At 47.4% G+C, this 274,393-nt stretch overlaps 2 protein-coding genes across 3 annotated transcripts; both read left to right on the forward strand.

The window, feature by feature from the left end:
• Positions 1 to 895: 895 nt before the first annotated feature.
• PTGIS (prostaglandin I2 synthase) lies at positions 896 to 64,273 on the forward strand. The gene is made up of 10 exons (XM_003252919.4): positions 896 to 1,038; positions 21,688 to 21,811; positions 23,858 to 24,036; positions 27,388 to 27,531; positions 32,104 to 32,255; positions 47,564 to 47,745; positions 57,427 to 57,595; positions 58,559 to 58,740; positions 59,737 to 59,888; positions 62,827 to 64,273. Exons 1-10 carry the CDS (start codon positions 965 to 967, stop codon positions 62,969 to 62,971), a joined length of 1,503 nt encoding a protein of 500 aa, XP_003252967.2. The 5' UTR covers positions 896 to 964; the 3' UTR covers positions 62,972 to 64,273.
• Positions 64,274 to 85,868: 21,595 nt separating this feature from the next.
• On the forward strand, positions 85,869 to 213,281 carry KCNB1 (potassium voltage-gated channel subfamily B member 1). 2 transcript variants are annotated; one of them, XR_004032950.1, is made up of 4 exons: positions 85,869 to 86,491; positions 87,779 to 88,511; positions 195,350 to 198,001; positions 213,245 to 213,281. XR_004032950.1 is itself a non-coding variant. In XM_030825467.1 (3 exons), the coding sequence occupies exons 2-3, from the start codon at positions 87,945 to 87,947 to the stop codon at positions 197,357 to 197,359; spliced, it is 2,577 nt and encodes an 858-aa protein (XP_030681327.1). In that variant the 5' UTR covers positions 85,869 to 86,491; positions 87,779 to 87,944; the 3' UTR covers positions 197,360 to 206,433. The 2 variants fall into 2 exon arrangements, 1 of the variants encoding a protein (XP_030681327.1); XM_030825467.1 differs by lacking the exon at positions 213,245 to 213,281 and having other exon boundaries at positions 195,350 to 206,433.
• Positions 213,282 to 274,393: the final 61,112 nt, after the last annotated feature.

Below are 274,393 nucleotides of genomic sequence, written 5' to 3' on the forward strand. Positions count from 1 at the left end.
GCCGCGGGCACAGGGGGCTGGAACCCCAAGCACCAGGTAGCGATGACAATGGCCACCACATCCGGAGGCCCTAACATGCACCAGGTAGAGGATGCATACTTCACGGGCACTATCTGTCCCCAAAGCAGGTGAGGATGAGGGGACTCCCTGAGACACCCTTGTACCCCCTGCCCAGTAGTTACTGAAGATACTGTAGGGTGCGATATAATCCAGCCCAGCCCTCCCAGCCCAGACCACAGAATGGAAAACTCCAGGTCTCCAGCACGCCTGGGTGGGGGATGGGGTGAGGAGGAGCGTTGGGGGGTGCCCTCTGTCTAGGTGGAATGTGGAATGTGGTGGGAAAGCTCCTCGTGACCCCCTTACACTCCTCCTCCATGTTCGTCCCCTCCCACCACATTTTCTTCTCCCACACTGCCCCCTCCTCGTCATACCTCCTTCGCTGTTTCCCCATCGCCCCTCCGTCTTCCCAGATTCCCTCCCCTTCCCTTCCCTAAAAGTCCTCTCCCATCTTCCCCATCCCTCTTCCCTCCCCACATATAATCTCTTCCTTCCTGTACATCCTCTCCCTCTCCCCTCCTTTCCATCACCCCCCAGTCCACCACATCCCCCTCCGTCCCCCATCTATCTCCTTTCCCCTTGAACACTCCCCAGCCCACCACATCCCCTCCGCCCCCCTCCCCCTCTCTCTCCCCTCCCCTCCCCCTCCCTCTCCCCTCCCCTCCCCTCCCCTCCATCCCACATTTTCCATCCAGGCCTGAGCTGCGGGGAGCGGGGGTTCTCCCAGAGCGCCCCGGGCCGACCCCTGCGGACCTCGGAGGGCCCCATCACCCCCCCTCCACCCCGCCCCAAAGCGGGCCGGGGTGGGCGGAGTGGGAGGGGCGCGGCGGGTGGGGGCGGGGAACTTTACCTGGGAGTGGGCCAGGCCGCCAGCCCCGCCGGCCCCGCCAGCCCCGCCAGCCCCGCGATGGCTTGGGCCGCGCTCCTCGGCCTCCTGGCCGCGCTGTTGCTGCTGCTGCTACTGAGCCGTCGCCGCACGCGGTGAGTGTCCTGCTCCGCTCGGCCCCGCCAGACAAATGGGGCGGCTCCCGCCCGGGCTGCAGCCCAAGGGTCTCGGAGCCCGCGGCCGGCCCGGCCCGAGTCCCGCTCCGGTATCCCGGGCAGGGCGAGACCCTCGGAGGTGGGAGTCCCGGGGCCCCGCGCCCGGGGGAGGGGGCCAGGACGTGCGGCCCCTGCCAAGAAGGTGCAAGGTGGGAAGGTGCGGGATCTGGTAGGTCCCCCGGGGCGAATCGCCCACCGCGACAAGTCCGGGTCTGGCCCTTAGCGCGACGGCAGGGACCTAGGAGGGGGTTTCAGGTGAGGACCGAGGGTTTGTGGGCGGGGAGCGGTGCGGGGACAGCCTCGGCGTGGCCCGGGTGGAAGAAGCGCTCTCCACTCTCCGGCCTCTGCCTGCACCCGGCACCCACCCACGCGCTGTCAACCCCTGCCTTGCTTTGGGCAGTCCTGTAGGGGTAGCCTCGCTCCTCAACCCATTACACAGATGGGAGTGTTGAGCCAGCGGAGTGTAGAGCCCCTGGGGGATGTCTTGACCATGCCCTGGAACCACCCACCCCGGGATTCCCCGTCTGGAAGAGGGGGGTCGGTGGGCTTAGTAATTTCATTTGCCAGGGAGAAACTGAGGCCTGTGAAGTCTCTACCTTCCCCTGAGGTCCCACAGCCTGGATAGAACGGAGCCGGGGTCAGATGTCACAGCCGTCTGGTCCCAAAGGTTTTCCAGCTCCATTGAGCATCTGTGATTTAGGAGAAAAAGTAAAGACAGCCTCAAATCAAGGAGACAGCTGTAGCTGTCCTTTCCATAAAATATTTTTAAGTTAACTTGAATTGCATGAGGAATAGCTGAATGCATTCGACTTAAAACAAATATTTATCCTGTTATAGATAAGACCGAAACCCCTTAACCCTCCCCCAGCCCCTGAAGTCTAGTCCTCTCTCCCTCTCTGGGCCTCTCCTGCTGCTCAGTCTGGGTAGACCCTTCCATATTTAAAAAATATATACTTTTTATTTTAGACTAGTTTGGGATTTACAGAAAGTTGCAAAGATAGTACAAAAAGTTCCTGTATTTCTCTCACCCCGTTTTCCCTATTGTTAACATCTTACATTGTTATGGGACATTTGTCGCCACTAAAAACCAACACTGGTCCGTTACTCTTAACTAAACTTCAAACTTTACGGGATTTTATCCAGTTTCCCATTACTGTCCTCTTTTGTTCCAGGATCCGGCCCCAAGTTACTACACTGCCTTTAGTTTTCATACCTCCTCAGTCTCCCAGATGTTTTAAAAATTACTCTTACATACGTAGACATGAGCTTGTAGCTAATACAGAGCCATGTAAGAGAGAGTTAGTTTACATTCGTGTCTGAAAATTCCGGAAAACTTGGGAACTTTTTGATTTTTAAACAATATGTTAGTTGAATATTCAAACAATAGGCTCACTGTATTTTTCTTCAACTTCCAGACATCTTTTCAGCTGAAATTTACAACTGTGTAGTCAATCATTTGCCTTAAAACAAGAAAAGGAAAACACAGTGAATAAATGTCTCAGTGAAGAAATGAATTATTTTTCCTGTCAGGCTTTCTCAATATACTGTATAGAAATGTTTTCAGACATTATGTTGCTTGCTCTTTTCACTCCAGATTTTAGTTTTGACATCTGTTCTTTTTGCTACAAGCAGATCTTTTTGCTACATGGAGATCTAATCCATTCTTTTGATCCTCTCTGGAGTCTTCCATCATGTGAATAAGTTGTGGGCTTTTTTTTTTTTTTTTTTTTGAGCTGGAGCTTCGCTCTTATTGCCCAGGCTAGAGTGCAATGGCACGATCTCGGCTCATCGCAACCTCCGCCTCCCGGGTTCAAGCGATTCTCCTGCCTCAGCCTCCCCAGTAGCTGGGATTACAAGCATGTGCCCCCATGCCCAGCTAATTTTTGTATTTTTAGCAGAGACAGGATTTCTCCATGTTGGCTAGGCTGGTCTCGAACTCCTGAGCTCAGGTGATCCGCCTGCCTCAGCCTCCCAAAGTGCTGGGATTACAGGCACGTGCCACCATGCCTGGCTAATTTTTTTGTACTTTTAGTAGAAATGGGGTTTTGCCATGTTAGCCAGGCTGGTCTCGAACTCCTGACTCTCAGGAGATCTGCCCGCCTCGGCCTCCCAAGGTGCTGGGATTACAGGCATGAGCCACCACGCCCTGCTGAGCCTTTGATTTTTATACCTGTGGGCACCTTGGAAGGGTCAACAGTGGGTAATGGGGAGAAGTGTGGGAATGAGGGTCTCTGGCAGCTTGAGGGCAGGTGCATGGACCCTGGGGACCCCAATTTAGATCCCTAATCTCACTTTCTCCTTCCAGCTCAGCTAGGGACACTCTGGTTATCTCCATTTTACAGAGGAGGAAACAGGCTCAGAAAGGCTAAGCAACTTGCTCAAGGTCTGTCTGGATTAAAACTCTGGGCTGTAAGAATTTTTAGCTTTTACTTTTAGAGATAGGATCTCACACTGTGGCCCAGGCTGGAGTGCAGTGTACAATTATAGCTTACTGGAGCCTTGAACTCCTGGGCTCAAGTGATCTTCTCATCTTAGCCTCCTGAGTAGCTGGGACTACAGGTGTGTGCCACCATGCCCAGTTAATTTTAAAAATTTTATAGAAATGGCATCTTGCTATGTTGTCCAGGATGGTCTCAAACTCAGCTCAGGCGATACTCCCACTGCAGCCTCCCAAAGTGCTAGAATTACCGGTGTGAACCAACACGCCGGTAATTCTGGCTTTGCAAGAAGTTTTAATTCACAGGAAGAATGAATTCTCATTCTTCCCACACATTATACTGGTAATCTGAACACTCAAAAGTCTTAGAACCATGTGACCTTAAGATACTAAGAGATGCAACTACAAGCAAAAGATTCTTAAAGAAGGACAATGGCTGGGCGGGAGGATCACGAGGTCAGGAGATCAAGACCATCCTGGCTAACACGGTGAAACCTCGTCGCTGCTAGAAAAATATAAAAAAAATTAGCCGGGCGTGGTGGCAGGCGCCTGTAGTCTCAGCTACTCAGGAGACTGAGGCAGGAGAATGGCGTGAAACCGGGAGGTGGAGGTTGCAGTGAGCTGAGATCCCACCACAGCACTCCAGCCTGGGCGACAGAGTGACTCCGGCTCAAAAAAAAAAAAAAAAAAAAAGGACAAACAAGTGAAACAAGTGGGTGACCCTGATGCCGTGTGAATGGTGATCCAGTTTGGGTTGAAATAAGCAAGGCTCTCCAGCTCCCTTCTCTCATTTCTTTATCCTGACCAAGCCTTGAGGTAATTTCCATCACCCTTATCATACAGCTGAGGTTTAAAAAGATGAAGTGACTTTCCCAAGGTCATGCAAAAATTATATTCCACATCTAGGCCCCTCCAAAATTCATGCTTATCCCAGGAAGAAACCACTACTTCTGGGAGTAAGCAACTCCGTCTTTACCTCTAGAATTTAATTTAAAACTGTTAAATTAGGAAACATTTCAACTATACAGAAAAAGAAAAAGAATACAATAAGAACCCCCATGTACCCATACCTTGATTTGACAGTCATTAACATTGCTCAAAAAATATTAGGCATAGGCTGGGCGCGGTGGCTCACGCCTGTAATTCCAGCACTTTGGGAGGCTGAGGCAGGCCGATCACGAGGTCAGGAGATTGAGACCATCCTGGCTAACACGATGAAACCCCGTCTCTACTAAAAATACAGAAAATTAGCCGGGCGTGGTGGCGGGCGCCTGTAGTCCCAGCTACTCAGGAGGCTGAGGCAGGAGAATGGCGTGAACCTGGGAGGTAGAGCTTGCAGTGAGCAGAGCTTGCGCCACTGCACTCCAGCCTGGGCGACAGAGCGAGACTCTGTCTCAAAAAAAAAAAAAAAAAATTAGATGTCATGATGTTCCACCCTTGAATATTTCAGAATGCATGTAAAAATGATAACTACAATTCTATGTTCTTGCCTGAGAATATAAAAAGATAATTCTTAATATAATCTAGTTTCCAGTTCAAATTCAAATTTCTGCAATTACAGCAAGAATTTTCAAGCCCCATTCAGTGAACATGAGGGTGGTGAGCTGAGAGTTAGGAGTATGGCTTGTGGGCCCCTTGAGGCTAATTGATTTGCCTTGTGAGTATCAGAAACATTCTTCTGCTTCCCAGGCCTCAGTTTATCTGAACTTCGAGGTGGCTCATGGAGGTGGTCTCTCAAGCCCCAGCCATGTCACCAGGCTACTGCATCTCTTTCTTTGGGCTTGTGTGACTACCTCAGGGAGCACTGAGAGAGCTCTCTTGGTTGGGAGACTCCTTTTCTGGGGGTCCAGAAGGCATAGTGGCATCAATCGGGGGTCCCTGTGGCCCAGTGGCTGGTCTGGGCCCTTGCAGGATGCAGAATTTGTAGGCACGAATAAATCTGTCTCATTCTAACATGCACTGACCAGAGGTCACCCAACATTGGCCCATGACTGGATTCAGCCCTGGATGGCCTGGGTTTGTGCTATGTGGGACAAGGGGAGAAAATTGGGGGATTCCATACACAAAAATCTAGATTTCCAACTTCTTCTGAAAAATGGGAAGATCTAGCAATACTTTCCTGGGACTCAGTGGGAGCACCCTCTCTAAACCTTGCCACAGTCCCCACTACTCCCTATTGCCTCTCCAGCATGCAGCTACTCTAATTACCACTGTACTTCCTCTGCTGTTTTTTCCTGTGTTGAGAAATAATTCTGTGAATTTGTGTCTATTTCAAAAACCAGAAAACAAAAACTAGGGCAAGGCCATGTGCTTTTTCTGCACAGTGGTAGCAGTGTGGGGCAGGTATGGAAGAGCATCTGGGAAACCCTGTCAATGGCAGACTGAAAACCCTGGAGGCCTGTGGGTGAGCCCTGGGGGAAGAGTGGGTTAGCAGGTTAAACAGAATTTTGGGTTGCTCCAGCCCAGCTGGGCAACTAAGCCCCCTTTTTTTCCCCATCAAATCCTCCCAGAGCTTAAGGCCCTGCATTGAGTTGAAATGATTGAACAGAGAGGTTGGGCAGTCTACCCAACATTGCACAGCTGAACCATGCCAACCTCTGCTCTGGACAATCTAGAAGATGGACTCTGTGTCAGGTGCTTAACCTACATTGGCTTTCTTAATCCTCTCAGCAACTCTGGGAGGCAGGTGCTGCCCATTGAGCACCGACTGCATACGTGATTCATTCAGACCAGGCACTGTTCTGAGTGCTGGAGTGAACAACACGTCCTCCCTTCATGGCTCTTCCCTCTAGTGAAGATGCGATACGTCAGGGGGCATGGAGGCGGCTGACATCCCATCCTTGACTCCTTTTCCTGGTTCACAAAGGGTCAAGTGGGAGAGAGATCCAGGGCAGGCGACAGGGGTCAGTGAGTGAGGAATAGGCCATTTTTAGAGGAACCCACATGATGGGGCTCTGGTCGGGAATCAGAAAAGACGCCTTGGGATCTGACCCAGGGTGGGCAGGAAACCGGCTGTGTGGGCAGGAGCCGGGGATGGAAAGGTCAGGGCCCACCGCCTTGCCCGCCAGGGCCTGGCAGTGCCTAAAAAAAGTGAGAGTGTCCGTGGGTGGGGCTAGACCCCACAGTCCCCAAAACAGAGCCTCCTTCGCCCCCGCAGGCCACAGGCTGAGTCACCCTGGAATGTGGCCACGGCCTGAGTTGGATTGAGGGCCCAAGGCTGGAGGAGCCAACATCAGGGGTCAGGCGCCTGGGCTCCGGGCTTCCTGGCTTTGTCTGCACCTCCTTGGGACTTTTCCGGGGAAAGAGGAAAGCTGCCAGGAATAACACCTGGCTCGCTGGGGAGCTCTGGCCCCAGTCAGGAGAAAGGCAGGGAAAGGAAGCCTGCTCTTGCCTGCAAAGATGATTTAGGAGAAAATTTCAGGGCCTGCATTTGAGTAGGTCTCTGGAATATCTCTGCAAAATGGAGGTGAAAATGCCCACTTAGGGTGACTGGGGGCCAGGGTAGTGTCGAGAGGGTGGGCACTGCAGCCAGACCTGTCTGGATTGGAAACCCAAGTCCTCTATGTTGGGCCCTCTGGCATGTGACTTAGCCCTCTGCACCTCAGTTTCCTCCTCTGTAAAATGGGCCTGGTGGTAATAATTGCTTCCTCATAAGGTTAGGGGGAGGATTCATTCAGGCACTGGGATAAAGTCCTCAGTGTGATGTCTCCCACACCATCAGGGTTCATTAAGTGTTAGCCATTATTTCCAAACAAGGAAACGTTTGGAAAATACCAAGTATAGCACCTGATGTGTAGTTGGCACTAGGTAAATGGTGCCCAGGAATCTTACTGCTCCTGCTTCTCAACTGCTCCCCAGCTACTAGGTGCCAGGTGCTCTGTAACTCCCCCCATCCTTGTCACAGCCCAATGCAGTCAGTAGCATTATTGCTCCCATTTTACATATGAGGAAATAGAGGCATGGAAAAGTTAAGTCACACAGCCAGCAAGAAGCGTGGCTGGGATTTGAAGCCAGGAAGTATGGTGCTAAAGTTTGGGCTCATCATGACCATGCCATCCTGCCTCTTATGCAAAAATCACTGCTCCTGGGTCCAGTCTGCCAGGCTCTGACCTGGGCTGGAAGGGGGCGGCCATGAACCAGTTATTCCAAAGCTACTTGGGCAGCACGACACGTGGAGACTTCAGGAGAAGTGGCCTTAGCCCAGGGGCTCACAAAAAGATGAGGCACAAGGAAAGGCCCCGCCCCTCCTTAGACTCACAGAGCTCAAATTTGCAAGTCTCCTCTTTGACTAGAGAAGCCGGATGGGCTGGGGAGAGGAGGGAATGGTTGGGAGAGGCACTTCCTAGGCCCTCAAATTTCATCTTTGGTTCTGCTCCCATCTTTCCCAGCCTTAGCCCTCAAATCTGGCCATTTGCTCCTGTCCACCATCTGTCCCACCCTTTGGGTTATATTGGGGGCAGCCAGGTAGAGGGAAAGAGGGAGCAGGAGACAGGGGCAGAGGGAAGTAGAGAGGGAGGGGGAAAGGAGGAAGAGAAGTGGCTGCTTCCCTGAACTGCTGGGTGTGGAACAAAAGGCCCTGTGCTGAAAGTGGGAGACTCAGATGTTAGGTCTGGCTCCCCGGGGACCATGGCCATTGCTTCCACCACATTGCCCTCCTGGGGGGTCACAGTAGTTCCCTGACACACCTCCTTCCTTCCTCTTGTCTTTCTCTGGTATGACCCTTTAAAGGCATGGTCACATCACTTACTGGCTCCTGCTTCAAACCCTCCAGTGGATGCCTGCCACACGTGGCATAGGAGACAGACTCTCACTTTGGCCTTGGCCCTCGTGGTCCACAAAGTCATCTCCAGCATCATTGCCTACGTCTCGCCCCACATTCTCCACTCCAGCCACGCTAGCTCCTGCTGTCTTGAAAACCTCGCCCAGCATGCTCCCACCCCAGTGCCTTTGCACTCGCTGTTGCCTCTGCCTGTAACACTCTCCTCCCTTCCCCTCCCAGAGCACTCCCTTCGCATCCTTCTGGTCTTTGCTCACGTGGCATCTCCTGAGGAGGCCCTCCTTGACCACCTTCTTTAAACTAGCCCCCCTCACTGTCTCACACCACCTTGCTTTCTTTTTTCTTTAATGGAAGATAATTCATATCCCATTAAGTTCACCCTTTTGGGCTGGGCATAGTGGCTCATGCCTGTAATCCCAGCACTATGGGAGGCCGAGACAGGGAGTGCTTGAGCCCAAGAGTTAAGATCAACCTAGGCAACACATCAAGACCCTGTCTCTATAAAAAATAGAAAAAAAAAAGTCAGGTGTGATGGCGTGTGCCTATAGTGCCAGCTACTCGGGAGGCTGAGGCTGGAGGATTGCGTGAGTCCAAACGTTTGAGGTTATAGTCAGCTATGATCATGCCACTGCACTCCAGCTCCCCTTTTAAAGTGTATAATTCAGCCAGGCACAGTGGCTCACACCTGTAATCCCAGCACTTTGGGAGGCTGAGGTGGGTGGATCACGAGGTCTGGAGTTCAAACCAGCCTGGCCAAGATGGTGAAACCCATCTCTACTAAAAATACAAAAAATTAGCCGGGTGTGGTGGCGGGCGCCTGTAATCCCAGCTACTCAGGAGGCTGAGGCAGAGAATTGCTTGAACCCGGGAGGTGCCGGTTGCAGTGAGCCAAGATTGCGCCATTGCACTCCCCCCTTGGCGACAGACCAAGACTCCATCTCAAAAAAAAAAAAAAGAAAAAAAAGTGTATAATTCAATGGTTTCTAGTATATCTACCGAGTTGTGCAATCATCACCATCATCTAATTCCAGAATATTTTCATCACCCCTAAAAGAAACCATGTACCCATTAGCAGTCACTCCCCATTTCCCCCTCCTCCAGCCCTGGGCAACCGCTAATCTACTTTCTGTCTCTATTGATTTCCCAATTCTGGACAGTTCATATAAATGGATTAATACAATATGTGGCCTTTTGTGTCTGGCTTCTTTCACTGGGCTTAATGTTTTTAAGGTTCACCCACATCGTAGCATGAATCAGTACTTCATTCCTTTTTGTGGCTGAATAACGTTTCATGGCATTGATACATCACATTCTGTTTATCCATTCGTCACTCAGTGAACACTTGAGTTGTTTTCACTTTTCAGCTATTATGAATAATGCTGCTATCACCCGAAAGCGGTCCTGATCCAGACCCCAAGAGAGGGTTCTTGGATCTCATGCAAGAAATAATTTAGAGTGAGTTCACAGAGTAACGTGAAAGCAAGTTTATTAAGAAGGTAAAGGAACGAAAGAGTGGCCACACCATAGACCAGGGCGTTCCCAAAGGCAAGAGGAGGAATGTGTCTGCCTTACGTACAATTCTTCTTGTTTATATAGAAGATAAAAATCATGGGAGAGATGTGCTCTACCACAAGGGCTGGTGACAAAGGATTGTTACCTACTGTCTTCCATAAGAATCTATATTATTATCTTTAAAGCAAAACTTATTCTTAAACTAAGAAGCCTTTTGTTCATAAAAGATCGGGACATCGGGATGTTTCCTGGGTCTGGTCTGTTAAGTCCTGGATCTGTTAAGTCTTGGGTCTGTTGGGCAAGCATTATTAACCTGTTCCCTTGATCGTAAACATCCTGCGCTTAAGAATGCCTAGCTTCCTGGCCGAGCATGGTGGTTCATGCCTCTAATCCCAGCACTTGGTGAAGCGGAGGCAGGTGGATCACCTGAGATCAGGAGTTCGAGACCAGCCTGACCAACATGATGAAATCCTGTCTCTACTAAAAATACAAAACTAGCCGGGCATGGTGGTTCATGCCTGTAATCCCAGCTACTTGGGAGGCTGAGGCAGGAGAATCACCTGAACCTGGGAGGCAGAGGTTGCAGTGAGCTGAGATCGCGCCATTGCACTCCAGCCTGGGCAATAAGAGCGAAACGCCACCTCAAAAAAAAAAAAATTGCCTAACTTCTTCCTGGGATTGCAGCCCAGCAGGTCTCAGCCTCATTTTACCCAGCTCCTATTCAACATGGAGTCGCTCTGGTTTGAACGCCTCTGACACTGCTTACGAATAATAGTGTATACATTTGTATAAGATGAAACGTTTTCAATTCTTTGGGGTATATTGCTGGGTCTTGTAGTAAGTCCATAGTTGACATTTTGAGGAACTGCCAGACTGCATTCCAAAGCAGCTGCATGATTTTACATTCTCACCAGCAATGTATGAGGGTTCTCATGTCTCCACATCCTTGCTAACACTTATTTTCTTCCTTTTTTGGTGGTGGGGACAGGGTCTCGTTCTCTTGCTTAGGTTGTAGTCCAGTGGCACAATCACAGCTTATTATAGCCTCCACCTCCCAGGCTCAAGCGATCCCCCAACCTCAGCCTCCTGAGTAGCTGAGACTACAGGTGCACACCACCACACCTGGCTAATTTTTGTATTTTTTGTAGAGACAGGGTCTCACCGTGTTTCCCAGGCTGATCTTGAACTCCTAGGATCAAGAGATCCTCCCACTTTGGCCTCCCAGAGTGTTGGGATTATAGGCATGAGACACCATGCCCAGCCTTGTTTTCGTTTTTTAAAATTTTTGTTTTTATTATGGCCATCCTGGTGGGTGAAGTGGAACCTGTAAACCAAAAAGTGAGACAGATCTCTATCAATTTAGATGTTTATTTTTCCAAGGTTAAGGACATGCCCAGAAGAGAGGTCTGTGCCTTTCTTCAAAGACAACTTTGAGGGTTTCAATATTTAAAGGGGGAAAGGTGGGCTGTAAGAGAAAGAGGGAAGGTATGGTAATCCACATGTCACAAGAGAAAAGGAGTGGGTAGGGCGATAGTCAATGATGTATTTGTCTCATGCACAGTAAATCAGCACTTTACATAAAATAAGGTGAGCGTAGAGTAGCTACCTATGGAGATACTGAAACTTTTATCTGTAGCTATCTGCTTAGGAACAATAGGAAAGGCAGATTCTTGCATGACTCAGCTTTCAGCTTAATTTTTTCCTTATGGTAGAGTGAATTGGTGTCTTGAGTTTTTATTTTCCTTTCTCCCCGGTTTTCTTTTCTCCCTGGTTTTCTTTTCTTTTCTTCTTTTTTTTTCTTTTCTTTCTTCCTACAGGGATTTTGCTTTGCAGCCTCAACCTTCCAGACTCAAGCGATCTTCCTGTCTCAGCCTCCCTAGTAGCTGAGACTACAGGCATGTGCTACCATGCTGGGCTAATTTTTTTAATTTTTAGTAGAGATGGGGTCTCACTCTGTTTCCCAGGCTGGCCTTGAACTCCTAGGCTCAAGTGATCCTCCTGTCTCAGCCTCCCAAAGTGCTGGGATTACAGGCATGAAACACCATGTGTGCCTGCCCCCCTTTTCTATTTAAGATCTTTTGGAGAAAGCATTTTAGAAGAAAATGAGTCTCTGGTCTCAGGTTTTGTCTGATCTCTCATGTCTAGGATGGTTTATTTCTAGACGAATAGGAAAGCTCAGTTTTAGTAGGTTGTGAAGTCTCACATCGCACAAAGAAAATAAGAGAGAAAGAAAACAGGAAAAAAGGAGGAAATAAACAGATAAACAAAAAAGAAAGAATGAGCCTGGAAAACTGATAGAGGCCATATTACTCTCAAGTCCATGTATCAGTAGGCAGGTATGAAAATGATTTATGCATATAAAGAGATTGCTTTTATTTTCTTCCAAAGTTTAAGTTCAGTTTATAGGGCTTTAAGAAAAGCACAGCTTAAATTTTAGTGATTTGACATCAGGAAAAATGAGAGGGGAAAAAAAAGAAAGAAGGGAAAACATTGAAAACATTATTTTGGAGACCTGTAGCCAGGAGAATTTTTAGAATTCAGTCCAAATTGTAGAAAATAATAAAAATGGAAAAACATTAGACAAGTCTAGAATCTAATAACAGGTGTACTATAGTTAATTTTGAAACATGACTTTTCTCTCTCCAATTCCCCAATTTTATTAAAGACAAAATCATAGTAGGACCAACTTATTTGTAAAATAAGTTTTAGTTCTATTATACTTGGCTTGATTATTTTCATAAAATGCAGCAAGACTGATCATTTGCCATATGAGCTCTCTCTTTTTAAAATTGCCTTTGCTGGAAGCTTTTCCATAAGGAATCTAAGTTTAGACCTTTTTAAAAGCCTCATACCCAGCCAAGGATTTAGCTGTGCCTGCAGATACCTGTATGAATTGAGTGAATTCAGAAAGTGACATTCTTTACTTTCCACAGCTCAGGACCCTGTAAAGGACAGGGTATATGAAGCCAGTTTTTCCAAGGTGCTTTTATTAGCTCTATAGTTCAGCCTCATTTTCTCAAAGTAGTCTGAAAATATGTCATTCCAGTTAAGGCCTTGGTAAAATAACCAGTGTCTCCAATTATGCCCTGTTATAAAAGAAAAAAGATACGCAAATAACTACATTGCCATAAATTAAGAATACTCACAAATAGTTTCCAAGTTTTGGAAAAAATAGGTAAAGAGAAAGAAATTCTGTTTTAAATTTTTCTCATGAGAGTATACTTTACTGAATTGTTAAAAGCTATAAATAGCTTAAAAGAAGAGAAAGTTTTCTTGACTCTGTAAAACAAAACAAAAAGAATCAATAAATGTTTTAAACAAAAACTCATACAAGATTATTTCAATCTCCTGTTAGTTCAGTTCATGCAATTAACTCCTGTTCTGCTCAAGACTGGATTAACAATCCTCATGAATACATTAGCTCTTCATGACAATCCTGGAAGTTTTTCTCTCTATTCCAATGGCACAATCTCTAAGGTTGTCAGAAGCCCATATTTAAGAGTACTCCTCAAAGTTCTATAGCTGATTATAAATCACCTATAAAAGGATCAAACTAAAACAATTGTGGATGACAAGTCTTAGAACAGCCATAGTTAAAGACACAATTGACAAGGAAATTTGGTTACTTCTGTGGTATTCAATAGTTTTACATAATAATCATAATTACTACTGATGTACACTAAGTCATATCAGAATCACAGGACTCATACAATTTTGGAACACATACTCATTTATGTAAACAACTCATTTATATAAATATAATCCAAAGAAGATTAAACACCATTTCATACTTGACAGTGCTTCCTGTATGATTTTATTTTACCCAATAAGCCGAATATGTCTCTTTTGGACTTCAGAGGACCTAATGCCAAAAAATTAATCAGGTCAAAAGGACTGAATTTACTATTTTATTTTGGAAAGTTTGTCAAATATAGAAAGTTTAAAACACTTGATATCACAAAATAGAATCACAGGTTATTGTAAAATAAGTCATTCATTTAGCCAAAGGTGTATAACTCAGAGATTTCAGAAAAAAGGCAAAAACCTTTATTCTTTTTTTTTTGAGACACTCTCACTTTGTCACCCAGGTTGGAGTGCAGTGGTGCAATCTTGGCTCACTGCAACCTCCACCTCCCAGGTTCAAGCAATTCTTGTGCCTCAGACTCCCGACTAGCTGGGATTATAGGCACCTGCCACCACACCCAGCCAATTTTTTTTTTGTATTTTTAGTAGAGACGGGGTTTCACCATGTTGGCCAGGCTGGTCTTGAACTCCGGACCTCAAGTGATCCACTCACCTCAGCTTCCCAAAGTGCTGGGATTACAGGCATGAGCCACCACACCCGGCCTAAAAACCTTTATTCTTTGAGAGAGGAGACTTAATTTCCCAAATAATAAGCTCTAATAAAGACAGCATGAGGCCAATTAAATCCTGTTTCTCAAATCTTATAAACAAATCTATTAAATTTTAATCATCTTGACCCTAAGATGTAATTTCCATAAACCATTTTCTAAACTTTTATAATTTTTTAATTAAAGGGTGGGATAATGCTTCAAGAAAACCTTGTTAATCTGACACAGGAGCCCAGATGCTGGTCTTGCATCAGTGTGCCTTTGATGTTAATGTTTAATTAATAGAGAAACTCTGAACTAATTTAATCTCTCAAAATCAGCCCTTACAATCTCATATGCCCACCTCTTCCATGATAGTCCCTGGGCCTAGAGAGGTTGAATAGTTTTCATTTCTGGCTCCATGTCTCACAAATGCAGCTTATTTTGAATGTCATCTCCTCCTAGGTCTGAAGATGATGCTTTAACTGCTGTCAGTGTTTAAGATTTAGCAGGACTTGGTGTTCATTTTAGACCCAGGAGTCAAAGCCCTGCAACTAAACAGCACCAGGACTTTAAAAACATTACAGAAAGTTACATGGATGTAATAACCTTCATTAAAAATTTTTTTATATCAGCTTTCCTAGGCAAATCAAAACACAGAACAATTTAGACATATTAAGAAATGCCAGGAGCACAGAATGTTATATTGGACAAAAACTTTTCCTTTAGACTTTTATGATAAAACATTTTTAGCATCAGGCTACAACAGTTAGGACCTGAGGGAAAAAATTTACATGAGCTGACGAAAATGTTGAAGGAAAGAATTATTCTCTCAGTCCTTCTCAAAGGGGAGAGAAAGCTGAAAATAGCAAGATGCAATAAAAGTTTAACTTTTGGGTTAAAAAAATTAAAGCCTCATGAAATTTTATTAACAGTAAAACAGCACCTTAAGAAAATTTTGTTCTAATCAATTCTTTAGTGTATTAGTGCATTTTTAATATCAAAACCCAATCTCTAGAAAGACTATTATAAATAATTTCCTTTTAATTATAGTTAACTTGATCACATAAAGTTTTTTTCATAAATTCTCTTTTTACAAACCTTATTATGACTTACACAAACCATTTACAACATGCTTCCTGTTTTATCCTAAACATCTGTCTTTCGTAAATGATCAATCATTTTATTTTAGGACAAAAAAATTTTACAGGATTCTTTCCATATAAAATTATTTTTCTTTTAACCTTTCTTGCCAAAGACACCCCTTTATAACTTTCTTTTCATCTCTCTTATTTACTTATTCCTTTTACCTTGTTTAATAAACAACCTTTGAATTAGACAAAACTATTTCCTTTTAATAAGAACACTTTTTGAAGAAAAATGTTTTTCTGTAACTTTTTAAGGAAAAATTGGAAATGACCCAGACATTTAATGGGTATCTATTATTTAATTTAATATCACTTTAGATTCTGAATTATATTTACATTTATTTATAAGCATTTATTTCATTACATTTACCTAATTAATTTTTTAAATAGTTTACCTAGATTACTTATGAAAACTGTGATAGTCACTATCTAAAGTTATTTCCCTGTTAATCATTTTTATAGCTGTAAATTTCAGACGTTTACTTAAGTAAGAACCTTAAAGTTAAATACATGTGTGTTTTTTGTTTTTTTGCCAATAACTCAGGATTTAACTGTTTTCATTAAATGAACAATATTAAATGCCTTATTTATCAAAAAGTTACACAACGATAATTCTCTTTTGGGCTGGATTTATAGCTTCATAATCCTCATGCCAAATTTTGTCACCTTATAATATCAAACCCCTTGACTAATAAATATAAACAATAATGTATATTGACAATTCTGAAACCATTTCTAATTTTATTTTACCAATAATTTAAAAACCAGCTTATTTGTTAAAGATTTACTTAAGTCATGTGAGCTTGAAAAACCATTTGGGCTTAAAGTTTCTGTTTTTCTGATAAAGTATTTGATTTTTTTCTTTAAGCCAATTAATTAGACTTCTTATGTATTTTTTGTAGTGAAACATTATATACAGGACATATAAATACATAGACATATTAGACAGAAGTAGATCTGATAAGATTCATAAGACCCCTTTTTTCTCCTATTATAAAGCTCCTGGGCTTTTCTTAATATGTCTAAGTTGTTTTATGTTTTTATTTGCCTAGGAAAGCTGATATAAAACAATTTTAAATAAAAGTTATTACATCCATGTAACTTTCTGTATCGCTTTTAAGTCTTGGTGCTGTTAAGTATAGGGGTTTGACTCCTGGGTCTAAAAAGGACAACTATCTTAGACTTCCAATTTCTTGATAACCTGTTTCATTACCCTAGGCAATTATCAGCCAAACTTGCATACTAAAGGAACAACTCTTGGGTGAAAATCAGATAGGGAAATACATATCTCTAAAGAGAGAGGCGAGAGAGAGAGAGAGAGAGAGAGAGAGAGATTGGGTGTGTTAGAGGGAGATTAAAAATGGATGCCAAGCCACAAGCCAAACATAACATTATAGGAATCTACTGCAGGATTTTATGAGGAGACCGATTTTATTTAGATAGGTAGTTTTAAATTTAGTCTCTGTCTTTTAACTGGACCTCTGAGCTCTGGGCAAAGTCCACACTGAATCCTGGGTCTCCAAAAGGAGAGAGATATCATGAGACTAGGCCATGTAGTGCTTTTACAGTGCACTTTGTTATAAGAGCATTTCTCTAAGTGTTTTAACCACTCCCTCTCTTAAACACACAAGAGTAGTCCCTGTAGTAATAGCTATTTTAGTTAAAAAAAAAAAAAAAGAAATCAGATAACGCAATACAAAAACAATCAGTTTAAGATCTGAGAGGAGCTTGTCTTTTTACACTCTTAGGGTTTCATAAGGAAAAACAGAGGTTTCTCCCCAGAAGGAGTCTGGCACCTTCTCTGTTTTCTTTAAGGAATCCCAGGCTGTTAGAAATTATTTTAGGTCCCTTATGCAGCAGAGGGCGGCAAGAAGAATGAGAGACAGGCAGAAGTAAATGGAGAAAACAGAATTCAGTTGACTGGGAAGAAAAAATTCTTTTCTCAAAAAACAAGAACCTAGGAGAGAAAAAAGAAAGCATAAAGGCATACACACACACACACACACACACACACACACACGCATACACACCCATACACATGCATACACACACACACACATAAACACACACACATACATAAACACTGTTGACAAACAGAGTCAAACTCTGTAAAATATTTGAGTAGATTTATTCTGAGCCAAATATGAGTGACCATGGCCTATGACACAGCCTCAGGAGATCCTGATGACATGTGCCCAACGTGGTCGAGGCACAGCTTGGTTTATACATTTTAGGGAGACAGGAGACATCAATCAAATACATTGACGATATACATTGGTCCAGTCCAGAAAGACAGGACAACTTGATGTGGGGGGTGCTTCCAGGTTATAGGTGGATTTTAAACCTTTCTGATTGGCAATTGGTTGCAAGAGTTATTATCAATAGAAATAAATGTCTGGGTTATAATAAGAGGTTGTGAAGACCAAAGTTTTCTCGTGCAGATGAAACCTCCAGGTAGCAGGCTTCAGAGCGAATAGATGTAAAGGTTTCTTATCAGACTTAAGGTCTGTGTCGATATGAATGCTGGAGGGTATGATGGGTCATGTCTGACCCCCACTTCCCACCACGGACTGAACCAGTCTTTCAGGTTAAATTTTATTTTATTTTTTTGAGACGGAGTCTTGTTCTGTCACTCAGGCTGTAGTGCAATGGAGTGATCTTGGCTCACTGCAACCTTCTCCTCCTGGGTTCAAGCAATTCTCCTGCCTCAGCCTCCTAAGTGGCTGAGACTACAGGCGTGCACCACCACGCCTGGCTAATTTTTGTATTTTTAGTAGAGACAAGGTTTCACCATGATGGCCGGGCTGGTCTTGAACTCCTGGCCTCAAGTGATCCACGTGACTTGGCCTCCCAAAGTGCTGGGATTACAGGCATCAGCCACTGTGCCTGGCCTGCACTTTAGCTTCTACGAAGCAGGAAAAAAAACCTTCAAACTTGCCTTCCCTGTTGGAAGTGAGTTGAAACTCCAGAAAGGAGTTACCTGCTGTCCATCGTCATGGAAGCAGGAAAACTTGCCTTTCTTGTCGGAAGCAAGTAAAACTCCAGAAAAGGAGTTGTGCAACAAAATAAAACTTAGCTCTCAAATTTTAGCTCTCTTAGATCTCAGATTTACAGAGATCAGGGATTCTCTGCAGCGGGGAGCTCCCAGCCCTCGACAAATTGTCCTACTGGTTTGACCAATGAAGACAGATACCAAGCTGTTACCAAACACCAATAGGAGATTTGTCAAAGGCCAGGGCCACCTCCGTGGAGTCCCTTCATGGTCGCCAATTTGTAAACTAAAAAGTATCTAAGCTAGGTCTCAATCAATTTAGATGTTTATTTTACCAAGGTTAAGGACAATGCCAGGGAGAAGAAAAACCACAGAATCACAGAAACAGTCTGTGGTCTGTGCCTTTCTTCAAAGATGACTTTGAGGGTTTCAGTATTCAAAGGGGGAAAAGTGGGCTGGTGGGGAAAGAGGGAGGGTGTGGTCATCCACATGTTACAAGAGAAAAGGAGCAGGTGAGGCAATAGTCAACGATGCATTCATCTTGTGCTCAGTAAATGGGCACTTTATGTAAGATAAGGTGAGTAGCTGGCTGTGAAGATATTGAACCTTTTATCTGTAGCTCTCTGCTTAGGAACAAAAGGAAAGGTGGTTTCTTGCACGACTCAGCTTTTAGCTTAATTTGTTCCTTTTGGCCTAGTGAACTGGGGTTCTGAGATTCTATTTTCCTTTTTTATACTTCATTGTAGTTTTGATTTGCATTTCCCCCACGACTAATAGTATTGAGCATCTTTGCATGTGCTTATTGGCACCCCCTCCCCTTCTTTTTTTTTGAGACAGTCTTGCTCTGTTGTCCAGGCTGGAGGGCAGTGGCCCTCCACCTCTCGGATTCAAGTGATTCTCCTGCTTCAGCCTCCTGAGTAGCTGAGATTACAGGTGCCTGCCACCACACCCGGCTAATTTTTATATTTTTAGCAGAGATGGGGTTTCACCATGTTGGCCAGGCTGGTCTCGAACTCCTGACCTCAGGTGATCCATTCTCCTCAGTCTCCCAAAGTGCTGGGATTACAGGCATGAGCCACCATGGCCGGCCTGGTCCCCCTGCCCGGCTTTTTTTTTTTTTTTTTAAAGAGACAGGGTCTTGCTCTGTTGCTCAGGCTGGAGTGCAGTGGTGTGATCACGGCTCACTGCAGCCTCCAAGTCATGGGCTCAAGCAATCCTCCCGCCTCAGCCTTCTGTGTAGCTAGGACTACAAGTGTGTGCCACTACACCCAGCTAATTAAAATAATTTTTTTTTTTTGTAGAGGCAGGATCTCACTATGTTGGTCTTGAACTCCTGGTGTCAAGCAATCCTTCTGCCTTGGCCTCCCAAAACGTTGGGACTACAGGCATGAGCCACCACGTCTGGCCTTATTGGCCTTTTGTGTATATTCTTTGGAGAACTGCCTATTCAAATTCCTTGTGCATTTTAAAACTAGGTTATTCATCTTTTCACTGTTGGACTATCTTATGTGACTTTGCTTTTTAAATGTTTTGTCTGTCTTCCCTTATTAGTAGCTAAGCCACATGAGGTGAGGGATCTTGTCTGCCCTGTTCCCTGCTATATCTTTGATACCCAGAACAGTTCCTGCTTCATAGTTAATGTTTGGCGAATGAGTGAATGAATCCATAGTGAGAAGAAGAGATGTGATGATTCTCTCATGCATCCATTCATTCATTTAGCAGAGGTGTGTCTGGGAGCTTTCTGCATCCCTGTGGCTCCGACAGGGATCGTAACCTGGGTCTAGGGACCTCTAAAAGGTCCACTGTGAGCACCAGCCCTGGAATATTGTGAGGCTCATCTGATGACCCTGACTGCAGCTCTCATTAGCTGACAGCCCCTCCTGCAGAGGGTGGTGGGTGAGGATGAGATGAGGCTTGGCTGGGGGCAGTGCCCGGTACAAGCACGCTGGAAGTTTGCATGCGTTCGTTGTTCATTGCTGCATAACAAGGTGCCATACATGAAGCGGCCTCATACAATCCACACTTATTAGCTCTCAGTTCGGTGGATCAGAAGGCCAGCATGGGGAGACAGGGTTCTTTGGTTAGAAACTTACAAGGCTGAGGTGGCTCAAACCTGTAATCCCAGCATTTTGGGAGGCTGAGGCGGGTGAATCACTTGAGCCCAGGAGTTCATGATCAACCTGGCCAACATGGTGAAACCCCGTCTCTACTAAATATACCAAAAAAATTAGCCAGGTGTGATGGTGCATGCCTATAATCCCAGCTACATGGGAGGCTGAGGCAGGAGAATCACTTGAACCCAGAAGGCGGAGGTACAGTGAGCCGAGATGGCCCCATGGCACTCCAACTTACAAGGCTGAAATCAAGGTGTTTGCCAGGCTGTCTTCCTACTCGGAAGTCTTCGGGAGGAATCTGGCTGAATGCATTTGCCTGCAGTTGTAGGACTGAGGTCCTGAGGTCCCCGTCTCCTTGCCTGCTGTCAACCAAGGTCCCCTCATAGCTCTAGAGGCTACCTGGATTCCTTCCATGTTGCCTCTTCCATCTTCAAAACCAGTAGAGAGATTCTCCAGTATGCCCAGTCCCTCTCATGCTTTCAATCTCTTTTGCCAGGAAGAGCCTTGTCTCTTTTAAGCCCTGCCCCCTGCCACCTTAGGTCAGGCCCACTAAGGAGAATAATTTTTTCTTAAAGTGAACCATACCATCTATCTCCTACTCAGTAGAGGGGATTATACAAGGGTGTGGGTCACTGTGGGTCATCGTAGAGTTCCGCCTGCCTCAGTGAGCTGGAAATATTGTTCTTATGTCCTCAGAGGAGTTCCTCTGCTTTCACAGATGACCCTGACCTTGAGGATCACATATGCACCTGGCCCACCCCCTGTGCTGACCTACCATGTGCTCTGGGGACATCTCCACAGGCTACAGCCTGGCCTTTTGCCACCTGAAGAACCTCAGCTTCTGAGCTAAGAGGGGTGGTCAGGGGTGGTGATGAAGCCGGTGCCTTCACTGCCTTCTGCCACCCAACTCTGCCCTCCAGTCTCATCCTTTCTCTGTGGGCAAGACAGGGACTGTGTGGGGTGACCCAAACCCTGCTCAGGTTGGCTCACACAGACAACTCTGTGTCCTTACGCTGTTGGGTGCTGGGAGGCCCCTCACCCACAGAGAGACGACCACCTGTAATGGAACCCATGCCATGTACCAGACATGAGCTGACCCCCTAGCCTCTGCTCCCACCCACCACAGTCCATTCTCTGCACCGCAGCCAAAAAGATCCTGTAAAAACCTGAGTCAAATTACGTCCCCGACTGCTCCATTCAGAATCACACTCTGCAACCTACACTCTTTATGCCCTTCCTTGCCTTATCAAATGGTGACAAGTGTCATGGCTTCTGTAGGCGACCCGGTGAGCCTCCCCTGGACCTGGGCAGCATCCCCTGGTTGGGTCATGCCTTGGACTTTGGAAAAGATGCAGCCAGCTTCCTCACGAGGATGAAGGAGAAGCACGGTGACATCTTTACTGTAAGTGCCTCTTGTGCCTCGGGAGGGATGGGGATGGGCAGCTGGGCCTCATATCTGATTTCTGCTGATTCTTTTAACATATGTCCCTATGCCAACCCCCCCCCCGCCCACCCCACCATCCAACATCCATCCGAGTGGTCGAGCCAACTTTCTATCCAGCTGCCTGTCCAGCTACACACCCAACGCTGACCTAACATCATTCCTTCAGTCTCCCTCTCACTCTTCCCAGCGTGGATTTATGCAGTCACTCAATATCTATCCAGTACTTGTATATCCATGCAGCTGACCTCCATCCATCCATTACATTTCCATCTGTTCAACACCCATCCCATTCTTCTGCCTGTCCACCTGGTGTCTACCAAGCATCCTTCCATCCTTATATCCACCCAGCATTCATTCGTCAACCTCCATCTATCCACTCACCCATCAGTCTTTCCATAGATTCACCCAACATCTGTCAATTCATTTATCCGTCTTCTATCCCTTCATCTGTCTGCCCAGGTCTACCCAGAGTTCTTCCACTCATGGATCCAACGTTCATCCAAATTTCATCCGTATACAGTTGGCCCTCTCTATCCATGAGGAGTTCCATATCTCTGGATTTAGCCAGCCATGAATTGAAAATATTTGGGGAAAAATGTGTTGGTACTAAACTTTTATAGACTTTTTTCTTGTAATTCTTCCCTAAAAATATAGTATAACTATTTATTTAGCATTTACATTGTGTTAGGTATTATAAGTAATCTAGAGATGACTTAAAGCATATGGGAAGACGCATGTAGGTTATTTGCAAATTTTATGCCATTTTAAATCAAGGACTTGAGCATCCATAGATTTTGGTATCTGCAGGAGGTCCTGGAACCAATCCTCCATGGATACGGAGAGATAACTAGTCAGTTTCCACCAATGTTCGTTTTTCTATTTATCTACGCATCTTTCTATTCACCTGCCACTATCCACCCAATACTCAGCTATATTCAGTATTCAATGTCTCTCCACTGAATATGCATCTGTTTATATCTCATCCATCCATCCTTACATCCATTCAAGTGACCACCACCCACCCACCCACCTTCCATGTATCCTTCCAACTTCCTTCCAATCAACATTCATCCTTCACTTTACCCAATATCTGCCTAGCATTCTCTTATCCATGTACCCAATATTTTTTCGTACATTTGGTTTCCAACCAACCTGTAGCTGCCCTTCCATCTGTCTTTCCATCCAACGTAGATTCATTGATCTATCCTTCCATTTATCCACCTATGTAACATTCTATCCACAAGTATTTACCCAGGAGTTTTCCTTCCTTCCTTCCTTCCTTCCTTCCTTCCTTCTTCCTTCCTTCCTTCCTTCCTTCTGTCCTTCCTTCCTTCCATTCATTTATCCATTCACCCATCCATCTATCTGCCCATTTACTCTTCTATAATCCATCCACTGGAATTTGCCCAAAAGCATCCATCCATCCATCCATCCATCCATCCATCCATTCACATATCCATTCATTCTTCCATCCATCCATCCATTCATCCACCCATCCATTCATCCATCCACTTATCCATCCATTCTTCCTTCCTTCCATTCATCCATCCATTCTTCCATCCATCCATCCATCCATCCATCCATCCATCCATCCATCCATGATGTGCACAGGATCCATCTGCCGCCTTCTCTCCTGGCTGCTGGAGATATGGCAGTAACCAAGATAGTCATGGCAGGTGCTTAAGAGTGAGGTGGTAGAGAACACAGTCTTTGATTTTAAAAAGCCTCAATATCCCCAAATTCCAGTTCTAGCCCTGCCACTTCTCAGCTATGAGATCTCGGGCACATTTCATCTCCTTTCTAAGCCTCACATTTTCAGCTATAAATGGGTGCGTGATGGTCCCTACCTCAGAGGGTGGTAGGTGGTAGTGAGGCATAGATAAGAGAACATAGTGTGTTACTGTCCAGTGGGGCAGTGCCTGGCACATAGTAAGGCCCTGACCACTGACAGCGGCTGCTGTTCACAGTGACACTACTCACTCTATCCCTGGCAACTTCCCACAGATACTGGTTGGGGGCAGGTATGTCACCGTCCTCCTGGACCCACACTCCTACGACGCGGTGGTGTGGGAGCCTCGCACCAGGCTCGACTTCCATGCCTATGCCGTCTTCCTCATGGAGAGGATTTTTGATGTGCAGCTTCCACATTACAGCCCCAGTGATGAAAAGGCCAGGATGAAACCGTGAGTGGCTGGAGATGGCACCTGTGGGAGGACCAGGGTGGGCGACTCACTTCTACCCATGTGGCCCAAGTCATGCTTGGTTCCAAAGCAAATGTCCAGTAAGGACATGTCGTCTTGAGAACACAAACAGAAACAAAACAAAAAACAACCCAGAAGAATTGGGTGGAAGAAGAACTCTTTGTCCCTCATCTCTGTGTTTTTGTTTGTTTGTTTGTTTTGTTTTTTTGCGGCAGCCCTGATTTTAGTAGGAGGAGACCAGGGTTTGGGTCAGCCACACCTAAATTCACATCCCAGCCCCATCACTTCCTAGCTTTGTAACTTTGGACAAGCCTCTTTCCCTTTCTGAGCCTCTGTTTCCTCCTGTGTAAAATGAAGGAGAGAGGTGGAATAATGAATATTTCTGAGTCCATACTCTGCCAGGCAGTGTGCATTATCTATTAGTCTTCACAACAATGCTGGAGGCTAAGTAACTTACAGCCCCATTTCATAGATGCAGCCACTGGAGCTCAGAGAAGTGACTTGTCTTAGGCCACATAGCTAGAAGTCGTACAGCTCCTGAAACATATGGAGGAATCATTTTATTTTATTTATTTTTTTGAGACAGAGTCTCTCTCTGTTGCCCAGGCCAGAGTGCAGTGGCATAATCTTGGCTCACGGTAGCCTCCGCCTCCTGGGTTCAGGTGATTCTCCTGCCTCAGCCTCCCAGGTAGCTGGGATTACAGGCACGTGCCACCAAACCTAGCTAATTTTTGTATTTTTAGTAGAGACAGGATTTCATCATGTTGTCCAGGCAGGTCTCGAACTCCTGACCTCAGGTGGTCTGCCCACCTCAGCTTCCCAAAGTGCTGGGATTACAGGCATGAGCCACCATGCCCAGCCACATATGGAGTCATCATACCAATAAGAGAACAGATGAACATGTTTGCTCTACATTGATTCAGCAGACATCTGAGGACCCATTGTACCCTGGTGATTGCCCTGGATGTAGGGTGTGCAGAACGATGCCAACCACCATTTGAAGGCAGCTATTATAGGCCAGGTGTCTGATAGGCTCACTTTCATATCTGTGCATTAGCCTAAAGAGGTGGGCATTTTTATCCTTATTTTACAGATGAGGACACTGAGGCTCAGAGAGGTGAAGTGACTTGCTCAAAGTCTACTGCTAGTAAGTGGCAGGACTGGGATTTGAACCCAGGTCCGCTGACTTCACAGCCCATTCTCCTTCATCTAAGATACTAAGGCAGATAAGACCCTGTGTCCGCCCCTGCAGAGTTCACACAGTCCAATGGCGATCTTCAGTGATCTGTCTCCGGGAGGAATACCCTCTGGAGGTTAGGAAGAGCATCTAGGAAACTGTGTTTTACAAGATAGTTAAGGCTGAAGCAAGGCCAGCATGATGAAGTGGATGTTGATGAGACATGATGCCTGCTCTGAACCTTGGCCTGGGGGCAGCTGCTTGGAGCCTGAGTGTCCTGGGTCCTGACATTCCAGGGGGACCCTGGGGGTCCCATTAGCAATAGGAATCCACAGCTCACTGAATCTGCCCTTGCTACCCAAGGAGGATCCCAGTTTCCTCCAGTGTTTGCCTCAGGAATTTTCTGGATTTCTTACAAGCTGGCATGACGTCTTCTGGGCACAGCAGCCACATCTGTTGAGGGCTTGTCTCTGCTGAGGACCAGCGCTTGGACTGGGGTGGGAAGAAGAGCTGGGTCAGGGTCCATTGAAGGCCAGATCCCATGTATTGAGCACTTACAATGTGCCAGGCGCCATGCGGAACCCTTCACATGCATTGTCATACGTGAGTCGTGAGTCATGTCTGTCATTTTTCCCACTATGTTCCAACTTGAACATCCCAAACCTTTTCATACCCAGGAGTTCAATGGACACCCTGTGCAAACCCTGCCCTGGTGGATTACCCAGGCACTTCTGGCTTACTCAGTCTAAAGGTGTCCATCCTACTTCCCAAACAGCAGGCATGACAGATCAGGGCCCTGATTGGCACTCTGCCACTGTTCTTGTTGCTGCTACTAGGTGTTGCTGTCGCCCATGGACACCCGAGTTCACTTGCTGTAGGGAGATCCTTTTTGGTCCAAATCCTACACAAGGAGCAGAGGGGCCTTAGACTTAGATGCAAGATCCCCCTTTCTTGGCTTCTAATCATATCCTCAGTCATGGCTCAATGTAGACTCCATATCATGGAGGCTCAGTATAGGGGAGCTTCCAGCTTCTGCCACACTCTCCCAGACAGGGCCTCTCCTCACTCTGTGCAGGTCCACACGATGAGACCAGGTCTCCAGCCCATATCCCTTTTTCCTTGTGTCACTCTCATGTGAGGTCATGTCTTTTTTTTTTTTTTTTTCTTTTTTTAAGAGACAGAGTCTCACTCTGTTGCCTAGGCTGGAGTGCAGTGGTGTGACCATAGCTCATTGCAGCTTTGAACTCCTGGGCTCAAGCAATCCTCCCCACCTCAGCCTCCTGAGTATCTGGGACTACAGGCGCCTGCTACACATCTGGCTGGTGATTCTTTGTGTATTTATTCTATTTTTGTAAAGGCAGAGTCTCACTATGTTGCCCAGGCTGGTCTTGAACTCTTAGACTCAGGCGATCCTCCCACCTCAGCTTCTCGAGTAGCTGAGACTACAGGTGCGAGCCACCACCCCTGGCTAATATTTTATTTTTTGTTGAGATGGAGTCTCACTATGTTGCCCAGGCTGGTCTTGAACTCATGGACTCAAGCGATTCTCCCACTTCGGCCTCCCAGAGTGCTGGGATTACAGGTGGGAGCCACCATGCCTGGCCAGGGTCACATCTTATTAGCAGTCCTGAGTCAGCAAACACCACAGCTATTCCAACAGATCTTCCTGTCTTTAGATTTCAGGGAGAGATGAGTTGCTTTTCAGTTCCTTCTCTTCAGAATGCTATGGGTCCCTTATCCAAGCTGTGTGCCTTGGGGAGGGACAGACTCTCCTCGTTAAGAATTCAGACGCTGGAGTTGGGCAGACCAGGATTTCAGTCCCGCTTATATCACCTACTGGCTGTGTGACCTTGGGCAAGTCACTTTCCTCTCTGTTCCTGAGTTTCTCCATCTGTAAAATGGGTGTCATAATAGTAACTCTTATTCCCAAGTTTGTCAGAAGATGAAATGAGATCATTATGCTCAGTACAACAGATGGGAACTATTGTTGATGATGACAGTCATAATAATATCCTCTTATTTAAGCTACTCTTCCGCAGGACCTCTTTGCCAACAGGGAACTTGAGCTCTGGGACCCTTAGGTTTGGGGAGGGAGGTGCCTGTAGGTGTGTATTTCCCTTTGGAAGCCAAATGTTCATGCTTGTTTCCTGCCTCAGGACTCTCCTCCACAGAGAGCTCCAGGCGCTCACAGAAGCCATGTATACCAACCTCCACACGGTACTGTTGGGCGATGCTATGGAAGCAGGCAGTGGCTGGCACGAGATGGGTCTCCTCGACTTCTCCTACAGCTTCCTGCTCAGGTGAGGCTGTGCAGCCCCCACCCTCCTGCTGGGGCCCGGCACTTTGACCTGTGTCAGCCATGATCAGTGGCCAAGGGAACCGTGAGGACTCTGTGGGTGGGGGAAGCAATTTGAGACACCCAAAGCAAAGACTGTAGGAAAGACGCCATGCACCAGGGCCCTGGGTGTTCATCTGACCTAGCTCATGAACTGTAAAAGGAGACACTGGCTGGAAATGGGAACTTAGAGGTCATTCAGAGAGGAAGTCATAGAGCCAGACTTCAGAGGTCATCTTGTCCTGTGGCTTCCAGACTTTGGGATTTCACAGAACAGAAAACAAAATGTTTGGGAGATCAACTTGGGACCTTAACCTTTTATCCGGTCTTGTAAATGTATGTTAAAAACTGCACGACCGAACGTTCCTTCCTTCAGCAGTGCTGGGCACTAATCCAGGCTCTGGGGATACAGCAGGGAACAGGACAGATGAAGTCCCCAAATTCACATGGCTGACACTCCAGTGAGAGAGGCCGAATTGAGTTATGTCAGAGAGTGATAAACAAGATGACAGAGATCCACAGGTGGGGTGACAGCATCTGGGGGGCTTTCTTAGGCCGACTGACGAGGCAGTCACACTCTGGGGGGTCTGGCTTCTGAGCCAAGACCTAACTGCAAAGTGCCCACCACGCCAAGACTCTAGGCAGGGGAAACAGCAGGTGCAAAGGCCCAGAGGTGGGAGGAAGCTCAGCGAGAGGGCCAATGTGGCTACAGCATAAAGAGCCAAGGAGGGAAGGCGGAGAGGAGGTCAGAGAAGTGGGCAGAAGCAGGTCTCAGGCAGTTGGGAGGTCAGGGAAGGCTTTGGAAATTATGCTGAGTAAGATCGGGTGACATCAGGGGTTTGCACAGGGGCAGGACATGATCCGACTTAGTTTGAAAGCCCCCTCTGGCTGCTGGATGATGGACTGTAGGGGTAAGGAGGGGTGGAGAGGGAGGCAGGAGGACCCAGCAGGAGGCTGCCAGGTGTCACTGAGGTGAGAGAATGGTGGTGGCCCAGGGAGGTGGTGAGAATTTGGGTAGCTTTTGGAGATAGAGTTCACTGGCTCTGCCCGAAAATTTGACTGGGGCAGCGGTGGGGATGGGGGAGCGTGGGCGAGAGGGACAGAGAGTGTTAAGGACAGCTCCCTGATTTTTAGTGGAGCCCTTAACCAACCAGAATTTAATTTAATTTAAATTTAATTTAAAAAAGGACATTTCAACCCCTCCAAGAAATTAGAGCAACATAGTTCTAGGATAAAGGGCAGTCATTCGTTGACATATATGGTCATGTGGGTACATTTATGACGTGTGTGCATATGTGTAGACTTGGTGTGTCTCAGCTCTTTTAATACTCACAGTTGCTCTAGGAGGCTAGGACTTTACATACTCCATTTGACAGATGAGAAAACTGAGACCTGGAGAGCCTAAGTCATTTGCCCAGAGGCCTGTGTTGGGGTCAGGACAGGGCTGGCTGCAGAGTCTGCACTCTCAGCCACAGCTCTCTGCACACGAACAGTCCCCATTCTTTTTGTTTTGTCCTGGGGTGGTGCGAACAGTGTCAAGGGCTGTAGTTGGCGTGGGTGATGCTGGTCTGGTCCACCCTGTCATTGAATGATGGGGACTGAGGTCCAGAGAGGGGCAGCTGAAACCACCCAGCAAGTTCACAGTAGGGATCCTCCCAGGTCTCCTGGCTCCTGGGTCCCTGTGCAGACAAAGAAGTCAGAGAAAGGTAGGCTGCGGGGAGGCAGGCTGGGGGGCAGGTGGGTCTGGCTAGGCTCCATGGTACGGCGGCAGGCACAGGGCAATCAGCTCAGGGGGAATCAGACGTAAATCCATACCTGTAAACCGGTAACTGTGTCTTTCGGGCCTGAGGCCTGGGCTGGAGCTCCTGCCCCCTGGCTTGGCAGCTGTAGGCCTTTCCACTGCCATCAGCAGCCCCTGAAATAGAAAGAGAATGGGCGAGTTGGATGGCAGCGACATAGAGGTGAAAGGGGTGCAGGTTCAGGCAGCCCGAACTGTGAGGTGCCACCTCTTACACCCACCAGCCTGGGCTCTGTTGGCCCTGGCCTCACTGAGTCACACCCAAAGTTCTCCTCTGTCCTCACCTTGTAGCCCTGGCCTCCCCTCCTCCCACCTACCTCTCTGCTGCCCCTTGAGCAGGTCAGGCACGCTCTCTCTTTGTGGCCTTTGCTGTTTCTGTTCCCTTGCCTGGGAATGCTGTTCCCACATGTCTGCGTGGCTCCCACCCCACTTCATTCAAGGCTCATTGCGAGCGCCACCTGCTCAGAGAGCTCTTTCTTGAGTCCCATTTTCGTGATGGCGCTCTCCCGTGACCCAGCTTGGCTCAGCTTTATTTTTCTTTATGGCTCTAGCGCCCCCTGTGGGTCGTGTGTGTATTTACATGTGGGATTAACCTGTCCTCAGCTGTGCTGTTTTGATATGGAGCTGCCGGCTTCACTTCCACACCTTGTGGTCCTCTGGGTTTACTTTTTCTTTTTCTTTCCTTTTCCTTTATTTTATTTTATTTTATTTTAAAGACGAAGTTTCGCTCTTTCGCCCAGGCTGGAGTGCAATAATGGCGCGATCTCTGCTCACTGCAACCTCCGCCTCCCGGATTCAAGCGATTCTCTCGCCTCAGCCTCCTGAGTAGCTGGGACTGCAGGTGTCTGCCACCATGCCCAGCTAATTTTTGTATTTTTAGTAGAGAGGGGGTTTCGCCATGTTGGCCAAGCTGGTCTCACCTGACCTCAGGTGATATACCTGCCTCGGCCTCCCAAAGCGCTGGGATTACGGGTGTGAGCCAAGTCTCCCGGCCGGTTTACTTTTTTGGTTTATTTTTCATTGCCTGTTTTGGTAGAAATATATGTACAGGGAAATGGTTCTCTGAGTTAGGAAAAAACAACAGTACAAGTGTGATAATAAATGACAATCAGTGTCAACTGCAGTGTCACCGAGACCACAGGGCTTTGGGAGTACCGCGATGGCCTGGCGAGCACGTGTCTGTCTAAAAGGGGCGGCTGCAACTCTGCTCCTGCTGGGTTTCCAGGTGGGACCGCAGGTCAGCCAGATTCCTTTTTCAAGATGAGATGAGCAGGAAATCCAGATTTTGTGGGAGTTTCCCCAAATATTTGAAGGAAGGTTTAGTTTGTTTTTAGAAACTCCCTTGATAAAACACATTTGCGGACTGAATCCAGTGTGTGGGCTGCACCTTTACAACTTCTGCCACCACTGTGCAGGTGAGGGACAGAGCAGGGACCACGCAGGCCTCTTTCGGCCCCCACCCACCCTCATTCTTGCTTCCATTCTCTCTTTATCTGGGAAAACCCCTCCCCTGAGAGATCCTGGTCTCTGGTCTTTATCTGCACAGGGACCCAGGAGCTCAAGGGGAGGGTGGCAGGGTGAGGCCCCCAGGCTTTGGTTGCATCTCTCTGTTCTGACTTTCTGCTGAGGCCCCAGCCCTACTCACCTTGAGGACAAAATGAAAACCTGCAGTTTCCCTCCCAAGACTGAGGTCAGCAGGCTGGGCTGGGGGCTGGACTTCTGGGGCAGCCAAAGGGGGCTGGAGATGAAGGCACGTCCTCTGAGCATGGTCCTGTGTGTGTGTGTGTGCACATAAGTGTGCCTCTGTGAGAGCACATGCTAGCTCCCATGTCTTATCCTTTTTCACACCTGACCACGCCCTGACCTTCTTCTCGGGCCTCCCAGAGCCCCTCAGGTCAAGCACAACCTTCTCACTGCTGCAAATGCCCTGCCTTGCGTGGCCAGCCCTGACAGCCCCAGGCCCTCCCACCCTCTGCCTCACACCCTCTGCCTCACACCCCAGCTCCAGTGCCTGCACCAGCCACAGCTGGCACCTCTCTCACCAGGCACGGTTGTGCCCTCAGCTCTGGGCCTTTGCACAGGCTGTGCCTGTTGCCTGAACCCGTTCCTCTTCTGCTTGCCCAATCATCCTGCAGATCTCAGCTCAGACCCTCCCTTCTCTAGGAAGTCTTCCCTGAATCTCTCCCTGGGAGCAGGCATCTCCTCCCCTTCTCTGTGCCCCCATCTCAGCACCGTCCCCTCGAGCTCTCTGCTGCAGCCTCATCAGCCTCCTTGCTGCTCCCCAGCACTGGGCTCCCTCCTGCCCCAGGACATCACACCTGGTGCTTGCTCTGCTTCCGACCCCTCCCTCTGCTCTGCCCACGCCTGGCTCCTTCTCAGCCTTCAGCTGTCAGATTAACGCCAGCCCCTCCCTCACCTGGCACCTGACACCACAGCCCCCGCCCTCCCATCCTGCTACCCAGCTTTGTGTCTGATAGTGCCGCGGGGCACCAGCTGGCGCATTACTCATTTTACTCATCCTCTCGTCTGTTGTCTGTCTCCCTGTGCTGAGAGGTCAGCTCCTTGAGGACAGGGATTTTTGTTTTTTTCACTGCTGACTGTTCAGTGCCCAGAATGGTCTTTGGCGCACAGTAGGATTAGTAGGTGCTCACTGGGTGTATGAATGAAGCTTCTGTGAGTAGCTGTGGCCACGCGTGAGTGTCCCAGGAGGACCCCTGATCCTCTGTCTGCCGCCCCCAGAGCTGGCTACCTGACTCTTTATGGAATTGAGGCGCTGCCACGCACCCATCAAAGCCAGGCCCAGGACCGCGTCCACTCAGCTGATGTCTTCCACACCTTTCGCCAGCTCGACCAGCTGCTCCCCAAACTGGCGCGTGGCTCCCTGTCAGTGGGTAAGCACCATGGGGGCCCCAGTGGGTGGTGGGGAGGATGGAAAGACCCAGAGGGGGAGCCCAACTCAAGGTGGAGGACCAGAGGCAACACAGGCGGAAGGACATCCAATGCCCTGGGAGGAAGTAAGATCCCCGTCACTGGGGGTATGCAAGAGTGCAGTGGTGGGGAGCCAGGGCTTGGACCAGAGCTCGGGTTCCTGGTGGAAATTCTGATTCAGCACATTTAGAGTGGGGCCTGAGAATCTCTGTGTGTGTGTGTGTGTGTTCCTTTTTTTGTTTTAAGGTTTGAGTTGCTTTGAAAGTTTTTACAAATAGTTCGTGCTGATTATAAAAAATTCAAGCCATATAGAATAATTTAAGGGAAGAATAAAAGAGTGCTCCACTTTCTCCCCAGTCTCAGCCCACCACTTCCCTCTACAGAGGCAACCACCATCACGAGCTTGGAGTACATCTTGGGAGCACTTTCTGTAAACAGACACACAGTTGTGTGTTATTTTTATTGTTTTTTTATTTTTGAAGCTTTTAGCTGCTTGTTTTTTACTGAGGTATAATTTATATACAGGAAAGCACACACATCTAAATGCACTGAGAGGCCAGGCGCGGTGGCTCACACCTGTAATCCCAGCACTTTGGGAAGCCGAGGTGGGTGGATCACTTGAGGTCAGGAGTTTGAGATCAGCCTGGTGAACATGGTGAAACCCCATCTCTACTAAAAATACAAAAATTAGCCAGGCATGGTGGCGGGCGCCTGCAATCCCAGCTACTCAGGAGGCTGAGGCAGGAGAATAGCTTGAACCTGGGAGTTGGAGGTTGCAGTGAGCTGCGATCACGCCACTGCACTTCAGCCTGGGTGACAGAGCCAGACTCTGTCTCGAATAAATAAATAAATAAATGCACTGAGAAGTAGATCTAAACATTTTATGCTCTTTCCCAGCCAGTATTCACCCCCCTAGGTAGCCACTGTACTGGTTTCTTTTACCTCCAATTAGTTTTGCCTGTTCTTCAACTTCCTAGAAATGGAATCACACAGTATGTGCCCTTGTATGTCTGGCTTCTTTCACTCAGCTTAATGTAGGGAGATTCATCCAGGTTGTTGTATGGATCAATAGTCCAGTTTTTATTTATTTTTTGTTTTTTTATCTTAAAAACAATTTTTTTGAAATGGGGTCTTGCTATGTTACCTATACTGGTCTTGAACTCCTGGGCTCAAGCAATCCTCCTGCCTCGGCCTCCCAAAGTGCTGAGATTATGGGAGTGAGCCAGCATGCCTTTTTTTTTTTTTTTTCTGAACCAGAGTCTCACTCTGTCACCCAGGCTGGAGTGCAGTGGCGCGATCTCAGCTCCCTGCAGCCTCAATCTCCTGGGATCAAGTGATCCTTCCACCTCAGCTTCTTGAGTAGCTGGGACTACAGGCATGTGCCACTAGGCCTGGCTAATTTTTAAATTTTTTTATAGAGATGAGATCTCACTATGTTTCCCAGACTGGTCTCCAACTCCTGGGCTCAAGCAATCCTCCCACCTTGGTCTCCCAAAGTGTTGGGATTACAGACGTGAGCCACTGTGCCCGGCCAACAGCTTGTTCTTTTTATTGCTGTGTAGTATTTCATTAAAGAAATATACCACAATTTGTTTATCCATTCCTGGTTGATAGACATTTGAGTAGTCCCCAGTTTGGAGCTGTTAGGAAGAGGTTGTTGTGAACATTCTTGTACATATCTTTCAGTGCACACATGCATTTCTCTTAGCTGTTGGCCTGTGTTTTGTCTTTGTTTTTGTTTTTTTGAGACAGAGTCTTGCCCTGCTGCCCAGGCTGGAATGCAGTGGCACAATCTCGGCTCACGGGAACTTCTGCCTCCCGGGGTCAAGCAATTCTCCTGCCTCAGCCTCCTGAGTAGCTGGGATTACAGGCACGCACCACCACGCCTGGCTATTTTTTGTATTTTTAGTAGAGATGGCGTTTCGCCATGTTAGCCAGGCTGGTCTTAAACTCCTGACCTCAAGAGATCTGCCTGCCTCGGCCTCCCAAAGTGTTGGGATTATAGGCATGAGCCACCACGCCCTGTCTGGCCTGTACTTTTATAACTTAGATATATCACACTAGAAGAATTGTTCTAACGCTTACAGCTTTCACTCAACTCTCTGTCTACAGCATTTCCACATTGATTTGTAAAAATCTACCTCATCTGTTTTTGTGGCTGCAGAGCATAATCAGTGTTGGTAGAGTGTCCTGGCTGATTCCATGTGCAGGGGCCATAGGAACCACTGGGCGGCGCCATTCCCTGGGCCATGTGCCCCAAACTTCCCTGATGAACAGAATCCTCTCAGGCCCTTGTTCCTAACATAGGTCCCTCAGCCCCATCCAGGTCCATAGGGGAATCCAGATCTCCAGGGGGCAGCCCGGAAAACTGCATGTCTGACAAGTGTCCTGAGAAGGTTGGGAAGTGCTGTGTGTGCTGGGCTCAGAGACTTGCAGCAGAGGCCTGGATTCGAATTCCTGCGCTGCTGCTTCCTTGCTGGTGACTCGGAGCAAGTTACTTCTACTTGCCCCAGTTCTTTTCTCTGGAGGGACTGTGGAGGGGAGTGGCTAAGACAGAGTCTGGGCTCTGAGGGCTCGAAGAGCTTTACCAGCCTCCCCTCCCTGCATCTGTGTGTTCTCTCTGTGCCTCATTGATCTCATCTGGAAAATGCGGGGAACAGCAGGATCTTCCTAGAGGGCAGCTGTTAGAATTGGCTGAGGTAACAAGAAAAAGCACTGTGGCCGGGCGTGGTGGCTCGTGCCTGTAATCCCAGCACTTTGGGAGGCCATGGCGGGTGGATCACCTGAGGTCAGGAATTCAAGACCAGCCTGGCCAACAAGGCGAAAGCCTGTCTCTACTAAAAATACAAAAAAATTAGCCGGGCATGGTGGCGGGCGCCTGTAATCTCAGCTACCCAGGAAGCTGAGGTAGGAGAATTGGTAGAACCCTGCAGGCAGAGGTTGCACTGAGCCGAGATTGTGCCACTGCACTCCAGCCTGGGCGACATAGCAAGACTCCGTCAAAAGAAAAAAAAAAAAAAGAAAGAAAAGAAAAAGAAAAAGAACAAGCCCTGTTTGCTGAGCACTTACTATGTGCCAGATACGAGGTTAAGCATTGTCACAGTCAGTGCTCAAACACTTCACCGCCCATTTCCTTTTGCTTATATATCTTTAAGAGTCAAACTTTAACACATTATTGATTTTGTTTACATTATGAGAGAAACATAATCTTGTGGTTAACAATTCAGAGTTACAGATTGTATAAAATATAATACCCCTTCTTCCAAGCCCAGCTTCCTGTGAAACCAATGTTAGCATGACGGTGTTATCCCTTCACGGTATTTTGTATGTTCTCACAACTAGAGACAAGTATGAGCATCTACAGTGTCTCTGTGTTTACAAAGAAAAATTGTATCTGTTATTTGCAACCTGTTTTTAACCTAACAATATAGCTGTACATCCTTCTCTGTTGATATAAACATCTTTTAGAGATATTAGCTGATGCAATTAAACAAGAGAAACCAACTATACACCTCAGAATGGGTAAAGAAGAAGTAAAACTATTCCTATTTGCAGATGATCTGATATCGTACCTGGAGAGCCCCAGAAAATCAATAATAAAGCAAACTCCAGCAATAAATGAATCCAGCAAAGTAGAAGGATATGAAATTAACATTAAAAATACAAGACATCTGGCCGAGTGGCATGGTGGCTCATGCCTATAATCCCAGCACTTTGGGAGGCCGAGACAGGCAGATCACTTGAGGTCAGGAGTTTGCAACCAGCCTGGCTAACATGGCGAAACCCCATCTCTACCAAAAATACAAAACATTAGCCGGGCATGGTGGCGAGCGCCTGTAATCCCAGCTACTTGGGAGGCCGAGGTGGGAGGATCACTTGAGCCTGGGAGACGGAGGTTACAGTGAGCCAAGATCACACCACTCTGCACTCCAGCCTGGGCGACAGAGCAAGACTCCGTCTCAAAACAAAAACAAAAACAAAAAACCAAGACTTTTTTTAGCCCTCACATGGCTGTTTCAGTAGTTAGCCATTTCCCTTTGATAGATGTCAATATTCTGTCTTTCTTCTTTTTGCTTTTATACCATTTCATTGTACTTGTATCTATTCTACCATCTGGTGATTTCATTTCTCTCTGCCCACTTCTTAGAAGTGGTCTTGCCAGGTCAAAGGCCCTATACATTAAAATTTTTATCTGCTTCTGCCACATCATTTCCAAAACCACAGAGCAATTCATCCGCCTACCTAAAGGGAAGAAATCTGCTCCACCAGATGCCATTAGTCTTTCCATTTGTTTGCTAATCTGATGGGCAGAGGTGAGTAACTTATTGTTTAAATTTGCATGTTACCACAACCTTGCCAACATGCAGTTATCAGCCTTTAAATAATTGCCAATCTGATGGAAAAAAGGACATCTGGCTCTCTGTGGCATATCACTGACTACTATGAAACATCTCTGGGTGTGTGTGGTTTTGTTGTTGTTGTTGTTGTTGTTTTGAAACAGGGTCTTGCTCTGTCGCCCAGACTGGAGTGTGGTAGTGAGATCTTGGCTCACTGCAATCTTGACCTCCCAGGCTCAAGCGATCCTCCCAACTCAGCCTCCCAAGTAGCTGGGACTACAGGCACATGCCACTGCGCCTGGCTAATTTTTGTATTTTTTGTGTTTCAGTAGCCATTTGCATTTCCTCTTTATGAGCCGGCCGTTTGTGTCCTTTATTGTCTTTTTAGAGGAACTCATTTGATCTTATCGAATCTTGCCATCCATGCTGGAAGGTTGTTATTAACATACCCATGTTGCAGATAAGGAAACTGAGGCTCAGAGAGGTGAGATCATTTGTCATAGACATGCAGCTGGTAGGTGGAAACTTGGTCTGTCTGGCTGCAAAATCCTGTGCATAAAGCACCTGCCACATCCTAGCACTGATTGCTTCCCCAGGAAACATTGGGTTTCTCCGTTAACATTTCCTCCATACAGATGCTCCAGAGGAGTCTGGTTAGAGGCAGAGGAACTCCCCCCATCACTCTGGGAGCAGCCCTGGGCTGGCTATAGGAAGGATGCATTTCTCAACGTGAGCAGCAGGTGGCAATGTGGGACGGCGATTTCTCATCTTAATTGGGACCAGAGGCACGTGGGCAAAGCAGCCTCCGAAACTTGCTGTGGGGTGCTTGAAGCATTGCAGCCTCTTTTGGCAGAACCTGCTGAAACAAAATAAAGTGCACATTCCTTTGATCCTGTACTTCCACTTCTAGGAATTTATCCTACAGAAATGCTTGCACGTGTCTACAGATACACAAACATATTCATTGTCACATTGCTTGTAATTGCAAATGCTAGAAACAATTTAAAGTCCATCAGTAAGGGCTGATTAAATAAATTATGCATTCATCTAAAGGCCATCTATGCATCTAAAACAGAGTGGGACATACTGGTAGTGAATGAAATCTACTGTTACAAAAAAGAGCAAGCTGCAGGCAGAGGGTATACTATGTCACTATATATACACATATATATGTTTTTGTTTTTGTTTCTGAGACGGAGTCTTGCTCTTTTGCCCAGGTTGGAGTGCAGTGGCACAATCTCAGCTCACTGCAACCTCTGCCTCCCAGGTTCAAGCAATTCTCCTGCCTCAGCCTCCCGAGTATCTGGGATTACAGGCATGTACCACCACATCGGGATAATGTTTTTGTGCTTTTTTAGTAGAGCTGGGGTTTATCACGTTGGCCAGGGTGGTCTCGAACTCCTGACCTCAAGTGATCTGCCTGCTTCAGCCTCCCAAAGTGCTAGGATTACAGATGTGAGCCACCACACCCGGCCATTTTTTAAAATGTGAGAGTATGTATAGATTTTTGCCTTTGGAGAGGCTGAGAAGGGGTGGAGAGAAAACCATTTTTTACAATATGTGGATTTGAACTCTTAGATTCTTTATTTTTCTTCTTATTTTTTCTGTATGCATACATTATTCTTCCTTCACTTTTTAAAGTATAAATATATTTTAAAAGAAAGTTAATCGTTTGAGGACCCTTAGACCATTGAGTCTGGTGTTTCTCATACAGTAGGGAGTTGGGGGGCAGGGGACAGTTAAACAGACCCCCTAGCTAAGCATAGTGCTTCTGTCTGGAACATTTATTTTACTGAATTATTTTGGGGGGCTGTTTATTTGAACATTGTTTTGGGGAAAAAGGCATTCTTATATCAAAGAATCACAGAGTCTGATGCAAAACTCTGATGCATTTCAAAGGTAAAACACAAAACTTTAAAGACATGTCTCTTCTGGGGGCCTCTCTGTACTATACCCCCAAATCTAGACGGCCTAGAGGGGTTTCCCAGAAAAAAACTTGAGAAGTACTCAAGTCTGGGTCCTCAGTTTTTGGATGAGAAGACTGAGGTCCAGAGATGGGCAGGGGCTCAGCCAAGGCTACATAGCATGGGGACTCTGAGATTTAAACCAGATACACCAATCTGGTTTAAATTGGTGGGCTGCCAATCACCGTGGGCCTGGCAGCCCTGATTCATGGCATCCAGTCATTGCAGCCATAAGAAATACCTCGTAATAATGGAGAGAATGTAGCAAGTAGCATTTTACAAACTTCTACCAATACCAGGTGTGTTCTGTGTGTGATCTTTCTGAATCCACCTAACCATCCTATGAGCTAGATGACCCCCATTTTACACATGAGGGAAATTGAGGCTCAGAGATGCAAAGTGACTTGGCCAAGGTCATCTTGCTAGAAAGGGAAGAGCTGGGATTTCAACGCTCTCTGTCTTCAAACTTTGTGCTCTGTATTTCACAATTTATTATTATTTCTTAATTGAAGCAATTTATGAACATGTTCTCCTTGGGCTAATAATTTGCTAACATTCAGTAAGATTTGTTATTTAATAATATAGCTGTTTATTAGGTCTGTGTCAGGCATCTCTGTGCTAACGTGTTTGATTTGTATATAACCCTCTGTGGTGGGTACTTTTATTATCCCAATTTACAGGCAAGAAAACTGAGATGCTGAGAGGTGAGGTGACTTGTTCAAGGTCGGGCACTCTGCTACAGCGCTGGGCCTTTTAACTGGGCTCTCCTGACTTTTGTAAAAAAAAAAAAATCAAATATTACAAAAAGGAAAATTCTCTTTTGATCACATTCCCTCTAAATCTATCCCCATGTAACTATTGCTACCAGTTTGGTGTTATCCTTCTAGAACAGTGTTGTACATAGACAAATAATGGGAATCACATTTGTAATTTAAAATTTTCTATTAGACACATTAAAGAAGAAAAATAGAAGTGAAATCGATTTTAATAATACATTTTATGTAAACCGATATACCTAAAATATTATTAACATTTCAGCACGTAACCAATGTTAAAAATTATTGATAAGATATTTTACATTTTGTTTCTCATGCTGACTCTGGAATCCAGTGTCTCCCCTACCCTATATTAAACATGGCTGCATTCGAGCCAGCCCCATTTCAAATGCTCCATAACTCCCTGGGGCTTGCGCCTACTCTGTTGCCCAGAACAACACTCGGCCTTTATGCACACATTAAAATACAGCACGAGGCTGCGCACAGTGGCTCACACCTGTAATACAGCACTTTGGGACGCCAAGGCAGGAGGATCACTTTCGTTCAGGAGTTTGAGGCCAGCCTGGGCAATATAGACAGACCTTGTCTCTACAAAATATAATAATAATAATACAAATAAGCCAGTTGTGGTGGCTCACACCTGTAGTCTCAACTACTCAAGAAGCTGAGGTGGGAGGATCACTTGAGCCCAGAAGGTTGAGGCTGCAGTGAGCCAGACTACGCCATTGCACTCCAGCCTGAGTGACAGAGCAAGACCTTGTCTCAAAAGAAAAAAGCATCAAAATAGCAAATTGTACTGGAATCCAAGTAGACAGCAAGCCTCTGTTTTCCCAGTGGGAAGATTTTTAAAATTTTGTCTTTTTTGATTTTTTGGGCAACCTAAATATTGAAATAATTAGGAATGGAAGTAAATAGTTGCGTTTCTCCTTATCTGTTTTGTTGAACGTGTGTAGTGAATTGTATAAATGTGCTGCAACCATTTCGAACATTTGCTTTCTTCCCACGACCACATTTCAGGAGGGGGCTTTGTGCAGACTCCCCCTTTAACAGCACAGCTTTGCTCATCTGCAGGGCCCCAGGTTGAGCCACCAAGCTCAGTTTTCCAGAATCTTTTACTCACTCCCATATGCACTGAACTCCTGGAATTTCTACAGTATATGATGTTTCACTGGAAATTATTTTTGGGGGGTTTGACAGATTTTCTATTATTTTCTTTTAAAAATTATTTCACGTGGTTTAAACATTAAAAATATAAAGTAGATTACAAATCACATACCCGATATGGGGTTAACATCCAAAATATATAAGGAACTCATACAACTCAATACCAAAAAATCCAAATAACAGCTGGGCGCAGTGGTTCACACCTGTAATCCCAACACTTTGGGAGGCCGAGGTGGGCGGATCACGAGGTCAAGAGATCGAGACCATCCTGGACAACATGGTGAGATCCTGTCTCTACTAAAAAATACAAAAATTAGCTGGGCGTGGTGGTGTGCACCTGTAGTCCCAGCTACTCGGGAGGCTGAGGCAGGAGAATTGCTTGAACCCGGGAGGTGGAAGTTGCAGTGAGCCGAGATCCCGCCACCGCACTCTAGCCTGGTGACAGAGCGAGACACCGCCTCAAAAAAAAAAAAAAAATCCAAATAACCTGTCTGCAAAATGGACAAAGGACCAGAATAGGCATTTTTCCCAAAGAAGACATACAAATGGCAACAGGTACGAAAAGGTGTTCAACATCACTACTCACTGGGGAAATGCAAATCAAAATCACAAGGAGATACCACCACACCCCCGTTAGAAATGTCAAAAGATGACAAATGTTGGCAAGGATGTGGAGAAAAGAGAACTCTTTCGCACTGTTGGTGGGATTTTAAATTGGTATAGCCATCATGGAGAACAGTATGGAGGCTCCTAAAAAATCAAAAATAGAGCTACCACATGATCCAGCAATCCCTCTTCTAGGTATATATTCGAAGGAAAAGAAATCACTATTTCGAAGAGATATCTGCACCTCCACTTCATTGCAGCGTTATTCACAACAGCTGAGACATGGAAACTAAGTGTCCATCAGTGGATGAACAGATACAGAGATAGTGGTACAATGCCCCCCTCCCCTTAACCTCAGGGGATATGTTCCGAGACCCCCCAGTGGATGCCTGGAACCACGGGTGGTACTGAACCCTGTATATACTGTTTTGTCTTATACATACATAACTATGACAGAATTTACTTTTTTTTTTTTGAGACAGAGTTTCACTCTTGTCACCCAGGCTGGAGTGCAATGGTGCAGTCTTGGCTCAACACAACCTCTGCCTCCCAGGTTCAAGCGATTCTCCTGCCTCAGCCTCCTGAGTAACTGGGATTACAGACATGTGCCACCACACCCGGCTAATTTTGTATTTTTAGTAGAGACAGGGTTTCTCTGTGTTGGTCAGACTGGCCTCGAACTCCCAACCTCAGGTGATCCGCCCACCTCGGCCTTCCAAAGTGCTGGGATTACAGGCATGAGCCACCGTGCCTGGCCTGATAGAGTTTAATTTATAAATGAGGCACAGTAAGAGATTAACAACATAATAAAATGAAACCAATTGTAACAATATACTGTAATAAAAACAAAATAAGGGTTACTTGAACACAAGTACTACCATACCATGACAGTTGATGTGATAACCGAGATGGTGTCTCCTAAGTGACTAATGGGCAGGTGTGGTCTACAGCGTGGATACACCGGACAGAGGGATGATTCACATCCCAGGCAAGACGGAGCAGGATGGCTCAAGAGTTCATCATGCTACTCAGAATGGCATGCGATTTCAAACTTAGGGATTGTTTATGTCTGGAGTTTTTCATTTAATATTCTTGGACCATGGTTGACCATGGGTAATGGAAACCTTGGAAAGTGAAACTGTGGATAAGACAGGACTGCTGTGTATGTAAATCCACGAAAGAATGTTATTCAGCCATAAAAAGGGAGAAATCCTGCCATTTGTAACAATATAGATGAACTTGGAAGACAATATTGTAAGTGAAATAAGCCAGACAGAAAATCAAATACTGCATCATATCATTTATACGTGTGAGCTAAAAAAGTTGAATTCAGAGGAACAGTAGAACAGTGGTTACCAGGGCTCAGGAGGTGGGGAAATGGGGGCATGTTGGTTGAGGGTATAAACGTTGAGTTATAAGATGAATAAGTTCTGGAGACCTAATATACAGAATGGTTATGGTAGTTAATAACAATGTATTGTATACTTGAAATTTGCTAAGAGAGTGGATCTTAAATGTTCTCACCATGCATGCACGTGTGAGCGTGCACTTATGTAAGGTGATGGATATGCTAATTAGCTTGATTGTGGCAATCATTTCACACCGTATATGTGTATCAAAACATCATGTTGTACAACTTAAATAAGAATTTTCATTTGTCAATTATACCTCAGTAAGGCTGGAAAAAAATTAAGTAATAACAGTGGTAAGTCTCTTTCCTTTTCTTGTCACACCCCCTTCCACCAATTCCCACTGATCATAATTGATTAGTTTTATTAGTTTTGAATGGATCCTTCTAGAGTTCCTTCACACAGTGCAAGTGAATGTGACTATATTCTTATTTTTCTTTTTTTCCACAAATGCATACTAAACACGTGGTTGCTGGCACTTTGCTTTGCGCTAACAATATATCACAGCAATAGATACTCTTGGGTAAGGTTTAGTGTGTCCTCTACACTGCTTTAAGGGATATACAAATGTAAACTGATTTGATCCACGACCCAATCACTGCTATATATATATTTTTTGTTTTTGAGACAGAGTCTTGCTCTGTTGTCCAGCCTGGAGTGCAGTGGTGCAATCTCCGCTCACTGCAACCTCCGTCTCCTGGGTTCAAGCGATTCTCCTGCCCCAGCCTCCTCAGTAGCTGGGACTACAGGCGCCCACCACCATGCCTGGCTAATTTTTGTATTTTTGTTAGAGATGGGGTTTCACCATGTTGGCCAGGCTGGTCTCGAACTCCTGACCTCAGATGATCTGCCCATCTCGTCCTCTCCAAGTGTAAACCCCAAGGATTACAGGAGTGAGCCACTGCACCCAGCCCACTGCTATATTTTTATCCTGTTTTTTGCCAGGCAGGACAGAGCAGGATGGCACAAGATTTCAACACACTACTCAGAACAGCATGTAATTTAAAACTTATGACTGTTTATGCCCAGAATTTTTCATTTAATATTTTTGGACCATGGTTGACCATGGGTAACTGAAACCTTGGAATTCAAATTCTTTTGTATTTTGAGTATCGCTTTGTCACCCAGGCTGGAGTGCAGTGGCTCCATCTCAGCTCACTGCAACCTCCACCTCCCAGGTTCAAGTGATTCTGCTGCCTCAGCCTCCCAAGTAACTGGGATTACAGGTGCCTGCCACCACCCTGGGCTTATCCTTTTTTGTATTTTTAGTAGAGACGGGGTTTCACCATGTTGACCAGGCTGGCTTCAAACTCCTGAACTCAAGTGATCTGCCCACCTTGGCCTCCCAAAATGTTAGGATTACAGGCGTGAGCCATGCGTCCGGCCAGAATTCAAATTCTTTGTTATACAACACTATCTTTGACTCATTTTTGCCAAATGACCTTCATATGCCTTTTAAAAAAATTGTGGTAAAATAATATATAACATAAAATATACTATTTTAACCATTTTAATTGTACAATTCAGTGGCAATAAATACATTCACAATGTTGCATAACCATGCCATTATCTATTTCCAGAAACTTTTCATGATTCTAAACAAAAGCTTTGTGCCCATTAAACAATAATTCCCCACCTGCCTTTCCTCCCAGCCCGACATATCTTCTATTCTACTTTCTGTCTCTGAATTTCCTCTTCTAGGAATCTCATATAAGTGACGTCATACAATATTTGTCCTTTTGTGTCTGGCTTATTTCGCTTAGCATAATATTTTCAGGGTTCATCCATATTGTAGTATAGGTCAGAATTTCTATTTCTTTTTTTTTTTTTTTTTGGAGACAGAGTCTCTGTCAGCCAGGCTGGAGTGCAGTGTTGCCATCTCAGCTCACTACAATCTCCGCCTCCTGGGTTCAAGCTATTCTTGTGCCTCAGCCTCCTGAGTAGCTGGGATTACAGATACACACCACCATTCCTGGCTAATGTTTTTTATTTTATTTTTTTTGCATTTTAGTAGAGACAGGGTTTCACCATGTTCCAGAATGGTTCTCTAACTCCTGAGCTCAGGAAATCTGCCCGCCTTGGCCTCCCAAGGTGCTAGGCTTGCAGGCATGAGCCACCACACCTGGCGTATGTGTCAGACTTTCATTCCTTTTTAAAGCTGAATACATTGTGTGTATATACTGCATTCTGTTTATCCATTCACCTATCAACCGACATTTGGGTTGTTTCCACCTTTTGGCTACTGTGAATAATGCTGCTACGAACATTGGTGCACGAGTATCTGTTTGAGTCTCTGGTTTCAGTTCTTTGGGGTATATACCTAGAACTAGAATTACTGGATCATATGGTAATTCTTTAACTTTCTGAGGAACTGCTAAACTCTTTTTCACAGGAACTGCAGTATTTTACATTCCCACCAGCAATGCATAAGCGTTCCAATTTCTCCATGTCCTCACCATCACTTGTTTTCTGTGTTTTAAATAGTAGCCATCCTCATGGTTGTGAATGGTATCACACTGTGGTTTTGATATGCATTTTTCTAATGAGTAATGGTGTTGAGCATCTTTTCATGTATTTATCAGCCATTTGTAGCCCTTCTTTGGAGAAGTATCTGTTCAAGTCCTTCGCCAATTTTTGAATCAGGTTGTTTTTTATTGTTGTTGAGTCGCAGGAGTTCTTTTATATATTTTGGGGGCTAGACCCTTATCAGATATATTATTTGCAAATATTTTCTCACTTTCTGTCAGCTGTCTTTTCATACTGCATTACCTCTTTTGCTTAATTATTCATTTATTGTGCAAATATTGAGTGCCTCCTATGTACTCAGAACTGCTCTAGGCACAGGCGAAAAGCGGAGAATGGTCCTGCCTTGCTTTTTAAAGTCATCTGTAAACGCCGTGTTTACAGTGATATTCAAGATTGCAGTTGTGTGGTCAGACTTCAAAGAATGCCAGTTATTTCTAAAGCTGTGTTAAATTTCTTTGCCTCTTTTTTTAGCCATCCCGTCAGATGATGCTTAGAAGTATCCAGAGTTGGCATCAACTGAGGTGGTTTCAACACTGCCCGAGCCCTGCAGGCCTAAACCTCTGGACACCCAGTTCCCACCCACGTTATTTTGACATGATCAATCTGGGGTTGGCACCTGGGCATCCAGAGATTTAAGAGCTCCCAGGTAATTCTTCAGAGATCCTGAAAAGTGGAGAAACATAAGAAGATAGTGTGTTTCAGTTGAACAATTAAGCTCATTGCTTTACATTGAAATGTCACCCGAAATAGTGACATTCATTTCAATGTAAAACAATGAGCTCAAGTTGAAGTCTAAAAGTTAAACATATTCAGCATATTATTTGAAAATGAAGCCAACGTACTTTAAAAAAAAACATAGCCTACATTTTCGACCCTTTCAAACGCCCTGTGAGGTGCAGCCAGGTTTAGAATTGCTGGTGGGGCGAGTCTTCCTGAAACACGGCTCATGGTTCAGAAGAGTCAGTGAGGGAGTTTCCAATACTTTGAAACTTCGGAGCAATCTAAAGTGACTCTCACTTTTCCAAGGGGTGATTTCGGAGAAAACCAAATTTTATATTTTATATTTTTGTTTTAAACTTTATATTTGTACATATAAATAGCATTACCGTGGAGCTTTAAAACAATTATATTAAGTCTCATGTATGGTTCATGAAAATATTTTTTTAAAAAAAGAAGTAGAAAAGAAAATAATATCTAAATAGTATCATTCTTCAGTGCCCGGCTCTATCCCCTTACCAGTCTGCCCTTGGGAACGCTCTGTGTCTGTATGTAAAAGGTACTAACTCACTTTCACTGCTGTATGGTTTTTCCAGAACATAAACACACCATTGTTTGTTCAATGGTGATTGCACGCTAGTCATCTGTGGGCCAAAGTTGACCTTCAGAGATGCTTCTGTGGTCTGCACAGTGATTAAAAACTTTTTATTTGGATCCTAACCTTAAAAAACATACGAAGGTTATACATAATTGCTGGATTATCAGCTTCCTTTGAAAGCACAGGCCCTCTGGCCACGCTGGTCGGTGGGCTAAGTGCCATGGCCCCTTTCTGGCCCCCTCTCTCTTTTACTTGGCCTGCCTTCTCTGGAGTGAGTTGAGTTTGAGACTCCAGCCCAATGTGCCAGTTAGGTTATTGCTGATGTCTTTCTGTGATTCTTGCTGTGCTGAGCCTGCTCACAGTGGCCGCCTCCTCATGCACATGGGCTGGCATTGCTCTGGGGTTGGACCCTGGGGAGGGAGAATGCTGCTTGGTGTTTAGTGTTCCTTCTCCTGCTCTGGAAAGAAATACCATTTATTTAATGCATGATATAGTTTGGCTGTGTCCCCACCCAAATCTCATCTTGAACTGTAGCTCCCATAATTCTCATGTGTTGTGGGAGGGACCCAGTGGGAGATAATTGAATCATGGGGGTGGTTCTCCCATACTGTTCTCCTTGTAGTGAATAAGTCTCATGAGATCTGATGATTTTATAAGTGGTTTCTCCTTTTGCTTGGCTTTCATTTTCTCTTGCTTGCCGCAATGTAAGATGTGCCTTTCACCTTCCACCATGATTATGAGGCCTCCCCAGCCATATGGAACTGTGAGTCCATTAAACCTCTTTTTTTAAATAAATAAATAAATAAATTACCCAGTCTCGAGTATGTCTTTGTCAGCAGCATGAAAACAGACTAATACAATGCGTATTTATTGAGCACCTGCTACAGGCTGGGTGCGGGAGATATAGAGGTGATTGAAATAGACAGGGCTCCCACCTGCAGGAGACAAGACCCCTTGCTTCTTTTTACCGGGGTTAAGACAGATAATAAGCAATTCGGTATTGAAAGGGCTTCCTGCTGTGGGCCTGTCCTGCAGCTTCTTTCCCACAGGAACTCCCCACCCTCAACTAGTGACATTCAAAAGACCCTTGGCCTCATGGGAGGTCATGCCTGGCCAGCCCTGGGTGTGGGATGGTGAATCTGTAACCCCTACTCTCTGTGCTCTGTCCCTGCAGGGGACAAGGACCACATGTGCAGTGTTAAAAGTCGCCTGTGGAAGCTGCTGTCCCCAGCCAGGCTGGCCACGCGGGCCCACCGGAGCAAATGGCTGGAGAGTTACCTGCTGCACCTGGAGGAGATGGGTGTGTCAGAGGAGATGCAGGCACGGGCCCTGGTGCTGCAGCTGTGGGCCACACAGGTGGGTGTGAATGTGCAAGTGGGTGTGTGCAGGTATGCATGTGTGGTTGTGATATGAACGCATGTGTGTGTGCATGTCTGTGCATGTGTGCAGGTGTGCACGTGACTATGCCTGTGTGTGCATGTGTATGTAGGTGTGCATTTGTGAGTGCATGCTGATGTGAGTGTGGGTGTGTGCACACATACCCACCGCCCAAACCAGTTCCCTGACTTCCTTTACTATCAAACAGCATCACAAACAGAATCACTCATTCGATATATTTTTTTTTTCTTTTGAGACAGAGTCTCGCTCTGTTGCCCAAGCTGGAGTGCAGTGGCTCGATCTCGGCTCACTGCAACCTCTGCCTCCCGGGTTCAAGTGATTCTCACGCCTCAGCCTCCCGAGTAGCTGGGACCACAGTTGCCTGCCACCATGCCTGGCTAATTTTTGTATTTTTAGTAGAAATGGGGTTTCACTATGTTGGCCAGGCTGGTCTCAAACTCTTGACCTCAAGTGATCTGCCTGCCTCAGCCTCTGGAAGTGCTGGGATTACAGGTGTGAGCCACCACACCCAGCTTCTTTTTGTTTTTGTTTTAATTTGGAAAAATGTTAAATTTATAGAAAAGTTTAATAAATAGTTTAATGAACTCCTATATATGCCTCACCTTGATTCCCAGTTTTAAACATTTTACCACCTTTGCTTTCTCTCTCTCTGTCTCTCTCTCTCTTATGCTCTCTTTTCCCCACTGGGATTATTTTATTGAAATAATTTGTGAATAAGTTGCAGATATCATGCTTTTTTATCCCTAATTGCTTGAGTGTAAGCAAGAACATCTCCTGCATGACCACAGTACAATAACCAATTTCAGGATAATGAGCCCAAATACATGATCATTATCTAATAAACAGTCTGTATTCCAGTTTTGCCAGTTGTCTCAATAATGTCCTTTTTGGTTCATCTTTGTCCAGCATCCAATCCAGAATCACACATTGCATTTAGTCATTCTGACTCTTCAGTTTTCTTTTCTTTTTCTTTTTTTTTTTTTTTTTGAGATGGAGTCTCGCTCTGTCGCCAGGCTGGAGTGCAGTGGCATGATCTCGACTCACAACAACCTCTGCCTCCTGAGTTCAAGCGATTCTCCTGCCTCAGCCTCCTGAATAGCTGGGACTACAGGCGTGTGCCACCACGTCCAGCTAATTTTTTGTATTTTTAGTAGAGATGGGATTTCACCATGTTGGCCAGGATGGTCTTGACCTTTTGACCTCGTGATCCGCCCACCTCAGCCTCCCAAGGTGCTGGGATTACACGCGTGAGCCACTGCACCCAACCCGTTTTCTTTAATCTGGCACAGTTTCTGTGCCGTTTCATTGTTTCTCATGACCTTTACATTTTTTGAAGTGTGCAGACCAGTTATTTTGAAGAATTGTTTAGAAGTTCCGTTGAGACACTGGGCATGGTAGTGTGCATCTGTAGTCCCAGCTACTTGGGAGGGGGAGACAAGAGGATTGCTTGAGCCCAGGAGTTCGATACCAGCCTGGGCAACATAGTGAGATCCCACCTCTTAAAAAAAATCCATTGAGTACTTACCATAGGCCTCAAAGATTCTGTGTTGTGTTGATTACCATTTGGGGGGTCAGGGGACAGGGGGCAGAGAGTCAAAGAAACATATACAAGGCGATTTTAGATGATGATATGTAGAGTATAAAACAGGGCTGTGAATAGAGAGACTTTCGGGTCTGCTCTAGCTGGGGTTGTCAGGGAGGCCCCCCTGAGATATTTGAAATGAGCCCTGGATGATAAGAAAGCTAGATTCAGAGACTTGGAGAAGATGTGGGGATAGAAGTTTCCAAATAAGGGAAACAGCAAGTGCAAAGGCCCTGGGGTTGGATCATGCAGAGTAGAGTTGGATCACACAGCTGAAGCAGAGTGAGGGAGGGGGCGTGAGACCGAGGGAAGAGGTCACTGAGGGCCTTGTGGGTCCTCACAAATGAGGACTTGGGATTTTTCTCTGGGTGAGATTGAGGCCTAGGAGAGTTCTGAGCAGAGGAGGGACAGGATCTTGGGGGCAAAAGCAAAAACAGGGCAACAAGGAGGGAACTGTGGTGGCAGGGTCAGGTGGTGGCCATGGAGGTGATGAGGAGGTGGATAGATTTTGGAAATTTCAGGAAGACAGAGCCAGTGGACTTGGTCATGGACCAGATATTGGAGTGAGAGAAAGAGGGCAGCCTTCGATGCTGCACGGCTCCAGGCCTGGTTCCTGCCCTCTCTCCTGATCCCCAAGCCCCATCTTTCTCTTGGCCTCACTTCGACAGTGACGGTTGCACAGGCTGACATTTCTGGGTAATTCCTCTCCCATCGACTTGCAGCTTATTTTTAGTTTCCTCAGAGCCATTAACTGTCCTTGCAGGCAGAGACTGGCAAGGGGTGGGGGCTGGGATTAATTGGCAGTTGTCCTCCACATCAGTGCCTAATAACATATTTATGTGCAGAGATGACTTGGAGCTCCAAAGTGTCTCCAGAACCCTTGTGGAAATGACCTGCGTCAGCAAAACTGGATGCTGGCCGAGGGGTTTGAGTGGCAGAAAGTCCAGGGAACAGCCTTTGGCAGGGCCAGGAGAGCTGGGCGGGAGCTGGGGACAAGATGTCCTCTGAGGTTGAGTCGTTGACAGCGTCCAGAATTCAGGCAGGTGGGAAAACTTTTCAAGAGCCTTTTGGGAGCAGAGCCAAGAGGGTACTTGGCCTAGGAGTTTCTGGCACAGGCTCTGTGACCTCCCAGCCTGGATTTGAACCCTGACTTTGACACTTCCTGGCAAGTCAGTCACTTAACCTCTGAGCACCTCGGTTTACTCATCTGTAAAATGCAGATGGTAGCACCCTCTTCAAGACATGGTTGTGAAGATGAAAGGAGGCAGGAATACATGTGCAATTTTGTAACTGTGCCTTGCAGATAGCAAGTGCTCAAGAAACATCTTCAACAAATATTTAGAGCACCTACCGTGTGCCAGGCCCCATTCTAGAAGCTGGGGATAGAGCGGTGAGCAAAACAGACAAAAATGCCTCTGCTTAGGGAGCTGGCATTCTGGTGGGAGAAGATAGACATTTAATAAACACATAAGCTGTCATCACAGTGCTTTGGGAGGTTAGAGAGGGACATCGTTTGAGGCCCGGAGTTCAAGACCAGCCTGAGCAACATAGCAAGACCCCATCTCTACACAAAATACCTTATTTTTTTGTAGAAAAGCCAGGCGTGGTGGTGCACACCTGTAGTCCCAGCTACTTGGGAGGCTGAGGCAGGAGCATTGCTTGAGCCTAGGAGGTCAAGGCTGCAATGAGCCATGATTGTGCCACTGCACTCCAGCTTGGGTGACATAGTGAGACCCTGTCTCAAAAATAAATAAATAAATAAATAAACAAACAAACAAGTAAGCATCTAAAATGTATTAGAGGTCAGGTGCAGTGGCTCACGCCTGTAATCCCAGCACTTCGAGAGGCCAAGGCGGGCAGATAACTTGAGATCAGGAGTTTGAGACCAGCCTGGCCAACATGGTGAAACCCTGACTCTACTAAAAATACAAAAATTAGCCAGTCATGGTGGCACAGGCCCGTAATCCCAGCTACTCGGGAGGCTGAGGCATGAGAATCACTTGAACGGGGGAGGTGGAGGTTGCAGCGAGCCGAGATGGCACCACTGCACTCCAGCCTGGGCGACAGAGTGAAACTCCATCTCAAAAAAAAAAAAAAGAAAAAAAAAAAGTATTAGAAGGAATGTGTTCTGTGGAGAAGAGATGCAGCAGGAAGGCAGGCCCAGGAAGGCCTCACTGAAAGGTGACATCTGAGCAGAGACTGCAGGAAGTGAGGGGTGAACCATGCAAATATATAGAGTGAAGGCTCCCAGTCGGGGAGCAGCAAGTGCAAAGGCCCTGAGGCAGGACTGAGGGTGACATGGTGGGGAGGCAGAGCTGCCAGACCACACAGGTCCCTGTAGGCCGTGGGGAGGGCTTTGGCTTTTACTTTGAATGAGACATGCGCCTGCTGAGGGCTCCGAGCAGGGGAAAAGCCTGGCCTGTCTTACGCTTTACAGGGATCATTCTGGCTGCAGCGCTGACAAGAGACTGTAGGGGGTGGGGAAGTAGAGGCAGGGAGAGCAGAGAGGAGGCCATTGCAGGATCCAGGCAAGAGAGGATGCTGCTGGGCCAGGGTCGGGGGGGTGGTTAGATTCTGAACATATTCCAAAGTAAAGCCAACAGGATCTGCTGTTGGATGGGACCTTGGGGGAGGCCATCAAGGATGACTCCAGATTTTGGCCTGAGTGACAGGAGGAATGGCAGAGCCATGGGCAGATGAAGAAGATGGCAGGAGGAGGAAGTTTCAGGGAGAAGATCGGGGGTTGAGCTTTGGGTATGTTGAATTTGAGATGGAGATGGGGGAGTGGACACCTGGAGAAGAGAGTCTGGAGTTCAAGTTTGAGGTCCAGGCTTGGGAGTTGTCAGCATAGAGGAGTTTAAATCCTCAGGACTGGAGAAGATAATGCGGGCGAGAGTGGGTGAAGAAGGGGGCGTCCCTGGGGCTCTCCAATGGTGGGAAAGGTGAGGAGGAGGGGCCAGGAAGGTGGGGGGAGAGCCGGGAGTGGGAAGCTGGGTCAGATGCTGCAGAGAGGCTGAAAAATGGTAGCTGTGATTGCTGCTGTCAGGTCGGAGATGATGAGTCAGGAATAATAATCTCAAAAGATACTGAGCACTTACCCTGGGCCAAGCATCTTGTTGAGCACTTTGCAAACACCATCGCATAGGATCCTCACAACAGCTTCATGAATCCAGAACCCCTGAACCTGGAACCCAGAGTGATGGAAGGGACAGTGGGAGGCTCAGGCATCCAGGGAGGACCCTGTGGGCCGTGACCTGAGGTCCAGGCAAGGGGAAGAGGAGGCTCTAAGGGAAGGTGGGGTGGGTGGGGTGGTGTGGGGCAGACGGAGGAGAGTTTCCAAACACAGGTCAGGCTTCCCTCCCAGCTCTGAGCCCATTGATGCTGGTAATGCCAGGACTGAAACCATTGATTGTCATGATATCCCTCAGCCCCATCCATCACATCTGATCCTTCTCTTCCTTCCCCATGTCTGGCTTGTCCTTCACCCCATCACATCCTCAGCAGCCACAGCCACACATCCCTGGAAACTCCTGGGTGATCCTGAGAGGTAGGGGAGGGGGCCACGGGAGCTGCTGGGCCTGCAGATAGCTCTGCCGAGATAGTTATCATCGAGAAGAATCCTTGAGGCATTTGACAATGGAGTAGAAAGCAAAACCACAGTATTGAGAGTCAGACAGACTCGGGTGGAATCTCAGCTCTGTCACTAAACTAGTTATGTGACCTCAAGCAAGTCACTTTTCTGGGCTTCAGTTTCACCATCTGTAAAGAGGGTTGGTTTTTGTTTTTGTTTTTGTTTTTTGTCTTCAGTAGTTTAATCTGGAAATAATTTTAGATTATAAAAGAGTTGCAAAGATAGTACAGGAGTTCCCAAATACCCTTCACCCAGCTTTCCCTAATGTTACATAACCACAATACATTCATCAAGACTAAGAAATTAGCACTGGGACATTGCTAGTAACTAAAGTCCATACTTTATTCACATTGCCCCAGTTTTTCTACTAATATCGTTTTCCAGGAGCCAATCCACAATCCCACATTGCACGTAGGGCTTTTGTTTGTTTGTTTTAAATAGACTACTTTTACAGCAGGTTTAGTTTCACAACAAAATTGAAGGAAAGGTGCAGGGATCTCCCTTAGCCCCCTTCTCCCAATGCCTCGCCTCTCCATCACCAGTGTCCCTCAGCAGAGTGGCACATTTGTTACAATTTATGACCTACACTAACACATCATTATCACACTTGGGATATTCTTTTATTCCGTTGGAATCATCTAAATCATAAAAATTAAAAGAAACACAATCTGTGACCCCCATTCCTCAGGTCTCCCTTCTTCTGCCGGGCTGCATCCTCAGAGGGTCTCCCCTGGGGGATGGCTACAATGGCCTCCAGCAGCTCCAGGCAATTTAGCAATCCCATGGAGGAGGACTTCCCTTCCCCTAAATTCTAGCACAGCTCCCAAGCCTGATACTCACTGGCCCAGCCCACGTCACATGCCCCACTCTGCGTGGATCACTCAGTGCCTCCGCCTGGATCCCATGCCCACACCTGAAGTCTGAAGGATGGGTCAGACCTGGATGACCCACACGGACTTAGATTTAAGAGGAGGTGGTTCTACGAAGGAAAGTGGGGTGTTGTTACCCACAGACAAGGAAGTGGATGCAGGCAGGAGCGGGCAGCGGAAGTCCCCCACTTCCACTGATGGGCCATGTGGTCAGGAGGCAACAAGAAGGGGCACGCGAATCGCTAAGGGTGTGGTCTGACCCGCAGTTAGTGCCTCCCAGAGGTCAGCCACCGCCATTCACAGGAAAGCTATAACAGCGGGTGGCACTGCTGGGTCATGGCCTTTGGCTGCAGTAGGAGGGAATGAGGACAAACAAGAAGTGTCTTCCTGAGTAAACGGAGGCAAGGCTCCATGGGTGAAAGCTCAAATTCCAGGGTGGCAAATTCAGGATCTCTTATGGTTGTGTGCACACACACACACACACACACTCACACACACTCACACTCACATCTGTGCAGTTGGGTAGAAGAAGGTCTTGGTCACCTCCCTAACTTGCCACAGCTTTTTCCTGCAGGCAGAGATAGCCAAGCGCCCATGTGTTCCACTCCTGCTTGGTAATTAATGAGCGGTGGCCCCCATCTAACCATCTGGGCCAGATAAAATGGCCTTGGCGCTGAGCTAAGCCAGTGTTGAATTATTTATCACCCGCATTTGCCTGGCTATTTAAGTGATGGACAGCAAGTGACCTTGCTGTGTCAGCTGGACCTGAGGTGCTGGCGGAACTCTCAGAAAGGGCCGGAGGCCCCCCCTACTTGTTTTCAAATCCAGGGGAGGGGCCAATGGGGGAGGGGTAACCACTTCTGAGCACCTACTGTGGGCTCAGCACTTGTGGGATTGCTTGCATTCAGCCTCACTGGACCCTTGCGGCCACCCAAGAGGTGGCAATGTTACCCCCAGTGTTGAGACCCAAAGGGGGACGTGACTTGTCCACAGTCACAAAAAGTGGGGAGCTGGGATTTGAACCCACCTCTACCTGGTCTCAGTCCAGGGATCTTCCAGCCCACCTCCCAGGCTGTCTTGGAGCTCGACCTCTAATCCAAAGGGACACAGATGTTTATTTGACAAATATCAGTGAGCCTCCACTATATGCTGGGCAGTGGGTAGTGACCAGGGAGTACTTCGTTTTCCTTTTCAGTAAAAGGCCTAATAATGGCACCTGCGTGATGGAAGTATTGAGCAGAGGAGTGTGGTGCCTCCTGGCCTCATGGCCTCACGGGCACTAAAGAGGAAGGCAAAAATCTATCTCACCATCATTGATGCTATGGTGCATTTCTTTCCAGCCTTTCCCCATAGGTTTTTCTTCTGTGGTTAAGATCATGCAGCTGTTTTAATCTAACCTTCTGTTTGGTTTAATATTGTAACATGAGCATTTCTCATGACAGTGTACATCACTATAGAAATCATTTGGATACAGCCTGGGAAACACAGTGAGACCTCATCTTTCAAAAATAGAAAGATTAGCCGGGCATGGTGGTGCATGCTTGTATCATCAGCTACTTGGGAGGCTGAGGTAGGAGGATCATTTGAGCCCAGGAGGTGGAGGCTGCAGTGAGCCACGATCACGCCACTGCACTCCAGCCTGGGTGGCTTCTGTTTCACTTAAAATTAGTGTGTCCATTAAAAAATTTGGAACAGTTTAAAAGGGTATTTGCAAGGAAAGTCAGCCTCCTTCCTCCCTATCCTCTTGTCTTCCCAGCTTCTATCCCAAGGTAACCTCAGTTACCCGTTTCTGGTGTCTCTTAGAGATGGTCTATGCTTCTTTGGGAGGCTGTGGCAGGAGGACTGCTTGAGGCCAGGAGTTTGAGATCAGCCTGGGAAACATAGGGAGACCCCCATCTCTACCAAAAAAAAAAACCTAGCTAGGTAGCACGTGCCAGTGGCCCCAGCTCCTTGGGAGGCTAAGGCAGAAGGATCACTTGAGCCTAGGAGGTCGAGGCTGCAGTGAACTACGATTGTGCCACTGCATTCCACCCTGGGTGACAGAGCAAGACCCTGTCTCAAAAAAAAAGAGATGGTCTGTACTTCTTCATGTATATTTCTCTTTAAACAAACACACAAACGGCAGCATGCTGAGCCACCACCCTGCACCTTGCTGTTTGCATGCTTCTGTGTGTCTTGGCTACAGTCCCACATCAGTACACACAGAGCCAGCTTCTTTTTAATGACTTCCTGCATCATCATCCAATGGATGGATCTTCATTTATCTCATTGATCTCCTATTGATAGACATGGAGGTTGTTTCCAGCGTTTTTCAATTACATGAGCACTGCAATAATTATCTTTGTGCATATGTCCTTTTGCCCATGTGCAATTATGTCTGTAATGAAATTAGTGGGTAAACATGATATTTAATGATGATTTAATATTCCATTATTATGATTGAATAGGATAGTCACGGCAGACAAAAACCTCCCCCCAAATTGAGATTAGTCGGTATTCTTCCCATATCTGGATCACTAAAGAGTGCCATATACACATTTTAGCCACATACCAAAGAGCTGAGGCTAAAATGTGTATGAAAATGTTCAGCTAAGACTGAAACCTTGAAGCAAGAAATTCCACTCATTTTCCTAAGTGTTTATCTATTGGGAAGTTTAAATAATTTTTATTCATAGCTTTCAGTCATCAATGATGATTGCGGCTTTGTTTTATACGTACACAATACACACACATTTATTCTTCAAATGACTGATATAATTTTAAGATACAAAGCATATAGGGAACTTTTTGCATCCCAGACTACATCAAGAATAATTATATTTGGAAGCAAGTCCTTAGATATTGCACCAGTTAGCTATTGTTGCATAAAAAACATCCACAACAACTCAGTGGCATACACCCATCAGCATTTATTTAACTCACGGGTCTGTGGGTCTGGCTCAGTGGGGCAGCTCAGCTCTGTCCACGAGTCTCTCATCCTCCTCTTGGGATCAGTGGGCTTGCCGAGCAAGTGGAAACACAAAGTCTCTCGCGGCTTAGGCATAGAGTGGCTGTTCCTTCAATTCCACCTCATTCTATTGGCGAAAGCAAGTCCATGGCTGAGCATAAATTCAAAGGGCAGGGGAAATACACTCTGGCTCTTGAATAGGATGAACAGCAAATTCACATGGTAAGGACTGTGGATTCTGGGATTGGTGAAGAATTGGGGCCAACAATGTGATCATTCTCAGATGTGAACAGCCTTAACTGATACATCCTGTTCCTATTACTGACACTGTTTTGCTGATTAGCTATGAAGATTACCTGTGTGACCTAGGATTAGTGACTTTGCACACAGTCAGGGATGCCACGAGTGGCCTTGAAATAGGTATTTTGGGCCACAGAGCAGTTTTGGCCATGTCCTGAGGCTGGAGATAGACACTGGTCATGCCCGGGTGTTTGGCAGCAGTGGGAGCCCAGACCTACTGGCCCCTCTGTCTTGGCCTGAGCCATGTCCCCGGCAGAGATGAGTCAGCTCTGCCCTCATAATGGCATAACAGGGGCCCTTCTCCTTGCAGGGGAATATGGGTCCTGCTGCCTTCTGGCTCCTGCTCTTCCTTCTCAAGAATCCTGAAGCCCTGGCTGCTGTCCGCGGAGAGCTCGAGAGTATCCTTTGGCAAGCAGAGCAGCCTGTCTCGCAAATGGCCACCCTCCCACAGAAGGTTCTAGACAGCACACCTGTGCTCGGTGAGATGGTCAGACCCTCCAAGATAGCCCCTAAGACTGCGTCATCACGGACCTCCAAAGCCCTCCCCAACATGGGCTCCTGTTTTCCAGGGTCCATCCGTGTCCTCCAACCTGGGGTCTCCCTGAGCCTCCTATCTTCACACACCTGGCATCTCCATACTGCAGTCTCAGCTAGGGGTCAAGTGACAGAAAATCTAATTTCAATTGACTGAGGTGAAAAAGTACTTTGAGACATGTCACTAAAAAGCCCAGAGGACTGGCTTCAGGCACAGGTGGATCCAGGCACTTTAACAATGTCATCAGGACTACTCAGTTCCTCTCCACCTCTCAGCCCTGTTTCCCACTGGGTTGGCTCCAGTCTCAGGCTGGCAGTAGCTGTTGGCAGCTCAAGGCTGACTTCCCTCTGGCTCTGTGAGACTCTGTATTTCTTACAATGTTCTCACCAAGAGTCCCAAGACTGTGTCTCATTGGCTTTTTTTGGGTCATGTGTCCATACTGAACCAATCACAGGGCTCAGAGGGATGCTCTGATTGGCCAGTCACAGCCCCATCCCAGGAGTTGAGCATAGAATCAGCAGTCTAACCCCTGAGAATGAGAAAGGGGTGGACCCTAGAGGAAAATCAGGGGCCTGTTTCCAGAACAGAAATATATGCCGGGCAGGCAGGAACAGAGATTGATGGCCCTACTCTCTCCCCAGCCTTCTGATATCTCCCTAGCTCCCACCTTCCCTCACAACTTCTCTTGGGGTCCTACCTGGATACCCTCATGTTCAAGGGTCTCTGAGGGACCACAGAGACCACATGTCATCATGTGTCCTTTTTCACCTTGCTGTGTGACTGTGTGGGCGAGGCAGGCACCCTCTCTGAGCCTCTTCATCTTCCTCTGTAAAATAAGAGCTGGGGTTGGCATAGGAGCAGGTGAAGGGATAGCCTGCTGACCCTTCCTTGCGCCTGCCCCATGCAGACAGCGTGCTGAGTGAAAGCCTCAGGCTTACAGCTGCTCCCTTCATCACCCGCGAGGTTGTGGTGGACCTGGCCATGCCCATGGCAGATGGGCGAGAATTCAACCTACGACGTGGTGACCGCCTCCTCCTCTTCCCCTTCCTGAGCCCCCAGAGAGACCCAGAAATCTACACAGACCCAGAGGTAAACGGCAAGGGCGCCTGGTCATATGGAGTCTGTGGGAGAAAAATCAGTGACTTTGGGATGAGCCAGATCTGAGTGCATTCATCTATCCATTCGTCCATCCACAAACTCACCCATCCATCCATTAATCTATCCATCCACCCATGCATCCATCCATGCATGCATCCATCCATCCATCTATCCACACACCTCCACCCATCTACCATCATCCATTGTCCACCCATCTCCATCCATCTCCATCCACCCATCCATCCATCTACCATCTATCATCCATCCATTGCCATCCATTATCCATCACCCATCCCCCATCTCCCATCCCCCCCCTCCCCACCCCCTCCCATCCATCCATCCATCCATCCATCTTTCCATCTCTTAGTCTATCCACTGGTTCATTCACCTATCCTTCCACCCATCTTTCAGTCAGCAGCTACTCCATGCCAAGCTCTGTGGTCAGGTACAACCCTTGGCTTACCACTGTGCAGTGTAACCAAAGGAAGCTGGCATTTTCTTTTTAAAAAATATTTTAATTTCTTTTATTTTACATTACAAAAGTAATATATATCATAGAGTATAAAGAAATACAGAGAAATATATACTTAAATGTAAAAAATATATATTTCCCTTCTTCTCCAGTTCTACAGAGTTCTCTAACCACGGTTTGGACTGTGCCTTGTGAATTGTTTTCATGGTTTTACAGGCACACACACAACACATTCACACACCATGAAAAGATTGGTGTGTGTATAGGATCATACAATATATGCTATTCTGAAACTTGCTTTTTTCACTCAACAACCAATTGTAGAAATTCTTTCCATGTCAGTACACACAAACCTTTTGCCATAATTTTTTAACCAATCCCCTATCAATTGACCTGTATATGGTTCCAGTTTTTCCCTCTTACAAACATGACTGTCATGAACATCCTCATACATTTTTCTTGGTGTGGGCTTGTTCTGGGAATAGGGTCAGAAAAGGACCTTCCTCCTATTTCAGGTATTTAAATACAACCGATTCCTGAACCCTGACGGATCAGAGAAGAAAGACTTTTACAAGGATGGAAAACGGCTGAAGAATTACAATATGCCCTGGGGGGCGGGGCACAATCACTGCCTGGGGAGAAGTTACGCCATCAACAGCATCAAACAGTAAGTGGGGGGCCAGGGTGGGGCCAGGGTGGCTCCTGATCCCCTGGTTGGCATGCGCCCTTCTCTCCTGGAACTGAGGGCTCAGCCAGGAGAATGCTTTGGCAGAGGCTCCACATGGATAGCCGGTGAGCCATCTCTTATTTGTGGTTTTACAACTGTGTGCTTTTAAAAATCAGGAGAGCTCATGTAAAAAAGCCAGATTTCGGATTTCTTTTGAAATAATCAGATCTGGCAGCAGGTTCTTCCCTCCAAGACTGGTGTCCAGATTCCAAATACTGGACATTCCTTTCAGCTGACCATAGCTGTCCATCTGCAGCTGCTGCTGCATGTTCAGAACTTCGTGTCAGGAACTGGCGGAACTTCACTGTTCCTACTTGGTTATTTTAATGCCTGTGGGGCCGAGAGCCTCATAAATTATCTCCTTTGAACCCCAGGAGCTTTGGCCACCAGGATCACAAACAGATTGGACCAGGGGTTATGACATCTGCCCTGTCCTCCTGTCCAGCCCCTGTGCAATCATAAGCTGGGTTACCTTCTGAGCCTCTGTTTCCTCAACTGTAAAATGAGAGTTCTGATTATAACTACACCCCAGGAGTGTCAGGATAAATGAATTGGATCTTCCTAAGTTCTTAACCCACCGCCTGGCTCATTGCAGGCATTTGAAAAATGTTAATTATTGTAATAATTATTAATATCATTATTGTGCGTTCATTATGCTAAGTGAGTGGGCACGTTACATAAACCTTTGGCCTCAGTTTCCTCAAGAAAACGGAGTTGATTATGAACATAACACAGCTCATATGCATTCCTTAAAATCACCTTGCTGTATGAAATCATGCAATAAAAACTGCAGGGATTTCACGCCTGTAATCCCAGCACTTTGGGAGGCCGAGGTGGGTAGATCATTTGAGGCCAGGAGTTTGAGACCAGCCTAGCCAACATGGTGAAACCCCATCTCTACTAAAAATACAAAAATTGGCCGGGTGTGGTGGAGCGTGCCTGTAATCCCAACTACTCAGGAGGCTGAGGCAGGAGAATCTCTTGAACCCAGGAGGCGGAGATTGCAGTGAGCCAAGATCACGCCGTTGCACTCCAGCCTGGGTGACAGAGTGAGACTCTGTCTCAAAAAAAAAAAAAAAAAAAAAAAGAAAGAAAAAACTGCACGGATTGAGGGAAAAGAGGGACTGGGGCCCAACACTCAAAAACCTCATCAGTGACATAATAAAAAAAAAAGAGAGAAGAACCCAGTAAAAAATGGTAGTAAAGTTTTATACATGTTACATGGCTAAGAACTATGTAAATGCTGTAATAAATGTGGCTGTAGATCGATGCTTAGTTGTGTGCATGTGTATGTTTTATGGATTTCTGCACAGCCAGGTTCAGCTGGGTGCAGTTTTTTGTATTCACTTCATGTTTCTCACAAGTGAAATTGCACGTGAGCAAATGTGAAATTTGCATTATATTCAAATGGTGCCCTAATACATCAATCCTATTGGAACAAATTCACCTGTTCAAAACAAGTGTTAGAGCAGAACGACTGGCATTCCTACCTCATCAAGTTTTTGGACAGATAAAAAGAGATAGCGGGTACTAAATGCTTAGATGGTGCCTAGCGCACAGTGTTCCAATAAATTAGCTAATTTGTTGTTATTTTTATCTCACTGAATTGTCATGACAACCCTGCTGGTCCATCTACAACTAAGTCTAGACAGGTCAGACCATCTGCCGTGTTCCCAGGAAGTGGAGGTGCAGGAGTTCAAATCCAGGGGTGGGCACAAAACCGCCATCCCATAGAAATTCACCCTCTAGTTTCCCACAGCCTCAAAGCTGGAAGAGACTCAACCTGCCTTTCCCCTCTTTGACCAGATGGGAGAACTGAGACCCAGAGTGGGAAAGAACTTGGTGAGGGCCACATTCCCATAAGCGGCACAGCGCAGATCTGTCCAGCGTGTTAACTCCCCTCTCTCCTCATCTGCCCTCTTCTTCACTCCTTCAGTGAGACAAAAGAATCCTCACCATGCGCTCAGTTCTGCATCGGGCACCTGGGTTGGGGTAGGGAATAGTGGTGGGAAAAGAGTCATACGATATTCTCCTGACCCTTACGAACATGGGCATTGGTAAGATGAAGCAGGGAGGCAGCAACCGTTGACATCCCCTGTAGGGCTGGCTCCACATTTATGGGGGCACTGATTACATCATAGGCATGGCAGCTTCGAATATTTATTGTGACACTTTTCCCAGAAGATGGCAGTAGAGAGTGCTTGTTCTTGCAAAGTTGGTCTATTTAGGACAATTTTCTCAGAGACAGCAGTAAAATGTCTTGAGAGAGCGATGCCTGTTTCTAATCTCGCAAAGACACCTAAGGGTTAGCAGCAGCCCTGGCCAAGATAGACAGTGAGGGTTCCAGGAGTTTGGAAAAAGGCGGGGAAGGGTGTGGGCTGGAGGATCCAGAGGAGTCGCCGTATTAATCAGCACAGGCTCAGCTCTGCACCTGCCGAGTCTCAGTGGCTTTTACCAGCAGAGGTGTAGTTCCACTCACATGGTATCAGCTGTGGGTTTGGACGGCTTCCCCACTCTGTGCACAGACTCAGGCCAGGCTCTTTCCCTCTTTCGGCTCCACCATCTCAATGTGAAGCCTGCATGGCTGCCAGGCAGGAGGGACAGCTGGAGAGCCACACACTGGCTCGTGAATGCTTTGACACAGGAGTGACACAGGCCACTTCTGCACACAGCCCATTCGCCAGAACTCATCCATGGGCCTGCCTAACCTTACAGGGGGCTGGCAAATGTGGTGAGCAGCAAATGCGTTTGTTCTACTTCCTCACTCTCCTCAAAGTTGGAGTCAGACTTAGGAGGCAGCCATGGCTCCCCTGCCTTGTTCCTGATAACCCCCTGCCCTACTCCTCTCCTTCACACCTTCCATGCCATCTCTCTGCAGATTTGTGTTCCTCGTGCTGGTGCACTTGGACCTGGAGCTGATCAATGCAGATGTGGAGATCCCTGAGTTTGACCTCAGCAGGTATGGCTTCGGTCTGATGCAGCCGGAACACGACGTGCCCATCCGCTACCGCATCCGCCCATGACACAGGGAGCAGATGGATCCACGTGCTCGCCTCTGCCCAGCCTGCCCCAGCCTCCCAGCTTTCTGTGTGCACAGTTGGCCTGGGTGCATGTGCTAGCATTACCACTTCCCGGCTTTTCTCCCAGAAGGCTGGGTCCAGGGGAGGGAAAAGCTAAGAGGATGAACAAAGAAAAGACATTGAAAGCTCTATGGATTATCCACTGCAAAATTTTCTTTCCAAAATCAGGCTTTGTCTGCTCCCAACTCACCTCGTTCCTCTCACCTCGTGATATCCACAAACGCTATTCAGATTAGGCAGAACTAAGAGTCTTCACTGCTCTGCCCCCAACTCTCGGAGGCGTCACCTTCCCAGTTCTTATGAGCTAGCATGGCCCGGGCCTTATCCAGTCAAAGCAGATGCTGGCCACAGAAAGGCCACTCAAGACCTAGCAGTGTGTCCATTGATGTCATTCAGCAGTCAGTCCCCCAATAATCCTTAAACCAGCTAAAACCAAAGGAGTGCCTTAGAAGATCTGCTTCTCTGGGGCCCCATTTGCCGGATTGCCCCATTGCTCACAGTACTTGAGAAAATGCAGGAGAGCTTCCCCCAAGGCTGATGCGTTCCCGGTACAGAACAGGGGCACCCTCCAAACACTGGGCTCTGAGGAGTGGAGTTCTCTGTTCTAGAGTGACAGGCACCAGATGGGGATGGGCTTTCTCAGTATCAGCACTCAGATAGGGAACTAAGGAAGACACAGCCCAGACAAGATAGCTGGAAGGAGCCAGCCAGGACTCCTTAGACTGGTCAAGTCAAAAAAGAAGGTGCCAATTTCATGCATTCTAGTGCAGAAGCCCCAACTGTGGTCACGATCCAGTCTGCAGACGTGTTTTGTTTGGACTGCACTTAAAAAAAAATGCCTTGGTTGTTATCATCTTTGGGAGAGTTCATTAAAAATGTCCAGCTTCTCTTGAAAACTTGGTATATCTGGCCACACTGGGCTCACATTCCCAAGGGTAACTCTTGGCCAGAGCTGAGTGGCAGCCGCCTCCCTCATGCAGGGCACGTGCTCTCGGCTTCATCAGGGTTCTGACCAGGTCTGCTTCTGCATTCACAGCGCCTCCTGGACTTGAAGGCATCTGAGTGTGAGACCCTGTTCTAACTCTTAGAAGTGACATTGTAAGAGGTGGTGGGGACCAGCTAATTGGTCCAACCCAACCTGAGTGCACCACCCTTTGAACAAACGTATCAGTGATGAAAATTTGTCTTTGCCCTGGCTTGCCTGTAATCCCAGCACTTTGGGAGGCCAAGGTGGGCGGATCACTTGAGGTCAGGAGTTCAAGACCAGCCTGGCCAACATGGCGAAACCCCGTCTCTACTAAACATACAAAAATTAGTCAGGTGTGGCGATGTGCGCCTGTAATCCCAACTACTCAGGAGGCTGAGGCACCAGAATCGCTTGAACCCAGGAGGTGGAGGTTGCAGTGAGCTGAGACTGTGCCACGGCACTCCAGCCTGGGCGACAGAGCAAGACTCTGTCTCAATAAATAAATTAATTAAAATAAAAAACAGCTTAAAGAGAAAAATGGCCTGCAAACCTTTTTTATGATGCTACTTTTATTAATATAAGGTCCTGTTTATTGAGACCCTTCAAATGCCTGCGAGAGACCCTACAGACAGTATTTCTACTCCTCACGGCATCTCTGTGAAGAGGTGGGCTGTGCCCGCTTCACAGATGAGAAAACTGAGAGGTGAGGTGACTTGCCTGGGGCCACATAGCTCATAAGCTGTAGAACTCTGCAGGCAGATTTACTGTCCCAGGAGCAAATGCTGGATGGGCAACTCCTGTTCTTTGGGCTCAAGGGGACTGGTGATGGGACAATTCTTTTCGACTTCAGAAGCTGACAGAGCCAGAGGCACCTAAACATGGGTACAACTTGTAAGACACATAATGAGGTCCCTCTAGCTTTAGCTGGAGGGAGAGAAAAGAACCCCAGTCCTCTGAATGTCCCAGAGGCTAGTCTCTTCTCAGAGCAGCACTGGGGTTTGGGGGCTTCCCTGGGCCTCAGCCTCCAGGCACCCCCAGGATTCCCAGAGAGACGCTGTGATTGGCAGGAGGCAGGATATCCCCAGGGAAACCCATCTTCACGCCTGGGTGACCCCCACTGCCGCCTCCTTCTTAACTCTGCGGGAAATCAGAGCTGGCAGCCTCCAGTGGGAGGACAGAGCCGGTTTCCGTGGCAACCCTCAGCTGCCTCATCGTGGCTGGGAAGGGAAGGAAGCAAGCCGGCAGAAATAGCTGTGGAAGGTCTTGCGCAGGCTGCAACCCTGGTGTGCTGGGGGAAAACCCTTATGACTCCCCCTTCCAAACCAGGCTGGGTTGTCACTGAGACTAGATTCTCACCTGCCTTCAAAGAAGGGCCAATTCCCTTTAAAGGTCGCACCTCCTTGGAACCACAGTCATTAGTGAATTACACTCAAGGAAAAGACATGCTCCCACCAGGCAGCTCCAGCTGTTACCTGAGATACTGAAGTGCAGCTCAGGAGACGATTATTTAAACCTGCCCTTGTTTTAATCGTTGTTTTTCTTTTTTTAAAAAAATAGAAGCTATAAAGAAAAGAGGGAGAGATGAGTGGGTTAGCTACCTGCTACGCGCTAGTTAGGAAGTTACCTGGATGCCATTGTATTTCTTCATCCCTTGCTTAAGAATCAAAATTGCTGGACATATGTTAGGAATACTCTTTCTTTTTTTCTTTTTTTTTAAGCTCAGTGGCAAGAATGAAAAACTCTTTTTTTTTTGAGATGGAGTCTTGCTCTGCCGCCCAGGCTAGAGTGCAGTGGCGCTGTCTCGGCTCACTGCAAGCTCTGCCTCCCGGGTTCACACCATTCTCCTGCCTCAGCCTCCCAAGTAGCTGGGACTACAGGCGCCCGCCACCACACCTGGCCAATTTTTGTATTTTTAGTAGAGATGGGGTTTCTCCGTATTAGCCAGGATGGTCTCAATCTCCTGACCTCGTGATCTGCCCACTTCGGCCTCCCAAAGTGCTGGGATTACAGGCGTGAGCCACCGTGCCCGGCCAAGAATAAAATACTCTTAAGTTGATCTAATGAAGTGTTTCCTTACCATTGTGATTATTATTACTATTATTTGCTATATTTTAATATTGTTGTTTACCGAATATTCTCCTTTAAACGGACTCGCTTTTTTTAAAAGGAACTCCGCCCCCTCCCCCCCCCCCCCCCCTTGCTGCCAATAGTGGATAACATGTATCACTCACTGCCAAAAATAGAAAGTGACTGTGAAAAATAAATTCGCTGGGGAGGGGGCTCCATGCTGGTGTGGCCAAGGCTGAGAGCTCTCTCTTCTCTGCTACAAAACGAGATAAGCAAGTGTTAGCATTGCCTTAAGGCCACACTGGCATCTCCCTGACCTTCTCCAGGGACAGAAGGAGGAGTAAGTTTCTCATCACATCGGCTACCAGGACCATCTCCTCCCACCAGTGGCCCCCACTCACAGGGAGCTGGCAATGTCCTACCTGCCTGTTCTCCAGATGGAGAAACAGGCTCTGAGAGTTCACAGGTCTTGCCCAAAGTCATTGATTTTGATTATTAAAAAGAATAAACACAGTGTTTCCTGAGTAGCAGTGATTGTTATGCCTTGCTATTTTAATAAAGATTCTATTTTCATATAACATTGTCAAGTGGAAACATGCTGAAATCTATTAAACCATCTTTGTCTGTGGAACTGCCTCTGAGTGTGATTCTGATGGAGGGCATTGGCTGTGCCTGGAATGGTGAGGTAAGCTCTTGGGACAGGAGAGCACAGAGCATCTACTCTGTCCCTTGCTCTGGGCCCAGGCCTCTCACAGACAGAACTGAGTCACACCTTTACCCACCCTCCAAGGCATAGATGAGTATCCCCGTTTTTACAGAGGAAGAAACTGAGGGTCAGAGAGGTGAAGTGGTTTGCCCAAGAACATGTGGCTAAGAAGTAGTAGACCTGGGATTCAAATGCAGGCCCCTTTGCTGCCTGAGACAGTGTTCTGGATCTTTCTTTCAGTGATCCTCCGGCTGGCAGCAGAGGGACTGGGTACCCATTAGAGCAGGGATCCACAACCCCTGGGCCACGGATCAGTACAGGTCCTTGACCTATTAGGAACTGGGCTCCCCAACAGGAGGTGAATGGCGAGTGAGTGAGCAAAGCTTCATCTATATTTACAGCCACTCCCCATTGCTCACATTACCGCCTGAGCTCCACCTCCTGTCAGATCAGTGGCGCCATTAGATTCTCATAGGAGGGCGGACCCTATTGTGAACTGTGCAGGTGAGGAATCTAGGTTTCGCACTCCTTATGAGAATCTAATGCCTGGTCATCTATCACTGTCTCCCATCACCCCCAGATGGGACCATCTAGTTGCAGGAAAACAAGCTCAGGCCTCGCACTGATTCTACATTATGGTGAGTTGTATAATTATCTCACTATTTCAAACAATGTAACAATAATATAAATAAAGTGCACAATAAACGTAATGTACTTGAACCATCCTGAAACCATACCCCCGCCCCCACCCCTGGGTCAGTGGAAAAATTGTCTTCTATGAAATCAGTCTCTGGTGCCAAAAAAGTTGGGGACCACTGCATTAGAGGATTTTGGGGCAGACCCTGGTAACAAGCAGACAACACAAAAGCTCTCTTTAAAATTCACTGGATGCTGTCCATCCTTCACCAGAATGCATGCATTCACATTTAAATAAAAAAGAAGGGGTAAAATGGATTAAATAAGCCTTGGGAGAAATAAAAAGGGAAATTTGTTTTTTTTCTTCTCTCAAATCTTTGTATAGAAATAACATCCCAGGGCAGATGTGCCTCACGTCAGTTTCCTCATCTGTGAGGAGGTCATGGAGGCGCATCAGGTGGGATGGGATTTGGCAGTGAGTGACAGACTTCTCAAAGTAACATAGCAACATGTTATACATTAACATGCTTTCATTCAATACCACAGGCTTTTTTTTTTTTTTTTGAGATGGAGTCTTGCTCTGTCTCCCAGGCTGGAGTGCAGTGGTGCGATCTCAGCTCGCTGCAACCTCCGCCTCCCGGGTTCAAGGGATTCTCCTACCTCAGCCTCCTGAGTAGCTGGGATTATGGGCATGTCCACTACACTCTGCTAATTTTTGTATTTTTAGTAAAGACAGGGTTTCACCATGTTGGCCAGGCTGGTCTTGAATTCCTGACCTCAGGTGATCTGCCCACCTCGGCCTCCCAAAGTGCTGGGATTACAGGCATGAGCCACCATGCCTGGCCACATTTTTTTTTTCTCTTTCACGCAGATACAGGAGGCCAGAGGTGGTGTGACATCTCCACAATCATGAGGTCCCTCCTTTCTGGACCCTCTAGCATCTGTAACCAGTGGTTTCCACCTCAGGGGCCAATATGGCTGCTTGAGCTCCAGCCATTTTGTCCACATTCCACCCAGCAGGAAGGAGGGTGAAGCAAAGAAGAGAAAAACCCCTGCATTCATCCCATTGGTCAGAACTCAATCACATGACCACATCTTACTGGACAGACAGGAGGCTGGGAAATGTAGTCTTTCTCTTCAGGACATCAGTATGTGCCCTCGGAGGGGTACCATACCCCAGTTTGAGAAGTGCTGTGTTATGCTCTCTTGTTTACCAGTCATGGTCTGAACCACATGGCAGGCCAGAGGGACAGGGCTTGGCTTCCCTGAGGCACTGATCCAGCCTTTGTTATAGCCTGGGTCCTAGTGATCTGCAGCTCCAAGACTTTGGCCTTTCATACCCTTGTACCATTAAAGTCAACAGAAAGACCCAGTGTTTTATTTTGCCAGGTAAGGGCATTAAGAAATACATTACTCCTACTGTCAGCTTATGAAAGGATATTTTAATACCCCTAAAGCAGAAAGGTAGGTTTCATATTGGAATTAACACAACCACTCACTCAAAAGTCTATGCTGAATAGCCCAAAAGGCAGAAGCAACCCAGATGTCCACCAGCTGATAAATGGATAAGCAAAATGTGATGTATCCCCCATTCCAATGGAATAATATTTGTCAATAAAAAGGAATCAAGTACTGACATATGCTACAACACAAATGAGCCTTGAAAACATTATGCTAAGTGAAAGAAGCCAGTCACGAAAGGCCACTTATTATAGCACTGAATGTAGATGAAATGTCCAGAATAGGCAAATCTATAGAGACATGAAGTGGGCTAGTGGTTTCCAGGGATGGAGAAATAGGGAGAAATAGGGAGTGACCACTAATGGAACCTACTAAAATGGATCACTGTGATTGTTGTGAAACTCTGTGAATGTACTAGTAAATGGGCAATTTTTTTTTTGAGACAGGGGTCACACTCTGTCACCCAGGCTGGAGTGCAGTGGTGTGATTTCAGCTCACTGCAACCTCTGCCTCTCAGCCTCCAGCTATCCTTCCATCTCAGCCTCCTGAGTAGCTGGGACTACAGGCCTGAGCCACCATGCCTGCCTAATTTTTGTTTTTGTATATTTTTGTAGAGGAGGGTTTCGCCATGTTGCCCAGGCTGGTCTCAAACTCCTGGGCTCAAATGATCCTCCCTCCTCAGCCTCGCAAAGTGCTAGGATTATAGGTGTGAGCCACCTTCCCTGGCCATGTGGGCAAATTTTATGATATATGAATTATACCTCAAGAAAGCTGTTATGCACTTTTTAAGTAAATATTTTGAGCACCTCTCATTGTACCAGGTACTGTTCTAGACAACAGGACCCGGCAGTGAGTAACACAGACCAAAAAAATGATATATCCCTGTCTTCACGGCGCTGACATTCTCATGGGAGAAACCATAGGAAATGAGGCAAATAAGTAAAATATAAAGCAGTTCAAATGGAGATAAGTGCTTTGGAGAAGAATAAAGGAGTCAGGAGATGGGAAGTGAGGTTTGAAAGAGAGTGGGCAGGAATGGCCTCCCTGGGGGAGCTTTGAACAGAAACTCGATGGAAATGAGAGGAACAAACCATTGGGGTATCTGAGGAAAGAATGTTCTGGAGAGATGCAATGGCAAATGTGAAGATGGGAAGCTCTGGGGAAGGTTCTAGGAGCAGGAGCGAGGCAGTGTGGCCAGCAGCCATGGAAGGATCTGGGTAGAGAAGGGCCATGGTTTAACTTATATTCTAGCAGGATCCATCTCACCGTGCATGCTGAGGGCTGGGAGGCTGGAGACCAGGGAGGAAGGGACTGCACTAGTCCAGACAAGGTCTCCGCCCTCATAGATTTCACATTTGGGCAGCAGAGACCATCCGGTAAAGAAACAAATCAGCATAAATACAGTGTCAGATGCTGAGGACAAGCAAACAGCAGGAGGTGATGGATGCTGACATGGAGGTGGATGTGCCTGTGGCCTTGGAGGCAGTCAGGAAAAGTCTCCAGGCAGGTGGCGATAGGAGTTGAGATCAAGATGAGAGATAGCAGCTTTGTAAAGAACTAGGGGAAGAACATTCCAGGAGAAAGAGACTACAAATCCAAAGAACTCTAAAGAGGCAAGGGGTTTGGTGTGCTGGAGAAAGAGAGCATCCCAGGAAGGCTGTGGCTGAGTGAGGGGGTAGCAAGAGCGGCTCTGGGAGCAGATCTTGTCAGGAAGAGGAGGCTGGGCTTTATGCTAAGTGCCCTGGGAAGCCATGAGACAGTTCAAGTAGGAAAGTAAATCATCATCAATCCTTTAAATGGAATCAATTTAGCTTTATACAAATCTCATTCCATTGTCCCTATTTTTCTCATTCATTTCATGATGGAGCAGTGAAAATGCAAACACATTATTTGTCTGGCATTTGGGAGTCATGGCCGTTTGAGACATGGTTCAGAGGTGTGTGTCTGCAAGGATGGGAGGGTGATGAGTTGGGGAAGAGCTGGCAGTGTGCTATCTTATTGCCCCAGGACCTTCCGTGGAGCTTCACAGTGGCCTGGGAGAGACAAGGCAGGTGCACCCATGCTATAGTTAGGATGTTTGACCTTTGCAAACCTCATGTTGAAATTTGATTCCCAATGTTGGAGGTGTGGTCTAATGGGAGGGGTTTGGGTCATGGGAGCTGATCCCTCATGAAAGGCTTGGTGCCCTCCCCATGGTAAGAAGTGAGTTCTCACTCTAGTAGTTTCTGCAAGAGCTGGTTGTTGAAAAGAGCTGGTGCCTCCCTTGCCTCTTTCTTGCTTCCTCTCTTGCCATGAGATCTCTGCACACACAGGCTGCCCTTCCCCTTTCAGCATGAGTGGAAGCAGCCTGAGGCCCTCACCAGAAGCAGATGCCAGTGCCACATCTTGTATAGCCTGCAGAACATTGAGCCAAATAAGCCTCTTTTCTCTATAAATTATGCAGCCTTAGGTATTCCTTTATAGCAACACAAAGGGACTAAGACAATTCACATTATGCTAATCTGGGAGATTGACCTTTGGGACATCTGGATCCTCAAAATGAACAGGGTCTGTACGTGACTTTATTTCAGGTGTTCTGAGAGCTGACCACTGCAGAAGAGACACTAATTGATTGGCCAACTTCCTCACTAGAAGAAACTCTGGCTTTCTTCAGATATTAGGCAGCCTTGTGCTCAAGAAAATGGGCCCTACCTCCAAATCAAGACAGGGCCAAGCCAAACATGGATATCAGGTTCCCCTTGCCAGTAACTGGGCTTGTGGTGGTCATGTGATCCAGTACTGACCAATGAGATGGCTGGGAAAATCAGTGGGGAGCTTCTGAAATATGGGAGATGTTCCTTCTTCCTCCCTCTCTGGGAGTTGTCATGTGAGAGGCTGAGCATGGCAGCTGTTTTGTGATTATGTGGACAAGAGACACTCACAGAAATCAAACAAGGATGCTGAGACAGCTAGGCTGCTGCTGGGACAGGTCCTGGCATCACCTACTTCTGGATTTTGTGTTAAATGAAACCAATAAATGTCATACCTTTTTTACACTTTACTTAGAAGCCACAGTGGACAAGAGCTTGGATTCTGAGTGGGCTTAAATCTCTGCTGAGCCACTTAGTACCAGGGTGATTTGGGGGCATTTCTCTGTGTCCCAGCTTCTTCACCTGTAAAATAGGATAATGGATAATAATACTGTCTCCCTCATAGGGTTCTTGTGAGCATTACATGAGTAAATATTGTCATTCATAGTCAGTGGAGGAAACGGAAAAATTAGTATTGTAGGTTAGTCTCATACAGTTTCCCAGAGGAAAGAGACATTAACTCAGACTATGGGAGGCAGGGAAGGTGATGCTGAATATGGGTCTGAAAGGTGAATAGGAGTTCACCGTGTGGGGTAAAGAAGATGGCTGGGTTTGGAGAAACATTCTAAGCTGTGGAAATAGCAGGAGCAAGGCCCCTGTATCAGATATCTCATGCTGTGTAACAAACAACTCCAAGATGTAGTGACTTAACACAAAACTATTTTATTATTTCTCATGGCTTTGTGGATTGGTGCATTTGGCTTGTTTGTGTTTTGAGATGGAGTCTCACTCTGTTGCCCAGGCTGGAGTGCAGTGGCATGATCTTGGCTCACTGCAACTTCCACCTCCTGGGTTCAAGCAATTCTCCTGCCTCAGCCTCCTGAGTAGATGGAATTACAGGTGCCTGCCACCACGCTTGGCTAATTTTTGTAATTTTTTTAGTAGAGACGGGGTTTCACCATGTTGATCAGGCTGGTCTCAAATTCCTGACCTCAGGTGATCCACCCATCTTAGCCTCCCAAAGTGCTGGGATTACAGGCGTGAGCCACAGTGCCCAGCCAGGTTGGTGCTTTCTAAAAAGCTCATGAGAATGAATAGCTCTCATAAGAACTAATAGAAAGAGAATGGGGCTTATAGCTAGAGGGTTCTGCTGCTGCTCTCACTTGGAGGTCTCTCGTGCAGCTGCAGTCAGATGTTAGGTGAGGCTGGGACGTCCACGATGACTTCATTCATATGCCTGGTGCCTTGGTAGGGATGGCTGGAAGGCTGCATTCAGCTGTAACATTGGGAGGGCTGAGCCTCTGTCTCTTTCCATGTATTGCAGGGCTTCTCACTTTCCATGTGGTTTTTCCACATGGTCCCTTCCAGCAGAGTAGCCTGGCTGCCTATACAGTGGTTCAGAGCTCCCAAGAGCACAAAAGCAGAAGCTTCCCGACCCTTTCAAGGCTTAGGCCTGGAACTGGCATTACTGCCACCACATTCCACTGGTAAATGCAAGTCATAAGGCCAAGCCCAGAGTCAATGTGGAAGTGAGCTGAGCAAAGCATGGATACTGAGGGCAGGTTCCCCAGGGACTGGCTATCACTAAGCCAGAGGTTGGAAAATTTTTGCTGAAATGCATGAATGTGGAAAGAGTGATGGGTAAGGAAGCTGGAGAAACAGGGCAAGGGTCAGAAACTCATTTCTGTGTCCTACCATCCCCAAGCTTGTGAGAGAGGAGAGGCACTGAGGAAATCTGTGTTAAATGAATGAACGGCCTTTGCCTTATCTTGGGAGTTCGCCCTTTGTCTCAGGCAATGAGTCGTGAAGGCTTATAAATAGGGAGTGATGTAGTCAGACTTGTGCCTTTAAAAGTCTACCCTAGTAGCTAGGGGGAGGGTGGATTGGAGGAGGGATAAGACTTGGGGAAAGATCAGAGCGGAGGCAGATGAGTTCAGGAATGGGTGGAAAAGGGCAATGGAGAGGCGGTAGGAGAGATATCAGTCCCCACAGGGCAGAAGAACTGGATTTTAATGAAACATTATCTTAGGAGGATCAGTTAATTAGCTCTTGATCTCTGTGGCTTTGATTTCCTCCTTTTGCTGACTCGCCTCCTTTCCATTGCGTCTTGGAGTTCCCAGGCTCCTCTGTGGGAAAGAGATATTAGTTTACCTCTAATTGCTCTGCTGGAAGCATGTGCCTCCATCCATCTCCACCCTATGGTGGAGTGGCTTGGTAGGGATGGCTGGAAGGCTGCATTCAGCTGTAACATTGGGAGGGCTGAGCCTCTGTCTCTTTCCATGTAATTGCAGGGCGTCTCATTTTCCATGTGCATTTCATCATTGTTTGGCCACAGACCCTGGAAGTCAGTGGCTTTGAAGGTCCAGGCCACAAAGAGGCTCACTGGCTTATCTGTCTTCCTCTGTGGGGACCCTCTGATGGCACTCACCTTTCTTCCCAGGGAGGGAGCCCAAAACAACAAGCTAGGGATTAGCACAGAGCATTACTGCAAATGTTAGGTGGTAGATGGGTGGAGATGGCTGGGTGGGCAGGTAGATACATGGATAGATTAGAAGAGTGGATGGATGGATGACTGAGGACTGAGTGGTGGATAGATGCATGAATATTTGGGGTGGATGAGGGAGTAGTTGTGTGGGTGGGTGAATGGGCAGATAGATGGATAGGTGAAAAGACAGATGGTGTATGGATGGGTGGATAGATGGATAAATGGATAGGTAGGTGGATGAGGAGGTAGCAAGATGGATAATGGATAGAATATATGAATGAATGGAAAGAAAGATGGATGAGTAAGTGGGTGAGTGAATGAATAGATAAGTGAGTGGGTAGATGGATGGGTGGGTATGTAGTTAAATAATTTGGTTGCTGAGTATATGGATGGATGAGGGGATGATTAGGTTGATGGATAGGTGATAGGCAAAAGAAAGGAAGGAGAGATGGGTAAATGTTTGGGTTGGTCAGAAAACTAGGCTCAGTCAGGCACACTGGGTATGTGTCTATAATTCCAGATACTTGAGAGGCAGAGGTGGGAGGATCATTTGAACCCAAGAGTGCAAGGCCAGCATGGGCAACGTAGACTCCATCTCTAAAACAAATTTTATTTAATTTAGAAAATGAAAATGAAGAAAGAAAAGAAAACCAAGTTCATCCACTTACCAGGAACTTGGGCCAGGAAACCCAGGGCTTAATAAAGACAATCAGGCTAGGGGAAAATAGAATAGGCACTAGAATCAGACATCTGTTCACTCAAGTATCATCTAACATTTAATAGGTCTTGTTTATATCAGAATATTCAGCCTGAGAGTGAAAGAGCTAGAAAGAATCTTAAATGAGATCAGACACATGCAAAGCATTTAGAACAGGGCCTGGTATATAGGAAGTGCTCAATCAATGTTAGCTGATATTGTCGTTGTTAGCATCGCTACTACTCTTCCCTTAATGAGTACTTACTACTTTTAGGCAAGGTGTGAAACACTTTATATGCTTCATCTTTTTACTTCTTTCAGCAACACTGAGAGGAAGATTCCATCATTATCCTGTTTTTAATCATGATTATGATTATTACTTTGGGGTGTGACAAAAGAGAGATGGGTGAGAAGACTGGAGTCCAAGCTGATGGAAAAATCCCTCAGGCTGCTGGTGCTTTGTCTGGGCAGGGCCACAGCAAAGACCCGTTGTCCTGAGTGACATCCACTCAGAGATGTAATGATTTTCCTTGAGGCTTCGGGTACCCCTATAACCACCCTCATAAAGCAATTATCCTTACCCAGGAATTCATGGGGGAAGGGGGATTAATTAGCCTTGCTCAGTGCCCAGATGTGCCAAAAATCCTGAGTAGGATACTCAGTGGGATTATAAATAAATGATGACAGGTATTATGGAGTCCAAGAGAAAGAAAAAAACTTGACTTCAAGTGAACACGCCTCTTGCCAGCACCTTTTAAAGGCTATATCACTTGTATTTACATGGACGAATTGGGTTGACTTGACCTCACTCAGCCTCTAATAAAAATCTGAACACTTCTCAGCAGAGGATGTCTGCAGAGAGGATTGAGCAGAAAACATTTTGAGAGGGCATTGGCCTGGAAGTCAGGTGCTCGGGTGTTGGTACTTGCCTGCCAACTCACTGGCTGACCACTGGGATCCTGTTCCCCTAAATCAGCTTTTTATTTCCCTATCTTTAAATGAGATGGCTGTACTTGAGATATTTTATTTTATTTTATTTTTATATTTTTTTGAGACAGAGTCTTGTTCTGTCACCCAGGCAGGAGTACAGTGGTGCAATCTCCGTTCACAGCAACCTCAGCCTCCTGGGCTCAAGCGATCCTCCCACCTCAGCCTTCCAAGTAGCTGGGACTACAGGTGCACACCACCACACCTGACTAATTTCTGATTTTTTGTAGAGATGGTGCTTCACCATATTGCCCAGGGCTTAATAAAAAGTGGGCTCAGCCATCCGCCTGCTTTCACCTCCCAAAGTGTTGGGATTACAGATGTGTGCCACCACAACTGGCCTGTACTTAAGATCTCATTGGGATGGGGTGTCCCTTCTCTATAGAATATTGTTTTTTATTACTCTTTTTGCCTTGTTTCCTATAAGTATATATAAGTGTATATAGGGCTCAAGTAGATTACAACTGCAGTGGCTCATGCCTGCAATCCCAGCACTTTGGGAAGCTGAGGTGAGCAGATTTCTTGGCCCAGAAGTTTAAGACCAGCCTGGGCAATATGGTGAAACTGCATCTCTATTATTATAAAAATACAAAAATTTTCCAGGCATGGTGGTGTATGCCTGCAATCCCAGCTACTCAGGAGGCTGAGGTGGGAGGATTGCTTGAGCCCAGGAGGTCAAGGCTGCAGTGAGCCGTGATGGTGTCACTGTATTCCAGCCTGGGTGACAGAGTGAAACCTTGTCTCAGAAAAAAAAAAGTAGATTATAACCTTCTCGTCAGTGGAAAGAGGATTATATCAGTTGAGCTCTTTTGTATGTGGATGACTCAATGACAACTCAGCTTGGTTTAGGTAAAAAGAATTTACGAGCTCACATAACTGGAAAATCCAGGGGCGCCCAACTTTCCCCTATAATGGCTTTATTTCTAGGTAGTCTCTCCTCTTATGATGGCAGGAAATTGTTAGAAATGAAGGTTATGTGCCTTCAAATAACTTACAGTCTTTTCATTCAGAAAGTGAAAATTCTAAATCAGGCACTGTGCAGTCTGGGGAAACAGAGAGAGGCAAGACAACCTCTTTGGAGTCCCTTGGCCTTTGCATGCAAGAAGCACACACTCAAATTTATACCTGGACCAGGCAAGTAACATAAATAAGAAGAGTGAGGCCGGGCACAGTGGCTCACGCCTGTAATCCCAGCACTTTGGGAGACCAAGGAGAGTGGATCACTTGAGGTCAGGAGTTTGAGAACAGCCTGGCCAACATGGTAAAACCCTGTCTCTACTAAAAGTGCAAAATTAGCCAGGCTTGGTGGCATGTGCCTGTAATCCCAGCTACTTGGGAGGATAAGACAGGAGAATCACTTGAGCCTGGGAGGTGGAGGTTGCAGTGAGCTGAGATCACACCACTGCACTCCAGCCTGAGTGACAGAATAAGACTCCATCTCAAAAAAAAAAAAAAAAAAGAAAAAGAAAAAAAAGAAAAGTGACTTGAGTGAGGGGCTTTAGGGAGAGGTGGAGACTGTAGCAAACAGGAGAGCATGTCCTGCTTTAAAGGAGCAGCTGTGACTCAAGGGCAGCCACTACTCTGTGCCAGCCATAATTGCCATGCCACGCAAGAATGTGGTTCCAGTGTTAATCAGATCCTTTAATTTTTCAAGTGACGTTGCAAATCCATATTTTATGTAAACTTTTCTGATGTTTCACTGTTGATTACAATTTTAAAAAATACTCTCATGGCCAAACAACACAAGTCCACAGTCCACCAGCTCATGCCCTCTGCTATTTGGAATAGAGATTGCCTAGAGGGCTGGAACACTGCTTACATACCAGCCATTTCTGTTTTTTTTTTCCCTGAGTAACTTTTGCAGAATAGCCATTCTTTTTTTTTTTTTTTTAAGATATATACAAATGTCAGTTGAGATACTGAGATCTTAAATGATCTCAGGGGGTCTCCTCATCAAAGCCTTGGAGATGGGGAGGGACCAATAAGAGAGATCATCGTCAAATTTATTTCTGTATACCTTATCCCAACGAATAGAACTGGATACCCTTGAGATCAGAGATGTGTCTTATTCATAAGCTTCTTTATTTGTTTTATTTTTAATTTTTGTGGGTACATAGGAGGTGTATATATTTATGGACTACCTGAGATGTTTTGATAGAGGCATGCAAAGTGAAATGAGCACATTATGGAGCATAGGGCACCCATCCCCTCAAGCATTTAGCTTTTGAGTTACAAACAATCCTACTACATTCTTTATTTCAAAATGTTCACTTAAGTTATTATTGACTATGGTCACCCTCTTGTGCTATCAAATAGTAGGTCTTATTCATTCTTTCTACATTTTTATCCATTAATCATCCCCACCTCCCCCTCCCCAAGCCCTCACTACCCTTCCCAGCCTCTGGCAACCATCCTTCTACTCTCTCTGTCCATGAGTTCAGTTGTTTTGATGTTTAAATCCCACCAATAAGTGAGAACATTTGATGTTTGCCTTTCTGTACCTGGCTTATTTCACTTAACGTAATGCTCTCCAGTTCCACCCATGTTGTTGCAGATGACAGGATCTCATTCTTTTTTATGGCTGAATAGTACTCCATTGTGTATATGTACTACATTGTCTTTATTCATTCATCTGTTGATGGATGCTTAGGTTACTTCCAAATCTTAGCTATTGTAAACAGTGCTGCAATAAATATGAGTGTATATTTCTTTCATATACTAATTTCCCTTTTTGGGAAGTATATACCCAGCAATGGTATTGCTAGATCATATGGTAGCTCAATTTTTAGTTTTTTGAGAAACCTCCAAACTGTTCCATAAGCTTCTTATATGCCCTCAAATAAGAGGGTTTATTTATTCATTCAAAAACATTTGTCAAACAGTTTCTCTGTAATAGGGATTGTGCTGGCCACTGGTGAACAGTATGGCGGACACTGTTGGCTGCCCACTCAACTTCTGTCTTAATTTCTTCCTTATTAAAGGAACTTGAATTTTGTTAATACAGGAATAATCTCACCCTATGGGGTGAATCCTGTTCCCTTTGCTAGTGATCAGCCTAGGGGTGGCTAAATGACCCAGTTCTGGCCAATGAGATGGTAGGGGAAGTTGATGGTGGGCGGCGGGATTACAAAAAAAGAGAGAGAGAGTGAGAGAAGCAAGAGTTATTCTGGCCATCCTTGTCACCTCCTCCTTCCTGCCTTTGAATATGATTTTATGAAGATTGATGCCTGACATAACAGCAGCCATTTTGTAGCGATGAGGCAACAAGCCTGGGCATGAAAAGCCTATACATATAGGGAGGCAGAACAAAAGGGTGGAAGAAACCTGGGTCCTTAATAACAAGGTTCAGCTGCTGAATCAACTTTCATGCCACCCTCCTCTTAACTTTTTAGGTGAGATAAGTAAATATCTGTATTCTTTAAGTCTCTATTAGTTAAGCATTCTCTTATATGAGATGAGCAAGACAGACTAGCTCCTGCCCTTAGGTAACCTACAGTTACCAGACAATGAGAGCTGGTGATGACTGAGTGCTTTCTACAAATTCCTCATAATAACCCTATAAAGCAAGTGCTCTTTTTATTACCACCCTATATTTCAGATGAGAAAATTGAGGCTTGGAGAGGTTAGGGCACTTGCCCAAGTTCACCGCAAGTAAGTAATAGCACCATTCTGACTCCAGAATCCTTCCTCTGAGCCACAGGTCACACTGCCATCTGAGTCATTTTGCACTGAATCCTTGTTGAGTAAATAAATGGACAAGTAGTCACAACAGGGCTGTTAGCTGAAAAGTGACAGAGCCATTCCCACTGCCTTCACTTGCAAGCTCCAGGCATACCCAGATGTTCTTTATCTGAATCTGGAGCCACACTTTGTAAATATCGGGCCACTAGTGGGGAAGAATCTGAGTGATGTGGAATATCTAGCACTGGCCTTGGGCTTGGGGACCTTTGCCTTCTGTTTAATTAATCTAAGGTTTCTCAATCTTGCCACTATTGACATTTGGGCTGGTTTTTTTTTTTTTTTTTTTTTGAGACAGAGTCTTGCTCTGTCATCCAGGCTGGATTGCAGTGGCACAATCTTGGTTCACTGCAGCCTCCACTTCCCAGGTTCAAGCAATTCTCCTGCCTCAGCCTCCTGAATAGCTGGGACTACAGGCATGCGCCACCACACCTGGCTATTTGTATTTTTAGTAGAGACAGGTTTGCACCATGTTGGCCAGGTTAGTCTCAAACTCCTGACCTCAGATGATCTGCCCGCCTCAGCCTCCCAAAGTGCTGAGATTACAGGCGTGAGCCACCATGCCCGGCTGAGAATTCTTTATAGTGGGGGGCTGTGCTGGGCATTGCATGGTGTTTAGCAGCATTCCTGGCCCCCACCCACTAGATACCAGTTTCCCATCAGAGACTTGTGGCTGTGAAATTGCCCAGCCATCCTTGCCACTGTCATCCCAGTCCAAATCTCATTACCTTTGCCCTGGACAATTGGAGAAATCTTATCATGGGTTTTCCTGCCACCATTTTTTATCCTCAAATACTTCACAGTGCACACCAGCAGCTGGAGTCATCGCCTCAGTGCATGGGACTTCTTTGCTTAAAACACTACCGTGGCTTCCCATCACAATTAGAAAAAACTCAAACTCCTCCCTTAACCTTGAGAATAAAATCCCAACCAGGCACTGCATGGCTTGGTCTTGGCATCCATGTGTTCTTAGAACACACCAAGCTCATTCCCACCTTAGGGCCCTTGCTTGTGCTGTTCCCTTGCCTGTACCTCCTTCCTCAGAACTTCACGTGGTTGGCTTTTCCTACCCGCAGGTTCTCAGCTTAGACATATTGCCTCCTCCAGGAAGCCTTCCCTGACTACTCTATCTAAAGTTGCTGATGTCTCTCTCAGTTAGGCTGTATCGCTTACTCCTGTTTACTTTTTTTCACTGCATTTATCACAAACAGAATGACTTATTTACTTGATTATTAACTGTATCTCCCACAAGAATATAAGTCCATGAACGCAGTACTGTCTATTTTATTTACACTGTAGCTCCAGTGTCAAGAGTAATGCTTGGTACATAGTAGGTGCTCATTAATGGTTGGTTGAAGAATGGCATTTCCAGACTGGGAAACACCTTTGCCTTCCATCTAACTCATGCAGGGTCTCACAATCTTGCCACTATTGAGAGTTGGTGCAGGAGAATTCTTTATAGTTGGGGTTGTCCTGGGCCATGCATGGTGCTTAGCACCATTCTTGGCCTCTACCCACTAGATGCCAGAACAACCACTCTCCCTCTCCCCTGGAGTTATGACGATCAAAAATATCTCCAGACATTGTAACATATCCCCTGTTTGTTTAACAAACAAACAAACATAATAACATCAAAATATCTGTCTCACTCATTTTTGTGGGGAAATTGCTTTCCTTGACTTTCCAGCTGATTGGAAGATTGGCCCCAGATTTCTTTCCAGGGACCTGTCTGTCCACATTTGTATTAGTCAGGGTTCCTCAGGGGGACAGAACTAATAGGATAGATGTATATATGAAAGGGAGTTTATTAGGGAGAATTGACTTACACAATCACAAGGTGAAGTCCCACAACAGGCTGTCTGCGAGTTGAGGAGGAAGGAAGCCAGTAGGGGCTCAGTACAAGTCCCAAAACCTCAAACGTAGAGTAGCTTACAGTGCAGCCTTCAGTCTGTGGCCAAAGACTTGAGAGCCACTGGTGTAAGTCCAAGAGTCTAAAAGCCAAAGAACTTGGAGTCCGATGTTCCAGGGCAGGAAGCATCCAGCATGGAAGAAAGATGGAGGCCAGAAGACTCAGCAAGTCAGCTTCTCCCACCTTCTTCTGCCTGCTCTATTTTAGCCACACTGGTGGTTGATTGGATGGTGCCCACCCACACTGAGGGTGGGTCTGCTTCTCCCAGCCCACTGACTCAATTGTTAATCTCCTTTGGCAACACCCTCACAGACACACCCAGGAGCAATACTTTGCATCCTTCAGTCCAATCAAGTTGACACTTAGTATTAACCATGGTGACATTCCTCAGGGGTTTCACTGGGCAGAGGAGCTGTGGGTAGGCTTTGGTGGCAGATTGGTCATCAGGATTAGGAAATGAGTGCAAGGGAAGAGAAATTGTCCCATAATAAACTTACTAAAAAGTTTGTAGAGAGGATTAAAGGTTCATAAATAGCCAAGTGTGCCCTAAAAAAGAACAAAGAAGAGAGACAAGGGATACAGGCACTAAAGCACACTATAAAGCCATGCTAATAAAAACAGGACCACAGTGACATAAGCAAAAGAAGCCCAATGGAGCAGAGTGGGGAGTGCAAGAGGCTTCATATGACAAAGGTGGCCCACAGATCAGCTGGGGAAAGGACAAGTTATTTCATAGGTAGTTTTCAGAAAACTAGCTGACTATAGGGAATGAATGAAGTTGGCTCCCTACCAAATAACACACACACACACATACACAATTGATTGAAGACCTAAAGTAAAAAATAAAAATATAAAATTAATAAACAAAACTGTTTGCAACTTAGGGGCAGGGGAGGACTCAAACAAAAACTTTAAAAGCACAAACTATACAGCCAAAAATAGATTATCTTAATCACATTAAAAAGATTTCTGCTTAATAAAGGACACTGTAGACAAGATTAATAGGTAGGTGACAAAGCAGAAGAAGATGTTTGCAATGTCTAAAATCCACAAGGGACTTAAAATCTGCATTATACAAAGGAATCCTGCAAATAGTCAAGAAAAAAACAGGAATCCCAATAGAAAAATGGGCCACTATGTGCACAGGCAATTTATACAAGAGAACAATAAGCATATGAAGAGAATCTCAGACTCATTAGTAATCAGAGAAATGCAAATTTAAATATACTGAGATGTTACTTTGTATGTGTTAGACTGTCAAAACCTAGATATCTGGATAATACCAAATGCTGGCTGGGATGTGGAGCTGTAGGAACTCTCAAGCACTGCTGGTGAGATGCAGCCTGGAACAGACATCTACAGGGAGACTTGGGTGTGCTTAGTTAAATTAAGTGCATACATACTCTGTGATATGCCAATTCTGAACCTGCAGGAAATGTTTTTTTAAAAAATCATCATACTGGCTCATAAGCAGACATGTGGCAGGATGCTCGTGGATGGTGGTGGTGGGAGTTGGAGGTCTTCTGGGTGACCACATAGCAGGTGGACAGTGGAAAGGGGACATGTGTCATCGTGAATAACTGTGCAGCTATTACGAGCAGCAGGCTGGGTGTACCCACAGCAACGTGGATGGATCTTAGAGAAAAATAAATAGAATGTGATGTATAACACAAACCATATATGTAAGTTTTAAAGTGCACACCAAACATCAAACACAGTTTTCAAGAACTCATACAAACAAAGCAATATACAGGCCGGGCACAGTGACTCACACCTGTAATCCCAACACTTTGGGAGGCCGAAGCAGGAGGTTCACTTGAGCCCAGGAGTTTTAGGTTGCAATGAGCCATGATCATGCCACTGCACTCCAACCTGGATGACAGAGTGAGTCCCGATCTCTAAAAGCAAAAGCAAAAACAAACCCAAACAAAACAATATATGGTTGACACATGACAACCATTTCCTATGGGCTAGAAGGGGTAGTGGGAGGGGAATGCAGATAAAAGAGAATTTAAAAATGAAAAAAACAATACAGAAGAAAAACAAGTAACAAGGTTTTATGTCTGTTCCTGGCCTTGGCAAGAGAAGTGTGTAGCTCCACGAGGACAGGGACCATAAAAATTACTCACCCTCAATTCCCAGCACCAACACCCATGCTGAGGCACATAGTAGATGCTCAGTAAACATCTGGAATGATTCCATTAATCAATAAATGAATTGATGGATAAAGGACTTTGCAGAGAGGCTGCTCTGGTATTTGGATAGCCTGTTGATTTTGGAGTCAAACAAGAGATTCCCATATCTGGTTGTGCCAGCACTTGCCAGCAAGATATTGGGCAAGACACCTTCTCTCGGAGCTTCAGCTTCCACATCTATAAATAACCTCATCTCTCATTTACAGATGTGGAAGCTGATGGATGTTATACCTTCAGAGGACTACTTGTAGTAGGTGCCCAACAAACATTCATCTCCACTCCTTGGTTATATGGAGTAGAGAAGAACCGCACTTCCAGGTGTTATTTTAGCTGTACCTGGAAGGCACCGTAATGCCTGCAGTAATGCCTGGAAATTTCACCATTATAGAGTCATTTTTTCCCTCTCATCAGGAAGGATTTATTGCTTTCTGAAGCCTCCTGTGGGAATGCCCAGATCTCTGGGGAAAAGTTGCCTTCAACAGATTAGGCTTACAGAGGGGCCAGCTGAGAACCCTTTCTGACCAGCCTGAAGAAGGAGGGAATGTGATTGTTCACTGTCTCTCACACCCCAGGTCATTTGCACTTGCTGTTTCCTCCACCTGGGATGCCCTTCCCTCATTCTCCCCATGGCTAGTCCCTTATCTTTCAAGTCTCTGTTAATCTCCTCTGAGACACCCTTCCTGACCACCCTGTGTAACACTAGCAGCTTGGTCTCTTTCCACCGCATCATGATGTTCCATTTCCTTTATAACAATTACCGTAGCCTGAAACTCTCTCTTCCTTTTTTAGTTATCTGTCTTCCTCCACTGGTCTACAAGCTCAGAGAGGGGGGCAGGGCTGAATTAGGGCAATAGATCAGAAGTTTAGGTTTTCGTCTAAAGCAAGGGAAAGTTTGGGGAAGGTTTTAAGCAGATGAGAAACATGGTCCAATTTATGAAATGTAGCAGTTGTTTTGGTGGCCATGGGGAGAATGAACTGTAGGAGGCCAAGATGGGAGCCAGGGATGCCAAGTTGCAGGGAGACAAGACGATGGTACATTGGACAAAGGTCGTGATGATGGAGATGATAAGTGGACAAGTAAAAAATATATAATAATATTATGTGCAACTCTATGGAAATAATGGAAATGAACCGCTTAATTTTAGAAATGAAGAAAAAGGCCAGAGAGGAACCCGTGTTGGAACCCTGTGTCTTGTTCAGTTTTCGTCCTCCAGGGCAGGGGAGCTCACTGCTGTACCCATCCTCGGCACTTTTTTTTTCTTTTTTTTTCTTTTTTTTTTGGAACAGGGTCTCACTCTGTTATCCCGGCTGAAATACAGAGGTGCAATCACAGATTATTGTGGCTTTGACCTCCTGGGCTCAAGTGATCCTCCTGCCTCAGCCTCCTGAGTAGCTGAGACCACAGGTACGCAGCACCATGCCCAGCTAATTTTTTGTTTTTTGGCAGAGACGGGGTCTCACTATGTTGCCCAGGCTGGTCTCCAACTCCTGGGCTCAAGCCATCCTCCCGCCTCAGTCTCCCAAAGTGCTGAGATTACAGGCATGAGCCACTGTGCCCGGCCCCCGACACCTATTTACTTATCATGCAATAAATGAATATTTGAAAGAATAAATGAGTAAACACAAGGCCCATCTGTGGCATCCTTAGAGAACCCTTGCCTGCCTCTCCAGGTACCTCCCCCAGTTTTCATTTCTGGGATCATCTGATGGGTTTTGCCTCCCCCACTGGATGGGGAGCTCCAGGGGAAAGACTTTCCCTTCACGGAGCCTGGTATTCTGCTTGCACATGGGAAGCTGTCAATAACCAGATGTCCAACTTAACATGAATAAATGAATGAATGAATGAATCACCAGACTATATAAACCAGCTCACTCTTCACCCTCTTTTCCCCATACCTCGCTTTATTTTTCTTCTTAGCGGTTATCACCACCTGCAACACTGCATATGTACTGATGTGTTCATTGTCTGCCTCCGCCCCCCACCCCCGACCCCCCACTAAAATCTAGAATGGAAGCTCATGAAAGCAAGGGCTATTTACAGTTCCGATTTGCTCCCTCCCACCCTCTGACCCTCCCTCCCGCTTCATTATTTCCCCCAGCGCTTGTCACCGCCTCACATATCCTTTCGCTTTTTTGTTTATGATCTGTTTCCAACCAGCTCCACGAGGGCCGGATGTTTGTGTTTGATTCACAGCTGTATCTCAGACGCCTGTCACCGTGCCCTGCACCGCGGCTCGCGCACAGGAGGCGTTCAACCCACGTTGTTGACGGGACGAAGGAAGGCGGGATCGCGAGGCCGGCTGTGCAGGTGGCCTGGGTGGAGAGGGATGCACGGCCACGCGCGTCTCCTTGGCCCGAGCCCGGAGCCCGCCCCCGGCCTCCCCGGCAGGCTGGGCCGGGCAGGCAAGAGTTAAGCCGCGCGCGCGCTTCCGACCCGCAGGTGGCGCCGTCCCGCCTCGGTGCCCGGCTCCGGGCGCTCCGAAGTGCGGGACAGAATAGCAGCGAGCGCGGAGCCGAAGCTCAGCCCCGACTTGTTGATCTCGCCCAGGCAGCCGCCGCCGCCGCCGCGGGAGCAGAAGGAGGAGGAGGTGGAGGAGGTGCCGCGCGGCCGCGGTCCTGCCCCCGCGCCCCCGGCGACCGCCCGCGCCCCCCGCCTCGGAGAGCGCGCCCCGGCCCCGCGGCGCCTGCAGCCCGGGCGCGTTGCCTGCCCGGCCGGGGTAGGCCCGGCTCAGCCCGGCCCCGGGACCGCCGCTGCCCACGGGCGGGGGCGCCCGGGCGGCCGGGACGATGCGCGGTCCCTGGCCCCAGGAGGCGGCCGCCCTGGGGGTGAGTGTTGGGGCGTACGGCCTTCCGTGGGGGTGCATGGGGACACGGGCAGGGGGCTTGCCTGCCGCAGCTCGGCCTGTTGGTCTGCTCGGGCTCCGCAGCTCCAGGCTGGAGGGGAGCGGGGTGGGAGGCAGGCAAGGGCTGGGGCCTGGGGGTGGGGCGCGATCCCCATTCTGGGGCTAAGGCGTGAGCCCTACATGCAGGGGGTGCTCAGGGAAACCCCCCGAAATCACCAGTGCGCGGTAGGAGGATGGCACGTTTTGAAAAGGCCAGAAAATTTAGCTCATTTCCCCGCCTCCCACCTCCCCCACCCCTTCCCTTCCAAGCCCGGGGAAAGGCGCAGAACCCGGAGTTATAAAAAGCCATCGCAGGAGAGGAACGAGGAGGAGGAGGAGGAGGAGGAGGGGGAGGAAGAGGAGGAGGGGAAGGGAGAGGAGGAGGAGGAGGAGGAGGCGGGGAAAGAGCGAGGGGAGGACGGAGCAGGCGGATCCCGAAGACTCTGCCTGCCCCTCCTGCGGTAGGGTTGGGGGCGCAGAGGGAGAGGCGAGAGCGGGCTTTTCCTCCTCGCGGCTCACCTTGTCGCTGGAGCAACTCAGGAGATGCTCCAGTGTTTGGGAAGAGGGGTCGCTACAGGACAGAGGGGTTGTTGTGCACACCCCGTCTGTTGTGACCTCGGACAGGTGGGCACCTGGAACCCCCGGAATTCCTCCAAATCTTTTAAGATTTGGAAAAAAGCCCGCTGCTATTCCCCCACCCCCAAAATCTTGATTATCTCGAGCAGGGGAAGGAAGAGAGCTCGTTAAAAAAAAAAAAAAAAGAAAGAAAGAAGAAGAAGAAAGAAAGAAAGAAAGAAAGAAAGAAAAAGATAAAGAAAGAAAGTTTTCATGCAGCTTCCCCTCTCTCCCCATGGCGGGGCCAGGTTCGGGACTCGATCGGGAGACCCATAATGAAGCGAGTTTCAGCACTCTAAGGGGCGGACAGCGCCCCGGGCGGCTGGGTCGCGCCTGGGCTGCAGAAGCCCAGGGTGGGGCCTCCCGGGCTCCAGGGGCATCTCTTGGGGCCCTCTCCCCGCCCCGAGGGGCGGCCCCTCCCTCCATCCTAGGGGTGCGGAGGACTTCAGCACCTGCGGGAGGGACAGCGACCATCCGTCCTACCCCACTGAGCCGCTTAAGCGCGGGGGAAGGTCAAGGCCGGCTAGGAGCCTGGTGGAGAGGTGGCGGGCGGGGGGACAGCATGTCCAGCTCCCCGTTTGCTGACCCGCGTCCGCTTTCGCTTTCTGCCTCGCAGCCGTCGGGATGGAGGTGAGAAGACGGCCTTGACGCGCGCCCGCGCGGCCCCCTGCACCCCCAGCAGCCCACAGCGCTCCCTGCCCCCCTCCCCCGCAGTAGCGGGCCTTGCCGTCGAGTGACAGCGGCCTGGGGGGGCAGGGGGGGCGGGGGCGGCCGGATCAGCGATGCCGGCGGGCATGACGAAGCATGGCTCCCGCTCCACCAGCTCGCTGCCGCCCGAGCCCATGGAGATCGTGCGCAGCAAGGCGTGCTCTCGGCGGGTCCGCCTCAACGTTGGGGGGCTGGCGCACGAGGTGCTCTGGCGTACCCTGGACCGCCTGCCCCGCACGCGGCTGGGCAAGCTCCGCGACTGCAACACGCACGACTCGCTGCTCGAGGTGTGCGATGACTACAGCCTCGACGACAACGAGTACTTCTTTGACCGCCACCCGGGCGCCTTCACCTCCATCCTCAACTTCTACCGCACTGGGCGACTGCACATGATGGAGGAGATGTGCGCTCTCAGCTTCAGCCAAGAGCTCGACTACTGGGGTATCGACGAGATCTACCTGGAGTCCTGCTGCCAGGCCCGCTACCACCAGAAGAAAGAGCAGATGAACGAGGAGCTCAAGCGTGAGGCCGAGACCCTACGGGAGCGGGAAGGCGAGGAGTTCGATAACACGTGCTGCGCAGAGAAGAGGAAAAAACTCTGGGACCTACTGGAGAAGCCCAATTCCTCTGTGGCTGCCAAGGTGAGTCTGGGATCTGGGGGCTGCTGGTCTGGGATCTGGGGGCTGCTGGTCTGGCGGGATCTGCTTGCATCCCCATATTGAGGACCACTGCTGGAGGACTTTGGCTTCATTCCCAAAGATGAAGATTAGTAATGGGGATAGGCTAGGACTGAGTCCCCAGAGGTGAGGACCAACCCCCTCAGACTTTTCCCATGTGGCACTGGTCACTCCATCTTTTTATTATCCAAGACGTTATACCCTTACTTTGTTGGAGAGGTTTTACAGGGGCCCATAAAAAGCCACAGGAAGAAGATGGACACTGATGAATAAGAGAGAGAGCACAGAGAGACAACAGAGGCTTGCTGGAGTGGAGTAGGGTTTGCTTCCCTGTGAAGTCCCAGACCTAGGCTGGATTGGGTCACCCTGTGATTTTAATATCTCCATATTTATAACCTCACTCTGCCCCAGCAAGGGAATAAAAGCACCTTACAGACATGCTTACCGGACACTGAGATACTGTCAGGTAGTTTAAACATAAGTAAGAAGGGACCCCGACGGGTAGATGTGGACCCACATGACACATGCAGTTGGTTGTGGATGCTTGTGGGTGAGGGGTCACCCCCTGGTTACTTATTTATTTGGTGAGTTTATTTCAAGAATGGTTTGGTGCAGCTTGTAACGATGCTTCGGCTCTTGGAACAAGATGTAAATTTCAAAATAGGAGAGAAAAATGAGGCAATGTGAAAAATAAAGGAGGAGGAGGAGGAGGCAGGAATGAGTTTGAACACAAAGAGTGGGACAGAGAGTCTTTGGTGCTGCTGGGTAATGGCATGGGCTGTAGGGGACTGAGGAAGGCTTGGGGTGGGAGCCAAGGCAGGGCGGGAGGGCACTGGTTGATCAGCAACTTTTCTACGTCAGGCTGGGATTCGGAGTTGCCTGGGAGAGATGGGGCCTGTCTTCATGTGCCCAAAGTGCTGGGTGCTGGGAACAAATGACAAAACAGTGTGTGCAAGGCTATAAAAGAGGTTCTGTGAGGTTCACGGAGAACCCAGAAAAGAGAGATGTTGATGTTGAAATCCAGCAAGACCAACTTGGGAAACATGGGGAGAATGTAACTGAGTGTGGGGCCTAAAAAAAGGGGTCAAGTATATAGATTTGTGGCAAAAGAAAGAGGAGAGGAGGAAGCCTAAATATCCAGCCATATCTTACTAGCTAGGGCTGGCTCCTGTCCAGCCCAGCCTTTCATTGTGGGGTCTCTGGCTCAGTTCTCGCTGAAGGCCCACCTGCAGGTCCCAGTCTGAAGGGAGACTCCGTGGGGTCCTTCCTCCAGATCTCGCCACCCAAGGAGAGGCCCCTGAGAGTGGATGGAGAAGGGGTGGCTGCTAAGAGGGTGGAGGGAGCCCCTACGTGTTTTTTTTCATTTCCCTGTTGGCCCTAACAAGGATGTAGAGGTTCCTGGGCCTGGCTTCCTCCTCTGAGGCTGTGGGCTGTCTCTCTCCATAATCCCGCCCCCGATTTTATGTCCAAAAAGCTTCCTCCTAAGACAGAGTCACTCACCCTTAATCAGCTTAGGATCAACAGACTTATTTTGCTATTTCTAGGCATGACACAGGTTCTCCCACTCCACATCCCATTTAGGCCCAAACGTGACTCTCCCTCCCTGTCCTGTCCCTAAGACATGAGAACAAGGTACAGGGAACTGGACGATTTGCCCTCCCGGAGAAGAAGCAAGCACAGGGCCAAGTTTTGGTCTGGCAGCAAGACCCAAGCACTGGGGCTTGCAAGAGGTGCTGTTTGGGAATAAAGAACCTCTCCTCTCCCTTGGGTTAATCCGCTAGCAGGGACAGCCTCGTGACCTCTCCATGATCCCAGTCTGGGGCTGTCGGCTCACATTCCTGGCAGATGGACCATCTAGGATTTTCTGCAGCCGGAGCTGAAATGGGGAGGCAGGCAGGCTCACTGGCCCTCAGAATAGAAATCCTGGCTGCCAATGATCAAACACCTACTGTGTATGGAGTGTAACAACGCAGCTCTGTTATTATCCCACCTTTCACAAACAGTGAGGCTGAAAGAGGTTAAGTAACTTGCCTAAGGTCACACCACAGGCAGACAGGAGTAGCCAGAAATCCAAACCAAGTGTTCTTTCTATAATGATCAAGTGCCGCAGCCTCCTCCCCAGTCTCCCGGCTTCCACTTTTGCCCCTGCAATCCATTCCCCACATAGCAGCCAAAGTGAGCTTTTCAGAATGTAAATTGGATCACATTATTCATCTGCTTAAAATCCTCCAGAAGTTTCCCATCACACTCAAAATAAAATCCAGACTTTTCATCCTGGCATACAAGGCCCAGGCAGAATCTGGCCCCCATGACCTCCCTGGGCTCATCTCTTTTGATCTCCTCTGGTTTACTTGGCTCCAGCCCCACTGGCCTTGCTGTTCCATAAACAGGCCAGAGTTTATCTGACCTCAGGACCATTGCACTTGCTGTTTCTGCTGCTTGGAATACTCTTCCCCAGATTCCCCCTTGGCCAGCCCCTTTTCCCCCTTCCTCATTTGAGCAGGTTCCTGCTCACATGTCCCCTCCTCATACAGACCTTCCTTGACTGCTGTTCTAAACAGTTTCCCTCCCCTCACTCTCTGTTGCATCATGCAATGTCTTCCCTGCAGAGGCCTTAAACGCCATCTGAAATTATATTTGCTTCTTTGTGTTTCTCTGTTTCACACCCACAAGAATGGGAGTACCATGAATTGATTCACTGCTTGATTCCCAGCACCCATGATGGTGCCTGGCACTGAGGAGCATGTGGAATGAATGAATGAATGAATGAATGAATGAGTGAACGAATGAATGAATGAATCAAGCAAGCAAGCAGTCAGTCACTGTGTCTCAGGGTTTGGGGACCTGTCACCCCTTCTCACTGCCCACCTGCAACCCAGGTCCCTGTACCTCTGGCCTCCTTTGAGTCATCTGCACCTTGCCCACCCCATCCCCACCCATCCTCCCAGCTTGGATGCCTTGCTTGTCAAAATAAGCAAAGCCTGTGGAAATTGCTTAGAGCTCACAGAGTGACAGGACCAAATGGAGTATCATTTCTAGGTGATTGTAAGATACAAAAGTGGCCATATCTCATATGCTGAAGAGCAAGGATGGATCTGGTTCTGTGCCGGTCCCCACTTCCATAGCTTTTAGCTTTAGGTAATTTCTCCAACTTTCCAAGTCCCAACCTTCCACCTGTAAAATGGAGATAAAAGGCTCACCTTACAGGGTCTTCATTAAATCAGATTTGTCAAAATTTTGCTCAAAGCCTAGCACATAGCAGGTGGGGATTGTTGTTATAAATGCTAAGGAAAAGAGTCTTTTTTCTAGGGCTGGGTGGGCCGAGTTGCTGCAAACCCTTTCCTTCTGACAGCAGCAGTGCCAGGGAGACTGAGCTGACGCTGTTAATAATTGATGGGATGTTCTGGCAACTCGGAGACAAACCAAAGCACAGGCCCTAGGCTTTGCCATCAGAGGAGCGAAAATCAAAACCCATTAGGCAAAAGGCAGTGTGATTGATTCTTGTTTAGAAGATGGGGTCAGCCCCATTGGTGTGACAGGGTTGTGGTGCTGGGGCTACCACGGGGCTTTGGCTTTCTCGGAAAACTTGACAGGCTTTTCTCAGTAGGAGAGACAGTGAACTGATTTGCCAGTCCAGGAGTGTCTGTGATCCCTGGGATAGTCACAGGGTTAAAGCCCTGAGATAACTTCCTAACTTCCAGAGTAGCTGATGTTTGTTGGGCCCAGCACTGATTAGTGGTGCTTCATATCTGCTATCTCATTGAAATTCCTCCAAAGGGATACAACCAGGTAGTATGCCAGTTAGGGATGCTTTGGGCTGCAAGTAGCAGAATAGAAAACTCAAAGCAGCTTTAATAAGGAGGAAGATGCATCATTGAATATAATATGAAGTTCCAAGGCAGTTGGTTTTAAGGTGAGTTAATGGCTCAATGATGCCACCAGGATTCTAGATTCTTTTCATCTCTCTGCTCCTCTGCTCTCCAACCCTTGCAAGTGGCTTGGTCCTCATGCTTGATACTTCATATCTCAAGATGGCTGCCCAGTTCCAGCCCTCAGACGTAGAATCAGTGATGTTTAACCCATGAAGAGAAACATTTTCTTCTATGCTCCACTTTCTTTCTTTTTTTTGAAATGGAGTCTTGCTCTGTCACCCAGGCTGGAGTGCAGTGGCGTGATCTCGGCTGCTCACTGCGACCTCTGCCTTCTGGGTTCAAGCAATTCTCCTGCCTCAGCCTTCTGCCGAGTAGCTGGGATTACAGGCATGTACCACAATGCCTAGCTAATTTTGGGGGTTTTAGTGGAGACAGAGTTTCACCATGTTGGCCAGGCTGGTCTCAAATGTCTGACCTTAAGTGATCTGCCCGCCTTGGCCTCCCACAGTGATGGGATTACAGGTGTGAGCCACAGCGCCTGGCCCACTTTCTTTTTTTTTTTTCTGAGAGGAAACCCTTTCCCAGGAGCACCCTAGCAGACTTCTTTTAAAATCCCATTGGCCAGGACAGGTCACATGCTCATGCCCTAGCTATGAGGGAACCTGAGAAAGCAAGTGTCTGGCATTTTCAGATGAGAAGGAATGGATTTGATAAGTGGTATGAAGACTCTTTTACAGAACAGGAAATGGAGGCTCTGAGAGGCGAAGTCACTTGCCTGAGCCCACACAGCTAGGTTCTCAGTAAATATTTGTCAAAGGAATGAAAATTGCAGAGCCAAGGTTTGAACCCAAGTTCGTCTGGTTCCCAAGCCTATGTTTCTAAATCCTGGGACCTTGGGTGGATCATTTTAGCTCTCTGAGGTTCAGTGAATTCATCTGCCCGATGGTGATAACAGTCATAGCTCCCTTTCAGTGCTCTTTTGATGATTCAATGAGATTTCAGATGTGAATGTAATTTGTAAATGGAAAGTACTTTATAAGCATGAAGTATTATTGTATTCAAAAGTGGGAGTGGCCTTTATTTATTTATTTTTAATTTTTTAACTTTTTTCAGAGACAGGGTCTCACTCTGTCACCCAGGCTGGAGTGCAGTGGTGCAATCAGAGCTCACTGTAACCTCAAACTCCTGGGCTCAAGTGATCCTCCTGCCTCAGCCTCCTGAGTAGCTGGGACTACAGGTGCACACCATCACTCCTGGCTACATTAGAAATTTTTTTTTGTGGAGACAGGGTTTTGCTACGTTGCCCTGGCTGGTCTCGAACTCCTGGGCTCAAGTGATCCTCCCATCTAAGCCTCTCAAAGCACTGGGATTAAAGGTGAGAGCCATCATGCCCAGCTTAAAGTGGCCTTTATTTAGGAACAGTGGTCAATATTTTTCCCATTACAGACTTGATTAAGAATCAGCTCTGGAGTCCAACAGATGCGGTTGATTTCTTGTCTCCGTTGCTTACCATGAATATGACCTTGAGCAAGCCCCATTCCTTCTCTGAGTGTCACTTTCCTTATCTAGGAAATGAGAATTATAACAGAGGCAACCATGAAGAGCCATTAGGAGATGCCCCTAATGTAAAGAGCCTAGCCCAGCGCCCGACTCATGGGAAGCATTCAGTAAGTGGCAGCAACGATTATTAGTGTTACCGCGGAATTCCTCTGCTCCAGCTACACGTCTCTAGTGTAATGAGGTTCGAGCTTCCTTGATCTGAGCCACAAGGATCTGTGTATTATCAACAAAAGAAACGCGGGAACCACCTCAGAATCCATGGGGCCCCTTCAGTGTGATGAGTCATCGACTTAGGCTCTTGCTGGCCCCAGCTTGGTCAACCCAGATTCCTGTTTTTATCCTGGCAGATAATATGCCAGCAATTCTGAATCCTGATTGTGGGGTCACACAGACCTGGCTTTGAATTCCAGCCCAGCCTTGTCCTAGCTGTGGACTTTGGCCAATTTGCTTCACCTCTCATCACTTCCATTTCCTAATCTGTAAGTGAGGGTGTTAATAAAACCTACTCCACAGGGTTGTCTGAAGGATGAAGGATGATAGTGCATGATCAGTGTTGAAACTGTGCCTGAGAAATCCCACATCCCCACAGGATAAAGAAACCTAGAGACCCAGGATGCTCCAGTGACCTGCTGAGGATCACACAGCCCATCATAGCCTTTCAAATCCCCTGAGAGACCAGCTGCTAAGAGATGATCCTGGTCAAACATCCTGGAATAACAGAAAGATCCCTGAGCCTCAGTGGATATGGGTGGTGGGGCCAGAAAGGCCTGGGCATGGCCCCTGATCTTTTACCGACTTGCTGTGTGAATGTGAAATGCTAGGAAGAAAAAGGGATGGTCAAATGAACAGGTTGGCCAAAGCTTAATTAACTAGAAGAGAACAAGCATGCATTAGGCACCAACTCCATACCCAGCATTTGTGTACTTCTCGTACTTGATAACATCATCAGGATGGGAAGCACTTGACCTTAGCGCTGGATTGCCCAAGTTCAGAGTTTGGCTCCTCTACTCACTGACCATGTGATTTGGGGTTAACTATTGCAGGCCTCTGTGCCCTGGTTCCTTCAGCCAACAGCAATTTTGGGGCAATCACTGTGCCTGCCTCACTGGATTGAGTTACATGCATTAATGTGTGCAGAGCACTTAGACTACGGCCTGGTATGTAGAAAGCCCTCAATACTGTTGGGATTTTTTTTTTTCTTTTTGCTGTCCTCTCATGTAATCCTTCTGACAATTGTGCAAGCTCCTTTTCAAAAAATTGCTGTCATCAAATGATACCTGCTCATTGTAAGGTTAGAGGCTTTCTCTGGCCACTGGAGTCCAGTAAAGGCAGGGCACTAACACCCCAGCAGGAACTAGTGGGATACTCACCTGCCGGCTGATGGGGAAGGTGTGTATGTGCTTCTTCCCTGGCTGGGGGTATAACTCAGAGGTGTGTGTTCTACACTGGTCCCCAGAGCAGCTCCAGTTGTTCACATTAATTGCTTGCTTGATAACAGACCCTGTTTGACCTCTTTCCTATCCCTGTCTCATGTTCCCTCTACCCTTCCAGAGTTTTCTGGGATCACTTATCATATAAGCCACTTGTACTCAGAATCTTGTCTTAGGATCTGAGATGCTGGGGAACCAACCAAAGCTCTGTGGGACACATCATTTTTCAGAATGACCTAGTGCCGTATTATAGACAACCCACCCGTGATAGAGAAAATCTCTTGGAGGTTGTCGTAAAAGAAGAAATTCTAGGTCTGGCAGGGCACAGTCAGCCTCATCTCTGTCTCTTAGATAAAATGAAAACCACAGCGGTGGCAGCAACAGCTAACAGTGAGTGCTTACAATGTGCTTGCCTGGCACAGTGCAAAGGGCATTAAATACCCCATCACATCTGATTTTCACAGCCCCCCCCATAAGGGAGGGATAACTATCCTCGTCTTACAGCCATGGAAACTGAGGCTCAGAGAGGGGAAGTGTCTGGCCCAGGGTCACGCAGTGAATGGAAGGCTGGGACAGATCCCACCCAGGACTCCCTGACTGCCCAGCCCATGACTTTGACCTCTGAGTTGTATGAGTGACCTTCAGAAAGTGAGAAGCAAGATCCCAGTGTTCCCTTCTCACGCTGGGGCAGTGCTGAGAGGAGATTTGTCTAGAATCGCCCTATGACTTGGAAGTGTTCCTAGCTCTGGATCTAGGATGACTTTACCCCCAAAGGCTCCTGGATGGGACTATGGGAGAGACAGATTTAGCATTAAGCATTATTTAATAGACAAACTAAATGCATAAGGTCCTACCTTCTCCCTGAGGTGAAATCAACTTGATTTTGGTGTCTCTGGCAGGAGTGGGCATGACTAGGTGGGGCCAGAGACGGGAGGAATCTCTCAACCCCCATATTGGGAGTGGGTGGGGTGGGAGCTAGAATTCTCATGTTAATATCCAGGGTGCCAATGCTCCTTAAATGTTTTCTCTGATGACATAAATAACAAATAAGATGTAATGTTGCCATGTGAGACACACTTCTGTGGACCTGGGTACAGGCCTGGGTTCAAATCCCACCTCCTCTGCTTCCTGGCTGTATAAGCCCCCAAGGCACCTCACCTCTCTGAGACCGGGAGGTGGGGGTAATACCTGGGGCACACCTCACAGAGTAGCGCTTCTCCATGCTGGCTGCACATAAGGATCACCTGGGCTTTGCAAAATACTTATGCCTAGGCCCCACAGTTGAAACTCACCCCCTAACTGGTTTCTTTTTAGTTCTGGTAAAATACACATAATATGAAATTTTCCATCTTAACCATTTTAAAATGTATAGTTCAGTAAAGTATATTCACATTGTTGTCTAACCAATCTCCAGAACTTTTTCATTTTGCAAAACTGAAACTGTGCCCATTAAATTCTCCTGGGCCCACCTCCTAGGCCCTGGCAACCTGCCTCCTACTTTCTGTCCCTTTGAACTCAACCGTTCTAGGTACCTCATATAAGTGGAATCACACAGTATTTGTCCTTTTGTGACTGGCTTATTTCACTTATCATACTGTCCTCCAGCTTCGTCCATGTTGTAATGTGTCAGAATTTCCTTCCTTTTAAAGACTGAATAATTTTCCATTGTATGTATACACTACATTTTGTTTATCCATTCATCCATCGACAGACGCTTGGTTGCTTCAGCCTCTTGGCTATTGTGAATAATGCTGCTATTCACATGGGGTACAGATATCTCTTAGAGTTCATGCTTTCAATTCTTCTGGGTATGGATAAGCAGAGACCGACTAGAATTTTTAACAATTCTTTTGGGTATATACCCAGAAGTGGAATTGCTGAATCATATGGTAATTCTATTTTGAATTTTTTTAAGAACTGCTGCTCTGTTTTTCATAGTGGCTGTTACCATTTTACATTCCCACCAATGGTGTACAAAGGTTCCAATTTCTTCCTATCTGTATTAGTCAATTTTGCATTGCTATGGAGAAAAACCTGAGGCTGGGTAATTTATAAAGAAGAGAATTTTATTTTGGCTCACAGTTCTGCAGACTGTACCAGAAGCATAGTGCTGGCATCTGCTTCTGATGGGGCCTCAAGAAGCTTACAGTCATGCAGAAGGCAAAGGGGGAGCACGCATGTCACATGAAGAGAGAGGGAGCAAGAGAGAAGCCAGGCCTTTTTAAACAAGCAGATCTCACATGAACTCATTACCGTAGGGAGGGCATCAAGCCATCTGTGAGGGATCCACCCCCATGACCCAAAGACCTCCCACTAGGCAGGCCCCTCTTCCAACATTGGGGATCACATTTCAACATAAGATTTGGAGGGGACAAATAGCCACTACATCAACATCCTTGTCAATGCTTGCTATTTTTTTGTTTACGTTTTTTTTTTTTGGTAGCTATCCAAATGGGCGTGAGGTGGTATCTCATTGCAGTCTTGGTTTGCATTTTCCTGATGATTAGTGATGCTGAGCATCTTTTCATGTGTTTTTTGGCCATTTGTATGTACTAGCACCCCCTTATCAGGATGCCTAAACCTCAGATGGTACCAAACCCTATATGTTTTTTCCTACACATACGTACCTATGATAAAGTTTAATTTATAAATTAGGCACAGTAAGAGATTAACAACAAAAACTAATAATAAAATAGAATAATTACAACAAAATACTATAATAAAAGCTATGTGAAAGTGGTTTCTCTTTCTCAAAATATCTTATTGTATGTAATACTTTTGGACCACAGCTGACTGCAGGTAACTAAAACCTTAGAAAGTGATATTGCTGTGATAAGGGGGGACTACTGTATTTTCTTTGGAGAAATGTCTACTCAAGTACTTTGCCTATTTTAAAATTGTTTTTGTTTTTGTTGTTGTTGTTATTGAGTTGTAAGAATTCTTTATGTATTCTGGATATTAATCCCTAATAAGATATACAATTTGCAAATATTTTCTCCCATTCCATAGGTTGTCTTTGCACCCTATTGATTGTGTCCTTCAATACACAGAAGTTTTGTATTTTGTTGAAGACCAAGTTGTCTGTTTTTTCTTTTGTTGCCTGTGTTTTGGTATTATATTCGAGGAATCTTTGGCAATAGGGGGAAATCATAAAGATTTTCCCCTAATTTTTTCTGAGAGTTTGACAGCTGTAGGTCTTATTTTAGGTCTTTGCATGTGGTGTGTAAGATAAGGAACCAACTTCATTCCATTGCGTGGGGATATCCCCATTTTCCCCACACAATTTGTTGCGCTGGGTGATTCTGCACACGGCCAGGAAGCCCAGCCACAGAAGACAACATGGGATGGCGGAGATCAGAGGTGCTAAGCTGTGGAGCACCATGTGCAGTGCTGGGAACAGAGGGAGTCACCATCTGGGGCAGCTGCTGTTATCATTGTTGTCAGGATAAGGGGCAATCTCTGACACACCCAGCATGGCTCATCCCTTCCTCTTCCACTCAGGACAGCTTGGCAGAATGCAAGTGAGAGAGTGAGATGCAAGTGTGAGTGACATGTGTCCAGGTTGTGGCCACTTCTTGCCACCCCACTGCTGCCTTCCTGACCCTATCCTCTCCCTCCTGGACCATTGCAGGAGCCTCTAGTCCCATCTGCTGCCTCCAGCCTCCCATCCCCAGTCTGGTCTCCACACACAGCAACTCACGCCCCTGCTCAAAACCCTCCTATGGCTCCTGCCTCACTTAGAGAAAAAGGCCAACTCCTCAGTCCCACTCACAGGGCCCATTATCTGGCATCTTCCCCCTTTTCCCAGCACCCTTACAGCCTCCTTCCCTACCACTCTCCCTCTCCATCACTCTGTTGCACCCACGGTGGCCTCCTTGCTGTTCTAGGCACCCTCCCACCTCAGGGCTTTTGCACTTACTGTCTGTCCCTTCTGCCTGGTACGGTCTTCCTGCCAATGCCACAAGACTCACCCCTCACATTGTTCAAGTCTCAGCTCAAATGTCATCTCAGCAAGGCCATCCTTGACCACCACATATAAAATAGCACTGTTCATTCCCCATGGCTGCTTTATTTGTTTCAACCTGACATATAATTAATTATATGATTCCTTTCTCTCTCTCCCACTTTGATATACGCTTCAAAGGGCAGGGATTTTGTGTGCTTTGTCCACTGTTGTGTCTTCAGTGCCTGCCATAGGGCAGGCATGAAATACATGCGTTAAATAAATGAATGAATGATGTTATCCTAGAGATAACTGAGAATACTAATTGATGAAAAAGGAATTTGTTTACAAACTTTGGGACTTTCACTCTTATTACTAACACATTGCTAGAAGTCTGACTCTCAGCTGCTTCTGCCAGGCTCTGGATGAAGAATGTGTCTGGTTTTTCAACCAGAGCCCAGTTTCTCAACCTTAGTGCTACTGACATTTGGCGATGGAGAATTCTTTGCTGTGGGGCTGTCCTGTGCATTGGAGGATGTTTAGCAGTGGAGAATGGGCATTAGAGAAAGATGGGATAAGCCGCTGCCAGGAGGATATTGCATTATTCCAGGAAAGAAAAGAAAGATGACAGCCCAGAAGAGGGTGGTGGCAGGAAAGTTCGGTGAAAAGTGGCTGGACTCTGGATATAAGGTGTGGAGGCAGCTCCTGGGAAGCTACAACGCCCCTGCCTCGACCAGTGGTCACAGACCCTCAGGCTGTGCAATGGGTCTTAAGCCCTAGCCTTTTTTTAAGCTGTGAGTCCTGGGTCACATAGCTGTTTCCTCATCTGTAAAATGGACCTGATCACTGCACGTACCTCATAAGGGCATTGTAAGGATTTGATAATTATGACAAATAACAATAACAGACACATAATGCCCAACAGGTCAATGACAAGATTTTATTATCATGATTGGTTGTGTATATTCATTCAGTGGAATTTATTGAGCACCTACTATGTGCCAAGCACTGTGCTGGGTGCTGGGGACACAGCAAAGATCAAAACAAAGATCCCAGCTCTCATGGCACTGATATTCCAGTGGGAGAAGGAGCAAGACTGTTAAAAAAGATAAACACAGATACTGATTGGACCAAAAACAACCATGAAAAATAAATAATGAGACTGTAAGATAATCGGGGAAAGAAAGATGAATGCTAACTGAATATTTGATGTTACTGAGGAATGAATGCTGTGTTTTTAGATGTGATAATGCTATTACGACTATGTTTTAAAATCTTTATCTTTTAGATACACGTACTGAAGTGTTTATGGATGAAATGACAAGATGAAATAATTATGTAATTTTTTTTTTTTTGAGACAGAGTCTTGCTCTGTCGCCCAGGCTGGAGTGCAGTGGCTCAATCTCGGCTCACTGCAACCTCTGCCTCCCAGGTTCAAGCAATTCCACTGCGTCAGCCTCCCAGGTAGCTGGGATTACAGGCACCCGCCACCATGCCCAGCTAATTTTTTGTATTTTTAATAGAGATGGGATTTCACCATGTTGGCCAGGCTGGTCTCAAACTCCTGACCTCAACTGATCTACCCACCTCGGCCTCCCAAAGTGCTGGGATTACAGGCTTGAGCCACCGTGCCCGGCCTGATATAATATTTTGGATGGCACTGTGGAGAAAGTTCTGCAGGGAAGGAGGGGAGTGCTGGGGCTTAACCAGGCTGGTCAGGAAAGGAGAAGGTGCCAAGTAGAAAGGGAGGGAGACAGGCACATGGGCATGTGGGGGAAGAGTGCTCTGGGTGGAGAGAAAAGCAGTGCTAAGGCCCTGGGACAGGAACCTCCCTGGGACACTCAAGGAACATTCAGGTGTCAATGTGGGTGGAGCAGAGTGTGCCGGAAGCAGGAGAGTAGAAGGAAGTGAGATCAGAGGTGCGAGCTTGTGGGTCACTGCTGAACTCTGACCCTCCCTGGGAGCCTCTGAGCCCCAGAATAGGCTCCCTGCTTCCAGCCTTTCCCATCCAGTTCAACCTCTGCAGAGCAGCCAGAGCCATCTTTCTCAAATGCAGTCTGCTCAACCTCATCACCCCCTTCCCAAAACTTCCATAGTTCCCACTGCCCCCAGGATAGTCCACGCTCCTTAGCCTGGCTTTCAACATCCCAGCCCAACTCTCCACCTTCATCTCCTCCCTGTCCCTTCTTCAGACACCCTCTGCGATCACCACACTAACCTTTCTGCATTCCCCCAAAAACTCCAGCCTTCCTCAGCGCTGGTCACCCTCTTGCCCAAGCTGTTCCTCTGCCTTGCACCCATTTCTTCCTCTTCTCTGCCTGCAGCCTCTCTCTTTCCACCTTCAAGGCCCAGCTTCCCCACCACCTCCTCTGTGAAGCCTTCTTTAACCACCCCCCGCCCCCCTACCACCACCTACACTTCCCTTCAGGCAGCACTGACTGCTCCCTCCTCTGTGCACCGGAAACCTGACGTTCATACCTTCCTCGCACAAAACATTGTGAAGATTCACTTGTGGGTTGTTCTGTGGATGCCAGGCCTAGCCTACAGAGAAATAGGGAAGCTTAAGCATGCAGGCTGTGCAGCCTGACTGCCTGGGTTCAAATCCCAGCTCAGCGACTTTTGAGCTGTGTGCCCTTTGGGGAATTACATAACTTCTCTAGGTTTCAGTGTCCTGATCCGTAATTTGGAGAGCCTCATAACAACCAGGGTTGTTGGGCAAATTCTATATGAAGCACTCAAGCTGTGCCTGGCACTCAGCAGGTGTTCAGTATATTTCACTATTACTATTGTTACTGCAGGTAGGTGTTAGTAAACGTTTGTTGAGTGAATAAATGAGCAAATGTGCATGATCTTGTGATGACTGATCAGAGGGGTCTTCCTTAAAAGGTAAGGGTCTCTCCCAGGTACACCCCACTCCTTCCACCTTTCTTGTCTCTACTTGCCTGCAGAAAGAAGTGGCCTTTTGCCTTCCATTTACAGAGAGGAGACATACAATTAAGTTAGACACTTGAGGTGTTCCCTTACACCCTGACTGTTTTTGAGACAAGGTCTCGCTCTATTGCCCAGGCTGGAATGCAGTGGCGCGATCATGGCTCACTGTTACCTTGATCTCCTGAGCTCAAATGATCCTCCCACCTCAGCCCCTTGAGTAGCTGGAACTACAAGTGTGCACCACCACCACCACACCCGGCTAATTTTTGTACTTTTTTTTTTTATAGAGACAGGGTCTTCCTATGTTACCCGGGCCAGTTTCAAACTCCTGGGCTCCAGCAATCCTCTCACCTTGGCCTCCCAAAGTGTTGGGATTACAGGTATGAGCCACTGCACCTGGCAGCTGCTCCATTTTTGCTCTGAAATGAGACTGGTTTCTACCACAACTGCCCACCATGGGCTGGCAGGCAGACACTGTCTTTGAGAGAATGATGTTGCATTTGCCAATTCCATACCATCACTTACATCCACCAGGTAATGGGCCTAGAACCAAAGTTTCTAAAAACAGATCATCAATTGTCACTAATCACTCCCTACAGGCCATCCCTGAGTCTTTCTAAGCTTTGTGTGATCCTTGGAGCCCTTGAGCTTGGCCAGCCCCACCTCTCAAGAGTCTTTGTAGACTCAGTTGTACCGAAGAGGCAGCCAATGATTGCCCTGTCAGGGGCATATGAGAGGCAAAAGGAAAGATGGAGACAAGACGAGGTTGAACCAGCCTTTCATTTGCTTATTACTTGTCTGGAATTCCCACTGTCTCTGAATGGATCGAGTTTCTTTTATCTCTTTTCAGTGGATACATTTGCACATCCTTGATTGTTTCTTGAAAGAGTGACTGTAATTCGACTCAGTCATTCCTCCTGTTTCTAGATCGTTCTTTCGGTTTCAAGGTGGCTTCCATTCTAGGCTTCTCTGGTCCTAAGTTTAGGTGGGAGTATGTGCATGCTTTGAGGACCTGTTTCAATCCTACCTGTGGTTTGTCTGATAAACATTTAAAGCATGTTACTGTGGGCCAGGTAACCTGCTGGGTGCTTGAGAAGCACGTGTGTATCTATTTGTTAGGATTCTTCTAGCTGCAGGTGACAGAAAGCTAGCTCCAATGGACTTAAGCAAAATGTTAAAAAAAAAAAAAAAAAGGCTTGGGTTGGATAAGGTTTCCAGCAAGGTTGGATCCAGGGGCTTAAATATGTCATCAAGACTTGGTATCCTACATCTCTAAACTCTATTCTTCTTTGTCATGGCTTCTCAGCAAGCTGCACCAACATGGTGGGAAAGATGGCCCCCTCCAATCCAGGCGTTCTTCCTGGGGCAAAGCAAGTCTCTTTTCCAATAGGCCCAGCAAAATCCCAGGGCTGATTTTCATTGGCCCAGCCCTGAGCCAATCACATAGCTGCGCCTGGGTCACATGTCAATGGCTGGAGCCGGGATGGGATTGAGAATGGGAAAGAGGTGCTTTCCCAAAGAAAAATTGAAGTCTTCTTACCAAGAGTGGGGAGAATAAATGTAAACCGGCAGAAATAATCCATGGGAGGGAGATACGCATTAAACAAATTAAAAATTAAATGAAAGAATAATCACACTAGGCACAATATGTATTTTGGAAGCAGAGAAACAAGGTGTTTTGACAGAGACTGATGGGGCAAGGTGAAAAAGGGCTTCTCAGTGTATGTGAACTTTTTTGGGAGCTGCAGTTGATATCTGCCCTGCTGAGCTACAGGAGTGATACTTCTTCTATAAAATCGCCATTCCGCCTATCCTGCACTGTTCAGTGTGCTCTCTCTCTCATATTCTATTTTCTTCTTGTTTCATCTCTCCACATGAAACAGGATGTTCTCAAAGTCTAAGAGTGTATCTTACTCACTTCTGTGTTCTAAGGCAGGGTGGGTGTGCTGCCTGTTTTGTAAATACAGTTTTAATGGAACACAGCCAAGCCCATTCATTCACCTGTCATGTACAGCTGCTTTTGGATGTATGGCCATAAAGCCTAAACCACATTTATTATCTAAACCTTTACAGAAAAAGTTTGCTGACCTGTGTTCTGAAGTTGCATCAGGGCCTGGTGCAGAGGAGAAGCTTGTTGGGTGTTTGTGGGTGGGTTGGTGGGAAGGAAGATGCAAGCTAGCTGTGTGACCTTGAGTGAATCACTTAACTTCTCTGGGCCTCTGGCTTCATATCTTGCAGTGCCAGCCAGCCCCTTCTCCTTCTTCAGATCTCAGCTCATAGGTCACCTCTTCAGAGAGGCCCTCCCTGACCTTGAATGGCCAATTTGGACTTGGTAATGTTTACAGTCTTCCCATCATAACATGTTTCTTTGGTTTATTTTGAGATTATGCCCACTTGGGGCAGGCATCTTTCCCTTTCTCTGCACCAGTGTTTTTCCTCCTCTCATGTGCCATCTCCTGGCAGGGTAGGTGGAAAGAGCCCTGGTTTGGAACTCTGGAGGTCTGGGTTCATAGTCCCCACATATGAGCAATGAGACCCTGGGCAGACCCTTCTTCTCTCTGAGTTTCCGTTTCCTTGGCTGGAAAATGGGCGTGGTGACTTTACCAAGCAAAGCTACTGGAAAGACAGGTGTACTCACCCGTGCCAGAGGGCCCAGCACTGTGCTGGGCTGAGCACAGGTACTTCATTCGTGTTAAGTTGTTTTTCCTTCTCTCCTTCCTCTCCTCAAGAGAGTCTACCCCTAACCTTGCTTTAGTCCTGCCCCTGATGATACCCTTGCCTGCTCAAACCCTTCATGCAATGACTGTGCCAAGGAATGGTTGGAGAGGAAGTGTTAGATACTTCCTCCACCTCCCACCCCCAGGCCCCATCACACTCCCCCATTCTTTGATGGCGCGTCCTCCATGTTACATAAAGCTCTATGCAAATGCAACCCAAGGAAAGTCCCCTTGTTCCCCTCCCCACCCCAGGTTACTGTCCCCAAGCCCCTCTTGTATAAAAATTTGGGACCCTTGCTGGCCTCATGCCTGGGAGAATTGGCCAATCCAAAGAGGTGGTTTTCCGGATGGATGAGAGCAGTCCTTGGGGGCATGGTGTATGGGGGACTGGGTGTCCCTAATCACCGAGTGACCTACTGGCAGGGCCAGCTACAGAATTCGTGGGGTGCAGTACAATATAAAAATGCAGTCCCCTTGTTCAAAAGTAAGAAAGAATTTTGAGATGGTGACAGCAGAGTAGCAAACCGAGCATGGAGCCCTTGTGAGCGCAGGGCCCTGTGCAACTGTGCAGGTTGCACACCCATGAAGCCAGCTCTGCCTGCGGGGCAGAATGACTCAGAGGTCCCTATGGGTTGGGAGGTGAAGGCCTTAACCTCCCTGCCTAGGCAAGTGCTGGGGCCGCAGACTCTGATGGCTACCGGAGCTAGGTAGGCCTTGCCACCCAGTGAAGCAGTTGCTGGAAGAACTGTAGGAGGGCAAGTTCAAGGAGGACACTGGTCAACACCCAGCCTAATGTGCCTATTCCATGGCCAGCCACTTTTCAGGCAGGGAGTGGAGGGGGCTAGTGGTGAACTGGAGCAGAAACCCGCCTGAGAAAGCAGCAGCCATTCAGCTCCAGACTGGGTCTGGGCTTAGCCAAAAATTTTAATTTTCATGGGAGCTATCCCAGTTTTTCAACATTGGCAAATCATTTTTAAAAGTTAAAAACATGCCCAAGTGCAGTGTCTCATGCCTGTAATCCCAGCACTTACGGAGGCCAGGGTGGGAGGATCCCTTGAGCCCAGGAGTTTGAGACCAGCCTGGGCAACTTAGTGAGATCCCATCTCTACAAAAAGTAGCCAGGTGTGGTGGCATGTGCCTGTGGTCCCAGCTACTCAGGAAACTGAGGTGGGGGGATTGCTTGAGCCCAAGAGATCAAGGCCGCAGGGAGCCATGATTGTACTACAGCAATCCAGCCCGGGTGACAGAGCAAGACCCTGTCTCAAAACAGCAACAAAAGGCCGGGTGCAGTGGCTCACGCCTGTAATCCCAGCACTTTGGGTGGCCGAGGCGAGCTGATCACAAGGTCAGGAGATCGAGACCATCCTGGCTAACATGGTGAAACCCCATGTCTACTAAACATACCAAAAAAAAAAAAAAAATTACCCGGGCATGGTGGCAGGCCCTGTAGTCCCAGCTACTCGGGAGGCTGAGGCAGAAGAATGGCGTGAACCCAGGAGGCAGAGCTTGCAGTGAGCCGAGATCACGCCACTGCATTCCAGCCTGGGCAACAGAGCAAGACTCCATCTCAAAAACAACAACAACAACAACAACAACAAAAACTCCAATACTGTGGTGACTGTCTTTGCACTTAACATCTGTGTGTGTGTATGTGTGTGTGTGTGTGTGTGTGTGTGTGTGTGTGTGAGTATATCTGTGGGAGAAATCTCTGGAAGTCAGATTTTATAACAGATTTGTGTATTTTACATTTTGATCCATATGACCAAACTGCACTTTGTAGAGGTTGTACCAATTTATTCTCCCACCAACAATGTGTGAGGGTGCCTGTTTCCCCACAACTTCGTCAGCACCATGTATTGTGAACTTTCTGATTTTTTTGTCACTCTAATAGATGGAAGCAGGTATCTCGGTATGGTTTCAATTTCTATTTTAAAATGAAGAGTGAAGCAGGTACCTTTTGCTTGTTGAGTGAAACAGCATCATTGTCACATGTCAGGAAGCTTCATTGTTTTCCTGTCTCAAAAAAAGAATTAAAAACAATTTGAGTGGGCCAAATAGAATATGTTTGGAACCATATGCAGCCCTTGTGGCTCTAATTTTTGACCTCTGGAGCATAGAGCCTTCTCGTGGCTAGAAATGTTGGGCGGGGGGGCATTTCTTGCCTCTGAGGCCCCCACCTGGAAGGGAGGAAAGAGACAGAGCTTGGATGACAGAAGCAATAGGTCCCCTGTATTAGTTAAGGTTCTCCAGAGAAACAGAATCACTAAGAGATTTGTTTATTTATTCATTTATTTGAGAGACAGGGTCTCGCTCTGTCATCCAGGCTGGAATGCTGTGGCACAATTATAGCTCACTGCAGCCTCGAACTCCTGGCCTCAAGCAATCCTTCCACCTTGACCTCCAAAATAGCTGGGTTACACGCATGAGCCCCCATGCCCAGCTTCCCAGTAAGACATTTATTCTGAGGAGTTGGCTCACACGAGTAAGGAGGCTGAGAAGTTCCACAATCTGAACATTCAGGAGAAAGCTGGTGATGTAATTTGGTCTGAGTCCCAATGCCTGAGAACCAGAGAAGCCGATGGTATAAATCCCAGTGCAAGGGCAGGAGAAGACCCATGTCCCAGCTCAGAAGGCAGGCAGGAAGCAAAAGGGGCAAATTTCTCCATCCTCTGCCTCTTTTTTTTCTATTCAGGCCCTCAGAGGCTTGGATGATGTCCATTCACATTGGGGAGGGCTAGGTACTTTTCTGAGTCCACCGACTGAAATGCTAATCTCATCCAGAAACACCTGCACAGACACACAAATAAATGTTTAATCTGGCCACCCCATGGCACAGTCAGATTCACACATAAAATCAACCATCATATCCCACCTTCCCTCTTCTTATTTCTGGCATCAAGCACAACCTCGGGTAGCAAATCTTTGTTGAATGAATGACTATCCCCCCAAGGCGGGACTTGGCTCCAAAAATCAAGGCAGTTCATGCCTGATGGATGGCAACACAAGTCGGGGAAATTCTCAGGCAAATCGTAAATTGATTAGCTAATGAGTTACAACTTCCGAAACCCAATCTCCAACCAGGGCAGGAAGAAAAAGCTACTGCAGTGGCTAGAAAAAGCTCTCGATGTCACATCAGCAAACTGAACTGGCTCTAGTCCTCAGGTTCCTAATCTGTAAAATGGGAATAATAAGATCCCTGGGGTGACCCAGAGGATGGATAAGATGAAACATGTAAAGTGCACAGCAGAGTGCCTGATGCGTAACAGATGTAAGCCAGTATTATTTGTGTTGTTATCATCATCATCATCATCATCATTATCATCATCGAAGCATTTGGCTTACTTCTAGGGGCTGTGGGCCTGTGGGAAAGCTTACTGTGTAGAATTAAACTTTGTATCCTGTGGAGTAATGTCAGCTCTACTATTTCAGGCTGGAAAGCTTGGGCATTGAGAGATTCAGTAGAGATTAAGGGGCCCAGGATTGGGATTCTGGTGCTCAAGATTGCTGCTGTTGTGTCCAATATTGGAGCAACATCATTCAAGGTCACAACTCTGAAGTTCAAGATCAGACGACTGCCATCCGAGGTCAGAATCCTCTAATCCATCATTGGAGCCAAGGAGTCCATGGCCAGAGAGTTGTTCTTCATAATTAAAACTCTAGCAGGCAAGGTCAGAATGCTGATGTCCCAGGTTGGAACTAATGTACGGGGTTGGAATTCTGAGGTTCAAGGTCAGAACACTTCGGCAGTGTTCACGATCAGAATTCTGGCAGGCACATTCAGAAGACTGGTGTTTGGAGTTCAGTGTTTGGAGTTGGAAGTCTTATTCCCTGCTTGTTATATTGGGAATCTCATCTTTTCTGTGTGTCCTTAACCCTTCATCATCTGCCTTCCTGGCAGCAGTTATTGAAGAAATGCAAACCACAGATCCCCAAACCCCCATTTATCCAGCGAGGTCCTGATACATAGGCCTCTCTCTCTTACTTTGTCTGATGCCCATCCACTCAGGTCGTGCTGATAAGGGTGACAGGATCCTCAGGAAGGCAACCAAAGTGTGGCCCCCCTGCCCCACCCCTGCCAAAGACCCTGGAACCTGTTGTCAACTCTGTTTAAATCCACCCTTAAATCCATCTTGTTGGTTGACCTGGAGCAGATCCAAGGAAGCAGCTCTGCCAAGCCCCTGGGGGGCATCTGGATGATCTCACTGCTCCATCATCCAAAGAAAGGCAAACACTGTCAGGCAAGGAGCAGAACAAAGTGCCAAGGGCTTGCGGCTTTCCAGCCCGAGAGATGGGCTGGCAGCAGAACGTGGGGAAGTGGAACAGTTTGTTGGTCACTGCGGTCACCACAAATACACTGTTGGTGCCAACTGGAGAGGGAGGTTTATTGCTCATGGGGTGGAGGGAGCTAAAAAATAATCTTTAAACTGTATTTATGATGGTGCAAGTAATGAGTGCTCAGTGGAACAAGGGCGGGCAGGAAGGATTGGCTGGGTCACGTTCCCAAGGAAATTGTTGTAACACACCTCCCCTCCCTGCCTTTATGCTCCATTTCTTGGCCTTCCTTTATTTTTTTCATAGCCCTTTTGCTACGTGTTATGTTATAGGTTTATCTGGCTCTTATCTGTCTCATTTCACCACAGTATCAGCTCCATTAGAAAGGAACTTGGTCAAATTTTACTGCTCACTCCCCACTGCCTAAAACTGTGCCTCACATAGAGCAAGTAATAAATATTTGTTGAGCGAATGAATGAATGAATGGATGGATGATTTTTACCCATTCAGAGACAGTATTAGAGAGTCTTCTGAGCTCCCAAATCATTCCATGCATGGCTCACCTCCAAGCCTGTTCGCTCTGTCTCCAGATTTTGTGGATGGGGGTGAGGGGAAACAGCAGGAGAGAGAGGGATTGGTCACTCCACGGCTCCTTGTTGCTCTCGGGATAATTTCCAAAATCTTTTTCTGGCCACCAAGGCCCTGGAAGGTCTACCACCCTACCTTCGTATCACATGCCTGTTATCTTGCCCCCTTTTTTCTCCTAGCTGTACTAGATAGCTTTCTCAGAGCCTCAGCACGTGGTGCTGGGTCACACCTCAGGGCCTTTGCACATGCTGCCATCTGACTAGGACGATCTTATGGCCCCTACCCTGGCTCCCTTGGCCTCCCTTACTCATGCTTCAGGGCTCTGCCTAAACATCCCACCCCTAACTTACTGAACATGATGTCATTCCCTCCATGATAGGCCTTGGTATTTCTTGCAAGGGTTTATCCATAGATCCCCTTGGTCACTGCTTTTGGGTTCCAGTGTTCATCACTGTCGGGATAAATCTTCCCTGAACTGGAGGTTCTTTATGAGGGAGGTAGCTAGAGCCCTTTCCCTGTCACTAAGAAAAATGCAGAAACTCGCTTCTCCTCCCAGAAATGAGACATCCTCGCTCTAGCGGGGAGGAATTTTGGTCTCCCAGGAAGATTTCTTAGCTGCCTCTCCAAAGCCTGTCCCATACTAGCCCCATCACAATGGGGTTCTCTCTTTCCTCTCACCTTCCAGCTGTCCAGGCTAAATCTATGGCTTCCCCCAGGACCCTGCAGAGGTTAGAGGGTGCAACCCAGCCTCTGAAGACAACGGCAAAATAGCTAACACTCATGTACCACGTTTTACACATCTCCTCATTTAACCCTTACGACGTCCTATAAGGAAGGTATTATTATTATCCCTATTTTACAGACGTGGAAACTGAGTCCCAGAGAGGTTAAGTAACACATGCAAAGATGCAGCTAACAGGTGGCAGGGTAGCATTTGAACCCCAGCGGTTACCCCCAGAGCCCAGGCCCTGAACCGCTACACCCCCTCCCCTGTCCACTCCTTTTCCTCCCCACAGCCTTCTCCTCACTTACTTCTTCCTTTTATTCTTAGTCTTCTTGTCTTTCTCTTTGCTCTTCTTCATTTTCTCCTTAAGTAACCCAAACTCCCCAAGTTATAAGCAACCCCAATTGTATGGATGCGTTGTTCTATTTTTCAAATTGCAAAAATCATAAGAGCAGTGGAATTTTTTCACATCCTTATGCTATAAGCGAGGGTGGATGGAAAGGTGGGAGTTTTCTGTTTGATTTGCTGCAGAACGGGTTGGGACGGGAGGGTAAATTTCCTCACAGTGGCCTATAAGACTCCATGAGGCCAGAGTCATTTAACACTCTCTGACTTCATCTTCCACTACCATCTCCTGCCTCCCTGGGTCCAGCCATGCTGATCTCATACTTACTATTATAAATTGAGTCTTTGCATATGCTGTTCCCTGTGCCTCGAATGCTCTTCCTCTCTTCTTCATCCAGTTATTTGCCTCCTCACCATAAAGCTCCCAGATAGAATGCCACCTCCTCCTGCAAGCCTTTCCTGATCTCTCAATATGTCAGATCCCCCAGTTATGGATTTTCAAAGTTCTCTGTGTCTCTCTTGGGTGGCCTCCCTTCCAGTTGTAATTTCACATAGGTTTAAGCAACGATCTGATTAGTGCCTGCCTCCACATCTGGGCTGTGATCTCCCCAATAGTAGGACCTTGTCTGCTATAGGCATGTCTCTCCTGCATCTAGCACTTTGCCTACCTCCATGCAAATCTTCCATAAAATTTTGCTGGATGAATGGATGGATGAATTCAGAGGTAGTCAAAGTTGGCAGAAACCACAATTCACCTTCCTTTGGTTGAGGAGTGGTGAGATGGCCTCAAATGTTCAGCTCGAACTCCAGCCAGAAGTTTCTTATCCACTGAAAGCACAGGACACTAAATTCTTTACAAGTGGCCAAATACCTTCTCTGGTGCCCAGAATGTGTTGAGTGATCATTACAGTGTCTTCTATCAGCTTTTCAAAGGTACCTATTTGGTTTATATTTTATGGGGTGCTATTACATTTTACTTAAGTAAACCCTACATATGAAGACTCAAAACCCAGGAAACAGAAGTTCTGAGGGAACTATAGGCAGTGGCTCACGCCTATAATCCCAGCACTTTGGGCGGCCGAGGCGGGCAGATCACCAGGTCAGGAGATTGAGACTAGCCTGGCTAACACGGTGAAACCGCATCTCTACTAAAAATACAAAAAATTAGCCGGGCGTGGTGGTGGACACCTGTAATTCCAGCTACTCGGGAGGCTGAGGCAGGAGAATGGTGTGAACCTGGGAGGTGGAGCTTGCAGTGAGCCAAGATTGGGCCACTGTACTCCAGCCTAGGTGACGGAGCGAGACTTCGTCTAAAATAAAAAAGAAAAGGAAAGAAATAAAATGAAGAATCCCAGGAAATTCACCAGAAATGTGGCTTAGTGGGAAGTTGTACTACCTTTGTGGGCAGGTGGGCCTAGTTCAAATCCCTGCTCCACCACTGATGCCGGTGGCCTTGGCAAATCATTCCCCATCTCTCAGCTGACATTGCCTCCAGATTCCATCCTCCCAGCATGAAGGCCAGCAGAGAAAATGGCCATTTTTTTCCTGACTCTTCCCATGAAGATTGCCTCTGACTGGACAGACTTGAGCCACATGATCATCTCTCAGCCAATCCCTGTGGCCAGAAGGGATCATGAGTGAGGGGACCACCTTGGGTCAGAGACCACCATTAGGTCCAGGGGAAATGCCTGAAATAGGATTTGCTTAATAGTCTTCTTTAGATTAAGTCATTAGTTTTACTAAATCAAGTTGTTTTAACAGGAAATTTGATATTACGAAGAACTGGTGCCATTTGCCATAAATCATGTCATAAAATTCCAGCCAGATGCTGAAGCCTGACACCTACTCTCTGGGTTAAAAGGGAAGATGTGTGTTAGAGAGGTGTTAAAATGTCACTGGCTTCATACTGGGACTTTCCCCTTCAGGGAGTCTGGGGGTCTGAAGACAATTGGAAAGGGTAGCACCTTCTCACTCTGTGAATCAACGTGATTCTGATGGCTTGTCCCTGGGCAGCTAAACCAGTCTTGGCTGCGCATGAGAATCAGCTGAGGATCTTTGAAAAATCCCAATGCCAGATCACCCGCCAGACCTGTTAAATCGGGATCTCTGGGGATGGGACCCAGGGATTGGTGTTTTTCAAAGCTCACAAGGTGATTCCACTGTGCAGCCAAGGTTGAGAAATCCAGATTTCAACGTATCTAATACTGGTGGTGTGTGCCCCACATTGCTACCCACAAGGGTTCAGCAAGTCCACTGGGCTGCAGGAAGGGGCTTATTGGAGACTGGGGTGGCCTGGCTGGCCAAAGAGTGTCACAGAGAATGGGCTCCTGTTTCTCCAAAGCATCAGCTGAACGGGAGTCTGGGAGAGTCATTTAACACTCTCAGATGGGAAGAAAACATGTCTATCTCCCAAGTCCAGAAGGATTTGATTCCCAAAATGAAATTCAACTCTGACCTGGATCCTACCCCCACTGTCCGGATCCAATTGCTTGTTACCTGAACCAGCTGTTACCTTTACCACCTATCCATCAACCATCCCAGACCCAGCTCTGCTGTTTCCCAGCTGTGTGGCCTCAGGCAAGGCACTCAGCTTCTCTGGTCTTCAGGTTTCTCATTTGCCTAATGGGGGTAGGCTGCTGGGCTCTGTGATCTTTAAAGCCATTTCCACTTGGGAACCTGCAAGTCTTGAGAGGTAGCCACAGGCTCTTTAATTGGACATCCAAGCCCTAGGTCAGGAGTTCTCAAACCCCAGGCAGTTCAGATTCCGGGTCCATCGCCCAGACCACAGAATCAAACTCTCTAGAGGCAGCCCAGGATCTGCATCGCTAACAAGGATCTCAACTGATTCTGATGCAGGTGATCCTCAAAACACTTTAAAAGCATATTGCCTATGCCTCGGTGTTCACCATAAAAGCCCCTTATCCAGAGATCCAGCCCACACGAAACATGCCCTCCTTTTTGCAGGTGAGGAGAGGCAAGTCCTTCTTTACCCGAGGTTCTGCAGTGAGTCCACGGCAGAGCTGGGATTCAAACACTGACCCTGCCTAACTCCAAAGCTGGTGTCCTTCCCCTGTCTATATGACATTCCTCAAACTTAACATCTCCATAACTAAGCCCCGCGTCCTCCCACTGCGAACTCGCTTCTGCGGATTTCCCCCCATCTCAGTACCTCTTTCCAGCCACAGAGGCCAAAAACCTGGGAGCTACTCATGACTCCTCCTTTGTTCACACTCCGTGTGGGACCTCTGCATAAATCCCAAGGCCCTGCTTTCAAAGTGTATCGGGCTCCAACCCCTTTTCATCACCCCCATGAACACTCCTGACCAGGAGTCAGCACACTTTTCTTGAAAGGGCCAGATAGTAAATATTTCAGGTTTGCAGGCCAAGAGGCAAAATTGAGGATATTCTGTAGGTACTTACATAATCACTTAAAACGGAACCATTTAAAAATGTGAATCTGCTCTCGGCTTGCTCTCAGGTTGTACAAGCAGGTGGCAGGTTGCATTTGGCCTGTGAGCCATAGTTGGCTGACTCCTGCTCCAGACCAACTGGGGGTGATTTTTGCCCCTCAGAGGACATTTGGCATTGTCTGGAGATATTTTTGGTTATCATACCAGGTGGGATGGTACTATTGGCACCTAGTGGGTAGATGCCAGGGATGCTGCTAAATATCCATAGTGCACAGGACAATCCCACAACAAAGATTTATTCAGCCCAAATGATGATAGTACTGAAGTTGAGAAACTCTACTTTAGGACCAGGTATGGTGGTTTGTGCCTGTAATCCCAGCACTTTGGAAAGCTGAAGCAAGAGGATCACTTGAGCCCAGGGGTTCAAGACCAGCCTGGGTAACATAGTGAGACCCCATCTCTACAACAAATAATTTCAAAAAATTAGCTGGGCATGGTGGCACATGCCTGTGGTCCCAGCTACTTGAGAGGCTAAAATGGGAGGATCATTTGGGCCCCGGAGGTTGAGGCTGCAGTAATCCATGATTGCACCACTGCACTCCAGCCTGGGTGAAAGAGTAAGACCCTGTCTCACAAAAAAAAAAAAAAAAAAAAAAAAAAAAAAAAATTCTACTTTAGAGCAAGCCACTGTCATTTCTCACCTGGACTATTACAATTACTTTCTCACTGCTCCCCTGCATCCACACTCACCAGCTCCCCACTGCCCCTTTTCCGCGAAAGCCAGAGGGATCCTGTGAGAACCCAAGTCAGGTCATGTCACCTCTCATTCAAAGCCTTCCAGTGGCTCCCACATCACTCAGTGTAACAGCAAAGTCCTCATGGCCCTGCAGGACCTGGCCCCACAAGACGTCTCTGACCTCATCTCTCCGCCTCCCATCGCAAATCTACCTGGGGGAGCTTAGCATCGGTTATTCCCGCTGTTCCCTGCACGACTTCTCTCACCTCCAAGTTCTTATTCAAGCATCATCTCTTTAGGAAGTGACACCTTCCCTGACCCTCTATTTTCAAATGGCAGTTTCCACCCCCTGCCTTCCTTTTTTTTTTTTTTTTTTTTTTGAGGCAGAGTCTCACTCTGTTGCCCAGGCTGGAGTGCAGTGGTGCCATCTCGGCTCACTGTAACCTCTGCCTCCCAGGTTCAAGCAATTTTCTCGTGCCTCAGCCTCCCGAGTAGCTGGGATTACAGGCAAGCACCACCACACCCTGGCTAATTTTTTTGTACTTTCAGTAGAGATGCGGTTTCACCATGTTGGCCAGGCTGGTCTCAAACTCCTGGCCTCAAGTGATCTGCCTGCCTTGGCCTCCCAAAGTGTTGGGATCACAGGTGTGAGCCACCGTGCCCAGCCCTCTTGCCTTCTTATCTCCCTTCCCTGCTTCATTCTTTTTTTTCCACAGCAATTATTACTTCCTTCCCCACCCCCTCCTCGCCCACCTGAATATGTGCTCCATGTGGGCACTCTTTTGTTTACTGAAGTATCTCAGGACCTGAATTAGTGCCTGGCACAGAGTAGGTGCTTCGTCAGCATTTGCTAATGAATGAAGTTAGTGCACTTCTCTAGGCCTCAGTTTCCCCCTGCGTCAAATTTAGCCCCCAACTCACCTACCTCTGGATGCTGAGCTATTAGATTGTTTGCTCACTGTAGAGTGCTGTACCCAGGTGAGAGGGGTTCAGTTTGGCACAGGTGGTGTTGAAGTGTGGCCCTGCTCTAAGCCCTGCTCAGAGCCGAAGCATCCAGGTCCTTTTGCAGCTGGGGTCAGGGCTGCAGCCAGGTCCTCACCTACCCCAAGGCCACTCCACTGGCACCTAATTTCCTACACCTTCTCACAATCTCAGCTCTCACCATCCTCTCCACGGTATGTCGTGGGGCCTCCCATGAGACCTGGTCAAGCTACCTTGTCTTTCCTCACCTTGTAACTTCATCTGTCCAGCCTGGTCCTCGAGCCAGGCCCCATTCTGTCTTCCCCTGGGGAGGCCCCCTTTGTGGGTACATTAGTTCAGAGAGGCTGAAAGCTACAATTCTGAAGTTCTGCCCTCAGTGTCTTGAAGGTTCTAGAGTCCTACAGCTGGAATAGGCACAGCTTGCATGCTGTGAGACTAGATGTGTGAGCAGGGCCATTGTTTTGTTCATACACTGGATGCAATGGCCTGTGATGGAGGGTGGTGGAAACTGAATCTTGGTTCAATTCAGTCTCCCTTTTCTTCTAAGGGTCGACCCTAAGTTTGGGAGGTTTAGGTGGTGATGAATTAATACAATAAGAGGACACCCAACATTTAAAAAAAACTAAAAGAGTGTAATTGGATTGTTTATAACACAAAGGCAAATGTTTCAGGGGATGGGTACCCCATTCTCCATGATGTGATTATGATGCATTGCATGCCTGGATCAAAACATTTCATGTACCCCATGGATACTCCTACTAAGTAATAAAAAATACATACATTTTAAATTTAAAAGAAAAGAGGACAGCCAATGTGGTGGACACTGTGAGTTCCTCACCTACACTCCATGTACAAGCTGGTGCACCCACACCCCGACTGCTGGCAGTCCCCGCCGCTAACAGCTCATCACTGCCCCTTTCTCATGACTCCCGCCTCTCACAATTGCCCTTGGCCCATGGGAGTCGCCTGCCAGGGGATTTTAACCTGTGGCAGATCTCCCCTCCTCCCACCAGGCAGCCTATGGACTCACTGAGTCAGTGGTACAAAAGCTCAGCCCTCTTTCTGCAAGGTGGAATCAACAGCTGGTGCAATTCAGGCCGAAGCTAGACCTCAGCTGAGGCTACATCCTGGCTTAGCTCCTTCCCTGTCCTGTCACGCTTCTCTCTCTCCTCCATCTCCTAAAGGAGACGTGGAGCAAGAATGAATCACGTGCCTAAGAATCCCTGTCTCAGTCTCTGCTTTTAGGGATGCCCTGACATGAAGGGAGGTGATCGGTGTTGTTTTTTTTATTTTTATTTTTTGAGACGGAGTCTTGCTGTCTCTCAGGCTGGAGTGCAGTGGCGCAGTCTTGGCTCACTGCAAGCTCTGCCTCCCAGGTTCATGCCATTCTCCTGCTTCAGCCTCCCAAGCAGCTGGGACTACAGGCGCCCGCCACCACACCTGGCTAATTTTTTTGTGTTTTTAGTAGAGATGGGGTTTCGCCATGTTAGCCAGGATGGTCTCGATCTCCTGACCTCGTGATCCACTGGCCTTGGCTTCCCAAAGTGCTGGGATTACAGGAGTGAGCCACTGTGCCCGGCCGATCAGTGTTATTTAAAACTGACCTCCATGCCCAAGGGCTGGGGACTGACAACTAAGAGTGACCTTCAGGATGGGATGGTCTCCCCCTACCTAGCTTCACCATCTTCCTGCCTTTTCCCTTCCATCTTCAGGGTGGGCTCTCATTGGCACTGTCCCCACACCCACAGACTCCAGTCCATTCTCCATTCTCCCTGCTGGGCTGAAGAGTTTGGCTGTTTCTGCTAACTTGGAGGGGACAATGACCAGAGCGGGCTGCAGTCCAAGCATTTGTTCACGAAGGGCTTTGAAAGACTGGCCCGGTCCTCCCTCCCCACTTTCTTTGCCAGGAATGGTCCCCATCCCAGCGCAAAAGCTCTGGCAAGCCTTGTTTCCTTTCAGCCGGCGTTTTCTGAGGTTTAGCTTGGCAGGCTTCCGTGCCGACCTTGGATGGCTTAATGAAGTTGGGAGAGGCTCCATGCCAGCTCCCCATTAACGTGGCCTTTGAGAGAGCCTCAGGGGCTCCCAAATCTTTTGGCTTGCTCAGGTCCGAGGGCAGAGGAGGTGAGCCAGGCAAGGGAGAAAACAATAGCTTCAACGGCACCAAGATGCTGTGTGACCTTGGACGAGTCACATCCTCTCTCTAGGTCTTGGGTCCTCCAAGTGTAACGGGAGGGCATTGGGCTGGGTGATTCCTCCCAACTCCCTGCTGTACTCATTCATTGGAAAACATGTATTGAGTGTCAAGTATGTGCCAGGCACTCTTCTAGGTGCTGAAGACATAGCAGCAAACAAAACAAAGCATCTGCCTTGTGGAATAGAATATCCCCATCTGGGGGAACAGAAAGAACGTGGGATTTAGAACCAGAAGACCAGAATCTTTTGCCACTGACTTCTGAGCCTCAGTCTCATCTGTAAAATGGGGCTGTTCTGAGGCATCAGTGAGATAGTGGATGTAAATGTTCTTGGTAGTAACCTTATGCAATACTTATTGAGCACCTACTGGGTTCCAAGGCATGGACATAATTAATAATTCTCATAATCCCTTCATAAAGAGGGATAATGGTGGCAGGTGAAGGCTCTGGAGCTGGACCGGGTCCAAATCCCAGCTCTGCCCCTTCCTGTGTGACCTCAGACAAGCTGCTGTGCCTCTCTGTGCCTCAGGTTCCTTTCCCGTAAGACAGGTAATGATGATACCTGGATTATAGGGTTGCTGGGAGGACAGAGCGGACTCGAACTTGTGCAGTCCTTAGAACAGTGCCTACTGCATAATAAGTGCTCAATACAGGGGAGTTATGAGCTGTATGTTATTATTCATTTCATTTCACAGGAGAAAACAGATTTTCAGTTCTTGTCTGAGGTCACTCAGCAAGGGAAGCTGAAGAAGATGTGGAAGGAGCCCCCCACGGTGGCTGGACCCCGTGTCAGGGGCTCTCCCCACTTCCTTTAGCCCCCTGGACCCAGAGAGGCTTAGCTGAGCTGCAAGCTGAGGCCAAGGGATTTACAGCTCAGAAATCCCCATTTCTGAATGAGTCTGACTGACTATCCATGCACATGTGTGTAAGTGTGAGTGGCTGTGCGCACATCTGAGCATCCATAATAGGCATTGCCAAGAAGGACACACCATATGATTCCATTTATATGAGGCTGAAGCACAAGCAAAATTCAACTATAACGAGACAAATCAGAACAGTGATTGCTTTTGGAGGTATTGACTGGAAGGGAACCCGACAGAACTTTCTGGATGATGGAAATGTTCTGGACCTTAACTGAGGTGGTGGGTACACAAGTGTATCTATTTATCAAAAGGCACTGCACTAAACACTTAAAACTTGTGCATTTTATTATGTGTAAGTTATACCTCAATAAAAGAGCACTGGAAAAAAATAATAAGAGATCTAATTTACTGAGGAGTAATTAACCACATGCTGGGCACTGTTCAAGACGCCTTACAGGTGTTCTGTAATGTAATCCTAACACAACCCGATGTAGCATTGCCTGTTATGTACATGTATGTACTCCATCCTGTGCGTATGTGTCTGAGGCTGCTTCTTAGCCGGCATATGAGTAGTTCACAGAATGCATGTGCACACGTGACACTGACTCATTCTTATACTTGGGGGCTAAGTGGGCACGTATGAGGGTGCACGTGTCCACAGATTTGTCCATGGGAATAGATTTCTGCCAGCACCTGTTTGCTCTCCTCAAGAGCGTTAATGAACCGTGCTTCACGCGCCATGCTGGCTGGTAGTTAGATGCTAACAGTATGCATGCAGGGGCCCTGGTCTGTGTAGACAAATCAAGCACTGTTATCAGACAATAATGGCAGGGGATCGACAGCCAGCCGCCTGTGTCAGGGAGGGGTGGGGACGCATGAGCACTGGGCAATTAGCATCTCTAAAGGGTGTCTCTGCTGAATGGTGGCTAATTTGCCGACATGGCCCCATCAGTCAAACTCAGCAGTCACTGAGTGGGGAATGCCGGGCCTCTCCAAAGATTTGTGAGCTCCTGCTGTTGGTGCCAGCTTTTGCACTGGGAGCAACTCATACCTTAAGACCTCACCCTTAAGAGGATAAGGGTGAACAGAGCCTGCCTGCCCACAACAGCCCTGCCTCTGATCTCTCCCCCGGCTCTGAGGATGGTTGGCCTTGTGAGCTTGGGAGGATGTGGAGGCTCAGAGAGGGTGAGCAACCTGTTTAGAGTCAAACTGCCAGTGGGCCACCAACCCAGGAACTGAGCTTGGGTTTCCAGACTTGCAGGCATTGTACATTTCTCAACACCATCACTCACTCACATGACACAGTGTTCACAATATTTTTGCCATTTCTTTTCACCAAACGTACTATTAGTTTCTTGGTATTTTCCCTCAAGTAGCTCCCTTTTTAAATTTTTAAAATTATTTTGTTTTATTTTTACTATTATTATTTTGACACGGAGTCTTGTTCTGTCGCCCAGGCTGGACTGCAGTTGCAACCTCCGCCTCCCAGGTTCAAGCGATTCTCCTGCCTCAGCTTCCCGAATAGCCGGGATTACAGGCGTGCACCACCACGCCCGGCTAATTTTTGTATTTTTAGTAGAGATGGGGTTTCTCCATGTTAGCCAGGCTGGTCTCAAACTCCTGGCCTCAAGTGATCTGCCCACCTCGGCCTCCCAAAGTGCTGGGATTACAGGCGTGAGCCACCATGTCCGGCCCCTTTTTAAATTTAAATGTTTATTTTAAAAGGAAGCTGCCATTAATGGAAAACCAGTATCTGATACCCATAAGTTGAAGCAGGGGTGACCAACCACCCCTGCCTCCATTCACCTGTGAACTTTCAGTTGTAAAACCTAGATGGTTCTGGCAAGCCGTATGGAGTTAGTCAACTTAAATTGAACACAGGTTTAAAAATGAATACCACGAAAATAAACTAGGTTATTAAACTCGAACTGGCAGCTCTGAGCCTGGAGCCTGTCCTTACCTGTGCTGAGGGCGGAGCTCCATTAGAATCCTGGAGCTTCTCTTTCCGGGTAGTCCCAGGACAAGTCCCAGGGTTCACTCTGATTGGCTTGATTGGGGTCACATGCCCAAACTCGGCCAATCGTGGTTGCCAGGGGAATGCACAGTTCTGATTGGCCAGACCTGGAGCCAGAGGTGAGGCCAGGCTCCAAGCCACGTGGCTTGAGAGTGGGAAAGGGATAGTTCCCCCCAAAGGGTGAGATGGTTTGTTGCTAAAAAGAAGCCACCTCTTCCCCCAGGTATGAGCAGCAGGTGACTGCTCTGCCCTTGCAGTAACAATCTCCTCTTGCTGTCCCAGGCTCTGGCTCCCAATCTGCCTCCTGCTGCCTGTGTCTCTTCCCGGCTCTGGTCCTCAGTCTCCTCATCTGTGAAATGGAGGGTTGCGCTGAATGATCTCTAAGCGTCTTCCAGGCTTTGATGTTATGTGATTGGTCTTCCCTGGGATGATTATTACTGGAGTTTGGTGGTAGCTGTTACTGTTTTACTCCCTCCCACTTGCCCAGAGATAGATGAGAAAAGAGAAGGTGTTATGGCATGGTGAGAAGAGCATAAGGCATTTCCAGGTTCAAATCCCAGCACTGACAGTTTCTGGCTGTGTGACTTCAGACAAGTCACTTCACTCTCTGAGCCTCAGTTTCCTCATCTCTAAAATGGGAAGAACAATAGTATCTATGTAGAAGAGTCATATTGAGGATTAAAACTGGCAATAAGTCTAGACTGTTGAGGTGCATTTGGGTCTTTTGGGGTGTATTTGGGTGCAGGAAACTGAAAGTCAAATGAAACTGCATGGACAATAAAGGGCATTTATTGGGTAGTGCAACTGAAAAGCCCGGGCAGTATGTAGCAGGGGTAGGGTAGGGATCATGATGTCATCATTGTGTCAAGGATTTACTCTGCTTTGTCCTCCTCTGTGAGCCAATTTTTCTCTTGGGCTGGCTCCCCTCGTGGGAGTCCCAAAGGCTGCAGCATTTCTAGGCGTCACACATGCACACTATGTTATCCAGAAGAGAAGGGAACTCCCAGCATTCCTGGCCAAAGCTCAGAAGTCAATAAATTGGCCTAGCTTGAATCACATGCCCCACTCAGCAAGCTCTCTAGCTGGGGGATGCCATGTGCTGACTGGCTTATCCCTGGGGCAGCGGGCAGGGTCAGCTTCCTCAGAACCACAGGGATCCCCAGGGAGTAGTTGGGAAGGGCACCTGCATGCTGGGAGTGATGCAATCAAGCTTCGAAGATCACCAGGGACTCTAGCGCTGAGGCTCTGAAAGGGGTCTCTGGACATCTCCTGTCCAGAGCTATCATTTTACACAAGGGGGACACCGAGGCTCAGAGACAGGGGCTGATTTCAGGAGAGTGTCACTTGGAAAATGATGATCAAGATCTGCCTTTGGCTGATTGCTGTAAGACCCCAGTGAGATGAAAATAATGCTTTGAGAAAGAAGGAAAGAAAGGAGGAAGGACTCAAACAGATCACAGACCTACTAGGTGCTAGATTTTCTGTACCTGTCATGTCATTTAATCCTTGTAGTCACCCTCAGAAGCGGATTTTGCCATTACTCCCGGTTTACAGAGGGGAATGTGAGGCTGAGAGAGCTGAGGTGACTTTTCTAGGGTCACACCCTAGGAAGCGGTGCCAAAGGGCTGCGAAGCTGGCTCTGTATGATTCTGGTCCAAGGACACTTGCATTTGGTGTGCACCTACTGTGTGGTAGGTGCTTCCCAGGCCACCATCTCTTATGTGAGTGTTCAGTGGGTCTGCCCATGGCAGGGGATGTGTTCTCAGGAGAGAGCAGGGATCCCTTCTCAGTCACCAGAAATGGTCCATTTTTCAAGTTGTCTTTGCCAGTGGAGACTCTGTGACTTCTTTCTTGTTCTTTCTGTAACCCGGTCCCATCCCCAATCCCGAACATTTTCTGGCCTGGCAGCTCTACTAAAAGTCTCGAATGTTCCAGGTACCTGTACCCAGCCCTGGGACTGGATGAGGAGGTTCTTCTGGAGACACCCAGGCCTTTGTATCCCTGGGCCCCAGGGCTCCATCCCACCCCTGGCTGCCCCCTCCTGGGCCCCTCCCCAGCACTGGTTTTGTGCCAATGTTTGGGCTGCTACAGCCCTGGCCAGGCTCGAAAAAGGAATTATTTCTGTCTCTTGCATAGTTCTCAGCCCAATTCCCAAAATGGGAAGTGGCCTGGGAGGGCCGCCCAACCCCCACTCCAGTGGAGGAGGGAGGTGAGGAGAACTTGGCAGAGCTGAGACACACACACACACACACAGAGCTCCTTCTCTAGGTCTGTGGCCTGTAGAGGGAGGCCAGGCACTTCAGAGGGAGATGAGGGATGGCTCTTGGAGTGGGGTGCCTCTTCTCTCCTCTTCCAGAATGCTTTCCCTGATTGTTGAGGGGCTGTATCAGGCTCTTGAGAGGGGTGTTGGGACCCCCGGTTATTCTGTGAGCTTAGGACCCACGGTCCCATTTCTTAACATTCCTCATAGCATCCAGTGTTTGTCTCTGCCCAGCCTGGACGTCTGTCATAATGGCCAGCTGCATCACTGGCCAGAAGGCAGGTTGGTTCTGGCCAACCTGTCTGACTGACTTGTCCACCGCAAGTCTGAGAGCCTGACGGACAGGATGGCTGACTGACTGGATGAATGGCTGTGCCTACCTGCCTGCCTGTCTCCATGTCTGACTGAATGTCCCTCTCTGAGACAGAGAGACTGTCTCTCTGTCTACCTGGCTGCAACTCTTGTACCTGACTAATTAGATGCACAACAAATTGCCTTTCTCTCCCTCTCCTCATTCAAATGCCTGTCGGAGTGTCTGTCTGTCTGTCTTCCTGGGTATTTGGCTGGCTGTAATTAAATGAGTAACTAAGCCTAGCTGTCCATCTCCTGTCTGACTGACTAGCTGTCTCCATAGCTGACTGACAAGATGGCTGATGGACAGCCTGTCTGTCTGTCTGTCTATGTCTGTCTGCCTGTCTGTCTGCTGGGTATCTATCGTATCTGACTAATAGATGAAGAAGCCTGTCTGTTCATCTCCTCCTCTGACTGACTGACCATCCATCTGTCAGCCTGCTTGTCTGACTGCAGGCCTGATCAAATGGCTGAGTGATGGCCTGCCCATCTGCCTGTCTCTACGTCTGGCTGACAAGATGGCTGTCAGGCTGACCACCTGTTTCCCAGCTCGGTGTCCAAATGATCAGCTCACTGGATACTTGACTCTTGACTCTCCTAACTAGACACAACTCCCAGGCTGTCCTAGATGGTCGGAAGGGCATGGGTGACACCCATCTGGAAGCCCCCACCCAGCCTCAGCAACCATGCCTCTCCCCTCCCTCCAGGGCTCCCTGGCCCAGAGAAGCAGTCCTTTCCCTGCCAGAGCAGGGAGGGGGAACTGAGTGGAAACCTCAGCGCCTGCCCATGTGTTCTTGTTTCACATGTTTGCACTGCCTGGAGATGGGGGTGGAGGGTGAGCCCTGTGTTCCTCATCCTTCTTGCACCCCTGTTTTCAAGGGTCTTAAAGGGGAAACATCCTTCCCCGAAGAGGCCACAAGGACTCTCCCGATATGTAATGCCCTCCCCAGGCCCTGCAATCCTGGAAAGCAGCTTGGGGAACCGTTTCAAACTCTTCACCCCTGTGTTGCTCAGACACTGGGGCAGAGTCCCAGGACAGGGGCCAGGTCTGGGGCAGCCAGGCACCGGTGGGAGCACGGGCTCCCTGGTCAGCATCAGCAGACGTCCACCACCTCCACCTGTCAGGAACTCCACAGCCCTTCAGAAGGAAGCCAAGCTGGGGAGAGTGAGTAACACTTTGCCGGGAAGGAGGGCACAGTCCTTCCTGCTGGCTGCATTTCCTCCTGATAATAGAATTCTGCCCAGCTGCTGGGCCGGCTGCTGTCTGACCTGCCTTCTTAAAGACAGAATTTGCTGATGAATTTTGTTTCAGGAGAAATATGTGTGTGAATGGGGGAAGAGATGGGACAGAGAGAAATAGGAAGAGTTTGGGAGCCTCTAGATGGAAAGCAGCCTCTCGAGAATTTAGCTCTGTCTAAATCATGCCTGCCCTGTCTTTTTCAGAGCCCTCTAGGTCCCCCAGATGGGCCCCAGGGATGAAAGGCTGGGTGACCTCTGCACAGGCCAGTGTAATCACTTTAAGCTCTGGGGTAAGGTGGGAAGAAGGCATTCTGGGAGTCTCTGGATCACTGGGCAGTACACAGCAGCAACTGGAGATGGCTGGGCGTCTGAGGCCAGGGCTGAACTCAGTGTATGACTAGGGTTAGAGATCAATATGTGACAAAGGTTATGGTTCAGACCTAGGACCAGATTATGGTTGACTCTATGGCCAGGATCAGGGATCAGTCAGTGATGAGTGCCAGGACTCAGTGTCTCTCCAGGGTCAAGGCTCAGTCTGTGTCCTGCGTCAGAGCTCAACCAGTGAGCAGGGTCAGGACTCAGTGTGTGATGAGGGTCAGGGCTTATCCTTGACAAGGATCAGGGTTCAGTCTGAGACTGAGGTCAGTACATGACCCGGGTCATAGATCACACTAGGAGTTAGTCTGTGATCAGAGTCAGGGATCAGTATGTAACTAGGGTTAGGGATCAGTGTGTGACCAGGGTCAAGGCTTAGCCTAGGACCAGGGTTATGAAGGAATGTGCAGCCAGGGTCAAGATTCAGTGTGACCCGGGTTAGGACTCAGTTTGTGGCTCATTCAGGGGCTGGAGTTAGAATCAGTCTTGACACTTGGGCTCTAGGGGTAACCCAGATTCTTATGCCTGAAGGACAGACAGACAGGGGACCAGCATGTACCTGGCTGGCTCCTGCCCCCCCTCGCCCCCTCTTCTACTTGGGCTCCAAGGGCAAAACCAGGACACCTTAGGAGCCCCTGGGACAGGGGAAGATTGAAGAGTGTCCTCCAATCCTTGCATGTTCTGCTGCAGCTGGGGCCAGAGGAGGGTCATCCTCATGTCTGGGGAGGACAGGGAGGCAGAGGACTGGCTCTGATAAGCAGGGAAGAGGAGGAGAAGAAAGTCATGAAAGGAAGTAGTTATAAGTATGGCATCTGAAAATAAATAAATAAATAAATAAGTATGGCATCTGTAGCAGAATACCTGAGTTTGAATTCTGGTTCCGCCACTTACTAGCTGTGTGGCCTTCAGCAAGTTACTCAATCTCTCTGTACCTTGACTTTCTCATCTCTAGAATGGACATAAAAATAGTACCCATAGGGTTGTAATAGGGATTCTAAGTAAGTTAATACATGTAAAGTACTTACAGTGTGCCTGTTGGCTGTATGTGTTCAATCAATTTTAGCTGTTTGTATTTGCTCTGATGCCATGGAGGGGTCTAACCTTGTGAACTGCCCAGGCTTGAGGATAGAGGGCCGAAGCCCAGGCTCCGACCCCCAGCCAACTCCCTAGACCTGCTAGCCTCCCCTCTGTTAGGTTCCGATGCCGTCATAATCCCCAACTGTTGTAACACTAACGACATTTGCAGTTACTTCTCTGATTCCTGTGTCCCCCCAGCTAGAGCACCTGATCCTGAGGACCAATATTTTTATCTTTCTTGCTCACTACGTATCTTCAGCACCCACAAAGTACCTGGCACACAGTAGGCGCTCAAAAGACAGTTAATAAATGTTTTATTACTATGATAATAATAAAAGCAACCATTTGCATTGAGCCAAACACTGCTCGTTTCTTTCTCTCTCATTTTTTTATCCAGTCTTTTAAAAACTGATCATTAAAATAAATGCATTCAGCCAGCTGCAGTGGCTCACACCTGTAGTCCCAGCACTTTGGGAAGCTGAGGTGGGTGGATCATTTGAGGTCAGGAGTTTGAGACCAGCCTGGCCAACATAATGAAACCCTGTCTCTACTAAAAATATAAAAAAATTAGCCAGGTGGCACACACCCGTAATCCCAGCTACTCGGGAGGCTGGGAGAATAGCTTGAACCCGGGAGGCAGAGGTTACAGTGAGCTGAGATCGTGCCACTGCACTCCAGCCTGGGCAACAGAGCAAGACTCCATCTAAATAAGTAAGTAAGTAAATAAATAAATAAATGCACTCAACAGTAAGACTAATTCAAATACCAGAGGGCATACAATGGAAAGACAGAAATCTCACTCCCACATCTCCAGGCTCAGAAGAAGCCATTTTCTTGCACGTCTTTATATTAGGTTGATGCAATTGCTTTTGCACCAACCCATAGAACCTCCACGTGTTTGTATATTCGTCTTCATATTCCACCAGCTCCATGGAAATAGGAGTTTTGTTTTATCCACACTGTATTCCTCCTGCTTACTCCAGTGCCTGGCAAGCAGTAGGTGCTCAATAACACTATGTAGAAAGATTATTTTTATTTCTAATACCAATGGGATTATGTCATATATACTGTTGGGTACCTTACTTTTTAACTATTAATAAATGAATAAGCCACCAGGCGTGGTGGCTCACACCTGTAATCCCAGCACTTTGGGAGGCCAAGGTGGGTGGATCACGAGGTCAAGAGATTGAAACCATCCTGGCCAACATGGTGAAACCCATCTCTACTAAAAATACAAAAATTAGCCAGGCATGGTGGCGTGCGCCTGTAGTCCCAGCTACTCGGGAGGCTGAGGCAGGAGAATCGCTTCAACCCGGGAGGCAGAGGTTGCAGTGGGTGGAGATTGTGCCACTGCATTCCAGCCTGGGTGACAGAGCAAGACTCCATCTCAAATAAATAAATAAATAAATAAGCCTTAGAGATCTTTCCATATCAGCAAAAACTAGATTTACCTCATTCATTTTAATGGCTGCATAATCTTTCATGGCTTGGATGTACCATACATTATTTAACTAGACCCTTCGTGGATATAGTTTTCAGTTTTATTTTTCTTCACTCATCATGACAATAATTTATTTAAGCGTCACACCTCAACTCTACAAGGGTTAACGCTGATTTTGGCTGAGAAGACTGCATCTCAGAGAATCTAAGGCACTTGCCTAAGGTCAGAGAATCTCAGCACTTGCCTAAGGTCACTCAGCCAACCTCCAAGCCCATTCCACCACCCAAGCTTTTTCTTTGCTGCCCGCCAATGCCTCTAACTGAGTTGTCCCATCAACAGCCTCAGAGAAGGCTGCCCTGCGACGCTTCTATCACCTGCACAGGGCAAGGCCCTCTGGCAAGGTTCTTCTCTAGGCCTTTGTCAGTGTCTTTCCAGAGCCTGAAGCAGGCTCAGAAGGGTTAAGAATCAGCTGGGTGCGGTAGCTCACGTCTGTAAGCCCAGCATTTGGGAGGCCAAAGTGGGTAGATCACTTGAACCGAGGAGTTCAAGACCAGCCTGGCCAACGTGGCAAAACCCCGTCTCTACAAAAAATTAAAAAATTAGCCAGGCATGGTGGTACATGCCTGTAATCTCAGCTACTCGGGAAGCTGAGACACGAGAATTGTTTGAACCCGGGAGATGGAGGTTGCAGTGAGCCGAGATCGCACCACTGCCCTCCAGCCTAGGCAACAGAGCAAGACTCTGTCTCAAAAAAAAAAAAAAAAAAAAAAACCCAAGAGTCCCCAAATGGGCCTAGAATCCACATCTCCAGAGCTGTGTTAAGACAGTAGTTTTCAGCTGGAGGTGATTTTGACCTCCAGGGGACACTTGACAATGTCTGGGTCATTTTGGTTGTCATACCCAGGGGGCATCTAGTGGGTGGAGGCCAGAGATGCTGCTGAACGTCCCAGAATGCACAAGGCAGCCCCCCACCTGAGTGAGCCAACCCAAAATGCCAATAGGTCGAGGTTGAGAAATGCTCGGTGAAGGGCACAGATTCTTGCACCAGGCTTCCTGGGGCCAAATCCTGGCTGCCGCTTACTGGCCGAATGACCTCAGGCAAGTTGATCGATCTCTCTGTGCCCCTGTTGCCTTATCTGTAAAATGGGGATAAGAGTAGTCCCTCTCTTCCAGATTAGATATGTAAATCACTTCAGAAAACACTCAGTATATGAAACCATAACTGGAATATTTGTCCTCAGAATCTGGCTGTCAGAGCTGGGAGAAGATGTGCCCTACAGAGAAAACAGGGCAGTGGACTGTTGCCCCACCGTGGCCCAGCCTCCCCCAGGGAATGTGACCTCAGTCCGCAGATAGAAATAGATGCCCCTGACGCTGCTGACCTCTGCTCGGTCAGGAATAGAGGAAAAATCACTGTTTCCATTCTGAGGTCTGAAAAGCAGCTCCCAAGAGACCCTCAGACTTGGGGATTTTCAAGAAGCCTAACATTAAAGGATTTTAGGAACCAGCAACTCCAAGCCATCCATTTGACAGGTGGAAAGACTGAGGCCCAGAGAGAGGGCAGGGCGCAGGACTTGCTCACACAGCAAGGCCGTGACAGACCTGAGCTGGGATGCAGCCCAGGACAAACACGGGCCTCCCCACAGCCCAGCCCAAAGGCTCTTCTCAGGTACAGACCAGCGCCTGGGTCAGATTCGTTCTTCCCTCTTTTCTGAGAGTCTCTGGAATCCAGCCTGCCTGAAAAGCAATGTCATGTGTTTACAAGCACAGCTTTGACATCAGACAGACCCTGGTGCAAATCCCCATCTCACCAGTTGCCTGTGATGACTTTGGGCAGGCGATGTACAATTCTCTGAGCCTCAGCAAAATGGACACCATCATAGTTTGTTGTTGAAAGGATTAGAGACAACGTGTGGGTGCACTCCCACATTGGTGGTGGAATGCACGTCAGCCAGACCTCTTTGCAGGGAAATTTGACAAAATCTAAGAACACTGAAAAAGCATCTGCCCTTGCATTCAGCAATTCTTCTGAAGACAAACCCTCACATGTGGGGTATGAACAATGTCCCTGTTTTGTCTCTGCAGTATTATCTGCGATAGCAAGAAGTTGAGAACGACCCACACCAAGAGGGACCTGGTGGAACGCTCTAGGAAGCATCTGTGCAAGGTCTTAGACACATTCATTTAAAAGGTCAGGGCAGCTCTGTGTGTACCTATTTGTAACAACCTCCAAGATATATTGTTAAGTGAAGACGTAAGATCCTGAAGGGTAGGTGGAGTATATGCTACCATTTTAGTGGGGAAGAACATAGATAAATACAAATGCTTATTTAGGCACAGTTTCAGTTAGGAAGGCATGTAGCTGCAAGGATGAGAAAAATCCAGCAAACAATGGCTTGAACAAACACAGTAAGTCCAGAGCTGGGCAGCCCCGCACTGGTGCAGCTGCTGAAGGACTCAAGCATCTTTCTTTCCTTTCCCCCATTCTGAGTACGTGTCTGTGACACTTACGGTCTCAAGGTGGCTGCTCCTCCACCTCCAGGCATCAAGTCCACATTCGAGGCAGGAAATTTTTTTTTTTTTTAATTGAGATGGAGTCTCACCCAGGCAGGAAATTTTTTTTAAGGGCAAAGGGCAAAAGCAAAACAAAAACACAAAAGTCTTCTTTTCTGGGCACTTTGATATTTGAGGGAGTGAAAAGAAATTCCCTGCCCAGGGACTTCCACCTGCATCTCATTGTACAGACCAGGTCACATGGCTGCTGCTGACTGCAAGGGAGTCGAGAATGTGAGTGTTTTTATCTGGGCATATGGCCACCTGTGAGCAAAACTGGGGTTCTGTTCGCAAGGAGGAGGTGGAGGACGGATACTGGGTGGGCAACTAGTAGGTTCTGCCATTCCTAGTCCGGCACTGGAAAGATCCCTAAGAAACAAAATAGTAGTCACTTCTGAGGCAGAGAGCTGGTTGACGGGGGACAGGGGCGGGAGGGAGATCCCCCTTTTTAACTGTGTACCCTTTTGTACCTTTTTGATTTTCAAACTGTATGCAGGTACTGCCCTTCAAAATTAATATAATTTATATAAAAAGTGAAATTTTTAAAAATGCAGTGCAGGCTGAGCACAGTGGCTCACGCTTGTAATCCCAGCACTTTGACACACCAAGGCGAGCCGATCACCAGAGGCTGAGAGTTCAAGACCAGCCTGGCCAGCATGGTGAAACCCCCGTCTCTACTAAAAATATAAAAATTAGCTGGGTGTGGTGGCACATGCCTGTAATCCCAGCTACTTGGGAGGCTGAGGCACGAGAATCACTTGAACCTGGGAGGTGGAGGTTGCAGTGAGCCGAGATCGCGCCACTGCACTCCAGCCTGGGTGACAGAGTGAGACTGTGCCTCAAAAAATAAATTAAATAAATAAATAAATAAAAGCACAGTGCATACAAAGATGCCTGGAATATAACATGCACTCAATAAAACTGGCTTTCCTTCTTTTATCACCTGGCTTAGCGTCAAATGCACATTGAATTCTCAGCTCTGCTACACCTAAGTTTTGTGACCTTGGGCCTAGTTCTCCAGCTTTCCGTGCTTCCATTTCCTCCTGGATGTGTTATGAGATGCAGGTCAAGCATACTGTTTTAGTGGCTGTCAGGAGAATTCCTCCCAGGGGCCCACTTTTGTTGAGGAGATGGCTTCTTAAGACCTGTTGAAATGGGAGAGCCCCATCGGATGTGGGTGGATGGGGCCAATGTTTCCCAGAAAGGGAGCTACCTACCCAACACCCCTTACACTAGCCACGTGATAATAATAGAAGCCAGGACGGGGCACGGTGGCTGTCACCGGAGACTGAAGCGGGAGGATTACTTGAAGCCAGGAGTTCAAGACCAGCCTAGGCAATATCACAAGACTCTGTCTCTAAAAAAAGAAAAAAAAATTAAAAATTAGCTGGGCATGGTGGTGCGTTCCTGTAGTCCCAGCTACTCAGGGGGCTGAGGCGGGAGGGTGGATTGGGCTCGGGAGTTCAAGGCTGCAGTGAGCTATGATCACGCGACTGCACTCCAGCCTGGGTGACAGAGTGAGAGCCTGTCTCTTAAAGAATAACAATCTGCAGCCATAAAAAAGAACGAGATTACATCCTTTGCAGCAACATGGATGCAGCTGGAGGCCATTATCGCAAGCGTATTAATGCAGAAACAGAAACCCAAATACCACATGTTCTCACTTATAAGTGAGAGCTGAACATTGGGTACATACGGACACAAAGATGGGAACGATAAACACCGGGAAGTCCAGAAAAGGGGAGGGAGGGGAGGGAGAAGGGGGAAAAGGATTGAAAAACGACCTGTTGGGTACCATGTTCACTGCTTGGGCAATGGCATCGTTAGAAGCCCAAACCTCCGCATCACAAAATATACCTGTGTTAACAAACCTGCACATGTGCCCCCTGAATCTAAAATAAAAATAAATAAATAATAGGAGTGAACATTCATTGAGTGCCAACCATGTGCCAGGCACTGTTCTAAGTGCTTTTACATACATTAACTCATCTAACCTGGAGAAGAATCTTACCAGGTGTTTACTACTATTGACTCTTCAGTTAAGTCTGCCAGAATGATAACATGTTTGATGGGTTGAGTTTCTCATGGAAATTGGTGGCAGAGGCTGAGACAGCATCCAGATGGGTTCAGGACATTTAAACCCAAGGGACAGAAGCAGCAAGGACACTGGGATTTGTAGAGTTGTGGAGAGGGGCTGTGATTGACCTTGGTGATTGGGAGGGATTCAAAGACTGTTCATCAGATAGGAAGCTTTTGATCTCAGCTGACATCTGGGTCAAGTTAAATGGCAATAAAAATCCCTGCAAATGGAGGTTCCATGGATAGAATTGCTAGTCCACAACTAGTATCTGACCACTTCACACCTCCATCTCCACCCCCTGGGCTGAGCCCCCTTCGTCTCTCGCCTGGTCTATTTCAGTAGCCTAGTCACTGGTCTCCTGGCTTCCATCCTGCCCACATCCACCCCACAGTCCATTCTCCACTCACAGCCAGAGAGATTTGGTGCAAACCTAAGTCAGAGCACGTCCCTCTTCTGCTCAAAGCCCTCCATGGCTCCCACTTCACTCAGAACCAAGCCACGGGTCTCAGCAGAACCTCCCTGGCCCTCCAGGATCCAGCCCCCATCAGTTCTCCCTCCTTACCTCTTAGCTTCCTCTGGCTCCTTAGTGCTGCCACCCCAGGGCCTTTGCACTTGCTATTTCTCCTGTTGCAAATGCTCTTCCACCCAATTTCTATGCCCCACCCCCACCCAATCTCTTCACTCAAGTCTCTGTTCAAAAGCTACCTCCTCAGTGTGGCTTCCTTGGACCACAGTGCCTCTCCTCCATCTAAAGCAACTCCAGTCCTGGCCAACCCTAACCCAGCCTGCTTTATTTTTCTTAAAGTCAAACTGCACTTTTCATATTTCGAGTCAAATTGCACTTGTATCTGTTCCTCTGTGTCTTCATGGTTAGCTTCCTGAGCAAGCAGGGATTTTGTGCTGTTCACTTGGCTCATATTAGATGCCCTATAAATATATTTTACTCAAATCCATACACACATACACATGTAACAGATTTATTGAGATATTATTGAGATGTACAATTTACCCATTAAATTAAAGCTACAATTTACCCCCATTAAAGTGTACAATTTAATGGTTTTTAGTACATATATGGAGTGGTGCAACCATCATCATAATCAATTTCAGAACATTTTTATCATCCCAAGAAGAAACTCCTACCCCTTGGTAGTCACTCCCCATCTCTCCCCACCTCCATCCCAGCCCTGGGCAGCCACTAACCTAATTGTTATCTCTCTACATTGCCCTATTCTGGACATTTCATGTAAATGAAATCATACAATAAGTGACCTTTGTGTCTGGCTTCTTTTGCTCAGCATAACGTTTTCAAGATTTTAGATCCATGTTGCAGCATGCGTCAGTACTTCATTCCTTTTTATGGCTGAATAAGGTTCCATTATGTGGACATACCACATTTTGTTTATCCATTCATCAGTTGATGGACATTTAAGTTGTTTCCACTTTGGGCTATCATGAATAATGCTGCTATGAACGTTTGTGTACAAATTTTTATGTGGACATATGTTTTTCTTTCTCTCGGTATATACCTAGAAGTGGAATTGCCGGATCATATGGTAATTCTATGTTTAACCTTTAGAGGAACTCCCAGACTGTTTTCCAAAGTGACTTTGCCATTTTACATTTCCTCCAGCTATAGATGAGGGTTCCAGTCCCTCTACATCCTTGCCAGCCCTTGTTCTGTCGTTTTTATTCTAGCCATCCTAGTGGGTGTGAAGTGGTATTTCACTGTGATTTTGGCTTGCATTTCCCTGACGGTTATCATAGTATTTCTTGACAGAGTGGATTGAATGACATGCTGTCAGGTGAGAGTCCACACAGGAGTCTGAATGGCTGAGCCCCCTCCACCGCCCTCCAGGCCACGACCAGGCTGAGGTCTAGAGCCCAGGTGATCGCTAGGAAGGATGCTGTCTGAGGCTGGGCAGCCTTCCAGGTCAGGCGAGCTGGTTGGACTAACCTTCTATGCCATCTGGTGGCCAGTAGCCAGCTGGGTGTGAAAATCCAAGGTGGGCACCAAGTTACGGCACCCTTAGCCGAGCCTGGGCTGTTGACTGGCAGCTGTGGCCAGATTTGCAGGCCGGGCTGTAGGAACTCTGACATCGCTGCACTCCCTCACCAGCTCACAGTGCCTTTGCAGGGTGTGGTCTCCTTTCATCTGCTCCTCAGCCTTTGCAAGAGCTGCTGTTACCTCTTTTTTACAGGTGAGGAAAGGGAGACTCAGAGAGGTGGCTTCCTGGCCCCAGGACACACAGCATCCCTGCCCACCTTTCCAAGATTTGTGTGTACATTCTACAAATACCTATTGAGTGTCTTTGATGTGCCGAGCCCTGTGCTAACTCTGGGGTTCCAGAGTGACTAAGATGAAGTCCCTGTCCTTGTGGAGTCCACCCTTCGGCCTGGGAGACAGACAGCATACAAGCAGATAGATATGCACTATAATATCAGGAGGGGACAAGGGCAGTGAAGAAAAGTAAAGAAGAAAAGGGAGGAGCTGAGTGATAGGAGGGGGCAGAGTTTGCAAGTTTAGATAATAAAAATAATAATAATACTCAATACTTCTGCAGTGTTTAGTTTGGAGGCTATGCTGGCCATAAGCACCTCCACTTCTGCCAATACAAAAACCATAGGCCAGGAGTGAAATAAAGGATCACTCTTTCTGGGGGAAGGTGGAGGAGGGAAGAGAGAGAGGATCCAGGGCACAGCCCCCTGGAGAGGGATCGTTACCAGGTACCAAGCCGGGCCCAGTGGTCCAGCTTCCACCCTGGTAGGGACAGGCCTCATCTGCCATGGTGGGCCCTGTGTTAAAGGAATGAGAGAATGAACTAGTACTTCTTAGGCACCTAGAACATGCCAGGCACTGTACTAGGCAAAGGTGGAGTTGGTGGAAATCAAACAGCATCATCATTGCTGTCCCCTCCCTGGCCACTGCCACACCCATCCTCCCAACTGGAAGCTAACAACAGGCTTTGTCACGGGTGTGCAACCAGTGCAGTAGCACCATACCCCACTCTCAGAAGGGCCCCACACTTTGTTTGAGGCTCTGCTGTCACTGTCATGAAATCCATAATTTTTGAACAAGGGGCCCCGCATTTTCATCTGCACTGGATATTGCAAACCCCAGTGTGTCCAGTCCCAGCAGTAAAGGAACAAGGAGGCCCCCAGCTCCCTACCCTTGCTGGAGCCCATCATAATGGCTACTTTCTTTCCGTTGGAATTTAGAAGCATTGTTTGATCCATCTAGTATAATCAAGTGCCTTTTGAGTTTTCTCGGAGGGTCAAGAAAAGCATTTGTTCTTTAGAGAAACCAGGGAGCCCAGGAAGATGGGACAGAGAAGGGTCTGACGGTGCATTTAGCTTGGGGAGCCTGTAGAGAGCATTACCAGGGACTCCATCCACTGAGATTTTCAAATACATCACCCGCCCAACTCCCGGGATCCCAGAGCCTCCTGAAAAGGAGGCAAACACCACTTTGTGGCCAAAGCTTTTTCCAATATTATTTTACTTCATACTGCTTGGGAAGGCATCACCAAAATTAGCCCATTTGCAAAGGATGAAACCGAGACTCCATAAGGCAATGCTAATTGCTTAGGGCCCCATGGTTAGTGGGAGGAGGGGTGGGGAGCAGAAAGTAGGGCCATGTGATGAATTTTGTGGGCCCTGGGCACTCATGCCTCTCTCCATGAAAAAAAATCAAACATTCTATATTATGGCTGCGTTGGTAAAAAGATGAATATATTAATATCACATACAGTATTACAACATTTTCTTCCGGCTGAAAGTTCTTTTTTTCTTCTAATTATAAAAGAAATTAAAACACTGGAGAAGGGGCCCTAGAGGTAGTGTGAGCCCCAGGCTGTGTCTATTGGGCCTAATGGAGAAGTCAGCCCTGGCAGAAGGAGAGGAGAGGAAGAGAAAGAAGATGGAGAGGAGGGAAAGGAGGTAAAGGAAGAAGAGAATGGCTGTGTCGCTTAGCAAAGGTGCCAAGGTCTGCAGTGAAATGCCATGGGCAGCAGCTCAAATCATGGCCCTCTGCTCTTAACCCAAGTGTCTGAAGTCTTGGTGCCACCTCCCTCTGAGACACCCTCTCCCTACCCACCCGGCCCCATCTCTCCACTCCTACCTACACCTAGTGACCCTGGGAGCTTCACCTGCCCCAGACATCACCTGTCTAAAGCAGGTCCCTGTTAGATCAGATCGGCCCAAGGGCCTTGCATGGGATGTGTGTCTGCGGCCACACTCTGCCCCGTCACTCCACCTGCCCCCATGCCACTTCCTGTTCACAGATTGGCCCTGTCCTTCCTGATTTATACTGTCATCCTGGCAGGCATCAACTGGCATGCAGCCAGCGACGCCGTTACCTTTTGCTGCCATTAACGCAGCTATTTACTCCACGGAAAATGACCTTAATTTACAAGGCATTATAACTAATACTGGATGATTACGGTTATTAATATTTATGGATTGATACTCCCAGGAGGGGACCTGGGTGCTAATTGGCACTCCTCTCTGTGCCTCTTTTCTCAATGAGATTTCTTCTGATTTCTGCTGCTGTTCCAGCTCTCAGCCTCTTAGTTTCAAAGGAAAATATCGCACGGTGCCCTGCCTTATTTCTGGCTGATTCTCTTATTTCATTCCCTTACTTCCTTCAGGTTCTGTAGGCAGCCTAGAAACAGGCCTGCTGCCCTGGGGGCTCCTGGGTATTGGGAAAGGTCTGGGGTCCTGGCTGAGGGGAATTTGGCTGTGAGGAGTGGTAAGGGGAGGGAGTCTATGCTTCTGCTTAGAGGATGTGGAGAGAAGAGAGGCATCAGGGAATGTGTACATTTGCCCAGAAACAAAGCACTGTCTCAGACTCCCACACCTTCCTCCATCTCTAATCAAAAATGTTCTGGTCTTTTTATATAAGATGGAATCTAAATCAACCCCTCCCAACGCCTCATCTCTGGGTTGGTTGAACAAATGGGGGTGTTTGGGGCATCTGCATTTGGGGCCCAGATTGGAGAAGACAGATCACACTCCCCCTTCTCGCTCTTAGATTTTTGGGGGTGCCAGGAGCTGATGTTGCCTGGGCTGAGAAGAGAGATGTACTTGTCATCTCCTCTCCTTTTCAGGTGGAAGATGTGTTACAAACAGCAGCATGTTGCCATGGTAACCAAGGTGCTTCCTTCCAAGAGAGAGGGAGAGTGTCCTGCTTGTGGTCCCTGCATGGCCTCACCCACTCACGCCTGTGTCCCGTCAACTGGGGCTGGGCTGCAATCTGAGACTGTTTCTTGGGGGCCAGGCAGCCCTGTACGAGAGTGATATAGCCAGGAGGGCACTGGGATGAAATGGGGCACTTGTATCCTGACAAAAGGTGCAGCCAGTGCCCAGCTCCTGTAAATAGCTGCCATGCAGAAAAATGGCCACAATGCTGTCAAACCTTCAATCAGAAGAGAAGTGGGAAATTTGGATTAAGGCACAATGTCCCAATTATTTTTATCGTTGGCAAAGAATGCAAATAATAATTTTTTTAAGAATTAAACAAACATGGGCCAAACAAAACTTGTCCATGAACCGGCCATTTGGGTTGGGCAGTTTGGTAGCCATTTTGCCATCTGAGCAGAGTACACATTCACAGAAGGTGGCCCCACTCAGCATCCTTCTGGGGTCCCAAGGTAAGTGAATCCAGGAAGAAAGCTTTCTAAGGAGACAAGTGGTGGGAAACGCCAAAATTCCCAAATTCAGGAATTCAGAACTGTGCTCAGCTGAATTGTGAGTCTCTAAACAATTGTTCAGGATCCACCAGTTGATGTTGATCATGGGTTAAGAAAGGGGCACATGGGTCTGGCTGCATCTTCCCCCAGCTTTCTGAGTGACCTTGAACCATTTTCTCCCCTTTTGTGTGTCTTAGTCTCCCCATCTGTACAATGATAGGACTGAACCAAATGTTTTCTTGGGGTTTCCTCATGTTGACTGATATCCTCCTATATTTATTCCAGAGCCATTGCCCCCAACATTCACTCTGTGTGACTCCCAGGAATTTTCAAAGTTGGGGCTTCAGTCTCCAGAGAGGGTTTCTCCCCGTTTTAGTCCCTTATTCTTTGACAACAATGTGTTGAACAACTATGGTAATGGGCATCAGATGGGAAGGGGGATGGCGAAGTGAATGGGTCAGGTGAGGTCCCTGACCATATGGGGCTCACATCAACTAGAAGAGGCAGAAAAGAGGGAAGGGCTGCATTTTTGCTCATCCACATGGCCACCTGGTTAGACTGACTTATTGCCTGGATTGATTTAGCCAGTGTCCATCTTTCAAGACTCAGTTGAGCTATTAAATCATCCAGGAAAGCTTTCTTAAGCAATTCCCCTACCCCTTTCTACCGTGTGCCCCATGACTCAGGATTTTGTTCTGACTGGTCTAAAGCAGCACTATTGACATCTGAATAATTATCTGCCGTGGGGTCTGTACTGTGCACTGTAGGATGCTTAGCAACATCCCTGGCCTCTATGCACAAGATGCCAGTAGCAATCCCCCCAAAACACACACATAATTATGCCACTGAAAATGTCTCTAAATGTCCCCTGGAGTGCAAAATCATGCCCAGTTACAAACAGCTGGTCTGAGACAATCGTGGTGGCCCCATTCCTTTTGCTCGTGATGGTCTGAGTATGAATGTGGGCATGTCTTCACCTGATGGCCAGAGCAGAGGCAGCTATCTTGTGTCCATGAAGTAAGCCAGCCTGGGAATGAAGCCAGTCCTCTAAGGGTGGTAGAGTAGATGGTAGAGAGTCTGGATAGTTGACTATGTTGTCAAGTCCCTCAGTGATAGGGTAACCCTATTTCAGGAATTTTGGTTATGTGGGATCATAACCCTAACTGCTGGAGCCTCTTTTGGTTAGCATTTTCTACTTCTTGAACCAAGAGCATTCCGAACTGATAAATCATAAATCATACTTCAGATCTTATCTTAAATGTCAACTTTTTCAGAAAAGCCTCCCCCATCTCCCAATGGAAATTAGGCACCTTTATTATTCTGGACTTTTTTTGGTAGCATTCATCCCAATTTATGCTTACATTTTGTGTGTCTATTGAGGCCCATCTTCCTTCAGTGGACTGTGAACTCCATGAGGAGAAGGACCCTTTTTGTCTTTTCTTCCACTGTATCCACTGGCCAACACAGTGCCCGGCTTATAGTAGGCTTTTGGTAAATATTTATTGAATTAATGAATGAATAAAGCAAATGGGAAAATAAATGAATGGGTGGATAGATGAGTAGATGAATATATGATTTAATGGATGCATGAGTGGATGGATGAATGAGTGGATGAATGGATGGATTAGTAGATGGATGGATGGGTGGATGGATGGGTAATTGGATGTGTAGATGAGTGGATAGATGGATGGATGGATAAATGGATGGGTGGATGACTGGATGGATGGATGATTGATGGATGGATGGATGGATGGATGGATGGGTGAGTAAATGGATGGATGGGTGAATGAATGGATGGATGGATGGAGATATAAAAGGGTGTGTGTTTGCATCTCTGCCTGTACACTTTGATGGTAAATTCTCTGCAAGTCTACAAACTCCAAAGTTGAACCTAAAGCTTCAGAAAGTTTAGGTTCTGAAGGGCCCCACAAAAGCACCTTATTTAGTGCTGAAGAAGAAAGCCTGTGAAATCACATCATCTGCCTTGAACCCAGTGGCAGGCAACATCAGGGTTTTTTTGAGAAGCAGTGCAGCATGCCAAGCACTGGAAGGACAGAGTGGAGAAAAACAGCATAGATGTGGACTAGGATCCCTGGGCAGGTGGGGCACTGAGAAAAGATGTTAGGCTTTGTTCACATGAAATCTGATGAAATGTGAAGCACCGTTATATCAGAGGCAGGTGGTGATGCTCCGGCTGAAGCCCCCACCAGGACAATGAAGGAGTAAGCTGGGATTTCATGGAACAGATGGGGAAACTGAGGCCCACAGTGGTCAAGGAACTTGCTTGGGTTCCCTCGGAAAGTGGCCTCAGGCCTTACTCTGGGTGTGTCCCACATACTATGATGTAGTTGAGACAGCCAAAAGCTGTGTGACCCCGGACTAGTCATTTTATCTCTCTGAGCTTCCATTTCTTCACCTGGATAGTAAGGGTGATGGTACTACCTTACATTCAGCAAGGTTGTTGCATGGCTTCAGTGAGATATCACAAGCAGAGCACCAGGGCACTGAGTGGTTCCCAGTTATCATAATGAGTTCATTTTCTTGTCTGTGGTTGGGATATCTGGGAGAGTTACCTGGAGGAGGTGTCCTACAGATTCTCAACTCCCTAGGAACAAGCCCTCAGGTGAATCCTTGGAGCTTGGGGTTGAAATACTTTCTTGAAATTCTTCCTGGGACATCCAAGAAGACAGCATGGAGCTGTCCATGGTGGGGACCCTTCCTCATTTGTATGTTCCCCCTTCTAAAACTTCCTTTCCATGGAAATGCTCCTCTTGCTCTTTTTTTTTTTTTTAAAGGGTTTGACTGGGGTATAATTCAAATGCATAAAATTCACCCATTTAAAATGTATAATTCAATAGTTTTAGCATATTCAAAAAGTTGTGAAGCCATCATCACGTCTAATTTTAGAACATTCTAATCACCCCAAAAAGAAACCCTGTACCCATTAACAGTCACCCCCCATTCCTTCCTCCCCTCATCCCCTGGCAACCAGTAATCTATACTTTCTGTCTCGTTAGATCTACCTATTCTGGACATTTCTCATAAATGGAATCATACAATATGGGGCCTTTTGTGACTAACTTCTTTCACTTAGCAAAATGTTTTCAAGGCTCGCCCACAGTGCAGCCTGTATCCGTTTTTGTTCCTTTTTATGGATGAATACTACTTTATTGTATGGATAGGCCACATTTTATTTATCTTTCATCAGTTGATGAACATTTGGGGTGTCTCTACTTTTTGGCTATTATGAATAAAGCTGCTATGAACATTCATGTATAATTTTTTGCATGGACATAAGTTTTCAACTCTCTTGGATATATATACCTAGAAGTGGACTTACTAGGTCATATGGTAACTCTTTTGAACATTTTGAGGACCTGCTTTCTTAGTCCCTTCACTCCAAATGTTGTAGTATAATTAAGGTCAGAGTTGTCCTTGTAGCCAAGGCTTTTACCTCCCGGCTGACCATTTCCAAGGTCTCTTCCTCTACCAAAATTTAAGGGATGCCCCAGCCTGCATCAAGATGACATGGATTCAAATTCAGTCTCTACCTAGGCTGTGTGATCTTGGATAGGCAACTAAATCCTCTCCTAACTTCCGTTTCCTCACCTGCAAAATAAGGACAAAAGCAATTCTTGGCTACAAAGACAATCATGACGTCGAAATGAGGGAATGTGTGTGAGAATTCTTTGTGAAAGCTGAAAACAGCAGTAGAGATGTTGTTCATTCATCCAACGTATATCAAGGGCCTGTTATTTGCCATGTACTATGTTTTGTGATGGGACACGATGTTGATCAAGACAGATAAGGTACATGCGAGTACCGAGATTTTATGTTCTGGTCTTTTTGGTCGTAGATTGCCATCAAATGTTCTATAATCCTGAGCAAACTATGTTTCCTCTTCAGGCCTCAGTTTTACCATCTGTAAAATGGGTGGGCTGGATCCACCCATTTGCAGTAGAATTTCTACTTCTGCTTTCAGCCCAACAGTAAAACGAGCACAAGTGTCTCATACAATGCAGACTTCTAAATTCTATCCCTCAGGGGATAGCGAGGGTGGGCTCTTTGTAGCTGCTCAGGATAGTTGAAGAGGACAGATCAAAAAAGGCAGTCCGTCTGGGACGGGCATGTGGACCAGGATGAGCTACCTTCCCCCTCACCTCCACGTCTTCTGGAACTTAATGATAACATCATCCCCACGCAGCTCCTGGCCTAATTGGCATGATTCCATTACATCTGCTGGTTCTTTCCCATAACAGAACCCAGCCTGGTGGTCCAGACCCGACTGCCGGGCCGCAGCTGAGAAAAGGGCCCCCTGGGAGTGTGTGTTCCTCACGAAGAACAAAGATGTAGGCAGCAGCCTAAAATAGACACGGAAAAACACTGCTTTTTGTTTTCTCCCTGGAAGGGTGGCTGAGTGATTCGCGGCAGGGAACCCAGAAGGTCTGCATTGAAAACACTGTTATTATAAGACAGTCAGGAGGGACTGGGAGCTGCGGGTGCTGGTGGAAGACACCCTCTCTCACCACTGCATGCACTCTTGGCTGGAGTTGGAGCCCAGGAGAACCCTGAACCAGACTTCATATCCAGAATAATCCTCTCTCCCACTCCCCCACACCATGACTGGCAGGTCCTTTCCCTTCCTCTGAATCTTCTATGGCTCCCTATTACCCTTAGGATAAAGTCAAAGTGACTTAGCAAGGCATTCAAAGCTCCCCAGGTTCTGGCTTTAAGTGACTTTACTGGCCTCTTCCCACTGCAGGCTATTCATTGGAAATCCCAGAACTTGTTCTGCATTTTCCTTCTTCTGGGCCTTTGCTTACCCAACACCTTCACCTACCATGCCTGGATGAGTCCAGAACCTTAATTCTAACTGATAGTAGCAAAAAAGGAGGAAGACAGAGGGGATTGATTGGCTTATGTAACTGAAAAGCCCAGGGGTACGTGCCTTCAGGCTCAGCTGAATCAAGGTGGTCAAATTATGCTGTAAGGTTTCTGTTTTCCTCCATCACCAGGACCTTTTTTCCTTTGTGTTGGCATCCTCTCAGGTGGCTCCCCCAAGTCATAGCAAAAATGGCTCCCAGCAGCCCCAGGCTTGTATCTAACCAGCCCAGCAGCTCCAGTGGGTACCAGTAGTTCCTAAGAGCCCTGTGGTTGACATGCATTGGCCTGGATTGCATCATATGGCCATCTCTGAGGCAACCACTGTGGTCATGAACCACATGCCCACACGTGGAGCCGTTTCCTGGGGATCAGAGGAGGGATGGTGCCAGGGAAAATCGGGCAGCTGTTACAGATAAAGGGCAAGTAGATACTGGGCAGTTAAAAGCAAGTGTTCACAACAATGCCCATAGGTCTGGCCCACACTCTGCCTATTCCAACTTTAAGCAAATTTCACCGGGAAACATATACCCAGGGGAGGAATGGTTAGAAACTCTTCTGGTCAAGACTCATCCTCTGGTCTTGGTTTACTCACCCGAGAACAAAAAAGGTTAGACTTGAAGCTTTGTCTGAGGTCTTTCCTGCTTTGACATTAAGTGAATTGCAGCAAAACAGCCCTTCCTTTTCTCCCAAGTTTCTGATCGAAGAGACCTGGTGAGTCAGATCAAGGAATGGACTGTCATTAAAGACCAGAAATAGCTTTTTTTTAAGTTTCCACTTATTGTGTTCTATTTCCTAGGCTTTGTGTTAAGCATTTTTCCAGGTATATTGTTTTGTTCAGTTTGCCCATTAACTCTCTGAGATTCCATACTACATATGAGGAAACTGAAACTGTGATTGCTGAAATGAGTGAGGATTGCAGCCCCATCAGCCTGACTCTTAACCACTGTGCCGCACTCTTTCCAGCCCAAACCAAAGACCCTTAGAGACCTCAGATTAGAGACTTGGGCTGCAAGCCCAAAGACTCCCATAGGTAGAACACGGCCACATAAATGAATGAAGAGGGCCACATAGGGCCTTTGGCACTGGAATGCTTATGCCTCAGCCAGTTGCTGTTACAGATGCAGAATGCACAGCTTAATATTTTTGTTTTCTTTTTTTTTTTTTTTTTGAGACAGGGTCTCACTCTGTCTCCCAGGATGGAGTGCAGTAGCACGATCATGGCTCACTGCAGCTTCAACCTCCCAGCCTCAAGTGATGCTCCCACCTCAGCCTTCCAAGTAGCTGGGACTACAGGTGTATGCCCCCACACACAGCTAATTTTTGTATTTTTTGTAGAGACAGGGTTTTGTCCTGTTGGCCAGGCTGGCCTCGAACTCCTTGGGCTCAAGTGATCCACCCTCCTCAGCCTCCCAAAGTGCTAGGATTACAGGCGTGAGCCATCACACCCAATCTTAGTTTTTCAAGATAAATTGAAAATTAGCATTCTAAAACAAAATCTCTCAACTTTATAAGTGTTAGCAACTTGCTCAATTCTTGATACACTATGTAGACCAAACAAAACAGTTCTGTGGGTTAGATTCAACTTACAGGCCACCAATTTTCAGCTTGTCTCTCTTTGCTCCATATGGATGGGGGAAACTAAGTTACAGATATATGTCATATTATACATATATATATATATATATATTTGGCCTTATCACTGAGGCTGAATTAGGTGCTTTCTCCTAGGGTGGTCTTGATAGTGTGTCTCTGGGAAGATGACATATGAGCAGAAACCTAAAGGGAGAGCTTCCCTTCTGGGGGAAGAGCTTTCCAGGCAGATGGAGGAGCAAGTGCAAAGGCTCTGAGGCAGGAAAGCATCTGTATGTTTGAGGAACAGCAGTAAGACTAGTGAGCTAGAGTAGAATAAGAGAGGGGGAGTGAAAGGAGATGAGGACAGGACAACCAAACCCACTTCTACATAGGGCCTGTAAGACCCAGGTTTTAATTTAGAATGAACAACTGAGAGGACAAGGTGATGAATGGATTTATGAATGAATGAATGGATTCCAAGCTGCTTTCATGGGACATTCATATTTGGTGTTAGTGTGTGGGTGTGGCTGATTCGCCCTAGGTTCTGAAGTCTTCAGAATTATCCTGGAAGATGATCTTGGTTACATTCCCAAGTTGCTGTCAGTCTTCAGAGGTTGTGACACTTGGGTAGAAGCCTCAGTGGGGCAGGGCCTCTGGGAGAGCGACTATGAGAGAGACAGACAAACCAAGAGGAACCAGGGCAGGAAGAGATGGTGCTCACCAAAATACCCATCACGCCGAGTGTGCTCATTCCCACCAGCCAGGGACCCCAGGCTTCCATAGAGTACTGTGACCTGGACAGTGAGCCCATAAATCTCCCTTGTCACCAAGACCTCACATCCCTCCCATCAATCCCTGGCAAACCCACTGGGGATGCCGTGCAGGGGGCCTGCTCCTGTCCTCGGCCGCACTCAGCCTGTGAGACTATTTTGTGCCTTGGTTCAGTCACTGGCATCCCAGCTGCTGGCAAGCGACTCAGATGGCGTTGTCATGGCGACCCTCAGGCACGGATTTCCAGAGATGCTCCCTGCATCCTCCCGAGCCTGCCACTGCTGATTGCTGGGGGAGAGCGTGACTCACCGTTAAATACATCACGGTCGTCCCAAATTGGCTGCTCAGCCCCAGCAGCCGGATGTAGGGACAGGCAGCATCTGGGGGTGTGTGGGTTTGGGAAGCTGAGAGGCACGACCTTCTGTGTACCTTCGGGGCCTTCAGCTCCTGTCATTTCCAGCGGTTCTCTTCTCCAATCCCCTACTCATCTCTCCTGCCTTTCCCAATTGGTCTGGGTATCAATCCTAGCCTTGTTACTTGTTAGCTATGTGATCTTGAACAAGAAGCTTCAATTCTCTGGGCCTCAAAGTCCTCATCTGTAAAACAGGGGTGATGTGAGTATGACGGAAGAACTACGAAGGGTCCGAGATTTTGGACTGCTCACAAGCTAATGAGTTAGTCTGCCACAATGCCATCCATGATCGCAGAAGACACGAGATCCCAGGTCAGAGACAAAGGACTTTATTAGTCACATTTAGCAGGCAGCACAAGCTTCATTTTTGCCTCAGTTCTAATTGTCTCCCAAGTTCCATGAGAGCAATGCAAAACAACCCAAATGGTTTCTGCACACACAGCAGCAGATCTGTGTCACAATGGAGGACCCCAGAGCTTAGGAAACCTGGGATCTTACAAGGGATCTATTGCCAAACCTGTCTAGCCTTTGCCTCAGATGGAGACATTATTGTATTGGTTGGAAAACAACTCTATCCTCTTCCTTCTGCTCCAGAGAGAGATATTGTCTCTGTCCTCCAAGTATGTTTGCTACACAGATGTCCTTGAGATGATAGTCTAGAACAAAGGTCTCAGTGTTTTTTGAGCTGAAGACATGCAGACCTTGGAGACACCCATGGAGAACTGTCTCCCAATACCACTTCAAAGGGCTTCTTGGAGGAACATACAGGTTCATACCTGTAACATGCTCTGCATAGTTGCCTGGCATGTGCCTGGCACTTAATCAGTGTTAGCACTTGTCATTATTACTCTCAGCTTTTATCACTTTTCAGCTAGTAGGAACTCAGAGGCCTCCTGTTCTGGGATTTCCCCAGTTAGGTGACTAAGAAAATCACAGCTTCTATCCTTTCCAGCCAGTACATATCCATTTACCTCCTATGCCCCACGAAGCTCTAACAACCCCACCCTCCACCCCTTGTCTCCTCCCTCTGACTCCCCTATGTTCTTTTTTTGTTTTTTTTAAATAGCTTTATACCATAAAAATTTTTAAACAGCCTTATGGAGCTTTATACCATAAAATTCATTCATTTTAAGTGTGCAATTCAATAATTTTTAGTAAATTTACAGCATTGTGCAGCCATCACTACAATCCAACTTCAGAATATTTCCAAGAGAAACCCCATGCCAATTTGCGTTCACTCCCCACGCCCCTTTCACCCAGGCCCAGGCAACCACCAAGCTGCTTTCTTTCCTTATGGATTTGTCTCTTTGGGACATTTCACGTAAATGGCATCATACAGTGTGTGGCCTTTTGCATCTGGCTGCCTTCACTCAGTATCATGGTTTTGAGGTTCATCCATGATGTGGCATGCATCAGTAGCTCATTCCATTTTATTGCTGTGTAGTATTCCTTTGTACAGGCATACTATAGTTTTTGTCCAGTCACCTTCACTGGATTCCTGAAAGGATATTCCAAGATCATGATAATAAAAAGCTCTTGTGCACCATCAAGTGTAGAGCAGACATTGACTGTTATTACCCACATCACCCCTTGGAGCTTGTCCTGCCATCCTTGCCCCTTGGGGTGTTCTAGCTAATGTAAAATAAGACAGAGGGATAGTTTGGCAGGCAGAGTTTTAGAGACTTTTAAAATCACATGACAAACCCACTTCTATGAAAAGCAAGCAAAGAACCAGTCCAAACCCTACTCCAACAAAAAGAGGCATTCACAATTTTTTTTTAAGAGAGGGGATCTCAGGCTGGGCGCAGTGGCTCACACCTGTAATCCCAGTACTTTGGGAGGCCAAGGTGGGCGGATCATTTGAGGTCAAGCGTTTGAGACCAGCCTGACGAACATGGTAAAACCCCACCTCTACTGAAAATACAAAAATTAGCCAGGCGTGGTGGCATGCGCCTGTAATCCCAGCTACTCGGGAGGCTGAGGCAGAAGAATCACTTGAACCTGGGAGGCACAGGTTGCAGGGAGCCGAGATCGCACCACTGCACTCCAGACTGAGCAACACGGTGAGACTCCGTCTCAAAAAAAAAAAAAAAAAAAAAAAAAAAAGAGATGGGGTCTCATTCTCTTACCCAAGCTGGAGTACAGTGGTGCAGCCAGAGCTCACAGCACACTTGATCTCCTGAGCTCAAGCACCCCTCCCACCTCAGCCTCCCGAATAGCTGGGGCTACAGGTATGCGCCACTGCACCCAGCTTCACACAGATTTTATAGGCTGAACTTCCCCTGTCTCTTCCCAGCTCCATCTCCATGGCAGCCCCACACAATAAATAAAACAGGAAAAGAATAGAAGGAGAGGTTTCTGATGCTTGCCTATAGAGCAGCCTTATTTCTTTTGATAGTTCAAGTAGGACGATAGCCACCAGATAATTCCACATTCTGTGAAAAATATATAAGATCCTGAATTAAGGGAAAACATTTGTTCTCCACTTTTGCCACCTCCACCCTGGCCATAGAGGATCCTGAGGTGTGTTTGATTAGCAGAAGATTCTATCTCAAATAGGGAAGACTCCTAGACTGTTCTCAGCTATTCTCATTGACAAGGCTAGGGAGTGCCAGAGGGAAGTCAGCAGATGATGTTTCCTGACCTGATTTATTGGTCTTCCTTAAAATAACCCCAGGCCTCTCTGTTATTATTAAAATCCTACATCTGGATTGGGTTCCTGCAGGGCCCAGGAAATTCCTTCCAAGTTGGGAAGATGTTCTATTTCTCTACAGCCACATAACACACCACCCTCCAAAACTTAGTGGCTAAAAACAAAATATTTATTTGCTCATGAATCTGCAGTGTGGGCAGGGATGGACAGGGCTGGTTCATTTCTGCTCTGCACACAGCCTCCACTGGGGTGGCTCAACTGGGGCTCACTTGCTCGCAGGGCTGGAAAGATGTTGCTGTCTGACAGGTCCCCTCCATGAGGTGCCTTGAGTTTCCTCACAGGAGGCATCTGGTTCCAAGAGTGATCACACCAACAAGCAGGAAGTGAAAGATACCAGTTTCTCAAGGTCTGGGTCCTGAAACTGGCACTGAGTCATTTCCGCCATATTCTACTGAACAAGCAGTTGCAGAGCCCAAGCTCAAAGAGAAGAGACAAAAGCCTTGTCTCTTGATGGAGGAGTGTCAGAGAATGTGGGGATTATGTTTTGAGACTCACATGGTTGACAAGTCCATGGCATGTCAGTAGGCCAGAAGGTTTTGGAAGAAAATGCTCTGCAGGACTGTTACACCATAAGTACTCATCCCAGAACAAGATATTTCTTAGAACTTCACATTGGCCAAAGTTGGTTTGGGCCAAATGTCATGTTGCCTAGCAGACCAAACATGAAGTGGTTCCCCAGCTTGTCTGTTCTCTGTCCTCAGGCCAGTGTCCCTACCCCCCACCTCCTTGAGGGGCTGTGCAGGAAATCCAGACCTTCTTGCCCAGCCTTGGCCACGTGTTTTCTCCCAACTGGGGAAACCCACAAGTGAGTCAGCAGGACATCATGCACACGGTGGCCTGGGTCCCGAGAACATCTGCTTTAATGGAGTCCAGAGAATGTTTCCAAACACGTCTTCCCTCTCCTATCACCAAAGCTTTTAGGAGAAAATGGCCAGAGCTCTCTGGATGTCTTCCAGGAACACATTGACAATGAGATGTAACCTCAGCCTGAACTCATGGTGCTGCATGACTGGCCACCTTTGTCATTTGAAAGACCTAGAATCCTTGTTTTTTCCAGGCCCTGGCCAGCAGGGCTGTGCTTATCTGCATGGTTGTCTTAACAACAAATCACCAGTGCCAGTGTCCTTTGAGGATGTTTTCTTGGATTCATGGTGAGAAGACCAGAGTTTGAGGGCTGACTTTTCCTCTTAGTGGTGTGAGACATTGGGTAAGGTATTTCACTTCTCTTAGCCTCGGTTTCCTTTTCTGGCAGGAAAGTTTGGAGCTCACAGTTTCCTTCGAGCTCCACATAGTTCTCATGGTGTTTGTTTGACTACCTTGAGGAAACAGAGTGTACCTTGCCATCAGCCACAAAAATACACTGACTAATGGGTATTGTTGCTACAGCCACCTGGACATGTGGCCATAAACTGCCCAACCCATGGTGTAATGCTGGGTTTGTCTTTCATGGAGAGAGAGATTCATGAGACATTTCAGAGGACTCTCTGTTGTCCCGGAGTCCTGAGGAGTCTGCCTGGAGACCTGGAACTCATTTGTTTGTTCTTTAATTTGTGTCTACTGTATGCCAGCCCCTTGCTAGGCATGAAGGACACAATAATACAATCAAGAAAAAGAACAAAGACCTGTGGCTCTTAAAGCTTGCATTCTAGAAGCAAAAGAAGAACACTAAAGAAATAAGAAGACAATTAAATATATAATATCTATGCACATATGTAAAATGTCAGGAGTAAGGGGACTGGTATTGATGGGGTGTGGGTGCCATTTGAAATAGAGTGGTCAGGGAGAGCCATTCTGGGGATGTGAGATTTGAGCAGAGACCTGAAAGACACAGAGAAAGGAAACAGGCCTACACATGGGGCTGGAGTATTCTAGGCAAAGGGCACAGCAAGTGCAAAGGTCCTGAGGCCAGACCATGCCTGTTGTGCTCCAGGAGCAGAGGGGAGGCCAGCATGGCTGGAGGGGAGTGAGCAAGGGGAGGAGTAAAGGGGATCAGGACAGAGAGATATGGAGGGGCCAGGCCCTGCAGAGCCTTGTGGGCTGTTCTAAGGACTTTGGCTGTTGTCTTGAGTATGCTGGGAGATAGGGAGGTGTTTTGAGCAAAGAAAAGTGCCCTGGTCTGTCTTAGGTTCTAATAGGATCCGTACGGATGAATGTGGAGAATGGACTGTGTTTTATTGTAGGGGCCAGGATGGAAGCAGGAAGACAGTGAAGAGGCAACTACAATCATTCAGGTAGAAGAGGATGTGGCCTGGCCCAGGGCAGATCTCTGGGGGTGGTGAGAGGTGGGCATGTTCCAGGTGCCTCCTGCAGGCAGATCTGGCAGGTCTTGCTGATGTGGTAGATATTCTGAGACTCCCTGTAGCCGGTGGCTCAGCGAGCCTCCCCCATCACCAGCCTCAGCAGGACAGTCTAGACTAGAGTCATCCGCCTCTGCCCTGCACTCTGCCTGCCTGGTGATGAGGGGCCTCTCCCATCCATGCCGTGGGCACGGAGGCACCAAGCTAGGCCCACCCTGGGCTTCCCCAGGTGGTGAATCAGAGGGAGCTCTGGATTGGAGACTTTTACTCTATGCATGACACTCCTTAGCTTTGTGACCTTAGACAAGTTCCTTCCCCACTTGGAACCTCAGCTTTCTTGCCTGTAAAATAGGAATAATGACACCAACACTGCTACCTCCTAGGGTGGCTGGGAGAATCAAGTGAGATACAGGCTGGACATAGGGTTTGAAGACAGCGCAGGGGGATGCTCATGAATGGGTTAAGTGTGTGTACATTATTAATAGTATCATTTTGTTCTTTCTACCATCTCATGGGCTGTTGGGAAACTTTAACGTTGGTTCAGATCAGGCCATGGCCACGCTAAGTCAACATCTCTCACTTTGATTTAGTGGCTAAAAAGCCTGGGCTCTGGAGTTGTTCACAACTGGGTAGCGCTCCTAGCTCGGCGCTGTGAGATGCTGTTTCCAGAGGAGGCAGCTTAAAAACCACAGACATTCCCCTCCAGTCCGCAGCAAGACCAGCTTCACAGGCTGGGAATTTTCTCTTGCCCATGTTCAGCAGAGCTACATCCCCAGGGGCAGGCCTGGCCCTGCCTCTGTGCCCTGGTGAACCTGTCCCCATCCCCTGGGAGCACCTAAATTGGGACTGTGGGCTGCTGTTCCTCCTGAGAACTCGGGTTTACTGTCCCTGTTCTCGGGCCTCCCTTGTCTCTCTTGCCCCCTAAGGAGAATTGGGACAGGGTCCCTCCGGCGGAGAGAAACCTGGAAGACTTCCATTTTTTGAGACTCCTGGAGTATTAATTTATAAAGAAAACAACAACAAAATTAAGACATCCCTAAAGTTGCGGTACATTTAAGATGTAACATTGAGCAAATCGTGACAACCTGCATAAAATTACAACGTAATGTAAATGTGAAACTCACAAGATAACCCCAGGATTTATTCGATTTGTTTATATATTCATATGTTAAACCCATGGCATTCTCTACGAGTGGTTCAGTAACGGATGCAGGAGTAGCGTTGTTTGAGGAATGCAGTCTTTTTTCATTGTTATCATTCTGTCCCTGTTTGTGTACATAACCCATTTAGAGATAAGGTCAAAATTCTAAAAATACTGGAATGTCAGTTTTCTGAATAGGCACTATATTTCCCTAGTATGAAAGTCAAAGTGTTCAAAAGGGCACACGGTGAAAAGTTCTCTCCCCGCCTGTCCCCCAGCCACCCTGTCCTCCTCCCCAGGGGCAGCCACTGTTACCAATTTCCTGTGGTCCCTTCCACAAATAACATATCCATATATAAGTGAATGCATACATGTACATATTGCTTTTTCCTTGTTTTATTGAAATAGGACTTTGTTATACATTCTGTTCTCACGGTGCTTTGCTGGCTGACAGCATACCTCGGGGGCTGTTCCCTATTTATGCATATTGAACCATCTCTGTTCTTTTTTACAGCTGCATAGTGTTCTTATTTACAGCTGCATATAAATGACCCTCTGTTGAGTTAACTTTTCCCTGTTGATGGACATTGAGGTTGTTTCCAAACTTTTTGATCGAATAAACAATGCTGCAGTGAATAATCTTATACCTATATCATGAAAACTCTTGTTTAAGACCCTTAGAAGCCAGGCACATGGGTCCTGCCCATAGTCCCATCTACTCCGGAGGCTGAGGCGGGATGTTCCCTCAAGCCCACCAGTTCGAGGCTGCAGTGAGCTATGATTGTGCTACTGTACTCCAGCCTGGGTGATGGAGTGAGATCCTGCCTCTAAAATAACAATAATAAAGTAAAATAAAGATCCTTAGGGACTGTGAGGTCTGCAAGGAATGGCACTCCCTTTTGCCCACACCAATCCTTTCCTGGGAGCTGAGGCTTGAATGAGGAGGGCAGTCCCAGAGTGGGGGAAGAGCATTCCGGGCAGAGGGAGCTACAGTGCAAAGGCCTGGGGTAGAAATGAGCTCAATCTATGGGAGAACAGCAAGAAGGCCACTGTGGCTGCATGGGACCATGTGAGAGAAGGGTAGTAGGAGATGAAGTTAGAGAGGACTTTTGGGGACGGGTGAGCTTTGGTGAGATGGGAGGGAATGAATGAATGAAGCCTCCAATACGGTAAGTGAAAAGACATGATATTCCAAGAGACAGGCGTGGTCCTCCCCCGAATTTTGGTTGCTGGGAAGAATGGCAGTCCCTCCCCAGCTGGATCCCCTAGGCCTTTTCCCAGCATCACCTACAGAGAGGAAAGAACCATGTGCCCTGTCACAAGGCTGGGGCTCACAGCCTCACAGCTCCCACCCCCTGCACCACCCCAATAGCTTCCTTCCATGGACTTAGCTCTGGCCTCTCCCAATACCCACGCTGGCCTGGGCCAATCACATTTTAGGTGGATGGGAACTCGCGAGACCACCACTTCAGCCACCTTGGCCTCTTTGCCGTATTTACATTCTCCAGGTGTCTGCTGCTTCCCTTATTCCTCCCCCTGTCCTTGCATGGCCAGACCCCCTGTCTCAGCTCACAGGTCACCTTCTCAGGCCACTGAATATCAAGCTGCATCCTCACCTTCTTTCTCCCACCACCTACCCAGCCTGTCCCATCCCCTCGATGTTTGGAGCCACCATGAAGGGCGATGGTTAACAGCTTGAGTTCCAAAGCCAGGCTGCTCAAGTGGAACCCGGGAGAAGCTGTGAGCAACCTGCTTTCCAGCTCATTCCCTCATGGGGTGGAGGTGATAGAGCTTCCACCTCTCAGGCTGGAGCAAGATTCAACAGGTAAATGCAAGCAAGCCATTCTGAACAGTGCCAGGCAGATGGTCCTCAAAAAGCTTAGTCATTTGCCTTTCCACCTGGTGCTGATACCTGTCTTAAATAATCTATCTTGTTTTTTAGTAGAGACAGGGTCTCACTGTGTTGCCCAGGCTGGAGTGCAGTGACAAAATTATAGCTCACTGCAACCTCAAACTTCTGGGCCCAAGTGATCCTCCTGTCTCAGCCTGCCAAGTAGCTAGGACTAAGGGCGTGTGCCACCACACCTAAGTGTGTTTTGTTTTGTTTTTAGAAATGGGGTCTCACTATGTTCCCCAGGCTGGTCTCGAACTTATGGCCTCAAACAATCCTCCTGCCTTGGCCTCTCAATGTGCTGGGATTACAGGCGTGAGCCACCGTGCCCGGCTGATCTATCCTTTTATGCGTTTATGTATGTGTTGTCTGTCTCCCCTCTGAACCATGAGCACGGGAAGCGTGTATTATCATTTGGGTTCAGCTCTATGCCCCAAGTGGCATTTAAACAGGCCTTCAAGGAAGAGCTGGAGTTAGCCCAGGCAAGAGGAGTAGGGAGAGAACATAGCCCATGCGAGACCCCTGGGATCGGAATGGTGTGGGAAGCAGGGAGCCGCATGGCAATAGGGGTGCCATTAGTAGGACTCAGATCCCGCGTAGGGCCTTCAAACCTCAGTGAGAAGTGTGAATTTATTCTGAAGGCACTGGGGAGCCATAGAAGGCTCTAAAGCAGAGGAGTGACAAGATTAGATCTTATAGAAAGATCCTTGGGATTCTCTGGAAAGAGGAGTCAGAGGAGACAAGAGTGACAGCAAAACCACATCGAAACATTATTGCCTTTCTAGAGTCAAACTCTCTCCCTCTGCTCGTGCTCTCCCTCCGCCCCTCTCCATGAACAAAACCGTAACTCATTTTCTCCCTCTGGCTGGCCCTGGCACCCTTCCTCTAGTACCACTCATTATTTTAATTAAACTCTGGGATCTGTTTTACTAACCTGACATCTTGCTTAGGAAAACCAAAAGAGGAGTTGCCCAGAGCCAAGGAAGGGAAGTTGCCAGAGGATCGAGGAAAGGTTTCCATCGGCCCTGTGGCAGGAGGGGGCCCCTCTTACCCAGGTCCGGCACTTAAAGGGGCAGCCGTGTGTGCACCATGCTTAAGGATATGAGCACTGCAGTGGCCTCTGAGCTCCATCACTCACTGGGGAGAGTGACGCAACCTCTGAAGCCGCTTCCTCATCTATAAAATGGGGATATTAATAGTTCTTCTCTTATAGGGTTTTGTGAGGTTTAAATGAGTTAACACAGTGCTTTTCAAACTGATGGTCATAAAATCAATCTAAGGGATCACAACCACCACTGAAAATCCAAGAACAGAAAGTATCAGAGTGTATTATCATCATGAGGATACGTCTTGTGGGTGGAGCGTTTATTTCAGGGTATTTGTACTCGCCGGGTTTTTTTTAGAACTATATTTATTACTCTGGTCCCCAGTCCAGAAGGCTTGAAAGCTACAATTAAAGTCCTTAGGAAAGTGCATGCAGCAGGTGCTCAAACTGTGGTTGCTGATATTTCTTGTGGTAGCAAGAAGATTTTCTTTTTTATTTCCCTGCAATGTCATTGGGTTTTGCTCCATGTTACTCATGGGGGGACTGAGGCTCACAGAGAGAAGAAGCCATTTCAAAGCTACGTGACCACACTGAGCTGTGAACTGTGGCCTGACCCTGCCTGAATATGGCCTGAACTCCCATCCAGAATCTTCATGAGGTCGAGGGAGGGTCATGTGGCTGCCAATGGCATAATGAGAGCTCCAGGCAGCCAGGGTCTGGCAGGATGCAGGACAGAGGCTGGTAGGGGCCTCTGGGGTTGGGCCACCCTTGGCTGTGGCCCTGGAGGCAGCACAAAGCCCTACCCTGGAGATCTCTCCTCTCCACACCCCCACCTGCCCACAGCCCACACCCCACAGTTACCAAGGGAAACAGGCACCAGAGGGGAAAGGCTGCATTTCCCTGCTTCCTTGTGGGCTTTCCAGAAACCAATCCATCTAGAAGAGCTCTCCACGTGGGGCAGGGGAAGATGTGCGGCTGAAATAGGGCAGATCTGCAAACTTCGGGGGGCTTTCAGGAAGATTCCATGAGGCAAGGACTGGGAACCAGTGCCTGGCTGAGAGGCTGAGGGGCAGAAGGTCTGGGTCCCAGCCTTGGTTCTGCTCCAGCAGGGCTATGTGCCTGGGGCCCGGTTCCTTCCCTTTCCTTCTGGGCCTCAGCTTCCACATCTGTACAGTGGGTGTGGTAGCTCCCAAGATCTTTAGGGGCCACACCACTCAGGTGTCTCAAAAATGCTCCCGTTGAGTGTGTTTCTAGTTCTGAGAGGTCGCTTCAACATCCCCACTAGGGAAGGCATTGTGTATTCATTCATCCAGCAAACATTTATTGAGTACCTACTGTGTAACAGGCGGCTAGTGTTGCACAGGGATCAAGACATAGCTCCTGTCCTCTCAGGGAACCTTCATTCTAGTGAATGAGACAATTACCAAGTCAAGAAGCAAATGACGAGTGCTTCCAAAACCCTGAAAGAGGGTAATGGGATAATAGATGAGGATAAAGTGGCCAGGGTGGCCAGGGAGGCCCCTCTGGGGATGACACATGAGCTGAACGCTGAAAGATAAGAAAGCCCTGCAGAGACCTAGGAGAGGAGCATTCCTGGCAGGAACTGCAAGTGCAAAGGCCCTGAGGCTGGACCCGGTCTGGGATATTGGAGGAGCAGCAGGGCCAGTGGCTGCAGCAGGTTTAGCTCAGCTGGTGGAGGTGAGCGGAGAGAGGTAGCCGGGGCCAGATCAGACAGGGTCTTGAAGGCTGTGTGAGGCGCTGGCTTTCATTCCAGGTGCACTGGGACTCCACTGGGGGCTTTTGAGGAGGGCAGTGGCAGGATCAATGCATGCTTTAAAAAGAGAGTTCTGATTGGAAAACAGACTGCGGGGGTGAGGGAGGACATAGGGACAGCACAGGGACAGCAGTGAGGAGGCCACTGCAACAGTCTTGGTGGGATACATCAGAGGCCTGGCCCAGGGTGATGATTGGGGAGGCGGGAGAAGTGCTCAGACTATTTTAAAGGTGGAGCCCATGGGATTTGCGGATGAACAGAGAGGAGACGAGGAAGGCTCTTGGGTCATGGCCTGAAGATCTGGGAGGATGGAGGCACCATTTGCCAAAAAAGGCAAAACATAGTACAGAGCAGGTAGTGGGGCGTCAAGAGCTCCATTTGGCCTTGTTAAGTTTGAGAAGCCCAAGAGACATCCAAGTGTCAAAACAATCCTCCTCCCACCCAGCAAGGCCCGAGAGCCCAGATAGAGGGTGGAGGAGAGCCTGCCTGGGGTGGAGATTAATGCACATGACCCAGTTCTGTCTGCCCGTGGCTATTTGGGTCACTTGGACTGCAGGTCCTCACCCCTCTGAGCCTGTCAATCACCCCCACCCCACCCCACCCTGTCCCTGTCCTTTTCAGTCTCTGGAACCTGCTGCCAGGAGAATGCTCAGGGAGGGAAACCGGAGCACTCCTCTCCCACTGGCTCCTTGATGAACCCTAAATTTCCCTGCCCCTTTGCCTTTGCTCTTACCATACCCTCTGCCCAGAATTCCCTTTCTCCTCTTCCAATCTCACACATCCAAATTCTTTTCATCCTTTTATGTCAAGCCCAGAAGCCTCTAAGAAACTTCCTCAGTTCCCACGTAGACTAATAAGAACCGTATTTTGAATGCCTGCTGTGTGCCAGGCTCTCTAAAAAGTGCTCTACCTTTCTGATGTCATCGAATCTTCAGAGGCAGAGATTTTCATCTCCATTGTACTCATGAGAAAGTTAAGGTTCAAAGGCGTAAAAAGTCACTATCTTGAGGTCATATGAGCGAAGTGGCAGAGTGGAATTTGAACTCTATGATTTCTGTTATGTTTCATAAAGCAACTTAGGTGCTTACTCTGCTGAAGGGGCTCTGGGCTTCTTGAGGGGATAGATTGAGTTTACTTAGTTTTTGCATCCCCAGAATCTGCCACAGGCTCTCCATAAATGCTTGCCGAATGGATGGATGGATGGATGGATGGATGGATGGATGGATGGATAACAGATGAACAAATGGACAGATTACTGGACATATAGATGGTGCATAAGTAGACAGATAGATGGATGGAGTAGGAAAAGAGAGATAAGAGAGGTATGAGAGAGATAATTTCTAGCTGGTGGAAGAGGGAAAGAGCAAGTGCCAGGCGCACCCTTCTATGCCTGTGGACACCCCAGCCATCTGCTCATTTCTACCATATCCATTGTCCATGCCTAGCTGTAAGGGAGGCTGGGCAACAGTCTTTATTCTGGGCAATATGTTTCCCAGTACACATCAGTGGATCTATAACACGAAGAAAAGGAGAGGATGGATAACAGGGACATATTCTGCCCCACTTAATATCCCATCTCAGTATTTCTTTTCCTTCGTAGCACTTATAACAATCTGCTATTATCTTGTTTATTTGTTTATTGTCTGTCTCCCCTACTAGAAAGTAAACTTCATTGTGGTAAGGAATCTTGACTATCATGTTCACCACTGTATTGCCAACAGTACAAATGAATGAAAATTAATTAATTAATTAATTAAGGCAGCTTGAGCTTTTTTCCTTCCACACTAAATTTTTTCAGATTTTTCTTTTGTCAACATGTAATTGCACCCTAGGGGAGATGTCAGACATGTGGCTGTCATCATGAATGCAGCAGTGCCGAGAGGGTGGCAAGTCCCTATTCTACAAAAACACAGTTTAGCTGAATGTCACTTAGGGAATGTCATGTCAAAATAATGCAATAAAAATACCAAACATGAATAAGACGGAGGAGATTGTTGGGAGCTTGAAGTCCTCAGCGGGCCTGCAGCAGTCAGACCTAATTACTCAGGCAGGCTCACCCCTACCAGATAGGGTCAGCGCAGGAAAGGGGACTGCAAAGCGTGCCTGGGGCTGCAGCTCAGGTGGCCAAGGGCCCTAGAAGCCCCCTCCACCCTCTAAGCTCAAAAGACTGTCTTTCCTGTCTGACCAGCCCAGCCTTTCCCACCTAGGCTCATATGGAGGCAAAGAGATTCTGGTTTTAAGAGATGAGGTCACTGGTTCTGAAATGTGGTGTATCTGTGGCCTGTGTGGCTTCCATGAGACAGTGTACTGTGGTTAATAACAGGGGCTCTGAACCCAGCTCTGCCTGAGTTCAAATCTCACAGTTATCTCTTGCAACAGAGACCAAATGGTGCACAAAGACTAAAATATCTACTATTTCTGCTGTGGAAACTTGCCCAAGGATTCCAGTCTCTCTGAGACGCCGTTTCTTCATCTGAACATAGGGCTGCCTATCTCATCAGGGTCCTATGAGCTAAGACATGCAAAGCCTCTGGAGCCGGGGCCAGCAATCCAGGGCCTGTGGGCCACATCTAGCCCACCCCCTGTTTTGGTACAGCCCTCAAGCTAAGAACAGTGTTTACATTTTCAAGTGGCTGAAAAACATCCAAAGAAAAATATTATTTCGTGACATGTGAAAACCATATAAAATTTAAATTTCAGGACCATCAGGGTTTTTTGGAACAGGGCCATAACTCACAAACTCATTTCTGTTTATCTGTGGCTGCGTCTGTGCTGCCCTGCAGAGTTGACGGGTTGTGGCAGAGATCATGCGGCCCCCAAAGCCTAAAATATTTACTCTCTGACCCTTTTACAGACAAAGTTTGCTGAGCCCTGGTTTAGAGAGCATTGCCTTATTCAGGCCCTTAGGGAAGCAAGTGTGGAGTGGGCCCCAGGCTGCATTTATTAAGCACCAACTGTGGGCAACCTCTTGGGTTAGGCACATTATATTTGTCATCCCTTTCACAATACTCTGAGGTCAGTGTGACTATCCCCACCTTATAGATGAAGAAACTGAGACTCAGCCAGTTATGGTGGCTCACGCCTATAATCCCAGCACTTTGGCAGGCCAAGGCAGGTGGATCACCTGAGGTCAGGAGTTTGAGACCAGCCTGGCCAACATAGTGAAACCCCATCTCTACTAAAAGTACAAAAATTAGCCAGGCATGGTGGCAGGCACTTGTAATCCCAGCTATTCGGGAGGCTGAGGCAGGAGAATGGCATGAACCCAGGAGGTGGAGGTTGCAGTGAGCCAAGATCACCCCACTGCACTCCAGCTTGGGTGACAGGACAAGACTCTGTCTCCAAAAAAAAAAGAAAGAAACTGAGGCTCTAAGAGGTGGTGAAAGCTCCTCACCCTGGCCTTCAAAGCTCTGCCTGATTTGCCCACAATCGCCCAGCTGGGTAAGTGTTAGAGCTGAGATTTGAACCCAGGGCCTTCTGATTCCACCGAGCCCCTGCTTCTCCCCCTCACATATACTGCGTGCACTGCTGCCTGAAGTAGCTCTGGGAACATGCCAGCAGCTATGTCTCTCCAATGCTGGACAGAGGAATCATGTGGAAGTGTTTGTAAAGATGTGAACTCCTGGGTCCTCCTGGGTCCTAGCACAGGCCATCTGAATCATTATCTCTGTGGAAGACCCTGGGACCTTCATTGCTGGCAAACTGCCCCAGTGGATTTCAACACCAGGAGGGTGGTTGGGAGGAGGAGGGCCCCATAGGCTCTAGCTGCCAGAGAAGGTTTCCTGAGGAACAGTGGGCAAATCAGGGAGAGGAGAGGCCACTCCAGGCAGGGAATCCTGTCCGAGCAAAGGTAGGGAGGCAGGAATGAGGCTGCTATGTGCAGTGAGGTGTCGCTCGGCTCCTCCTGATGCGGGGACAGGCTGCATACAAGCCACCCAGGTTTCGAGGTTGAGTGACCATCAGGTTCTCCCATGAGCCCTGGTTCTCCCAAGAAGTAAGGCAGCTCATCCACCCAGGGCCCAGAGCCTCCTCTTCCTCTAGGTCCTTAAAATAAATTGCAAGCTCCTCACCCCAGCCTTCAAAGCTCTGCCTGATCTGCCACCCGCCTGCCTCTCCATTATCATCTCTGACCGCTCTTTACTTTGCTTCTTCCACACCGGCCACACTGGCCTCCTTTCTGGTACCCAAACACGATCATTCCTATCTCAGGGCCTTTGCACGCACTGTATCCTCTTCCCCACAGTGCTTGGCCTCAGACCTCTGCTTAGCAGGCATCCTCAGTGGGGCTTTCTTAACCCTCTGCCTCCCTCCCACTGGCACTCTCTCCATCGCCCACTAACTCCCTCCCTGCCATTTCATCTGTTTGTTGGCTCTTCTGCTGTCTTGGGGACAGTGACTCCCAGAGCCCAGCACAGTGCCTGGCACACAGAAAGCACTCAGGACATGAAACTGAATGGACATGCAACGTGGAGTGTGTCCAAGCCAGAGAAGGGCTGAACGGAGGCTCGGGACTCCCCTCTTGGTTACGTACTCAGCACCCAGGGGACTGCTGGTTAAAGGCTTGGGATGATAACTGTGGCATGAAAGTGGACAGAGGGGCACTGGGGAGAATTCTCCAAGGATAAAGCAAGGCAGTCAGAGAGGCGCTTGCCTTCATCCACCCTCCAGAGAGGAGAGCACCTGTCACCTTCTGAAATCCACCAGAACATCCCCGGCCTCCACGGACCCAGGAGCTAATGGCCACCCCAGGTCCCCTCATTGAACAAGCCGTGGGCCAGCCCTCCACATCCATGTTCCCGTTAAATATTCACAGTTCTACTGTTAAGGAAGTCTCACTGTCTCCCACTGCAGATGGGGAAAGCGAGGCTTGGAGTGGTGAAGGAATTTGTCCTGGGGCTAGCATGAAGTTCCAATGCTGGAACCCAGTGCAGAGCCTGTTTTTCCCACCATTGTGTTGTGGCTGCCACCTCAGTTCCCACCATTCATACCATTCTTCCATCCTCCCTCATGTGACATTGTCAGAGTGTCCTTCTGAGACCACAGCACATCACCCTGGGAGACAATCTCAAAGACAGCTTCTGTTTCCATTTCCAACCTAACTTTGTGGCTCAGTTCAAACCAGGAAGGCAATGAATGTTGAAGAGAGGAGGCATAGAAAACCCAGACCCAAAGGAAGTCAATTCTCAGAAACAAAACTGCAGGGAGGCCGGGCACGGTGGCTGACGCCTGTAATCCCAGCACTTTGGGAGGCTAAGGCGGGCGGATCACAAGGTCAGGAGATCGAGACCATCTGGCTAACATGGTGAAACCCCGTCTCTACTAAAAAATACAAAAAATTAGCCAGGCGTGGTGGCGGGCGCCTGTAGTCCCAGCTACTCGGAGAGGCTGAGGCAGGAGAATGGCGTGAACCCAGGAGGCGGAGCTTGCAGTGAGCCGAGATCACGCCACTGCACTCCAGCCTGGGTGAAACAGCAAGATTCCGTCTCAAAAAACATAAAAAAAAAATTAAAAAATTTCAGTAAATGGGCTGGGGGGCGGGGGGGTCAGGGTATCTGGGTTCAAATCCCAGCCCCAACATTCCCTTTGCTATGCGACTTTGATCAAGCTAGTGACACTCTCTGTGCATCTGTCTGCAATTGTGGAAAACAGGAGTCTTAACAGACAGGCGCCTATGTCCAGGGTGCTGTCAGGTTTGACCCAGAAAAGTCAAAATGTGAGCTGGAGAGGCAGGCCCTGCCCTGGAAAGCGGAAGCTAGAGGGAGCCAGGGCCTAGTGGGGAGAAAGCATGGTGACGGTGCAGTCAGAGGACAGCTCCAGACAGCGGCAGGAAGGCTGGAGATCAATCACCAAGTACAAAGACCACGGGGTCCTGGGGCCTTCCCAGGAGCCAGAGTGGCCCAGAAGAAGGACTTGACTTTTAGGCGGGGCTTCTCAACCTCCGCACTGGTGACATTTGGGGCTGGAGAGTTCTCTGCTGTGGGGCTGCCCTGTGATTGTTTAGCAGCATCCCTGGCCTATACTCATTAGAGGCCAGTAGCAACCCTACACACAACCCCCACCCAGTGTGACAACCAAAAATGTCTCCAGACATTGCCAAATGTCCCCTGGGGGGTAAAACCACCCCTGATCGAGAATCACTGCTTTTAGGTGGCATCTAATTTACAAAGTTGGTAACCTTCACACTGGTCTCAGCTCAAACACCTCCTGGTCTCTGGCAGGTGACAACCAGGAGCAGGAGAATTCAGCCCAGGAGCTGCCAGTTTGAGACTTCTGTCCCAGAAGGTGAGGCTGACCCTAGAGGTCATCTCATTGTACAGATGGGAAGACTGAAGGAGAAAGACTTGGCCAAGGTCGTACAGCGGGACGGTGGCAGAGCCGGGCCTCGAAACATTCTCAGTTTCCCCACCGGTCTCAGTTTCCCCATCTGTAAAATAATGGGCTGGACCATGTGGTCGGTGGCTGCTTGGCAAACTCTTCTCCCCACAAGACTCAAGTGGTGTTTCCTGCAGGAAGTCTTCCCTCACCTGCCCCCAACTAACGTAGACGTGTTTCTCCCAAGCAGTGGGAGCGTCCCTGTCTCCCTTGCCTCAGCTTTGCATCTGTCTCTCTGCTGCTAGGTGGAGGAAGACTAGGTCTTACTTGCTTTCGCAGACCCTCTCTGTGCTGACCCAGGGCTGATGATCTTTTAGCCTTGCCATAAATTTAAAGTTTATTCATTTTTATTTGCCTATGATATATATATGAAATATACAGCCCTTCACTCATTCAATCAGTGACTAAACACACCAGGCACCGCGCTAGGTGCTGCAGATATAGCAATAAATGCAGCAAACACAATCCCTGCACTGGAGCGCCCAGCTTGGTTGGGAAGATGAGCATTACAGCTAATTCTACAAATAGCCGAAGCTGGTTCGCAGGACCCAGAAAAGGGTGGAAGAGTGAGGTGCCCAGGATGCAAAATTGAAGGAGGAGCTCACTCTCAGGGTGGTGCATGTACACTTTGGTTCTGATAAGTGCTGCAAAGAAAACAAGTGCAGACACTCTGAAAATATAAGTAGAGAGTTGTAGCCTAATCAGGGAGGTAGAAGACAGCCAAGGAAGGCCACCTTGCATGGGTGAGACATATAAACACGTGCACCTTTCAGGGTCACAGTTTTCCACTCCCAAAACCCAAGTCCCCTTTATATATAACAAATATTTTGTTAACTTCTCCCACCACTTTGTACTCTAAAATGAAATTCACAGATAATATACTATACATGTAACTTCAAAAAAATCAATATAATTCCTTAACTTTAGAACGAATAATTACAAGGACGTTTGTATTAAACTTGTATGTGTTTCAGTATGCAAATGCCCAGTCACGACAATGACACCAGAAAACACCATGAGGTTGTCAGATGCTTCCACTATACATAGAAGCACCGTGAGTGTGACCGTGACAAAAACAGAGGTACAGGTGTGCTGGCAGCTCTGCTATCACAAGCGGCACTGACATCAGCTGCGTGACTTTTCCAATACGATGAATAACTCCTGGTAAAGTTCTGAACAGAAGAAAGTCCAGTTCTTCCTTTGCTTTACCAAGCGTTGCCATTTCTGGAAAATTCAGCATAGATTAAAACATTGGCAAAACATATTTGGCGGGTTTATATATAAAATGAAGTTAGAGTCTAAAATTAATTTAAACAAGTTGTTGTTCACCTACCTGAGTATCCAATGGGACACTCAAACATTGAGTAAGACAAGAGAAGGTTATCCATGAGCAGGGCTGTCTCGGGCATTACAGGTCACCTGGTGTCCTCAGCCTCTGCTCACTTCATGCCTGTGGCATCCTCTTCCATCCTTGTGACACCCTCGCACATTTCCAGAGCATGTCCTTATGGGCAGTGCCACCCTGCTGAGAATCACTGGATCCAACCTCCAGCTAACAGTGGCCCCTACTCAGAACATCTTGTTTGTTTGTTTGTTTGTTTGAGACGGAGTCTCACTGTCACTCAGGCTGGAGTGCAGAGGTGCGATCTCGGCGCACTGCAACCTCCACCTCCCTGGTTCAAGCAATTCCCCTACCTCAGCCTCCCAAGTAGCTGGGATTACAGGCGCCCACCACCACACCCAGCTAATTTCTGTATTTTTAGTAGAGACAGGGTTTCAGCATGTTGGCCACACTGGTCTCCAACTCCTGACCTCAGGCAATCCGCCCACCTAGGCCTCCCAAAGTGCTGGGATTACCGGCTGTGAGCCACCGCACCTGCCCACGGATCTTGTTTGTTATCTGTTGATCTTTGCATTCCTAATAGTTTGTTTACTTACACTGTCACGATCAGGGTCCTTTGCACACTACGAGTGGCTTGTCTTTGCCTCCAATTTGTGCACCTCCCTGGTAATTATCCTTGGAAGTAGAGGAGGCAACACAAGCACAGATAAAGATTCCCAAGGCAGCAGCCCCTGGCTGAATCCATAGTGATTGTCTCGGCCACTCCAGCCTGACTCTGTGGACATTAGCCAGCTCCCACGTGTGACTACAGCCAGAAACAGGCAATCTGTGCAGTCTGGAACCCCTGCCGATCGTTCCTTGGAAAACCTGAACCAGAATGAGCTCTTCTACATGCCAGAGAATTTTAGCTAGAACAGAGTTTCACACCTGAGCATCTAATTTATGAGACTTGAGAAGGAAGAGAGACAAAGAAAAATTATTTTATTTTTCTCCTTCACCTGTTGACCTTTCCCTAACCATCCCCTACCCTATCCTCTGCATTAGCTGGTTACCTTCCTGCCTCAAACAGAGAGGCCACATCTGGGATAAAATGCATCATTTCCTGGCTTCTGAGCTTCCAGTTTTCAGGTCCTCACAATATAAGGTAGGGATTTTCAAAAGTAAGTGATAGATATTCATCTTACTGTTTATCATTGGAACCAAACCCATGAGGATATGACTCTACTGTCCATTAATCCTAATCTTCCCCATCACTGGCAAGGTAGGTGTTCTCATTCCCATTACAGATGAGAAAGCAGAGGCTCAGAGAGGGCCGTGACTTGCTCAGCCCCACACTGCCAGTGAGTGGCAGGGTGGGGTTTGTCCCAGATCTGCTGCCACCAGAGCACACCCTTGTCATAGCCACCCCACTGTAAAGCCATTTTCCTTCTCTTAGGGTACAAATAGCTGTTTACCCTATTTTCTATGAACAGATTTCCAAAGATGCCTCCGGGATGTGTGTGATCAAGCCAGTGAATGCAAAAATACAGTGCTTATTACGGAACTTAGCATTATGGAACTTGGTATTAGCTGGCCACCCACCCGCCTGGCTCTAATTAAAGGCCTGTCTGTCTTCTGCTTTAGAAACCATGGCTTTCTGGAGCCTGTAATTTCAGCATTCACGCTGCAGTCCTGGAGCACTGGGAGTGGAAGAATGGACTCCCCACATCTTACTGAGGCTGGTGAGATAGAGACAGATACAATTAGCATGGCCTGCCACTCAGGGACAAGACTAAAGTGAGTTGAAGGAAGCACTCACCTTGGGCACAAAAATCCAAGATCAGGCCAGGCACACTGGCTCATGCCTGTAATCCCAGCACTCTGGGAGGCCGAGGCGGGCGGATCACCTGAGGTCAGGAGTTCGCGATCAGCCTGGCCAACATGGTGAAACCCTGTCTCTACTAAAAATACAGAACAAAAAAACATTAGCTGGGCATAGTGGCACATGCCTGTGATCCCAGCTACTCGGGAGGCTGAGGCAGGAGAATCACTTCAACCTGGGAGGCAGAGGTTGCCTTCCATGAGCCGAGCTAGTGCCACTGCACTCTGGCCTGGGCGACAAAGCAAGACCCTGTCTCAAAAAAAAACAAAACAAAACAAGATCAGTATTAATGTTTTCATTTCCCCTTACACTCCCATATGGCTTAGCACACCACTGTTACTGATCCTGTCTTTATTGAAAATGTAGATATTTTGTTCATCATGGGGGTTTTTACATTAAGTTTCATTTTTTTAAATGTTACATTAAAGTATTATTTATCTTGATTACTGAGTTATTTGGCAATGCCTTAAATTTCACACCTTTAATTTTTTTCACCCTGGACTCAGCCCTGCTGCCATTTCCCAGTTCATGTGACCTTTGTTAAGTCACCTGCCCTCTTTGAACGGCAGTTTTCCCATCTGTAAAATGGAGATATTAATAGTACCTACCTTCTTGAACTGCTGGATCTAAAGTCCCTGGCATACACCAGGCACTCAATAATGGCTGCCATTGTAGGGGAAGAGGGAAAACCCCGGTACTATTAGCATTGGGAACAAGACAAGACTTCACAACACAGGACTGTGCATTGCAAGATGTCTTTTATCCCTGGGTCCCACTCACTGAATGCCAGTATCACCATGATAACCAGAAACATCTGTCCTCCCTAACATTTCCAAAATGCTTCCTAGGGCAAAATGCCACCACCACTGGGCTAGATCACTGTCTTCGAGTCACACAGCCCTGGGCTCAAATTCAGTTTGTCACTTAGCTGTGTGACCTTGGGCAAGTTCCTTAACTTCTCTGAGCCTTTTGTTTTCTTCATTTGTAAAACAATGATAACAATAGAGATGACTTGAGTACTTGGATGTTCAGTTTTGGATAGCTGCTATTATTAGTAGTATTTTGTTTGTATTCAAAGCAATGAGCTCTTCTTGGAGTTGAGCTCTCTTGTGGCAATTTGGGGGGTAGGGAGGGGAAGAGGGGGCCAGTGACCAGAGGGGTTGTAAAGAGAAGACAGGCAGCTCTAGCCTGTAAGCATGTATTGTTTGAACTGAACTGCATTTACATATTTTAATTAGTTACCCACATTAACAAATTGGGAAGAGTTCACCAAAAGAACCCCTAGACTTTCACTTGTTTGTTTCTACTGAGAAATTGGAAAATTAGACCACTCTGGGCCACATCTATTCCCTCTTGGAGCTGGTAGTGGCTGCCCACTTGAGAGGTGGCCCATGCACTCCTTCCTGGAGTTTGATATCCAGTCTGCTTTGGTCATTTGCACTTCCTGCCTAGCCACAGTAGCTGGTTAGGTTTTCTTTTCTTTTTGTTTGAGACAGGCCCTCGTTCTGTCACCAAGGCTGGAATGCAGTGATGCAATCATAGCTCACTGCAGCCTCAATCTCCTGGGTTCAAGCAATCCTCCCCCCTCAGCCTCCTCAGTAATGTTATAAATAAGTTTTCAGTACCACAAAAGAAATAGCACTCAAACATAAATTTAATTTTCTCAGCAAGGCAATTTTACTTCTATAGAAGGGTGCATCTCACAGATGGAACAATGGGGAGAGCACACCAGACAAGGGAGGGAAAGGGATTCTCATCCCAATGCAGCTAGTTCCTGCTGCTGTGTCTTTCCCCTATTGGCTAGGGTTGGACTGCACAGTCTAAGGTAATTCCGATTGGCTATTTTAAAGAGGCAGAGGTACAAGCTGGAGTGGCGGGGCGAGTAATTTGGTGGGAAGGATGGTTACAGAACAGGCGACTTGGGATGATTAAGAACAGAGCAGGTGACCCAGGATGACTAAAAACAGAGCAGGTGACCAAAGATGACTAAGGTCAGAGCAGGTGATAGAGGCTAGGAGGAGATTGTTGACTGAAACTAGGGGCAAGGAGACGTAAAGAATGAGGAACTTAAACTTTAAAATGAAGAACAAAGAACAGGGGAGCTGAACATACTGATACGTTGGTTCTTTGGAGAGGATCTCAGAACTCATTGTACTTAACAATTTACAGGCTGAAACCTTTGAAGAGGAATTTATTATATTCTACAGTAGCTGGGGCTACAGGTGTGTGCCACCACACCCGGCTACGTTTTTAATTTTTAGTAGTGACGGGATCTCACTATGTTCCCCAGGCTGGTCTCAAACTCCTGGGCTCAAGCAGTCCTCCTGCCTTGGCCTCCCAAAGTGCTGGGATTACAGGGATGAGTCACCACTCTGGCCTGGTTGAGTTTTCAGTCCCAAACTGGCAGTAGAGGGGAGGAGAGAGAGCACACTACACAGAAAACCAGAAGAAAGAGTTTTGAAAGTAAGCACAGGATTGGGACTGGGTTGTCAGGAAAGATAAGAAATCTAGTAGGAATTCAGAGTGCCTCAAAAAGTGGGTGAAGGCCAGGTGCGGTGGCTCATGCCTATAATCTCAGCAATCAGGGAGGCCGAGGTAGGAGGATCACTTGAGGTCAGGAGTTTGAGACCAGCCTGGTCAATATGGCGAAACCCCATCTCTACGAAAAATACAAAAAGTAACTGGGCGTGGTGGCTCATGCCTGTAGTCCCAGCTACATGGGGGGCTGAGACAGGAGAATCGCTTGAGCCCAAGAGGTGGAGGTAGCAATAAGCCAAGATCACGCTACTGCACTCCAACCTGGGTGACAGAGCAAGACTCTGTCTCAAAAAAAAAAAAAAAAAAAATGGTTGAGAGAATCAGGTTTTTTGTTTGTTTGTTCAATCTCCCAAGCTTTTTGCAAATTGCTAAGAGCCAGGAAAATGTTAACATCCTGGGGAAGGAGCCTTCAGAGTAGCCACAGCAGGAGCAAAAACCTGGAGGCTGGACTAATTCTTCATTGCCCAAGGTGAACAGGGGAGGGATGGGGAGAGAAGGAAGGAGGGAGTAAGCAAGGTAGGAAAATGCATGGATGGACAGATGGACAGGTGGATGGGTGGGTAGGTGGATGGATGGATGAATAGAAGAAGGAAGGAAATTGATAGATATTAGACAAATAGAAAAATAGAAAGTTGGGTGGATGGAAGGAGGCCTAGTTCTGCCTCTGAGCAGCAATCCATCAATAAGCACTTACAGAGTGCCTACTCTGTGCCCAGCCCTGTGCTAGGCACTGTAACAGAGACAGAAAAATTAAGTCAGGACCCTCCTTGCCAAGGAATTCACTGTCTGGTTGGAAGGCTCAAAGGCTCAGTCTGTTGCCCGAGGCAGCTCATGTAAGAAGTAAAATCCACAGCAGTGCTTCAATTCTGCTCACAAACTGGGCTCCTCCACTCTGGTCTCAGAATTCTGAGGAGAACAGAACGATCCTGGCCTGGCTTCCTGTGGGGCCTGTGAGGGAGGCTCCTGGAATGTTCTGGAGCCCACCCAAAGGGCAGCTCAGCGAAGGCAGGAACCATGTCGGTGTTGTTCACTGCTGCTCCCCAGCATCTAGCAGAGTCCATCCTCATGCCGAAGGCATTCGGTGCCACCTCGTCAATAAATGAATGAGTAGGTGGGTCTCAGTCCCATTGGCTATGGCTGCAAGCAGTTCCTGCCACTTCTGCAACCTCGATTCCCCTGCCCCTACGATGGAACTAACAGTAGTGATCGTGTCCCACTCATGGCGGGGGTGTGGTGAGGTTTAGAAGAGAATGAGACAGGATTTTGAAAGTGCTTTGTAAACTCAGGAGAGGTTTACAAATGGGAAGGAAATGCGACGCTACTAGCAGAAAGAGTAGTAGCAACAGCATCAGTGTAGCAATAATGGCCCCTGTGGTCACTGTGTTAAAAGTAGGATGATGCTGTCATTCCTGGCAGTGGCAGTAGAAGTATTCATGAGAATAGTCGCTGTACTGGTGATGGCAGTGACGGTCATATTAATGGTGGTCATGAGAATAACATTACTGGGGCCAGGCGCGGTGACTCATTCCTGTAATCCCAGCACTTTGGGAGGCTGAGGCAGGCAGATCACCTGAGGTCAGGAGTTCGAGACCAGCCTGGCCAACATGGTGAAACCCTGTCTCTACTAAAAATACAAAAATTATTCTCTGGTTTCTCTTCAGATCATATAAATCTTTTGCCTTTTACTAAAAATACAAAAATTAGCCTGGCATGGTGGTACACTCCTGTAATCCCAGCTACTTGGGAGGCTGAGGCAGAAGAATCGCTTGAACCTGGGAGGCAGAGGTTGCAATGAACCAGGATCGCACCACTGCACTCCAGCCTGGGCAACAGAACAAGACTCCATCTAAAAATAAAAAATAAATAAGAGTAACATTCATTGGTAGCAGGAGAGAAAAGAAGGAACGTTCCAGGAGGAAAACAAGGTTCTGATTGCAGTTATAAGAGACAGAAATCCAATTCAAATTGGCTTAAGCTTGAAAAAAATGGGAGAGGTGATGCAACTACGAAGTTCAGAAGTGGTTTCTGGCTCTGGCCCAGATACACAGGCCCTCGAACAATACCATCAGTGCTTGTCATTGCAACTCAGTCTCTCTCCATCTTTTGTCTCTGCCCTCCTCTACAAGGGCTTCACTCTTAAGCAAGCTCTTTGGGCTCCCGGGCTTCCTATCTCCCAGCTAGTTTCCCTCAAAAGAGAACTCCTGGCCAGGCATGATGGCTCACGCCTGTAATCCCAGCACTTTGGGAGGCCGAGGCAGGCGGATCACAAGGTCAGGAGATCGAGACCATCCTGGCTAACACAGTGAAACCCCGTCTCTACTAAAAATACAAAAAATTAGCTGGGCATGGTGGCACGTGCCTGTAGTCCCAGCTACTCGGGAGGCTGAGTCAGGAGAATCGCTTGAACCCAGGAGGCGGAGGTTGCAGTGAGCCAAGATCATGCCCCGCACTCCAGCCTGAGTGACAGAGCGAGACTCCATCTCAAACAAACAAACAACCAAAAAACAAAAAAACAAAGAGAACTCCTCCTCCCCCATGGTTGCAAAGTTCCAAGATCCACTTTCCTGAAGACATCTTGTGTCACATGCCCATCCCTCAGTCAATCACAAAGGCTGGGAGGGTTGGTCTATGCTGATTGGACCAGGCAGAGCCACATGGCCACTCCTGGAGCTGGAGGTGGCCTCAGAGACATCAGAAGAGGGTGAGAGAGAGGTGCAGGGCAGAGGACCAGTGGGTGGCCTTCAGAGGTAGGACCAGGTAAAGACGCCATGGGTCCCAGGACCTGGTGCTTGGTAATGCTCAACAATTAATGTTTTTAATTGTAAAACATTAATGTGCTGTGAGGATAGGGAACAACCCATAGGTTGTGAAGTAGAGCAGCCCTGGATTCAAATCCCAGCTCTTCTACTTGTTAGCCTTGTGGCCTTGGGCAAGGCACTTGACCTCTCTATGGCTTGGTTTCTTCATCTCTAAAATTGGATGACAATGATCAATTGTTTTGAGTATTAAATGAGTTATTGCATTCAAAGCGCTTAGGAGAGGGCCTGACACATTGTAGGTACTCAGTAAATGTTAGTTATTATGTTCATTATCTATTCAGTGTACTTAATGGTGCCAACTTATATGACTCACTAGGATTAAAATCTCTTCCCTCCACCTGGATGCTCCTTTCCCAGATCTTCATACAACTTGATCCTCCATCTTTGGGTCTCAGCTCAGATGTCACCTCCTCAGAGAAGCCCTCCCTGACTACCATAGTTGATGATGTCCCTACAGTCAGTCTCTATCCCATTAGCCCATTTTCTTGCACCTTGAAGAGATCCTTTTTAATTTACCTATTTCCTCATTTCATGTCTGCTTCTGCCACCCAAATGTCAGTTCCCTGAAGACAGAGTCTGTCTTGATCACTGCTGTGTCCTCAAGATCTGGAAAAGTGTTTGGCACATAGCTTGGCTCCATAAATGTTTGATAAATGAATGCCCCTTTTCTTCCCCGATAGTGTTTCTGTCCGTGTCACCCATCGGGGAGGACACTGGGTTAAAGATGTAGCAATGGGGGAGGGGTGCAGAGATGCATACCCCAAATAGCTGGGGTGGAGCTTCCGGGGGAGACCTAGGTGAGCCTGCCACCCTCTGTCCCCCAAGAAGGGTCTCTTAGATCCCTGTCCCCGGTTGTGTAGAGGGTCTCAGCTCTGGGTGGCCTAAGAGGGCAGGAGCATTCTTCTTGACTTGGGTCATCCTAGCCAAGGTCAGGCTAAAGCCAGCAGGCCTGGGATTACACACCCTTGCACATCCAGCTGCTTAGCCGGATTAGCACAGACACCATGCCCACAGGCCTAGGCCCGAGACAGGGGCCTTGGGAGGGTGAGTCACAGGCCACCTCTCCCTCCTACTCCTCTGGCCTTTCCTACCCTGGAGAAGCCTCAAGACCTACCAGAGACCTGACAGAGTGGCTGTATTTTCTGTGTATATTTTCATTACTGTTTATTGAATGTCTACTGTGTACCAGGCCCTGAACGGGGCACTTTACAGGCTGTCAGTCAGTCCTTCAGTCTGGGAGACTAGGGCTCATTTATTTATTTTTAAAATTCAGTTCCTCAATAGTTATTAAGCACCTACTATGTACCAGACACAGGTCTAGGCATGAGAGATGCTGAAGTTACAAAGATGGTCCCTGCTTTCATGGAGCTTTGAAAGGAAAAGACAGGCAGGGAGTAAATAAATATTTTCATTTTTAAATTTTTAAATTTTTTTTTTTTTTTAGAGATGGAGTCTCGCTCTGTCACTCAAACTGGAGTGCTGTGGAGTGACATGGTTCACTGCAGCCTCGACCTCCTGGGCTCAAGCGATCCTCCCACCTCAGCTCCCCAGGTAGCTGGGACTACAGGTGCACGCCAACTCACCCGGCTAATTTTTGTATTTTTTGTAGAGACAGGGTTTTACCATGTTGCCCAGGCTGGTCTCAAACTCCTGAGCTCAGGCAATCTGCCTATCTCGGCCTCTCAAAGTGCTGGGATTACAGGCATGAGCCATGGTGCCCGGCCATGAATATTTTTTAAATGCCCTTCAGCTCCTCAAGCTAGAGGTGAAGAAGGCAGGAAGGGAAAATGTGGATGGGCAGGTAGAGCTTTCTCGTGCACAGGCCCAGGAAGGATGTTTGTGGCCCATAACCCACGGCTGGTTGTGGGGAGCTTTGCCTTCTATGAGAGAATAGAATATGAACAAGCTTTTACCACAAATGTTTGTTGAATGACTGAATGAATATTCTGCTGTTGCTCAGAAGCCTTCCCAAGCTCCCCATTGTCTGCGGGGTCTGGTCCAGACCCCTCAGCCGATGTTCACAGCGCCCCCATGATCTGGCCCCAGGTGCTCCTCCGATTCCTCTCCATCTCAGGAAACACCACCACTGTCCTCCCAGTTGCTCAGGACAAAAACCTGGGATTCCATCTTGACTCTTCTTTCCCTCGCCCGACACATCTGAGCCATCAGCAGTTTCGTTGAATTCACCTCCGAAATATAACTTGAATTTGTCTTCTGTACTGTGAACAGCCACCGTCTCTTGCCTGGACACCTACCACAGCCTCCTCACTTTGATTCTTGCTTCTATTCCAGTCCCCCTACAGGCTGTTCCTAGGTGCAACTCGAGGATTATTTATTTTATTATTTTATTTTATTTTATTTTATTTTATTATTTTATTTTATTTTATTTATTTTATTCTATTTTATTTTATTTTATTTTATTTTATTTTATTTTATTTTATTTTTTTGAAACAAAGTTTCACTCTTGTTGCCCAGGCTGGAGTGCAATGGTACAATCTCGGCTCACTCTAACCTCTGCCTCCCAGGTTCAAGCGATCCTCATGTCTCAGCCTCCTGAGTAGCTGGGATTACAGGCGCCCACCCCCGTGCGTGGCTAATTTTTGTATTTTTAGTAGAGCGTTTCACCATGTTGGCCAGGCTGGTGTCGAATTCCTGACCTCAGGTAATCTGCCCACTTCAGCCTCCCAAAGTGCTGGGATTACAAGCATGAGCCACTGCGCCTGGCTAGAGCTAGGGGATCTTTAAATCTACGTTAGGCCATGGCCCTGTGGCTCCCAGGATTCTCAGGTTAAAAACATCCTATCAGGTCTTCAAGGCCTGCCTCTCTTCTCTCTTCGACCTCAACTCTCACGCCCTTTGTCTTCCTCCCTAGCACCAGGGACACTGGTCGCCTTTCTCCTCCTCTTCTCGCCAATCTCTTCCCTGCCCCAGGACCCTTGCACTTGCTGTGACTGCTGCCCGGATGGTCTTTCCCCAGATCTTTGCAAGCTGGCTCCTTTGCATTCCTCAGATCCCCACTCACACATCACCTCCTCAGGGAGGCCCTCCAAAGCCACTTGAGCTAAAGTAGTCCCCTATCTCCTGCCCGTCTTTTTTTATCCTATAATTCTGCTTTACTGAAGTGTGGTAGGATGAGCAGCGGGGACTAGGAGGGGCTTCAGAGCAGTCTAGAAGCAGGAGAGACGAGGGGAAAATGCAGCCAGGGGCTCTAAGGAAGCAGCAACATGGCTTCTCTGCAGCCATATACGGATGGATGAGGGGCTGGCCCAGGCAGGGATTCCATCCGCATATTCCTGATTCAAGGCATCTCGTGGACCCAGTTCTTGGCCCAGCATTCCCTAAGGAACCCATGACTGCTTCTCTGGCACTGTTTAATCTTTTCCCTCATCGCTGGCTACACGTCTAATGATTTATTCCTGGGCTCCCAAACCCAGATTCCTGCAGAAGCCAAGCAAGCCTCATAAACAACACGCACAGAGTGCACGTGAGATTTTAGAGTGCAGGACTGGACTTAACACTGTGCAGGGGCAGCCTGGGCTTGCCACGGAGCAGCGTGGACCAAGAATACCCAGAGCTTCAGATTTTTCTTGAGAAGCTCGAATGTGAATTCATAGGGAAAATAAATGTTGGCAACGAATTCACTGTGTGGGCCAAAACTCCCTGCCGGTGGATGAGGGGGGGCCCTCCTGCTGGCAGGGTGGCCTCGGTTCACATGCGTACCCTGGGGTACGCATTTTCCATGCACGATTTCATTGCTGCCTGACAACCACCTGTGCAGGGAGTATTATTCTGAGCCCCATTTTACAGATGAGGAAGCTGAGGCTCAGAGAGATAATGTGATCATCCATGCCAGAGTTCAACCTATATCTAGAACTCATCTGCTTGCCCAAAAGCTGAAGAGGTTCCAAACTCTGTACTGAGTGTCTACCCGTTTTGTCTGACTTCATCTTACGATTCTGCCTGTTTCACACAGGAGACTCAGAGAGGTTAAGTAATGTACCGAAAGTCACCCAGCTGCCAAGGGCCAGGATTGGAACACAGCTTTGTCCAAAGTCAAAGTTTGTAGGCTAACCCCTTACTCTCTATCTAGTTTCAATATGAAGGAGCTTTGAGAAGTCCAAGTGACCACAGAATCCTTGGTGGTACTGAAACAATTATCTGTATAAGATCCTACTAAGCGTAAGCTCCTGAGAAGTGCTAGGACTTCTGGCCCTTCTATGGAAACCCTGTGTTGCAGCCAGGACTCTTAGATGACACTTTTTTGGAGAGAGTGGGATCCTCAGGAATTTTGTTCAAATGCTGACATCTGACCACTGGTTCACTTTATGTGTCAACTACTGGGCTTTGGTTGCTCCTGTCAGACCCCAGTGCAGGCTGGGAGAGTTTGGAGGATTCCAAATGCAATCTAGAATCTGCCCAGAAGCTTGGAGCTCATGGGGGAGTTTCCACCAGTGGGTATACCTCCTCCCATCCTTCTCTCCACCACTCCTTGGTCTATGCAAGAAGGGAACAGGCATTTCTTGAGGACCTGGTAGGTGCCATGCACTTTCTTTGTGATATCTCAGTGTGAATCAGTCCCTTCCTTCCTGTAGATCTTAAAAGTGAGTCATTTTGCCTCTATGAATCTTAGCTCTCTCACCTGTAAAATTAAGATAACAATTTTGTTAAGTCAGATCAGTTTTTATTTGCAAGGGTCAGGAATCCAGCCCAACTGGCCTAATCCAAAAAGAGCATTCATCAGTTCATATTGTTGGAAAATCCAAAGGGATGGCTTCAGGGATGGCTGGATCCAGGTGCTCAAATAATGTCATTAGAAACCTGTCTTTGTGTCTCAGCACAGAGTCCCTCTGCTTTGGCTACACTCCTGGGAAGATTTTTTTCCCCCAGAGAGCCAGAGTTGACCCTCCAGCCCCTTCCGGTTGATATCCTGTCAACTCAACAGCCCCTGATGAAACAGACCACCTCTTTCCCAATACTTTGAGAAAAAGTTCCAGGATGAACCCTGATTGACCAATCTGAGTCATGCCCACACTACTAAAGTAATCCCTGTGGCCAGGGAGATGAATTATCCTAACTGGTAAGCTTGGATCTCACTCTTACCCCCTGAAATGGAGAAAAAGGGTCAACTTCACTTAATACATGATTGTGGAGGAGGAACAATTCCCAAAAAATGATGCTAAACTATCCAAAAACATATCTACCACACTAATACCTACCTCCTGGGTACTTGTGAGGATTAAATGAGATAATATGCTGTGCCTGGCTCCTAGTACATGCTCAGTTACTCCATAGCTAGCCTTGTCAACTCCTTCCTGAACCCCTGACTATCCATCTCTGACCCAGCCTCAGAGTGAGACAGGCATGAATTCAAGTCCTAATCCTGCTGTGTGGCTCTGGGCATGTTATTTAGTGGCTCCAAGCCTCAGATCCATCCTCTGAAAAATGAAAGCGAAAAGAGGAGCTACTTCCTGGGGTGATGGTGAATAAATGCTTTGGTTCCTTACATGTCACAGGTGTGCAGTAAATGGTGGCTTCCCCTCTTGCCAGTTTTCTCTCTCTGTGCACACCTGCCCTAGCCAAACTGGATTCACTAGTATTCCCCACCTCCAACCCTTTGAATATGCAGCTACCTCTGCCTAGAACACCCCTACTCCGATCTCTGCCTGCTGGAATCCATCTCTAGCCCTCAAGCCCCAGCCCAAATGCTTCCTCCTCCAATGGAACCTCACCTTTTTGAGGCTTAGTTTTCACAATTGTGAAGCAGGAATTACAAGAGTATCTACCTCCTGGGGTTGATATAAGGAGTAAATGAGATTGGTGATGCAATGCAGTTGGCGCAGTGCCTGATTTGGTGAGAAATCAATAAATATCAGCTGTTATTATATCATTAGTATCAGGCATTCAGCTGCTAATTCAAGCTTGCATTTTCCAATAGTGCCTTGCATAGGAGGGGTGCTCAGTAAACATATTGCATTTGGGTGGCCCGATTGGGGTCATGGCTTCTAAACCCATCCATCCTTCCTTCCCTCCATCCATCCGTCCCTGCATCCAACTGACCAACCCACAAACCATTCACCTATTCATTCATTCAGGCAGTCATTTAGTGCACCAGTATTTGTTGAGTGCCAACCCCATATCTGGCTCTGTGCTGGGCAGTGGGGATCCAGCCTTGTGAAATAGATACAGTCCCTGCCCTTGATGTGCTAACCTGGGTTGGTGGAGAAGCAGAAAATAAATGAGTAAACAAACAAATAAACAAAACGACTTGGCCAGGCATGGTGGCTCACATCTGTAATCCCATCCCTTTGGGAGGCTGAGGCGGAAGGATTCCTTGAGCCCAAGAGTTTGAGACCAGCCTAGGTAACATAGTGAGACCTTATCTCTACAAAAAAAAAAAAAAAAAAAAAAAAAAAAAGCTAGGCATTGTGGCGCACATCTGTGGTCCCAGCTACTCGGGAGGCTGAGGTGGGAAGATTGCTGGAGCCTGGGAGGTCAAGGATGCAGTGAACCATGATAACACCACTGCACCCTTTTGAGACCCTGTCAAAAAAATACAAAGATAAAAATGACTGCAGATTGTGACAAATCACCAAGGAGGTAAAACAAGAGTTTTTACAGCAAGAGTGAGTGACTGAGGAAGAGGTCATTTTTAATCAGGCAGTGAGGGACAGCCTCTCTAAGGAGAGAATGTGAGGGATAAGAAGGAGCCAGTCACAGACAATCTGGGATAAGGACGTTCTAGACAGAGAAACAGCAAGTGCAAGGGTCCTGAGGCAGGAGTGGGCTTGGCATGTGGAAGAGCAGACAGGTGGCCAGTGTGGCTGGAAGGGAGTGACTGTGTGGGAGAGCACAGAGGAAAAGAGATCAGAGAGCTCAACATGGGCCAAGTCAGGCAGGGCCGTGCAGCCTCTGTAAGAGTTTGGACCTTGTTTCAAGTGCAGCAGGACACCACTGGAGGACTTTAAGAAGGAGAGTGATGAAACTTCACAAAGACTGCTGTGACAGGGCACTGAAAGGGCTGACTCAACTTAATTCAGTCTAGGAAAAGCTGGTGACATTGCTACTGAGTCCTGAAAGAAGGAAGAAAGCAAACTGGTGAAGGGTCAGGGGAGGTGGCAGGAAAAGGTCTCTCCAGGCCAGGCCCAGGGAACAGCAAATGAAAAGGTGCCGAGGTCTCTGTTGACCTCCCTCTTAGAACAGGAAAATGAGAGGCTACTGAGAGTCCAGAAAGGGAAGGAAGGAAGGGTGTGGAGTGGAGCCGGTTAAGGACACAGGGAACTACTCAAGTTCCATGGAATGGAGTTGTTTTCAGAGCAACTTGTTCCCAGTCCATTGCTACATTATTCTGGGCAACTGGTGTCTTTTTGCCTGTGTTACTATCAGATGGGTTGGCAGTCCATGTGTAAGTTGTACTCCATATTCTCCATATACTGGAGAATCACTGGACTAACCACTGCAGTGCTGATTAGAATCTAGGCCTGGCTCCATAACAAAGAGAGACCCAGGGAGAGAAGTATATTTCTCTCATCAGTCCAGATGAAAATAGTCCACGACTAGTACCATGGCTCTATAAAGTCATCATGGCCCCAGCCTCATTCCACCTTTCTGCTCTGCTTTTCCCAGAGTGGAGTTTTCAGTCTCATGACTCTCAGTGGCTGCTAGAGTTCCAGCGATCATGTAATCATCCCTGGCAGCAGGATGGAGGAAGATCTAAAAAGAGGAGGCAGCCTTCCCTGCTTTAAAGAGATTCTGGGGCTAGGTGCGGTGGCTCATGCCTGTAATCCCAACACTTTAGGAGGCCAAAGCAGGCAGATTGCCTGAGCTCAGGAGTTAGAAACCACCCTCGGCAACATGGTGAAACCCCGTCTCTACTAAAATAGAAAAAAATTAGCCAGGCATGGTGGCGTGCATCTGTAATCCCACCTACTCCGGAGGCTGAGGCAGAGAATCGCTTGAGCCTGGGAGGCAGAGGTTGTAGTGAGCCAAGATCATGCCACTGCACTCCAGCTTGGGCAATAGAGTGAGACTCCATCTCAAAAAATATATATATACAAAAAACAACACAAAAGAGATTCTGGAAGTCCCACACAACACTCCCACTCCCATCTTATTGACCAGATCCAAGCACATGACCTCCATCCAGCTGCAGGGGAGGCTGGGCGGTGTGATCTTTAAGCAAAGTAGTCACGTAAGCCAGTTGTAAATCAGGATTCTGTGAAAGAGTAGAAAATGGATACTTGTCTCTTGCACACATGGCTTTCCTCAAAGTGGCCCGAGGCCCATAGAAATCTCACCACTGAGCCTCAAGAATTGAGAGAATGGGAGGTGGCAGGGCGAGGCCCCCAAAGGTTGAAGCCAAAGCTCAAAATTGCATGACCAGAGTCACCTCCTTGTCACTTTCCTGGACAATTAATGCTATTATTCCTTATACTCTAATGAGTCAACCTCCCCTTCAACAACCAGACCAAGGACTTGGAGTGTTGCTGCCCTGAATGTTTTCATGAAGGACAGCTGAATAACTGAAGGGATCTTCCAGGAGAACCACAAGAATGGATGTCCTTATTTTCCAAAGCAGGTCCTTAGTGGGGGACAAACAAGGGAGTCAGAGGAAGACTGCTGCTAATGATACTAACAATAATAGCATGTTCTGCACTCATTGTATGTGGCCTGGAGGCGCTCTAAGGTCTGCCCCCCCTTACCACATTCCTTACTCTCCCCTCCACTTAACCTACTTCAACCACACTTGCCAAACACGTTCTTACCTCAGGACCTTTGCACTTGCTGTTCCCTTTGCCTGGAATGCTTTTCCCACTGATGGTCATGTGGCCAGCTCCTCCTTATCAGTCAGGTCTCAGCTCCAATGTCACATCCACAAGGAGGCCCTCCTTGATCACCCCAGCTAAAGTAAACCATCTTGTAGTCATTCTCTTTCCCCTGACCAGCTTCATTTTTTCATAGCCATTATCATAGCCTGAAATGATCCTGTTGACTTATTATTGTTCACTGTGTGCCCTTTCCCTCTACAAAACCATCAGCTCCGTGCAAACTGGGATTTTTGCCTGAATTGTTTACTGCAGTATCACCAGGGCCTAAAAGATTACCTGGCACATCCCCACATGAATGAATGAATGGGGTAAATCCTTATAAGAATCTGACCATGTGGGTATTAATAGTCCCTTTTTATAGATAAGGAAACTGAAGCTCAGGGAGATGAATTCCTTGTGTAAATTCAAACAGCCAGTACATGTCAGGGGCAAGATTTGAACTCAGATCTTGCTGATTCCACCCTTTTCTTTGGCCTCCCTTCATTGAATAATAACAATAGTTCATTGTAACAGCTCCCACCGTTAGAACAGTCTCCTTTATATCAAGGCGAAGTACTCCTCATGCTTTAAAACAAACGAACATCTAACATTCATCGAGGCCTTACTGCATGCCAGGCTCCCCGTGCATTATCTCATTGAATTCCCACATGACAACCCAGTGAGGAAGGAACTCTGGTGATCCCCATTGCACAGATGAAGAAATGGAGGCTCAGGAAGGTTAAGAAACTTGTCCAAGCCCTCACAGCTGGAAAATTGAAAACAGATTAAAATGCAAGTCCTATTTCTTAACCAACACATTCTAGTGCCTCCCTCCCGCTGGATCTAGCTCGTTCATTCCTTATCAAATTTCATTTATCCTGCCTTCTTTCTTTCTTTGATGAATGAATGAGAATAGGGCTCACTGTAAAAGAGAGTAGATGAAAATTCACATGCAAAGAGTCTTCCTCATCATTTCAACCCTTTTCTGGCCAACCTCTTGTCAGATCTGATGAGATCATCATTATTTTTAACTTTGTGTTGTCACTGCCAAAGGGCTCGGACCACTGGGGTGGGGGAAGCATCAGTTCAGCCACTGTCTTGGTGTTCTCCTGTGTTTCCATTACTAATACTACCCCCAAACCCTTGTGGCTTTACCAAGATCTTTATGTTTTATTTTTATTTCTTTGGAGACTCGGGGGAGGGAGGGTCTCACTGTGTTCACCAGGCTGGTCTCAAACTCCTGGCCTTAAGTGATCCTCCCGCTCAGCCTCCCAAAGTGCCGAGATCATAGGTGTAAGCCACTATGCCCGTTTTCCAGGATCTTTGTAAGCCATTCATCCTTGTCTACAAGGACTAGTTAGCTTAAAATCAGAGAATAGAATCTGTAACCTGACTTGACCAGATGAATTAGTGAGAAGATGCTAGATTGTGCTATAGTAATGAACAAATCCACAATCTCTTGACTTTACCCATTAAAGTTTGTGTGTGAAGAACTCACACCCACTCTTAAATGCCTCTGCCAGTACCCACACAGAGCCCATGCAGATCCAGATATCCCTGCCCCACTGCCTCGAGGAAATAGACATTATGCCCAGGAAGAAGACTGGACCCAGACACCCATGAGTGCTAGAAGTCTCTTCACCCCAGACACACATACATGGCATTGCGGCCATCAAACAAAGATGTGAGGGCTTCCTTGCCGACCCCGCTAAGCTGAAGCACCCCTACTCTCCCCGCAGGGCACTTCTCCTTTCTCCATGGCTGCCTGACATACAGAGTGAACAAGGATCCCAATGTTAATTCATGGACTTAACATCAGGAAAACTTGATTTATTGGTAATTTTTTTTTTTTTTTACAGTAAAGGGTAGAAATGCCAGTCATTTGTTTCTGCACTCCAGTGTGTCACGTTGTGCACACACCCATATTGGGGACTATCTCCTTAGCCTGTTATAAAGCATTTTGTAAGTTTCAAAGCACTTATTGTGTCTCCCTGGAGGACACAGTAAGAGACCAGAGGCCTCACTGTCGAGGGAGGGAATGATGTATATCACTTTTGGGTGCGGGCATTTAAGAGCAAGTGTGACTTGTCCACACTGTCCCTTCCTCTGCCTTGGCAAGACTGGAGGCCACCTATTGAGATGGTAGAGCCACTAGGTCCTTGAGTCACCATCTAGAAAGGAACTGTACTGGAGACCCATTAGACTCTCAGTGGATCCTGCATGAGAAAGATCAAAGATGTGACAACCCTTGACTAAGGATGCCCAGCCAGAATTAAAAGTAGGTCTCCCGACTACCCAAGTGTCCATTTCACCTCTATATGAATCTCTAGTGAGACTAAACTGCTATAATTTCATAATAGATGAGAAAGATCTATTGTTAAGCCACCCAAATGTCTCTTTCAAAAAGTAGATTGGACATTAACCAGTAAATCTGGCTATTGTCAAAAAAAGACCACTCACAGAGCCATTATTCTGACATTAGCCAGAGTAGTACCTAACCCCAGCATCTCTCCAGACTCACATAATTAGCTTCCATTAGCAACCCCAGCCACCTTGGTCAAGCTCTCAGAGACTACCTTCCCCAATCCCCTCCTGCCAGACTCAGAGGACAAGCGAACTGGTTTGTGGCCGGCAGAACCTGGGGACACTGTCCTTGCCTAACAATTCCTGCACTCCTCATTTTTCATTCAATACATCGCTCTCTACAACAGGAATGGACCCGTGCCATTCATCACGGTTAACACTGACAGTTCCTCCCCCACCTGCTCACGTCCTCAGCAAATATAGGGAATTGGCAATCACCCAGGCACGGAGCACACTGTCTCGCATTTCTCCCCTCCAGAGACAAGCCTCCTCATCCCCTCTTCCCTCTGCAGGGATCAGTTTTGAGTCTCTCCTCCTCCTCCACCAGAGACCATTGTCCTCAGTTGGCAGGAGATGGTGACATCACCACCTCCCAGAATTCCCGCCTTTGGAGAGGCTTGTGGGAACCTGGCTGGCCTGTTAGGAAGAGGTTGCCCAACCCAGGGCTTGTTAAGAAGAGTGCAGTTACCTCAGGGAGATGGTTCAAGTGAAGGCATAAGTTAAAAACCAGACCCCAGGATACTAGGATAAGAAAGGTCCCAGGTATATATATTTTTAAAAATAAAGAAGGGCATCAAAGTCTAGTAGACATCAATTTAAACTCTCTCTCTACTACTTTCCTCTTTTTTTTTTTTGACAAGAGTTTTGCGCTGTTGCCCAGGCTGGAGTACAGTGGCATGATCTCGGCTCACTACTCTGCCTCCCAGGCTCAAGTGATTCTCCTGCCTCAGCCTCCTGAGTAGCTGGGATTACAGGCATGTGCCACCACACCTGACTAATTTTTGTATTTTTAGTAAAGACAAGGTTTCACCTTGTTGGCCAGGCTGGTCTCAAACTCCTGACCTCAAGTGATCTGCCCACCTCGGCCTCCCAAAGTGCTGGGATTACAGGCCTGCACCGCCATGCCCGGCCGTCTACTATTTTCTTAATTGTTCCTCTGGACATTTGTTCTCTAAGCCTCAGTTTCCCCAATTATAAAACAGGTGGAGGCACAGCACAGCCTGTAGGATTGTTAACAGGATGAAATGAGATCCTTTGTTCCATAGATATGTATTGAGCACCAACTATGTGCTCTAAGGATTCAAGATTGAGAAAAATCAGATGTAACCCCTACCCTCACACTGCTTACAGTCTGCAGAGGTGGACATTACTGCAAAATTGCAACTTGAACAGTGTTATGAAGAGAAGGGTAATAGTACTATGAGAGTCTGTGATTGGGATTTGACTTGGTCAGGAAGTTCAAGGATGGCTTCCTTGAACAGGTGATCTTGAGCTAAGAAGGATGAGTAGAAAGTAACCAGGCAGAGTGAAGGGAAAAGCATTCCAGGCGGAGGGAACAGTGTGGGAAAGGCCCCATGGCAAGAAGATAGTGGAGACTATGAATGACCAAAGGAAGGTTACTGGTTAATGTACCTGAGATGAGGGGGCAGAGAGGAGCATGGAACAAGAGAAGGCTGGAGAATTAGTCAGGCCGGGAGAGACTAAGCGGCTGTAATAATGAGACCCCAAAATACAGTGAGTGGCTTAAACAAGATGGGTGTTATGAGATAGACCAGGAGCTGGCAAACTTTTTCCGTAAAGGGCCAGTCTAGCGCTGAGATTCGCTTCCATCTCAGATCCAAAACAGTTGCTCCAACTCTGCCCAGCACATCTGCCTCCCAGCCAGCAAGAAGGAGGAAAAGGAGACAGGGCTTGTATTATTTCTGCTCACCTTCCGTTGGCCAATGTTAATCACATGGCCACATCTAACTGCAAGGGAAGCTGGGAAATGTAGTCTTTATTCTGGGTAGCCCTGGGTCCAGCTAAAACTCTATGACAATGGAAGAGGGGAAGAATAGATATTGGTGACAGCTAGTGGTCTTTGCAACAGTGGGCCAGAGAGTGGTTTTGGGGAGGCCAGAAAGAAGTCCTGATGCGGCAGGGTGGGGACTGTGCAGGTGGAGAGAATGGAACAGATGCGCAGATGTTGCTGAACTTGAATTGATCAGACTTAGCAACCACTATCTTCTTGCCATGGGGTCTTTCCCACACTGTTCCTTCTGCCTGGAATGCTTTTCCCTTCACTCTGCCTGGTTACTTCCTACTTATCCTTCTTAGTTCTTAGCCTGCCCCCTGCAGGCTCCTGTCTCCTGACTCCTGGGTATGGGGAAACAGGATAGGGCAGGGTATAGCAAGTGTGACCCCCATGTTCCTGGCTTGTGGAGTCTGATGCAGATCTTGTCTGGAAAGTTCTTCATACCCTATGGCAGGTGTTGTCTTCATTATCGCCTCAGGTGGGTCAGTGACTGCAAACCCAGCTGCCTGCAGAGATAGATCACAAAACAGGTGAAGGGCCTGTGGCACACAAGAAAGCTGGTTCCCTCTCCCAAGGGGCTGCTGTTCCTTAGCTCCAGCCAGTGGTTGCCACTGGGAATGCAGGTTGAGTGAAGACAAGCATCTAATTTTCCAAAAGAATCTGAAAATCTGGATTTTTATGTAAAATCTCCCAATTTTGAAACTCGGTCAACCAAGTAAAAATAAACTTCCCAGCAGCAAAGCCTCTGGGTTATAAGGGCCAGGGCGCCCTCCACAGTGGCCCTCCAACCTCTTTCCATCTTTGTAACTGTTTTCTTCTCATGGCAAAGCCCTCTGCTTTCGTCCTTTGTTGTACACGCAGAGGATTCCTGTCCCTTTGTGCCCACGAGCGCCCCCTGCAGGCTCCTCACTCCAATGTCTCACCAATCCTCTGCCAGGGGCCCTTGCCTGTAGGGGATGCGGGCAACCCCATCAGCCTGCTCCCAATCCCCTTAATCGGATCTGCACCAGTGACCCTTCTAATTAAAACTCCCCAGCTGTAATCCCCCCTTAAAGCTGGAGGAAGCGGAAGCACCATAAAAGGACCAAAGGTTTGATGGGCCAGTAGCCGCCTCCTCCTACGTCCTTGAAAATGTCTTGGGGAGACCCACAGACCTGAGATCAAGTCTATGGGTCTGGAACCACCGCTTACAAGTTGTGAGACTCTGGAAAGTCACTTCATTCTCTGAGCCTCTGTTTTCTTTATTCGCTTGTTCATTCATTTGTCAGCTATATAGGAAGCTCCCATCTGTACCCAAGCACTGTTTCAGGAGCTGGGGACACAGCACTGGACAAGACTGACCCAGTCCGGGCCGTCATGGAGCTGACACTTTAGTGTGGGACAGAAAGGAGAAAAAAATTTCAGCTCAGCAGCACCAGGGCTGTGATCAGAGATGCGCAGGGGCTGTGTGAGCTCAGAGAACTGATACACCCCATGCAGACCGGGGGCCCAGAGAGGGCTCGCTGGGGCAAGTGGCCCCAAAGCTGAGGCCTGAATAGGTAGTAGGAACCAGCCAGGAGAAGTGGGCTTGGAGTAGGAAGAAGAATACTCCAGACAGAGGGAACAGCAAAGATCTAGAGGTGGAAGCACCCATGGTGGTGAGTTTGGGAACTGTAAGTGGTTTCTCCAGGATTCAGTGTGGAATACAGTGGGAAATGGTCAGGAGAGAGAAGAAAGGTGATCTTAATATAAAACCCAGATCTCTTCATCAGGTCTCATCAGGCCCACCCGGCTCTCCCGCTCTCGCTCATGCAGCCCCAGCCACACTGAGCTTCTTTAGGTTGTTTGATATACCAGGCTTATTCCCACCCAAGGCTTTCATAGGTGCTGTGACTTCTGCCTAGAATGGTCACATCTTTGAGTGACACACACTCCTTATTTTTAAGTCTCAGCAACCAGACACCTCCTAAGAGAGGCCTGCCCTGACCGCTCTGCCTCCCGTGGACACCCTAGTGCTTCTGCATCGATACCCCTGGTTTGCTTTTCTCAATAACTCACAGCACCTAACACTATGTGACATCACCTTGCCTCTTTCCTGGTATACGTTTTTGGGTTTTTTTGGTCTGCCTCTCCCTACCAGCTCCATGAGGCTAGGAAATTTTCTTCCTTATTCATGCAGCACCCTCAGCAACTAGCATAGCACTTAGTAAGTGCTCAGTAAGCACATGCCAACTAAATGCACAGGAACTGGAACTTAACTGAGAGAATGGGGAGTCGCTCCAGGGCTTACAGCAGCTCTGTGGCTTGCTCAGCTTCTTCTTCTCTCCTGTGAACTATCCATATGTTGTGGGGATGGAAAGCAATGGGCTAACATGGGCAACGTGGCAAAACCTCATCTCTACAACAAATACAAAAGAGGAGGTTGAGGCTGCAGTGAGCCAAGATCACACCCCTGCACTCCAGCCTGGGCAACAGAGTAAGATCCTGTCTCAAAAAAAAAAGGCCCAGTGCGGTGGCTCACACCTGTAATCCCAACACTTTGAGAGGCCAAGGCAGGTGGATCACCTGAGGTCAGGAGTTCAAGACCAGCCTGGCTAACATGGTGAAACCCTATCTCTACTAAAAATACAAAAATTAGCTGGACGTGGTGGCCTGTAATCCCAGCTACTCAGAAGGCTGAGGCACAAGAATTGCTTGAACCCGGAAGGCAGAGGTTGCAGTGAGTCGAGATTGCGACACTGCACTCCAGCCTGGGTGACAGAGCAAGACTCTGTCTCAAAAAAAAAAAGAAAAATGGAAAAAGAAGAAAGAAAGAAAAGAAAAGCAATGGACTGCGCTTTATGGAAAGCAACTTTTTATATAACTTTATTGAGGCTTACTTTACGTATCATATAATGCACACCCATTTCCAGCATACAATCTGATAATTTTTATTAAATTTTACCAAATTGTGCAGCCTTTGCCCTAAATCAGTTTTTAGAACATTTTCATCCCAGTGACATCTTTTATGCTCATTAACTTTTAATCCCTATCCCCCACCCTGGCAACCACTAACATACTTTCTGTCTCTATAGATTTGCTTTATCTGGACATTTCATATAAATGGATTCATATAATAAGTGGCTTTTTGTGTCTGACTTCTCTCACTTATCATAATGTTTTCATGGTTCATCTGTGTTGTAGCATATATCAGCACTTCATTCCTTTTTATGGATGAAGAATATTCCATTGTATGGATAGCTGCATTTCGTTTATCCATTCATCAGTTGATGGACATTTGGGTTGTTTCCACTGTGGGGCTGTTATGAATACTGCAGCTATAAACTTGCATGTTTATGAAGAGCAACTTGCAAGCCCTAAACATTAGGTGCAGCTTCCAGCTTGCCAAAGCTTCTAGTGTTACTGAACAGTGTTGACCGCAATGGGCTGTGTGACCGTGGGCAAGTCGCTTCTGTTCTCTGCTTGAGTTTCCCCATCTTCCCAGCGGGTAGCTTGAGCCCTTTTCTGCATGGACAGTCTGTGCCTCATCCACATTCCTGGAACAGCAGGGAAGTGTGCAGAGGCCACGATAAACAGTCCGTAGGCCTCTCTGTGATCAACCACCAGAGCCGACAATTAGGATGAGGAGGGCCTGGCTCCAGCACTCCTGAATTCCACCCTGGGGATCCCCCCCTGCCAATCTCTTCCCCCAGAGGACTAAAGCCCCCTCTCCCATTTGGTGCAGACAGGTAGGCTCCAGGATCCAGAACCTCTTCACAGGGAATTTGGGGACAGCCTCCCAGTCTCTGGTGCTGGCTCCTGCCTCTGCTCCCCGGGTTCCTGGAGTTCTGCCAAGCCCAACTGGGCTCAGATCCCAGAAAAGCAGAGGCCTGTCCAGGCCTGAGCTGGGGCCAGGAGGACTCCCAGGTGGTAGCCGGTTCCCCACTCCTGGGGCTTATCCCAGAAACCAAATCAACACAGTCCATCTGGGTCCACGAGCTGTTTAGAGGACACATGCTGCCTTAGGCAGTCACTGGGGTCTACACAGCTACTCCTGGCTTCCAAAAGCAACAGTACAGAGGTTAGGGGTGGGGTTGACCATAAATTATCTGAATAATAATTTATTTATTTGAGACGGAGTTTCCCTCTTGTTGCCCAGGCTGGAGTGCAGTGGCTCGATCTTGGCTCACTGCAACCTCTGCCTCCTGGGTTCAAGCGATTCTCCTGCCTCAGCCTCCCAAGTAGCTGGGATTAAAGGCACCCACCACCACACCCGGCTAATTTTTGTATGTTTAGTAGAGATGGGTTTCACCATGTTGGCCAGGCTGGTCTCGAATTCTTGACCTCAGGTGATCCGCCCACCTTGGCCTCCCAAAGTGCTGGGATTACAGGCGTGAGCCACCACGCCCGGCCCTGAATAATAATTTAATAACATTATATATTAGGTGGCTTTTCGGTGAGTGCTTAGTTACCTTCATCTTCATTTCAGAGAAAAGGAAATAGAGGCTCAGAGAGAGAGAGTGGCTTGTCCAAAGCCACACAGCTGGGGAATAATAGCCTTGGGACTCAAACTCAAGTCCAAAACCAGCTTATAAATAAATGTAAAGAAATGTGGAGAAATAAATACAATTAAAGTTTAAAGTGACTGTGCCACTAGCTAAGGGCATTTTGAGTTCATTGAATTTTCATTGCAGTCTTGCAATGATCCCTGTCTTACATATAGGGAAACTGAGACACAGAGGGCTTGACTTACGTTGGGAAGTTCCCCAGGCAGGAAGTGTGGCCCTGATTCTAAGGGCCTCATTGAGTCTGGAAAAGAAAAAGTTCTTGCAGGTGGGGTCAGGAGGGGTGGGGCAGGGGAGACCCCCAACACTGCATTACCGCACATGCTGTGTGATGCACATTCACACAGACCGATGGCAGGTGTACTCCAACCCTCCCAACCCAACCCTGAGCAGCAGGCACTCCCCCCCACCCCCTACCTTGGAGCCCAGTGGAGCCCCTCCCCCCGCTTTGCTCATTTCCTAGGCTTCCTTGGGCTGAGGGGAGGGGAGAGGGAGGGCACAGTCTCGGGTACAAAAGGGGTGCCTGCTTTAGATCTGTACAATAGCTGGGTGCATAATTCATGCATCTGTTGCCAGAACATCAATTATGTGGGCCTTCCCTGGAGTTGTCTGGGGGTTAGAAACCAAAGCAGGCTTCCCCTGCCAGCCTTTGGGGGAAAATAAGACCGCCCAGCTCTTAAAGGAACAGACTCCCAGGGAACCTATTCCTCCCTGTGCAGGCGCCCTCCTGCCAGAAGTCACCAGATGAGAGCAGCTTCCTGTAGAGCTCAGCCCAAAGCCCACTGGCTGCCCACTCTGACCCACTCTGTGTCCCCAACTCCACAATTGTGAGGGGCTGACTATGGCATGTCCCAGAGTTTCTCAATCTCAGTACTGAGGGCATTTCAGGCTGGATCATTCTTTGCAGTGGGAGCTGTCCTGTGCATTGTAGGGCATTTAGTGACATCCCAGACCTCCACCCCCAAGATGTCAGGAGCACCCCTCCCACCAGTTGTAATGACCAAAAATTTCTGCCAAAATTGCCAAGTGTCCCCTAGGAGTAAAAATCATCCCCTTAAAAACCACTAGTATGTCCTCATTTTACAAATAAGGAAACTGAGGCAGTGAACGTTTGCATGCCCAAGGCCATTCCACCAATGAATGGCAAGAGCTAGAATTTCAACTCCAGGACCCACACTCCTCAGCTCAACACAGGAGCACCAAAAGTGTGCTGCCAAGATGTTATTCCAACAATCACATATTTATTTTGGTGAATATTTAATACATATAGCCCTGGCATGAAAAATCAGCAATTTTGCACATGATTTCCTAGAATAAAGCTAAAATAAAATAAAGAAGGTGAGTGGGCTTTTTTGATTTTTTGTTTTTACCATTAAGGAAAGAGTGATACAAGTAGCAAAATACATAGAATATAACGTCAAAACTGAGCGAAGTCCAGGTGCAGTGGCTCACACTTGTAATCCTAGCACTTTGGGGGCCCTGGTGGGAGGATTGCTTGAGGCAAGGAGTTCAAGACCAGCCTGGGCAACATAGTGAGACCCCCATCTCTACAAAATATAGCCAGGCATGGTAGCATGCGCCTGTAGTCCAAGTCACCTGGGAGGCTAAGGCAGGAGGATCATTTGAGCCTAGGCATTCGAGCTGTGACTGCACCACTGCACTCCAGCCTGGGCCACAGTGTGAGACTCTATCTCTTAAAAAAAAAAATAGCGCAACAAAATGACAATTTAGGGACCCATAAATTCTTTTTGAAAATCATACAGAGAAATAAAGGGATGAAAAACTGCACACAGAGGTTATCTCTGGAGTGGGAAGGACACAAAGGAAGTGTCAGTGTTACTGCTGCCTGCTCTGTCTCTCCATTTGGGTGGCGGGTTCTAGGTGTTCATTTGATTATGGTTCATAAATTATATATAAATTAGGTCTATTTTTGTATATATCAAACGTTTTATTTTCTTTATTTTATTTTTGAGACAGAGTTTTGCTCTTGTTGCCCAGGCTGGAGTGCAATGGCATGATCTCGGCTCACTGCCACCCCCACCTCCCGGGTTCAAGCAATTTTCCAGCCTCAGCCTCCCGAATAGCTGGGATTACAGGCACCCGCCACCACGCCTGGCTAATTTTTTGTATTTTTAGTAGAGACGGCGTTTCACCACATTGGCCAGGCTGGTCTTGAACTCCTGACCTCAGGTGATCCACCTGTCTCGACCTCCCAAAGTGCTGGGATTACAGGTTTGAGCTGCTGCACCCAGCCTCAAACATTTCATTTTATAAAGTATTACAGAATCTTTCTTTTTCAATAGGTGCAAATCAAGAAACTCAAATCTATGTTTTTTTAAACATAGGATGTGTCAGACTTAACTATAGCAAAAAAATCAGAAGTTATGGAACCCCTGAGGCTGGGGAGGCACCACACCTTGGAACATTCCCTTTCATCTTCAGAGCTGGCCCATCAGGGCACCGGCACTCTCTTGGCCCCTGTGGCATCCCCAGTGTCTGGCCTAGTGCCTCATGCAGAGTAGATGACCAAGAAATATTTCCCAGGCCAGTGCAGTGGCTCACACCTGTAATCCCAGTGCTTTGGAGGCCAAGGCAGGAGGACAGCTTGAGCCCAGGAGTTCAAGACCAGCCTGGGCAAAAAAGTGAGACCCCATTGTTACAAAAAAAGTTAAAAATTGGTTGGGCTTGGTTGTGCTCTCCTGTATTCCTAGCTACTTGGGAGGCTGAGGTGGGAGAATTGCTTGAGTATGGGAGTTTGAGGCTGCAGTAAGCTATGATCACACCATTGCACTCTAGCTTGGGCAACAGAGAAAGATACTGTCTCTAAAAAAAAAAGAAAACTGAATTCTGGTCCTGACCCTTCTACTTCTAACTCCATGAACTTGAGCAACGGCCAACAAATACTTGGGGAGCGCCTGTCAGGTGTCCCACCCTGGGTTAGGTGCTGGGGGCACATAGATAAACCTCAGAACCCATCCCCATCCTCCCAGTGCTCACCAATTCTGGCCAGCAATAAGCACATTCACTCATGTGCACACACACACGCACACATACACACGCACGCACCTGTGATGGGATATGAGTGGTAAGTATCCCCAAGGTATGGTAAAATGGTGAGGAAACCCAAGGATGGAGCAGTCAACCCTGCCTGGGGAAAGCAGGGAGCACTCCAAAGGGAAGGGCTCACATGGGCTGGATTTGAAAAGATGGATTGGAGCTCACCAGACAGCAAGCAAGAAGCTCGGACATGCAGAATTGACCAATGATAGTGTGCGGCTAGAGGAGTGTGAATTTTGAGAATCCATGGCAGGAGTGGCCAGAGAGAGGGGTCAGAATCAAAATGAGAAGGACTTACAACCGTGTGTCCTTACTGGGGATTCATTGCAGGGCCAGAAACCTCTCACACTCACCCATGCAGCAATTGGGTTGACTTACAGGATACAGCAGACAGTCTCAGAACAAGGACAGGAGGCAAAAACCAAGACCGGGCCACCCCGAGGCTGGGTGATCTGAGTGGATGGGGTGATGTGGTCTGAGAGTTCCCCTGTGATGACAGCTGGCATCTATTAGACACTCACCGTGTGCTGCTGGAAGCGGTCCTAGCACTTTGCCTGTGCTAACACATTTCATCTTCACAGCAGTTCTCTGAGGTAGATACTGTTATTATCAGCCCATTTTCTAGATGAGGAAACTGGGGCTTAGAGAGGTTAAATAACTTGCTCAGTGTAAGGAAATGGCAAAGCTGAGGCTTGAACCTCAAACAGGCTGACGCCAGAGCCTCAGCTCTTAACTGCTGCCCTCGGTACCCTGCTATGACCCTCCTGTGGTCCCCACTCCTCCTTCATCTGCACCTTCCCTTCATTTTCTGGCTTCTTTTGAAGGTTCAGCTTTCTTTGTCTTTTTCTTTCGTTTTGTTTGTTTGTTTTTTGAGACGGAGTCTCACTCTGTCGCCTAGGCTGGAGTGCAGTCGTGCAATCTCGGCTCACTGCAACCTCTGCCTCCCGGGTTCAAGCAATTCTCCTGCCTCACTTCCCAAGTAGCTGAGAATACAGGTGCCGCCACTACGCCTGGCTAATTTCGTTTCTTTTTTTTTCTTCCCCCCTTTTTCTTTTCTTTTGTTTTCTTTCAAGACAGGTTTTCTCTCTCTGTCACCCAAGCTGGAGTGCAGTGGTGTGGTCATGGCTCACCACAGCCTCAACTCCCTTGGGCTCAAGAGACTCTCCCATCTCAGCCTTCCAAGTAGCTGGGACTACACCCAGCAGATTTTTTATTTTTTGTAGAGACAGGGTCTCACTGTGTTGCCCAGGCCGGTCTCGAACTCCTGGGCTCAAGCAATCCCCCCACCTTAGCCTCCCAAATGGTTGGGATTACAAATGTAAGCCACCATGTCTAGGCTAAGGTTCAGCTTTCTCTGATGTTTTTATGGCATCTCTGTCCCCTACATTTGGGAGACAGTTGCTTGAGGGTTGGGCTTATCATGAAGGTGATTCAAGCCTAGATTCTACCTAACATTTAATTCAGGGACTCACCCTCCCATAACCCACTCACCGCCTGGGTTCCTGAACTCAAATTTCTCAAAGGTAGGTTGGCTAAGCCCCAGTGTATGGATTGGCTCAACCTGGATTTTTTTATCCAAACTTCGTGCTCTGATCAGTGGCAGGCAGGATCAAATGATACAACCATGGTGACCAGGCCCCCCCTTCCCACTTAGCAGGGGCAGAGGAAGAGAAAGGGAAAATCTACAAAAGCAAGACAGGTATAGGGGACCCAATAGACAGGTTTAGGGGTTTGGATTTTTTCATGAGGGGCCCTGGAGTTTTATTAAGCAAAGGAGTAATGTGATTGGATTTGTATTTTTGGGAAAAAAAAAAAAAAAAAAAAGACACTCGGAGCAATTGATTACATCTGTTTGCTTTTCTGCACAGTCTGCAGACTGGCCTAGATTCCATTAATTTCAACATATATCCATTGAGCCCTTTCTCTGGGCCAAGCCTTCTTCTTGATCCAGGGGACTCGAAGGTAGTTAAGCCAAGGTCTTTAGCTCCCAAAAGCACATAGTTCCAATCAGGAGTTAATATGGGCCCAGAATGTCTGTGCCTCCCTAGGAATTACCTGCAAAATCTTGAGTGTCTAGGCATTTTTCTAGCAAAAGGTTAGCTTTCATCTGATTTTTTTTCCCTTTGTTCTTCTATAGAGACAGGGTCTCACTATGTTGCCCAGGCTAGACTTGAATTCCTGGCCTCAAACGATCCTTCTGCCTAGGTCTCCCAAAGTGCTGGGATTACAGACATGAGGCACCATACCCAGCCACATCCGATTTTTAACACAGCCTTAAGAGCTCATGTTCTTGGGTCACACAGACCTGGGTTAAAATGCCGGCTCTTCCACTTACTAGCTGTGGAAACCCAAGTGTCCACATCTGTTCAATGGAGCTAATAGCACTGAACAGAGTTATTGTAAGAATGAAATGAGCTATTTCATGGAAAATGCCTAGCACACAATGAACACTCAATCAAGGATAGTTATTATCACTAGTATCATCTCTGTGAAGGTAGTTCCCCATCCAGTGTGAGCCACTGGTCTGGATCAGAAGTCAGCAAATCATGGTTCACAGGCCAAATTCAGTCCACTGCCTGTTTTTGTAAATAAAGTTTTATTGAAACACAGCTATGCCCATTCATTTATGTATTATCCAAGGTTGCTTTTATGCTACAGCTGCAGAGTCGAGTCATTGTGACAGAGAATGCAGGGTTTCAGGGCCTATAAAATGGTTACTCTCTGAAAAAGTATGCCTGAACCCTGGGCTTGCTGATAGCTTTAAAACATTTCATTTTTCTGGGCCTTGGTTTCCACATCTAGACAATAAATGGATTACAACAAATTCTCTTTTTGGCTCCTTAAATGACTAGTGAGATGTGAAAATGCTCTTGAACATTGAGGAGTGCCCTGTAGATCCAGGATATTATGATGATCATGCTGTGGGTTGGTTGATAACTAAATCCCACTCTCTTCTCCTCACAGATCCTTGCCATAATTTCCATCATGTTCATCGTCCTCTCCACCATTGCCCTGTCCCTCAACACGCTGCCTGAGCTACAGAGCCTCGATGAATTCGGCCAGTCCACAGACAACCCCCAGCTGGCCCACGTGGAGGCCGTGTGCATCGCATGGTTCACCATGGAGTACCTGCTGCGGTTCCTCTCCTCGCCCAAGAAGTGGAAATTCTTCAAGGGCCCACTCAATGCCATTGACTTGTTGGCCATTCTGCCGTACTATGTCACCATTTTTCTCACCGAATCCAACAAGAGCGTGCTGCAATTCCAGAATGTCCGCCGCGTGGTCCAGATTTTCCGCATCATGCGAATTCTCCGCATCCTTAAGCTTGCACGCCACTCCACTGGCCTCCAGTCCCTGGGCTTCACTTTGCGGAGGAGCTACAATGAGTTGGGCTTGCTTATCCTCTTCCTTGCCATGGGCATTATGATCTTCTCCAGCCTTGTCTTCTTTGCTGAGAAGGATGAGGACGACACCAAGTTCAAAAGCATCCCAGCCTCTTTCTGGTGGGCCACCATCACCATGACTACTGTTGGGTATGGAGACATCTACCCCAAGACTCTACTGGGGAAAATTGTTGGGGGACTCTGCTGCATCGCGGGAGTCCTGGTGATTGCTCTTCCCATCCCCATCATCGTCAATAACTTCTCTGAGTTCTATAAGGAGCAGAAGAGACAGGAGAAAGCAATCAAACGGCGAGAGGCTCTGGAGAGAGCCAAGAGGAATGGCAGCATCGTATCCATGAACATGAAGGATGCTTTCGCCCGGAGCATTGAGATGATGGACATCGTGGTTGAGAAAAATGGGGAGAATATGGGTAAGAAAGACAAAGTGCAAGATAACCACTTGTCTCCTAACAAATGGAAATGGACAAAGAGGACACTGTCTGAAACCAGCTCAAGTAAGTCCTTTGAAACCAAGGAGCAAGGATCCCCTGAAAAAGCCAGATCGTCTTCTAGTCCTCAGCACCTGAACGTTCAGCAGTTGGAAGACATGTACAATAAGATGGCCAAGACCCAATCCCAACCCATCCTCAATACCAAGGAGTCAGCAGCACAGAGCAAACCAAAGGAAGAACTTGAAATGGAGAGTATCCCCAGCCCCGTAGCCCCTCTGCCCACTCGCACAGAAGGGGTCATCGACATGCGAAGTATGTCGAGCATTGATAGCTTCATTAGCTGTGCCACAGACTTCCCTGAGGCCACCAGATTCTCCCACAGCCCTTTGACATCACTCCCCAGCAAGACTGGGGGCAGCACAGCCCCAGAAGTGAGCTGGCGGGGAGCTCTGGGTGCCAGTGGTGGTAGGTTTGTGGAGGCCAACCCCAGCCCTGATGCCAGCCAGCACTCTAGTTTCTTCATCGAGAGCCCCAAGAGTTCCATGAAAACTAACAACCCTTTGAAGCTCCGAGCACTTAAAGTCAACTTCATGGAGGGTGACCCCAGTCCACTCCTCCCCGTTCTAGGGATGTACCATGACCCTCTTAGGAACCGGGGGAGTGCTGCGGCTGCTGTCGCTGGACTGGAGTGTGCCACGCTTTTGGACAAGGCTGTGCTGAGCCCAGAGTCCTCCATCTACACCACAGCAAGTGCTAAGACACCCCCCCGGTCTCCTGAGAAACACACAGCAATAGCGTTCAACTTTGAGGCAGGTGTCCACCAGTACATTGACGCAGACACAGATGATGAGGGGCAGCTTCTCTACAGTGTGGACTCCAGCCCCCCCAAAAGCCTCCCTGGGAGCACCAGTCCGAAGTTCAGCACGGGGTCAAGATCGGAGAAAAACCACTTTGAAAGCTCCCCTTTACCCACCTCCCCTAAGTTCTTAAGGCAGAACTGTATTTACTCCACAGAAGCATTGACTGGAAAAGGCCCCAGTGGTCAGGAAAAGTGCAAACTTGAGAACCACATCTCCCCTGACGTCCGTGTGTTGCCAGGGGGAGGAGCCCATGGAAGCACACGAGATCAGAGCATCTGAACTGCCCTGCCTCGGAGGAGAGACTTTTGGGTGAGGTCCAAAGAGGAGAGCTGTTCAGCTTACCTGCCACAGAGCTTTTCTGCATGAACTCTGGAACAGAAAGGCCCTGTAAAGCCCTCAGAGAGAAGAGAGACTCCAGAGAAGGCTCCCTAAGACCTTGAGAGCCATGACAGATCCATCAGCATGAAGTTGGCCAAGCCATAGGGCACAGCACCTCCTTGTAACAACTCTATTGCCCTCTTTGGGAGATGACATGAATGGAACTCACAGCCACCACTACCACCACTTTAGGCAGGACCGAGGCCACATACTCCCCATTCTCTCATGGCTTTCCATCTCAGCCTTGGAGGGCAACATTTCCAATCCTCCTGGCTTCAGCTGGAGAAGGATGCTGGAACAAGCGGCTGGTGTTGAAAAAGTGGGTTGACCAATTTGGTATTGAATGTTACCCAGCCACCCCTAGGAACACCTGTCCATCACCTCCTGGATGGATTCCACTGTTAGACAGCTACAGGGAATGATTGGTCACGGGGAAGTCTCTGCGCCATAAGCCACGATCCCAGCGCAAAACCCTTACTCAAATGTCTTCATTGACTTCAGTATTTCGTAGTACCTGAGATTTTATTTTGAGATACCATCAGGGTGAGTTGCACCACTTGTACTCAATTCTAATTGCCCCCTGGCAATCTGGGAAGGGTTCAGAAGGTGGGCACCCAGCCAACAGCATGAACTCAGAGCATTGTTTTAGGGTTGGAGGAGGAACATGCTTTCTTTACATCACTAGTGTAGACTCAAAAGATATGCAAGTGTCAAATATGCAAAAGAAATAGCTTATTCAAAGAGACTGTGTGTTACTGAAGAACAGCATAAAAATATGATATTTTTTACTTGCAAAAATGAAAGGAAAAAAATACCCCGCATTGAAATGCCCAGTTCAGACTGAATAATTCCTGCTGCAGCAAGGAAAGTACCTACTATAATAGAAATTCTGTTTTGTTTTCTGTGGTTTTCAAGTTAAAATAAAAAGCACTTTATGTTTTTCAAAAATAGGTTCTGTCAGGGACAGTGTCAACATCTTGCACTTTAAAACAAGCACTATTTCCCGTGGCCCAATTGTTGGGACTGTAGTTGGATTGTTGCTACCTGCCTGTTTCTGGCCACCATGGGTAATATTGTGCTGGTGTTACTGTCTGCCATATCAAAGTCTGTGGGCTCCTTCCCTGCCCCTCTGAAGCCTTCCCTTAACCCTCATGGGTCAGGAGGGGTTCTTGCCCCTTGGGTGGGGCCTGTCATGAAGTCAAGTATACAGGAGACATGCACATCTCAAAAGGACACAGTGACAGTTGGACGTTGGGTGTTTTACTCTGTTCTCTTTTTTGTCAACCAGCTATTGGTTTTTCAGTGTCACTGTCTGTACTAAAAGCTCAACTCTCCTTCCTGCAGCCATCGATGCAGCCAGTACAGACAAAAGCAATAAGTATTTGTGTGCATCCTGAGTGGTTCTGGTGTATTTCTTGGTGTTGGTTTTCCTGTCCTAGTTTGATGACCTGGCATTGTCCTGCCTGCTTTTAGTCCAACAGCATGGTGTTGTTGGCCGTTCCTCAGTACAGTGGCATTAGGTTGAACCACTGATGGATATAATGCTATAGTGTTGGCTCACCTGTCAGTAAAGATGATATGTTATTGGTCTGCCTGTCTGTAGTACAATGGAACAATGTTGTTCTCTTAATGTAATGTTGATGGATGATGTCCCAAGTACAATAGTGTAGTTCTGTCTATCCTCAATACAGTAACAGGCATATGTCTTCCCAATGGAAGAAAGATATGGTATTGGTTCACCTAGTCTTAAGTCTCAATATCATCTGTTGCTGGTCTGACTGTTAGTACAATGACATGATCCACCTCTCAGTACACAAATATCATGGAGCTGTTCTGCCTGCCCTTCATACATAAGGCATAAGGTTGAGCCACCTGCCACACGTATGATGAGATGGGATCATTCTACCACCCTTAAAAATACCTCTTCTCTGCTGTATACAAACCCAATTCATAACACTTCTCAGCATCTCCAGAGACTGGGATCCCCCCAAGAGGGTGCAGTCCTGTTCTTTGCCACATTAACAGAGAAAACAAGAACGGCACCCTTCCTAGGTATCTTCAGAGTATTCACACAGCAACTGCAAAGGGACTTAGGGGCAGGGAGAGTGTGAGGTCATCCTGTGCCAGGCAGAGGAAGCAGAACTCCCAAAATACTTTGCTGAACATGCAGTCTGAGCTGGGGGCCTCTTGAGGAACAACTGTGGGACAGTTCTCCGCCGACCATCTCACATGTCTCTTCTTTGTTTTCATCACCATTAATGTCCACCATCAGCACAAATGTGAAAATTCAGGGAAAAAAAACGCTTTTTGATAAAAGTAAATAGTTGTGATTTCCAATTCAGATATTTTTAGAGCTGATGCTATCTGTAAAAAAAATAATAATAATTATATAGTCTATTTTACATATCAGGAAAGTGAACGTGTTTCAATATAGCCATATATATTGAGAAGGAACTTACTACCCTTTCTTCCAATCAAGGCATTTCATTTGTTGGTTGAAGCAGATGACAAGTGTACAGATTGAAAATGATTTCTTTGTTTTTTTTTTTTAAAAAAAAAAAACGAAAACCAATTGGTGCAACTCTCCTTGTAACCAAAGGCCCTTTCTGCCTTCTGTGGTCATGTAGGACCTGGCCCTTCCTTCCTTGTGTATTTTGTCCAACCTTAAAGTAGCATTTTATTGAGTCACTTTTGAAGGACGAATTCAGAAGTATCATTAAGAACCTACCTTTTCAGGCTTCATAGCCAGAGTCCTCTAGAGTTCTTATAGAAACAGAATAATTGAAATTCAGCATATACTATGCTTAGAAAGTATTCCATTTGGGTTTGATTGGGTTGTTTTTTACTTTTACTTGTGTGTGTATGTATTGGGGGAGTATAGCTTTTATTCCGTGCTCAATTCAAAATAGAGTATAATAAGTTTTCCCAGCCCATCCACCCGCTAAAAAAGAACATATCCAAATTTTAATATGCATACACCCAAACTGTACCTATGTACGTGAATATACACGCACTGGGAAATCTACCTAAGAGTCTTCACTGAGAAGTTCACTTGATAGAAAGGTCTTGATAGAGAAGAGAAGAGGAAAGCAATGGTCTGAAGGCAAATCCTGCTTTAACTTGGTGGTCCATTTCCCATTCATTCCTGAACCAATGAGAGCAGAAAGAAACAAGTCAACCCAAACAAGCAAACTAGGGGCTGGATGCGGCGGATGGTTGCTGGTCAGTTTGGCGAATTCACTGAAACTCATCAAGAACCCAGCTGAACTTGCATTCCAACTTCCACCATTGTCAGAAAGGGCTAGGGACCAGGTAGCTGTGTGTCCCAATCACACGGGGGAGAGTCTGCCACCGGCAGTGAGAGAGGTGGGGAAGCTTTGGAGGAGACAGTATATTCACCTTTTTATCTTTGGGTAAAAGAAACCAACAGGACTTTGGTGCAGTAGATTTCTCAGTGCCTTCTTTAGGAATTCTATCTTAAGCACACTTCAAGGGGAAAGAAAAAAGGAGGAGAGAACATTTGTTCCCGTGAAGTCCCTTTCTCCAAAGGACTGGGGATCAAGAAGGAAGAAGAGTAAGAAGGAAAAACAGCAAAATCCTGAGGAGGCCATTTCTTTTAACCCACCCAGCTTGCCCCTGAAAACTGCTGGTGATACAAACTTTTTCAAACTGACTTCCAGCTTCTCCATGTGTCTTGGTAACTGTAGCCTCGTCTCTGCCTTTTCTCCTAATAAGATCCATGTTTCTAAGGAGAAAAACAAAACAGTATTCTCTTCTGTAAAACTGTAATGTATTGTTGATATTTGTAACTATTGTATATTTCTGTCTTGCTCCAGTCCCAGCTGGAGTGTCTAGTTCCATGGACAAGGGGATATTTAAAATTCACCACGGACAAGGGCCACTAAAGCCAGGTCTCTATCGCTAATCTCTCTCCTTTTCTTATTTCTCTACCAACTAATCTCAAGTAACAATACCCCAGGCTTTTTTTCAGCCTCAATTCAAGTAACTTTGAATCAAAAGAGAGCAAGGCAAAAAGCCTCCGGATATGCTTCTTTGAGAAAGGACTTTTTCTGTAGCTGCAGAGTGGGCAGGAGGGAGAAGGGGCTCCCCTGAGGCCCCAGCAGAACAATGGAAAGCTTCCAGCCTCAAGCTAATGTTTCCTCACCTATCACTGCTTATAGGACAGCATCCAAATGCTTTCATGTCGCTCAGCCCAGGCAACCCAAACCAGTCCTGGCTACACCCAGAAATAAGAGTTACCTCTGCATTTTCTGTTGCCATTTTTCTGGCTCTAGAAGTATCTGATGCGCGACTATGTCATAGAATGTCCACGCATCTCAGAGTAGTCTATTTTTCTGTTCAGATAAAATATATATATATGTATTTTTAGCAAATTTATAATAGGGCAATTGAGTCTAATTTCTTCTTTTGTAATACAGAACAATTAGGAGTTTCATTGTTGGTCACTATCGTAGCTGTTGTTTTCCGGTCTTTTGCAGTTCCTACCATTGTCCCTCGGGCTGTTTGGGTTTTCTTCCTTTTGATTCTGATTTCTTGAGGGTGGGGAAAGACTTTGGGGTCTGACTTCCTTGTGTAGGCATTTCTTGACACTAGGCCTGGACTCTGTCAATGCTGTGACTTTCCTCATTCAGTTCTGTGTGTTTCTCCCATTCGTTGTTCTTAAGAATCCAGGGCATGAATGCAGGAATGAGACCCAGGGAAGCAGAGCTACAGATGGCCCTCAAAATCAGGATGGGATGTAGGCTGGTTTCGCTTATATCCCACACCCCTTTAGGGATCTGAAGGGACTGAGTTTTCTCATCCCCAGAGATCTTGGAACCAAAAATCTCACGCAAGCAAACTCATCACTGGCATTTCTGAGATCCAGAACACATGCGAGTCCCTCCTTGGCTGGGCTGCTCCCACATGTCCAGCACCCTGTCGGCCTGTAATATCAATCAGATCTGCAGGTCAGAGCTTTTTCAGGTTCTCATGAACCTCACAAGAACATGCTGGGCCTCCGATCTCACTGACTTGTCTATCGGTTCCTTGTTTCAATCTGTTTATTTTTTTTTTTTTTGTTATTATTATTTTGAGACAAAGTCTTGCTCTGTTGCCCAGGCTGCAGTGCAATGGCACAATCTCGGCTCACTGCAACCTCCTCCACCCAGGTTCAAGTGATTCTCATGTCTCAGCCTCCTGAGTAGCTGGGATTACAGGAGCGCACCATGACGCCTGGCTAATTTCTGTATTTTTAGTAGAGGCAGAGTTTCTCCATGTTGGCCAGGCTGGTCTTGAACTCCTGACCTCAGGTGATCCGCCTGCCTCGGCCTCCCAAGGTGCTGGGATTACAGGTGTGAGCCACCACCGCACCCAGCCCATTTCAATCCATTTCTAACAGCTTCACCAAAAAACAGTGGCCAGAGACCCTTGCAGCCAAACCCTGAGAAGAGATGTCCCCGAATCTGCTAGCTCATCTCCCCTTCCCTTGCCAGCTGCCTGGCTCCACAGAGCAGGAGGTGTGTGGCAAGGACAGGGGCAGTTTTCCAGCTTCCACCTATCCATGCCTCGGGGGAGTTTTTGGACTGTCCTGATAATTAATTCCAGATGCAGTTTTCAGCCCTGGGTGGGCAGAGGTCATCTCACTAGGCAGGATCTTCAGCAGAAAGTGATTCTCCATCCGTCAACTCACGCAGGAAAATGAAGAAAGCCCAGATAATCTCCAACTTGCATTCATTTAGGTTTTGGTATCCCACCTGCCTCACTGTCAGCTGCAGGGCTCAGGTCTCTGCCTAGAATCAGAAATTTGAGCCAAACCGGGACCCTCAAATGGCAGTGAGCCATCCCGTCGGGTAACTCCCAAGAGGAAGCCAACTCAAATATGAGTTTTATTATTCTGGACTATGACCCTGATCAGAGTTCTCCCGCCCCAAAAACCTCTAATAGTCTGGTTTGAACCAGAGTCAAATAAAACAGACAAGATTTTTTTTCCTTTGCACAAGAGCAAAAAAACAAAACAAAAAAAATGTCTGCCAGTAGTTTCCTGGGTTTGATGCCCAGATAAGCAAACACTGTTGCCTATGGCTGTTGCTGTTTTCATCAAGAAAGAGGTTATATAGTTTGCATTTCCATCCACTCTCCCTGATTTTATCTTAACCTAGAATTTCTCCTGAACTTCCCCAAATGCCAACTTGAATTGGGGTGGGGCTCTGTTAATCAAGGGAACCCTCATCTTCACTTATAAACCGAATTCTCTGTTCCTCCCTCCAAAGATCCTGAAAAGATCTGCTAAAGGCTGGCCAGGATAGAGTGGAGTGGGTCAGCGCACCTGAAGAAGAAAACCACTTAGCTGCCAGCTGGCTGTATGCAAGTTCTCCGAAAATTTCTATTGTATGAAAGGGATGAGGTCAATTGCAGCTCAAATTAAGGAAGCCCTCCTAACAGGCTGGGTTGTCTGACCATGGAACTCAATGCCATGGTGGACAGTGAGCTCCCTTATATCACAGGTGTTTAAAGAGAGGCTGGCTAGATGGTGTAAAAAATGGGCATTGCAGACAGGCCCTAGCATTGCATGGAAACTGGGCTGAACAACCACAGAAATTCCTCTTTGTTTCTTGGTGTGCGTGTGTGTGTGTGTGTGTGTGTGTGTGTGTAGGCGGTTTCAACACTCTGGATATAAGCTCAAGCCACTGAGGCAAAGGCATGCAGCACAATTAGCAGGAATGCAACTTCTGGGCTTTGGAGCTGTCAGAGGGGGTGTCCAAGAGACAAGTCTGCTTCCTTCCGGCTCCTTGTCTTGGAACATTTTAATGACTGTCAGTCACCAATCCAACCCATCCCCAATGGCCTACCAGGTACCACATTGGGATGACTCATGCTACCCTTCCCCAGGCCAGCCAAGGAGCAATCCACGCTGTCCCCCATCCCTGGCTGGCTGTCTTATGGTGCTTCAGCCCCTCTGCCCAGCTCCTGTGCCCTCATGAGCCTGGGGCTTTCTGTACAAAAGATGCAATGATATCTGTTCCCCACTAGCCATGCCCACAATGAACAACTGCCCAGGCAATAGCAAACGGCTCCATTCCAAAAGGGCTTGTTTTTCTGGTAAATCAAATAAGAGATCCCACTCAAGACCTTTGAAAGTCCCCATCGATGAAAAAAATCCAGAAGGGTCAAAAGAGAAAGGCAGCTTTTAATCCAGTTTCACAGCAAAACCAGGCTCTTGGCTGCCTCCAAGCCGAATGCCTGCTCTCCTGCAGCTGTGGCCTCCATCCCAAATCAGCCTGCATACTGCATTCTCCAAGGAAAGCATTTGACAAGAGAGGGTTCCTGTATGGTGGATTGGGAGGAAGTGAGACTTCAACCTTAGGATGAACCCAAGACCAGTTTGTCTTTGGTTGTTTTAGCACAAGGTTGGGCAGGATGATATGTTTGTATGTGTAGAATGAGCAGCTGCCTTCCTCTGAAACCAAAATAAAATAAAAACCAGTTTTCAAGATTCCTCCCAACTCCTCACTGGAGGCTCTGCCCTGCAGAATCACTCAAGTTGCAACAACACAAGGAGGCAAAAATAGGATAATTCATGAAAATGTAGGAAACTCCCAATTCCATCCCATTAGGATGCCCTCAAGGGCCTTGCAGGGATCTTCCCGTACTTCCTGCTTCCCTGATCTGAACCAAGATTGGAAAGAGGCAGGCAGCAGAGAAGATGCCCAAGAAACTCTGACATCTCCACAGCTTGGCTCTGCCCCTTGGGCTTCACTGGGGTTTGGGCCTCCCTCTTGGTTGAGCTGAGTATGCCTGAGTGGGTGGGGACAGGGAGGATTCTCCAGGTCTATCTTGATTTCAATCCAAGGTCAAAAATTGAGAACCTTATTTTCTGCACCAGGAACTCAGGGTTATCCCCAACCTATGCCCTTGGCACATGATGGTCATCCAACCTGTGTTTTTGTGAGTGAGTGAATGTGTGACTGGTTGGCCTCTGAGTGGATGACTGGATGCGTGAATGTGTGAGTGAATGGGGGAGTTAATGAATCCCTACCTAACTGTGAAGAGAAGAAAAATAAGGAGCCCCTCTCCCATTGAAACCCATAACTGCCCCATCAAGGTCATCTGTTCTTTGACTCAAGATGACATCTCAATTTGATGCTTGTAGGCCCCAAGCTGATAAGGGCCACAGCCCTCTCAGAGCCACACTTCCTGGTGGCCCACAGGGCAGCTCCGCCCTCCTTCCTCTTCCCCTACCCTGCATTTCTCAGCCTCATGTTCTATTTTAGCTCACACACGACCCATGGGGGGACCACCAAGTGGTTTTCCAACGGACTAAGCCAAGGGTTCAAAGTTGGGACTTCCCTTGGTCTGGGACTTGCTGGGGCAGAAACATAGGAGCCAACATCTGGAAACTGGATCGCATTCCCTGAGCCATGGGAGTCCAGCTGGATATTAAGACCAGCCTGCCCTCCAGCTTTTAGAGCCGAAGATCTTTTTTCTGAGCCCCAAAGCCGTCATGATAGTATGCCCCCAGATCCCATCAGCTAAGACCCTGTCTCTCCCAGGAACCCGTCGTGTGAGGTTGGGGCTTTTCTGCCAGTAAAGCCATTCTGATCACCCAACCCTTGACAGGGGCCAAGCCAATCACATTAGCCATAAATGACCAATGTCCTCAGCCACTCTTTTCTCGGGGGTGCATTCGTGGGTCCTATTCATCTCTCGTCAGTTAACGTCTCTAGTCCTTCCCATAAAGGTGAAAATGAGCATTGCGCATATGCGCAACACACACACACACACACACACACACACACACACACACGCAAAGAAACAAAAATCCCAGTGTCTTTTTATGCATGTGGTGAGATGAAATTGTGATCTTTGTGTGACCTCCAGCTGCTGTCTTGTCTTGTAAAATATGTCCAAATGTTTAAGAATTTCTAAGCAAATGGTCCCTTAATGAAGTCTGCAGAGTTCAATAAAAGGTATGGCTAAAACAAGCCTGGTGGAGTTTATTTTTTGGAGGGTACAGGGAGGCGAGATGGGAAGCGCTGTAAGGGGACTTGAATCAGGGATCCTGTCTCCAGGTGGCATCAGCTTTTTCTCTTACCCCCGGAAGAGGGAGGACATGAAAATATAACTGGCTTTTCACCCCCACTATGCAAGCCAGTGATAACCCATCCTACATGATATTCATGAATCAAAGTTCCAATTCTGGTCATTTAGTTCTCGTGTCAACTGTGCCTGGGCATCTCATTAAAAACTGTCTTACAATAGAAGGTATAAGCTCAAATGACTACTGGGGCAGAGCAGGTAACATAAATGAGTAAAGCAATTTAACTAAGAGACATAAGGGGGTGGTGGTGAGTGTGGTAAAAAAGAGAACACATGCCCTGTCTAAAGGGGTGAACACCATTCATCTCCAGCTGGTTGTTACCCCATAGGGATGTGGGCCCAGCAATATTAGATCTTTCTAAGAGAAGTCAGAAATCTGGATTTTCACAGGAAATAACCAACTTTTAAATGTTAGCAACTATGGCTGGGCATGTGGCTCACACCTGAAATCCCAGGACTTTGGGAGGCCAAGGCGGAGTTTGAGACCAACCTGGCCAACATGGTGAAATCCTGTCTCTACTAAAAAATAGAATAAATAAAAAATAAAAATAAATAAACATTAGTGACTAATTCCATTTTTTGTAGTCCTATACTGGCCAAATGAAATATATCTGTAGGCAGACCAGAGCCCATAGGCTACCTTTCTGTGATCTCTGCCTTACTGATAGGGCTCAAAGATTTCTATATTTGTTTTGGGGAGGTTTTTTGTTGTTGTTTTTGGAACATAGTCTCACTCTGTTGCCCAGGCTGGAGTGCAGTGGCACAATCTCTGCTCACTGCAGCCTCCATCTGCTGGGTTCAAGCAATTCTCGTGACTCAGCCTCCAGAGTAGCTGGGATTATAGGCACGTGCCACCACACCTGGCTAATTTTTTGTATTTTTTTAATAGAGACAGGGTTTCACCATGTTGGCCAGGCTGGTCTTGAACTCCTGGCCTCAAGTGATACACCCGTCTCAGCCTCTCAAAGTACAGGGATTACAGGCATGAGCCACTGTGCCCAGCCTTCTGTATTTATCTACTGCTGTGTAACAAATTACCCCCCAAACTCTAGCAAGTTGAACCATTTATTATCTCATGGTTTTTGTGGGTCAGGAATTCAGGAGCATCTTTAGCTGAGTGGTTCTGGCTAGGGGTCTCTCACAAGGTTGCAATCAAGACACCAGCTGCAGTCCTCTGCTTGACTGGGAGGGAAGACCTGCCTCTAAGGTGGCTGAGGAGGCCTCAGTTCCTTACTGGCTGTTGGCGGGAGGCCTCAGTTGCTCACCATGTGGACTTCTCCGTAGGGCTCTTGAATGTCCTCACAGCATGGAAGCTGGCATCCCCCAGGGGCAGTGGTCCAAGAGAGAGGGGTAAGGAGAAAGGCACAATGCATCTTGTGGCCTAGTCTCAGAAATCAGAAACCATCACTCGCACCAAATTCTATTTGTTAGCAGTGAGTCACCAAATCCAGTTCACACTTAGAGAGAGGTCATTCTACCTCTTGGGGAAAAAGGATCAAATATTTTGTGGACATATTTTAAAATCATTACCTTTCAAAAGCCCATTGAGGGAAAAGGGTAGTTTCCAGACTTTAGGATTTCATAGCCTAGTAAAAAAAAATTGTTATTCTTATTTGTCTGGAGATGTGGTCCCACTCTGACACCCAGGCTGGGGAACAGTGGTGCAGTCTTAGCTCACTGCAGCCTCGAAATCCTGGACTCAAGCCACCCTTTTGCCTCAGCCTTCCAAGTAGCTGGGACTACAAGTGCCTACCACCATGCCCGGATAATTTTTTATTCAGCTTAGGGAAGTGTATAAGCCTTGCTGACATTTTATTTTGCCAAGTAAAGATGTGGAAAAAATGACTATTATGTACTATATATTATCTTAGTAAAACAAAGGATATATCAAACCCATAAAATATACAATCTCAGAATAAAGACCATCCTGAAAAAAACAAAACTTCTATTCTTCTTTCTTTCTTTCTTTTTCTTTTTTCTTTCTTTCTTTTCTTTTCTTTTCCCTTCCTTCCTTCCTTTCTTTTCTTTCTTTCCCTTTTTCTTTCTTTCCCTTTCTTTCTTTCTTTCCTTCCTTCCTTCCTTCCTCCTTCCTTCCTTCCTTTCTTTCTTTCTTTCTTTTCTTTCTTTCTTTCTCTTTCTTTCTTTCTCTTTCTTTCTTTCTTTCTCTTTCTTTCTTTCTCTTTCTTTCTTTCTTTCTTTCTTTCTTTCCTTCTTCCTTTCTTCCTTTCTTTCTTTCTTTCTTGAGACTGAGTTTTGCTCTGTCACCCAGGCTGGAGTGCAGTGGCATGATCTCGGCTCACTGCAATCTCCATCTCCCAGGTTCAAGCAATTCTCCTGCCTCCTGTAGCTGGGATTACAGGCGCCCGCCACCAGGACCGGCTAATTTTTGTATTTTTGGTAGAGAGGGGGTTTCCCCATGTTGGCCAGGCTGGTCTCCAACTCCCGGCCTCAGGTGATCTGCCCTCCTTGCTCTCCCAAAGTGCTGGGATTACAGGCGTGAGCCAACACAGCCGGCCTTATTATGTTTTTTTAATAGATCAAACCTTCTCAAATTCAGCACTACTGACATTTAGGGCCAGCTCTTGCTCTGTTGTGGGGTCTGTCCTGGACACTGTAGGGTGTTTAGCAACATCTCTGACCTCTACTCACCAGATGCCAGTAATACCTCCCCCCAGTTGCAACAATCAAAAATGTCTCCAGAAATTGCTAGATGTCCGCTGGGGCACATCACCTCCAGTTGAGAAGAGGCACAAAATCTCAAATCCAAAAGGTGCAATGAAAAGTGAAATTTCCCTTACACCCCTGGACCCCCGTCCGCCTGTCCCTAGAGGCCACCAGTTTCTCACGTATGCTTCCAGAGATCATTTTTGCAAACACACACACACACACACACATACATATACCCGATGTGTAGCATGCGTGTGTTGTTTTGTTTTGCTTTGTTTTATTTTACCCAATACAAATAGTAAGAGTGCCATACACACTGCTCTGCATCTTGCTTTTTTCATTTAATGTATCTTGGAAATCATTCTGTATTAATACACGAAGAGCCTCCTCATTCTTTCATAAGCCTATGTTGTGTTCTATTATACGTGGTAATTGTCAGTCTCCTACTCCTGAACGTTCAAGTTGCTTTCAACTTTTGCTGTAACAAACAGTGCTGAAATGAATGGCCTGTCAGCCGTTCCTCTGGGCTCTGCCTTCAGCATAGATCTGGGATCTGCATTTCTTGCTCCTCCACTGCTGCAGCTTGGGGCCAGACCACCATTGTTTATTGCCTTCATATTGTACCATGTCCAGACCAGCTTCCCTATTTCTGCCCTTGATCTTTCAGGTTCTTCTCAACATAATGGTCGGAGGGGTCCTGTCAAGCTGTCAGTCTGATCGTGTCACTTTGCCATCAAAACCTTCCAAAGGCTTTCCGTCACATGTTAAATAAAGTCCAAAGTCCCTGGCTTGGTCTGCAAATACTTACATCCGCTGGCTCCTGCATGCTTCTCTATTTCATCTCCCACAGCTCTCACCCAAGGGTGCCTGCTCTAACATCCCAGTCTCCCTACTCTTTCTCAGACGCACCTACTGTGGACCCACCTAATGAAGTAGCCACATTCTGATCCCCTTCCAGTCCCCTCTACCCTCTTTAATCTGTGCACAGAGCACTGAGATGACTGGCCCAAGATCACCCACCTAGGAAGGGGCAAAACTGAATTTTTTTTTTTTTTTTTTTTTTTTTTTTGAGACGGAGTCCTGCTCTGTCGCCCAAGCTGGAGTGCAGTGGTGTGATCTCGGCTCACTGCAATCTCCACCTCCCGGATCCAAGCAATTCTCCTGCCTCAGCCTCCAGAGTAGCTGGGATTACAGGCATGCGCCATCATGCCCAGCTAATTTTTGTATTTTTAGTAGAGATGGGATTTTGCCATGTTGGCCAGGCCAATCTCAAACTCCTGACCTCAAGTGATCTGCCCACCTTGGCCTCCCAAAGTGCTGGGATTACAGGGGTGAGCCACTGCACCCAGTCAAAACTGGGGTTTTAACTCAAACCTATCTGATTTTACCAGGTTACTGCCTCTACCAAAAAGATCACGCATGATAATTCATGAGGCTGGCTGTGCAGGGTTTAAGAAAGATGGGTCTGGAACTCAATTGCCTGAGTTCAAAATCCTAACTGCTCCACTTACTAGCTGTTGGCACTGAGGAGGTCTCTAGCATCCTTTCTTCAACGTCCCCATCTGCAAAATGAGACTAATTCACTTTAGCAACCCTTAGGTTTTAAGCCCCTCAGGACCAGTAACAGGATAAGGAGATCCAGGCAGTAATGTACACATGCAGGAGGTTGGATCCCATCTTTACTTGAAATGTTGATATTTTGTTTATGGGTTTGGGGCATTACTTTTTATTTTTTTAAATATTACAGACAGGGTTCAGTGGCTCATGCCTATAATCCCAACACTTTGGAGGCCAAAGCAAGGGGATCACTTGAGCCCAGGAGTTCAAGACCAGCCTGGGCAACGTGGTGAAACCCCCTCTCCATAAGAAATACAAAAATTAGGCTGGGCGCGGTGTCTCACACCTGTAATTCCAGCACTTTGGGAGGCCAAGCTGGGCAGATCACGAGGTCAAGAGACTGCAGCCATCCTGGCCAACATGGTGAAACCCCATCTCTACTAAAAACACAAAAATTAGCTGGACTTAGTGGCTCATGCCTGTAGTCCCAGCTACTCGGGGGGCTGAGGCAGGAGAATCGCTTGAACCCAGGAGGCAGAGGTTGCAGTGAGCTGAGATCACACCACTGCACTCCAGCCTGGTGAAGAGTGAGACTCTTGTCTCAAAAAAAAAAAAAAAAAATTAGCCAGGTATGGTGGCATGTGCCTGTAGTCTCAGCTACTTGGGAGGCTGAGGCAGGAGGATCTTTTGAGCCTAGAAGTTCAAGGCTGCAGTGAGCCATGATCACACCGTTGCACTCCAGCATGGGTGACAGATCGAGACCCTGTCCCAAAAAAAAAAAAAGGCAGTAAAATGTTCCTTATTTTGATTTCTGAGGTTTTGTGTGTGTGTGAACATGATATGTGACATGGCATGATTCCTGAGTTTTTGGTACCCCCTTAAGTCTTGCATACTTTGGTATTTTGGAGATGAAGCACTCAGCAAAGCAAATCCCTGCCTTCAAGAGACACACATCCCAGTGGGGGAGGCTGCCAATAAACAGATAAAAATATATGACACTTCTGGTGCTAAGAAGAAAAATGAAGTTGGGTAAAGAGACAGAGACATGGGGCTAAGAATAGTACCCCTCACACAAGAGTTGGTGTAAAGATTAAAAGAAATAATCCATGCGAAGGGCCTCGTACAGAGGCTGGCACCATATGTGCTATGGAAACATTGGCCACCGATGTGATTTCCATGCTGGGCTCGAGGTTCAAGACTCCGGAGCTCTGCCCCCCAGGAGTTTTCAGCATGGGGTAGCATTTCATGAACTGTGTATCAGGACCCACTGGGGCAGCAGCTCTCAAACTCTGTGTGTCGTGGACCCTCTCACAAGTCCAGTGAAACCCACAGACCCCCTTCTCAGACTCAGAATAATATTTAAATGCCAATACATAAGGAGTTTTTTTTCCTTGCGCTCTTTTTTTCTTTCTTTCTTTCTTTTTTAAAGATACAGGGTCTCACTCTGTCACCCAGGCAGGAGTGCAGTGGCATGATCATGGCTCACTGCAGTCTCGATCTTTCTGGCTCAAGCGATCCTCCCACCTCAGCCTCCCAGGTAGCAGGGACTACAGGGGCTTGCCACCACACCCAGTTATTTTTTAAAAGACGGGGGTCTTGCCGGGCGCGGTGGCTCACGCTTGTAATCCCAGCACTTTGGGAGGCCGAGGCAGGCGGATCGTGAGGTCAGGAGATCGAGACCACGGTGAAACCCCGTCTCTACTAAAAATACAAAAAATTAGCTGGGCGTGGTGGCAGGCGCCTGTAGTCCCAGCTACTCGGAGAGGCTGAGGCAGGAGAATGGCAGGAGGCGTGAGCTTGCAGTGAACCCAAGCTCCTCGTGAACCCAGGAGGCGGAGCTTGCAGTGAGCCGAGATTGCGCCACTGCACTCCAGCCTGGGCGACAGAGCGAGACTCCGTCTCAAAAAAAAAAAAAAAAAAAAAAAAAAAGACGGGGGTCTCTTATTATTTTTTGTAGAAACAGGGTCTCACTATGTTGCCCAAGCTGCTCTCCGAACTCCTGGCCTCAAGCGATTTTCCTGCCTCGGCCTCCCAAGTGCTGGGATTATGGGTGTGAGCCACTGCACTTGGCCAAATACATAGGTTTACAAAGCAAACCTACTGAAATGCAATTATCAAAATATTTTAGATGTGTGATGTAGTAATACAAGTGCTTCTTTATTAACAAATTAAATAACAAGATCGGGCCAGGCCTGGTGCTCACACCTGTAATCCTAGCACTTTGGGAGGCTGAGGCAGGAGGATCACTTGAGGCCAGGAATTCAAGCCCCCAGTGAGCTATGACTGAGCCACTGAACTCCAGCCTGGATGACAGAGTGAGACCCTGTCTCAAATAAATAAAAAGATCTAGCACTAAGTATAATAACGACCACAATTTTGAGGTAGTGAAGATCATAAATGTTATTTTGAGACATCTGCAACAACCATAATGAGATACAAAACAATCTGTGATTTTTCTTCTAGAGACAAGATCTTACTCTGTCACTCCAGCTGAAGTGCAATGGCGTGATCATAGTTCACTGCAGCCTTGAACTCCTGGGCTCAAGCAATCCTCCCACCTCAGCCTCCTGAGTAGCTGGGACTGCAGGTGCATGCCACCACTCCCAGCCTGTGATTTTTGTGTGTGTGACAATGTCACTGAAACATATTACTATGATTTGTTGCCTGTATTCATACCTAAAGGAAGTGCTGGATTTCAACTAGAGGTCAGTGAAAATCAAATTATATCGTTTTGTTGTATACAAGTTTGTAGACCCAGATTATGAACTCCTGCATTTGGGGGTTTAGACATATTTAATGGGTCATGACTAGCAATTTTGTAATGAAAGAATAAAATAGACTGGAGTAGAATAAACTAGAATCGAATCAAAGTCAGCATGCATTGCTCATAAAAGGTAAGTACAGATTCATGAAATTTTCATGTCAATTGTGTGTGTGTGTGTGTGTGTGTGTGTGTGTTATAGGTCATGCTGCAAAATATACTTCTTCCTGCAACTTAACAGTCAAAAATATCTGAAACACAATGGTGTACAGGCACACAGGCCCAGCTCAGCCACTGCCACATTGCAGGCATCCGCAAACACCCCTGTCCTTCCCTCTGATCCCTGTCAGCCTTGGCTTGGTCCCTGTCTGCTCTCCTGCCCACACGCAAGTATGCACATCAGATTCAGGCTTATAAAAGGCCACGTTGTCTGTGACTGCACAGCTTTCCCCCCTCCTTGGGGAGAGGAGCAGGTGTGGCAATGCCCATGTCCTGAGCTCATCGCCTGTTTGAGGACCTGTCCCTCCTGATGACCACATGGCCCCGCAGCAAATATTAGGAGAGCCAGCTGGTGGCATGTCTGAAGGTGCCAGGCTGCAAACGGTTGGGGCTAATGAAACCACCTCTGATGAGACACTGTAGGGAACTAAGGCAGGGCAGATGTTTCTGTGCTTTTCTGTACATGTATGCATTCTTATTCCCAATCCTAGCTATTGAAGGGGATAGCCTGGGAGAGGAACATGAATCACAAGAACAAACTTCTAACGGAATCTACTCTCCAGTCTCCCGAGTGCAAAGGAGTTTGACACTCTGCAGATAGGAGGTGAAGGAACTAATGATTCCATTCAGATGTGTGGGCAATTCACTCTGTACTAATAAGCAGGAAATTGGTAAAGGGAAAAGATAAGCTTTGTGTCAGGGGTGGGCGTGGGGGATGGGGAGTCAAGCTGCAGCTCAGCCTAGTGGTTCAGAATAGAAACTTTGGGGTCTGAAACATCTGAGTTCAGATCCTGGCTACCCCACTTCTTCAGTGTGTGATTTAGGCCCAGTCATTTTCTCTCTCAGGACCTTGATTTTCTAGTCTGTCAAATGGGGAAATAATAGCATCTACCTCAAAGGGCTGCTGCTGAGGCTTCGATGGAAGGATATGAAATGCTTATGAACAGGCATTGAGTGAGTGTTCAATAACGGTAGCTCTCATCCTAACCATCTCTATTATCCCACTGCAGCCTGGGCCCTAGCTATGTTCCTTAATGGGGATCTATGCCAGGCACGGTGGCTCACACCTGTAATCCCAGCACTTTGGGGGGCCGAGGCGGGTAGATCACCTGAGGTCAGGAGTTCGAGACCAGCCTGGCCAACATGGTGAAACCCGTCTCTACTAATAATACAAAAATTAGCCAGACATGGTGGCACACGCCTGTAATCCCAGCTACTTGGGAGGCTGAGGCAGGAGAATCGCTTGAACCTGGGAGGCAGAGGTTGCAGTAAGCCGAGATCGTGCCATTGCACTCCAGCCTGGGTGACAAGAGCAAGACTCCGTCTCAAAAAAAGGGGGGAGCGGGGAATCTATTGTTCAGGCTCAGCATCTCACAGTGCCAGAAATAACAAAGAACATATAATCAAACCAGTTAACATTTACTCAGCATCTACTGGGTGCCAGACACTGCTCCAAGCACTAATTAGCATTTGCTAATTTCTTAGCAACAACCCTATGAAATACAACCTATGAAGTCATCATCAAAGGAGTCATCATGAAATTATCATCATCAATGACACTGTGAAATTACTGCAATATTTAGTTTACAGATGAAGAACTGTATTCATTACCTATCACTGTGCAACAAATGATCCCAACACTTAGAAGCTTAAAACAACAATCGTCACTTACATTTCACACAGTTTCTGTGGCTCAGGTATTTGAGAGTGGCTTAGCTGGATGGTTCCTGTATAGACTCTCTGTGAAGTTGCAGTCAAGACAGATGTCAGCCAGGGCCAGGCACAGTGGCTCATGCCTGTAATCCCAGCACTTTGGGAGGCTGAGGCAGGAGGATCACTTGAGGCCAGGAGTTTGAGACCAACCTGGGCAACATAGTGAGACCCCGTCTCTACAAAAATAAAAACAAAAATAGCCAGGCATGGTGGTACATGCCTGGAGTCCCAGCTACTTGGAAGGCAGAGGTGTGAAGATGGCTTGAGCCCAGGAGTTCAAGGCTGCAGCGAGCTATGATTGTGCCACTGCACTCCAGCTTGGGCAACACAGCAAGATCCCATCTCTTTAAAAAAAAAAAATGTCAGCCAGGGCTGACATCCTTTGGGGGCTTACTGGGCTGCAGGGTCTGCCTCTAAGATGGCTCCCTCACATGTTGGCATATTGATGTGGAGCTACTGGCAGGAGGCCTCAATTCTTCAGCACATGAATCTCTCCACAGAGTTTCTTGAGTGTCCTTACAACGTAGGTGCTGGCTTCCCCCAGAATGAGTGATCCAAGAGAAAGAGAGAAGCCATAATGTCTTTTTTCCCCCAAATATTTTTATCGCAGTAAAATACACATAACATAAAATTTACCATTTTAACCATTTTTAACTGTACACTCATATGATATTGCGTATGTTGACTCTTTTGTGCAATGAGCAGCACCATCTATTTCCAGAACTTTTTTATCTTCCCAAACTGAAACTTCATACCCATTAAATAGTAACTCTCTACTCCTCCTCCCAGCCCCTGGCAACCACCTCTCCATTTTCTATGAACTTGATTATTCTGGGTATCTCATATAAATGGAATCATATAATATGTAACCTTTCGTGTCTGGCTTATTTCACGGAGCACAATGTCCTCCAAGTTCATCTATGTTGTAGCATACTCCAGAATGTCCTTGTGAAGCGGCAGTCAAGAAAGACAGCAGCCACGGCCAGGCGCCGTGGCTCATGCCTGTAATCCCATCACTTTGGGAGGCTGAGGCAGGAGGATCACTTGAGGCCAGGAGTCTGAGACCAACCTGGGCAACATAGTGAGACCCTGTCTCTACAAAAATAAAAATAAAAATAGCCGGGCATGGTGGTACACTCCTGGAGTCCCAGCTACTTTGAAGGCTGAGGTGGGAGGATGGCTTGAGCACAGGAGCTGAATAATATTCCATTGTTAGAATATCCTTTATTATCTAGCTGTGGAAGTCACACACACTGTCACTTCCAAAATACCCTGTTGGTCCCACAGGTCAGCCCTATTCACTGCCAAAGAGGGCCACACAAAAGAGTGAGTGCCGGAAGGTGGAAGTCATTGGAGCCATCTTGGAGCCCAGCTATCACAGAGCAAAGGCCCGAGAGGTTTTGTGATTTACCTAAGGTCGTGCAGCAAGCCAGGGACAGCCCCAGGATTTGAGCCCAGATTGCATAACACCAGTGTGACGTGTGACCACCCTACTGTAGGTGATAACTACAGAGATATCACCACCCCTCTGTCCACACCTCGGCATGGCTTCCGCCGGTAAGGGAAGAGGTACCTGGAGAAGTGGAGACCCCCTGGACAGGTCAGAAGGCCTGGAGTAGAGTCTCAATTCTTTTGTTTGTTTGTTTGTTTGTGATAGAGTCTCGCTGTGTCACCCAGGCTGGAGTGCAGTCGCGCGATCTCAGCTCACTGCAACCTCCAACACCCAGGTTCATGTGATTCTCCTGCCTTAGCTTCCCAAGTAGCTGGGACTATAGATGCACGCCACCACGCCTAGCTAACTGTTGTATTTTTTATTTTAGTAGAAACAGGGTCTCACCATGTTGCCCAGGCTGGTCTCAAACTCCTGGGCTCAAGTGATCTACCTGCCTCAGCCTCTCAAAGTACTGAGATTATAGGTGTGGGCCACTGCACCCAGTGAAGTCTCAGTTCTGACACTAATTCACCATGTGACCTTGGGCAAGGCACAGCCCATCTCCAGTCCTCAGTTTTTTTTGTTGTCAGGCAGAGGCAATAATAGCTACTTCCCACATTTGAGGTAAATAAAGAGAATGAATGCATCGTATAAAGCTTAGTCCACAGACTGATATGCAGAAATAATACATTAACTTCTTCTACGTTTTTAAAAAAAATTTTTTTAACTCGGTAATAATTTCACGTGGTGCCCAATGGGAAAGGTATAAAAGGATCTGCAAAGAAAATCTCCTTTTTTTTTTTTCTTTGAGACAGGGTCTCTGTCACCCAGGCTGGAGTGCAGTGGTGCAACTACAGCTCATTGCAGCCTCAAACTCTCAGGCTCAGGTGATCCTCCAACCTCAGCCTCCTAGGTAGCTGGGAATACAGGCATGCACTACCAGATCCAGCTAATTTTGAAGGGCTTTTTTGTAGAGACAGGGTTTGGCCATGTCGTCCAGGCTGGTCTCGAACTCTTGGACTCAGTTCAAGGGATCCACTCGCCTCAGCCTCCCAAAGTGCTGGGATTACAGGTGTGAGCCACTGCTCCTGGCCTGAAAATTTCCCTCTTACCCCATCCTTTGGCCACCCAGTTTCCCTCTGCAGAGGCAACCACTGCTCCCAATGTCTTGTTGAAATATCACGTTTATTTCCTTAAAACAACCTAATTTCCAAGGACCTGCTGAGCTGGAGATAATGTAAGCTTAGCCCTTCTTGGGGCAGAGGAGCCTGGATCTCACCTGGCATCAAGGCAAGGATGGTGGAGGGGGCAGGCACTTCTAGTTATCCATTATCTAGCCACGTTAGTGACTTTGGAGATGCCCCTTGTTCCAGGCATGTAGAATTCTCAGAGCCAAGTAAAGAGAGGAGCCGAAACCTGAGCGCTACATTACTCCAGTAAGTCCAGGGTGTTGGTCCTCAAAGCATTAAAGAGAACCTCAAAATTGCAAGCATGAAACTCCCCAACAATGATGGATGGTGCTGCCTCTCACTGGAATAATATGCATTACTTAAAATCTTAACTGTGGACAGCATGGAGATATTAAAAGTTCTTAAGCTATAATGTAAAATTAAAAATAAATAAATTCTAGACACAGCTAAGGTACTGCATCTTTCAGGAGGCTTTGCTCATCTTTTCTCCTATCAAAAGCTATTAGGTTGTGAAAAGAAATTGCAGTTCTTGCCATCACTTTCAATGGCAAGAACCGCAATTACTTTTGCACCAACCTAATAGGTCAGGTGCTTTTTCTGGGCTCCCACAGCCCCCAGAGCCTCCCCCAACACAGGTTTCACAGCACAAGGCTTTAACTACCAGTGGTTTCAGTAGCTTGTTAAACCAGCAGAGTGGGGAGCCGGATGGCCTGGCCACAATCTTGGCTCCTCTGTTTTCTAACTGTATGGCCTTGAGCAAGCTATTTCTCCTCTCTGTCCCTCATGAACTGGTACAAATAATAGTTCCGAGGGCTATAGTTAGGATTAAATGTGATGTCTCTTTGTGAAATCCTTGTCACACTCAATAAACGTTCGTTACTATGGTGTTTGCCTCTCTGCGCCAGACCACGAGTTCCATGCAGGCAACAATCTTGTCTTGTTTTGTTTTGTTTTTTTTTAATTGAGACAGAGTCTCACTGTAATGCCTAGGCTGGAGTGCGGTGGCACGATCTTGGCTCACTGTAACCTCCACCTTCCAGGTTCAAGCAATTCTTATGCCTCAGCCTCCTGAGTAGCTGGGATTACAGGCATATGCCACCACACCTGGCCAATTTTTGCATCCTTAGTAGAGACAGAGTTTCACCATGTTGAGCAGGCTGGTCTCAAACTCCTGACCTCAAGTGATCCACCCGCCTTGGCCTCCCAAATTGCTGGGATTACAGGTGTGAGCCACCGTGCCCTGCCTCTTGTCTTGTTCTTAGCTGTGTTCCCAGCACCCAGAATAGAGCCTGGCACCAGGCAGGCACTCTGAAAGGGTTTGCTGAATGAGTGCAGGCATTCATTCCACAAATATTTATTAAGGTGCTTAAGAAATCTGTCTCGCTGAGCCAGATCCTAGGGGTACAAACCTGAAGGAGACATGTAGTCTGTGCTCTAATGGGGTTTATACTCTCATGGGAAAGACAGCGAATAAATAAATAGGCAAATAAGTAAACAAGAAAATGCAAACTATTGCTCAGTGTGATGGAGAAAATGAAATGGGTGTGATACAGAGTAACTGGAGAGTGTTTCTCCAGATAGGCAATCAAGGAAGGCCTCCCTGAGGTGGTGACTGTGAGACAAGACATGGAAGGAGCTAGCCACGGGATGAGCTGGGAGAACAACTTTTCAGGTAGAGAGCATGGCAAGTGCAAAGGCCCTGAGGCAGGAATGCTCTCAGGAGGCTAGCCAGACTGAAGAAGGATGAGGGAGGAGAGTGGTGGGCAGGAGCAGGGAGGTTAGCAGAGGTCCATCACGCAGCCCCTTGTCAAGCAGGATAAGCAGACTGGAGTTCCCTCTGAGAGAGTGAGCAGCCATCAGGAAGGTTTCAGTGGGGGAGGGGTGCCAACACCTCCCTTGCATCCAAGAGCCCCCCACACAATGGGAACGGTCCCAGCCTAAATCTGGAGGCATCTGCTTCTCGAGGCAGCGTCTGAGCTCAGCCTGGAGGGCTGGGCCTAGGAGTTGCTGCCATCCATCCTTGTCTCTGCCACGTCTCAAGTCAGGCTAGAGTCCCCATTAATATAAATGAGGCCCTTTGCTGACTCGATTTCCAAATGAGTCCAGACGTTCAAGCTCTCTATTCCAGGAAATGTGAAATTTATGTAACAAAAATTAAAAGAGAAACCGGGGAAGCACCTCCTTAAGTGCCTGCCTCCGGGTAAGCGAGCCAGTTCTGTGTGTCTGGCAGAAGATGGATGAAGGTGCCATCAAGGGCTGCTGGGAGCCTGTGGCCATCGGGGAGGATGACAGCAGGGTAGCCGGGGAGCCCCCTGGGTCCCCTTTCTTCCCTCAAAGAGGGAGCCATGGTAGGAATGGAAAACCAACAATGCGTTCGCACTCATAAGCGGGAGCTAAGCTATGAGGATGCAAAGGCATAAGAATGATACAATGAACTTTGGGAACTTGGGGGGCAAGGTGGGAAGTGGGTGAGGGATGGAAAACTATAAATTGGGTTCAGTGTATACTGCTCTGGTGAAGTATATACCACCCGGGTGATGGGTGCACCAACATTTCAAAAATCACCACTAAAGATGTAACCAAATACCACCTACTCCCCAAAAACCTATGAAATTTTTAAAAAAATTTTCTTAAAAAAAAAAGAGAGCCATGGTAATAATAGTTTATGTTCATTGCTGCATGTCTAGCCCTGTTCTGAGTACTTTACTTACATGGATCATCTCATGACGGCATGATGGGGTAAGCACTACCATTTTTCCAGATGGGAAACTGAGGCTCATATTGGAGAAATGACTTGATCAAGGTCGCAGAGCAAAACAGTGGCCATAACAGGACTCGGGTCTATGTCACTAATACTCACACAAACCCTCTTGTCCAGAGCTCAGACCATGTGGAATGGCAGAAAGGCTCAGGAGTAGAGACCTGGGCTTGAATTCAAGCTCCAACTACCAACCTGCTGTGTGACCTTGGATAAGTCACCTCCCTCCCTGAGGATCAGTTCTTGTACAATCAGAGCCCCTTCCCCACGGGATTCATCTCTGAATTAAAGGAGATAATGTACAAAGATGCCAAGCACAGGACTTCAGCTTCTCTCTCAAACTGGCTTTTAAAAAGAAAAACAAGTATAAACTGATAGAACTGAAAAATCTTAGGGTAACTGACTTCAGGTGTGGCTGAATCCAGGGGCTCTAAAGATGTCATAAGGGATGAGTTTTTCCTCTCTCTCTCCATGTAGTAGACTCTCACTGGGAATTCCAGGGTTACAGAATTCTTACAGCTAGAAATCCTGATGGAAAGACAGCTCTTTTTCCCAACAGGGCAGCAAAAATCCCAGGATTCACTCTGATTGGACCAACTTGGGTTAGATACTCGTCCTATAACTAATCTCTAGAGCAAAAGGGATGGAGTATGCTGATTGGGTCACCTGGATCACACCCCCACCCCTGGAGTCAGCGGGAGGGGTACAGAAAGCCCAGGTGAAACCACTTAGCAGTAAAGGGAAGAGGGTAGGTTCCCTAAAGGAAAACTGGGGTGCTTTTACCAGAAAAATTGGGAGTGGCTGCCAGACCAGCACAAATGCCAGCTTATACTCTTGGCACATAGTAGGCCCTAAGCAAATGTCTGTTCAATGGAATGAGCAAATATCTACCCCCAGAGATGGTGGTAAGGATAAAATAAAATAATGTATGCAGAGTCCCTGGCGCACAGTCAGCACTCAATAAATCTTGTTTTAAAGGAACAAAATGTGTTCAGATTAGGTTTGGATTCTAGTCATGTGCTGATGAGCCCAGATGCTGGAAGGAGCCAGAAGGAGAGGCTTCCCTTGCCTCATCCCTGCCTCCCGCACATTCGTTGCCCAACTCCAAGGCAGGGCGAGGACCAGCATAAAGAGAGTGAGGCACTTGCCTCTGATGCAAATGTAAGATGCACCCAAAAACTGAGTAATCAAGAGAAATAATATCTTAATGCAATATTTTTTAAAAATCAATACTCAAGCAAAAGTCCATGAGGAATGAAATATCAACATCTTAAAGACATTCATATACACATATTTGCATATCATTATATTTAAATATCCAGACACATACACATATGAACATTTTCACAGACATTTTACATGGATTTATTTATATATATGCTCAGGGTCACTGTGCTGCACAACTCCAGGAGGTCCCATTTCATTGCAATCAGTGTGAATGCCACTCCCTGAATTGTGCAGGCACAGCCTCTGTAACTGAACACAGCAGCTCTGTACATGAACAAACATGTATGTGCATTGCCACCCATGTGGACAGGCATAACCACCTATATGCCACCAATGTGTGCCACATAACATCACACACACAGACGTGCCAAGAGATATGACTACACGATACAGTCACATACATGTTCATGCTCCTGCCTCAGGGCCTTTGCGCTTGCTGTTCCCTCTGCCTGGAATGCTCTTGCAAATAACCTGTGACTCCCTCTTTTACCTCCTTCAAGTTGTACTCAAAGGTTACTCTCTCAGTGAGGCCTTCCCTGACACACTCACATCCCCCTGCATCAATTTTTCTAAAATTGCAACAGCTCCCCTACAGTTGGAATCCCCCAGCCCTGCTTTCTTTTTCTTCTTATTGTCATCTGATATAATATCTATTTTCCTTTTTGTCATATTTAATGTCTATCTATCCCCACTAGAATGTTAGCTCTACTCTACCAGGGATTTTTGTTTGCTTTGTTCACTGCTGTGGTCTCAGCCTCTAGAACAATACCTGGCACGCAGTAGGTGCTCAATAAGTATTTGTTGAATGAATGAAAAAAGCCAGGGAAGTGGGGATCCCTGAGGATGATTGAGACCAAATTTCCCACCATCCCAGCAAGAAGGCAACCTAGAGTCAGATGTAGATTGATGTCAAGAATTAAGGCACAATGCAAGGTGCATTGTAAGTGCTGTGAGAGTAGTATCTCATTTAATCCTCGTAACAGTCCTATGAGGTACTACTATCCACCTCATTTTACATTAGAGGGAACTAAGGAGCCGAGAGATTAACTCATTTGCCCAAAATGCCACGGCACAGAAGAGGCAAAGCTGAGACTCAAACCCAGGCAGCCTGGCTCCACACAGCCCAGACACTACACACACACACACACACACACACACACACACACACTTAGGTAGCATCACCAGGCCCTCCCAGCCTTCAGGCAACTCTCAGAAATGAGAACTCCCAGCCGGGCACGGTGGCTAATACCTGTAATCTCAGCACTTTGGGAGGCTGAGGTAGTCAGATCACTTGAGTTCAAGAGTTCCAGACCAGCCTGGGCAACATGGTGAAACCCCATCTCTACTACAACTACAAAAATTAGCCAGGCATGGTAGCGCACGCCTATAAGCTCAGCTACTCAGGAGACTGAGGCAGGAGAATCACTTGAACCCAGGAGGCAGAGGTTGCAGTGAGCCGAGATCGCACCACTGCACTCCAGCTTTGGCGACAGAGCGAGACTCCATCTCAAAAAAAAAAAAAAAAACCAGAAATGAGAACTGCCTCCCCCAGACTGAGTGTTTAGGGTCCCCCTGTTTCCCAGCCCCCACTCCATTGTCCCCACTGCTTCCCAGCCAAGAGCAAACCTGCGTCCCTGGTGACGCAGGAAGCTGTAGGCTGTCCGGTTGTCATGGCGACAGCCGCTAGCCCCTGTAAACAGTCTCGCCTCCTGGCTGCCTGGGTGAATCGCTCTCACCACCCTCAGACGCTGTGCCCTGGGCCTTGCTGCACACTTGACCCGTTCTGGGTGGCTGGGTGAGCCAAAGATCCAAATGTCCCTGCTGCTTCCCACCTGGGGGGGTTGGGGGGACAGGGGGTGTAGAAGCAGAAAACCTAGGTCCTCATCACCCTTTCTGCCCCTTCTGGGTTGTGCGACCTTGAGGAGTCCCTTCTCTTCTCCATGACTCAGGTCTCTTGTCCCTGCTTTACAGGGTGGTCATGAGGAGCTGATGAATTCTTTTCTTCCTTCCTTCATTCATTTAACAAATAATTATCAAATATCTACCATGTGCCAGGCAATGGCCTAAGTGCTAGGGATACAGCAGTGACCAAGGCAGACCTGGTCCTCTGGGAGATACACAACAAACCAGTTCTGGGAAGAAAATAATATAGGCGAATGTGTATGATGGGGGAAAGAAGACAGGGCTACTTTTCTTAGGCGATCAGGAAAAGCCTCCCTGAGGAAGTACCATTTGAGCTAGACCAAAATGAGAAGATGGCCAAGCAAAGCGATGGGAAAAGAAGTATTCTGGGAAGCAAGTGCAGCGTGTGCAAAGGCCCTGAGGCAGGGATGACTCAGCCTATTTATAGGACAGAAGGCTCTTCTCTCAAAATGATGCTAGGAGGGTGGGCCCAAGGTGTGAACTCTGGTGCTGCAGGTGGGGGGAGAGAAAGTGAACATTGACAAGGGCTGCTGCGTTGGACAGCAGGAAGAGACGCTCTCATAGCCAGCTGCCACAGGTGCAGCTTCCAGCTCCTGGAGGTGCAGCCCTCAGACTGGGGGTTTGAGCTTCTGCACCAGGATAAAGCAGAAAAGTAGCAATAACAGTACAACATATTCCAGATGCTTTGCATATATTAACTAGTTTAATCCTTACTACCCTAAGAGAGAGGTTACTGTGATGATTAACAGTAAAGCTGAACACGTATCTGGCTGCAAAGCCCATGGTCCCAGCTATCGTGCTGGAAGCTCTGTAAATGAGCAAAGAGGCTCAGTCCAAAGCCTCCAGGAGTGGTGGGGACAGTGGCGGATGTGGCCTGTATAGAGGACTCCAGCTCCAGCCCATGTGGCAGTGTGTGGGAATGCAGACTCACAGTGGCAAGATGTTCTAATTTTCTAAAATAAGCCAGACTGTTGTGTGAACTATCCTGATTTTAAAACGCTGACTCCATTGTTATTTTAAATATCAGACGGTCAAATAAGACATAGCATCATTCTAGACCTCCAGATGAGACCGGCTACATAATTTGTGGGGTCCAGTATGAAATGAAAATACAGGGCCCCTTGTTCAAAAATTAAGACTGTCAAGCCAGTGACAGCAGAACACTAAACCAAGCTTAGCATGCTTGTGAGTGTGGGGCCCTGTGCAAATGGCTGTGCATGTGCATGATGCCAGCTCTGCTCAAACGTGGGCACTTCCTAAGAACTTGTTGAATTAAATGGAAGGAAGGGGCCGGGCACGGTGGCTCATGCCTGTAATCCCAGCACTTTGGGAAGCCGAGGCTGATGGATCACTTGAGGTCAGGAGTTCCAGACCAGCCTGGCCAACATGGTGAAACCCCGTCTCTACCAAAAAAAATACAAAAAATTAGTCAGGCGTGGTGGCGCATGCCTGTAGTTCCAGCTACTCAGGGAGCTGAAGTGGGAGAATTGCTTGAACCTGGGAGGTGAAGGCTGCAGTAAGCCGAGATCGCACCACTGTGCTCCAGCCTAGGCAACAGAGCGAGACCCTGTCTCTAAATAAATAAATAAAGGGAAGGGAAAAAGGAAGGAAAATGAACATGTGTCGGCATCTACTATGCATCAGACATAGCTTTATAAAATAGCAATACTTATAAAGCACTCACCACGTGCCAGGCACCGTAGGCATTAATGCATTTAAACCTCACACCAGCACTATAAGATGGTGCTCTTGTGAATCCCGTTTTCCAGATGAGGAAATTGGGACTCAGGGAAGTGAAGCCACTTGGTCACTGCTAATACTGGGGTGGCAAGGGGTGAGGGAGAACAAATGGAAAAAATAAGAGGAAGACCAAGGCAAGAGGACGAGAAGCCACCCCAAGCCTGTCTCCCAAGCTGGGCTGCACTCAGGTCTCTGCCAAGACCGCGTGGAATTTGGGGAGGCCGCCACGCCCCGGAGAAGGGCCCGTGGCATTTCTGAATCACGGTGCCATCCGCCCCGGTTTGGCTTCTCTCCGGCGATCCAATTACTAAATGTAGCCGCATTCTTTAAAAATGTCTTTCCTCTTATGTAATGCAATAGTGACAAACGCCAAACAGATGGTGCTGTGACAAGCTTTTTAAAAGTTGATTAGGAGCTCATCTTTCAAAATTAATGTATGGGCATTTAAACAAGCTTCAGCCAGCCACAAAACTCAATCGAGAATCCATATGGGACAAATCGCTTGATGGACTGGCTACATTGACCACCTTCCCAGCCAGGGTTTGATGTGGAAAGTTTGGGGAATGGTAATAGTATGGGTCACGTTGACTTGTGAGCAATGGGCAAAAGACACCTGGTTTGGGCAGAGGGGAAAAATGCCTTGGGCCTCCCGAAAGCCCAGGAGGCTGGAGCCTCCTCAATCTGTTTACCAAGACTTTTTTTTTTTTTTTTTTTTCAAAATTGTACATTGTCTTCGAGAGAGCGGACAGTCTCTCCCTGCCTCGGGAGGGAAGCGGGTTAGTCATAAACTATGTCAGATGCTGCCAGCGAGCAGTTTCACCCCCACCCTTTCTTCCTCAGTGTTCGGGGATGAGATCATTTCATTTGGAGCCAATTATAGACGGAGAATGCTGGGGATGTGCAAAGAAACCTCCTCAGAACCCTTCCCTCCCACATCACAGGCTGTACCCTGCCAGGATGGGCAAGAACAAGAGGCTAGGCGCCCAGCCCCAGGTTTGACCTCAGGGTTTCTGAAGGCCATGCATTCCTAAGCCTTGGCTTGGACCTGTCAAGCTAGGATGCCAGGCTGTTGGCTAGACAAAACCTGTTGGCCTCAGAAGTTCAGGGCTGTATGGGCCCTTAAAGATCATCGCTGTTCATGTGGGGAAACTGAGGCTCAGAGAAGGGAAGTGGCTTGCTCAAGGTCCCATGGCAAGTTGGCAGCAAAGCCACAGAGATGAATGGTGGCTTCTCTACCACTCACGAGGAGGATGTCTGTGGCCTGAAACATTTCCAGCATCCATTCCCATTGCTTCTGATAGATACAAGGGTCCCGAGTTTTCCTTCTTGGTTCACATGGTTCAAGTAGGACTGACCATGCCTCCACTTCCAAGGATATGCACCTGACCCAGCACCGGCCAACAGTGCATTCCCCCACCCTCCCCCCACCCATTGATTCAGGAATATGAACCAGGGGCGGGAGATGAGCCTGGTCAATAAGCAGCAACCCCAGATCTGTAGCTGAGACTGAGACCATTGGAAGTGAGATGCTGTCTTCACCTTCGTGATGCAGAACAGAGAGGAAGAAAGCCTAGAGCAGCCATTAGCGCCACCAGAGGATGCCTACCTAAGCACGAAGTCAACAGAGAGGAGAGCAAGGCCAAAAGAAAGTGAGGCAGTGGCTTCAACCTTTAAACCCCTGGATCCAGCCATACCTGAAGGCAGTCTTATCCTGGATATTTTGTTTACATGAGTCAATAAATTATCCTTGCTCAAGCTGGTTGAGTTGAGTTCTTTCACTCATTTCCCAAAGGGCCTTGACTGATAGAAAGACTTGGAGGTCCTCGGGTGTAGGGCAGGGCTCCAAAACATAACACTGAGTGTTCCTTGTCTCCATCCCCAACACACTGCTGGCCTCTTCCCCAGAAGATTCCCTAAGTCCCTGCACAAGTTCCAGCAACACACTCCAAAGGGAGTACCCAAGGTAAATATCCCGTTTTATGGTATGCAAGAAATGGCTCTGCCTTCTGGGTACCCATAACCAAGCTGCTCCCCACCACAGCCTCTGCCTTCCTATTTCGTTAAGAGCACAAGCTTTGCAGTCCAGTTCAAAGCCCAGCTCCAACGTTTCCTAATCATGAGAACTTGGACAAGTCATGTGACTATGCCGAGGCTCAGTTTCTCATCTGTGAATGGGGAAAAGATCACCTACTTTACACGATCCATGAGGGGATTAAAACAGGCACCACCACTATTTAGAGGCTGAAAAAATGGGTAGCTACCAAGAGCTGCAAAAAGTCTATCCTGCAGAGCTGGGGCAATTGTCGAGCATGGTGTGTTTGGGAAGACAGCACCTACACACATTAAACGATTTCCACCTAAAACAGCTTCCTGCAGCCAAAACAAGTGTAAGGGTAGAGGCAGGGAATGCTGGCTGAAGGGTATGAGTCGGACAGCCCCTTGCTGGCCTCGTGGCCGTCTGCTTCTTTCTCCCCTCCGCTGCCCCTTGGCCCAGGATTCTTGCCCCAGACCAGCATACACAGGTGCTGCTGACATTCTCACTCAGTGATTCATTCACACTCCCAGAGAGCAGGAACAGACAGTGATTCCCAGGAGCGCCCAGAGTCCTGATTTAGGAAGGAGGATAGAGTAGCAGTAACATTTGAACAAGTTCCTGCCCAGTCCCAAGGACAGCTGAAAGATAAACCTCCTGCTCCAACCCCACCGCAGGGAAGCCTGAACCTGCCCGCTTAGAACCAGAAAGAGATTGAGCTATGATTCCCCCAAAAGTTTCTTTATTCATTACAGCGGCGCTTCCTGAAGCGGGGGACTCATATTTTAGGTCGTTTTACCCGAACCCGGGATGCAGCATTAAATAACTGACTCCGGTACTGATCCAGGCCTACAAGATGGGAGAGCCTCGAAAACATTCTGCCAAGTGAAAGCAGCTAGTCACGAAAGACCACATATTGTGTGTGATTCCATTTATATGAAATGTCCGGAATAGGCAAATCCATAAAGACAGAAAAAGATTAGTGATTGCTGGGGGCTAGAGGGGTCGGAGGAAGGAGAGGCTGCTAATGAATACAGGGTTTCTTTTAGAAGGGGATAAAAATGCTCTAAATTAGACTGTGGTGATGGTTGTACAATTTTTTCTATATACGGAAAAGAATTGAACTGTACACTTTAAATGGGTGAATGGCGTGGTACGTGAATTCGCTGTTAAAAATGGTTATAACAGCTGACTCCTAAAGGAAGAAAATTAGCCCCCTTTTAAGCCTTTTTTAAATTTTTTTAATTTTTTTATTTTTTTATTTATTTTGAGACAGGGTTTCCCTCTGTTGCTCAGGCTGGAATGTAGTGGCCCGATCTTGGCTCACTGCAACCTCTGCCTCCCAGGCTCAGGTGATCCTCCCACCTCAGCCCCCTGAGTAGCTGAGACTACAGGCACCCACCACCATCCCCAGCTAATTTTTGTATTTTTTTTTTTTAGAGATGGGGTTTTGCCATGTTGCCCAGACTGGTCTCAAACTCCTGGGCTTAAGCAATCCTCCCACCTAGGCCTCCCAAACTGCCAGGATTCCAGCATAATTTTTCTAATTTGTCAAGGAGCAAGTCTCCATTGGCTATGAGTGTGTTCTTCCTATCACTCCACACTTGCTAGTTTCTTGTTTGAATCAGGAGAGCAGGCTTCATGCTCAGAATCTTGAGCAGGCAACAGTGGACTTCTTTGGTTTCCATTGTATTTATTTTTCTGATTGTCGTTTTTTGTTTTGTTTTGTTTTGTTTTGTGACAGAGTCTCGTGCTGTCACCCAGGCTGGAGTGCAGTGGTGACATCTCAGCTCACTGCAACCTCCATCTCCCGGGTTCAAGCGATTCTCCTGCCTCAGCCTCCCGAGTAGCTGAGATTACAGGTGCCTACCACCACGCCTGGCTCATTTTTGTATTTTCAGTAAAGATGGAGTTTCACCATGTTAGCCGGGCTGGTCTCAAACTCCTGACCTCAGGTGATCCACCTGCCTCAGCCTCCCAAAGTGCTGGGATCATAGGCATGAGCCACCATGCCCAGCCTGATTGTCTTCTTAGTATAGCAACTGATCATTCATTTATTCATTTGTTTTTATCAACAAATATTTATTGAGCATTATTGTGTGTCAGGCACTATTTTAGGCCCAGGGACACAGAAACCAAAACCCCTGCCCTCATGAGGCTGATATACTGTGCTGGGAACCTAAGCAGTAAGTGTAGCTCCTGAGTTCGAATCCCCACTCTGCCACTCACTCACTGTGCAACTTCCAGCAAAGTGGCCAAACCTCTCTGAGCATCAGTTTTCTCACATGTAAAATGGGGATAATCACTGCATCTAACTCAGAATCCAATGAGTCAATATGTGTAAAAGGCTGAGACAGTGCTTGGCACTCTTATAGGTGCTTAATAAATGTTTGCTATTATTGTTTATTTTCTTTTATAATTGTGATAAAATGTTTCCTCTTTAAACATATATTTAAGTAGAAGTTTTCTTTTAAAATAAATTTATTTAAGTAAAGAAAAGAAGGCTGGGCATGGTGGCTCACACCTGTCATCCCAGCACTTTGGGAGGCCGAGATGGGTGGATCACTTGAGGTCAGGCGTTCGAGACCAGCCTGGCCAACATGGTGAAACTCCATCTCTACTAAAAATACAAAAATTAGCTGGGCATGGTGGTGTGCACCTGTAGTCCCAGCTACTAGGGAGGCTGAGGTGAGAGAATCACTTGAACCTGGGAGGCTGAGGTTGTAGCAAGCAGAGATTGTGCCACTGCACTCCAGCCTGGGTGACAGAGGGAGATTCTGTCAAGAAAGAAAGAGAAGGAAGGAAGGAAGGAAGGAAGGAAGGAAGGAAGGAAGGAAGGAGGGAGGGAGGGAGGGGGGAGGGAAGGGGGGGTAGGGAGAGAAGGGAGGGGGGAGGGAGAGAAGGGAGGGGGGAGGGAGGGAAGGGGGGTGGAGGGAGGGAGGGAGGGAGGGGCTGGGCATGGTGGCTCATGCCGGTAATCCCAGCACTTTGGGCGGCCAAGGTGGGCACATCATCTGATGTCAGGAGTTCAAGACCAGCCTGGTCAAATGGTGAAACCCTATCTCTACTAAAAACACAAAAATTAGCCAGGCATGGTGGTGCACGCCTGTAATCCCAGCTACTTGGGAGGCTGAGGCAGGAGAATTGCTTGAACCCCGGGAGGTGGAAGTTGCAGTGAGCTAAGATCACGCCACTGTACTCCAACCTGGGTGACAAGAGTGAAACTCCATCCAAAAAAGAGAAAAAGAAAGAGAGAGAGACAGAGAGGGAAGGAAAGGGAAGGGAAGGGAAGGGAAGGGAAGGGAAGGGAAGGGAAGGGAAGAGAGTTCATTAAAAAATTAAGTATACAATAAGGAGAATAGGGCAAAGGCCAGGAGAATGTGTTTGGGAGATGAAATGTGGGAAGCCCTGAAGGGGCAGGAGATGTCGGTAGGACTGTGACTCAGCTGGCACTGAGTGGAAGCATGAAGCTATTTTCAGTGTCAACATAACGACAAGGCTTGTTCCTTCAGTCTCAAAATTGCAGACTTCTCCCAACTCTTTGGTCCTGCGAGATCCCAAGCCCTGCAGTTTCCCTGCCATCCCTGAGGCTTTGGAAAGAGGGGTTCTGGATGGTTAGGGGGTGCGGACGCTAGATGAAGACAAGGCTGTGGACCGCAGGGCAGGAACAATGCCGGAGCTGCCCTAGCTTCTCCCAGGTCCCTCGGCACCGGGGTGGCCGGCCACTTGCCCCAGCAACTTCTTCTTCCTGCAAGAGATGGGGCTGGCTCAGTCGAATGATGGCTTTCCTGGGCTCCAGGGACATTTGCTTTCAGGGACCCTCCCTCTAGCTTGTGACTGCACTGTATAAAGACGAGTAAAATCCAGACTGGGTTTGTGATCCACTAATAATAATAATAATATTATTATTATTATTATATCATCAGTTTTTTTCTTCTGATTTTAAAAGAAATTAAAATTAAAATGTCTTTGTGGGCCCTAAAACTGTATGGGCACTGGGCCCTCGTAAGTGACCCTGGGGATGGCCACAGAGCCAGCGACCCTCAGAGGCCACAAGGGCATTCCAGAGTCAGCTCTGAGGGTCTGGGGAGGTGGCTCGATCATGTCCCTGCTGGGCAAGGCTGGGCAAGTTGCTTAACTGCTCTGTGCCCCCTTTTCCTCCTCTGTTGAGGGGCCACACCGTGAAGTGGCTAAGAGCACAGGCTCTGGAATCAGGTGGGGTTTGGGACCTGGCTCCTAGGAGCCTCTCTCTCCTCAGTGGAAGACGGAGATATCAATAATCTTTGCCCCTCTGAGGTGTTGGCGGGGAGGTCATCTGAGACGCTGTGTGCAAAGAAAATAAAGATGATCATAATAATAGCTAACCGGCTGGGCGTGGTGGCTCATGCCTGTAATCCCAGCACTTTGGGAGGCTGAGGCGGATAGATTGCTTGAGGTCAGGAGTTTAAGACCATCCTGGCCAACACAGTGAAACCTCACCTCTACTAAAAATACAAAAATTAGCTGGGCGTGGTGGCACTTGCCTGTAATCCCAGCTACTCAGGAGGCTGAGGCATAAGAATCTCTTGAACCCGGGAGGTGGAGGTTGCAGTGAACTGAATCCATGCCATTGCACTCCAACCTGGGCGACAGAGCCAGACTCTGTCTCAAAATAATAATAATAATAATAATAATAATAATAATAGCTAACTATTTCAGCAACAAGAATGAACTAGCTAATGCTGCAAGTGCAACCACGTGGATGAACTTGGAAACCTCATGTGGAACAAAGGCAGTCAAATTCCAAAGAGCACATGCTGGATGGTCTCACTGATGTAAAGTTGGAAAGAAACAAAACGAAATAAAATGGAACTATAGTGTTTAGGGCTCCACATCGAGTTCCTAAAGCTGCGAAGGATGTCGCACAATGGATCACCAGAGAAGTCAGGGCAGAGGCCTCCTTTATGGGGAGGGAGGGACTGAGGGAGTGGGCGTGTGCAGGTCTGGGGGGCTGGCCAGGCTCTGTTCCTTGCCTGGGCAGTGTCTACCTAGGTGTGTGACCTTCCCAAATGTTTGTGAACTTGTTCATATATTTTTAAGCCAATTTTCTGTGGATGTAATCCAAATCTTTTTAAAAAATGCAAAATAATATCAATAATGAATGACAAACACTGGGCCCAGTGCAGTGGCTCACACCTGTAATCCCCACACTTTAAGCCAAGGCAGGCAGATCACTTGAGCCCAGGAATTCCAGACCAGCCTGGGCAACATGGCAGAACCATGTTGCTACAAAAATACAAAAAATTAGCCTGGCATGGTGGCATGCACCTGTAGTCCCAGCTACTTGGGAGGCTGAGGCAGGAGGATGGCTTGAACTCAGGAGGTGGAGGTTGCAGTGAGTCAAGATCGTGCCACTGCACTCCAGCCTGGGCGACAGAGCAAGACCCCCGTCAAAAAAATAGAAAAAAAAAAAAAACAACACTGATTGAGCGCCTCCCACATGGTGCCAGGCACCGTTGTAAGCTTCTAAGCCCAGTACCTGGCAGATAATAGGTGTTTTATAAATGATAGCATTTAAAGTTACTATTATTATTACCATCATCATTATATAAAATGGAGTTCATGTCCCTTGTCTAAAAGGGCCCCTAAGGCCTAACTGTGAACACACGTGTGAAGCACCTGCTTGGTGCGTGCCCAGCACGCAGTAGGTGAGTGGCTCATGGCAGGTGTTCCTTATGCTTGACCCAAACTCAGGGATACTTCTTAAGCTAAATAAACCCTCCAAAAATTCCCAACTGACAGGCTAATCCCTCTCCAGGCCCATGCCCTTGGCACGCCCACTCTCACAGCTGCCCGTGGAAAGAATTCGGCTGACAGCTCATGCCTCTCCTCTCTTGGATCCCCCTGCTCTGCCAGTCCTTCCTGGTGAGCTCATGCCCCCATCAGACCTTCCGTCACCTGCTCTGCCAGCCTGACCCCAGGTGGGGAATGTGGAGAGATGCCTGTCTCGGACACAGCCCTGGCTCTCCTTTCTGTCCCTTCCCATTCGTGGTGGGGACTGTGGCCCCTGGGACCCACATCTCAGCCTTGCCAAAGTGCCATGTTACACATCCCAGAGTATTTGTGTCCAAAAAGAGAAATTTGGGATTAATCAGAGTCTTAAGACTAGAAAGGGTTTCCAAAAATTGATGGATAAACTGAAGCTCTAAAAAGTGAGTGCCTATCCCAAAGAATGAATCCCTTAACAGTGGAATCTCAGGTCTAGGACAGGTAAGCGGGAGGGAGGTTGGAAGGGAGGCTGGCAGGAAGGGCCACCCTATAGTGTGATAATATTGTTGGACGTGTATTTACTGGGCACCGACTATGTGCCAGGTTCATCACATCCATTACATCTCATTTTCACAAAATAGGTCTTATTATATCTATTCTGCAGATTAGAGATAATGACAGCAGCCCCCACTAGTGGGTATCTACAAGGGGTCAGGTGCTGTGCAGAAGGCTCAGGATCCTCCCCACAATCGTACATGGTGGTGACTGTCAGGGTCACGTGCAGGGCTTGCCCAGAGTCACATAGCCAGTCAGGGCCAAAGGTGGAATCTGAACCCAGATCTGTGTGATCCAATGCCTCCTGTCTAAATGCGTTTGTCCCTAACACCCTAACTGGCCTTGGCATTCCCTGTTCTAAGTTTACAGTGAGAAGGGCTACTTAATTTTTAAAAGAAGGAAATTAACACCCTTGGAAATGGTAGAACTCCCTGTACAGACCCCAGAGAGAGCTCATGTTCCAACAGTGTAATAATCCCTGCACTGGAAAAGCATGTTCAGTAAGAAACAGTCTAGACTAGAGTCTAGAGCTTGGCTTGGGGGTCTGAGCAGTTCAGGGTCAAATCTCATTTCTGCCATTTGCTAGGTGTGTGACCTTGGGCACCTCTTTGTATCTCAGTCAACTCAACTGGAAAGCAGAGATCCTAAAAGGATCCATGTTAGATTCTTGCAACGTTTCATTGGCATACTGTGTGTTAGTGTGACTTCACCTCCTTCTAAGCTCTCCCTCACTCACTCTGCTCCTGCCCCAATGACCTCTCTTGCTCCTCAGCGCAGCAGGCACACTCTACCTCAGGGCTTTTGCGCTCACCATCCCTCTACCTGGAAAGCTATTCCTCTAGAGATCCGCGTGGCTCCTCCCTCATTTCCTTTGGGTGTCCATCCAAATATCACCTCCTTTCTGTTACCCTCCTTGATCAGGCTTTTAAAAAGAATGGCCGGGCACGGTGGCTCACACCCATAATCCCAGCACTTTGGGAGGCTGAGGCCGGCAGATGGCTTGAGCCAAGGTGTTCAAGACCAGCCTAGGCAACATGGTGAAACCCCGTCTCCACAAAAAATACAAAAATTAGCCAAGCACGGTGGCGCATCCTGTAGTCCCAGCTACTCGGGAGGCTGATGTGAGAGGATCACCTGAGCCCAGGTGGTTGAGGCTGCAGTGAGCTGAGATTACACCACTGCACTTCAGCCTGGGCAACAGGGCGAGACCCAGAAAAGAAAAAAAAATTAACAACCCCCAGGACATCATCCTCACTCTGCTTTCTCTCCTAACATTCATCTCCCATCTGACAAATTACAGATTTACTTGCCTAATGTCTGCCTCCTCCCAGCAGAAGGGAAGGGACCTTACTGTCTGCATAAGGGAAGGGACCTCAGCTGTTTTGTTCACTGCAGAATCCCCAGTACCCAGAAGAGTGTCCAGCACATGCTCATCACTGAGTGAATTAAGGAATATAAAGAGCTTGGAATAATTCTCAGCTCATAGGAAGCGCTCAATCAATGTAAGCCAGTATTATAATTAGTATGTATGAAGTGCTTTCCAAGATACCCTGACCCCACAGGAGGCAGTCTAGAGGGAAAATGTAAGCCAAATCTGGGTCAAACCCTGCTGTGTGACCTTGACTAAGTCACACTGCCTCTCTGAGTTGGTTTGCCCATCTATAAAATGAGAGTAACCAAATTTGGCCTTTAAGGGACTCGTGAGGGTTCAATAATCATGCAAGCTCCCTTTTCTTGGATACTTTCTGGATGTCAGAAACTGTCCTAGGTCACCTTGCACCATCTCACTGAGCCCCCACTCCTGTCCGATGGGGAAGTCCTCTCATCTGTATCTTCAGATGAGGCACTTAGTGATCCGAGATGTGATGAGATTTGCCCAAGTTTACACCACCGGAAGTGGCGGGAGTCCGGCTCCTAACTGACTGGTCTCTTTGGACCCTGGGATTGGGACCCTGCTGGCCCCCGCCCTGGCCAGGGAGCAGCATCTCTCTCCCGGGGTGCTATCTCAGGCAGCAGAGATGCCCTGGGCTCTACAGCCACACCTGCCCATGCCCAAGTCCTGTCACTCATCCTTTGGCCCCACCGCCATCCCCATAGCAGCGCCGGCTCCTGGTGTCCTGGGCAGGCCATTCACACCTCACACAGACCGTGTGGCCCTGGGTCAGATACCTTGTCCACTGGGCATGGGGTGCCCTCGCCTGCCCACAGCTCCCTGGAATGGACCCCAACTGGAACTGGACACAGTATCTGCAGCCACACAGGGAGATACCACCCCAAGAACCCATGAGCATTTATGAAGCACCTACTGTACACCCAGCCCTATCTTAGGCCCAGGTTGGTACAATTTCTCCCTGATACAGGAATCTTTTGTGCAACCCAATTGGCCTCAACGGGTTCCATACAACAAGATTCAACGTCTGCTTTTCAAGTTAACATTATTCACAGTTTACCATGTACCAGGTAGACCCTATTCTAAGCAATTTATCCAAAAGTCTGAGTGTTTTATTTTTCATCTGTTTTCCCCATTAGAACGCTGGCTCCACAATGCCAGGAATGTTCATTTGTTTTGTTACTGTGGGTCCAACTCCTAGAATTATATCCAGCTCAATTTTAAAAATGTTAAATAAGTCACTGGGGCCGATGGAATATGGAACCCCTGAAAGTTAGGTGCTTCCCCTAGTTTACAGATTAGGAAACTGAAGATCAGAGAGACAACTCGCCCGAGGTCACATAGCTAATAAGCAGTGGGACCTAAAATGGAACCATTTCTGCTGAAAATAAGACTAAATGGATACTCTTAAGCACTCCACTGCGTTTTTTCTTTTTTTTTTCTTTTTCTTTTTTTTTTTTTTTTTTGAGACCGAGTTTTGATGGTGTTGCCCAGGCTGGAGTACAATGGTGCGATCTCGGCTCACCGCAACAAACTCCACCTCCCTGGTTCAAGTGATTCTCCTGCCTCAGCTTCCCGAGTAGCTGGATTTACGGACACGCGCCACCATGCCTGGCTAATTTTGTATTTTTAGCAGAGACGGCGGTTTCTCCATATTAGTCAGACTGGTCTTGAACTCGCGACCTTAGGTGATCCACCCGCCTCAGCCTCCCAAAGTGCTGGGATTACAGGCGTGAGCCACCGTGCCTGGCACGTTTTTTCAAAAGATTCTATTTTATTAAAAAGATTTGCCAAAAAAAAAAAGAAAGAAAAGAAAAAGATTTGCCTCAAAAAAAGGAGAGAAAAAAAAAAAAAAAAGGCCAGGCGCGGTGGCTCATTGCAGTGGCCAACTTGATGAAACCCTGTCTCTACTAAAAATGCAAAAATTAGCCAGGCGTGGTGGCTCACGCCTGTAGTCCCAGCTACTTGGTAGGCTGAGACAGGAGAATGGCTTGAACCCCGGAGGCAGAGGTTGCAGTGAGCTGAGATGGCGCCACTGCACTCCAGCCTGGTCAACAGAGTGAGACTCCGTCTCAAAAAAAAAAACGAAAAAAAAGATTTGCAATGAGGATTATTTAAAAGGAAAGCTCCCCCATTCAAGGGTATCTGAAATAAGACCCAGAATTTGCCAAATTTTACTTCTACCCAACTTTTTCTACAAGGAGCAGTAAATAGCACCCCCTGCTGGAAGAGACGCCGCGTGTCAACGACTCGTGAATGACTCTGTGTGAAGCTGCTGCCCCCTGGTGGCCAGAGGAGCCCACAGTTTTCTTCCAGGTGCAGCCCAAAGCCCATCTCCAGTCCTTTCCTCTCTGATCTGCCCGTATATCCCCTCGGGAATCTGTCCCCTACCAGAAGTCTGTGATAACTAGAAATTGCGTCTTCCCCATACAATTTCTTTTCCCCTTTTGGCAGTTTGGAAATTTCTTGCCCTCGCCCTATGGTCTTGGAGGGGCCATCACTCAGTCGGCCTGGCCGTGGCTCCCACAGCTGCCACTAAGGCGGGTACGTGACTGGAGTTGACCGACCAGAGTTCCCCATCTTCCTGGCCACGACGACTGGTTCAGGGATGGGCCCGGATCCAAGCAGGCCCAATCGGGGTCTCCTCCAGATATGATCCACTGAGACTTCCAAGAGGACACCTTTGGGGCTACTGATCTGGGAGGATGTGGGGCTGCTTATCCCCACAATCTCTGCAAGATGCCCATCTTAGCCACCACAGGGAAAAAGCCTGCTTGAGAATAAAGCCAACCCATGGAGCGAGTGACAGAAAGAGAGGGGACAAGAGCCAACCCTGATGGCCTTACCCACACCGTTGGCGCCAGCCCTGGTTGAAGTAATGTTATTTCAGAACTTCCCTCCCAGTTATCTAAACCAATACTTCTCCTTTTCACTTGGCACAGTCTGAGCTAAGTTTCTGTCACTTGCAATCAAAAGAATCCTAACTCTTTTAGTTCTCCTGTCCATCTCCATTGCCGCTGACTTAGTTCAGACCTTATTCTTTCAACTTATATTTACTGAGTACCTATCATGAGCCAGGCACCGTCCTGGAAGTTTGACCTCAGCTCCACGATCCTGCAACACACTGATCTGTTGCCAGTCCCCACAATCCATCCTTCACAAGGTACGCCGAAACCACCGTGGTCCAAACCACCTTCTTCCCTCGCCTGGACCACTGCAATTGCCTCCTCATTGGTCTCCTGAGTTACCCCTTGCTTCTCCTCTATCCATTCTCCAAGTAGGATCCAAGGAATCCTGTGAAGTCTTAAGTCAGATCATGTCACTCCTCTGCTAAAAACTCTACCATGACTCCCACCTCATGAGAGAAAGTGCCCAACTCCTCAACACAGCCTACAGGCCCCACAGGATCTACCTCCTACCCCGTTATCTTTTCAACCTCATTTCCTACTCTCTCCCTGCACTCCAACTATACCCGCCTTCTTGCTGATCCTTGAACACACTAGGCATGCCCTGCCCCAGGACTTCTGCACTTGCTGTTTCCCTCTTCCAGGCACACTCTTCCCCCAGATCTCCTCCTCCGGATCTTAGTTCAAATGTCATCTTCTCAGGGCACCCCTACCTCCTTCCCTGCTTTATCTTTTCCATGGCACTTAGGCTCCAGCATGTTATTTGTTTGTTTTTTGTCTCTCTCCTCCCACTAGACTGTCCACTCAGTGAGGACCAAGTATTTCTGTCTTTTTTGTTCCTTGCCATAACCCAAGGCCTAGCACAGTACCTGTCACATAGTAGGCACTCAATCAAAGTTGAATGAATGGGTGAATGAATGAAGTTGAATGGAGATCAATTATTGGGGATTTTAAAATCCATATTAATGAGCTTGCAGGTGTAACAAGGTGAGAAATGGTGAGATATGGATGTTGCCAAAGTAAGAGAAAGACATGATAAATGAAATTTTGGGCTGGGCATGATGGCTCACGCCTGTAATCCCAGCACTTTGCGAGGCTGAGGCAGGCAGATCACCTGCAGTCAGGAGTTCAAGACCAGTCTGGCCAACATGATGAAACCCCGTCTCTATTAAAAATACAAAAATTAGCCTGGCATGGTGGTGTGTGCCTGTAATCCCAGCTACTCAGGAGGCTGAGGCACAAGAATGGCTTGAACCTGGGAGGCGGATGTTGCAGTGAGCTGAGATCACACCACTGAGCTCCAGCCTGGGCGACACAGCAAGACTCCATCTCCAAAAAAAGAAAAAGAAAAAAAGACAGTTCAAAGAAACATGTTCACAAATTGTAGTTTGACTTTAGGTTCATTGGTTTTCACTTACCCTGCTGTTGCCTGTTTCTTGGGACTATCTCGCTTTTCCCGCTCTTTCCCATAGCTGCCTGTGGTTATCAAAGCAGGGACTGTGGGTGAAGGAGAAAACAGAGTTAGGGCGGACCGCATCCCAGGCTATGGCGCCATAGGGACACCGAGCTTGGTACCTCTGGTATCCAAGTCACTTACAAGACAGCCCTAAAGAGACTGTAGGGCTGTAGACTGTTGAACTGGGTAGATGATCACTACCAGTGCCCTTTATAGTGCTGGAAGCAGGGTCATAGTTATCTCTGAGACTCCAGGGCCTGGTATATAGTGGTCTCAAAAATTCATTTTGAATGAATGATTTGCTGAATGAATAAGTGAATGATTTTTTTAAAAGAGTAGATAAAAGAGTTAGTTAGCTAGGAGCAATGTCTCACATCTGTAATCCCAGCATTTTGGGAGGCCGAGGCAGGAGGATTGCTAGAGCCCAAAAATTCGAGACCAGCCTGGGCAACATGGTGAAACCTCATCCTGCAAAAATTAGCCAGATGTGATGGCGTGCACCTGTAGTCTCAGCTACCTGGGAGGCTGAAAGGGGAGGATCACCCGAGCTCAGAAGATCAAGGCTGCAGGGAGCCATGATGGCATCACTGTCCTCCAGCCTAGGCAACAGAGCAAGCAAGACCTTGTCTCAAAAAAAAAAAAAAAAAAAAAAAAAGGGAAAAAGAGTCAATAACTATCAGCACCATAGGAAAGGCAAAAAATTAATTAAATAATTTTAAAAGAAGAAAATAAAATTTTTAAAGTCAATGACTACATGAATAAATGGATAGATAGCTGAAATGATGGAAGAAAGAAAGAATGGATGTATAATAGGTAGACAAATGGGAAGATGAGAGGCTGGAAGTAAAGGAGAGACAGAGAGATGAGTAGAAGGATGGATGGGTGGAAAAAAGGATGAATGGAAAGGATGGATGGAGAGTTGACAGGTGGATGGATAGATGAGTGAATAAAAAATGGATGGATAGATGGATGGATGGACAGCTGGATGGATGGATGGATGGATGGGAAGATAGAAGAATGGAAGAAGGGATGTGCAGAGAGATTAGTGGAAATGGCTAGATGAATGAGTGGATAGATGGATGGATGGATGGATGGGAGAATAGATGAATGAGTGAATGGAACAATGGAAGGATGGAAGAAAGGCAGTATAGGGGGATGGATTGATAGAAAGACAAATGAATGAATAAAATTATTTTACTTGGCCAGCTTCCAAGTTTCTTCCTTTCTAGATCAAACAGAGGAGAACATAGAAGAGGAGAATTGATAATCAATTCACAAGAGGTTAGTGATTCCTTAGGAATCCCTAACACACAGCCTCCCTTCCCTCTTCCAACAGCTGTAGTTGTACTTTTGGTGTCACCTAGAGCAGTAAGGAGAGTCCCAGCTAAGCCCAGGTTCTAGTCCCAACTCCCTTTGTTATAGCTGAGTGACCTCGATCAAGTTACTGCATCTTTCTGAGCCTCATTCTTGTTATCATCAAAATGGGGATAATGTTAGTACCTACATCCTGGTGTTATTGTCAGAATGTAATGTAACATTGGTCGAGGGTCTGGCACAAGGCAGGTACTCAGTAAGTGTTTCTTCCCTTTGTAATTTGCTTGACATTGTTAGCTACTGGGATGCAGCTGTTACTGTCATGCTATGGTGAAGGGACAAGCCCTCAAATACAGAGGTGAGATGTTTTGAAAGAAGATTCAAGGGATCAGTCATAAAAATCAGAGCCTCATGGCTGTAACGGTGAACACAGAAAATAATTCAGCTGCTGTTTATTGAGCACTTATGTCGTAGGTGCTCATCATATATCATCTTATTACATTCTGACAGCACTTGGGGAGGCCGAGGCAGGTGGACTACCTGAGGTCAGGAGTTCGAGATCAGCCTGGCAAACATGGTGAAACCCCGTCTCTACAAAAAATTAGCCAGGCGTGGTGGCGGGTGCCTGTAATCCCAGCTACTTGGGAGGCTGAGGCAGGAGAATCTCTTGGACCCGGAAGGAGGAGGTTGCAGTGAGCCGAGATTGCACCATTGCACTCCAGCCTGGGCAACAAGAACAAAACCTTGTCTCAAAAAAAAAAAACAAACAAACAACAACAACAAAAAAAAACAGTACAACGAAAAGATTGTAGATGGGTGATATCGGGGTCAGAATGGGAGGGTCCTGGTTCTCTAGTCAATAGCCATGTGACTTGGACAAACTTTGTCACCTCCTTGAGCCTCAGTTTCCCTGTCTGTAAGAAGAGAATAGTAACGCTGACCTCACAGAGTCAGGTCATATGGTGAGGCACTTGGCACATATTAGCAAGTCAAAATGATCTTCCCAATCTTCCTCAGGGAAACTGACATCTTTACAGGAAGTGATGACCCAGGAATGGCTGGATGGGGGTGGCTGGAGGTAGGGAGAAGGATTTCAAGCAGAGGAAACAACACTCCCACTTGTCATCACCCCACTGCCACCTCCGTGGTCCATTCACCGTAGTCTCTTGCCTGAACTATTGCAGCCACCTCTTCCCTAGGCTCCCTGATTCCCTCTGACCCCTCTCGGTCTGCTGTCCACATAACAGTCAGAACGACCTTTTGATTGATTGATTGATTGATTGATTGATTGATTGATTGATTTCTAGAGACAGGGTCTTGTAGTGCAATCAGTTCACTACAACCTCAAACTTCTGGGCTCAAGTGATACTCCCGCCTCAGCTTCCTGAGTAGCTGGGACTGCAGGTGTGCTCAACACCACAAATATCCTGGGATATTTGCTGAAACTGTGGGGAAAGAGGTCTTTTCTTCAGCTGCTAGGCTGGTTGGAGGGAAGCCTGCAAAGACCATTACAGGGAAAAGGCTGCCTGAAAATGAGGCCAACTGAGAGGAAAACAGAGCTGAGACATGGAGAGAGATTCCTGGCAACATTGCATGAGCTCCTGGATCCAGCCATGCCTGAATGCAGCCCCTGGAATTTTAGTTACAGGAGCCACACAGTTTTGCTCAGTTCAGGTTAAGTTGGGTCTCCTATCACCTGCATACAAAGTCCTGACTGATTCACATAGGGGGAGGAGCAGAAAGAAGACTGAGAAGCCCAGTGGAGTTCAGAGCTTCTGAACTCATTCACAAGACAAGAAGGGGGATCAGGGCAAAGGAAGGCAAAGCCCCACTCCAAACTCAGACCCCACCCAAGAACTCATAGAGGGCCCTGCAGTCCAGCCTGACTGTTCCCACTGAGATCCACCCCTGGGGCCCACCCCCACTCACGCAAGGACTGCTGGCACTCCACTCCCTGGTGGCTCCAGTACTCCACACAGCCAGCCCGCTCTTCCAGCAAGGGGCAGGGGACACCCCCATTCCTTGGCTCCTGCAGGACACACCTCTGGCATATACGGTTGGATACCTGGCAGGGCTTTACACGGTGACTCCAGCCACTCCACTGTGCCACAGTGCAGGGGACCACTGGAAGAGAAGGTGGTGTCTGCAAGGGAGATCTCTGTGGGGTTTAGCTAGCCAGCATCCAGGTCTTCTCCACCTTCCCCACAATCTGAACCCCCAAAACACCATACCAAGTGCTAGAACTCTTGCAAACCTCAGTCTATGCCTTCCTTGAAAGTTTCCCTATGACAACTGTTCATATGTCCACCTAAACTTAGAATTCCACCTTTATCCAATCATCCTATTGATGATCACTTAGGTCGTCTCCATCACTCATTCCTTCAATAAACATTTCCTAAGCACTTAGGGCAACTGATGCCTCAATTTCTTCTTTTGTCAAATGGGAATAAGAATAGTATCTAATTGATAGGGTGGCCTTAAGGGTTCAACCAAATATGAAATATAAAGCATTTGCTCCCGGCACATAACAGGTGTTTAATAAGCACTAACTATTCCTCTACAGCAATGAAAATGAGCCACAGCTACACTGTCAGTAAACTGAAGGGGAAATAAATTACTTGCAAAAGGATTCACATGTCTAATGTAATGCTTTTTATATATAGTCTTGTTTGTTTGTTTGTTTGTTTGAGACGGTGTCTAGCTCTGTTGCCCAGCCTGAAGTGCAGTGGTGTGATCTCAGCTCACTGCTACCTCTGCCTCCCAGGTTCAAGCGATTCTCCTGCCTCAGCCTCCTGAGGAGCTGGGATTACAGGCACCTACCACCATGCCTGGCTAATTTTTTGTATTTTTAGCAGAGAAAGGGTTTCTCCATGCTAGCCAGACTGATCTCAAACTCCTCACCTCAAGTGATCTGCCCACCTCAGCCTCCCAAATTACTGGGATTATAGGCGTGAGCCACCGCGCCCGGCCTATATAGTTTTTTAAACCTGCAAAAGGGTACTATAAAGTATTTAGGCATTCATACAGGTATAGTAAATACATATATATGCAGCCAGTCCTCATGATTTACAGATTCTGTATTTGCTACTTTGCTTATTTGCTAAAATTATTTTTAACCCTAAAATCAATACTTGCAGCACATTTGTAGTTACTCACAGACAAGCGAAGATTAGTGAAAAATTTGAGTCACTCAATGCGCAGGTTCCAAGCTGAAGCCAAATGGGGCCCCACTCTGTCTTCTTGTTCCAGCCTCATACAGATGTTACCAGAGGACAGAGACAGTAGGGACAGGTCTATGTAGTGCAAGAAGCTCCAGCCCTGGGCCAGTTGGATGGGGTTTGAATCCCAACTCCAGCAACTGTTAGGGAGGCAGCCTCGGGCGAGTCTCTTAACACTTCCTAACACTCTTTTGTAAAATGAAGAAAATGGAATTGACCAGGATGAGTTGTTTTTAGGATCTAACGTCTAATCTAAGTGAGATATGTGTGTACACATTTCCCCTAGGGGCCATTGGTTAATTCAGTCTTTGTGGCAACTTTACAGAACATAACTACTGTGAATCACAAGAACGTCCTATAGCCAGGCGCCATTACTCACACCTGTAATCCCAGCACTTTGGGAGCCAAGGCAGGAGGATCGCTTGAGACCGGGAGTTTCAGACCAGCCTGGGCAACATGGTGAAATCTCATCTCTACCAAAAAAGAAAAATACAAAGACTAGCCAGGCATGGTGGTGCACGCCTGTAGTCCCAGCTACTAGGGAAAGTGAGGCAGAAGGATCACTTGAGCCTGGGAGGTGGAGGTTGCAGTGAGCCAAGATTGCGCCACTGCATTCCAGCCTGGGCGGCAGATCGAGATTCTGTTTCAAAAAAAAAAGTACGGTGTATATTTATGTACATAAACACACACACACACACAAACACACCCATATATGAATGGGAATTTTAAATGTCAAATTCAGCATTGTGACAATCTCTGGGGAGAGTGGGAAAGCAGGTGACTGCAGGAGGGAAACAGACACTCCAGTGGCAATTGTCAAGGTTTGTTTCTTAGCTTTTCCTGAAGGTTTGTTGTATTATCTCTCTACATTGGTGGTGTATGTCAGAAATATTTCATCATCACAAAAGGAACGTGCTGGGTTCCCCCATCCTTGAGGTGCTTCACATGTCTACCACAGGTGGTATTTCTAATGATGTCCTCCCTGGGACCGACACTTCTTCATTCCAAGTCCACAGTCCCAGATCAGGACCAGAGCAAATCAGACAGGGAAAGGCAGTCTAGCAGAAACGGAATCTGGGCACTTCCCCAGCGAGAGACTTTCTACGGATGTGCCAGCAAGTTTTGTCAGCGGCACACACACATTTGCTGCACATGCAAGGCGGCTACCACTGTCAGAATTAATTCACTCATTCCCCAAATATTTACCGAGCATCTGCAGCAACCGCAGAACTGTCTTGGGTGCTGGAGACACAGCGTTTAACAAGAAAGATGAGGTCTGTCTTCAGGAAAACCCTCCCAGCTATGAAACATGTCCTAATTCAGCAACGTGAAAATGTGAAGGGAGAAAAAATCGTGTGCATCCTTGATGAAGGAATGGCGTTATTGTGCTGAAGACAAGCAGCAGTGCATCTGGCAGGTCAGGAAGTCACATATTCTTTGCATAAATCTCAGAGGTTTGAAATATTTTTCTTGGAGCAAACAATCCTTCAATCTGCCCATCTTAGCAGAGTTGAAAAGCTCAGAGGGAAGGAAGGGAAAAAAAAGAAAGGAAGGTAAACAAGAGAAGAAAGGAAACAGAAAGAGGGAGGGCAAGAAGGAGAAGGGAGGGCAGAAAACCAGTGTGACAACCTAAGACTGATCAAGTGCTTTCTTCATCCATCTAATAACCCCGTTCATTGTGCTTTGGATGCTAAACCAAGCAAGTCCCACACATGACTTCATTTAATTCTCACAACAGTCTCCTGAAACTCTGTACTCCCTCTCCATACTCAGCCCCCAGCAAGCCTGTGCATCTCCCAGCCTCTCCCTGGCTGCCAGTAGAGTTGAACCAGCGGGGAACACCAGCAGGGATGAGAGGGGCAGAGGGCAGGAGGAGAGTGCACCCAAGGTGTTTATTGTCCCCCATTTTGGGGAAGGGAGCCCTTGGCTGTGGATCCTACTCTCACAGGCTCTAATAACACCATTTCCTCCTGTCCTGTACTGCTGCCCCCATCTCTGTGAATAGAGCCCTTGTTTTCTATTATACCCTTCTGGGGGTACCATCTGTCACTTGCCAGGTCCCCAACTCCTAATGTGTTTGCACTATTGTCAAACTCAGCTCAGGGATGAGGCCACTGGGGCTTAAGAGGCAGAATCCCTAAGTTGAGCCAAGGATGTAGAGTCAGACAAACCTGGATTTGAACAACAGTCTCGGGTTTGTTGCAATGGCGAATGCAAAGCACTGGCCATATTGTAAATGCCCAGTTCAACAGTCTTTATGCATTCGTTCAATAACAATTTAGGACCTACTGTGTGCAGAGCACTGGGCCGGGTGCTGGGAACACAGATGAGCAAAGCAGGTACAGCCCTGCCCTCGAGGAGCTGACATTCAGTGGGCGAAACAGACAATAAACAATAACACGCAACCACGTAATTTCAAGTAGTGATCCATGCTTTGAGAAAAAACAGCAGGTCAAGAGTGGCCAGGGTTGGGGGAGAGGCAGGGAAAAAAAGAAAGAGTGCCAAGGGTGGTGTAACAAGAAACTATTTTAGGCAGGAGTCAAGGAAGTCTTCCAAGACAAGGACATCTGAACAGAGCCCCCAAGGAAGTGATGAAGGGAGCTGTGTAGGAATCTTGGGGAAAGTATTCCAGGCACAAAACAGGCAGTGCAAAGTCGCTGAGGCAGGGTAAAGGTAGGATATCAGAGGGACAGTGAGGAGGCCAGTGTCACTGCAGGAAAGCCAGAGGGAAAGTGGTAGGAGGTAACATCAGAGAGGGAGGGGACAAAGATAGCATATAGGGCCTTGAGGACTGTTGTAAGGAGTTCAGATTTTATTCTAGGCATGATGAAAAGCCATTGCCGAGTTCTGAGCAGAGATGTGACGTGGTGACGCCAAAGGTTTCAAAAGGATGACTGCCCATCTCTCTGGGTGGGGGTGAGGGCGGAAGCATGATGGCTCCTGCAGTTTCCCAGGAGAGGAAGGATTATCTAGAGTAGAAGAAGCTGCTAGAAGAAAGAGTTTTGTGTCACTGAAAGTGTTCACAACGTGGCTAAAAAACCTGGCAGGAAGACTGCAGACCAGATTCAGGCACTGGCTGGACAGCTGGACCAAGGGGGATCCCCAAAGTCCACCACGATCTCCTGCCCTGCCTGCCAGGCAGGTGAGAGATTTTTCAGAAAATTAGGCAGGCACCACCCTGCACGTGTTCTACCCGTCTCGCTGGCAGCACACACACAAGAGGGAACCATCATCACCCCTCACATAGGCCCAGGATCACAAACTCAGTACATCTGTGGTTATTCTCGCAGTGTCCGCCTCCTCCACTAGAGTGTCAGCTCCACAGCGATGGGGTCCTCATTTGTCATGTTCCCTGCTGTATCCCATCACCAAGCACAGGGCCTGGCACACAGCAGCTCAGGAAGTGATGTGCCACTGAACACTGAGTGAGCAAATCTTGCCTTAGCAACAACAAAGGAAATACAACCATGGGCTGACATTGCAAAAAGGCACCACCAGATAGCGGTGTTTCTCAAAGCAAAGCCCAGCCCACTTTTCCTACTAAAGGAGAAATTCTAGCTTCCCAGCCTTACAGAAAGGGGGAGGGCGGTGGTAAGGGGCTGCTCACTGAGTCCTGGATACCCAGATAACATCGTGCCAGCTGAGCCTGCCATGGCCAGACCACATTTCCCACAGACCCCTTAGAATCGCTGCACCCCACCCTTACAGGCCCAGGCTGATGAAGGAACATCTTTTTTTTTTTTTTTTTAAAGATGGAGTCTCGCTCTGTCGCCCAGGCTGGAGTGCTGTGGCGCCATGTCGGCTCACTGCAACCTCTACCTCCCAGGTTCAAACGATCCTCCTGCCTCAGCCTCCAGAGTAGGTGGGACTATAGGCACGTGCCACCACACCCAGCTAATTTTTGTATTTTTAGTAGAGACAGGGTTTCACTATGTTGGCCAGGCTGGTCTCAAACTCCTGACCTTGTGATCCACCCACCTCAGCCTCTCAAAATGCTGGCATGAGCCATGGTGCCCGGCCAAGGAACATCTTTCTGCATTATCCAAACCCCGCTTTCTCCGCTGAACCTAACTGCCCAGCCTCCTTACCATCTGCCCTCCTTATTGTCTACCAAAAGGATTTTCTAGAATACGATTCTGGCCTGTCCCCTGAAATCCCTCAGTGGTTCCCATCTCCTATTGAGGGGGTTCACGAAAGATCTTTTTTGACAGTGGATCATAGATGGAGACCCCCAAGCTCAGCGGCTAAAAATCTACATTTTCCTGCAACTCATCCACAGTCATTTACTGCGCCCTCCTCCTATTCAACGTCTCAGCACACTTTACCCAAAGTTTCCCAAAGCACGTGGTCTCCCACAGCTGAGTAGTACCCTCCCAGCCTCCTTTCCCCCATCTTCTGGGAACATCACCTCAGTTTTCTCCTGAGAAGCCAAAACTCCCCGCTGTCAATCCACATGATTTGGACAGGGCTGATCTCACCCTCTCGTCCCTGGTATGAAGCAGCTGACATGGCCAGTTGATATATTCCTTCTCCCTAGGCTCAGTGATTGATTGCGTCAGCAATGATCATTTAATCCAAACTGGGCCCATGAGAACCAGCCCTGGGATTTTGGCTGGAACTGGGGAAAAATGCTCTCAATCCATTAGGGATGGCAGTTTACAGCTACTGTCTTTGACCACTAGCTTTGCTACCACTTGGTGACAGCAGGCCTGTGAATGAAGTTAACACAAGAAAAGCCGAAGAATGGAAAGAGATAGAGTCCTGATGACATCCTTGGAGCCCCTGGATCCAGTCATGCCTGAAGCTCCGGAATCCCTGGGTTGTTCTTTAGTTACCTAAGCCAATAAATGTCCTTGTTAGCTTAAGTTAAATTGTGTCACAACCCTAAGAGTACTAACCCTACAGGAAACACGTAAGTGTATATGTGGGGACATCAACCATACAGGGTTGAGATGATATTTAAGAAGTATAAAATACATGGAAACATTCTGTAAATAACTGGGAAAATGTAGTGGTGTCTATCTTTCAAGGCCTTACTAATCACTCCGGCCCCACTCTCTCCCTACATCCACCCCATCCTCACCAATCATTTCAAAGCTTCACCTTGCTCAGACTGAAATTATTTATTCCTTTCCCAACTACCTTGTCTCCCAAAAATAGACAATAAGCTTGAGGGGTACCAGAACTCCAGCCTTGCTTCCATCGCCCAGTGCTTCTAGCTGAATTGGGCACACAGAAGGTGGCCACCAATTTTAATTGAGGCTGGGTGCGGTGGCTCACACCGGTAATTCCAGCACTTTGGGAGGCCAAGGATGGGGGATAGCTTGAGCCCAGGAGTTTGAGATCAGCCTGGAAAAGATGGTAAAACTCCATCTCTACAAAAAATAGCAAAAAAAAAAAAAAAAAAAGCTGGGTGTGGTGGCCCACACCTGTATTCCCAGCTACTCAGGAGACTGAGGTAGGAGGATCACTTGAGCCTGGGAGGCAGAGGTTGCAGTGAGCCATGATTGCACCACTGCACTCCAGCCTAGGTGACACAGTGAAACCCTGAAAAAAAAAAAGAAAGGAAGGAAGAAAGAGAGAGAGAAAAAGAAAAAAGGAAGGAAGGAAGGAAGGAAAGAAAGAAAGAAAGAAAGAGAAAGAAAGAAAGAGAAGAAAGAAAGAAAAGAAAGAAAGAAAGAAAGAAAGAAAGAAAGAAAGAAAGAAAGAAAAAGAAGGAAAGAAAGAAAATTTTAATTGAACTAAATGGGGAAGATGTCAAGGGGTCTCCTTTCACCTGTAGACCCAAGCTTCCCTCTCCTAACATACTGAAGTCTCTGCCACCCTTGAGCTGCTATACAATATTGAGGTCTGGAGTCAGACTGCTGGAGTGCAAATCCCAGATCTGCTGTTTAATAGCTGTGCAACCCAGAACACATCACTCAACCTCTCTGTGCCTTAGTTCCTCATTTGTAAAACAGACATGATAACACTGTTCCATAGCGTTATTATGAGGCTTAAATGAGACAATTTACTTTAAGCACTTAAAATAGTACCTTCCTGACATTTGGTATTTAGTAAATATTAGATTTGTTGTTTGGGGATTTTATTTGTTTGTTTTTTAAGTCATCTTCAACATCTCCCTCTATTACAATCAATCACTTAAGGCAGTTGACTCTATCTCCTAAAAATAGCCCATGAAAAAAGCAAATACTTCTCTCCACCTTTTGCCTCCTAACTAGTCCCCTCCTGCCTGCTCCCCTGGGAGGTGGAAAGTGAAATTTTCCCTGTGTCTCTTCATAAGCCCCTGCCCCAGATAAGGAGGCAGATCCCAAAAGAGCAAAACAAAGGTGAAAGCAAAGCTTTGAGGCTCCTGGTTCCTCCAGCCCCCGCTCCGTATAGAAGGGACATCTCTTGGGAGCGGCTAACATCGTGTGATTCTGTGGGCGTCGGTCAGACCGTGAGAAAGTATCACTGATGCCTTTGCCTGGACCCCTCCTGGGCCCCCACTCCTGCGCTGTGGCAGGGGAGCCCCTGTGGGTGGTGCTAACCTGGGACTTCAGCTCCAATCTGTACAGACCCGCGGCTGCATGAACTCTCTACACGGAAAGCCAACCAGTACAGAAGCACTCCCAGGCAGTCTTTCCCCAAATTTAATCTGGAAGGAGTTCTCATTTGCCTATGACTTGAGAAGACACCACAGCCAAAATTACTTTCTCATCTCACTGCTGCCTGAATTTCCAACGTTGGCCACTCCTGGCAGCAAGCAGCTAGAAGACTCAGAATCAGACCCAGCTCCTCCACTGGCTGGGAATCCTTGACTGCCCAAAGCCCTCTCCTCTCTGAGCCTTGCTTTTCTTGACTGCTAAACAGGGACGTTATTCCATACCTGAACCCCAGAGGGCAGGGAGAATGTATTCAGGTTCAAGGGGACATCCAGCCCAGCTCCTGGGCACAGAGGGATAGGTGATTAATGGATGTTAGGTCCCTTACATTTTTTATTTTTTTTGAGACATGGTCTCGCTCTGTCACCCAGGCTGGAGTGCAGTGGCATAATCATAGCTCACTGCAGGCTCAACCTCCTGGGCTCAAGTGATTCTCCCACCTCAGCCTCCTGAGTAGCTGGTGCTACAGCCAGTCATCACCATTTGAGGCTTTTTTTTTTTTTTGTAGAGACTGGGTCTTCCAATGTTGTCCAGGCTGCTTACTCCTGGCCTCAAACGATCCTCCCGCAGCCTCCCCAAGTGTTGGGATTACAAGCATGAGCCACTGTGCCCGACCCATTATGCATTTTTTAAAAAGCGCCCTCTCTCTCTTTTAAAATAAATTCCTGAAAGATGCTCTAGAGATATCACACGGCAGAGGGGCCCAGTCAATCACTTTCCTCCCAGTCAATCACTTTCCTCCCTGACATAGGAAAGTTGGGTCATAACCGTTTTACAGGGTGACAGAATTTAGATTTTTTGTCTCCAGTGGGTGTGAAAACTTTACTTCTGGGATTTAAAAAGGATAGAGAGACAGACATGGTGGTGCCTGCCTGTCATCCAGCTACTTGTGAGGCTGAGACAGAAGAATCGCTTGAGCCCAGGAGTTCGAGGCTGCAGTGAATGATGATCGCACCACCGTACTCCAGCCTGGGCGACAGAGCAAGGCTCCATCTCTAGAAGAAGGGAGTGGGGTGGCGGGGTGGGGGGGATAGGCAGCGTCCTTCCCACCGATGACTCAACTAAAATAGCCCTTAACAGAACGCTGTGGGTACCCCTCTGGAGGGGCCTTTACCAGGAATGCTTGGACTAGCCCGGTGGCCACGCCCAGCACGCGGACCACAGATGCACTTCACCTGCGTATCTATCAGGCCCCTCGGCTTCTGGACCCGCCTGCCTGAGTTCTAACCAGCTTGGGCACACTAGTTTTGGAATCAGACTGTTCCTCCTCCGCTTTGAGCGTCCTTCCATCCTTGCTCTCCAAGCGTTAGCCCTTTTCTTGGTTTCTCCATTCGCCTTGTCACCTTCTCCATTTGCCTTGTGAGCCCTCCGCCCGAAAGAAGCTTGCAACACCTCCTCCCTCGCAGCTCTCTGGCCCCGCGCCCATCCCCCAGCTAGGGCTCTCAGATAAAATACAGGACTCCGAGTTAGATTTCAATTTCAGAAAAACAACCAATAATTTTTTAGTGTAAGTATATCCCATGAGATATTTAGGACATATTTTTCTCTAGAAAGATTTGTTTATCTGAAATTCGAGTTTAACTGGGTGTGCTGTATTTTGATTTGCGAAATCTGCCACCCTACCTCAACCCAAGCGCCTCCCTCCCCTCGAAGCCCTCCAAGCTTCACGACCCCCCGACCCCTTACCGCGTGCAACCCTTCCTCCCTCGCACCAGGCGCCCTCCTTCCTGTCTGCGCCTCTTGTGCTCATTTCCTTTCCACCCCCTGCGTCCCGCACCTGGGCCGAATCCTCCACCTTCCTGTCGCCCTTCAAGTCCTGTGCGCAGTCCTTGCGCCCCTCCTCCAAAACACCCCTCAACTCTCCACCAGTCCCTCTCCTTCAGGTCCCCCGAGATGAACGCACCCAGGTTCATAACCTGCGCGTCTTTATCGGCTCGCAGCTCCACAGCCAGTGCTTCCCCTTTAGGTCCTTAGTGTCTGTGTCCCTCCTTGCCCTCGCGACCCCCTGCACGTCCCGTCTGCCCCACGGCACACCCTTCCAGTCCCCAAGCGCCCTGCCCTCGGCCCCTGTGCCCTCTCCAAGCCCAGGTGCTGGGCTCCCTTCCTCCGCGCATCCCCCCTCCCCAGCTCCCCTCCGCTCCGAGCGTTCCGCTAGTGCCTTGCCCTTACCCGGGGGCACCTGGGCAGAGCCGCGTCGCACGCTTGGTCGCAGAAGCAGGGCGGGGGCCCGCGGGCGACGCACATCGGGTCACGGCCCCGACAGCAGCGGCCCAGCGCGGCTCAGCCCTGCCAGGTCAAGAGCACGCCCAGCGGCCCCCGCTCCCAGGCCCCCGTGGCCACCGCCGCCAGGACGAGCGACAGGGACAGGATCCGCGCCACGCCACGCAGGCCCATGGTCGAGATCAAGCTAGGTACCGGGACGCCAACGGGGACAGATCCTGTGCAGCCTGCCTTGAGTTGGGGGCGGAGGCTCCCAGACTCGACCCCTCCTCGGACCCACCTTCTACCTGTCACCGAACTGATATCCACCCCATTCGTACCGTCCAAACTTTGCGCAGCTCTTTGTAGTGGTGAAATATCCATAATAATCTCAACAACTTCGCAGAGCTCCTCATTGCCTCCAGGTTCCAGGAAGACAGGGGCGATACAGCCCCTATGCCATTAATTGTAATAGCAAAAATACCAACCGTAACTGCTAATATGATTAAAATAGTAGTAACCGCCATAATAATTGCCAGGGAACCAGGCTCTATGTGTCATCAGTATTGCCCAAACCTAAGTCTCTTGGGTGCCCTTTCATTTTTTCACCATATTCTACCACCTTGGCTATTATTTTCTGGGTGTTTCTCTTTAAATGGACTTGCTTTTTAAACTTAAAGTAATTTTATTTTTTTTAATGCCACATCACTCAAGAGAATAAGAAGACAAACCCACCAAACCCACAGAATGGGAAAAATTATTTGCAAAAGACACGCCTGATAAAGAACTGCTGTCCAAAATATATAAAGAACTTTTAGAACTCAATAATAAGAAGACAAAAGACCTCATTTAAAAATAGGCAAAAGAAGCCAGGCACCACGGCTCACGTCTATAATCCCAGCACTTTGGGAGGCCGAGGCGAGTGGATCACCTGAGGTCAGGAGTTCAAGACCAACCTGACCAACATGGTGAAACCCCATCTCTACTAAAAATACAAAAAATTAGCCAGGTGTGGTGGCGGGTGCCTGTAATCCCAGCTACTCAGGAGGTTGAGGCAGGAGAATCGCTTGAACCCAGGACGGGGAGGTAGCAGTGAGCCAAGATTGCACCATTGCACTCCAGCCTGGGCAACAAGAGCAAAACTCCATCTCAAAAAAAAAAAAATAGGCAAAAGAACTAAGCAGATACCTCAACCAAAGAAGATACACAGATGGCAAATAAACATATGAAATGATGCTCAACATCACATGTCGTTAGGAGATTGCAAATGAAAATACTAATGAGATACTACTGCATGCCTATTCAAAGGATTAAAATCCTAAATGCTGGTGAGGACGTGGAGCAACGGGAACTCTTATTCATTTCTGGTAGGAAAACAAAACGGTATAGCCATTGTGGGAGACAGTTTGGCAGTTTCTTAACAAAATGAAATGCACTCTTACCACATGATCCAATATTCATGCTCCTTGGTATTCACCCAAATGAGCTGAAAATTTATGTCTATACAAAGACCTGCACACAGACGTTCCTAGCAGCTTTATTAATGATTCCCCAAACTTGGGAGCAACCATGATTTCCTTCAGGAGGTGAATGGATAAATATACTGTGGTAAATCCAGGCAATGGAATATTATTCAGCACTAAAAAGAAATAAGCTATCAAGCTACAAAAAGATGTGGAAGAGGCCGGGCGCGGTGGCTCACGCTTGTAATCCCAGCACTTTGGGAGGCCGAGGTGGGTGGATCACGAGGTCAGGAGATCGAGACCACGGTGAAACCCCGTCTCTACTAAAAATACAAAAAAATTAGCCGGGCGTGGTGGCGGGCGCCTGTAGTCCCAGCTACTCGGAGAGGCTGAGGCTGGAGAATGGCGTGAACCCGGGAGGCGGAGCTTGCAGTGAGCCGAGATTGCGCCACTGCACTCCAGCCTGGGTGACAGAGCGAGACTCTGTCTCAAAAAAAAAAAAAAAGATGTGGAAGAAACAAGTGCATTTTATTAACTGAAAGAAGACAATCTGAAAAGGACTACATACTGTATGATTCTAAATATGACATTCTGGAAAAAGCAAAACCATGAAGACAGTAAAATTATCAGCGGTTTCCTGGGGTTAGGCTGGAGGGAGGGATGAATAGGTGGAGCACAGAGGATTTTTAGGGCAGTTAAACTATTCTGCATGATACTATAATGGTGGATACATGTCATTGTACATTTGTCCAAACCCACAGAATGTGCAGCACCAAGAGTGAATCCTAAGGCAAACTATAGGCTTTGGATGGTAAGGATGTGTCAGTGCAGGTTCATCGATTGTAACAAATGTACCACTGGTGTAGGACCTTGGTAGCGGGAAAAACTGAGGGGTGGGGGGAGCAGGGAATATATGAGAACTCTGTACTTTCTGTTCAATTTTGCTGTGAACCAAAAACTTCTCTAAAAAATAGTCTATTTTAATAAGAAAAGGAAAGGAAAAAAATATATCACTACCATAAATGGAAAACCAGCAAATTTTTCATAAATAAAGAGAAGAGACCAGGCACGGTGGCTCATGCCTGTAATCCCAGCACTTTGGGAGGACGAGGCGGGTGCATCACCTGAGGTTAGGAGTTCAAGACCAGCCTGGCCAGTGTGGTGAAACCCCATCTTTACTAAAAATACAAAAATTAGCTGGGCTTGGCAGCAGGCACCTGTAATCCCAACTACTTGGGAGGCTGTGGTAGGAGAATCACTTGAACCTGGGAGGCAGAGATTGCAGTCAACCAAGATTGCGCCACTGCACTCTACCCTGGGCAACAAGCAAGACTCTGTCTCAAAAAAATATATAAAAAAGAGAGAAGGAAGGAAGGGTAGAAAGATAGAGGAGGTGCAAGGATGATACTGTAAGTGAGCTAAATCCTCATGTATTGGAGCAGAAATCAATAGATAACGTCTAAAGCTGATAAATCAATGAATGGCTACATTCAAACATTATTTAGCTCTATGGAAATAAACAACTAGAAGAAATCGCTACAAAGGCTAGAAGTGGTTGCCATGACAATTAAGCATATGAAGATGCTCAACCTTCTAACAATATATTTCAAGTGTAAAAGTACAGAGATATGTTTCTTACCAATTCTACAGCAGAAATAAAAAATGTTGATTTTTATTTGGATAGAACTGGGGAAGGTGTAGGGAAAGGGGCACTTAAGTATGAAGTCTGCAAACAAGAACATCAATACAGTCTCATTTTGTCAATACCTATTAAAAGTACAAAAGCAAAGCCTATAATCCCAGTATTTTGGGAGGCTGAGGTGGGAGGATTGCTTGAGCCCAGACGTTTGAGACCAGCCGGGCAACATAGGAAGATCCTGTCTCTACTAAAAATAAAATTTAAGTATTAGCCAGGCATGTTGGCACACACCTGTGGTCCCAGCTACTCAGGAGGCTGAGACAGGAGGATCACTTCAGCCCAGGAAGTCAAGCTACAGTGAGCCATGATCGTGCCACTGCAATCCAGCCTGGGTGACAGAGCGAGACCCTGTCTCAAAAATAAATGAATAAATAAAAATTTAAAAAATGACAAAAGCATACATCTTTTGATTCAGGAATCTTTACTGAGAGAGGCATACATGTGCAAGAAAACATGAGTACAAGATTATTTGCTGTTTCACTGTAATATCAAAAGGTTGGCATCAACCTCAGTGTCCCTCAGTAGGGGCTGGTTACATAAATTATGGTCCATCCCTACAGTGGAATATTGTGCAGTCCCCTAAAATAATAAAGCAGTTATTTACCACTACTGATATGGAAGACCTCCAAAATATTGTTATTAAATGGAAAAGCAAGGTGCAGAACAATATTTGTAGCAAGTTGCCCTTTCTGGGTTGCTGCTGGTGGTGGTGGTGGTGGTGGTGGTGGTGGTGGTGGTGGTGGTGGTGGTAGTGGTTTTTGAGACAGTGTTTCCCTCTTGTTGCCCAGGCTGGAGTGCAATGGCACAATCTCAGCTCACTGCAACCTCTGCCTCCCAAGTTCAAGCGATTCTCCTGCCTCAGCCTCCCAGGTAGGTGGGATCACAGGCATGAGCCACCACGCCCAGCTAATTTTGTATTTTTAGTAGAGACAAGGGTTTCACCATGTTGGTCAGGCTGGTCTTGAACTCCTGACCTCAGGTGATCCACCCACCTTGGCCTCCCAAAATGCTGGGATTACAGGCATGAACCACCATTCCCAGCCCTTTCTGTTTTATGTTTTAAGGCTGTTTATATTACATGCCGACATATGCATAGCATGTCTCTGGAAGGAGATGTAATACACTCTGGTAAAAGTGCCTGTCTTTAGGGAGAGGAGCTGGGTGGGGAGATGGAAGGAGAAGGACTTAGTCTCTTTACCTTTTTTGTACTTTTTGAAATTTTTAGCACACGCCTTGTATTACCTATTCCAATAAATGTGAAAGAAATGTTAAGCAATTGCCTCTGGGGAACTGAACAGGGAGTGGGAGAAAGGGACAGGTTTTTTTCTGTTTTGTTTTGTTTTGTTTTGTTTTGTTTTGTTTGAGACAAGGTCTCACTCTGTCACTCAGGCTGGAGTGTAGTGGCACAATCACGGCTCACTGCAGCCTGGACCTCCCAGGCTCAGGTGATCCTCCCACTTCAACTTCTCGAGTAGCTGAGACTACAGGCATGTGCCACCACATCCAGCTAATTTTTGTATTTTTTGTAGAGATAGGGTTTTACCATGTTTGCCAGGCTGGTCTCAAACTCCTGGCCTCAAGTGATCTGCCCACCTCAGACTCCCAAAGTGCTGGGATTACAGACGTGATCTCAGCTCACTGCAACCTCTTTCTCCTGGGTTCAAGTGATTCTCCTGCCTCACCCTCCCAAGTAGCTGGGATTACAGATGCCCACCACCATGCCCGGCTAATTTTTCTATTTTTAGTAGAGATAGGGTTTCACCATGTTGGCCAAGCTGGTCTTGAACTCCTGACCTCAAGTGATCTGCCCGCCTCAGCCTGCTAAAGTGCTGGGATTAAATGCATGAGCCATCGTGCCTGGCCTGATAAATGCATACTTTCCAAAATGTTTACAAAGAAAGATTTACAAACATGTACAAAGAAAGAGAGAGCTCTCTAGAAGAGAGGAGGTCCCTATGACATAAGGGTACAGAGAGGGCAGGCAGCCACTCCCAACCATGGTATGTCCCCATGACAAGGACCAGCAGCTTCCTATGAAGTTCCCAGTCTCCTTTATCTGATGTTTCTCTGTTCTGCCAGGTTTGAAACATCTAAGTAACTGGTGACCCAGTTCTCAGAAAAATCTCCCCTGCAGTCCTTTTGTAAGGGCCCTGGGGACAGCAGGGCACTTGGCAGTTGCCAGCTCTCTGGGAACAAAGAGAAAATTATTCTTCTTGCCACTAAGGCAGGAAAAGGGGAGCCTTCAGAGTGTGGAGGGCTGCCCAGCTGAGGTCTGCTCAGCCACCTCTCCATGGGTCTGGGTGAAGAGGGCTGTGCTCTGTTGCGGGCAGGGGACTGGTCAGTCTCCCTCTGCAATGAACTCCTGTCTCCATTATCCACTGTAGAATGAGCCACCCCAGAATGTAGAGCCTTAAAACAACAGTGCGTCACTATCTCTCCTAGTCCTGTGGGTTTCTCCTTCGGGGTTTCTTATGCTGGTGCAGCTGTAGCCAGTCATGCAAGGTTTGATTGGACTGGATGTCTAAAACAAATTCTTCACTCTCGTGGCTGGTGCCTCAGCTGAGATGGCTGGAACAACCATGGCCCTGGTTGGCCATCTTTTCCCTCCATCCTGGGCTTCCCACATGCTTAGCTTGGGCTTCCTCACATCGTGGTGGCTCAGAGTAGTCAAACTTCTTTGATGGCAACTGGCTTATCCCAGAGCAGCATTCAAAAACACTAAGGTAGAAGCTGCGAGGTTTCCTGTGACCTGGCCTCAGAAGCCAGGCTGTCACTTCTGCTGCTTTTTATTGGTTCCATGGTGCCAGCCCAGAGGAGAGTGGCTGGGGCCAAGCAAGAGTGTGAACCGCAATGTGCAGTTCTTGGCGGGCCATTTCCCACGGCCAGCTACCACGATGCTGCTTGTCATTCAGCACTTTCTTCTCTTAGTTCTCTTCCTACCTCACTGTCCACAACTTCTTAGTCTTTTCAGGTGGTTCTTCTTCATCCTGTGGCTTTGAATTAATCAAGAGCCCAAAGCTCAGGCTTGGGCCTCTTCTCTCTCTCCCATCTCATCCAGACTCATGGCTCTAAATACTAATAAGCTGACAACTTCTGAGTTTACATCCCCAGCCTGGACCTCTCCCCTGAAGTCTAGACTCTAGTCTCCAACTGCCAACTTGGCATCTCTGCTCGGATGTCTCACAGGGACCTTGATGTTAGCGGCACCAAAGCCACCTTTCAGCCCGGCGTGGTGGCTCACGCCTGTAATCCCAGCACTTTGGGAGGCCGAAACGGGAGGATCACTTCAAGCCAAGAGTTTGGGACCTCCCTGAGCAACATAGGGAGATCCTGCCTCTACAAAAAAATTTAAAAATTAACCAGGTGTGGTGGCATGCATCTATAGTCCCAACTACTCAGGAGGCTAAGGTAGGTGGATCTCTTGAGCCTGGGAGATCAATGCTGCAGTGAACCATGATTGCGCCACCACACTCCAGCCTGGGTGACAGAGAAAGACCCTGTCTCAAAACAAAACAAAACAAAACAAACAACACACATACACACACACACACACACACACACACACACAAATAAAAATAAAATAAAATAAAATAAAATAAAATAAAATAAAATAAAAGGGCCTTTCATCCTTTGCTCCCAATGTTCTCCTTACAAAGTTTCCCTAAATCAGTTACTAGCAGCTCTATCTTTCCAGTTGCTCAGGTCGAATATCTTGGAGTTGGCCTGGATTCCTCTGTGTTGTCACCCTTAGCAAATTCTTCAAATATCCATCATGGCTCACTTGAACCAGGTAAAAGAAAAACCTCATAATATGTTTTCTTCCACCTTTGTCTCCCAAGGTCTGTCCTCCAACCAGCAGCCAGGGACTCTATTAAATTTAAGTCAGATCACGTCTCTTCTCTGCTCAGAAACCTCTAATGTTTTCTCATCTCACTCAGTGGCCCTACAAGGGCCTACATGACCCGACGCCTTGTTATCACTTTTTTTTTTTTTTTTTTTTGAGACAGAGTCTCTCTGTGTCACCCAGGCTGGAGTGTAGTGGTGTGATCTCAACTCAATGTAACCTCCACCTTTTGGGTTCAAGCAATTCTCATGCCTCAGCCTCCCGAGTAGCTGGGACTACAGGCCCCCGCCACCACACCCAGCTAATTTTTGTATTTTTAGTACAGACCAGGCTTCACCATGTTGGCCAGGCTGGTCTCAAACCCCTGACCTCGGCCTCCCAAAGTGGTAAGATTACAGGTGTGAGCCACCATGTCCGGCCGCTCTGTTATCTCTCTAACCCCGTGACTTTGTACTCTCTCTATTGCTGTCACCACTGGAGCCACACTGACCTTGGCTATTCTTAGAACACTTCAGGCAGGTTTGTGCCACAGGGCCTTTGCTCTTGCTGTTCTTGCTGCTGGAATGCTCTTTCCTGTATCCTCTTGGCTTGTTGTTTCATTTCCTTCAGCTCTCTATTCAGATGTCTCCCTCTCACCGAGGTCTCTGCGGACCACCTGATATAAAGTAAGAATGCTTAGTCTCCTCCTGCCCCCAGCCCTCCGTAACCTCCTCCACATGACTTTCTGCAAGCATTTTAGCGTCATCTGATGTGTTATATTTTTATTTATTTGTTTGCTTTTTGTGCACTTCCCCTGACCAGAAGTTAAGCTACATGAGAAAGAGACTTAGTTTAAGTGGTAGGCAGGCTTCTCAGATGACTCCAACTGACCTGGGCATTCACACCCTTGTTTTCACTTACGTAATTTCCTTCCCTGAAGTGTGGGTTGGACCTAGTGACTCACTTCCAATGAATAGAACAAGGCAAACATGATGGGATGTCACTTCCATGATGAGGCTACAAGATACCATGACTTCCTTTCTGCTCACTTTTTCCCACTCAATCACTCCTTTGATAAAACCAGGTGCCATGCTGTGAGCTGCCCAAGGGAGAGGCCCATGTGGCAAAGAATGGACCTCAACCAAGAACCCTCAGAACTGAATCCCTCCAACAAAAAAGAGAGAGAGCTTGGAAGCAAATCCTTCCCTTAGCAGATGCTTCCCCAGTCAAGCCTTAAGATGAGAATGCAGCCCCAGCCAACACCTGGACTGTTGCCTATGAGAAGCCCCAAAGCAGGGGACCTAGCTAAGGCACACCTGGATCCCAACCTACAGAAATCATGAGCTAATAAATGTTGTTTCAAGCCACTAAGATTGGGAAGTAATTTGTTATGAAGCAAAAGATAACTAACACAGTTTATTTCAGAGGTATCTGCCATGCCTAAGCAGTGTTTGTTGTGGAAAAGTTATGTTCAGTTTGCAAGGAAGCATTTAGGGTGGTGAGGAAGAGCACAAGCTCTGAAGTTGGACAGCCCCAAATTCACATTCCAGCTCTGCTCCTGACTTGCTGTGTGATTTGGGGAGAGTCATTTCACCTCTCTGGACCTCAGTTTTCTCATGTACAAATGTAGCTTCCTACATTCACTCAACAAGTATTTATTAAGTCTCAAGCTTCTATTTCTCCCACATCCAGCATGCATCCAATTCCTCAGCAAATCCTGTCATCTTCACCTTCAAAATATACAGATAGACTATACCAATGTTGGGGACTCAAGAGTGAACAAAAGAGATGCATGCAGCCCCTAGTTTCATGGAGCTTGCAGTCTAGAGGGCAGAAATTTATTACACAGATAATCACACAAATATTTAGTTAATAGCTGTGATAAGTGCTGTGCACGAAAGATCAGCAAGCTAACTGAGCACATCAGAGGTGCCTCATCTCTTCTGCAAGTCAGGGAGGGCTTCTCTGAGGAGGTGGCTGAGGAAGGAGGTGGCTGAGGAGGAAGCTGAGACCAATACAAAGAGTCACTCCAGCAAAAGTCCTAAAGTTGAATCCCACTGGATTCATCTGAGTTACATGCACATTATGAAGCCAGGAAGATGAAAATGCCAATTGGCCATGCCAAGGTCATACCCCTCCCCAGGAGCCAGGGTTTAGGGTCACCTTCACCCAAACTGCAGGTACTAAAAATGGTGGAAGAATGATTCTCCCTCGAAAACATTGGGGTGAGTTGTTATCAGAAAAGGTGTAAATGCTGGGCAGAAAGAAACAACAGCCATCCACGGCAGGACTTAAAATTTTATCTAGAGTTTTTATCTTAGAGTTTGAACCTCACCTTCCCCATGGATGGGCTTCCAGAGCGCAACTCCTCCCCTGACCATGATAAAATTAGATAAAATTCATCACTCCCACTTTGAGGATACCACTATATTAAAATGTAGCATTTTAGACATGTAACATATATAAAGAACCCTTATTACTCAACAATAAGAAAACAGCCCAATAAAAGAAAGAGCAACAAAATTTTCAATAGACTCTTCACAAAATAATACATGCAAATGGCCAACAAGCACATAAAAAGATACTCAGTAGCATTAGGCATTAGGGAAATGCATGTTAAAATCATAATGAGATACCGCTTCACACTCATTAGAATGGCAAATATTAGAAAGACTGATCATCACAGGGTTGGTGAGGATGTGGAGTGCATCAAACTCTCACCCAGGGCTGGTGGGAACACAAAATGAGATAAACCACTTTGGAAAACAGTTTGGTAGTTTCTCGAAAAGTTAAATGTACCTACCATGTGACATGACTCAGTCGTTCCACTCCTAGGTGTCTGCCCAAGAGAAACTAAAATATCTGTCCACACAAAGATTTGTACACAAATGTTCACAGCAGCTTTATTTGTAATCACCATAAATTAGAAGCAACTTAAAAAGTCCATCCACAGATTAATGGATAGACAAATTGTGATATATCCATAACATGGGATATACTCAGCAATAAAAAGCAACAACTTGTTGATTTCTACAACATAGATGAATCTCAAAATCATTATGTTGAGTGAAAGAAGCCAAGCAAAAGCATATATGCATGCTGCGTAATTCCATTTCCATAAAATCTAGAAAATGGAAACTAATTTATAGTGACAGAAGTTGTTCAGTAGTGGAGGGGATGCAGGTAGGAAGGAATCGCAAAGGGACACATGGAAATTTTTGGGGGTGATGGATATGTGCTCTATCCTAGTTGGGGAGATGGTTTAATGGGTCTACGTCAAGAGTAATCAGGAGAGTGGCGTGAATCAGGGAGGTGGAGTTTGCAGTGAGCCAACATCGCGCCACTGCACTCCAGCCTGGGCGACACAGCGAGACTCCATCTCAAAAAATAATAGGCTGGGCGCGGTGGCTCAACCCCAGCACTTTGAGAGGCCAAGGCAGGCGGATCACGAGGTCAGGAGATTGAGACCCTCCTGGCTAACACGGTAAAACCCCGTCTCTACTAAAAAAAAAAAAAAAAAAAAGTAGCCGGGTGTGGTGGGCGCCTGTAGTCCCAGCTACTCAGGAGGCTGAGGCAGGAGAATGGCGTGAACCGGCAAGGCGGAGCTTGCAGTGAGCTGAGATCGCGCCACCACACTCCAGCCTGGGCGATAGAGCGAGACTCCATCTCAAAAAAAAAAAAAAAGGAGTAATCAAATTGGGACTGGGCTTGGAGGTTCATGTCTATAATCCCAACACCTTGGGAGGCCAAGGCAGGAGGACTACTTGAGCCCAGGAGTTCCAGACCAACCCTAGGCAACAAAGTGAGGAAGGAAGATTGTTTTATTTATTAAGGAAGATTTATTATCTCCACAAATAATAAAATAAAATTTTAAAGACCAATCAAGTTATATACTTTAAATATGTGCCACCATCCAGGCACAGTGTCTCAAGGCCTGTAATCCCAACACTTCGGGAGGCCGAGGAGGGCTGATCACTTGAGGTCAGGAGTTCAAGACCAGCCTGGCCAACATGGTGAAACCCCATCTTTACTAAAAATACAAAAATTAGCTGGGCGTGATGGCAGGTGCCTGTAATCCCAGCTACTCGGGAGGCTGAGTCAGGAGAATCACTTGAACCCAGGAGGTGAAGGTTGCAGTGAGCCAAGATTGTGCCACTGCACTCCAGCCTGAGCGACGGAGTGACTCCATCTCAAATAAATAAATAAATAAATGTCATGTACTATAATTATACCCCAATAAAATTTGGGGGGAAACTTTATCTGGAGAAGAAAACAAACAGAAAAAGAAATATATTTGGAAGACTATACGCCAGAGTTAAGTATAATAGTTACCTTCAAAGAGTGGGAAAGGAGACAAGAGCTGTCACATTAAGTTGTTTACAACAGGCATGTATTACTTAATGAGTTTAGGGAAAAAAGCAATACTGGTTTTGCCAGCAAACCTTGGCCCAGCCTTTAGGAGACCTGTCACATGCCCAGAAACCGACCAGGTTATTCTGCCAAACAAAGATACTTCCTGAATTTGAGTCAAGAGTTTCTGGGGGCAAATTCCCACCTGAAGACAATGAAAAATGTCCTCCCTCGGAACAAGGACTTTATTCACACCTTATATCTACATTCCGGACTGGGGCCCGCACGGGATGATAGCCTAGGAAGATAATGGAGTCATTCATCTCTGTCAAGGTTAGGCTCCGCCTGCCAGCTTCCCATCTGGGTAAACCAGCTGGCAGCCCTGTTATCAGTCTCCACAGTGTCTGCAGCGCAGAGGAGGAGGGCACCTCTGGACATGGCACTGGCTTCTCCAGAAAGACAGGTTCCTGAGTAACCTCAGGAGAAGCAAACTAAGCCCACGCTGGGTATTCAGGCCTGACTCTGGCTAGGAAGTAGAGCCAAAACCTAGGCAAACATGGCCCTCCTGGCACATCAAGGAGTTGGGAACAGATGTCTGAGCTTTTGCATTTGTGTGGTTGCCCAGGTGTCAGCTTCTAACCTCACCCTAACCTTTAATTCTTTGAATGCCACAGGAGTTGCCTACCCCACAGCTAGTCCCCAATGAGCCCCACTTTCTTCCTTCCTCACTAAGACCACCAAAATGTTTCAGGGGAGCGCCCCTCTGCCTGCCCCAGAAGGTAAACGTTGACCAGGCCTGGCCCTCGCTCCCTAGAGCATGGTCCAGCATCAGCATCCCCTGGCAGTGTGGTGGAAATGCACAATTTCAGGCCCACCCAGACCTGCTGAATCAGAACCTTCATTTTAACTCCCTGGAGATTTGATCGTATTCATTCACAAACCTGGCTGAATGTGAGAAACGCCTGGAGAGTTTTCCATGATACCAATGCCTGGGATCTTCTGCTAGAGATTTTGACTTAACCAATCTGCAATACAACCCGGACATCAGTATTTTTTTAAGTTGTGATGTACACTTAGTAGCATGTGTAAGGTGCACAAACTTTAAATGGATAGCTTGATTTTTTTTTTTAAGACAGTCTCACTCTGTTGTCCAGGCTGAAGCATAGTGGCATGATCACGGCTCACTGCAGCCTCTACCTCCTGAGCTCAAACGATCCTCCTGCCTCAGCCTCCCTAGTAGCTGGGACTACAGGCATACATCACCATGCCTGGCTAATGCTAAAGTTTTTTTAAAATTTATTTTTAGTACAGATGGGGTCTTGCCATGTTGCCCAGGCAGGCTGATCTCAAACTCCTGAGCTCAAACAATCCTCCTGCCTCGTCTTCCCAAAGTGCTGGGATTACAGGCTCGAGCCACAGTGCCCAGCTCAACTTGATATTTTTTACACATGTGTACACACATACAACCACCACCCAGATGATGGGATAGAACATTTTCAACACCCCAGAAAGTGCCCTCTTGCTCCATCAAGGTAAGATGACAAACCATCCTAATTTGCCCAGGATTGAGGGGATTTTCCGGGACAGAGGACTTTCAGTACTAAAACCAAGAAACTCCCAAGCAAACCACAAGTTGGTCACACTACTTCAGGGTCTATACTCCAGTGCAGCCTGCAGAGGTAACCACCATTCTGACGTCTATCTAGCGGTAGCTTTAAGAGTTCCCTGGATAATTCCAATGCGCAGCCAGGGCCAATTCTAGTGTGTATCACAATTATCTGGAGCCCTTGTTAGAATCCATTGCTGGGCCTCACCCCTAGACTTTCTAATTCAGTAGGTCTGGGGTGCAGCCCCAAAATATGTTCTTTTTTTCCCCTTGAAATGGAGTCTCGCTCTGTTGCCTAGGCTGGAGTGCAGTGGCGTGATCTCAGCTCACCACAACCTCTGCCTCCCAGGTTCAAGCGATTCTTCTGCCTCAGCCTCCCAAGTAGCTGAGACTATAGGCATGCATCACCATGCCCGGCTAACTTTTGTATTTTTAGTAGAGACACGGTTTCACTATGTTGGCCAGACTGGTCTTGAACTCCAGACCTTGTGATCCGCCCGCCTCAACCTCCCGAAGTGTTGGGATTACAGGCGTGAGCCACCGTTCCCAGCCCAAAATATGTATTTCTAACGAGCTTCCCCGGCGATGTGATGCAGGTACAGCTGGTCCCAGCACCTCACTTTGAGACTTCTGGCCTGAGCCAGTCACAGTCATTCTACTCTCCTTGCCAATGACTGGCTTAAGCTTGAAGCACATGACACACATCTGGCTAATGAGATGTGAGGAGAAGGCTGCTAGGACTTCTGGGACAACATTACCAGAGAGTCTATTAAAATGATACTCCTGGCTTGTGCCACATGGCAGCCACTGGCTGGGATGAGGGGTGGGGGTCAGAAGAATGGGCTCCTGGGAAAGATTTCCCCACTGATAGAGAGATGCCTGGGAGGGTACATGCTCCTCTTCCTTTGAAAGTTCAATCATGTCTGGGTGTGGTCGCTGGCATTGTGTCCTTGACCTTGTGACTTTCAGGCAACAAGCCTGGGGACAGCACACCAACCATCCAGGATGGCAGGGAGAAAAGTGCGAGAGATCTTGGGCCCTTGAAGAACTTGTTGAAATGGTGGATCCGCCACCCCTAAATGGTCATCCTTAGGAACATCTCTCAAGCTCCACCACAGACCTACTGAACCAGAATCTGCATTTTAGCTGAGAAGCATCCAAAAGCACTGTTCCAACTTTTACAGCAACACACATGCTTTGGATTTTCTGGGCCTTTCTATTTAGCCTCATGTACTTTTTTTTTTTTTTTTTTGAGACAGAGTCTCATTCTGTCACCCAGGCTGGAGTGCAGTGGCGTGATCTCGGGTCACTGCAACCTCCATCTCCCAGGCACAAGCAATTCTCCTGCCTCAGCCTCCTGAGCAGCTAGGATTACAAGCGTGTGCCACCATGCCCAGCTAATTTTTGTATTTTTAGTAAAAATGGGGTTTCACCATGTTGCCCAGGGTAGTCTTGAACTCCTGACCTCAGGTGATTCACCTGCCTCGGCCTCTCAGAGTGCTAGGGTTACAGGCATGAGCCACCGCACCCGGCCCCATCTACTAATAGCTGCATGAAATCATATTATTAATCATGTGAAAACAAAAAATCACAGGCACTACATATAGAAGCTCCCTAGCCAATTTTTCCATGCATCTCATTGGCCAGAACTAGGATGCATTCATTAGCTGCAGAGGAGTTTGGGAAGGTGAAGGTCTGGCCTCATCTGCTTCTGTCATGGGCGAAGAAAGCAAAGACCCAGGAGGGGAAAACAACTGTTGGGCAGAAACCATCAGTGTCTACCACAAATAAGTATTATTAATGTCCATTTTCAGAGGTAAGACAAGGCTCAGAGGTGTGAACTCACTTGCCTAAGGTCACAAAGCTAAAAAGTACCTGCCACTTTGTAAGAAACTGGTGTAAATTTTTACAAATGAGAGGGCTGAGTCAGTTAGTGCATGAAATGGGCCTTGAACCCAAATTCTGTGAAGTCCAATATGGTGATCTAGCCACTTCCTCAAGTTGCCTTCCTTTTGCCTTTTGTGTGTGTTTATATCTTAAGAAAGATTTTTTTGGCCAGGCACGGTGGCTCATGCCTGTAATCCCAGCACTTTGGGAGGCCAAGGCAGGTGGATCACCTGAGGTCAGGAGTTCAAGACCAGCCTGGCCAACCTTTACTAAAAAAATACAAAAAATTAGCTGAGCATGGTGGTGGGCGCCTGTAGTCCCAGCTACTTGGGAGGCTGAGGCAGGAGAATCACTTGAACCCAAGAGGCAGAGGTTGCAGTGAGCCAAGATGGCGCCATTGTACTCCAGCCTGGGCAATAAGAGCAAGACTTCATCTCAAAAAAAAAAAAAAAGAAACATTTTTATATATTTTTTAAAGACAGAGCTAAATCAGGGAGCAGTAAGGTACCCATGTGACTTCCTGAGTGGCTAGCCACAGAGAGAAGAGATGAATGCCTGATACAACTGGAATTTTCCCAGCTGCTTCTGGATGCTACCCAACCCAAAACGCATATGGAACCATTAGACACACAGGCAAATGTTATTTTCACTGTTTTCTGCCAAATGTCTAGCTGGCAACACTGATAAATGATAAAGCTCAGGGTGGAGCCGGGTGCTTAACTTTCTCTGATGGTTCACTTTCCAGCTCAATTTCCCTTCCTGGCAGAGAATTTGGGAAACTGGAACCCCATGATTTAGAGATGAGGAAAATTCCTCCTAAGCAAATGAAGCATGTTGAGTGTTTATGGAAATGTCTGGAGTTTGACATTTGTATTCTACTTTAACATGAGTCCAGCTCTGATAAGTGTTTAACTGATGTCTGTTATATGTGTCTGGGGCCCAAGTTTACCATGAACAAGTTTTTCAGCAGCTGAAGAATGCTGGACACAATTCTGTGTAGTGCTGCCAAATTCATTCTCATCTCTGAGCCTTTGCACTTTCTGTCTCCGCTCCCAGAATGCTCTTCCCTTTCAGATTTTCTTGTGCCCAGCTCCTACTCATCCTTCAGATCTTGGCTCACATGTCACATCGTCAGAGAGGCCTTCCCTGAATACTGTAATCAAAGTAACCCTCTAGTAATTTTCAATTTTCTTTCCCATCCCTTTTTTTTTTTTCTTTGAGACAGGGTCTCGCTTTGTTGCCCAGGCTGGAGTGCAGTGGTGTGATCTCGACTCACTGCAACCTCTGCCTCCCAGGTTCAAGTGATTCTCGTGCCTCAGCCTCCCGAGTAGCTGGGATTACAGGTGTGTGTCACCACGCCCGGCTAATTTTTGTATTCTTTGTAGAGATGAGCTTTCACCATGTTGGCCAGGCTGGTCTTGAACTTCTGGCCTCAAGTGATCCACCCACCTCGGCCTCCCAAAGTGCTGGGATTACAGGTGTGAGCCACTGTTCCTGGCCTATAAATCTCTTTAATGTCTGGGAGGCTGAAACACAAGAATTGCTTGAACCCGGGAGGCAGAGGGTGCAGTGAGCTGAGATCACACCACTGCACTACAGCCTGGGCAACAGAGTGAGACACTGTCTCAAAAAGAGAGAGAGAGCCTAAGGAGAGAGGACATCTAAATAGAACATGTTTCAACGTTAGCTCTTCATGCACACGTATGTTCATCACAGCACTGTTCACAATAGCAAAGACATGGAATCAACCTAGGTGCCCATCAGCAGTGGAATAAAGAAAATGTGGTACATATACACAACAGAATACTACACAGCCATGAAAAAAGAATGAAATCCCCAGGCACAGTGGCTCACACCTGTAATCCCAGCACTTTGGGAGGCCGAGGTGGGTGGATCACCTGAGGTCGGGAGTTCGAGACCAGCCTGACCAACATGAAGAAACCCCGTTTCTACTAAAAATACAAAAATTAGGTGTGGTGGCTCATGCCTATAATCCCAGCTACTTGGGAGGCTGAGGCAGGAGAATCGCTTGAGCCCAGGAAGCGGAGGTTGCAGTAAGCCGTGATCACCCCACTGCACTCCAGCCTGGGCAACAGAGTAAGACTGTCTTAAAAACAAAAACAAAAAACAAAAAACAAACCAAACAAAACAAAACAGCATTATGGTATGATCCCACTTTGGTAAAAAATACATATAGTGTATACATAAACATGTAGAAAAAGACCTAAAAGTGGCCTCATGCAGTGGCTCATACCTGTAATCCCAGCACTTTGGGAGGCCGAGGTCGGCAAATCACCTGAATCAGGAGTTCGAGACCAGCCTGGACAACATGGTGAAACCCCGTCTCTACTAAAAATACAAAAATTAGCCAGGCATGGTGGCAGGCGCCTGTAATCCCAGCTACTCAGGAGGCTGAGGCAGGAGAATCGCTTGAACCCGGGAGGCAGAGGTTGCAGTGAGCTGAGACTCTTCTCAAAAAAAAAAAAAAAAAAAAAAAAAAAAAACCTAGAAGTATATAAAATAAAATAAGGTTCAACAGTGGAGTCTGAGTTGTGTCAGTATTTTCTTGTTTTTATCCTTCTGTACTTCCCTCAACAGCACACCACATATTCTGCTTTGGTTTTTGTTGTTGTTTGTTGTTTTTTTTTTTCTGATTTAGTAATAATTTTTTTTTAACATTTTATTTGGAAATAACTATTGACTCACAGAAAACTGCAAAAATAGTATGTAGAATATCAGGTACACTTCAACCAGCTTCCCCCAAGTGTGACATCTTTTTTTTTTCTGTTTTGTAATTTTAATTGAAGAAATTGCTTTTTTTGTTGTTGCTGTGTTTTTTAACAGGGTCACCAGCCTGTCAGTCACAGAAAACACATTTGGCAACTTCCTGCAACTGTTGTGGAAATGACAGCAGACCACGGTCCAAGCCAAAATGGAGAAGCCAGGCCTGGCAGAAGAAACCAGCAGGCAGCTCTGGGAGGCCATTTGCACAGAGCTTATTTTGAAGTCCTGGGGTTCAAATCCCAACTCCGCCTCTGGATAGTCACAACCCACTGGATAGAGAATAGTTCAAGCAGAGTGTAATTTGAGAATAACAAAGGTGCGCCCAGGATATAAGGAAACCACATAAGCTAGTGTTGACCCATGAAGCACCCCCTACACCTGACAGGGTAGGCAGGAAGCGGTTACCAGAGCCCAGAAAGTCAGGTAGGGAAGCACTTGAGGGCCTGTGGTTTTAGACAGAGGCAGCCAGGCTGAGGCATGTGCCTTAGGGGAACACACATCTCAGCCTCGCCCTCCCTGCCTCCTGGGGAACCTTGAGGCCACCAGACAAGGAGCCATTAATGCAGTTCATGCTCCCAGGAACACTGAGCAGAGAGGAGCAGAGAGGACAAGGGTGAGAAGGGGATCGGAGGCGCTAAGGAAGACACTGGCAGAGCCATTTATTATGCATCTGAGGCAAGTCACTTCCCCTGCCCAATCTGTTTCCTTATCTGTAAAATTGGGATGTTACCTCACTCACTTGAGGTGAGGAATAAATTATTTAAAACATATAATGGTGGCTTACATCAGTAATCCCAATACTTTGGGAGGTTGAGGCAGGAGGATCGCTTGAGCCCAGGAGAGATCAGCCTGGGCAACAAAGGGAGACACTGTCTCTACAAAAAAATAGAAATATTAGCCGGGCACAGTAGCACAAACCTGTAGTCCCAGCTATTCGGGAGGCTGAGGCAGGAGGCTCGCTTGAGCCCAGGAGTTTGAGGCTGCAGTGAGCTGCGATCACACCACTGCACTCCAGCGTGGTGGACAGAGTGAGGCTCTGTCTCAAAAAATAAATAAATAAAAATAAAACATGGAAAGTACCTAGCATGAAGCCCAGTAGGAAGTTTTTTAAAAGGCAGTTGTTGTTATTATTATTATAACTCAAGTGGGGAGAAATCAGGCTGAGAGAGGTAAGTTAGAGTTGGCTGAAAGGTATGACAGCGAGGGATGTTTGAGGCAGCCTAACATACACTATGATAAATACCACCACACTCAACAAGCAGCCTCTCTCCCTGTAAAAACATCAGGCCAACCTGGGCAGAGGCAGAAGACTGCACCTGCTGCCATTTTAACATCAGGGCAAAAAAAAAAGTTCTCACTCACTTGGCCCACTCCCATCTCAACCCTTCCTACCCACACAGTGGGGCCAGTCTATTTTAGCAAAAGATCATTTAGTTAAAGGAGGCTGACAAGCAAAGGATCCAGATTTCTCCTTTTCTGTCTTTTAAAAAAAGCCACAGATACAAATAAGCCCAAGACGGTCTGTTTCTGCCACCTTCTAAACAGACCTGTGATGAATTAATATCAGGACCATGGGAGATTGTGACCAAAGGATGGGTTAGGCTGGCCGCAGACCCAGCCAATTTCACAAGCCCAGGCTTTGAAGCCAGTTTGGAAACTAGCCATCGCGAAACTCCACAAACCTCAATTTCTCCCGGACAATTTTGAAGGAAAAACCCAAGTCAGCAAAGAATATGGAAATTACTGAGAAGGTACGAGGTCCACGGAGGCTGCATCTTAAAGAATGAATGCCATCGGCTGGGCGTGGTGGTTCACACCTGTAATCCCAGCACTTTGGGAGGCCGAGGCGGGCAGATCATGAGGTTAGGAGATCAAGACAATCCTGGCCAACATGGTGAAACCCTGTCTCTACTAAAAATACAAAAATTAGCTGGGTGTGGTGGTGCATGCCTGTAATCCCAGCTACTTGGGAGGCTGAGGCAGGAGAATCGCTTGAACTAGGGAGGTGGAGGTTGCAGTGAGCCAAGATCATGCCACTGCACTCCAGCCTGGCAACAGAGCGAGACTCCATTTCAAGGAAAAAAAAAAGAAATTCAAATTTAACTGAGCATCCTATGTTTCAGCTGGCATCCCAGCTCAGGAATGACAAGAACAGTGCTGAAAGGGACACAGCTCAAGCTACAGAGGTCTCCAACTGGTGGCCTCCAGGCCATATGAGGCCCATGCATGTGTGTTGCTCAGTCTTCACAGTTTATAAAATTGGAACAGGCTACAAACATTTTAAAGAACTTTAAAGGATTTCTTGCCTCTTTAAAAATGGGAAACTCCAACCATGCAGGTAGAAGCTGCCCCACTATGGGAACATAATGGGGACACAAGAGAACATGGAAAAGTGAAAACTGATCACTGACTTTTTAGGATGGATAGATTGTGAATAAATCTGTTTAGGGGTTGTTTATTGCATGAGGAGTCTGGAAGTGGCAGTGTCAGTAGCCCACACCTGGGGAACTGGCCTTCTGCAGGCTCCACTGCTACGGTCCCAGAAGTGCTGGTTGCAATATCTGAAAAACTTGCCCATCTGCACCATCTCTGCCAGACGGACTTGTACTTCCCTCTTTCCAGGCACAAGATGAAAGCCTCTTGCCATGGGCTGGAGAAATCAGTCCCTACAGCACCCCCTGCAGACACAGGCTGGAGTTGCAAGCCCTGGGAGAGACCTGCTCTATCTTCTCTGGCAATTGTGGCCACTACTAGAGGAACTCAGGCAGGCAAAATCCAGGAAAAGAAAAAGAAGATTGAGCCAATGGCTAATACATAGCAGAGCCGGGATTTGAACTCAAGTCTAGCTCCAGAGCCTATGTTTGTTTTTAACATTTTTAAAAAGCACTTTCGGAGGGTGAGGCAAGAGGATCACTTGAGACCAGAAGTTTGAGATCAACTCCAGCAACATAGTGAGACCCCTATCTCTACAAAAAATTTAAAAATTAGCTGAGTGTGGCAGCACGCACCTGTAGTCCCAGCTACTCAGGAGGCTGAGGTGGGAGGATTGCTTGAACCTGGAAGGTGGAGGCTGCAGTGAGCTGAGATCGCACATTGCACTCCAGCCTGGGTGACAGAGCAAGACCCTGTCTCAAAAATAAATAATAAAAAAATTGTCATACAATAAAACTATTTTTTTATTTTGCTGTACAGTTCTATAAATCTGGGTGTTTGTTTTGTTTTGTTTTGTTTTGAGACGGAGTCTCACTCTATTACCCAGGCTGGAGTGCAATGGTGCGATCTCAGCTCACTGCAGCCTCCACCTTCCAGGTTCAAGCGATTCTCCTGCCTCAGCCTCTGAAGTAGCTGGGATTACAGGCACACGCCACCACGCCCAGCTAATTTTTGTATTTAGTAGAGACGGGGTTTCACAATGTTGGCCGGGGTGGTCTTAAATTCCTAACCTCAGGTGATCCACTCACCTTGGCCTCCCAAAGTGCTGGGATTACAGGCGTGAGCCACCATGCCTGGCCCAGTACTATGAATCTTAACACATGTACACATTCATGTAACCACTACCGCAATCATGACACCCC

Source organism: Nomascus leucogenys, chromosome 13 (assembly GCF_006542625.1).
Source record: "Nomascus leucogenys isolate Asia chromosome 13, Asia_NLE_v1, whole genome shotgun sequence".
NCBI classification, from domain to species: Eukaryota; Metazoa; Chordata; class Mammalia; order Primates; family Hylobatidae; genus Nomascus; species Nomascus leucogenys.

Excerpts from the sequence above, each read along its gene's own strand:
- PTGIS (XM_003252919.4), top strand. The coding sequence starts at position 965 with ATGGCTTGGGCCGCGCTCCTCGGCCTCCTGGCCGCGCTGTTGCTGCTG. Across the intron at positions 1,039-21,687 it reads CTGAGCCGTCGCCGCACGCG|GCGACCCGGTGAGCCTCCCC; the intron begins GTGAGTGTCCTG and ends TGGCTTCTGTAG. Across the intron at positions 57,596-58,558 it reads AGACAGCACACCTGTGCTCG|ACAGCGTGCTGAGTGAAAGC; the intron begins GTGAGATGGTCA and ends TGCCCCATGCAG.
- KCNB1 (XM_030825467.1), top strand. The coding sequence starts at position 87,945 with ATGCCGGCGGGCATGACGAAGCATGGCTCCCGCTCCACCAGCTCGCTG. Across the intron at positions 88,512-195,349 it reads ATTCCTCTGTGGCTGCCAAG|ATCCTTGCCATAATTTCCAT; the intron begins GTGAGTCTGGGA and ends TTCTCCTCACAG.